Consider the following 212,797-nt stretch of genomic DNA (forward strand, 5'->3'; position numbering starts at 1 on the left):
CAACCCCTCAGAAAAGGCATAGCACCCCATTCCCGAATAAGCCGCACAGTTTGACACCTCATTCATGGGTCTACGACAAAAAGTGGTTAATTGCCCCCTGCTGGGGCAATTAACCTCCAACCCCTCTGAAAAGTCATAGCACCCCATTACCAAATAGGCCGCACGGTTTGACACCTCATTCATGGGTCTACGACAAACTAGTTATTTGCAAAAATCCCCATTATAAGTCAATGGGGCAAATTTGGGGACCTCTCTTGCCCCGGGGGTAAAACTTATACCCTTGTGCGGGGTATCTTCTGACACAGGTTGCAAACCTCTTCAAATGTGGTAAATTTCACGTATCTAAAAAATTCCCTCTCTGCGCTACAATCCGTCAAAGTTGGCCTCAATGTTAAGTCTATGGGCTTTTTGGGCCAGTTAATTGCCCCTGCAGGGGCAATTAACCGCCAACCCCTTAGAAAAGACATAGCACCCCATTCCCAAATAGGCCGCACGATTTGACACCTCACTCATGGGTCTACGACAAATGGTGCGGGACAAGTTCCGTGCCGAACTTTTGTACGGAAGAATAATAATAATCATAATAAGCCTGTGAGATAATAGTAGTGATGCCTTGCTTCGCAAGCACCACTAATAATATATATATACAGTATATACTGTGTGTGTGTATATATACTGTATATACAAAAGTTCGGCGCGTAACTAGTCCCGCACTGTTTGTCGTAGACCTATGAGTGAGGTGTCAAATCGTGCGGCCTATTCGGGAATGGGGTGCTATGACTTTTCTAAGCTGTGGGCGGTTAATTGCCCCAGCAGGGGGCAATTAACCACCGTTTGCCGTAGACCCATAAATGAGGTGTCAAACCGTGCAGCTTATTCGGGAATGGGGTGCTATGACTTTTCTGAGGGGTGGGCGGTTAATTGCCCCAGCAGGGGGCAATTAACCACCGTTTGTCGTAGACCCATAAATGAGGTGTCAAACCGTGCGGCTTATTCGGGAATGGGGTGCTATGACTTTTCTGAGGGGTGGGAGGTTAATTGCCCCAGCAGCGGGCAATTAACCAACATTTGTCGTAGACCCATGAATGAGGTGTCAAACTGTGCGGCTTATTCGGGAATGGGGTGCTATGACTTTTCTGAGGGGTGGGCGGTTAATTGCCCCAGCAGGGGGCAATTAACCACCGTTTGTCGTAGACCCATGAATGAGGTGTCAAACTGTGCGGCTTATTCGCGAATGGGGTGCTATGACTTTTCTGATGGGTTTGTGCCTAAATGCCCCAGCAGGGGGCAATTAACCACAGTTTGTCGTAGACCCATGAATGAGGTGTCAAACCATGTGGCTTATTCAGGAATGGGGTGCTATGACTTTTCTGAGGGGTGGGCGGTTAATTGCCCCAGCAGGGGGCAATTAACCACCGTTTGTCGTAGACCCATGAATGAGGTGTCAAACTGTGCGGCTTATACACATGCACCTACACATTTGTATCTAGATCTCCAATGCAAGGAATTATATGTGTATGAAAAAAAATATAGTAGTTCGGAAGCACAATCTTTCGAAAACTTTTCTCTGCTAGTGTATACAGGTTCATTGCTTATAAAAAATACTAAGTTTAACATTAAAACTAAACATTTTGGATGACAAATTGCAATCACCTCTGCCAGTCACTGAGTCTCAATCAAATTGGGGCTGTGAAGTGTGTAAACCTTTAATGGGTATTGTGACATGATCATGTCATGGTGATGTCACATAACAAAGTACAGGGTCGGACTGGGCCGCCGGGACACCGGGAAAAATCCCGGTGGGCCCCGGCCCTAGTGGGCCCCAGCGGCCCAGTCCGACCTTTGCCGGCGCTCCCCCTACTGAATGTTCCTCCCCGACGCGTTCAATTTATACACGCTCGGGGAGGATGTCAGGCGGGGGCCCTGCGGGGGGGTTAGGGGACGCAGCTGGGGCACCTGCAGGGCCCCTGGGGCGGGAGCCCCGGTGGGCCCTGCACCCCCCAGTCCGACCCTGACAAAGTATTTGGGAATGAAGTGATAGATCATAAGAGTAATACAATCTGAATATCAAGTTCAAGTTTTCAAACAGCTTTTGTTATTATCATCATCATTTATAATTTTTGCATGTTTTTAATACACACACACACATAAACATTTCCAGTGTAATAATGCTAAAATATTAAATGAAATGTGTTGAACATTGGCCATCAATACAAATATGAACCGTAAAAGGACTTAAATTACTAATTTGCGTTAAAATCTATATTAAAGCAAAATTTGACTTAAAGACCACTGTGTATTCATTGTTGCGGTGTCTAATTCAGATGCTTTAATACAGCTTTTAATGTAAATTGACCCTTATTCAGGGTCGGACTGGGGGGTGCAGGGCCCACCTGGGCTCCCGCCCCAGGGGCCCTGCAGGTGCCCCAGCCGCATCCCCTAACCTAGGCCCGGGGCCCACCCAGTCCGACCCTGCATTTATTTAGATATATTGGGCCTGATTCACTAAAGTGCGATAAAAACTTATCGCACGCTTTTTTGCGGTAAAAAAGACGCGATAATTTGCGCACGATTCACCATAGTATTATCACGTGCGAAAAATCGCCATTTTCGCATGGGGTATTTCTCGCGCTAGTTTTACCGCATGCGCTAATTTCCGTGCTGAAAAGAATACGATCGCATGATTCACTATAACTTTTGCACGCTAAATATCGCATTCGGCTATGCGAAAATTAACACCTACTACAGGCAAAAATTATAGAAAAGTACAGTAAATTAGTTTTTTGCAATGAAATATGGACTTACAGTGTTATTTATTCAAGTATGTGTTTCCCCTAGAGTGGCGCAGCCGCCAGTTTGCAGCGAAATGTTCATTTTTAATACAGTAATTTTCCGCAAGTATTGGCGTGTATGGCTAACATGGCGTGCGTTCATTTGGGCAACTATTTATATTTGGCTACAAGTGATGAAATGTTTCGCCAGGCATGGATTCGCAGCGAATTTTTGGACGTGCGTTGAATTTTTTCGCGGCGGATTTTTTCATGCGTTTCGCAAAACAATCCACCAATGGCAAAACGCATGAAAAAATTTGCCACGCAAAAATTCACCGCACGTCCAAAAATTTATACAAGCGTCAAAAAATAATAGTTACGGGCAACAATTTTTTTGCCGTTTCGTGGATCTTTCGAAAGATTTGCTAATTTTTCACTAAAGAAACCAGAACACATTCGCTCATCACTAGTGGCTACTATTTATAAGCATCTACTATTTATATGATACCATTTATATGTGGCTAATATTTATATACACCATTTATATGTGGCGACAATTTTTATACACTATTTCTAAGCTACCAATCATATGCGGCGACTATTTGCGTGCGTAATTTAGCACATGTACCAGCAAATACCGCATTGAAATAGTCTTTGCGAGTTAAATAACGCATGCAATATCGCGTGTAAAAAAGCGCGAGTATGCTTATAGTGAATCGTGCGAAAAATCGTCAAAATTAAGACGCGGTAAAAATTTTAGCACACAATAAAAATAGCGCACGTTTTATCGCACTTTAGTGAATCAGGCCCATTATGTTTTTTAGTAAATATAATTGTGCATAGTATACTCAGGTTTTGCTTTTTTTACGTATAACATACTTTCTAATTATCAATAAAAATGAATTAATAAATTAAAAATAAACATCTTTGACAACGACTTGTACTCACCTCTGCCAGTCACTGAGTCTGAAAGTAGACTGAGTCATTTGTGGCTGTGACGTTGGTAAGCCCTGCTTGGGTATTGTGATGTCATAATGACATGTAACATGATATGTGTCTGTGCCTGTGCTGTTTACAAACGCTTCATGGCTATTGTGACATCATCAGGTCATTTTCATGTCACATGACAGAGCCAGTGTAACCAGTACTCAAGGCTCAGTTCTGATATGCTTTAAAATAGATGTTATGTATTTGAAGTACTTTTGTTATTATTCAGTTATATATAACATACATACACATATATCATTTTCATGTCACGTGACATTTTGGAAACAAAGTTAAAGTCATATAAATGTTACAATGCCCAATAATAAAATGATAAAATCCAATTGATGCAAACAATAATTATGTTGGGCTGAAAACCCCACACACTGTTCTTTCACTTCAGCTTATTCTTCCGCTTCTTCTTCTTCTTCTTAGCGCCCCCCATTTTCTAAACGCTACTCCTACAGTTTTAGGGGTACAATACCCAAACTCCCCACACTTCTTCGCCCTATAGCGGAGCAGGTGGCTTGTGCTTTTCTAAGTGATTGTGCCCCCCGTCGTTTGGTGGCGCCACTCTGAACCCCCCAATTTTCCCATTGACTTTGACAGGGAAGGTTTTTTAAACTGCTGCCGCACTTACAGCTTTGAAGCTACACCCCCCAAACTTGAATAACATAATCATGGGGTCACCCCGAATGAAGCAGCAACATTTGTTGGATGACCCCAAAGTGGGAGGGGCCAACAACAGTCAATCAAATTTTAATCATTGACTTTAATGGGGAAATTGAAACTGCTGCCAATCTTACAGCTTTGAGGCTACACTCCCCAAACTTGAATCACATAGTCATGGGCTCAGCCTGAATGAAAATAGGATGATTATTGGATGCCCAAAAGTGGGCGGAGCTGTGAACCGCCAATCAGATTTTACCTATTGATTTGGCGGAAATCCAACCTGCTGCCAGTCTCACAGTAATAACATCGGGGTCCCCAAACTTTTTACACTTGGTCACTAGGGGGCTGCAGTTTAAGTTTTGAAAAGTGGGCGGAGCCACCAACAGCCAATCAGATTTTACCTATTGATTTGGCAGAAATCCAACCTGCTGCCATTCTCACAGTAATAACGTTGGGGTCCCCAAACTTTTTACACTTGGTCACTAGAGGGCTGCAGTTTAAGTTTTGAAAAGTGGGCGGAGCCACCAGCAGCCAATCAAATTTCACCTATTGATTTTTATTGGTTTGATGCCAGATTTTCCAAACTTTGCACAGTCACTGGGTGACTACGTATTCAGGGTTTAAAAAAAAACAACAAACCACAAAGTGGGAGGGGCCAACAGCAGCCAATCATATTGTACCCATTGACTTTTATGGGAAAATTGAAACTGCTGCCAATCTTACAGCTTTGAGGCTACACTCCCCAAACTTGAATCACATAGTCATGGGCTCAGCCTGAATGAAAATATGATGATTGTTGGATGCCCAAAAGTGGGTGGAGATGTGAACAGCCAATCAGATTTTACCTATTGACTTGGCAGAAATCAAACCTGCTGCCAGTCTCACAGTAATAACACCGGGTTCTCAAACTTTGCAGAGGCACCAGGTAACTGTGGTTCAAGGTAAGAAAAAGTGGGTGGAGCCACAAACAGCCAATCAGAGTTTACCTATTGACTTTCAATGGGGAAATTCAACCTGCTGCCATTCTCACAGTATTAACCCCAGGGTCCTCAAACTTTTCACAGTTGGTCACTAGGGGACTGCAATTTTAGTTTTGAAAAGTGGGCGGAGCCACCAACAGCCAATCAGATTTCACCTATTGAATTTGATTGGTTTGATGCCAGGGTTCGCAAACTCTGCACAGTCAGTCACTGCGTGACTTTGTACTCAAGGTTAGAAAAAGTGGGCGGGGCCGCCAAAAGCCAATCACATTTCTTTCATTGTTTTCAGTGAGAACATTTTAACTGCTGCCATTCTCACATGTTTAATGTCAGGGTCCCCAAACTTTGCACAGTTTGTCACTAGGTGACTATGTTCCAAGTTTAGAAAAGTGGGTGGGGCCAACAACAACCAATTAGATTTCACCTATATGTTTAAATTTAAACTGCGGCCATTCTTTAAATATTAATACTAAGGTCTCCAAACTTTGCAGAGCTAGTCACGTGGTAACTGCAGTTCAGAGTTAGAAAAAGTGGGTGGAGCCAACAACAGTCAATCAGATTTTACCTATTGATTTTCAATGGGAAATTCAACCTGCTGCCATTCTCACAGTATTAACACCAGGGTCACTAGGGAACTGCATTTTTAGGTTTTAAAAAGTGGGTGGAGCCACCAACAGCCAATAAGACTTCACCTATTTAATTTTTTTGGTTTATATTTAAAATGTTGCTTTGCTCACACTAGTTATGTCAGGGTTCCCAAACAAGTGGGAGGAGCCACCAACAGCCAATCCATTTATATATATAATTAGTGGGGCTTGCGAAGCAAAGCATCACTACTATTATCTCAAAGGCTTATTTTTCTTCTTCTTCTTCTTCCGTACAAAAGTTCGGCGCGTAACTAGTCCCACACCGTTTGTCATAGACCTATAAGTGAGGTGTCAAATCGTGCGGCTTATTCGGGAATAGGGTGCTATGACTTTTCTGAGGGGTGGGCGGTTAATTGCCCAAGCAGGGGGCAATTAACCACCGTTTGTCATAGACCCATGAATGAGGTGTCAAACCGTGCAGCTTATTCGGAAATGGGGTGCTATGACTTTTCTGAGGGGTGGGCGGTTAATTGCCCCAGCAGGGGGCAATTAACCACCGTTTGTCGTAGACCCATGAGTGAGGTGTCAAACCGTGCGGCTTATTCGGGAATAGGGTGCTGTGACTTTTCTGAGGGGTGGGCGGTTAATTGCCCCAGCAGGGGACAATTAACCACCGTTTGTCATAGACCCATGAATGAGGTGTCAAACCGTGCAGCTTATTCGGGAATGGGGTGCTATGACTTTTCTGAGGGGTGGGCGGTTAATTGCCCCAGCAGGGGGCAATAAACCACCGTTTGTCGTAGACCCATGAATGAGGTGTAAAACTGTGTGGCTTATTCGGGAATGGGATGCTATGACTTTTATAGGGGGTGGGCGGTTAATTGCCCCAGCAGGGGGCAATTAACCACCGTTTGTCGTAGACCCATGAATGAGGTGTCAAACTATGCGGCTTATTCGGGAATGGGATGCTATGACTTTTCTAGGGGGTGGGCGGTTAATTGCCCCAGCAGGGGGCAATTAACCACCATTTGTTGTAGACCCATGAATGAGGTGTCAAACTGTGCGGCTTACTCGGGAATGGGGTGCTATGACTTTTCTGAGGGGTCGGGGGTTAATTGCCCCAGCAGGGGCAATTGTCACAGAAAACTGAAGGAAACATTGTAATATTGGGGCACGAGTTTTGCCACGGCAAGCACCACTCACATTTTCTTCAGGAAATGCACCTCTCTAGTTAGTGGTGCTTGCGAAGCAAAGCATCACTTCTATTATCTCACAGGCTTATTATTATTCTTCCGTACAAAAGTTCGGCACGGAACTTGTCCCGCACCGTTTGTCGTAGACCCATGAGTGAGGTGTCAAATCGTGCGGCCTATTTGGGAATGGGGTGCTATGTCTTTTCTAAGGGGTTGGCGGTTAATTGCCCCTGCAGGCCCAAAAATCCCATAGACTTAACATTGAGGCCAACTTTGACGGATTGTAGCGCAGAGAGGGAATTTTTTAGATACGTGAAATTTACCACATTTGAAGAGGTTTGCAACCTGTGTCAGAAGATACCCCGCACAAGGGTATGTGTTACCCCCGGGGCAAGAGAGGTCCCCAAATTTGCCCCATTGACTTATAATGGGGATTTTTGCAAATAACTAGTTTGTCGTAGACCCATGAATGAGGTGTCAAACCGTGCGGCCTATTCGGGAATGGGATGCTATGACTTTTCTGAGGTGTGGACGGTTAATTGCCCCCCGCAGGGGGCAATTAACCGGGCCAAAAATCCCATTGACTTAACATTGAGGCCAACTTTGACGGATTGTAGCGCAGAGAGTGAATTTTTTAGAAAGGTGAAATTTACCACATTTGAAGAGGTTTGCAACCTGTGTCAGAAGATACCCCGCACAAGGGTATAAGTTTTACCCCCGGGGCAAGACAGATCCCCAAATTTGCCCCATTGACTTATAATGGGGATTTTGGCAAATAACCCGTTTGTCGTAGACCCATGAATGAGGTGTCAAACTGTACGGCTTATTCGGGAATGGGGTGCTATGACCTTTCTGAGGGGTGGGCGGTAAATTGCCCCAGCAGGGGGCAATTAACCACAGTTTGTCGTAGACCCATGAATGAGGTGTCAAACCGTGCGGCTTATTCGGGAATGAGGTGCTATGACTTTACTCGGGGGGGAAGGGGCGGTTAATTGCCCCAGCAGGGGGCAATTAACCACAGTTTGTCGTAGACCCATGAATGAGGTGTCAAACCGTGCGGCGTATTCGGAAATGAGGTGCTATCACTTTACACGGGGGGGGGGGGCGGTTAATTGCCCCAGCAGGGGGCAATTAACCACAGTTTGTCGTAGACCCATGAATGAGGTGTCAAACTGTACGGCTTATTCGGGAATGGAGTGCTATGACCTTTCTGAGGGGTGGGTGGTTAATTGCCCCAGCAGGGGGCAATTAACCACAGTTTGTCGTAGACCCATGAATGAGGTGTCAAACCGTGCGGCTTATTCGGGAATGAGGTGCTATGACTTTACTCGAGGGGGAAGGGGCGGTTAATTGCCCCAGCAGGGGGCAATTAACCACTGTTTGTCGTAGACCCATGAATGAGGTGTCAAACCGTGCGGCTTATTCGGGAATGAGGTGCTATGACTTTACTCGGGGGGGGGGCGGTTAATTGCCCCAGCAGGGGGCAATTAACCACAGTTTGTCGTAGACCCATGAATGAGGTGTCAAACCGTGTGGCTTATTCGGGAATGGGGTGCATTGACTTTTCTAGGGGGCTGGCGGTTAATTGCCCCAGCAGGGGGCAATTAACCAAACTGAAGGAAACATTGTAATATTGGGGCACGAGTTTTGCCACGGCAAGCACCACTCACATTTTCTTCAGGAAATGTAACTCTCTAGTTATTATTATTCTTCCATACAAAAGTTCGGCACGCAACTTGTCCTGCACCGTTTGTCGTAGCCCCATGAGTGAGGTGTCAAATCGTGTGGCCTATTCAGGAATGGGGTGCTATGTCTTTTCTAAGGGGTTGGCGGTTAATTGCCCCTGCAGGGGGCAATTAACTGGCCCAAAAATCCCATAGACTTAACATTGAGGCCAACTTTGACGGATTGTAGTGCAGAGAGGGATTTTTTTAGAAACATGAAATTTACCACATTTGAAGAGGTTTGCAACCTGTGTCAGAAGATACCCCGCACAAGGGTATGTGTTACCCCCGGGGCAAGAGAGGTCACCAAACTTACCCCATTGACTTATAATGGGGATTTTGGTGAATAACAAGTTTGTCGTAGACCCATGAATGAGGTGTCAAACCGTGCGGCTTATTCGGGAATGAGGTGCTATGACTTTACTCGGGGGGGAAGGGGCGGTTAATTGCCCCAGCAGGGGGCAATTAACCACAGTTTGTCGTAGACCCATGAATGAGGTGTCAAACCGTGTGGCGTATTCGGGAATGAGGTGCTATCACTTTACACGGGGGGGGGGGGCGGTTAATTGCCCCAGCAGGGGGCAATTAACCACAGTTTGTCGTAGACCCATGAATGAGGTGTCAAACTGTACGGCTTATTCGGGAATGGGGTGCTATGACCTTTCTGAGGGGTGGGTGGTTAATTGCCCCAGCAGGGGGCAATTAACCACAGTTTGTCGTAGACCCATGAATGAGGTGTCAAACCGTGCGGCTTATTCGGGAATGAGGTGCTATGACTTTACTCGAGGGGGAAGGGGCGGTTAATTGCCCCAGCAGGGGGCAATTAACCACTGTTTGTCGTAGACCCATGAATGAGGTGTCAAACCGTGCGGCTTATTCGGGAATGAGGTGCTATGACTTTACTCGGGGGGGGGGGGGGGCGGTTAATTGCCCCAGCAGGGGGCAATTAACCACAGTTTGTCGTAGACCCATGAATGAGGTGTCAAACCATGTGGCTTATTCGGGAATGGGGTGCATTGACTTTTCTAGGGGGCTGGCGGTTAATTGCCCCAGCAGGGGGCAATTAACCAAACTGAAGGAAACATTGTAATATTGGGGCACGAGTTTTGCCACGGCAAGCACCACTCACATTTTCTTCAGGAAATGTAACTCTCTAGTTATTATTATTCTTCCATACAAAAGTTCGGCACGCAACTTGTCCTGCACCGTTTGTCGTAGCCCCATGAGTGAGGTGTCAAATCGTGCGGCCTATTCAGGAATGGGGTGCTATGTCTTTTCTAAGGGGTTGGCGGTTAATTGCCCCTGCAGGGGGCAATTAACTGGCCCAAAAATCCCATAGACTTAACATTGAGGCCAACTTTGACGGATTGTAGTGCAGAGAGGGATTTTTTTAGAAACATGAAATTTACCACATTTGAAGAGGTTTGCAACCTGTGTCAGAAGATACCCCGCACAAGGGTATGTGTTACCCCCGGGGCAAGAGAGGTCACCAAACTTACCCCATTGACTTATAATGGGGATTTAGGCGAATAACAAGTTTGTCGTAGACCCATGAATGAGGTGTCAAACCGTGCGGCTTATTCGGGAATGAGGTGCTATGACTTTACTCGGGGGGGAAGGGGCGGTTAATTGCCCCAGCAGGGGGCAATTAACCACAGTTTGTCGTAGACCCATGAATGAGGTGTCAAACCGTGCGGCGTATTCGGGAATGGGGTGCATTGACTTTTCTAGGGGGCTGGCGGTTAATTGCCCCAGCAGGGGGCAATTAACCAAACTGAAGGAAACATTGTAATATTGGGGCACGAGTTTTGCCACGGCAAGCACCACTCACATTTTCTTCAGGAAATGTAACTCTCTAGTTATTATTATTCTTCCATACAAAAGTTCGGCACGCAACTTGTCCTGCACCGTTTGTCGTAGCCCCATGAGTGAGGTGTCAAATCGTGCGGCCTATTCAGGAATGGGGTGCTATGTCTTTTCTAAGGGGTTGGCGGTTAATTGCCCCTGCAGGGGGCAATTAACTGGCCCAAAAATCCCATAGACTTAACATTGAGGCCAACTTTGACGGATTGTAGCGCAGAGAGGGATTTTTTTAGAAACATGAAATTTACCACATTTGAAGAGGTTTGCAACCTGTGTCAGAAGATACCCCGCACAAGGGTATGTGTTACCCCCGGGGCAAGAGAGGTCACCAAACTTACCCCATTGACTTATAATGGGGATTTTGGCGAATAACAAGTTTGTCGTAGACCCATGAATGAGGTGTCAAACCGTGCGGCTTATTTGGGAATGGGGTGCATTGACTTTTCTAGGGGGCTGGCGGTTAATTGCCCCAGCAGGGGGCAATTAACCAAACTGAAGGAAACATTGTAATATTGGGGCACGAGTTTTGCCACGGCAAGCACCACTCACATTTTCTTCAGGAAATGTACCTCTCTAGTTATTATTATTATTATTATAAAGAAGAAGAATCCCATTTGGGTTTATTTAATGTTTACATGATTTTTAGCAAACATGAGGTATGAAGATCCAAATAATGTGGAATACCCCAGATCCTAAACATTCCACATAATAGATCCTATAGCTGTACTTCCTTTGTACAATAATGGATAAGACAGTAGGTTCAGCAATTCAGTAATAGGTAGTCTCACCACAGGCATTAGCCCCATCATACTAAATATCCAGTGCTCTACAGGCACACAGTCTACCCTGATACCTCAATGGAGACCCCACTACTTCCCTTTGGTAAAGCACAAAACTGTTCTTTCTCACTAGCTCTATCAGTCTTACACCCCCGGGAAGTACTATGACTAGTGATGAGCGAATTTTTTCACCAGGCATGGATTCACAGAGAATTTCCGCATTTCGCCACTGGCGAAACTTCCGTGAAAATTCGCAGCCGAAAAATGTGTTGCACGTAATTTTTTTTGTTGAGCGTCAAATTGGGCACGGTCGCGTAAAAAAAACAGGGCGTGGTCACGTTAAATTGGGTGCGGTCGCATCAAAATTGGACGCGGTCCTGTCAAAAAAAGCCACGGTCGCGTCAAAAAAGCGCAGGCGAAAAAAGCCTGCCCTATCCTCACTATGGTTTCGGCTACTTTAGGGCTCAACTTGAACAAGGTCCTTCTTCTACAGGCTCCCTAGCACATCCACCCCTGGTCACACGTGAAATAGGAAAAAAAAATATCTGCTCCCTCCCATTAAATAAATTATGTAATAAAGTAAGAAATGCTCACAGTATCACTGGGCCAATAAGGGCCAATAAGCTTCCCAACCAATAGAGACTTGACTAGAGCTGTATGGGATGTTAAATGCTTGGGACCCCTACAGAATATTAGTGAGAGGAGTAAATGCTGGACCCTGGGCAGTTTTGGAAAACTGAGGTTGTACTACCCCCTGCTGGAGCCGTGTGAAATTCCATGTAACCGTTAAAACAAGCTGAGAATTTTGCCAAGGGTGATCATCCATGAAAAGCAGGCATACAAACAGAACTGTGAGCTTTATTCTTTATTATTAGTTTGTATTGTGCTTTTGGCTGTGTTCCTCTTCTGCCATAACATGTGTCAGCTGATCTATCCTTATTATGTTGGAGAGGATTTAGCCTATTATGCCAAGTAACAGTGCCCTGAGAGCTGATATCCGTGAACACTCCCCAGGCCCTTTTATTTATTCGAGAAACTGCCAGGGCTGTTTTTGGATCCAAGACTGGCTTTAGGGTAGGGTAAAGCGGGCATTTGTCCAGGATCCTGGCCTTAAAGGGTGAAGCATAGATACAGGTATGGGACCTGTTATCCAGAAGGCGGGGACCTGGGGTTTTCCAGATAAGTAAGCCTACTAAATATCAAGTAAACATTAATTAAATCAAATAGGATTGTTTTGCCTCCAATAAGGATTTATAATATCTTGGTTACCGTAAAGTACAGGTACTGTTTTATTATTACAGAGAAAAGGGAATCATTTAACCATTAAATAAACCCAATAGGGCTGTTCTGCCTCCAATAAGGGATAATTATATCTTAGTTGGGATCAAGTACAGGTACTGTTTTATTATTACAGAGAAAAGGGAATCATTTAACCATTAAATAAACCCAATAGGGCTGTTCTGCCCCAATAAGGGGTAATTATATCTTAGTTGGGATCAAGTACAGGTACTGTTTTATTATTACAGAGAAAAGGGAATCATTTAACCATTAAATAAACCCAATAGGGCTGTTCTGCCCCCAATAAGGGGTAATTATATCTTAGTTGGGATCAAGTACAGGTACTGTTTTATTATTACAGAGAAAAGGGAATCATTTAACCATTAAATAAACCCAATAGGGCTGTTCTGCCCCAATAAGGGGTAATTATATCTTAGTTGGGATCAAGTACAGGTACTGTTTTATTATTACAGAGAAAAGGGAATCATTTAACCATTAAATAAACCCAATAGGGCTGTTCTGCCCCCAATAAGGGGTAATTATATCTTAGTTGGGATCAAGTACAGGTACTGTTTTATTATTACAGAAAGAAAAGGAATAATTTTTAAAATCAGAATTATTTGATAATATTTGAGTCTATGGGAGATGGCCTTCCTGTAATTCTGAACTTTTTGGATAGGGGTTTCCAGATAACAATTCCCATACCTGTACAAGTTCACATGCCAAATCACATTGTGTAATAATGAAATATTTTCCACCACTTTCTATCTATTATAATTATTCTGTTGGCACATATTCTATGCTTGACTATAGAGCGACAGGATTTACACAGAACACCAACATGGAAGCAGAATTCGCTTACATCTGACAAAGAAGCAAACATGGAAGCAAAGAACACAAAATCGCAGTCAAATTGTGCACATATTGACACCATTAATAAAGGGCACGTGCACCCAATCATGCCCCTTGCACTTCCCTGTACTTGTGCTGAAAGCCAATGTGACTGCCCAGCCTGCTCGGATGAATAGTATACCTATGTGCCTACTTAAGCAAGGGAACCCTGAAATAACTGTTATCTTGAATGTAGCAGTATGTCCCGGTCTCCCGCAAGTCCAGGTGTCCCACAGTGGGCTGTATCAATAGGCACTGCTGACTCGCGCTAAGTCAGGTTATTTATTATTGTACCTACAAGTGTGGTCATGCTAATATTAATGCAAATGTTGTGTGTACTGATGTAGTTCGTTAAAGGTACTTGCATTGAAACACGCTCTTTGTACTTCCGTATAGTTGCGCAATTGCCATTGAGTCTGTCATGCGTGTTCTATGAAGAAAAACTATATTCCCAGAATCAGTGTCGGACTGGGCCGCCGGGGCAAAAAGCCAGTGGGCCCCAGTGGGCCAGACCCAAACCCCCCAGGGTGCTCCCACAATCTTCTCTGTTTGGTTATTATGCTTTAATATGTGTCAATAAAACATGACAATTTGCATCCAAAATGACACCTTGTACACTGCATTTGTGGTTACAAATAAACCAAAGTAATGGCGTTATGGACTCAATGAACTGTAGCGTGAACTCTAACCTTGGATATAATTTCATGAGTACATTAGATAGTGGAATTTGAAGACGTACTATTGATAACAGAGAATGGGTGGCGTTTCAGCTCTGCCACTTTCTCAGAACCCCAGGGTTACACTGCGTTTCTGTTCTTAGAAGATAAAAAACTTCACTCCCAGAAGACAAAGAGCCTCAGGGATAAGGTGTCTAGAAGCCATATCAAGTGAAATGACAACTCCCTCTCCTACAATAGAATCCTCATGATGAAATGTTTCTATATTAAGAATTTTAGAGTTGTTTAAGAGGTGTATATAAAAGTTATCCTCTGGAATAAGGTTACAATCCCATTGTTCTAGGGGGTTTATCCCATGACGTCATGAGCAATAGCAAAATATAAATAACATCTGATTCTCTAACTGCGCTATTTCTTTCTGAGCCTCCTGAAGGCCTTCAGTGATGCTGCGACTTCTGAGTTTCTCCGCTCTCCTTTGCCTGGCGTTGGCCCATCACAGCAGTGAAGAACATGATAAGCCGAAAATGCACCCATATCATATGATGGCTCAGTCTGTGCAATATTGTTTAACTCAGTGTTTCTCCAGCTTGGCGATGGGTAGGTTCCTTGCTTCAAATACATAGTAGTGCCACCTGCTGTCATTATGGAGAAGGCAACGTTGCTCCATTTTTGCACAGAAGTAAGACTTTGAGATATAATTAAGGGACAGTCCATGGTGTAGATCTATGGGTGCAGTAAGGAACCATAACAGGAAGGACCACCATGCCAACAGGTCTTAGCCTAGTTTTTCAGACCTGCATTTCCTCGGTTTTACATGCAAAGGCCTATTTTATTGGTTTTCTAGTTACATCCAAAAATAGTGGTCCTATTTAATTACTCTCTGGGGAGAAAAGGAGGTAGGATAAAACAGGAGACAAGTGTGACTGCAAGGGAGCAAAGTTTAGCTGCAGTGTCTATTTGGTACCAGGTGGTCAATCTTTTTCTTTTAATTGTATATATGTTTGTGCTTAACATGTATCTGTAGCTTCGGATGACTTCCCATCACCAGATTCATCATTGTTGCCATCATCACCACCATATAAGAGGGAAGAGAATAATAATGAGAAGAGAGATGACTTACCATCAAGAGATTCACCAGCATCATCGGATGAGAGTGAAGAGAATCATGGAAAGGAGCGAGATGACTCTCCACCGGAACATTTAGCAGCATCACCGGATAAACATAGTAAGAAGCCAGGTGACGTCCCACCAGCAGATTCATCATCCTCGGATCAACATAGTAAGAAGCCAGGTGACGTCCCACCAGCAGATTCATCGTCATCACCATCATCATCATCATCGTCATCGTCGGCTGAGAGTGTAAGAAATTGCTCATCATGGATTTGCCATTATCGTTATATATATATATATATATTTATGTGTTTATATCCATCATGTCTTACACATAATATATGGGTAATGTAGGCATAGCAGGAAAGGAGTTGTCTGGGAAGCTTACAATCCAAGTCCCACCCAGTTAGTGGGTTAGTTAGTGGGTTAGTCAGTTAGTTTATGCATGCTGGGACTGTGGGGGAGAAGGAAGCTGACCTCCATGTTTATTTCTCTTTATGGTTATTGGTAACTATAATGTAGTCTTTGCATTACTAATCCTTTATTGATGTTAATATGTTTTAGTTTACTAATCACTTTGTAACAATCAATAGGTTTATTACTCAATATATTTACTTTAATATAACTGATTGGTGTGGCTTATTGGTCTGCTTTCTCCAAAGAACCATACCCATAGTAAGAGGGGATGAATAATATTGTTATTACTATTATATACAATCTTACAGGTAGGAGAGCATAGCATTGCATTTAATTCATATTTATAAGTGTATAATATTGGGTAGTTCCCATTTAAATTAATTGTTGTATTATGTAGACATTGATATTCTGAGACAATTTGCAATTGGTCTTCACTTTTTTAATTTTTGTGGTTTTTCAGTTATTTAGCTTTTTGTTCAGTTGCTTTTCAATTTGGTCTTTCCCTAGCAACCAGGCAGTGGTGTAAATCAGATACTGCAATATAAATAGGAGAGGGGCTAAATAGGAACAATTAATAGTAGCGATAAAATTGTAACCTCAGAGAGCAATACTATTTTAGCTGCGGGGTCAGTGACCCCCCATTTAAAGGCTGGGCAGGGGCAGAATAGGAAGATAAATAATTCAAAAATAATAATAATTATTACTAGTTGCTAGAAATAGGGCATTCTATAACGTACTAAATTTTAACTGAAAGGTGAACCACCCCTTTAACGGAAAAGATTGGTCACATGCCCAGAAAAATAATGTTAAGTCTATTGAAGGATCTACAGATCCATGGGCTAAGGCTCCAGAGTATGTTCCCAGGGCAATTCATAAAAAATATTTGTCCAATAATGTGCAGGTCGAGAAATCCTTGACCCACACCTGACCCTAACCCACCCACTCCCAACCCTAACCCGCCCACTCCCAACTCTTACCCACCCACTCCCAACCCTAAACCGCCCACTCTCAACCCTAACCCGCCCATTCCTAACCAGCCCACTACCAACCCATACCCGCCCACCACCAACCCATACCCGCCCACTCCCAACTCTTACCCGCCCACTCCCAACCCATACCCGCCCACTCCCAACCCATACCCGCCCACTCCCAACCCTTACCCGCCCACTCCCAACCCTAACCGGTCCACTCCCAACCCTTACCCGCCCACTCCCAACCCTAAGCTGCCGACTCCCAACCCTAACCTACCCACTCCCAACCCTAATGCGCCCACTCCCAACCCTTACTCGCCCACTCCTGACCCGCACACTCCCAACCCTAACCCGCCCACTCCCAACCCTTACCTGCCCACTCCCAACCCTTACCCGCCCACTTCCAACCCTAACTTACCCACTCCCAACCCTAACCTGCCTACTCCCCACCCTAACCCGTCAACTTCCAACCCTTACCCGCCCACTCCCAACCCTAACTTACCCACTCCCAACCCTTACCCGCCCACTCCCAACCCTTATCCGCCCACTCCCAACCCTAACCTGCCAACTCCCAACCCTAACCTACCCACTCACAACCCCAACCCGCCCACTCCCAACCCCAACCAGTCAACTCCCAACCCTTACCCGCCCACTCCCAACCCCAACCCGCCCACTCCCAACCCCAACCCGCCCACTCCCAACCCTAACCTACCCACTCCCAACCCTAACCTGCTCACTCCCAACCCTAACCTGCCCATTCCCAACCCTAACCTGCCCATTCCCAACCCTAACCCGCCCACTCCCAACCCTAACCCGCCCACTCCCAACCATTACCCGCCGACTCCCAACCCTAACCCACCCACTCTCAACCCTAACCCGCCCACTCCCAACCCTTACCTGCCAACTCCCAACTCTAACCTACTCACTCCAACCCTAACCTATCCACTCCCAACCCTTACCCGCCAACTCCAAACCCTTACCCGCCAACTCCCAACCCTAACCCGCCCCTCCCAACCCTAACCCACCCACTCCTAACCCTTATCCGTCGACTCCCAACCCTAACCTACCCACTCCCAACCCTAACCCGCCCACTCCCAACCCTTACCTGCCAACTCCCAACTCTAACCTACTCACTCCAACCCTAACCTACCCACAACCCTTACCCGCCGACTCCCAACCCTTACCCGCCCACTCCCAACCCTTAGCCGCCAGTTAGGTCGCAATTGATGTGCCAAGGTCGGCCCGAACCCGCCCGACTGGCTAGTATTGGGGCGGCCTGCACATCACTACTGTCTAAATCTAGGGGTAAAGGTGCACCGGTATTAGCTGCCTACTGGATAGCAGAGCAGTATAAAGCTCCGGCTGTGCAAAAAGAGAAGAATCTTCATTTAAATTTTCTGTTGAATATGCTGCTATGGCACATAGCCAGGTACTGTGTCATACAAGATTAGTATTGGAATAATAATTACTGATAATTTGCTTTGCCGCAAAATTAGCAAAACTTCAGAAAAATTTGTGAAACAGCAAAAAATTTGCACAACACAACTTTTTTTGCTGCACACGACCGTATGCAATTTGACACAACCAATTTTTGCAACATATTGCAACAAATTTTGAGAAAAAAACACCAATGGCGAAACGCGGAAATTCGCTGCGGATCCATGCCTGCTGAAAAATTTCACTCATCACTAATAATAATACAGGTATGGGACCTGTTATCCAGAATGCTCGGGACCTAGGGTTTTCTGGATAAGGGATCTTTCCATAATTTGGATCTCCATACTATTAGTCTACTATAAATCATTTAACCATGAAATAAACCCAATAGGGCTGTTCTGCCCCCAATAAGGGGTAATTATATCTTAGTTGGGATCAAGTACAGGTACTGTTTTATTATTACAGAGAAAAGGGAATCATTTAACCATTAAATAAACCCAATAGGGCTGTTCTGCCCCCAATAAGGGGTAATTATATCTTAGTTGGGATAAAGTACAGGTACTGTTTTATTATTACAGAGAAAAGGGAATCATTTAACCATGAAATAAACCCAATAGGGCTGTTCTGCCCCAATAAGGGGTAATTATATCTTAGTTGGGATCAAGTACAGGTACTGTTTTATTATTACAGAGAAAAGGGAATCATTTAACCATGAAATAAACCCAATAGGGCTGTTCTGCCCCCAATAAGGGGTAATTATATCTTAGTTGGGATCAAGTACAGGTACTGTTTTATTATTACAGAGAAAAGGGAATCATTTAACCATTAAATAAACCCAATAGGGCTGTTCTGCCCCAATAAGGGGTAATTATATCTTAGTTGGGATCAAGTACAGGTACTGTTTTATTATTACAGAGAAAAGGGAATCATTTAACCATTAAATAAACCCAATAGGGCTGTTCTGATCCCAATAAGGATTAATTATATACAAGGTACTTTTTGTTTTGTTTTGTTTTTACACAGAAAATGAAATCATCTTTAAATATTAAAATTGTTTGCTTATAATGAAGTCTTTGGGAGACAGCCTTCTCTTAATTGTACTTAAACGTCAAAATGAAAGGCTGAGTAAAGAAAACATTATTTTACAGGTTTTATTGGATATTTGAATTTGCCCTAATTTTTTTTTGCTTTGTGCCTGTGACAATTCTTAGTTTACTCTTTATATTAGCAGCAACTTGTTTCTGATAGTTTTACAGAGATTGCATGCTACTTGATTAAAATGATAAATGTTATGCGTTTCCTAATCAAAGTTGCATTCTATGTTTTTTCTTTAAAGGATAAGTAAACTTTTGAAATACGTGAATGTAACATTGAGAGTGCTATTCTAAGAACCTTTGCAATTTACATTCATTATTATTATTTTTGTTTAATTCCAAGATATTAAGGGATCCATGTACTGTTAATATGAAAGCATTTTGTTACAACAGCGCCACCTGCTGGTCACTTTCCCAACATGAAGTAGTAGAGGGCGTTGTCAGGAGAAAGAAAGAGGGCGGGGCTGATGTTCTTCTGGTTAGGAAATATGTGAGAAAAGTTACCTGAGGTTTCTAATGTTTTCCTTGACCAGAAGAACATCAGCCCAGCTCTATTTCCTCCAATCTGACAACTTCCTCCGCTACTTCATAATTGCAAACTGACCAGCAGATGGTGCTGTTGTAACAAAACGTTTTTATATAATAAGTACGCCTTATAACTTGAATTATGAATATAAATTTCAAAAGTGCTTAAAATGGCACTCTCAGCAATTTTATATTCTTTATTTTAAAGGTTACATAGTTACATATGGTATGTAAAGCTCTCAAGGTGGGGAGTTAAACCACCTCGCTCTGTAGTCTACATTATAAAGCTACCAATCCTTGGTGCGCTTATATACTATAATGTTCCATAACATTCTCACTAGTGGTTTGGCTCACATAGTGCTGCACACTTTAGTGTAGTATATCTTCTGAATTTTTCTAAAACCAGTAGATATATAGTGATTAATTACATTCCCACCTATTGTTGACTTGAGGTGCTTATCCCAGTTACGCTGCTTAATGAAATTTGCCACAAAAATTCTCATCCTTCCTCAAGAGCAACAATAAATTGTTTTCCCTGTGTGGTCTCTTTAATATAATAACTGTGATAAGCAGGAATGTGTTGGGTGTTGCAAGCACCAAAGTTCAAGTCCATGGGTTCCTGAGATGGTTCCTGAGACCTGAGATGGGATCCAGCCCTGACATGGGCGGAGCAGGGCCAGGTAGGTCTGGATACCAAGCTCTTGTTGTGTTGTATGTTGTGTGGGATCTTTAACTAGCTGAGGGTTTAAAAAGTTTGAACAACTGTGAGTGCTAGTGATGAGCGAATCTGTCCCGTTTCGCTTCGCCATAAAATTTGCGAAACGGCAAGAAAATTCGTGAAACGGCGAAAAATTCACAAAACTCATTTGTTGAGCGTTTTTGTCGCCCGCATCTTTTTTTTGTCGCCCACATCTATTTTTTTGTCGCCCGTGCTTTTTTTTATGTGACAGCGCCCTTTTTGACGTGACCGCATCCAATTTGACACGCAACAAAAAAATTCTGTGAAACGAATTTTTCCGCTGCGAATTTTCACAGAAGTTTTCGAAACTATTCACCGATGGCGAAATGCAGAAATTCGCTGCGAATCCATGCCTGCCGAAAAAAATTCGCTCATTACTAGTTAGTGCTTTTTATGATTTGACCGGAACCCTTAAATGTTAGACATTTATAAGTGTTACATCATTTGGGTCTCAGTAATCCTTTCACTTTCAGCTCAACTACATACAGAACATTAATGGGTTTCATGGATGTCCCCGAATTGACATAGTCCGAACCACAACAAGGTTATGTTATCTGTGCATTTTGAAGGCTCATACCTTGTGAAGCCCTCTGCCCTCTAGGTGGGGATTTGCATGAAGTTGCTCATCATGGATTTGCCATTATTTTAATATATATGAACCCATGTTCATAGCCATCATGTCTTTCACATAGTATATGGGTAATGTAGGCTTACTAGAAAACCAGTTGCATAAAATTACACTAAACAGCAGTGGGGGGCAGCCTGTGAGGAGGTGGGAACACCATGTCACAAGAAAGCATCTCAGGACTGCAGAGGTGTTGGAGGACAGGAGGAAGCCATGCTGGGACTGAGGGAGAGAAGGAAGCTGACCTCCATGTTTATTTCTCTTTATGGTTATTTGTAACTATAATGTAGTAACTATATTGTAGTGCATGCATAAGTATTCATTGATGGAAATATGTTTTAGTTTAAATAATCACTCGCTATTGAAACAATCACTCGATTTATTGGTCAATATATTTTCTTTAATATAACTTATTGGTGTGGATTACTGGTCTGCTTTCTCAACAGAACCATAATCCTATTAAATGGGGTGAAAAACATTATTATTATTAATAATTATGTCAAATCTTACAGGAAGAAGACAATCATAGAAAGAAGCGAGGTCACTCTTCATCTGAGGATTCATCATCATCGGATGAGAGCAAAGAGGATCACAGTAAGAAGGGAGATGACGCCTCAACAGAAGATTCATCATCATCAGATGAGAGCAAAGAGGATCACAGTAAGAATCGAGGTCACTCTTCATCGGAGGATTCATCATCATCGGATGAGAGCAAAGAGGATCACAGTAAAAAGCGAGGTGATGCCTCAACAGAAGATTCATCATCAGATGAGAGCAAAGAGGATCACAGTAAGAAGCGAGGTCAGTCTTCATCGGAGGATTCATCATCATCGGATGAGAGCAAAGAGGATCACAGTAAGAAGCGAGGTCACTCTTCATCGGAGGATTCATCATCATCGGATGAGAGCAAAGAGGATCACAGTAAGAAGCGAGATCACTCCTCATCGGAAGATTCATCATCATCGGATGAGAGCAAAGAGGATCACAGTAAGAAGCGAGGTCACTCCTCATCGGAGGATTCATCATCATCGGATGAGAGCAAAGAGGATCACAGTAAGAAGCGAGGTCACTCTTCATCGGAGGATTCATCATCATCGGATGAGAGCAAAGAGGATCACAGTAAGAAGCGAGGTCACTCTTCATCGGAGGATTCATCATCATCGGATGAGAGCAAAGAGGATCACAGTAAGAAGCGAGGTCACTCTTCATCGGAGGATTCATCATCATCGGATGAGAGCAAAGAGGATCACAGTAAGAAGCGAGGTCACTCTTCATCGGAGGATTCATCATCATCGGATGAGAGCAAAGAGGATCACAGTAAGAAGCGAGATCACTCCTCATCGGAAGATTCATCATCATCGGATGAGAGCAAAGAGGATCACAGTAAGAAGCAAGGTCACTCCTCATCGGAGGATTCATCATCATCGGATGAGAGCAAAGAGGATCACAGTAAGAAGCGAGGTGACGCCTCAACAGAAGATTCATCATCATCAGATGACAGCAAAGAGGATCACAGTAAGAAGAGAGGTCACTCCTCATCGGAGGATTCATCATCATCGGATGAGAGCAAAGAGGATCACAGTAAAAAGCGAGGTGACGCCTCAACAGAAGATTCATCATCATCAGATGAGAGCAAAGAGGATCACAGTAAGAAGCGAGGTCACTCCTCATCGGAGGATTCATCATCATCAGATGAGAGCAAAGAGGATCACAGTAAGAAGCGAGGTCACTCCTCATCGGAGGATTCATCATCATCGGATGAGAGCAAAGAGGATCACAGTAAGAAGCGAGGTCACTCCTCATCGGAGGATTCATCATCATCAGATGAGAGCAAAGAGGATCACAGTAAGAAGCGAGGTCACTCTTCATCGGAGGATTCATCATCATCGGATGAGAGCAAAGAGGATCACAGTAAGAAGCGAGATCACTCCTCATCGGAAGATTCATCATCATCGGATGAGAGCAAAGAGGATCACAGTAAGAAGCGAGGTCACTCCTCATCGGAGGATTCATCATCATCAGATGAGAGCAAAGAGGATCACAGTAAGAAGCGAGGTGACGCCTCAACAGAAGATTCATCATCATCGGATGAGAGCAAAGAGGATCACAGTAAGAAGCGAGGTCACTTCTCATCGGAAGATTCATCATCATCGGATGAAAGCAAAGAGGATCACAGTAAGAAGCGAGGTGATGCCTCAACAGAAGATTCATCATCAGATGAGAGCAAAGAGGATCACAGTAAGAATCGAGGTCACTCCTCATCGGAAGATTCATCATCATCGGATGAAAGCAAAGAGGATCACAGTAAGAAGCGAGGTCACTTCTCATCGAAAGATTCATCATCATCATCATCATCATCGGATGAAAGCAAAGAGGATCACAGTAAGAAGCGAGGTCACTCCTCATCGGAAAATTCATCATCATCATCATCGGATGAGAGCAAAGAGGATCACAGTAAGAAGCGAGGTCACTTCTCATCAGAAGATTCATCATCATCATCATCGGATGAGAGCAAAGAGAATCATAGTAAGAAGCGAGGTCACACCTCATCGGAAGAGTCATCATCAGATGAGAGTAAAGAGGATCATAGTAAGAAGGGAGGTGACGCCCCATCGGCAGATTCATCATCGTCATCATCATCATCAGATGAGAGTGAAGAGAATCATAGTGAGAAGCAAGGTGACGCCCCATCAGCAGATTCATCATCATCATCATCATCGGATGAGAGTAAAGAGAATCATAATAAGAAGCAAGATGACTCCCCATCGCCAGATTCATCATCATCATCATCATCATCGGATGAGAGTAAAGAGAATAGCAGTGCGAACCGAGATGATGCCCCATCAGCAGATTCATCATCATCATCATCATCATCATCGGATGAGAGTGAAGAGAATGATAGTGAGAAGAGAGGTTACTGCCCAAGTAACATTAACCCTGCTGCTTGTCCAACTTCTTGCCCAGATGGCTCAAACTGCTCCATCATAGAGTGTTCTTTTGACAGGAACTGCACTGGACTTCAGAAATGCTGTAACACCACCTGTGGAATGATATGCGTTGACCCGGAATACAGTGAGTAAATCTAGACACAGAGGGGCATTTTATCAGCCAGTTAGCCTGTATATTTTTGGTGTTTTAGAATAAAAGAAAGAAACCAGAAAGACATGTCCAGGTTGGCATAGTTTTCCTATACCAATCATTTCAACAGGTTCAGCCAATTACAGGCTTCCAGCTAGCTTAGGTCTAGAGTAAACGTCATTGTAGTTCTAGCGTGCTGGGGGACTGAGGTTGGAATAGGTGGGGTAGGAAGCATATTAAGGGGCACATTTATCAGTGTGTGTGATTAGAGCTCAACATAGAAAAATTCACTCTCTATTTATTCCTATGGGATTTTTAAAAGCTTAATTATCAAAGGTTGAAAGTTAGGGTACACCTTTTGATAAATATGCTTCTTAAAATCCCATAGGAATAAATAGAGAGTGGGTGAATTTGTCTATGGTGAGCTCTAATCTCACACTTTGATAAATCTGCCCATTAGCTTTTAGTATTCAAGTAGTTTTTAAGCTACCTATTAACTCCAGGTTCTTCTGGGAATTACATTAATGTTTAGTTTAATCTAGCCTGCAATGACATATACAATGTCGGATACTTGTTTCACTACATTTTGAAAGTTTAAAAGTACTATGTTCAGTTCTGAGTTGGGGTGAAATCTCCCCAGCATGCCCCATGGTCTGAGATGTTATATTATGAATGTTAACATTGTGCCTTCCATCTCTTGGAATACTCATCCCTCCATTAATAACAAGGGCTTTCTATTCTACCTCTCTAACCCCAATATGTAATAAAAGGCACTAAGTTTGCACAGGAGCAGTAACCCATAGCAACCAATAAGATGTTTGCTTTTAAACTGGGGACCAGAAGATTCTACATGCTGATAGGTTGCTATGGGTTACTGCTTCTGGGCAAACTTAGTTCTATTTATTACATAACCCCTTATAACCTAAAACATAAACTCCCTGTGGTTTGCTAGGATTAGTTCCCCTTATCTTTTTATCCATTTATCTTCCAGTCTGCTATTCAAGCCACTATCTAATGTTTTAAAATACCATTTTATATTTAGTGCCCTATTTCTAAACCCTAATTTTTTTTAAAAAAAATAGACAAAACCTAATTTTTACTTTTTTCAGCTTTACATTGTTTATAATTTTATGATACAATTTTGTGTAATAACATTTCAGCAATATTTTCCCCATTCAATGTAATTTCCAGTATAATATCCAATAACTTTATCAAGTTCCCTTTACATAGTAACACATAGTAAGTTAGGTTGAAAAAAGACATACGTCCATTACGTTCAACCATAATGCCTATATATAACCTGCCTAACTACTAGTTGATCCAGAGGAAGGCAAAAAACCCCATCTGAAGTCTCTCTAATTTGCCGCAGAGGGAAAAAAATTCCTTCCTGACTCCAAGATGGCAATCGGACCAGTCCCCAGCCAAGTTTATTATCTACAAGGACTCCAAGGTCCTTCTCCATTATGGATTTGCCTAGTGCAGTCCCATTAAGGGTATAAGTGGCTGCATATTGTTACATCCCAGGTGCATGACCTTCCATTTATCCACATTAAATCTCATCTGCCACTTAGCTGCCCAGATTGCCAGTTGGCCAAGATCCTGCTGCAAGGATGTCACATCCTGGATAGAATTGACTGGTCTGCAGAGTTTTGTGTCATCTGCAAACACTGATACATATAATCTCATTATTTGTCTTTACAGTGTTACATGGGCAAACTTAAAATAAAAACCATAATGGAATAATCAAAGAATTTTTCTGGTATTTTATCTTGCTAGAGCCAACCTGCGAGGAGGACAATAACTGTAAAGAAAACTTCGTCTGCTTGAAAGGATTCTGTGTCCCTTTCAACCCTCCCCCCCCAATGAAATGGATGACACGGATAGTAAGTTGCCTTATTCTCTTCGGGTGCTAGCTATGTTCTGCTCTAACCACTACATTTTCCTAAAACTACAGCCAGTAATGCTGTAAGGTACAAACCTCTCTATTCTCCTCGTAGGGGCCTGGAGCTGCCCTACTAAATAGCCCTTTCTATTTTTCACTCCTAGAGTGACTATAACAGTTCTAACTGCACTAACTACACTAACTCCTGTAGATACCTCCCAGGAAGAAGACCTCTAACACATTTGGGTCATCCCCTTTTATACTGGAGAAAACCCCCACCTAGTGGGCATTCCTGAACTGCAGGGGAAGCTCTCTTTTAACATGGGAAGAATAATTTTCATAAGCACATTATTAGGTCCACCTTTAGGTGTCCAACCAGGGTCGGACTGGGCCACTGGGGCACCGGGGAAAAAACCTGGTGGGCCCCGGTGGCCCAGGCCTGATCCCTGCAGGGTTCTCCACTGATCCTCCGGTCTCCCTCCCCCCACAAGCTGCAGGTAAGTTAAGGGGGTCAGATGGGAGGTGGGGGCCCTGCGGGGAAGTGTGTGAAGGCCGCGGCGGCCATTGGGGGGTGCAGGGGCCCCTAAGGCAGAAGCCCAGTGGGCCCTTTCCCCCCCTGTCCGACCCTGCGTCCAACTTTAAATAAAGGTCACTTAACTGTCATGTCTGCCTTAGAGGAACCTAAGTAAAGGGACTTCATGGGCTCCCTACACTTGCATGTATAATAAATATCCAAGGGTTTATTACTTCCAATTCCAGTGTAAATAGCTACAAAATATATAGAAGATAGCAAAATAGAAGCAAACTTTCAGTCAGACCATTGCCCAGTTGATGTAGCAAGTACTGGATTCAAAGGGATATTAGGGGATGTTATTAAGGGGATATTTAGGGGATATTAAAATCTTGCTCAATTACAACTATGAAATCCTGACCGCAATACTTTTTGCTTTTTTTTCTGTTTTTAGACTCAAAGACCAAAAAATTGACCGAGGGATTAACAAATGAGCAGCTGAGCAGTCGGCACAGAAACAGAGTGGATTGAACATTGATTTATTGTTAAAAAAATGACTAAAAATAAACTTTAGCAAATTTCTATATAGTTTTGTACTTTGATTCAAATTCCATTTAAAAAAAAATAGAGAGGCAGCGTAATGAAGCTTATAGTCGGCTTGTTTGCAATATGCCATTAGTGTCTGTTAGTTTTGCACCAAAGATTAAATGTTGAAGCATAAGCTTATGGTGTGAACAATCATTCTTTATCTATGTATTTCCATATATACACATACACATAGCTTTCATATTGCTTGCCTCAGTAATGGCATGATCCTTAGACCAATGAAGCCTACAGAGATGAGTGGAAAAGATACAACATTGTACAGGGATCGGACCCCTTATCCAGAAACCCATTATCCAGAAAGTTCCGAATTACGGAAAGGCCATCTTCCATAGACTCCATTTTAATCAAATAATTCACATTTTTAAAAATTATTTCCTTTTTCTCTGTAATAATAAAACAGTACCTGTACTTGATCCCAACTAAGATATAATTACCCCTTATTGGGGGCAGAACAGCCCTATTGGGTTTATTTAATGGTTAAATGATTCCTTTTTCTCTGTAATAATAAAACAGTACCTGTACTTGATCCCAACTAAGATATAATTACCCCTTATTGGGGCAGAACAGCCCTATTGGGTTTATTTAATGGTTAAATGATTCCCTTTTCTCTGTAATAATAAAACAGTACCTGTACTTGATCCCAACTAAGATATAATTACCCCTTATTGGGGCAGAACAGTCCTATTGGGTTTATTTAATGGTTAAATGATTCCCTTTTCTCTGTAATAATAAAACAGTACCTGTACTTGATCCCAACTAATATATAATTACCCCTTATTGGGGGCAGAACAGCCCTATTGGGTTTATTTCATGGTTAAATGATTCCCTTTTCTCTGTAATAATAAAACAGTACCTGTACTTGATCCCAAATAAGATATAATTACCCCTTATTGGGGCAGAACAGCCCTATTGGGTTTATTTAATGGTTAAATGATTCCCTTTTCTCTGTAATAATAAAACAGTACCTGTACTTGATCCCAACTAAGATATAATTACCCCTTATTGGGGGCAGAACAGTCCTATTGGGTTTATTTAATGGTTAAATGATTCCCTTTTCTCTGTAATAATAAAACAGTACCTGTACTTGATCCCAACTAATATATAATTACCCCTTATTGGGGGCAGAACAGCCCTATTGGGTTTATTTCATGGTTAAATGATTCCCTTTTCTCTGTAATAATAAAACAGTACCTGTACTTGATCCCAAATAAGATATAATTACCCCTTATTGGGGCAGAACAGCCCTATTGGGTTTATTTCATGGTTAAATGATTCCCTTTTCTCTGTAATAATAAAACAGTACCTGTACTTGATCCCAAATAAGATATAATTACCCCTTATTGGGGGCAGAACAGCCCTATTGGCATGGGCGTCCGCAGAAAATTTTCCAAGGGGGGGCAAGTAAGCTAGCATCATCCTGCAACAGATAAATATATATATATATTTTTTTTTTTTGCAGGATGATACTAGGGGAGGCTAAATATGGCCCATACACAGACTGACCTACAGCTAATGTGACACTTAGTGGATTCACTGCTGACGTAAAAAGTTAACCTCCCAACTACCTCTTGCCGTTCCCACTGACTCCCAGGGATACTGTACAAAAGTGTGGGTGGGGGTGCTTTTTTTTTTTACCCTAAAATGTTTAGTATTAGTAGTAAAAGTATTCATACGCGCACTTCTGTTAGGGGATCTGCAAACATTTGTGTTTGGGATCAGTTAGCTTAAAGGGGTAGTTCGCATTCGAATTCACTTTTATTTTTAATGGTTTTTCAGTTATTTAGCTTTTTGTTCAGCAGCTCTCCATTTGGTATTTCAGCAGCTATCTGGTTGCTAGGGTCTTATTTACCCTAGCAACCAGGTAGTGATTTAAACAAGAGATGGGAATATGAATAGTTAAGGGGCCTACTTGGAAAAATAAGTAATACAAAATTATAATAATATTAAAATTGTAGCCTCGCAGAGCAATATTTTTTGGCCCCCATTTGAAATCTGTATAGAGGCAGAAGAGAAAGGCAAATTATTCAAAAAAATTAATTAGGAAGACCAATTGCAAAGTTGCTAGGAATAGGCCATTTTATAACATACTAAAGGTTAACTTAAAAGTGAACCACCCCTTTAGATGTGTTTATGTTAGTTTTATAGCAAGAAAGGCAGTGGGTACTGACTCCCCATTATATACAGTGAGACACAGTCCGTAGTTACAAACCCAGCACATTATATGCCATGAGGAGCAGTGGGTACTGATGGCAGATATTCAGGCCCTGGCACTATAACACTGGCACTGATACACAACATTGGCCCCACTGTAACTTACTATAAATGAACAAAACAATGACAAAAAAAAAAAAAAAATAGTAAGTGCAAAAAACAACAACACATATATAAACACACAATGAGCTTTTTCAGAGGGAAAGAGTTAACTTACCCTCCATGTGTTAGGGTAGGGGATAGATTATAAATTAAACAATTTAATGTCAGCTAGTGATTCTTTAGAACTGTATAGTACCTGTGGGATGAAAACTGCAGCAAAAGTTGAGAGTTGGTTCTCAGGTAAAGTTACAGCTGCAGATTCATCTTTTCAGTCTTTTTTTCTGTTTCCAGTTTGCAAAATCTCCCGATCCCTGTGTGCATCTGTGCTCTGATTGGTCAATTTTACTGTCTGTCAAGGAAGCTGTGCTCTGATTGGTGAATCCACAAGAAGAACGATCCAATCGGAGCACAGCAAAAACGGGCTTGAGGGGAAAGTGCAGAAACGGAGTAAGGTTTTTGTTTTTTTTGCTACTTTTCCAGGGGGGGGCAAGTGCCCCCTCTTGCCCCCTTCTGTGGAGGCCCATGCCTATTGGGTTTATTTAATGGTTAAATGATTCCCTTTTCTCTGTAATAATAAAACAGTACCTGTACTTGATCCCAACTAAGATATAATTACCCCTTATTGGGGGCAGAACAGCCCTATTGGGTTTATTTAATGGTTAAATGATTCCCTTTTCTCTGTAATAATAAAACAGTACCTGTACTTGATCCCAACTAAGATATAATTACCCCTTATTAGAGCCAGACTTAAGGTATGGAGATCCAAATTATGGAAAGATCCCTTATTCAGATAACCCCAGGTTCCGAGCATTCTGGATAATGGGTCCCATACTTGTACATTAATCCCTCTGTGTCCCTTTTTTGGTGTATGAAGTTACTGTAGATCAGTATTACTTGCTTGATCTTATAATACTTCTAGGTCCTCACCCACCAAAAACTGGCACATTAATAGGATAAGAAGTGAATCCAAATGCAAGACCTCATATTTATCACCATTGGAACTCATCAACTTAAAAAATAACATAAATCCGGCAGACCTGGCCTCTTCGCTTGTGTGGGAAACTGGGATTTTACAGCACAGTGGCTCCACCTAGTGGCCACTGAGGAAAACACCTCTTGAGATCTGCACTAGGAAAAATGAAATACACAGAGCTTTGCTGCAAACAAACATCAACTTTTTATAGAAATGAAACAAAGCAACAGCATCTAATAGAAATAAACAATCCTACAAAGGGGGACACGTGGGGAACTGTCCGTCTCACTAGCAGATAACACACTGACTAACTAAGGGCTCCAGGCCTTAAAGGGCATGTAAACTCTTCATTGTCCTACCATGTATATAAGATGGGCACATCTCCCCCACCCAAACCACACCATTTGTATTGCATATATCCCCTCCATTCACCAGCTCCACCACAGTTTTCTAAAACAAATAGCAGCTTTCACTGCAAACAGCATGTGTGCTGTAAAGTTCATGCAATGAAGAATGCAGGTTTACACAGGCAGAACTGTGTACAGGACAGGAGGTTAGGAGAAAAAACATTTTGCTCCAGCAGAGTGCACAGCCAGAGCAGAGTTTCTATGGAAACCAGCAGTGCCATCTCTTCATTGGCTGCTAGACTGGAGCATGTGTTGAGTAACTGAGAAGAACTGAGCATGCTCAGTAAGCCAAGAGCCAATAGCAAATTCCTAAGGGAGGGGGGTGAGTGGGTTAAAGGAGGAGAAGGAATCCCAAGTGATTAAGTGGATGCTGCGGCCTTGCTATTAACCTTTGAACAACCTGAGTGGCAGGTATTTGTGTGGGGGGGGTTTACACGTCCTTTAATGTGAATGGGAGACAGTTCTGGTTGCTTCTCTACTCGCTAAAAGACAGGTCATTTTCTCCTCTTACCATCTCTGAACCCAGTATTAATTCTGTTAGAACTCAGTTCCAAATGGATTAATGTTCAGCAATAACAATTATTCTGCCACTGATTTTTCTCCTCAAATACACAGGTCAGACTTAGGGAGAGATGACCTCCAAAGGGTACATTGGGCCAATGAAGTGAATTTGATAAGAACGAGCCAAGACACGTTGCCCTTTTCAAGGGACATTGGATAATAGAGATCGTTACAGTAAAACAGTGTCCAAAGCAATTCAGCTAATCCTGTAATTATTATTCCTTTATACCCGACACCGATGAACTTTATCCTTGCACAACAAATGGCAAAATGTCCAAATCAATAGAATTTAATTGACCATGATTGTATGAGTACCTATAATCCTGCCCTGAGCAATGACCTTTAGGAGAATACCACAATCTTTTGGGCAATTAAACTTGTTATTGTAGCTGGACTTTCCAGTTTAATGCCGAGGCCCATTGTGCCGAGGAGCAATAAATAGCTGGAGGGAAGGGCACAGGAATCCACTGTTGTCTTCTGCCGCTGTGGAAGAGACTGACCATGCTGTGCCGAGTTGCCTTCTTCACTCTTCTAGTCCTGTCTTTGGTGCAGGAAGGTATGTCTGGATGTTAATATAACCCAGGGCAGATTCTGCATTTTAGTATAATCTAGGCAGATGCATTAGTTTATTGAGACCTGGTCACCAACTGTTACTGGTACTTAAATAGTGTGGCCAAAGGCCATATAAGGAGAAGGGGTATCTAACTGTTATCCACCCAAGAGTATGGATTGACATAGAACATTTATTTCATAGAAGGAGCAAATCTGGTTTAAAAACCCATAGCAGACCATTAAACAATACCTGGTGATCAATTGCTATGGGTTATTAGACCAGTTAACAGTTCTGTAACATTAAGCCCCCCATTCTTTTTTAATTGTCAAGGTTGTGACATTGTGGGGTGGGGACAGTGGCATCATGCGGTGGGGCTAAGATGTGTCAATCGGACTTTAGCCGATAGCCACGTAAATTGAGGAGAGTTCTGCCTGGGGGGTGGTGCAGGGGCGTATTTAGGACCGGTGCTGCCCTAGTAAAGTTGGTCACTGAGGTGGGGGATCAGGCCTAGCTAGCAACTGGTGTTCCAGCTCATCCCACACGGCATCAGTTGGGTAAAGGTCAGGGCTCTGTGCAGGCCAATCAAGCTCTACCTCAGTGACTCAGACTTTCCTTTATGCTCAAAGTTATTATTTGGCTAAAACAAATGAGGGCCTTCCACAAACTGTTGTTACAAAATTGGAAGCACGAGGGTTAATGAATCCTTAATATTTGAATTCTTATTCCCTGTATTAGCCTGTTACTAATGCGCTGGCCTGAACGTTTTGATAAATTTTATCATACAGTGATATACTGGAGAGACTATGATATTGTACGCTCCTTACCTGCAGTATGCCACCATTTCTAACCCCACAGACAGCTGCTATTCATGTAAAACTAAAGCCAAACTATCGGACCTGCAAAGCAAAGTCCTGGCTCTGTCCGATTCGGTATCAGAAGACGTCAATAAGATAATTACTGATGACAAACACAAGAAGCTGTACCAAACGGTAAAGGAGAAGGTACAGAACAAGATCTGTAGCACCCAACTTGACAAAGACACAGCTGCTGCCATCACAAAGAAGATGGAGGGCTTCCAAAGCAAACTGAGAGACGGCACCAAAACTAAGGAAGACCTAATCCATTTCCTGGAGAATGAGCCCCTCAAAAAAGTGGAGGAATGTTTTGCTAAACTATTTAACAAGAAAAAGGATAAAAAATAGTAAAATTCAAGCAGAAGGTAAGATTCCGCAGCGCTCATTTATGACCTCCTATACATAAATTATATGGCTCTGTATGAAGAAACTAACTTAAAGAAGAAGTAAACCTTTTTTTTATATCTTTAAAATTACTCCAAACAACCCTCAGAATAACATACATTAGTCCCTGCATTCAGTCTGATCTGGTTTCTGATTTACAAGTTGAAATCTCCAGCTCCTTTCCTCTTCTTCCTGGTACAGTGTGAAGCCCCGCCCCCTCTTCCTGTTCAGCTCTCCTCATCTCTTTGACTACAGGATAGCCAAAGAGCAGAGCCTTCTGAAAGCTTCTTCTCTGTCAGGCATGCACAGAAGGCCCTCCTCTGTATTTGAAGAGATGAGTAGAGCTGAACAGGAAGAGGGGGCGGGGCTTTACACTGTACCAGGAAGAAGAGGAAAGGAGCTGGAGATTTCAACTTATAAGATCATACTGAATGCAGGGACTAATGTATGTTATTCTGGGGGTTATTTATACCAGGTTTAGACCAGGTTTCAGATTCCCTGTCCCCGTAGAAGCATTCCCACCGCCAGGGCCCCATCACTGAGGAAAGGGGCACAAATGTACCAGACCCAGAGAAATCATCTTCATAAGTGGGGCCCAGCCACACAAGTTATGTATTTACTGAATTATATTCGTTGGTCATTTACGCAGTTTACGTAACTTACATATAAACTCCACTGACCCCCTAATTAAAATACAGACTTGTTATATATTATTATTTTTACTGCTTTTATGAACTACTACTGACTAGTTATTGGGCCTCACAGCAAGATCATTGGGCCCCTAAACTTGAGCAGGTGTATGACAATGGGGGAGTGGCCAGAAAGTGGGTGTGGCATAAACATTTTTTGCATACCCAAGGCCACTTCCTGCCCCTGGATTTCACTTTGGAAATCTGGAACCTTAAACTAACTGTCAGTGATTTTAATGTGACTGAATCTGTATATTACATTTATATTACCTTTTATATTTGGCAGATAATTAATAAAAAATGTCTTTCTAAGAATCTTTCTATCCTCCATATGTAATAAAAGGCACTGTTTGGCCAGGAGCAGTAATAGAAACCAATAAGATGTTTGCTTTTATACAGGTGACCAGTAAATGCTGCCTGTTGATTGGTTGCTATGGGTTACTGCACCTAGGCAAACTTAATGCCTTTTATTACATAACCCTCTATATGTCTAAGAACCCCATCTATTACTATAAATCTTAGATCTTCCCTAATACAATATATAGATGATGTTTATATTGATATGATGTTACCTATAATAATTTGATTTCTCTTTTTTCTTTATAGGAATGAATTTCAAATACAACCAGAATCTGCTGCGTAGCACACATACGTCACTCCTGAATCAGCTAGATTTTACCTTATTTCAATAAACATGTGTTGAGATAGGCAGAGCTCTGTGCCATTAGTATTGTATCTGCCATGGTCCATCTCTGTTTGTCACATTACATCTGGATATAATCAAAATCAGTAGAAAATAAAAAAAATTGAAATCATGCATAAAAACTGTGTGTACTTTTATTTCTTCCCTATATAAAGCCACATTTTTTCCTTGAATTCAATACGTTTCCAAAGGTGGCTACAATTCCAAGCCCCTCCCAACCAACCCACCTCTCCCTCTTAGCTAGGGGTTTCCACCACCATAGGAGATTGCCCTACTTATTTCTGGAAATTCACCAAATTTAGAAATAAAGATGAATAAACCATAAACATTGTGTTCCAACAAGACATTCAGCTTGAAGATAATAAAAAAATCTAATTTTCAAAGAAAATGTATATAAATTTTCTTGCGGTTGTTCTACATATGAACACGTTCTGGGCCATCACTGGTAATGTAGCAACCAATCAGCAATTAGATTTTTATGGTCAGCCACACGTTAGAAAACAAAGCAAAGATGTGATTGGTTGCTACAGGCAACGTCACTGGTGATGTTTGTCTCTACTGTTAATAAATACATCCCATAATGTATAGATGTGTGAGTAAATACAGTACCCTACGAGTCTTTATATACACTTATATGGGCGCAGCAAAATATTCCAATAAAACAAAATATGGCCGGTGTTATTGAGCAATAGGTTTAAACAAGGTACATTTCAGGCATAGCAGTAACTTTTGTTTAACTCTAAGCACACCTAAGCATACCTTAATTAATTTGTTTAACTCTGTATTTCATTAAGTAGCTAATTATAGTTGTTAAACCAATAATTGTATATAATCTTTTTAAATCGAACTTCCCTTCTTCTCTAGCAAATCACTGGACAGCTGTACCATGTCCCACTAATATACCCTGGGACACCCTAAACACACATTTTGTTACAACAGCGCCGCCTGCTGGTCACCGAACATGAAGTAGTCGAGGAAGTTGCCGAGGAAGTTGTCAGGAGAAAGAAAGAGGGCTGGAGTATTTTAAAATACTCCCTTGCAGCACGGAGGTGCAGTTGTCTGGCAAGTTTACTTATTTTGTATGGTAAAACTAAAAATAAGCCCTCAATTGTGAGTGGCTGAGGGGTTCAGAGTAGCTCATAGCACAGATCATATACAATGCTTGCAGGTTGTACATGTGTCTCCTGATCTTGTATCTGACAGGCTGCCTTCAACTGGACTTAATGATTATCATGTGTATCAAGCTGACACCAATCTTACCAACCCTTTGGCACCAGGAAGGCAGGAAATAAAGGCTACAACACATATATGTCAAACACAAGGCCCGGGGGCCAAATCTGGCTGCCTGGCTGCTTTATGTGGCCCTTGGTGAGTGTGTCTGACCATCCAGCCTGACCAATTTCCATTTTCCTCACAAAGTAACTAAAAAAATTCGGCCCGCGACTTAGCCTGTGTTTTAGATTTCGGCCCCCTTATGTGATTGAGTTTGACACCCCTGCTCTAACAGATCCCGGTAAAAACCGACTAACAGGTTCCAGTAGTACTGACACCTAGTGGTTCCATTTGAGAACTGCAGATGAGCCGCAGGCAATTGAAAAATAAGTGTTTTTTCAGCAAGAGCAGCATCAATTCGTCTACAACACAATCAGGGACAGCGGGCTGTGCTAATAAAATCAGGACTGTCCCACGAAGATCGGACTATTTTGGGAGGTACGCTTGGAGGTTGCTTCCAGAGGCTTATTTTTGAATTTCTGTCTTGGAGGCAAGTTTTGGTTTCATAAAAAACAGGTGTACTGCCTACAGAGCCTCCTGTAGGATGCCAGTCCCCATAGGGGCTACTAAATAACCAATTACAGCCCTTATTTGGTACCCCCAGGTAAATGTTTCATGCTTGTGTAGGGGTTTACCAAAAATGGGCCCTTAGGACAGAAACCCCTAGGACAGGCCACAGGGTGGTGCTGGGAAACAGGGGCACTGGGATGACTGGGTTGTCAATAGTTAATAGGGTGTATACTTGTAGTTCGGGTTATGGCCACAGGGTGGTGCATAGGCCCATATAAGGGATAGCAGCCATGTGCTGTAGGCAGACATTTTGGGCACTGCTCCAGGCAGGAGTACCCCAGGTCAACGTTCCCTCTAATTTTTTATAGGCTGTGTGCGCAAAAAATATCATCCGTGCGCATTTTAAAGCAAGATTAAATTTTTGTGCGCTACAGAATGTTTGTTGGAGTTCAGTTATGGGCATTTTTGCGCAGGTCTTTCAGTTTGTCTAAATCAAGTTACAAAAACACGATGTTATTTCAGTTATCAATAACACTGTTTATTCAAACAAGTTTCATTGTTAAATGCTATACCTATTAATAACGTGTAATTATATTTTATAGGTAGCATTTCGAAACTAAGAGTAATTTAGTTTTCACAGTTTTTCTCTGCGATCTTTCATATTTATCCAGTCTGAATAAATTCTGTCAAGATCTATCATGCCTCCATTTTGAAGGTTACTCTTAATACGCATCAGCATTTCCAAATGTTCTAACTGTAAACGGTTCCTTTGCTTCGTTTTCAGATTGTTCATTAAACTAAAACCACGCTCACAATCTGCACTCGAAGCTAAGAATGTGGCACCAATGTCCATCAATTTTGCTAATTCTGCAAATTGATCATTCTGAAATGAAAATTTCGTCATATCTGGAAAGCTGTTTATCAGATTGCTTTTGATTTTTTCTGCAACAAGGAATTTAAAGTCATTGTATTGTTGAATAATGACACTTTCCTCCTGAAGAAATTGTTTGTACTTTAAACAAAGAGATCGGATATGTTCAATTCCAAAGTCAAAGTCACATTGTGCTATTGCTGTACAGTCAAAAGCAGACCATTCCTCACCACCAAGTCCCACCACAGTACTACAATAGTAGTTACTAGGGCAAAATAATTCTTGATGCTGGACTTAGTACAAATTGAATTTGGAATGGATCAGTGGGGTGAGTGTCCATGAAAAACTGATTTACGTCATAATTTAATGAAGAAAGAGTTGTGATTTTTTTTTTTTCCCTGGGTGAAGGGCAAGGCACATTGTTGTATTTAACTGTGGTATAAGTAATACTGGCTCCAGCATTGGCTGGTATATTGGCTGTAATACCCTTAAACTTAGCCCCTGGATGACCAATTTAAGCTCTCAATTAGTCCCAGTTTTACCTTTTCTCACCTCTCTCTGCCCAGGACCTGTCTGTTGTGTCTAGGATTGAAACCTGCCCGGCCTTATGAAAACTGAGCTGCTGGTGCGAAAACTGCCTATAAGGATTTACACATTTAGAAATCAGGACAAGACTTTGTCTTTCCCCCAACCTTACCCTCACCTAGCATTCCTTCAGTGAAGGACCTTCACTATACATTGTGTGCCTATGCCACATCTCCAACTACCGTTGCCCCCTGGCTGGTAAAAATGAAGCCTGATGCCAAAGTTATTAATCCCCCATTGATTTGTTTGCTGCTGAGCCAGCACTACCAAAGCAGAATCTCCATGTTAGCTGGGATGGCAGTGTAACTGTGCTGTATATACTTGTATACACCTACCTGGTCCTCATGACGTGCCATCCAGCACCTCCCACAGCGCAATGCCTTTGGAAATAACTCAGACGTCTCCTCGGTCTCCCGCCCTCGTTACCCCGGCAACAGGTACTTCTGGCTCCTGTCCGGTGCAATGTGTAGAGTGTCCGTGCGTACCTGCGCGCGTACTTGCCCACACACGGACGTCTGGGGGGGGGTGCGCGCAAGGAGCACGTTCAGCACCGGACAGGAGCCAGAAGTACCTGTTGCCGGGGTAACGAGGGCGGGAGACCGAGGAGACGTCTGAGTTATTTCCAAAGGCAAAAATCATTTTAGGCAAAAATTAAATTTTTGTGCGCGCTATTTTAATTTGTGTGCGCGGGTTCGGAAAGTCGTGTGCGCGCGCACACGCGCACAGCTTAGAGGGAACAGTGCCCCAGGTACAGCTTAGTTAGAAGTTTGGTAATAGATTGCTCTAGGAGTAATATGTAGTACACTATAGGTTAGAATGGGCAGACCTGACCCCTCCAGGAGTGGTAGTGAGGTTATGACCTCCCAGCGTTACATCTGCTGGAGTGCAGGGCCACAAGTGGCTAGGGAAGGTGCACCAAGGCACCACTAGTCCAGGATCTCGGATTTGAGGATGCTTCGTGTGAGTACCGGTGTGGGTCCCTGTGGAAATGCTTCTAGCGTGAGTACCGGGGAGGGCTCCAAGAGGGGGTGCCTCCTGTCGAGAGTACCGGGAAGGTTTCCTAGAGGGGAGCATGTGGCGGGAGTACCGTGAAGTAGTCCAACAGAAAATGAGTATCAATGAGTAGTGAGGAGATATGCCCTGCACTGTGTACCAATAATATGTTTGCCACTCCTGGAGAGGACCCTGCCTAAATAAACCGTGCATCTAGTTCAAATACAAGATTGTGTCTGTGTATCTGAGTATCTGCCAAGCCCAGAGGACCACTACCAAGCTGGTAAGGAATAACCCCAGGGAGGGGTACATCTGCCAGGAGTACGTGGGTCCCAAGAGGGGCATAACAAGTCTATTAAATTCCCAGGTGGTGGATTATAGTTCCACAACACCATCCCTGGGTGGAGGCACGCCATTTAAAGGGAGAATCCCTTGTAAACCCCCATAGTAAGCGGGGGCTCAGGACTCCTGTAGCGCCAAAGATAGTGCTCCAGTAGGTAGTGCCACAGAATATGCAAAAGTGGGCTACACTTGTGTTCCCCAACACAGGGAGTGCCTGTGTCAGAGGTTCAATACGTGGCTGCTTTGAGCCAGACTGTGCTGGGCTCCATGCTTCTGGGCCTAGTTGGTCCAGGCTCCCTGGAACACAACCTTCTCCTGGAAAGAGGAAGGCCAAGGAGGAAAGGCCCACCCCTGCCTGACACTATATTACAGTGTGCAGGAAGTGGTCATCCTATCTAAGGGCCAGGAAGTGGTAGGGGATAAGGCCATAGGGATTGTTAACCCTATGGGTCCCTACACAATGGTAGGATACAGGAAAAGTGTAAACAAGCCAATGTCCTAAGCATTTCAGCTAATTCGGTAATTACATGTGTTATATTTGATCCCAATGAGCTTTATTCTTACGCATTAAAACGTCAAAGATGTCCACACAACAATGGCCAGAATAATAGTTTTGATTCCCGCTGATGTGATAACAGTGAACCTTTATGATATATATCCTTGTACACCTATAATCAGGTATATTGATCTTTTCCAGAACAACAAAGCCCTTTCAATGCTAAGGTCATTGTTTGTGCTGAGGAGCAATAAATAGTTGGGCTGAAGAGCACAAGGATCTGGTGTTGTCTTCTGCTGCTGGGGAAAGAGACTGACCATGCTGTGCCGAGTTGCCTTCTTTACTCTGCTGGTCCTGTCTTTGGTGCAGGAAGGTATGTCTGAATATTACTGTAAATTGGGACGGAATTATGCCGTGTTTTAGAGTGTAAGTACCTTAAAACAACTTTTAGTATGATGTGGGAAGTTATACCTCTACAGTTTTCAACAATTAGTATTTAATTTTGTCATTTTGGTACGTATAGCCACTGTTATAATCTTCGAAAGAAGATTATAAACCCCCATAAGTAATAAAAAGCGCAGTAACCCATATCAGCCAATAAGATGTTTTAAAACAGGTGCCACCTGCTGATTGGTTGCTATGGGTTACTGCTCCTGGCCAAACTTAGTGCCTTTTATGACACAACCCCAATAATATAGTTACATAGTTACATAGGGTTGAAAAAAGACCATTGTCCATCAAGTTCAACCCATCCGAGTAAACCCAGCACACAACCTATACTAACCAATCTATACACTCACATACATAAACTATATATATACAACCAGTAATACTAACTGTAGATATTAGTATCACAATAGCCTTGGATATTCTGCTTGTTCAAAAACTCATCCAGGCCCCTCTTATAGGCATTAACAGAGTCTGCCATTACCCCATCACTAGGAAGGGCATTCCCCAACCTCACTGCCCTCACTGTGAGGAACCCCCTACGCTGCTTCAAATGGAAGCTCTGTTCCTCTAATCTATAGGGGTGACCTCTGGTGCGCTGATTGTTTTTATGGGAAAAAAGAACATCCCCCAACTGCCTATAATCCCCTCTAATGTATTTGTACAGAGTAATCATGTCCCCTCGCAAGCTCCTCTTTTCCAGAGAAAACAACCCCAACCTCGACAGTCTCACCTCATAGTTTAAATCTTCCATCCCCTTTACCAGTTTAGTTGCAGTCTCTGCACTCTCTCCAGCTCATTAATATCCTTCTTAAGGACTGGAGCCCAAAACTGCACAGCATACTCAAGGTGAGGCCTTACCAGGGACCTATAAAGGGGCAAAATTATGTTCTCATCCCTTGAGTCAATGCCCTTTTTTATACAAGACAGCACTTTATTTGCTTTAGTAGCCGCAGAATGACACTGCCTGGAATTGGACAACTTGTGATCTACAAAAACCCCTAGATCCTTCTCCATTAAGGATCCCCCAACACACTCAGTAGATAGTTTGCGTTTATATTATTTCTACCAAAGTGCATAACTTTGCACTTGTCAACATTGAACCTCATTTTCCAGTTTGCTGCCCAGTTTTCCAATTTTGTCAAATCGCTCTGCAAAGCGGCAGCATCCTGCATGGAACTTATAGTTTTGCACAATTTTGTGTCATCAGCAAAAATAGAAACAGTACTCTCTATGCCCACCTCCAGGTCATTAATAAACAAGTTAAAAAGCAAAGGACCAAGGACTGACCCCTGCGGTACCCACTAACCACACTGGTCCAATTAGAAAATGTTCCATTTACCACCACTCTTTGTACTCTATCCTTCAGCCAGTTTTCTATCCAATTACAAATATTATGTTCTAGGCCAATATTCCTCAATTTGATCATTAACCTTCTGTGAGGTACTGTATCAAACGCTTTAGATACATTAGTCCAATGTAACAAAAGTTTGCCCAGGTCTAGTAACGAGGTCTAGTCTAGTAACTGACCAATAATCGTTACCTGTTGATTGGCTGCTATCGTTTTCTAGACCAGAAGCCAACCTTTGCACCTTTTATTTCATTTCCCCCAATTATTTTCTGATTGTCAGGGGAGGAAGGGCTATGTTAATTAATAAGAAATTGAAAATGCTTCCCCTGTGTTTCGGTCTGTTCATTATAGAACAACACCACTATGGGGCCTGGAGGATCTATTTGTTCCCTTAGGAACACCAGGGGTCCTGCTACAGACCAATAAGGATCTATTTTTTCCCTTAGGAACACCAGGGGTCCTGCTACAGACCAATAAGAATCTATTTTTCCATTTGGAACACCAGGTCACAGCAATCAAGCTCAATGCGTCCCCTTTCTTTTTTCTTTTTTGTTAAGAACATTTCACTTCTTCTGAAAGGTTGGAGGTTGTTCACCAATTAATATCTAATGACAATGGTTCAAAGTTAAGCCTGCCCAAGCTACTGCCCAGTTAGTGCAGTACCATGGTTTGTGTGTGCACCAATCCCAACGTGTAAGGAAGGCACCATGTAAGGCATTTGTGCTTAAATAAGAGAATAAAGGCAATAAAATCAAGCAGTGAATGGGATATGAGATTGCTGGGAGAGCTGATAGTTTCAGTAGAAATGAGCAAGCACTCAAAAATGTCAATGTACCGGGCCAAATAAAGTAAACGTTTGGAAATGTTTGGATTCACCTTCCATTTAATGAACTTCTCCTGATACATTGCCTGTGATATTTTACTCTCTTTACCTGCAGAATGACACTTTTTCTAACCCTACAGACAGCTGCTATTCATGTAAGGGAAAATCAGGAGTATCTGAGAAGAAACACAAGATCCTGGACCTGTCAGATACAGTAGCAAATGAAGTCAATGAGATTATTGACAAGAAGAAGCACAAGAAGCTGCTGGAAACAGTAAAGGAGAAGGTACAGGATAAGATTTGTTTCACCAAACTTGACGCTGACACCAAGTCCGCCGTCACACACAAGTTAGAGAAAATTCAAAGGAAACTTAAAAAGGGCAAACTGACCAAGGGAGACATAATCCAATTCCTGGAGAATGACCCGCTCAATAAGATTAAGGAATATTTTTCTGAACTATTCGACAAGCAAACACACAGGAGACATTAAAACCCCAACAGAAGGTAAGAACGTTCACAACACTCATATATGGGCCTCATATGCACAAATAGCTGCTATTGCTCTGTATGAATTGTGATTGAAGTTTTCTATGTCCCTGCTATTTGGCTTGAATGCGACAGGGTTCCCTTGGGCCAATAGGAGCAGCAGTACTTGATACAGAACAGGAGTAGGAGGAAGGCAGCAGTACCAAACTATAGGGAAGTCCCTATATTGACCCTATGGTGTTTAAAATGTAACTTTATATATTGTTGGGGCAGAACAAGATGGTGGAGCACCCAAGTAGCATTATATATATAATAATATTTATAATTACTGAAAAATTATATATTTTTTTCTATAATGTCAGGGCCCCAACTTGAGGTAGTTCTGCCCTTATACAGTAAAGAGATACTTCAATAACTTGGCACTGACTTTGATTAATAACTGGATTTCTCTTTCTTCTTTTCAGGGATAAATATCTAAAGTATATTGTACCTGAAGTAATTCTGCTGCATGTCCTACAAGCCTTCATGCCATTAGCATCAACCCAGTGCTGTGCCTTCTACTTACCTTATAAATAAATTGCCTTTCTGAATGTATTTCATTGAAATCGAAATCCCTACAGCAAGAATAAAGAAAGTTCAAATTGTGCATAAAAACTGTGTGTTCTATTATTTCCCCACCTCCCCATATCATTACAGTCGTCTCTTCCACTTATCATGTGACCTGTTTCTACTTTCTTTCTTATCCCCCAAACATTCATACTAATAATAATAACAGACAGTAACACAATATTGTGGGGACAAGGAACATATAATGAATACGCTCTGACATATACTGCAGACTGCACTGGATTTAAATGTAGTCCTGCTCTGCACATCTGAAATAATTATTATTATCAGTCCTGCAGCAGGATTTTCCCTATATGTAAAGTCACCATAATTAAAACAGATGCTACTTAGCTGATTATTCCTCTTGGCTGTTGAGAAGTCATGCATTGGATTCAATTACTAATGACCTATACTAGTAGCCTATGTAGGTAACCAGTTTAACTGGAAATAAATAATGTAATGTGCAGGGCAGCAGTCTTTTGAATGCATTTCTCAAGCTCATGATTTCCACATGGATCTGGTTAGGGAGTATATGGTTAGAGTGTTTTACTGATATACAGTTTCAAGGATAAGTAAACCAAGAAAATAAGTTGTAGTAAAATTGACAAACATCAGACTAGCTTTCTTTCGCCTAAAAACTTTCTCAACAATGTCTTTGGAAAGTGACCAGCAGGTGGTGCTGTTGCGAGGCAGCTGCCATTGGATAACCAATAGGCTTGCTCTGTTTTAGTAGGACATCTAATGAAGTAATGGTCCGTGTCTAGTAACCCATAGCAACCATTTTGCTTTTAAACAGACCAGTAAATGCTACCTGCTGATTGCCTGCTTTGGATCACTAGACCATTAACAAACTTAACATCAGTTGTTGTTACTATGACATTACCCCCCCTATGTATTTTCCCATCTGTCTGCTATTAATTTTCTTGCAAATGGAATTGCCATGAATAGAAAGCTAGGCCATGAGATAGACAGCGAAAATGGTCGGTTTATTGCAATTACCTTAATCTTGACTTAGTCACATCTGCTGCTAGGTCTGCCCTACTATAATGGTTAATTAGCAATTAATTCATGCTACCTGAGAGCAGTAGTTTCTGGGCAGCCATGTTGTATGTGTGTAAATAAATGCATTGCTTATTAGCCAAGCAGAACATGGATCCAATATTTGACTGTGGTTATCGATGTAAAAGGTAACATATAAAATGGCTTCATGGGAGAGGGACGTGCAGGTTTGGGTAGGGTTTTCACCCATTTTTTAACAGGCCGTTCAGGTCAAAAGCTTCTACCTGGTTTTCAACATTTTGACATTGGGGTAAAAATCCTCTGAATTGCGTCCCATGGAAGCAATAACCCTGCCCCCAACGTAATCAGGCCCCCAGAAGGTGTGATGACGTTGGAGGTGTGCGTTATGATGTCAGTAGCGCAAGGCCCTGACATCATCATACACTCCCCCTTTGTCCAAGTTTATAACTGAGCAAAGGTGGGACCCCTCATCAAGAAATCTGTTAAAGGAACAGTAACACCAAAAAAATTAAAGAGTTTTTTTAAAGTAAATAAAATATAATATACTAGTGCCCTGCACTAGTAAAAGTTGTGTGTTTGCTACAGTAACACTACTATAATTTATATAATAAGCTGCTGTGTAGCCATGGGGGCAGCCATTCAAGCTGGAAAAAAGGAGAAAAGGCACAGGTTACATAGCAGATAACAGATAAGTTCTGTAGAATACAATAGTGTTTTATCTGTTATCTGCTATGTGCCTGTGCCTTTTCTCCTTTGAATGGCTGCCTCCATGGCTACACAGCAGCTTATTTATAAACCATAGTAGTGTTTCTGAGGCAAACACCCCAGTTGTACCAGTGCAGGGCAGCAGCACATTATATTGGAATTTATTTTATACACTTGAATTTTTTGGTGTTACTGTTCCTTTAACCAGAAAGCTATAAATTAAAAAAAGGCCATCTCCCACAGAATCTATTTTAAACAAATAATTCTATTTTATTTTGAAAACCCCAGCTTCCAAGCATTGTGGATAAAAGCTCCTATAACCGTACAATAACTTTTCTGCTGAATGATCCAACCAGTCAAACAGGAGTATTTTTATTAGAACTATATATACAATTCCCATAGAAGTTCATGCAGGAATTCCACTGGGGGAGAGGCAGCAGAGACTTTAACTAACTCTGTGTCAGGTCCTTGTCACACATAGGCCTGGAGTAGATCATCATGACTCTATGATATGGGGTTAGTTGACATTTCTGGGACAGCTAGGATTGCCTTAAGGCAGTGATCCCCAACCAGTGGCTCAGGGGTAACATGTTGCTCCCCAACCCCTTGGGTGTTGCTCTCAGTGCCCCCAAACCAGGGAGTTATTTTTGAATTCCTGACTTGGGGGCAAGTTTTGGTTGAATAAAACAAGATTTCCTACCAAATAAAGCCCCTGTAAGCTGATAGGGTGCATAGAGGCTGCCTAATAGCCAATCACAGCCCTTATTTGGCTCCTCCATGAACTTTTATGGTGCTTGTGTTGCTCTCCAAGTCTTTTTACATATAACTTTGGCTCACAAATAAGAAAGTTTGGGGACCCCTGCCCTAAGGTGTCTTGAGAATCTGAGGCCCAGGCAGGCAAGGCAATATCTGGGAACCTGGAACTCAATGTTCCCATTGACTGTGTAAGCAAAAATAATCTTTTATTCACACTGTTGGTTGGTCTAAATAAGTAGAAAGGACCCATTGCCCTGGTCATAGGGGCCCAAACATTTAGTAGTCTGGGAACCTACAGTAAGTTAACATGTTTTTGGATTGTACTGACTCTACTAGGTTACTGACGTTGGTGACAATAGTAGCAAAGGTAAGAAATGAAAAGAAAAGTCAAAAACTTCAAGGTAACATTGCAATATATTGTGTTTGTTAGTTCTGATACCAAGTCCAAGTGCTTATTTAACGGGAAATCTGTTTTAGTCGTGAACAAATGTCACTGCAGCTGATGCAAAACTGGGCACATTCAGAGTGGTTAATTCACCATGAGTTAATTTGTTATTTATGAAAATGAATTATCATAATCTGCACCGTGACCTTCAGAGAAATGCTGTGCTATTTCATTTGCAGTTGGGCATATTCAAGTCCTGGTAAAGTCCTTCTTTGTGCTGAGGAGCAATAAATAGTTGGTCTGAAGAACATAAGGATCTGGTGTTGTTTTCTGCTGCTTGGGAAAGAGACTGACCATGCTGTGCCGGGTTGCCTTCTTCACTCTCATGGTCCTGTGTTTGGTGCAGGAAGGTAAGGTTTTGAGATAAAACTGGCAGAAGCAGATACAGAGGAATTAATGAAGTAACATATAACTTTGGAATATGTCATCTACTTTCAAACATGTGACCAGGAAATTCTATCCGATGATTGGTTGCTATAGGTTACTAGACCTTCTGAAAACGTTGTTATTTTATTTTATTACTGTCCCACTCCCCTCCCCTTTGATGTCTAAATACATGGGGAGACCTGTGACGTCCACAATAGGTAGACATCTGGACAGATAGTACACTATATATAAGCACTTTTATGCTGATGCCTGTCTGTCCAGGGACAGTATTATAAACTGCGGGGCTCAATAGGAACCATTATGGTGGGGCCCCTGCACAAGATGTAGCCAGTTGGCACAGCGTTCTAGGGCTGGGTGGGCACTAAGTCCTTGCCTCTCGCTCTGTGACTGATGGTATAACCCCGCCTTTTCACCTCTCTTTCTCTTGTTCCATTGGCCCCCAACATTGCATGGCACAATGTGGCCCCGAAGTACTGACACACCAAGCATTCTATATACAGTGTGAGACACTTCACAGGGAAAGACAATGCGTACCCTGCAGTAGCAGTATGAGTGCAGTGCCCACTAATAGGGATATGTAATAAAAGGCACTAAGTTTGCCCAGGAGCAGTAACCCATAGCAACCAATCAGCAGGTAGAATTTACTTTTTAAAAGGAAACATCTTATTGGTTGCTATGGGTTACTGCTTCTGGGCAAACTTTGTGTCATTGTTAGGGGTGGGCTGGACAGCTTTATGTGCTTATTCCCACTGGTGCGGGGCCCCCATGGGTGTGGGGCCCTATTGAGCCCAATAGGTCCAGTTGGCCTACGGCCGGCTCTTTCTCTGTCTGTCACATTTTGCAACCCGGGTCTTTCAGTTTGACAACATTGTAAGAAGTGACCACCTCTGTTCTTGTCCAGATGACATTAGGTGGTCAAAAGACCCAGTGTGCCAATGTGCCAAGTTGACCCAAGAAAATCATAAGCCTTAATTACAAAACAATTTGCAAAAATAACTTATATCACTTAAATGCCATCAAAATCAATAAAGCAACATTTTTAAAAAAAATTCAATTAAGAATTGATAAATTCTATAAATAGAATTGTGCCCACACTGGTAAATCCAAAGCTCCGTTTGAGGGCGAGTGTATGCACCCTTATATACCCCAACCATGTCTTACAATTTATTCTATAGATTACTGCTATCCATGTGAGGACAACGCAAAAAATCTAGGAAAAAATCAAATCAAAGTCCTGATTCTGATCGACAAACTGGCAAAGGGAGTGATTGAAATTCTTGAAGATGATGAAGAACACAAGAAGGAAGTCCAAATGTATAAGGATAAGGTCCAGGCCAAAATCTGCACCTTGGCTGAGACTCCAGGAGCTGCCGATCTTGCATCGAGCCTGGAGAACTCTTATAGGAGGATGTCGAGAGGGCTGGTTACTAAGGGAGATATCTATGGTTTCCTGCATAAGTTCCCACTCAGTAACCTAGATACATTTCTAGCTAAATTGTAACCAAAGAAAACAGAGAAAACCAGCTGTAGGTAAGAAAACTCTATGAAACTAGCAAGAAAGTACTTCCAGTACAGGTATGGGACCTGTTATCCAGAATGCTCAGGGCATTTCTGGATAAGGGGTCTTCCTATAGATAACTTGTTGCTATTGTTTGCCTATATTGATTCACCTGTTACCAACTAAACTAATCACTAATGGGATTTATGTTTCTTCTTTTCAGTTCTGAATGTCAGAGAAAAACTATAACCCACAAAAAAAGACTTGTCACTTCACGTCGACCAGGACCAGCTTCTTTAATAAAGTCCAAATATAATAACAAAAAGAATGGTCCGTCCTTAACTTCTTGAGTGTGTATTGAGGTATTTTATAGTGCATAATAGTTTTAGATATGTAGTAGGGGGTAAAAAAATCCAGGGTCAGACTGGGGTGTGTAAGGCCTACTAGGGCTGCTACTCTAGGAGCCCCCACGCTCCCTCTGGGTCCCCACTGACTTCCTGCTCCCCAGCGACAGCCCCTCCCACCCACAAGTGCACCTTATTCTTACTTTGGCTGCGATCGGGGAGGAGGGCAGCAGGGGAGCAATGGGGGCCTGCTAATTTCCACCCCCAGCCTGTATGCACGGTGTGCTCCACATACCTTCTTCCTCCACTTTAACTTCTTTAATATCTACAGTTAGTATTAATGGTTGTATATATATTTATGTATGTGAGTGTATAGGTTGGTAAGTATACTTACCAACCTATGGTAGGTTATGGTAGGTTTACTTGGAAGGGTTGAACTTGATGGACTCTGGTCTTTTTTCAACCCTATGTAACTTTGACGAGTGCGGCCAGAGCAGGGAAGAGGACCTGGGTCAGCAGGGCCCATGAGAGCTGGGGCCCATCAGGTTGGTTCTCTTGGTGTCAGGGTACCAGTGGTATAACCTCCTTTTGTTCTATGACATGAAAGAAAGAAAGAAAGAAAGAAAGAAAGAAAGAAAGAAAGAAAGAAAGAAAGAAAGAAAGAAAGGAAGGAAGGAAGGAAGGAAGGAAGGAAAGAAAGGAAAGAAAGAAGGAAAGAAAGAAGGAAAGAAAGAAGGAAGGAAGGAAAGAAAGAAAGAAAGAAAGAAAGAAAGAAAGAAAGAAAGAAAGAAAGAAAGAAAGAAAGAAAGAAGGAAGGAAGGAAGGAAGGAAGGAAGGAAGGAAGGAAGGAAGGAAGGAAGGAAGGGAAGATAACTAGAAAAGTATATGAGTATATTATCTCTCAAACCTGTAAAGCAGTGATTAGTGATTTTGAATCATGTGACTATATAATGAGGGAGAAAGAGAGCATGTTACCTTCTGCAAAAAGAAAATGGTTATATTAAAAATTATATATTTTAATGTTTTTTAAACACTAATCAGCCAAACGTAATTACCCACATATTTAAAAAGTGGTTGAAGTTATAAAAAAACCCAAGTTGACCAGTTTTCTTAAATGAAACCAAGTTGGAATATTATTCAAAATGATTTTTGGATGTTATTATCACTTTAATAAACATGTATAATTATAACTGTGTCCCCAGTAGAACAATACATGGCATTTAGCCTGACTCATTGTGACGGGTTATCCTGCTCTTGTGCCAAAATCCTGCTATAAATAGTGGCGCTTGAGATCACCGTGTCCCACCATAAGTTCTCCACTCTCCTTGAATGCTGACATGGGAATGTTGCTGCAAGTTAAGATCAATTAGTAAGGGCTTGAAATGAAGAACTTTCACTAGGTGGGTACTTATTAGTGAGCTCATCCAAGAGAAAAGCAATCTTTTTGGGTTCTGATGGAATTCTACAATACAACTCCTTGATATATTATTGTAAAAGCAGTAGTCCTAACCTTATATGCATAGGAGAATATTATATATTTATATATTTGTGAATAGTGACAGACATTGAAAGGGTTACTGCTTCACAAGATGGTTTACATTTCCTTTATAGAAGGAATCTTGAAAGGGGGTCAACTGTTACTATGTGCGAAGCTGGAAGGATCTGAGGCTATCTGTCACTCATTCTTGGAAAACAATAATGTGTTTAGGTTTCACTTGAAACTGGGTGAAATAGAAAACAATAATGGGATTTACTTCCCCTTGAAGATGTGTGAAATAGAAAACAATGAGGGGGTTAACTTCTCCTTGAAACTGGGTGAAACAGAAAACAATGAGAGGATTAACTTCTCCTTGAAACTGGGTGAAACAGAAAACAATGAGATGATTAACTTCTCCTTGAAACTGGGTGAAACAGAAAACAATGAGAGGATTAACTTCTCCTTGAAACTGGGTGAAACAGAAAACAATGAGGGGATTAACTTCTCCTTGAAACTGGGTGAAACAGAAAACAATGAGAGGATTAACTTCTCCTTGAAACTGGGTGAAACAGAAAACAATGAGGGGATTAACTTCTCCTTGAAACTGGGTGAAATAGAAAACAATAATGGGATGTACTTCCCCTTGAAGATGTGTGAAATAGAAAACAATGAGGGGGTTAACTTCTCCTTGAAACTGGGTGAAACAGAAAACAATGAGGGGATTAACTTCTCCTTGAAACTGGGTGAAACAGAAAACAATGAGGGGATTAACTTCTCCTTGAAACTGGGTGAAATAGAAAACAATGAGGGGATTAACTTCTCCTTGAAACTGGGTGAAATAGAAAACAATGAGAGGATTAACTTCTCCTTGAAACTGGGTGAAATAGAAAACAATAATGGGATTTACTTCCCCTTGAAGATGTGTGAAATAGAAAACAATGAGGGGATTAACTTCTCCTTGAAACTGGGTGAAACAGAAAACAATAAGAGGATTAACTTCTCCTTGAAACTGGGTGAAACAGAAAACAATGAGAGGATTAACCCTTTAAGTGCCAAGGGACGTAGATTCTACGTCCCAGGTACCAAGGGACCAAAGTGCCATGGGACGTAGAATCTACGTCCAATGGCACTGTCGGGTTTACAAGCGCTGCGCTCGCTTTTAAAGCAGCGCAGCGCTTGTAAACCCCTCAGATCCCCCTAGGCAACGAGCAAACATAGACATACTCACCGATCCGGGTCCCCGAGCCGCACCGATCGCGTCGCCAGCCAATGACAGCAGTGGACACGCGTTGATGACGTGTCCACTGCTGTCCCTTTAAATAGCGCCGCCTACTGTCGGCTCCCTCACTCCTGCTGCGCACTTCGGACGAGATGGAGCTCCCCTGCTGCCTTCCTGCTGGATTGATCGCCCCTGATCGCCCCTGATCGTCTGCCTGCCTTGGGTAAGCTGAACTACAACTCTCTACCACTGTTTATTTTGCTTATTTCTATCTCAACTGTCTAAAAAATTTTTTTTTTTTTTTTTGCATTTTTTCTTCTATCTTTGTCATTATTACACTTTTGTACACATACACACTGATTTACAACTTTCCCAAGCACACACAGACACTTACACACACACTTACACTTACACTTTTTTTTTTTTTTTTTTTTTTTTTCTTTCTTTCTTTTCTTTTCTTTCTGTCTTTGCTTTCTTTGGCAGTCTTTTTTTTTACTAAAACTTTATTTCTGATCTTGCTCTATAATTATCTGATTTATTTGGTTGCATTTTAGTGTTTTTTTGGCATTTTCATAATTGATTTCTGTTTTTGAATTATTCTATTGCACTGTAACTTTTTGTATTGCTATTGGGTGCTGAATTTGCAGTGACGTTGGTGGATCCAGGGCTCTGACCACCGATTTCATTGCAATTATTGTTCTTCTGTTGGTTTAGGTGGTTTTATTGGATTTTACAGTGTTTTATCTTTGCATTGTTCTTTATTGTGTGTTTAGTGCCCCCAAAAAGGTTGCTTTTGCAGTGACATTGGTGGATCCAGGGCTCTTACCGATTTCATTGCAACTATTGTTCTTTGATTGCTTTTAGTGGTTTTATTCCATTTGATTTCAGTTGTTCTAGAAAGGTCCAGAGGTGCTAAGATTGTTCTGGTAGTTTCTATTGCCAAGGGTTAGGCTGATGCCACACGAGGCGTAGGGCTGATTTTTTCAGCAAGTGGAAAAACGCTTGCCGAAAATTCAGCCCTACGCCTGCTACTTGTGCCTGCACCTGAATGAATGGGATACGCTCGGGTGCAGGCACGTGTAGCCGATATACGCATGAAAACGCGAGACTTTGCATTCTCACGCGTTTTCATGCGTATATCGGCTACATGTGCCTGCACCCGAGCGTATCCCATTCATTCGGGTGCAGGCAAAAAAAAAGGGGTGCATAGAGTGCAGCCCCAATATTATGCATTTTCAGGTTTGGCGGCCATGTACTTATGTGCAACCAGACATAGGTATCGTTTTATTCAGGGGAACTTGCAGATTGATGGTTAGTAAGTTTTTGGTAGTTGCCATGGAGATTTTGGGGAGAAATCTAGGTTTTTTATCTGGTTTTTCCTTGATTTCTGACCAAAGCGCTAACTTCTGCAAGGGACTGCGGCCACAATTTTCCATGTAGAAAGAGGAGAGTGGCGTCTCTGAATAGCTGAAGGTGTGCACTTTTCAGAAATATATAGTTTGCGGGGGTTATTTCACAGGTATGGGGGTGTTTAGACTAAATAACTGCAGATAGAGCACAGCCCCCCCTTATGCATTGCCCCTGTTTGGGGGCATTTGGTGGCCACGTCTTTATGTGCACCCATACATATGGGGTATCGTTTTATTCAGGGGAACTTGCAAATTGAGGTTTAGTAAGTTTTTGGTAGTTGCCATGGAGATTTTGGGGAGAAATCTAGGTTTTTATCTGGTTTTTCCTTGATTTCTGACCAAAATCTAGGGTTGTATCTGGTTTTTCCTTGATTTCTGACCAAAGCGCTGACTTCTGCAAGGGACTGCGGCCACAATTTTCCATGTAGAAAGAGAAGAGTGGTGTCTCTGAATAGCTGAAGGTGTGCACTTTTCGTAAATATATAGATTGTGGGGGTATCTCACAGGTAGGGGGGGTTATCACTGAAAAACTGCAGGTAGTGCACATAGAGCGCAGCCCCCAAAATTTCAACTGAAATTGCCCTTATGCATTGCCCCTGTTTTGGGGCATTTGGTGGCCACGTCTTTATGTGCACCCATACATATGGGGTATCGTTTTATTCAGGGGAACTTGCAGATTGATGGTTAGTAAGTTTTTGGTAGTTGCCATGGAGATTTTGGGGAGAAATCTAGGTTTGTATCTGGTTTTTCCTTGATTTCTGACCAAAGCGCTAACTTCTGCAAGGGACTGCGGCCACAATTTTCCATGTAGAAAGAGGAGAGTGGCGTCTCTGAATAGCTGAAGGTGTGCACTTTTCAGAAATATATAGTTTGCGGGGGTTATTTCACAGGTATGGGGGTGTTTAGACTAAATAACTGCAGATAGAGCACAGCCCCCCCTTATGCATTGCCCCTGTTTGGGGGCATTTGGTGGCCACGTCTTTATGTGCACCCATACATATGGGGTATCGTTTTATTCAGGGGAACTTGCAAATTGAGGTTTAGTAAGTTTTTGGTAGTTGCCATGGAGATTTTGGGGAGAAATCTAGGTTTTTATCTGGTTTTTCCTTGATTTCTGACCAAAATCTAGTGTTGTATCTGGTTTTTCCTTGATTTCTGACCAAAGCGCTGACTTCTGCAAGGGACTGCGGCCACAATTTTCCATGTAGAAAGAGAAGAGTGGTGTCTCTGAATAGCTGAAGGTGTGCACTTTTCGTAAATATATAGATTGTGGGGGTATCTCACAGGTAGGGGGGGTTATCACTGAAAAACTGCAGGTAGTGCACATAGAGCACAGCCCCCAAAATTTCAACTGAAATTGCCCTTATGCATTGCCCCTGTTTTGGGGCATTTGGTGGCCACGTCTTTATGTGCACCCATACATATGGGGTATCGTTTTATTCAGGGGAACTTGCAGATTGATGGTTAGTAAGTTTTTGGTAGTTGCCATGGAGATTTTGGGGAGAAATCTAGGTTTGTATCTAGTTTTTCCTTGATTTCTGACCAAAGCGCTAACTTCTGCAAGGGACTGCGGCCACAATTTTCCATGTAGAAAGAGGAGAGTGGCGTCTCTGAATAGCTGAAGGTGTGCACTTTTCAGAAATATATAGTTTGCGGGGGTTATTTCACAGGTATGGGGGTGTTTAGACTAAATAACTGCAGATAGAGCACAGCCCCCCCTTATGCATTGCCCCTGTTTGGGGGCATTTGGTGGCCACGTCTTTATGTGCACCCATACATATGGGGTATCGTTTTATTCAGGGGAACTTGCAAATTGAGGTTTAGTAAGTTTTTGGTAGTTGCCATGGAGATTTTGGGGAGAAATCTAGGTTTTTATCTGGTTTTTCCTTGATTTCTGACCAAAATCTAGTGTTGTATCTGGTTTTTCCTTGATTTCTGACCAAAGCGCTGACTTCTGCAAGGGACTGCGGCCACAATTTTCCATGTAGAAAGAGAAGAGTGGTGTCTCTGAATAGCTGAAGGTGTGCACTTTTCGTAAATATATAGATTGTGGGGGTATCTCACAGGTAGGGGGGGTTATCACTGAAAAACTGCAGGTAGTGCACATAGAGCACAGCCCCCAAAATTTCAACTGAAATTGCCCTTATGCATTGCCCCTGTTTTGGGGCATTTGGTGGCCACGTCTTTATGTGCACCCATACATATGGGGTATCGTTTTATTCAGGGGAACTTGCAGATTGATGGTTAGTAAGTTTTTGGTAGTTGCCATGGAGATTTTGGGGAGAAATCTAGGTTTGTATCTAGTTTTTCCTTGATTTCTGACCAAAGCGCTGACTTCTGCAAGGGACTGCGGCCACAATTTTCCATGTAGAAAGAGAAGAGTGGTGTCTCTGAATAGCTGAAGGTTTGCACTTTTCGTAAATATATAGATTGTGGGGGTTATCTCACAGGTAGGGGGGGTTAACACTGAAAAACTGCAGGTAGTGCACATAGAGCGCAGCCCCCAAAATTTCAACTGAAATTGCCCTTATGCATTGCCCCTGTTTTGGGGCATTTGGTGGCCACGTCTTTATGTGCACCCATACATATGGGGTATCGTTTTATTCAGGGGAACTTGCAGATTGATGGTTAGTAAGTTTTTGGTAGTTGCCATGGAGATTTTGGGGAGAAATCTAGGTTTTTTATCTGGTTTTTCCTTGATTTCTGACCAAAATCTAGTGTTGTATCTGGTTTTTCCTTGATTTCTGACCAAAGCGCTGACTTCTGCAAGGGACTGCGGCCACAATTTTCCATGTAGAAAGAGAAGAGTGGTGTCTCTGAATAGCTGAAGGTGTGCACTTTTCGTAAATATATAGATTGTGGGGGTATCTCACAGGTAGGGGGGGTTATCACTGAAAAACTGCAGGTAGTGCACATAGAGCGCAGCCCCCAAAATTTCAACTGAAATTCCCCTTATGCATTGCCCCTGTTTTGGGGCATTTGGTGGCCACGTCTTTATGTGCACCCATACATATGGGGTATCGTTTTATTCAGGGGAACTTGCAGATTGATGGTTAGTAAGTTTTTGGTAGTTGCCATGGAGATTTTGGGGAGAAATCTAGGTTTGTATCTAGTTTTTCCTTGATTTCTGACCAAAGCGCTGACTTCTGCAAGGGACTGCGGCCACAATTTTCCATGTAGAAAGAGAAGAGTGGTGTCTCTGAATAGCTGAAGGTTTGCACTTTTCGTAAATATATAGATTGTGGGGGTTATCTCACAGGTAGGGGGGGTTAACACTGAAAAACTGCAGGTAGTGCACATAGAGCGCAGCCCCCAAAATTTCAACTGAAATTGCCCTTATGCATTGCCCCTGTTTTGGGGCATTTGGTGGCCACGTCTTTATGTGCACCCATACATATGGGGTATCGTTTTATTCAGGGGAACTTGCAGATTGATGGTTAGTAAGTTTTTGGTAGTTGCCATGGAGATTTTGGGGAGAAATCTAGGTTTTTTATCTGGTTTTTCCTTGATTTCTGACCAAAATCTAGTGTTGTATCTGGTTTTTCCTTGATTTCTGACCAAAGCGCTGACTTCTGCAAGGGACTGCGGCCACAATTTTCCATGTAGAAAGAGAAGAGTGGTGTCTCTGAATAGCTGAAGGTGTGCACTTTTCGTAAATATATAGATTGTGGGGGTATCTCACAGGTAGGGGGGGTTATCACTGAAAAACTGCAGGTAGTGCACATAGAGCGCAGCCCCCAAAATTTCAACTGAAATTCCCCTTATGCATTGCCCCTGTTTTGGGGCATTTGGTGGCCACGTCTTTATGTGCACCCATACATATGGGGTATCGTTTTATTCAGGGGAACTTGCAGATTGATGGTTAGTAAGTTTTTGGTAGTTGCCATGGAGATTTTGGGGAGAAATCTAGGTTTTTTATCTGGTTTTTCCTTGATTTCTGACCAAAGCGCTGACTTCTGCAAGGGACTGCGGCCACAATTTTCCATGTAGAAAGAGAAGAGTGGTGTCTCTGAATAGCTGAAGGTGTGCACTTTTCAGAAATATATAGTTTGTGGGGGTTATTTCACAGGTAGGGGGGGTTAACACTGAAAAACTGCAGGAAGTGCACATAGAGCGCAGCCCCCACATTTTTAGCTGTAATTGCCCTTGTGCATTGCCCCTGCTTTGGAGTGTTTGGTGCCCATGTCTTTATGTGCACCCATACATATGGGGCATCATTTTATTCAGGAGAAGTTTGTCTTTCAAATATGCCTTTGTTAGAAAATTTTTATGAGATTTTTTTTTGTCAAATCCACATTTGATCATGCGTCCAAGTTTACGTTTTAGAAAAAAAAAAAAAAATGTCATAAAAAGTTCCAAATTTCACAATGCACTGACAAAAGGTATTTGGCTTTTGAGTGAAAACTACATTGCACCTAGAAACCTGAAGGTCTGTAGTTTCTAAAGATACCAAACATGAGGGGATATTTTAGATTTACATATAAGTTATGCTGCATTAACTGTTACAAGCGCTTTTCTGCTTTGTTCTGGTGTGATATTGTACTAAGTATTGCCTTAGTTTGGGGGTTACTTCTGGACAGGAACTGTGGGGTACCACCACATATTTGGTATCGTTGGAATTGGGAGTATCAGGGCTTTTACAAACAATAAAAAAAAGTGAGTAAAATTAACTTTTCTATGGAAAAAAACCTCAAAATATACAGAAATTTTTCATAATTTTATTTTTTTTTTACATATTTCACCCAAAATACACATCATATCTCCAGAAAAGTTATAAAATTTGGTATGTATGTCGAAGCCCAATTAGTGACGAAAAAAACGATATATAATTTCCCTAGTTTCGTGGAGGTTTTCCTACCAAAAAACATTGTTAAAGTGAATGAGTACAAAATGCTTAAAAAACGTCTGGCACTGGGGGGAACCGAAATGACGAATTCGGCTGGCACTTAAAGGGTTAACTTCTCCTTGAAACTGGGTGAAACAGAAAACAATGAGAGGATTAACTTCTCCTTGAAGCTGGGTGAAACAGAAAACAATGAGAGGATTAACTTCTCCTTGAAACTGGGTGAAATAGAAAACAATAATGGGATTTACTTCCCCTTGAAGATGTGTGCAATGGAAAACAATGAGGGGATTAACTTCTCCTTGAAACTGGGTGAAACAGAAAACAATGAGAGGATTAACTTCTCCTTGAAACTGGGTGAAACAGAAAACAATGAGGGGATTAAGTTCTCCTTGAAACTGGGTGAAACAGAAAACAATGAGGGGATTAACTTCTCCTTGAAACTGGGTGAAACGGAAAACAATGAGAGGATTAACTTCTCCTTGAAAACTCACACACAGGCTGTTACTGACTAGTCTATTCCTCTACTATTCTAAACCTCCTTAGGATTCAATGATGATACTCAACAGATCAAACCTGACAATTTTTTTGCCAAAAAAAAAGTTAATCAAACATTAATAAATTACTAATTATGGGAGTGATTTTTGAAATATTGAAACTCCAATTTTTAGAGTAACAATATCAGAAAAATCAAGTACTGGCAAAAACCCATTTGTAAATTTCAAAAATATCTAGAAGTAAAAACAAAACAACCTTTTTTTAAGTAATTGCTTAGTTAGGTCACATTATTAGCCAATTACTGGGTAAAGTCTTTTACTCCCACACTACTTCCTGTTACAGTTAGAGCTGCATCACTTCCTGTCAGCTGATCTCTGAGGGAGCACACAGCCCATCACAAAATGGCGGCTCAAGGGAAAGGATGTAAAAGGGCAATATTTACTGAAATATAAATTCTAGTTTGGTGAGATTCTTTAATAGGCCGTTTAATATGATACAAACTACTTGTTGGTTAAGTATTCATTCTGGGGATATAGTTTTCCTTTATGGGGAGATATCAGGTTCGGACTGGGCTGCCGGGACACCGGGAAAAATCCCGGTGGGCCCCGGCCCTAGTGGGCCCCAGTGACCCAGTCCGACCTTTGCCAGCGCTCCCCCTACCGACTGTTCCTCCCCTGACGCGTTCAATTTATACGCGCTCGGGGAGGACGTCAGGTGGGGGCCCTGCGGGGGGGGGTTAGGGGGGCCCCTGGGGGGGGGTTAGGGGACGCGGCTGGGGCACCTGCAGGGCCCCTGGGGCGGGAGCCCCAGTGGGCCCTGCACCCCCCAGTCTGACCCTGGGAGATATAATAACTATGTATAAATAGATAAGGGAACCATAAACTCCATGATGTTTTATTGACCTGAAGGTCCTTCCACCAAACACGAGGGCATCTTAATATTTATAGAGGGGTTTCAGTATAAATACTGTAGTGGTAAAGAACATTTATATACTATGAGCAGATGACAGATGTGTTTAATATACCAACTTGATGCCATTAGGCAATGTTTGTAGGCCAAATGCCCTTGTGTTTATATTAGTTTTGATATCCCGCTTGCACATCAATTATACATAGTGGCGGGTAGAACAATGCCTGCCAGTGCAGCTGGGCGTTCCGCTCCAAAGTCCGGCTTGTGGTTAGGAACAATAAATAGAAGTGTTGGGAATCACGGATATTCAGATTTGGCTCCCGTTCTTGTGTGAAAGGGATGATTATGGGGCTCCCGGTTCCCTTCATCGCTCTCCTGCTTTTGTCTTTAGTGCGGGAAGGTAAGGTCAGGGGTTGGGGACGGAATCTCTGGGCGTTTGTACAGATACTAGAGTCATAGGGGGGGTATAAAGCCTAACCTGCTTCCCACAGTCATTTTAAAGGGCTAATTTAGCTTTTTGTTAACCTTTAGTAAGTTATAGAATGTCCTACAGTATTTCTAGCAACTTTTTATAGTTTTCAAATGATTTGCCTTCCACGTCTGGATCTGTTCAGCTTTCAAATCGGGGTCACTGACCCCAACAGCCAAAAGCTATGGCTCTGTGAGTTTACAATTTTATTATCACTGTTACTTTTTATTACTTAGGGGCAGATTTATGAAAATGTGAATTTAAAACTTCATAAATAAAAACTCACCCACGTTCTATTCATTCCTATGGGATTTTTAGAAGTGTATTTATCAAATAGTGAGTTCTAACTTTCACCCATTGATAAATACACAGTTCTAAACATCCCATAGGAATAAATAGAAGGTGGGGGAAATTTTGTGTATTAAGCTCTTAACTCACATTTTGATAAATCTACCCCTTAGTCCCTCTCCTATTCATCTTCCAGACTCTCATTTAAACCACTGTCAGCTTGCTAAGGTAAACAAAACCTAGCAACCAGATAGCTGTCTAAATTCCAAACTAGAGAGCTGCTGAACAAAAAGCTAAATAAGTGAAAAAAAACCACAAAAAAAAAAAAGAAGACCAACCGCAAATAGTCTCAGAATATCACTGTTTGCTTCATACTAAAAGACAGATTTATAAAAATGTGAGTTTAGAGCTTAACACATGGGGCAGATTTATCAAACTGGGAGATTAGAGCTCACCACAAAATTATTCACCCAATTTCATGGATTCCTATGGGATTTTTAGAAGCAAACCTATCAATGGGTAAACGTTAGAATTCACCATTAGATAAATATACTTCTAAAAATCCATAGGAATAACTAGAAATTGGGTGATATTTTTTTTTTTGTGGAGAGCACAATGTCACAGTTTGATAAAACCACGCCATAAACCCCCCCAATCCTTTGGGGTTTTTATAAACGTATATATCAAATGGTAACTCCAACTTTCACCCATTGATAAATAGTTATGAGCGAATCTGTTCCAAAAAAAAAAAAATTCGCAACAAATGCGTTTCGTAAATTATTTTGCTGTTTCGCAAATTTCCTGAATTTTCTTGCAATTTCACGCATTTTCTTGCAATTTCGCTAATTTTCGAAAAATTTGCAAAACGCATTTATCACATGATTTTTTTGTTGCCCGCGTCTATTTTTTGTCACCCGCATCTATTTTTGTCACCGCGGCTATTTTTTTGTCGTCTGCCTTTTGTTGATGCAACCGCACCCTTTTTTGACGCGACAAAAAAGATTCTAATCCATTTTTCTGCAGCGAATTTTCACAGAGGTTTCGCGAAACAATTCGCCAATGGCGAAATGCAGAAATTCGCTGCAAATCCTTGCCTGGCAAAAAAATTTGCTTATCCCTATTGATAAATATGCTTCTAAAAATCCCATAGGAATGATTAGAACGTGGGTGAGTTTTTATGTATTAAACTCTAAGCTCTAAATCAACCCTAAAAGTTCATTTAAAGAATTTGTTTCACAATTTTCTTTCTAGTTCATGATCACTGCAACCCTGTTTATTGCGCTGTTATTCAGGCTACAAATTTATTTCAGAAATGCCACTATCATTAGACATAAACCGCCAATACCATAGGGGCACATTTACTAATCGAATCCGAATCCCGAATGGGAAAAAATCGGATTGGAAACGAAAATTTAGCGTTTTTTCGTTGCTGTCGCGATTTTTTCGTATTTTGCGCAACTTTTGTCATCGCCGTCACGACTTTATCGTATTTTGCGCAATTTTTCCGACGTTCTCGCGATTATTTGTATTGAGCAATTGTAAACTTCGGAAAAACCAATCCGAATTTTTCATGACGGCGACGAAAAAGTTGCGGAAAATATACGTTAAAGTCGTAACGGCGACTAAAAAGTTGCGCAAAATACAAAAAAATCGTGAAAAAAAATCGCAAAAATACCGTTCATTATGAAAAAAACGCTTTCGGACGTCCGTGGATTAGTAAATGTGCCCCATAGAGTCCATAGTATTGCCCAATTGAGAAAAACTCGCTGGAGTGGTACATCAGCTGACTGATTGCTGCTTGTATCTACACAAGGACAATTTAGAACCTGTTTTGTAAATAGCCCTTACTTACAAGAGGCAACAAGGAGAGTGCAAAAGAAAGGTGGGCACATTCAGATGTTCTGTGTGTTCCAAAGCTGAATGTGTGCGCTGGTGTCAGCTCGGGAAGAGCAGTGTTTATGACAAAACACTATTAAATTCCACAGATAGCAGTTACTCGTGTGAAAAGGATGAAAATCTATCGGAAACACAACGCGAACTTCTGGTTCTGATTGATGAAATGGCAGCAGCTGTAAATGCCGTCCTTGATAGCCCTGAATATAAGAACAAAGCTCAAGCAGTGACTCAACTGTTACAAGATATGGTTTGTGCCGGCAAAATCAGCCCCAGCGTGGCTGCCCCCATGGCACCGATATGTCAGCACATGATATATAATATACAGCAAGGAGACTTTACAAAGGAGGACATCATGGAATTTCTAGACGATTATGGCCTCCAGGATATAGAGTCATTACTAGAGGCGCGAGAATAAACTTGAAGGTAAGAACTCAACTCTACATCCATTTTATCTTTTATTATAGGAATCATAAAGGGTCTGTGTCCATGTTAAACCCCCGCAACTGATTTACGTGTCATTATGCCAGTTAGATCAATGATGTTAGCAAACATCTGGGGGCTCATTTACTGACCATCGATTTTATTTATTCCATTTAGATTTTTTTTTAAAAAAGATACAGAGAAAAAATGCTGCAACTTTTCCGAGATTTACTATGGGGCCCATTCATGAAACCACGAATTTTGTGTGGTTAAACACAGGATTGGAAAAAATTCGGAGTAACCACGATAATTTATGAAATTGTGGTTTAATGAATGGGCCCCTATGTGCCTAAACGGCTAAAAATCCAAATGTGACAATTCACCAAATTAAACTTGCCGAGTTCATGTAGAAGCCAATGGCCCTTCCCTTTCCTTGAAATTTTTTCTTTTCTCTCGAAATTTAGAGATTTTGCTGGGTTTTGTCAGAATAAAAATTGACTAATACAGTGATCCCCAACCAGTGGCTCAGGGGTAACATGTTGCTCCCCAACCCCTTGGGTGTTGCTCTCAGTGCCCCCAAACCAGGGAGTTATTTTTGAATTCCTGACTTAGTGGCAAGTTTTGGAGGCATAAAACCACGTATACGGCCAAACAGAGCCTCCTGTATTCTGCCAGTCCACATTGGGCTACCATATAGCCAATCACAGCCCTTATTTGGCACCCTCTAGGAACTTTTTTCATGCTTGTGTTGCTCCCCAACATCTTTTATACTTAAATGTTGCTCACGAGTAAAAAAGATTGGGAACCCTGCAGTAACATTTGGCAAAAACAGTGAGCATTTTACTGTTCTGTTTACTGTTCTATTTGATAGCCCGTATCTGATTGGTTTCTTTGTGTTACTAGGCAGATTTGTGCCTGGTATTTATGGGCAATATAACATATTTATGTTTCTTCCTTTCAGTTTTATCCAGGAGATAAAGACACAAATCCACAGCCCACAAATGGCAAAAGCTTTACTTCTTGAGTATGTGTTGAGTTCCTTCATAGTCTTGAATCTGTAGTGAAGCAACGACCAACTGCTCTCCCATTCCACGTGCAATTTGCTTATGTCTGCACAGTGTTGAAAATAAAACTGAATTTCTTGTGTTGAAAAAAGTTATTTTCATTTTATTAAATCATGTTACCCATCTGTATCGTCTGGTTCTAGCTCTTTTATGTTTTCAATAATTTCTTGAATTTAACAATTGAGTCCAAGCATTTCAGTAAGAGGTTAAGCAAAATTGAATTGGATACAACACAGCACTGGTTTATTAGGGTACCAAACTACTAAATAACAAACAAACCCCTCTTTCTCCAATAACATTTCCATCTCCTATTTGTCCAAAACTTGGTGGATAGTAATGAGCGAAAATTTTCACCAGGCCTGGCTTTGTTGCTAAATTCTGCATTTTGCCAATGGCAATTTTTTTCATGAAACTGCCGCAAAATTCACCACAACAAAAATTTGCCAGTTTACAATTTTTTTCTGCAGTTTTGCAGATTCGCTCATCACTATTGGTAAAATGTGTAACCAGTGTCCTGGTTTAACTTACTCGCACAACCAGAGCACGGTATGTATGTATAACTTTATTTATAAAGCGCCACAAGGGTACGCAGCCCTGTACAATCTTACAATATACACAATTACACACAGGGAGGACAAATGTTATAATAAATACAATAAAAAAGTATAAATACACAGGGAATAAGTGCCATGTAGTATGAGACACAGTAGGAAGGAGGTCCCTGCCCCGTAGAGCTTACAATCTAAGTGGTATGGGCATATGGCACTTGTCTCAGGAATCAGTATTTATAATTAATCCATATATGTGAATATTTATAGATTCCTTATGGATATCCTTTTAAAACATAGTGGTGTTTTTAAGACAAATTCAGACCTGTATAGCAAACCTTTTAAAGGTGGCCATGGTCGACTGAGCAAAGAAAGCCATTCCAGCCAGATCACACCATGTACAAAAGGGGGTCTGGGTTTGATGGCAGCAGTGAGAGGGCCATATTCATGGCAGGGATCCCTGTTACTGATAGGAGATCATGAATACTGGTGCCATGGTAGGAATATTGAGTGAAAGAGCAGATTAAACTTTGATAGTTCAAAAATATGCTTGGCTCTTGCCAGTGTCGGACTGGCCCCCAGGATACCAGGAAAACTCCCGGTGGGCCCAGGTGTCAGTGGGCCCTCCTGCTCCTGACCATTTGGCCTACTTCATGGTTATTCCCTATTTCTGAATGGGAACACAGAGGAGAAATAGATGGAAGAATAGATGCTAGCATGTAAATAAAAGAGACTAGGAGAATAAAGAGGTTGGGTGAGGAAAGGAGGAAAAATAGTTTGGAGAGTGGGCCTATGGTCTAAGGTTTTCTGGTTGGCCCCTGGGGTCCCAGTCCGACACTGGCTCTTGCGCTAACTGATATTGAAAAAAGTAGCAGAGAAAGTGGAAGCATATGAGTAACACAAGGTTTTTGGTAATACTATTAATTCCTCTGGTCCCCATACAGCCAGGGGTGTATTTAGGTCCGGTACTGCCCGAGGCACTGGACCTAAATATGCCCCTATGTCATGCGTATGACGCCACGCGCAGCATACACGGGAGGTCACATGCACCGATGTTGGGGAAGTGACATCACTTCCACAGAGTGCTGCTTCCCCCTAACCCCCCCAGCTCTGATGCCAGATTGCCTATGGAAATCTGCAATTGAGGCTTGGGGCATATATATATATATATACTGGAACAAGGACAGCACTCCTAGGATTTAAAGAATTGTGAGCAAAATGTAAATGCAAAAATAGAAAGGTTTATTACTCAACATTTCGGTCTCACACAGAAACCTTCATCTGGAGTGAAAAACAAACATATATATATATATATATAAAGGTGCAATAAAGGCCAGCACTCACGGGGCTTTTTGAAATAGCATTATCAGCAAAAATAAATAAAAAGTATTGCTACATGGTTTTTTATTTATCCGACGTTTCAGTTCCTACCAGGAACTTTCATCAGGGGAAAAAAAAAAAAAAGTTCCTGGTAGGAACTGAAACGTCGGATAAATAAAAAACCATGTAGCAATACTTTTTATTTATTTTTGCTGATAATGCTATTTCAAAAAGCCCCGTGAGTGCTGGCCTTTATTGCACCTTTATCTATTTTTTGCATTGGCACCCGGGCAGTTGTAACTTTGTATGTGGTGTGCTCCATGCGCTGGAACTCTCTCTATATATATATATTTTTTTTTTTTTTTTTAATAAAAAAAGAAAATATAGGCACCAAAGGCTGCCCCCCAAAAGATGTCCCCCTAGGCACAGGCCCTCGGGTGCCTTATTATAAATACGCCCCTGCATACAGCTTTTCCATTTTCCTCCGGCACAAGGTGCAGAGCACTGAGTTTGTGTCAGTCTTGTCCTGCACATCGGTGCTCCCAAACTTACTGCTAAATGGTGAAGAAGTTATAGGGCATCTATTGGAGGAAAACTGTTTCCACCACTGGTACAGACTAACAGAGCCCGCATTCTGGTTGAGGGAAACAATCATGTCCAGACTGGGATTCAAGGTAGGCCCCAACATTTCAAGTACATATGGAATATGTTAGGTACAAACATACCATTCCAAATCTATATGGAAAGATTAGAAAAACTAATGACTATATTAGTAGCTATGACAATTCCCCTTCAGCCCTTTACCTCTTACAAGATGTTGTTAAATGTTAAGTTGAAATAAATTGACCTATAGCTGAACAACCTTAAGGAAAGAAATAGTAAAACACTACTTTTTTAAAAAGACTATTTTAATGACTCACTTGGTGTTCATAGAGACAATGCGTTTGTTCATGGTTTCAAAAACCTCTAAAACCACGAAAATGAGAATGTTGATCAATGGGCCTCGCCATGGAAATGGTGCCCCTAATTAATGATGGGCCAATAGAAACAACAGATGAAGACAATAGAAATGGAGAAGAGTTACCTTACCTAGAAATGACAAAGGCCTTAACTGCTAAATGTTTATACTACAGTATGTTATACACACAGTGCAGGTTTCATAAGAATCTAAACACAATATCCCAAGCCAGTATCCTTTCTTGGAAAGCTTCATCATGAATCACATCAACACCAAGACTTTCAATAAAGATATTTCTTTCCATATTATCAGAAAATCCCGGATTAACGTAATCGGCCTACAAAGAGGCCAGGTAACGACGTGTCTTACGCTAAAGGGTAAGTATATATTTCTGTCACTTTGGCACCGCTGTGTATAATTATCCCCTGAATGGTGCCCTTTAGAACAATTATCTGCTCTAATTTCACATTATATTTCTACAGATTATCTTAATCTTCCCCTTCCTACAGACCAGTAATAAATAGTTGTTTCGAGAGCCTCCGATGATCTGATTCTGTTGCAGAACAGGAAAAGCCATGTTGGGTCGGGTTGCATTTGTCACTCTCGTGCTCCTGTGTTTGGTGCAGGAAGGTAGGATTATTTATATTTTCAATGGAAATATATTATATTTTGATGACAATGGACACTATGATTAAAAAAAAAAATGAGGACGGTATATTAGCTTGATTTACGTATTATTCCCTCAACAGATAGGGGTCATGCGTGTCCTCAATAGCCAGGGGCTTCCTCATCTCAGATCTTCCAAGGCTTATGGTGGGCCAGATTCAATTTAGTGAGAAAAAGGTTTATAACTGATGGACGAGATTCAATTTACTGTATATACTCGAGTATAAGCCTAGTTTTTCAGCACCCAAAATGTGCTGAAAAAAGTCACCCTCGGCTTATACTCGAGTCGGGTGCCATGGGTCCCTCTAGACTAGCACCCTCTCTCCTTTGTGTGCAAATGAGGCCCCCTGCAACCAGACCCTCCAGTGCCCTGGCCTAGGCTCCCACTAGCAATACTTATTCCCCCTTACATCCCTCCGGGACTGGGTCTGCTGCCAGTTTGCCAATGTGCAATGAGCGTGGGGTAGTACTCATATTGTTTTTGTTGACTTTCTTCTCCACTTACAGAGCTAGTTTACTGTTTTTCTTTGAAATAAATATTGAAAAACATATACCCCACTGATGCCTCAATTAATGTAATTGTATTGGTATTTATTTTGATTATTAAAACTTAGCAGTAGCGGCTACATTTCCCGCCCTAGGCTTATACTCGATTCAATAAGTTTTTCCAGTTTTCTTTGGTAAAATTAGGTACCTCGGCTTATATTCGGATCGGCTTATACTCGAGTATATACGGGTAAGTCTATGGGATAAAACTGCAACTGAAACAGGAGAAAAGTGTTTTCACCAATTGAAACTTGTTCACAAGTTTTCACGCAATAAACCTTTTTTTCACTGAATTGAATTTGGACCATAATGTAGCAATAACAAGTTTATATAGAAAATATAATTTTCTCAATAGGTAAATGTAAATTGCTTAAATAGCAACTTCACACGGGGAGGCCGATTGTCTAGTTTTTGATTTGCAATATGTTCAGAAACTTGATCATGGAAAAATATCTTGAATAAACTTACATTTTTTTGCAATCGCCATTTATTCTTGACACTAGAATACACGAAAATGACATTATACAAATTACATTTTCAAAGGATAAGTAAACCTTTTTAAATAAGTTGATGTAAAACTGATGAGAGTGCTATTCTAAGCACTTTGCAATTTGTTATTTTTTTTTAATTCCAAGATATTAAGGGTTAAAAGTTACAGTTAATATGAATGCATTTTGTTAGAACAGCGCCACCTGCTTTAGGGGCACATTTTCTAAGCAATTATGAGCTAACGTCAGATTTTTTTTCTTACTTCTAGATAATTTCGAGATTTACAAGTGGGTTTTCACCAGAACTCGATTCTTTTGTTATTATTCCCAGAAAAAAAATCGAGTTTTTTGAAAACAACTCCTATAATTTGTGATTTTTAATGTTTAGTTAACTTTTTTTTGTAAAAGGTTTGATCTGTCGAGGACAAGTTAATCCCCTTATCCCCTTATTACATAGTTACATAGGGTTGAAAAAAGACCAGAGTCCATCAAGTTCAACCCATCCAAGTAAACCCAGCACCCACAACCCACACCTACCAATCTATATACTCACATACATAAACTATATATACAACCACTAGTACTAACTGTTTTCAGTTTAACACAATTTAAACACATTATTGTTTTCCAATGCTTCTAAAATGGCTGCCGGAGCACTTCCTGTTTGGGAAAAATAAAGAGGATTCATGGAAACGAATGTCCATTTAATCTCGACTTTTGAATGCACTCAATTCGGGAATTTTCTAATGTAAAGTCGAATTTTTTTTTCAAACGATTCAAGCATTATCGTGACATTATATAAATACAGCAATGATTGAGTTTAATTCGAATTTATACCATGTCGAGTTTATACGACTTTCCAGGAGAAAGAAAGAGGGCGGGGCTGATGTTTTCATTTTTGTTGCTGGTTTTTTTTTTTTGTATTGCATTTGTTTATAAATAGCCAATATTCAAATTCAGGAAAACTGCTTTCTTTGTTTCTTTTGCCATGATTTTTTTTTGAGTCAGAGCCAAAACATGAAATTAAACTTGAAAATACTTGCCCTTGAACCTTCATGTGCTACAGCTCTGAAGCTTTTATATGGTTGTCAGGTTTCTACCGACCCTGCTTTCTTGTTCCTGGGGTCAGTAAAACCTGAGCAAGCAGAGCAAGGTTGGGTGAATATGAAGGTTGATCATTAACAATGAAATATAAAATAAATGGCTCAATGAAAAAGGTCAGTTACAAAGTTTCTTAAACACCTTCAGCAGGGATCCCCAACCAGTGGCTTGTTAGTGACATGTTGCTCCCCAACCCCTTTGATGTTGCTCCCAATGGCCTCAAAGTAGGTGGCAATTTTTTGCCAGTTTCCACGTTTTGGAAGCCCAGAGACACAGTTTTACCCCAAGCAGAGCCTCCTGTAGGCCAGCAGTCCACATGGGGCTACCAAATAGCCAATCACAGCCCTTGTTTGGCACCCCCAGACAACTTTTTTCATGCTTTTGTGGCTCCCCAACACCTGAGTGTGGCTTCCGAGTATAAAGGTTGGGGATCCCTGCTTTACAGCATCCTCCTGATATGATAGTAACAATCTTCTCTCTTGGTTGCACTGTTTCCATTTGCTCCCACAGACAGCTGCTTTTCATGCCCAAACAGTGAAAATCTACCAAAAGACCTAAAAGACCTTGTGCCTCTGACCGACAAAGTGCAAAAGGCTGTAACTAAAATACTCAATGGAGCAGAGGATCTTAAAAATCTAAAAGAATACGAGACGTATTTTCAGAACCAGATTTGCACAAACACTATCAATTCAAAATTGATTCCCATGCTGAAAATTACCTTTGAGAATCTGCTAACGGAGATAAAAGAAGGAACCATGACCAAAGAAGACTTGGCCGCCTTGTTCCAGGGCAGTCCGTCTGAGTTGTTCGAGTCAATGGCAGCTGCAGGTGAAGCTGACAATACTGAAGATGAGGGCGTCAATGATACAAATACATGGAAAGAAGAATAGGAAAACTCCTGCAGGTAAGGGTGCAGCTGAACGTCAGGTTCTCCATTCCATTGGGCAGGTCCAGTAATACATTCAGTAAGATAGATAGTCCCCCAGTTATACACTCAGTTATATTAAACATTGTGCTCCAGATACTTGTGAGTCTGTCACCTCATAGGCTGGTCTGGCTAGAGTATCCATGTGCTTAATATGCACTGTACAGGTATGGGATCCCTTATCCAGAAACCCATTATCCAGAAAGTTCTGAATTACGGAAAGTCCATCTCCCATAGACTCCATTATAAGCAAATAATTCTAATTTTAAAAAATTATTTCCCTTTTCTCTGTAATAATAAAACAGTACCTGTACTTGATCCCAACTAAGATATAATTACCCCTTATTGGGGGCAGAACAGCCCTATTGGGTTTATTCAAAAATTATATGATTTTTAGCAGATTTAAGCATGGAGATCCAAATTATGGAAAGACCTCTTATCCGGAAAACCCCAGGTCCCGAGCATTCAGGATAACAGGTCCCATACCTGCAAGTGCAATGTTCCAGTAGACTTAGGGGCCCATTTACTAAGGTTGTTTTGGTTATGTTTCGTATTTTTCTGAGATTTACTTACGTGTTTTTGGCAGTATACGATGGTTTAATCTTTTTTTCTCGAAAAGTTTGTATCTTTTTTTTTTTAAAAACCATGAATGTTGGAAATTTCTAAAACTTTACGTGTCTGACAAAAAGTACGCCAGGTTTAAGCTGCTGAGAACCATTGAGTTAATCATTGTTTTCTATTTCACACATTTCCAAGGGGAAGTTAAACACAAAACAAAGCATGGTGAGAAACGTAATTTATAAATAGGGAATTGTAATTAAAAATAACTTCCATAGTCCTGAGATATACCTATATTAGACTTTACTGTATAATGGGAGTTCTGAGATTCAGAATATATACATATAGGGAATAATGTACCCCTGTCGTAAAATATACAGATATTATAAGTCGATGAGGCGTTCCATGACCATATAAAAGCACAAGGGCCAAAAGCTGAGTGCTTATATACAGGTCATAGAACTCCTAGGTCACTTCTAATATCCTCATACTTTTCAACGGAGGGGGGTTATATTATGAGAGGTACATTATTTATTATAACACACAAGTTTCAGTGAATCATGTGACAGAAATGACTAAGCACCAGTGACATCACCATTCCTAAGGATATAATTTACAGGATATTTGCAGTGTCGGACTAGCCGACCAGGATACCAGGAAAACTCCCGGTGGGCCCAGGTGTCAGTGGGCCCTCCTGCTCACCCAACTATTTGCCTTGTATGCCTACACCATGGCCGTTACTCAACTCTGTATGAGAAGAAACTAAAGAAATGGAGGAATAGATAGATAATAGTATGTAAAAAAAAAAAAGTAATTAAGAAATTAAAGAAAGTGAGTGAACAGAGAAGGGGAGAGTGGGCCCAAGGTCTAAGGCTTTTCTGGTGGGCCCTTGGCACCATAGTCCGACACTGGATATTTGTGGCTCTTGTATATATATACAGTATATCATGATTTTGAGTAAGAAAATACATTAGGATTATTCAATAATTCCATGACTTCATGTTTGATCACATTTATGCTTTTCCCTTTACAGTTTTGAATTATACAAGGAATCGTGAAAGGAGTTAATATCCATTGGGAGATCTCCACGGTATCAAGAAATATATAATATGTTTCAAGTAAAATACAAAATATTGTAATAAAGACATAAAGCCTCATCCTGCCTTATCTTTTACCTTTGCTTTAAAGACCAACAGAGACAAGAGTTTGAGATTGAGATTGTAGGGGAAGCCTTGCAGGTCATTGGAAACCTCTGTAAGAGCAGCCAGAAAGATGGTGGAGAAGTCACAGTGGAGGCAGAAGAGTAGACCATGTTAGGGATTAGGCATTTCAGCTTGAGTATTTGGAGCGGTTTGAGAGCTAGGAAGAGACTGATAGACCTGTACACTCATGAAGTTTTTATTACTATGTCAAAAATGTATTATTATTATTTTGAAGCTGAGCTTTAGCAAAGCTAACATATTATAGGCTTGACCACAGATCTGAATTTCTTAGATGACTAAAATGTTATGGATCTAGAGACACTTCAGTTCTATGTGGACCATGTACTGTATATAGAGGTCTGCTACAATATTTACAACAAGGAGCAGGAGAGAGGGTGTGTAGTAAAGAAATTACACCAGGAGTGTAACCGAAGACCACGGGTTAGAAGGGTATTTTGAAAAATAATAAAAGACATGTTATGTTCTATATCTCAAGCTGAACCAATGTATCTGACCAAGGGATGATGCTACTGAATGTTGAGACTGACTGTTGTCTCATCCAAATGAGATGAATCTGCATTGCCCAGTTCTGGGATTTTGGGAGCAGAGTAACAATTAAGGTGACACAGACCTAATCTGAATGTGATGACGTCTTTCAAACATATCTGATACCAGATAAGTAAAAAGCATACCTTTAGCACTGTCCACATTGTCAGGGTCAAAGCCAAGAAGAGGTTAATTAAATATTTATTTTACTGCCTTTGGCACTTTTCTGTATAATTATGACTTCAATGGTGACCTTTAGAATGATCCTGCCCAATCAAATCTGCAATCACATTTTGCCTTTCCAATCTTTATAAAGGTCATTAATAAACAGTGGTTTTGGTTTTGAAAGCCAGAAACAGAACTTCAATGCTCCTGTAAAATGCAAAACGCCATGTTGTTTGGGGCTGCACCATTCACTCTTCTGCTCCTGTGTTTCGTACAAGGTAAGAGTTCCTTACAAATCCTGCTCCCTTCCCATTGTTCTGCTGATCGGCTGCTGGGGGGGGGGGATATCACTCCAACTTGCAGCGCTGCAGTAAAGTGCGACTGAAGTTTATCAGAGCACAGGCCACATGGCTGTGGCACCCTGGGAAATGATGAATATGGCTAGCCCCTTGTGACATTTCAAAATTCAATATAAAAAATCTGTTTGTATTTTTGAAAAACAGATTACAATGCAGGATTCAGCTGGAGAAGCTCTATTAACTGATACGTTGTGAAAAAAACCCAAGTTTTCTTGTGACAGTATAACTTTAACTCCTGCCTGTCTGCAAACATATTCTGAAACCAAGGTTATTGGGGTCCTCTAGAAACTGTCACCATGAGGGCCCACCACACCAGCAGCCAAGGGCCCTCCAGCCCTACTGTGAACCCTCTGCCTTCTTAATATATACCTCCACCCACTGCCTGGCGCAGTAACAATCCATTCCTCCTATCACTGACCTATTGAAGAGCACTAGACCTACTAGATGGCAGAGAGCTTGGCACAACAGGACTCAGAATGCTGGAGCCCTTGCTAAGCACCAATGTGCAGTAGACTAAAGGCTCAGTGCACTTATACATTAGAAAGCCTTGTATTTAACACTTACCATAAGCAGGGGTCCATTAGAGAGTTGCATCCATTACTATTTACACTTGCAGTTATTGAATAGGATACAAGTAAGGGATATCCAGGTGGGAACCCATGTTGTCTGCTGCCATGTACTTTTGCATTGCATTGACAAATGAGCCCTTAAGTTCCCTTGAAAACCACTGTTGGAAGAAAAATTATCCAAATCAATCACTTTAGGGTTTATTGTTGATCTATAAGCCTGGAAAATGAGAATCAACACCTCTCCCCACTAATAGATGAGCACAAATGAATTTTCCATGCTAAAAATCTGAAAGCAGCTCATGACCTTTTATGCTCAAGTGGCCACTTTTAAATGGACCACTGATTCCCACTTTGAATATAATTGTTTCAGACCTTTACTTTACTTTGCACTAAATCAGCTGGACCCATATTGCAGTAAACCAAACATCGGTCTTTATTGCATCACTGTGTCGCCTCCATGGTCAACTGACACAGCTTTTCCCCAATGTAGACACTTCACAGTTATCTCTTCTTATTCCCGGCAGAGTATCTGGTGAGCAACAGTGGGGGTCCTCCTGAATCGATAACGCTCACCTCTTAGTCAAGCCCCACTACCCTGCCAATGACTTGCTCCACAGCAGATGTCTATATGTTCTTATGTAGGCCAAAGAAGCTCCCCCTGTACTAGAAACTTCCAGGCAGTCCTAACCAAGGCCCAACCTTAGGGGCTGCTACCACCAACTAAAAACTGGAACTTACATTTAACTATATAAAAATATGAGTATTCAGAGTTTTTACCTTTCAACTCATGGCTGCAAAAATGAACACAGTCCATCCTCATCTATGCCGAGATCAAAGAACCTGCTGAACTTGAATGGCTGAACATCAACGTCTAGTTGCTTGGAAGAGCAACCCCAACAATAAAAAAAAGCAAAATTTTCTCTTTGGGTGTTGGGTGTTTCAGGTTAGAGAGGGTCATAAAAATAGAAATAAGAGCCACTAATAAAATAAAATAAAGATCAGTTGCTTTGAGTCTACAGGACAAAACATTGCTCAGCAAACCTCAGTCTTAAGATCGTACCATTTATATTACTAACCAAACAGCATTCTGTTATAATAGCGGTAATGGTTTGCTCTCTGTGCTCTGTTATTTTACTCTCTTTACTCGCTCAGACAGCTGCTTTTCATGCCCAGAGAACCGAGAGTTTATATCCAAGGAGCGACGCAACCTCCTGTCTCTGGTGGACAAACTGACAGCGCTTATAAAGGAAAGGCTCGATGGTCCGGAGCACAGAGAAATGGCCGAGCAATTTAAAAAGAAGGTTCAGAAGACGATTTGTGGTTATTTTTTTGGGGGCACTACCTCGGCCACATATGAAATCGAGAATATAATAAAAAACCTAGAAGGTGGCAAGATGAGCAAGAATGATATACTGGGCTGCATGCAGATTGTCCCACTACAATATTTCCCGACAGCTGAAGATTACCGCTATAATACCGAAGAAGAAGAAGAAGGTTAGGAATTCTCTTGCAGGTGAGAGTTAGACAACACACTGCTTAGGCAATATTGTTCTATGAATTCAGAGCAGTAGAAGACTGTATGGAGCATCCAGGGAGTTTTATTTATACTCATAGGGGGTAATGTAAGAAAACTGCACTTTGCCCCAGGTATAGAAACCCATAGCAACCCAGCAGCAGGTACCATTTACTGGCCACCTGTTTGAAAGCAAACATCTGGCCGCTAATGGGTTACTAGACCAGGGGCAAACTTTGCACCTTTTCTTACATTACTTGGATGTAAATGCGCTGTAATACGGATGGCATCACTTCCAGTGCTCCCCATCAAAATAACAAGCATGCCTCATTCTTTAAGCACAAGTTCATTGTGTTACAGGCCGCTGTCAGAACCCTGGAGCTACCGCCCCCTTTGGAGGTGGCAGTAGCTAGGGGGTTCCCCACATAAATAGATGGTGCAAAATTTGTTACACAGGGCAGGACAAGGGCAGCAGCACCTTCAAAAAATGGAATTCTTTGCACAACAACTGCGACATATTTTACGCCACAGTAGCTGCACTTGTAGTAAGTAAATGACCCTTATTATGTTGCACGTGCAATTTGGCAGGCAGTGCAAACCTTTGTTCCCATTAGGGCTGCAACGAATCCCGGATTTGGTTCGGGATTCGGGGCGGAATCCAGGCTTTTTTTTAAGGATTCGGTTTCGGCCGAATCTACGGTCCCGGCTGAACCGAATAGCATATGCTAATTAGTCTTAAAAAAGTATTAAATGGTCGGGGGGGGGGATTTTTCACAGCGCATACGCTAATTAGGATTCGGCAGAATCCGTCGTGGTGGGTTCGGTGCATCCCTAGTTCCTATGGAGCACAAAACTTTTCCTCCAGTTTGTGGTGTGTACAATTAAAGTGGTATTCTGTAAGGGGATTGGCAGACGGGGAGATTAGCCGCCCCGCGACAAATCTTCGTGCCCGTGGGCGACTAATCTCCCCGCAATGCCACCCCACTGGCAAAAATGTAAATCGCCAGTGGGATGGCATACGCATCGCTACAAGTTGCCAAAGTCCGAAGTTGCCTTAATGGGGACCTATCACCCTAAGAAATAAGTCCAAATTATTTTCTATATTGTTAGTTGAGCAAAATAAACTTTACTTACTCTATATAAATAATATAAATCTTGTTTCCTTCCGTCTTGGAATTACTCAATCAAAGCAAGCAGGCAGTCGCCATTTTGTGGGCACTGTTAATAAGACAAGCTTTGTATCAGCCCAAAATCTTGTTTATGTGCCAGAATGGGGGACCAGATGCCCAGGCCCATGCATTGGCTACACAGTTAGATGATGAGGAGGGAGGGGAAAAGTGAGATGTTCTGAACGGAAAGCTAAAGTTATTGTCTGCCTCGCCTCTATGCCTAAGGAATAGGGGCGGGGCAAGCAATATATAAATGCTTTTATAATGGGTTTGGATGTGTTAATATAAAAATGAATTTGGGTTTCATGTTTAATTTGAAAGGGACTTTTATTATACAGATTTTTAGTTCCTCTTTAATGCGTTGCATTGTGGACAAAATCAGATTTTTTTGCACTTTCCAACCTTTAAGTAAAAGAGCCCTAAAATGTATTTTATTTGCTTTACTCGGAAAGATAAATGTGCGTTTTCACTGATTTTTCATGCTGCTAAAATCTCCTCAATCAAATCAAAAGGAAATTCCATTACTGTATAAAAAACGCGCCATTTAGTGATTCCCGTAAAAACACAGAAGATTTGTACTGTTTTTAGAATAACCCTGTGACTTGCTTTTTGCTTTCAGAAGGCTCCATTTTGCAAGGAATCATGATGAAGTTATTCCATATCAAGCAAGTAATTCCCAGAGTTCCCAGCAAGACTGTCTATGAAAATGATAAAATCAACCAATAAAGAAGTGTTGCCTTATCCAGCCATGTGTTTTACCTTACTCTCATTACAAAATAAAGCCCTTTTGGGGTAATGTCATAAAAAGTCTATGGGTTGCTCACAACCAATTACAGGGGCAGCTGACAAGTGAATGCTGCCTGTTTATTGGTTGGTATGCATTACCAAACTTTAGACCAGCTTTTACATTTACCCTTTTTTTTAAAGGTTGTAAAGTAATTTTGATAATACAAAAAAACCCCAAATGTTTGCTGCTTCTTTATGCTGCATTTTGCACCCTGCCCAGCAAGTAGATAAAGTACTACCTGTATTCGGCAGCACTGCATTCATTATATGCATGGGGGAGGGGAGGAATATGCTCAGTTGTCTGAGGGATGGGATTTTATAGCACTTAAAATGTGAGATTCTGATATTGGAATTTTTAGGGGGTTTATGCTTTTATCTAAATAAGCAGATGAGGGTTCAGCTTTGATACACAGTCAGTATCAGCTGCCCTGCCCCGTGTAACAGGATAAGATGGCCACTCTGGGTGTTATTGGGTGTATTCCTTGGATGCCACTCTTGGAACAGGCTGTATCTGTTTTTACCCATACATGGGTACATACATAAAACTGGAGCTTCTCCAGCAGAATCCTGCATTGAAATCTGTTTTTCAAAAACACAAACCAATTTTTTTATATTTAATTTTGAAATGTCCCATGGGGCTAGCCATATTCTTCATTTCCCAGGGTACCACCGCCATGTGACCTGTGCTCTGATAAACTTCAGTCACACTTTACTGCTGAGCTGCAAGTTGGAGTGATATCCCCCCCCTCCCCCAGCAGCCGATCAGCAGAACAATGGGAAGGGAGAAAGATAGCAGCTCCCAGTAGGTATCAGAATAGCACTCAATAGTAAGAAATCCAAGTCCGGCTTGGGACTCCTCCAGTTACATGGGAGTAGGAGAAACAATAGGTTAGCTGAAAGCAGTTCTAATGTGTAGCTCTGGCTCCTTCTGAAAGCTCAGACTCAGGCACACTTTACTGCTGCGTTGCAAGTTGGAGTGATATCCCCCCCCCCCAGCAGCCGATCAGCAGAACAATGGGAAGGGAGCAAGATAGCAGCTCCCAGTAGGTATCAGAATAGCACTCAATAGTAAGAAATCCAAGTCCGGCTTGGGACTCCTCCAGTTACATGGGAGTAGGAGAAACAATAGGTTAGCTGAAAGCAGTTCTAATGTGTAGCGCTGGCTCCTTCTGAAAGCTCAGACTCAGGCACACTTTACTGCTGCGTTGCAAGTTGGAGTGATATCCCCCCCCCCCAGCAGCCGATCAGCAGAACAATGGGAAGGGAGCAAGATAGCAGCTCCCAGTAGGTATCAGAATAGCACTCAATAGTAAGAAATCCAAGTCCGGCTTGGGACTCCTCCAGTTACATGGGAGTAGGAGAAACAATAGATTAGCTGAAAGCAGTTCTAATGTGTAGCGCTGGCTGAAAGCTCAGACTCAGGCACAATGCACTGAGATGGCGCCTATACACCAATATTACAGCTAAAAATACATTTATTAGTTCAAGAATAAAATTTTAAATGTCAGAGTGAATCATTTGCTATGTAAACAGTGTAATTTAAAAATAAAAAGTACCCCATAAAAATCATGACAGTATCTCTGTAAGTATTACAGGCTCCTTAATTGCACCACTGCACAATAGTAACTCCTGCAAAATGGCCACTACAGCCAAAAGCCCTGAGCCCCACAACCCAACCAGAATAGATACACTTAAGTCAAAGTGAAAATATATTCTTTAATAGGCAATGTGGGACTGATGATACCAAACAGTCACCCCAACATTTCATTGTACAGACTAGCTGATGTGATTCCCTACCCAGTCAACTCCTATAACTCCCTTCTCAGCAAACCGATCCTGTACAGACATCTCACAGATAAATGAATTTAGTGAATAGCCCAGGTACCCTGTTTCCATCTTTGTTTCAGGCAAACTTTCCACAACATAAGTCATTTCTAAATGAGAGAGAGAAAGAGAAGAGCTCCTCCTAATGTAGTTTAATGCAAGGAAAGCCAGAGACAAACACTCTATATACAAAAGATTCTCTTAAATATGGGATATAAGAGTGTTGAAGTTCTGAAACATCAGTTAGTTGGCAACTTTCATAAAAACATGAAGAAAAGTCTCTTTTGCTTGCTTCATCATATTGGCATTTCCCAGGATTAAGATATACGGCTGGGTTGACAGTGAGACGGCAATAAAGATGCAACTTATGGCAAAGGCCATGGATGGAGATGGACTGAGTAAAGTAGTGATCATAGATACAAAAAAGGTGACATTGAAGACCAGGAGAATGGTGAGCGTTTTGGCTGCTTTAAAATGAGCTTCAAGACTGAAGTTCCCAGCAGCTTCATTATTGCTTTGCAGGCGCCGGACATGTCGATACAAGGAGAGGAGGATTTGACCCACTAGGATGAAGGAAATCAGGAAACATATTAGAGCAATTAAGGATTGAGTTAATCCTGACTTAATAAATGGGTTTTCCAAATATGCTTCTTCATAGTTGGTAGGCAAAGCTGAAGAAACGTTGTCTGGGGGATTGTCAAGAGGTTGAAGAAGAACTATGAAGCTGGTCAAAAGAGACATTGTTAGTAAAGAAAACAGCAGATATGGCAAGATTGTAGGAAACTTTGCATTAAGCCACGTGTAAAAGGTTAAACGTCTGGCCCCAATCTTGATGCTGTAGTACACGTACAGTAAGGTCGAAAACCACAGGTTGGAGCATAGACACGACACCGATAAGAGATCAACATATTGCATGAGCAACGTGTTCGACAACAAGTCATTATCTGAAGCCAGCTGGAGAAATATGGCGGTGAGGTTGCTGATACTCACGCTCAATGAGATGACTCTGTACGGGCAGAGGACACGTTTTCTTGACCGTTCTAGGACACAGAGAGCTAAAACAACCACGTCCCCCAGACCTCCAACTATCAAGGCGATGCAGTCGAACGCCATTATGACCATTTCCATTGCAGACCACATGGTTCCTTCCTCAGTACTAATGAAGATTAGACTGATTCCAACACACACAGCCTTTATAATGATTGTGCGGAAATCGAATCTATTTGCATCTCTTTCTGGTATCATAGTAACAAAATACAAATAAAACAGCATGCATATACAAGCAGGTTTTGGAAAAAGGTGCACGAGTGCATTGGCCTTTACTGTACAGAAATTCAAGAGGCTAAGAAAAAAGTGCAGTGGTTTGTGGAAAATGGGGTTGAACAGAGAAATTAGTTGCAAAAATAAAAAATGAAAGGCTACAATAAGGGGCACATTTACTAACCGTTGTATTTTTTTTCCAATTTGGATTTTTAGCACTAAAAGTTGCAGGAAAAAAAAGTTGTGAATTTTCTGAGATTTACTATGCATCCAAATGGCTAAAATCTGACAATTTGCCAGCTAAAACTTGTAGAAGTCAATGGCAGATGTCCCTTCGCTGGAGGATTCTTCTCGTTGCGACAAATACGATTTTGTTGCACAAATTGTCGCAAAGCACGAAAAAGTCCGTAATTTAATGAAAATATCATAGAAAATACGCAGAAGTTCTAAACTTTAGAAAAAATACGAATTTTTTGTAATCGGACCTGTCGTACTTTAATGAATGGGCCCCTAAGGGGTCAGTTATATTAACATTCTGATTCTAGTGGTTTTTGAGTTTTTTAAAACCACAAATAAACACATTTCACCAAAAACCATGTCTAGTGGTTAATCCAAATTGGAAAAGCACAAATAAATTAAAATGCAAAATGAAAAGAGCATGAAAACAGATTTTTTTGTGATTTTTATGTTTTTCCATGACTCTCTGTGAACTTACAAATGAAAAAAAAAACCCTGAAAACCTCTAAAACCACAAATTAAATAAAGATTGTTACAGTTTGACTTGACTGTAGAGCAACTCCCATTGACAAGACTGACAGCTTTAATGGCAAATTTTGTATTAATGTTTTCCGTGGTTTTTACACTTAATAAATGATGTGCTTTTTCCACAAAAAAAGTGTTTTAGCGCAAAAAATACACAAATTGTGAAAAAAGAAATACAAATGTTAGTAAATGCCACCCTAATGGGCAGATTTATTGCCTGCACACTAATTATTACCATCATCATGTTACCATAATTCCACTTAGAGCGCTGTGTTATTAAGTAATCCAGAATTGCAGAGCCAATGCACCTAAAAGAGCACCCAGAGACTTGAACTGCAATGGCCACAAGTGCTAGGCAACAGGGCACCTGAAAGCACCCCATGCTTCCTTACTTTGAGGCAGCTTAGTTGGCATAGTTACATAGTTACATGGGGTTGAAAAAAGACCAGAGTCCATCAAGTTCAACCCATCCAAGTAAACCCAGCACCCACATCACAATAGCCTTGGATATTCTGCTTGTTCAAAAACTTATACAGGCCCCTCTTATAGGCATTAACAGAATCTGCCATTACCCCATCACTAGGAAGGGCATTCCCCAACCTCACTGCCCTCACCGTGAGGAACCCCCTACGCTGCTTCAAATGGAAGCTCCTTTCCTCTAATCTATAGGGGGGGGCCTCTGGTGCGCTGATTGTTTTTATGGGAAAAAAGAACATCCCCCATCTGCCTATAATCCCCTCTAATGTACTTGTACAGAGTAATCATGTCCCCTCGCAAGCGCCTCTTTTCCAGAGAAAACAACCCCAACCTCGACAGTCTCACCTCATAGTTTAAATCTTCCATCCCCTTAACCACTTTAGTTGCAGTCTCTGCACTCTCTCCAGCTCATTAATATCCTTCTTAAGGACTGGAGCCCAAAACTGCCCCCCATACTCAAGGTGAGACCTTACCAGGGACCTATAAAGGGGCAAAATTATGTTCTCATCCCTTGAGTCAATGCCCTTTTTTATACAAGACAGCACTTTATTTGCTTTAGTAGCCACAGAATGACACTGCCTGGCATTAGACAACTTGTTATCAACAAAAACCCCTAGATCCTTCTCCATTAAGGAAACCCCCAACACACTCCCATTCAGTAGATAGTTTGCGTTTATATTATTTCTACCAAAGTGCATAACTTTGCACTTATCAACATTGAACCTCATTTTCCAGTTTGCTGCATGACATGGAGAAAATCAAAATATTATATTAATTCTGCACTCTGTAAATGGCAATCATCATGATTTTGAGCATAGGCGTGGGGTATGCTTTAAGGCAGTGCTGTCCAACTTCTGTGGTACCGAGGGCCGGAACCTTTCTGGCTTACATAGTGAAGGGCCACTAATGGAAGCCAGTTTTGACCACTCTCCTTTTTTAAATCATACCCACTTCAAACCACACCCATGTTATCACAAGAGCTTTTATGACCATGCCCACATTAATGGTGGTAGCGCAGCATAAACCCAAATGGTTGGTGCTCACTGCAGGGATATCAGCCATCATTCATATGTGAAAGAATTATATTATGTTATATTATCCATATGCCACCGCCTCCTCCTCCCCTGTGATAGCACATCAACTATCCACTATCTAAAATGTGTTCAAATCCCATGGAAATTCCTAAAACACTGTGTGACAATCAAGACAATGTTCACCTATCTAGCAAAGGTTGCTGAAAAACTTGGACAGTAAGAAAATCCTTCATTTTCACTTAAGAAAACATTCCTCTTTGGAGACCATGGCACAACAGCCCATCTAAGAATGTGTAATGTGCATTACATCAAACACAGGAGTTGTCGATGAAAAATATATTCAGATTTAGATAAAAGGTATTAAGCTTGATTTAGTGAAATGATTGTTTAGATAATGTGTTCTTGTCCTAGACAATGTGGACATGTTATCAGCTGCCATCTAGAGCAGGTTTGTCCAACTGGAGGCCTGTGAGCTGGATGCGGCCCTCTAACCTTTTTATGGCCTCCAGATTGCTCAGGAGCTCCATACAATTCCATACAATTCCTCAGGACAGGCATACGGTCCTTCATCTTTGCTCTGGTATCCATCCCGCTTTGGAGAGGGTGACGGAAGAACCAGTGTAAGAACATGTTCTGTTTGCCATCAGCATTGTCTACAGTTGTCCAAAAGAGGAGACTTAATTGAAACCTATGAGATGAAACCATATAGAATTTACACATGGAAAAAAGACTAACTACCAACTCTATGTTTTCCAACCCTTCAACCCTGGGTAGTGGTTCTGCCAGTGATTCTGGCATGTTAAAGGGGAACTCCACCCAAACACAACTTCAGATTAACTAAACATAATTTCAAGCAACTTTGCAATATACATCAATTAAAAATATTTAGTCTTTTTATGATTTCTAATGTAATAATATGGTTTGGAACAGTTCCCTAAGCCCCGCCCCCTGTTCCCCTGCTGATCTGGCCGACTACTTTGAGAATCAAATAAAATGTAACAGTAGTCGCCTGTCCTCAGCCTGCCTTCAGCCTGCATCCTCCCAATCCCACAATTCCCTGCACTTGTGATGTCAATAAGGAAAGGGACATCGCAGTGCAATGCATTGTGGGTTATGTAGTTCCTGCATGCTGTCTGTAAGCTGTGGAGAAGTTGTTACAATTTGTAACATCAGTGTTTTAGTCTCTCCTCCCCTGCCAGGATTTCAAATGAAGCAGAAAGAGAAGAACTGTTTTGCAGCTGGATTTCAGCATATAAAAATGGTATTTATTCATACTTTTTGAAGGAACAGATTACAGGGATAGGTATATTAGGGGTTTCTGTGTTGTATATGTTCAGAAACTGGAGTTCCCCACTATTCCAAGACCATAAAGAGTACAGCTGATCCCACACATACTGTTATATGATTATTATTTTAATTAAGTGTAGAGGAGAGATACATCTAGCCCATGCAGTCCTGTATGGGGTGCCCTGGGTTCCCAGGTCTGAAGACTTTTTTTAATGGTTATCAGTCTCTCTCCTATTTGTATGCATAACAGTTGGAATCATAGAAAAGAATCCAAGTTGCGGTGCTTCAGCCTATAAGGCAGTGATCCCCAACCAGTGGCTCAGGGGGCAACATGTTGCTCCCCAACCCCTTGGATGTTGCTCTCAGTGCCCCCAAACCAGGGAGTTATTTTTGAATTCCTGACTTGGGGGCCAGTTTTGGTTGAATAAAAACAAGATTTCCTACCAAATAAAGCCCCTGTAAGCTGATAGGGTGCATAGAGGCCCCTAATAGCCAATCACAGCCCTTATTTGGCTCCTCCATGAACTTTTATGGTGCTTGTGTTGCTCTCCAAGTCTTTTTACATTACTGTGGCTCAGGAGTAAGAAAGGTTGGGGATCCCTGCTATAGGGTATTCCATTGAAATGTAAACTTGAGTTCATTCCCAGGATTCCTGGGAGTAAGTTTAATGAATCTCATTCTGCTGCTCTAGGGAACACTCCCCTGGCTTCACATTTAACACTCACAAAACTCAGCTTATCACTGAAGAGACTAAAGTATAAACCCAGTCTGTAGTTGGTATCAGCAGCTATACTGGATAAGCTTTAGGGCCGTGGTAGAAGGGGAAGATTGGTCACCCATGACAAGTCGCGGGCGATCTCCCCGTCTGTCACGGCCCTTAAAGCTCATTGGATGAAACTCTGCTTAAAGAATTTAGAAGGTTAGACAAAATGGGAAATCCAGACAGATGTTTAAATATAAATGAATATAAAAATTGCAATGAAAAATTGTAAATTTGCAATAATGTATATTAAAAGCAGCATCGCTCTGTCTCTCTTACGTCTCCCTCCACTGCTTGCCCTGTTACCCAAACTATGCATTGGTAGTCAGCTCCCCCAGCCAAGGCTCCAGTTCCCACGATGCCTTGCATGTTCTGTGATACAGGAGAATGAGAATAACAGCGGTGTGAAAGGAAGGGTACTACAGAGGCATTTCCTTGGTCAATCTCCTTTTTCGCAATATTACGACGTGTTTTACGCTAAAGGGTAATTATATATTTCTGTCACTTTGGCACCACTGTGTTTAATCATTTTAATCAAATAATTCAGAATTTTAAAACCGATTTCCTTTTTCTCTATAGTAATAAAACAGTACCTTGTACTTGATACCAACTAAGATATAATTAATCCTTATTGGAGGCAGAACAGCCCTATTGGGTTTATTTAATGGTTAAATGATTCCCTTTTTTCTGTAATAATAAAACAGTACCTGTACTTGATCCCAACTAAGATATAATTACCCCTTATTGGGGGCAGAACAGCCCTATTGGGTTTATTTAATGGTTAAATGATTCCCTTTTCTCTGTAATAATAAAACAGTACCTGTACTTGATCCCAACTAAGATATAATTACCCCTTATTGGGGGCAGAACAGCCCTATTGGGTTTATTTAATGGTTAAATGATTCCCTTTTCTCTGTAATAATAAAACAGTACCTGTACTTGATCCCAACTAGGATATAATTACCCCTTATTGGGGGCAGAACAGTCCTATTGGGTTTATTTAATGGTTAAATGATTCCCTTTTCTCTGTAATAATAAAACAGTACCTGTACTTGATCCCAACTAAGATATAATTACCCCTTATTGGGGGCAGAACAGCCCTATTGGGTTTATTTAATGGTTAAATGATTCCCTTTTCTCTGTAATAATAAAACAGTACCTGTACTTGATCCCAACTAAGATATAATTACCCCTTATTGGGGGCAGAACAGCCCTATTGGGTTTATTTCATGGTTAAATGATTCCCTTTTCTCTGTAATAATAAAACAGTACCTGTACTTGATCCCAACTAAGATATAATTACCCCTTATTGGGGGCAGAACAGCCCTATTGGGTTTATTTCATGGTTAAATGATTCCCTTTTCTCTGTAATAATAAAACAGTACCTGTACTTGATCCCAACTAGGATATAATTACCCCTTATTGGGGGCAGAACAGTCCTATTGGGGTTAATTAACATTTTTTTTAACAGCCTTAAGGTATGGAGATCCAAATTACAGAAAGACACAGTTTTACCCCAAGCAGAGCCTCCTGCAGGCCAGCAGTCACATGGGGCTACCAAATAGCCAATCACAGTGCTTATTTAGCACCCCCAAAGATGTTTTTTCATGCTTGTGGCTCCCCAACACCTGAGTGTGGCTTACGAGTATAAAGGTTGGGGATCCCTGCTTTACAGCATCCTCCTGATATGATAGTAACAATCTTCTCTCTTGGTTGCACTGTTTCCATTTGCTCACACAGACAGCTGCTTTTCATGCCCAAACAGTGAAAATCTACCAAAAGACCTAAAAGACCTTGTGCCTCTGACCGACAATTTGCAAAAGGCTGTAACTAAAATACTGAATGGAGCAGAGGATCTTAAAAATATAAAAGAATACGAGACGTATTTTCAGAACCAGATTTGCACAAACACTATCAATTCAGAATTTATTCCCGCACTCAAAATTACCTTTGAGAATCTGCTTGTGGATATAAAAGAAGGAACTATAACAAAAGAAGCCTTGGCCGTCTTGTTCCAGGGCAGTCCGTCTGAGTGGTTCGAGGTAACTGAAGGCGAAGCTGACAATTCTGAAGATGAGGGCGTCAATGATAAAAATACATGGAAAGAAGAATAGGAAAACTCCTGTGGGTAAGGGTGCAGCTAAACGTCAGGTTCTATATTCCATTGGGCAGGTCCAGTAATACATTCAGTAAGACAGATAGTCCCTCAGTTATACACTCAGTTATATTAAACATTGTGCTTCAGATACTTGTGAGTCTGTCACCTCATAGGCTGGTCTGGCTAGAGTATCCATGTGCTTAATATGCACTGTATATTCTTTTTGACTTTCACAAGCAAGTGCAATGTTCCAGTAGACTTAGGGGCCCATATACTAAGGTTGTTTGGGAAATGTTCACATTTTTTTATGTTTCGTATTTTTCCGAGACACATGTTTTTGGCAGAATACGATTGTTTCATCTTTTTTTCTTGAAAAGTTTGTGTCATTTTTTTATTAAAAAAAAGAACATGAATGCTGGAGATTTATAACACTTTACGTGACAAAAAGTACGCCAGGTTTAAGCTGCTGAGAACCATTGAGTTAATCATTGTTTTCTATTTTACACATTTCCAAGGGGAAGTTAAACACATTACATTACATTAACATTTATTTATAAAGCGCCAACATATTCCGCAGCGCTGTACAATAAGTGGGTTTCATACATTGGACATACAGAGTAACATATAAAGCAATCAATAACCGATACAAGAGGTGAAGAGAGCCCTACCCAAAAGAGCTTACAATCTACAAGGAGAAAGGGTTGAGACACAAGGTGTGGGTTGAGACACAAGGTGTGACACAAACCAAAGGATGGTGAAAAACTTAATTTATAAATAGGGAATCGTAATTAAAAATAACTTCCATAGTCCTGAGATATACCTGTATATTACTGTATAATGGGAGTTCTGAGATTCAGAATATATAGATATAGTGAATAATGTACCCCTGTTGTAAAATACAGTATACAGCCTGAGATATACCTGTATATTACTGTATAATGGGAGTTGTGAGATTCAGAATATATAGATATAGTGAATAGTGTACCCCTGTTGTAAAATACAGTATACAGCCTGAGATATACCTGTATATTACTGTATAATGGGAGTTCTGAGATTCAGAATATATAGATATAGTGAATAATGTACCCCTGTTAAAATACAGTATACAGCCTGAGATATACCTGTATATTACTGTATAATGGGAGTTGTGAGATTCAGAATATATAGATATAGTGAATAATGTACCCCTGTTGTAAAATACAGTATACAGCCTTGCAGGTCATTGGAAACCTCTGTAAGAGCAGCCAGAAAGATGGTGGAGAAGTCACAGTGGAGGCAGAAGAGTAGACCATGTTAGGGATTAGGCATTTCAGCTTGAGTATTTGGAGCAGTTTGAGAGCTAGGAAGAGATTGATAGACCTGTACACTCATGAAGTTTTTATTACTATGTCAAAAATGTATTATTATTATTTTGAAGCTGAAAAAAAAATCTAAAAATCTATGGAAAGAATGTAAATCGCTGGTGGGATGGCATACGCATCAATACAATTTACCGATGTCACCTGAAGTTGCCTTAATGCGTTGCATTGTGGACAAAATCAGATTTTTTTGCACTTTCCAACCTTTTACTGAAAGAGCCCTAAAATGTATTTTATTTGCTTTACTCGGAAAGATAAATGTGCGTTTTCACTATTTTTTCATGCTGCTAAAATCTCCTCAATCAAATAAAAAAAGGAAATTCCATTACTGTAGAGAAAACGCGCCATTTAGTGATTCCCATAAGGACACAGAAGATTTGTATGTTTTTAGAATAACCCTGTGACTTGCTTTTTGCTTTCAGAAGGCTCCATTTTGCAAGGAATCATGATGAAGTTATTCCATATCAAGTGATTCCCAAAGTTCCCAGCAAGACTGTCTGAAAATGCTAAAATCAACCAATAAAGAAGTGTTGCCTTATCCTGCATTAGGGCTGATTCACTAAGGTGCGATAAAACGTGCGCTAATTATAGCATGCATTAAAAATGTTATTGCGTCTAATTTTTCGCGTCTTAGTGCACGATTCACTAAAAGGGTACTTGCGTTAATTTACGTGCGATGCTGCTTGCATTATTTAAGTCCCGAAGACTAATTTCGTGCGGTATTTGACAGAACGCAAGCTAATCAACGCATCGCGCACAAATACTCGCCGCATGCGAAAAAACGTATGCCATATTAGCCATACACACCATTACGCTCGTAAAATTACTTTTCTGCAAATGACCATTTCCCTGCAAACTGGCGGCTGCATCACTCAAGGGCCAACACAGACTTGAATAAATCCCACTGCAAAGTCCTTATTGTGTTGCCAAAAGCTCATGAACTGTACTTTTCTATAATTACCGCCTGCCTCAAGTAGGGGTTAATTTTCGCACAGACTAATGCGATATTTAGCGCGTCTAAGTGTTTGGGAATCATGCATATTATTTCTGCACGCAAATTAACGCAATGCGGTAGAGCAAAATTTAACGCATGCATTAGGCAACTTAACGCATGCGTTAATACTTTAGCGAATCACACGTTTAAACTTATCAACCTTTAGTGAATCAATTGGGTTTTACCTTTCTCTCATTACAAAATAAAGTCCTTTTGGGGTAATGTCATAAAAAGTCTATTGGTTGCTCAGAACCAATTATAAGGGGTTTTTAAACAACTGACAAGTAAATGCTGCCTGTTTATTGGTTGGTATGCATTACTGGAAAAGTAGGAAACTTTACACCAGCTTTTACATTTACCCTTTTTTCCTCTTTTTTTCAAAGGTTGTAAAGTGGGTAATTTTGATAATGCAAAAAAACCCCCAAATGTTTGCTGCTTTCTTTATGCTACATTTTGCACCCTGCCCAGCAAGTAGATAAAGTGCTGCCTGTATTTGGGAGCACTGCCCCATGTAACCAGATAAGGTGACCACTCTGGGTGTTATTGGGTGTATTCCTTAGATGCCACTCTTGGAGGAGGCTGTATCTGTATCTGTCTCCTTAGTTGGGCTCCCAGGGAAAGAGACCTTCTGAGGTCAGATTCACCACTATCAAAGTAGGGACTTAAGGTGTGGTAAGGTAGACAAGGTAGACGTGCATCTCCTTAATAGTGCCTGATGAGTGCTTAAGAGACAGTACACTTTGTGATCTGTGTTTTTACCCGTACATTAAAACTGGAGCTTCTCCAGCAGAATCCTGCATCGAAATCTGTTTTTCAAAAACACAAACCAATTTTTTTATATTGAATTTTGAAATTTCAGATGAGGCTAGCCATATTCTTCATTTCCCAGGGTGCCACAGCCATGTGACCTGTGGTCTGATAAACTTCAGTCACACTTTACTGCCGAGCTGCAAGTTGGAGTGATACCCCCCCCCCCTCCCAGCAGAACAATGGGAAGGGAGCAAGATAGCAGCTCCCAGTAGGTATCAGAATAGCACTCAATAGTAAGAAATCCAGGTCCGGCTTGGGACTCCTCTAGTTACATGAGAGTAGGAGAAACAATAGGTATTTTCAGGCACAATGCACTGAGATTACCACTACAGCCAAAAGCCCTGAGCCCACAATCCAACCAGAATAAAATACACTTAAGTCAACGTGAAAATATATTCTTTAATAGGCAATGAGGGACTGATGATATGGCCCCCAGCATTTTTACAAAACAGTCACCCCAACATTTCATGACATGATAACCCCAGGGTTTCATTATGCAGGCAAGCTGATGTGATTCCCTACCCAGTCAACTCCTATAACTCCCTTCTCAGCAAACCGATCCTGTAGAGACATCTCACAGATAAATGGATTTAGTGAATAGTCCAGGTACCCTGTTTCCATCTTTGTTTCAGGCAAACTTTCCACAACATGCAAGTAATTTCTAAATGAGCCTAAAGAGAAGAGCTCCTCCTAATTTAGTTCAATACAAGGAAAGCCAGAGACTAAAACTCTATATACAAAAGATTCTCTTAAATATGTGATATAAGAGTGAAATATCAGTCAGTTGGCAACATTCATAAAAACAGGAAGAAAAGTCTCTTTTGCTTGCTTCTTCATATTTGTATTTCCCAGGATTAAGATATACGGCTGGGTTGACAGTGAGACGGCAATGAAGATGCAACTTACGGCAAAGGGCATGGATGGAGATGGACTGAGTAAAGTAGTGATCATAGATACAAAAAAGGTGACATTGAAGACCAGGAGAATGGTGAGTGTTTTGGCTGCTTTAAAATGAGCTTCAAGGCTGAAGTTCCCAGCGGCTTCATTATTGCTTTGCACGTGCCGAACATGTCGATACAAGGAGAGGAGGATTTGACCCACTAGGATGAAGGAAATCAGGAAACATATTAGCGCTATTAAGGATTGAGTAAATCCTGACTTAATAAATGGGTTTTCCAAATATGCTTCTTCGTAGTTGGTAGGCACTGAAGAAAAGTTGTTTGGGGGATTGTCAAGAGGTTGAAGAAGAAATATGAAGCTGGTCAAAAGAGACATTGTTAGTAAGGAAAACAGCAGATATGGCAAGATTGTAGGAAACTTTGCATTAAGCCACGTGTAAAAGGTTAAACGTCTGGCCCCAATCTTGATGCTGTAGTACACGTACAGTAATGTCGAAAACCACAGGTTGGAGCATAGAAATGACACTGATAAGAGATCAACATATTCCACGAGCAACGTGTTCGGCAACAGCTCATTATCTGAAGCCAGCTGGAGAAATATGGCGGTGAGGTTGCTGATGCTCACGCTCAATGAGATGACTCTGTACGGACAGAGGACACGTTTTCTTGACCGTTCTAGGACACACAGAGCTAAAACAACCACGTCCCCCAGACCTCCGACTATCAAGGCGATGCAGTCGAACGCCATTATGACCATTTGCACTGCAGACCGCATGGTTCCTTCCTCAGAACTAATGAAGATTAGACTTGGACTCCAACACACACAGCTTTTATGATTGTGCAGAAATCTAATTATAATCTAATTATAAAAGTATTTGCATCTCTTTTTGGTGTCATAGTAACAAAATACAAATAAAACAGCATGCATATACAAGCAGGTTTTGGAAAAAGGTGCACGAGTGCATTGGCCTTTACTGTACAGAAATTTGGGAGGCTAAGAAAAAAGTGCAGTCGTCTGTGGAAAATGGAGTTGAACAGAGAAATTAGTTGCAAAAATAAAAAATGAAAGGCTACAATAAGGGGCAAATTTACTAATCCACGAACGCTCCAAGCGTTCGATTGGCGTATTTTCGGCTAATTGGAGTGAGGTGTCAGCCAACTGGAGTCCAATCAATGAGATGAGATTGGAGGTGTTGGTTACAGCTGCCCTGCCCTATAAAAAACACACACCAGTTTTGGGTTTGCTTTTCCCAAGAAGCACTGCCTGATGTGAATGATGCCTCGCACAAAAGAGCTCTCAGAAGACCTACGATTAAGAATTGTTGACTAATTAAATTAAATCCGATAATTTCTGATGTGTGTTAACTGTATGAAAATTTCATATTGTGGTTGTACGTAAATATTGTGGTACGATCCGAAAGTTACAAAATTTTCATATCCGAACAATTGTAAACGGTGCAAAAACTTTCAGACTTTGAACCTTCAGTGCATGATTTTGGAAGCCTCCCATAGGGCTCAATGGCACTCTGCAGCTCCAACCTGGCCCAAGGAAAGTCTCCCATAGGGCTCAATGGCACTCTGCAGCTCCAACCCGGCCCAAGGGAAGTCTCCCATAGGGCTCAATGGCACTCTGCAGCTCCAACCTGGCCCAAGGAAAGCCTCCCATAGGGCTCAATGGCACTCTGCAGCTCCAACCCAGCTCAAGGAAAGTCTCCCATAGGGCTCATTGGCACTCTGCAGCTCCAACCCGGCCCAAGGAAAGCCTCCCATAGGGCTCAATGGCACTCTGCAGCTCCAACCCGGCCCAAGGAAAGTCTACCATAGGGCTCAATGGCACTCTGCAGCTCCAACCCGGCCCAAGGAAAGCCTCCCATAGGGCTCAATGGCACTCTGCAGCTCCAACCCGGCCCAAGGAAAGCCTCCCATAGGACTCAATGGCACTCTGCAGCTCCAACCTGGCCCAAGGAAAGTCTCCCATAGGGCTCAATGGCACTCTGCAGCTCCAACCCGGCCCAAGGAAAGTCTCCCATAGGGCTCAATGGCACTCTGCAGCGCCAACCTGGCCCAAGGAGAGTCTCCCATAGGGCTCAATGGCACTCTGCAGCTCCAACCCGGCCCAAGGAAAGCCTCCCATAGGACTCAATGGCACTCTGCAGCTCTAACCTGGCCCAAGGAAAGTCTCCCATAGGGCTCATTGGCACTCTGCAGCTCCAACCTGGCCCAAGGAAAGTCTCCCATAGGGCTCAATGGCACTCTGCAGCTCCAACCTGGCCCAAGGAAAGTCTCCCATAGGGCTCAATGGCACTCTGCAGCTCTAACCTGGCCCAAGGAAAGTCTCCCATAGGGCTCATTGGCACTCTGCAGCTCCAACCTGGCCCAAGGAAAGTCTCCCATAGGGCTCAATGGCACTCTGCAGCTCCAACCTGGCCCAAGGAAAGTCTCCCATAGGGCTCAATGGCACTCTGCAGCTCTAACCTGGCCCAAGGAAAGTCTCCCATAGGGCTCATTGGCACTCTGCAGCTCCAACCTGGCCCAAGGAAAGTCTCCCATAGGGCTCAATGGCACTCTGCAGCTCTAACCTGGCCCAAGGAAAGTCTCCCATAGGGCTCAATGGCACTCTGCAGCTCCAACCCGGCCCAAGGAAAGTCTCCCATAGGGCTCAATGGCACTCTGCAGCTCCAACAAGGCCCAAGGAAAGTCTCCCATAGGGCTCAATGGCACTCTGCAGCTCCAACCCGGCCCAAGGAAAGTCTCCCATAGGGCTCAATGGCACTCTGCAGCTCCAACCTGGCCCAAGGAAAGTCTCCCATAGGGCTCAATGGCACTCTGCAGCTCCAACCTGGCCCAAGGAAAGGCTCCCATAGGGCTCAATGGCACTCTGCAGCTCCAACCCGGCCCAAGGAAAGTCTCCCATAGGGCTCAATGGCACTCTGCAGCTCCAACCTGGCCCAAGGAAAGTCTCCCATAGGGCTCAATGGCACTCTGCAGCTCCAACCTGGCCCAAGGAAAGGCACGATACCGAAGCTTGAACGAATCTGAAACTTTCATACCCAGCTCAACAATACGATTTTGTTGCACTAATGGTCGCAAAGCATGAAAAAGTTGCGTAATTTAACAAAAATATCATAGAAAATACAATTTTTTTTGTAATTGGACTTTAATTATCTGTAGTTGTACTTTAATGAATGGGCCCCTAAGGGTCAGTTATATTAACATTCTGATTCTAGAGGTTTTTGGGTTCTATAAAACCATAAAAAAACGCATTTCACCAAAAACCATGTCTAGTCATTTATAAATAATCCAAATTGGAAAAGCACAAACAAATTAACATGCAAAATGAAAAGAGAATGAAAACATATTTTTTGGTGATTTTTTTGTTTTTCCATGAATCTCTGTTAACTTACAAAAGAAAAAAAAAACCCTCTAAAACCACAAATTACATAAAGATTGTTACAGTTTGACTTTGGAGCAGAGTATGGCACACAGAGGCAGCATAGGACAGGCAAAGAATGGCACATACAGGCAGCATAGGGCAGGCAGAGTATGGCACACACAGGCAGCATAGGGCAGGCAGAGTATAGCATATACAGGCAGGGTAGGACAGGCAAAGAATGGCACACACAGGCAGCATAGGGCAGACAGAGTATGGTACACACAGGCAGCATAGGGCAAACAGAGTATGGCATAAACAGGCAGCATAGGGCAGACAGAGGATGGCACACAGGTAGCATAGCACAGGCAGAGTATAGCATATACAGGAAGTATAGGACAGGCAAATAATGTCACACACAGGTAGCATAGGGCAGGCAGAGTATGGTACACACAGGCAGCATAGGGCAGACAGAGGATGGCACACAGGTAGCATAGCACAGGCAGAGTATAGCATATACAGGAAGTATAGGACAGGCAAAGAATGTCACACACAGGTAGCATAGGGCAGGCAGAGTATGGTACATACAGGCAGCATAGGGCAGGCAGAGTATGGTACACACAGGCAGCATAGGGCAGGCAGAGTATAGCATATACAGGCAGTATAGGACAGGCACAGAATGGCACACACAGGCAGCATAGGGCAGGCAAAGTATGGTACACACAGGCAGCATAGGGCAGGCAGAGTATGGTACACACAGGCAGCATAGGGAAGACAGAGTATGGTATAAACAGGCAGCATAGGGCAGGCAGAGTATGACACACACAGGTAGCATAGGGCAGGCAGAGTATGACACACACAGGTAGCATAGGGCAGGCAGAGTATAGCATATACAGGCAGTATAGGACAGGCAAAGAATGGCACACACAGGCAGCACAGGGCAGACAGAGTATGGGATAAACAGGCAGCATAGGGCAGGCAGAGTATGGCACACACAGGTAGCATAGCACAGGCAGAGTATGGCACACACAGGCAGTATAGGGCAGGCAGAGTATGGCACACAGAGGAAGCATAGGATAGGCAAAGAATGGCACACACACACAGGCATCATAGGGCAGGCAGAGTATGGCACACACATGCAGCATAGGGCAGGCAGAGTATGGCACACACAGGCAGAGTATGGCACACAGAGACAGCATAGGGAAGGCAGAGTATGGCACACACAGGCAGCATAGGGCAGGCAGAGTATGGCACACACAGGCAGCATAGGGCAGGAAGAGTATGGCACACACAGGGAGCATAGGGCAGACAAAGCATGGCACACACAGGGAGCATAGGGCAGACAGAGTATAGCACACACAGGCAGCATAGGGCAGGCAGAGTATGGCACACACAGGCAGCATAGGGTAGGCAGAGTATGGCACACACAGGCAGCATAGGGCAGGCAGAGTATGGCACACAGGCAGCATAGGGCAGGAAGAGTATGGCACACACAGGCAGCATAGGGCAGGCAGAGTATGGCACACACAGGCAGCATAGGGCAGGCAGAGTATGGCATAAACAGGTAGCATAGGGCAGGCAGAGTATTGCACACACAGGCATCATAGGGCAGACAGAGTATGGAACACAGAGGCAGCATAGGACAGGCAAAGAATGGCACACACAGGCATCATAGGGCAGGCAGAGTAGGGCACACACAGGGAGCATAGGGCAGGCAGAGTATGGCACACACAGGGAGCATAGGGCAGGCAAAGCATGGCACACACAGGGAGCATAGGGCAGACAGAGTATAGCACACAGGCAGTACTCTGCCAGCCCTATGGTGCCTGTGTGCCATGCTCTGCCTGCCCTATGCTGCCTGTGTGTGCCATACACACAGGCAGCATAGGGCAGGCAGTACATACAGTGACACAATGCTGTCTTAGGTGTGAAAAGGTGAACAAAGTGGGGCTTATAGTCTGAGTCTGATGTGTGAACACTGCAGGTGGTGAACAATGCAGACACTAAAAGGTGTGAACAGTACAGGGGATTACATGTATAAACAATACAGGGGTTTACAGCCTGAATCTGAGGTGGAGCAATGCAGGGGGCAGTTAATATCAGTACTGATACTTTGTAAAGCTTACACAAAGGGAAGCAGTCACAGCAGTCAGACAGTTGGGGGGCCAGGTGCGGCTCCACGGCCCGCCAGTTGCACAGCACTGTTTTAAGGCATTGATCCCCAACCAGTGGCCCATGAGTAACATGTTGCTCACCTTTAATGTTGCTCCCAGTGGCTTGAAAATAGGTGCCCAATTTTAAATTTCTGGCTTGGAGGCACGTTTTAGAAGCACAGAGACACAGTTTTACTCCAAGCAGAGCCTTCCGCAGGCCAGTAGTCCATATGGGGCTACCGAATAGCCAATCGCAGCCCTTATTTGGCATCCTAAAAGGATTTGTATCATACTTGTGTGGCTCCCCAACACTTTATACATCCCTGCTTTAAGGTGTTACTGTTGGTCAAATCCATGTTATAAATCAGTTTTCAGCCAAAACGATTGGGCAGTAAGTCATGTTAAGGCGATGTGGAGGTGATGTGGTTCTCTGTTACCAGAGAGAAATTTAGCTTTGAATATTTTTTCTTATTCAAATTCTATGGAAATATTCAGTAAGTCAATGAGGTTAATTGATTCTCTGGTTTAGGGAGCTCTCTCAAAGTAATACAAGTAGATAAGGTGGCCACTTCAATCAGCCACTGGATCTGGAACTATTCAGAACTTTGCTTATGGAAATGAAGCTGGAGGAAACTAATCTCTGGGTTTGCAAATTACAGCTAAACTGCAAAATATCAGGAAGAGATTTGCATCTGTCAAATGTGATCAATTTAGATAGATTGGCATCCCATGGAAATGCCTAAAGTCCTGCTAGAAATCCCATGGAATTGCCTAAAGTCCTGCTAGAAATCCCATGGAATTGCCTAAAGTCCTGCTAGAAATCCCATGGAAATGCCTAAAGTCCTGCTAGAAATCCCATGGAAATGCCTAAAACACTGTGTGACAATCAAGACAATGTTCTCCTGTCTAGCAAAGGTTGCTGAAAAACTTTATGGACAGGAAAAAAATCCTTCATTTTCACTTAAGGTTACACTCCTTTTGGAGACCATGGCACAACAGCCCATCTAAGAATGTGTAATGTGCATAACAAAATGTGCATCAAACACAGGAGTTGTTGAGGAAAAATATATTCAGATTTAGATAAAAGGTATTAAGCTTGATTTAGTGAAATTATTGTGTACATGATGTGTTCTTCTTGTCCTAGACAATGTGGACAAGTTATCAGCTGCCATCTAGAGCAGGTTTGTCCAACTGGGGACCTGTGAGCTGGATGTGGCCCTCTATGCTTTTTATGGCCTCCAGATTGCTCAAGAGCTCCATAGATATCTTTGGATAACATCAAAAGTTCATCATAATCTGGCATGATCAGCCACGTTTTTTGCACTTTACACCCTGCCCAACCTATACAGTTGGTTTGGCAATAATTCTTTTTTAGATTAATACTGTGGTTGCTAACCTCAACAGGCAATAGGGATCATTTATTAAAGTCCGGAATGCAAGGGCTGGAGCACTAAAGAGGGCAAAATCATGTCCCTTAGCATAGCTGTAAACCGCACCTTGAGCCATCGGCAAAGTGGAACCTACCAATGCCAGGTGAGAAATGTAGAGCTCTGTTACTCCTTGTGCCCATTGCCACTCCCTAGGATGCCCCTGTACCTCCCCCAGCCCTGCATAAGAAGCACTTAAGTCCATAACGTACATTCTGGAGCTCAAACACTTGTATTGCAAAGTGCAAATAATGGGGATAAAGCATCTGATGACCATAAATGTCTTAAATGCCTCTGTCTTATCCTTACAGAAACAGTGATATTGGATAAAATCCCACATTGACCCTACACCAGTAAAAAGTTAAATCAAAACAACACAGGATAGGCATACTGTACATTGCGATTTTGTTATCTTTGTTGCCTGGGAAGGTGGTGTCTACAAGCTGATATGGGCAGAGAGAGATATGTTGGGAACTGCATGACATTGGTTTATACCTAGGAACGGGTTATAATTAGTCATAATCAGGAATGGGCTGCTACAGGGACGTTTCAGACTTAAACTGATGATGAAGAAAAACAGTACATTAGGGTTATTTGCATCTGTCAGGTGAGTTTAATGGAGATTTACGTTTACTCTCTTACCTTGCAAATGTGTAAAATGCTGGGTCTTGCAACAGCCGAGGAGAAATTAGAACTTTGGTTGATAGCCTCAACATGAACACATCTGGCGAAGAAGTCCATGAATAAGACTCAAACAATTGTCACTTTTAGGTTGTTGTTACTCAAAGGTGGTTGATTTGAAACTCAGGACATTTTGCATCACTGATCCTTTTGAATCAAAGAGAATGTGATTTTCCATCAGATGAATCGGGAAGTCGACTGAGGGACCAAGTCTATACATCTGAAGCAGTGCAAACTCAATGTGAAGAAGACAGGACAATAATGATGTGGGAATCGATAACAAAACTTGTTGCTCAAAGCATCTTCTTACTTTTTGGACTGGCAGGAAACATGTTTATCCTGGTGATGAGTTTCACTGACTGGAGGAAGACTCATAGCTGGAATCCTTACGCTGTTATCACAATCAGTATTGGGATCTCTAACATCCTGCTCCAAACTACTACATTTCTAAATGAGTTCTTTGTTCTGCTCTTGACAAATGTTTCTGTGCAGGAAACAATGATTAAGTACTTTATTGCCACCCAGATATCTCTTTTTATAAACAGCCTGTTATTTTCCCTCTGCCTCTGCTTTTACTATTGCGTGAAGATCCTCCAAATGAACCAACCGTTCTTCCTGAAGATGAAGCAAGAGATTGCTAGAATAACTCCCTGGTTTCTCTCAGTATCCATGCTTGTATCTTTGGGCATTGGAATACCCTCCTATTGGGACCTTCACTGGACTCTGACCGGAGCTACAAACTCATCAGCAAGTTGGATACAAGTAAATGTGAAGCTCAGTAGAAGATACCAGTGGGTGTTTATTCTACAGATGCTGATCTCCTCAGGAGCTTTAATAGTCTTCTTCTGCCTGGCTGTCACAATTATCTCCTCCCTTTGCAGACACATGAGGCGCATGAAACTCAACAGTGCTGGCTTCAATAAATCCAGCTTAGACGTCCATGTATCAGCTGCTAAAACACTGACTTTGATCTTGCTTCTCCATATCTACTTCTTTGTGGCAGTATGTATCCTCTTCAACTCTCCGCTCACTTGGGGAACCTGGTTTTTTAATCTCAGTTACATAATGGTCGGCAGCTTTCCGTCATTGGATTCTTTCATTCTCATCACTGGGAACTCACAGCTATGGAATTCTCTAAAAAATATATGTCTACTTTGTAGGATTTGCCATACAATTCCTCAGGACAGGCATACGGTCCTTCATCTTTGCTCTGGTATCCATCCCCCTTTGGAGAGGGTGACAGAAGAACCAGTGTAAGAATATGTTGTGTGTGCCATCAGCATTATCTACAGTCGTCCAAAGGAGGAGACTTAATTGACACATATGAGATTAAAGAATATAGAATTTACACATGGCAAAAATGGCTAACTACCAAAATTCCATTTTCCCAGAAGATTCCCTACCCACCTTCAACCCTGAGCAGTGATGGCATGTTAAAGGGGAACTCCACCCAAACTTAAGATAATGTCAAGCAACTTTGCAATATACATCAATTAATAAATATGCAGCCCTTTGGAAAAGTTCCCTAAGCCCCGCCCCCTGTTCCCCTGCTGATCTGGCTGGCTACTTTGTGACTCAAATAAACTGTAACAGTAGTCGCCTGTCCCCAGCCTGCCTTCAGCCTGCATCCTCCATATCCCACAATTCCCTGCACATGTAATGTCAATAAGGAAAGGAACATCCCAGTGCAATGCATTGTGGGTTATGTAGTTCCTGCATGCTGTCTGTAAGCTGTGGAGAAGTTGTTACAATTTGTAACATCAACGTTTTAGTCCCTCCTCCCCTGCCAGCATTTCAAATGATGCAGAAAGAGAAGAACTGTTTTGCAGCTGGATTTCAGCGTATAAAAATGGTATTTATTCATACTTTTTGAAATAACAGATTACAGTGATAGGGATAGGGGTTTCTGTGTTGTGTGGGGCTTTTTAATCAATTACTCAACTACTAGCCACAAAAAAGGCAGCAAATGGTATGTTTAACATATATTGCTCTTTATTTGAATAAATTCGTTTCTACAAATGTCTGGTATTTACTTAATAATCTGAAATAACGTCTGCACCAGAAAAGGCGCAGAATAGTCAAAAAAAAGTCCAATTTTTTTTTTACTTGTCGCATGAAAACTGCTACTTTTTCGAATTGTTGCACAAAAAAACCAGCGTCAAAAATCTGAAACCTCTAAAGTTTCAAGGAAGGGAAGGGACATCTGCCATGGACTTCTACATGGTCTCGGCAAGTTTTAGCTGGCGAATTTGGATTTTTTAGTTGATTTGATGCCTAGTCAAAAATTGCAACTTTTTTTTATACTACTTTTAGCGCTAAAAATCTGAATTGGAAAAAAAAAAATCAGACAGTTAGTAAATGGCCCCAATAAGAGATCAAAATCACTGAAAGACTCCTTATCCGTAAAGTCCCAGTTTCTGAGCATTCTGGGTAATGGATCCAGTACTGTACTTACTAGCAGACAAGAAGTATATACAACACACACAAGATTTCCCAAAGAGCTGGCTCGGAGTATTGAGTTCAACCCTATACAAACAGCGGAGGAGAATGAGTACATATCATGTGTATACAAATAACTGTGCTGACAGTTTGCATTGGCCAAATACTATTATCAGAGATCGATGGATATTTTGTTTTGCAAATGATTCAGAGAGGAGTCACGGCAGGTCACAGAACTGTGCGGTAAATCCAACAGGAACTCATTTTCTTACAAAAAAGTATCATTAGAAGAAGATTCCACCACCCTGTTTGAACCGAGAGCCGTGGCACAGATTTCTTTTATATTTAATATTGAACCAAAATGGAAAAAGGAAGGAAAAGCTAAGAAAAGTCATAAAAAAAATCCACAAAAAGTCATGATTTACAGACAAAACCCAGTTTCGAGACAAAAGAAAGAACTTCATGGAAAGGGATCTCTGCCATTGATTCTGCATGAACTGGCAAGTTTAATCTGGCAAACTGTCCAATTTGGATTTTTAGCTGTTTAGATGCACAGTAAATCTCTGAAAAATCACAGCTTGTTTTCTCTGCAACTTTTTCTAAAACAATTCGAATCAAGTGTAGGGACCCAAAGGGTTAATATGCACCTATGGCTTTAAACCCTACAACTTAATCATTTCTGATGTTACTGGGTAAAGACCCATGTATCAGTTTAGAGTTTGCCTTGTGCCTTATTGGTTAATAGGCAGACCACTCCCTTGGCACTCTAATATAGTGTTTAGCAGGGGGGTGGGTCTTCCTCTTTGGCTGCATCTGCTGACCCAGGTGGAAGTTCCACTGAGCCTGGGATCAACAGGACCCCCGTAAAGCCATACTTGCCCTAGAGTCTTCATCTACTCTAGTGAAGTCGGGGACAGGGACCCCATGAACGAGGACCAGTTAGTTACTCTTGTCGAGCACTTTCTAGGAAAGTGAGATAGAGAGGAAAGGAAGCAAGAGCAGTTTGGCTCCACCAAGGAAAGTAGCTGGAAGTACCCTTCCATACAGGCACTGTTGCCTCAGCATAGGGCCACGTTAAGGTGGATGAGGCAGGCAGTATTTAAACCCTGATCCACAGTGGGACCCTGAAGGCTAGAGGTATTCAACCTGAGGACAGAGGTATCTTTTTGACTGCTTCCAAAGGGTGGCCAAGCTGACCAGGTGCATTTACCCTGCCCAGACTCTAAAGGAGGTAGGATAAACCGGCGTGTATCCTCTCTGTGCAGTCCTCAGGGAGTACTATCATTTAACCGCTGTATGTGAGTATATTGCAATAACCCTGCATATTGATTGTCTCGGACAATAAACCAATTCTATTGTTCAACTGCAAGAACCTTCTGGCGCACATTTGTTAATCTGCACTGCACGCAGTTACAGTGGGTTGTAGTTGCACTACACCATAGCTCTGTTTGGTCACTTCCATTTTATCGAAGGCCCCTCCTGAAGGATTGAGTCGCATGTACCCCATGCTCTAAACCTATCCTACCCTGGTTACAACCAAAAAGGGGTTACACAAGTTTAAAACTAAAAATCGATGGTTAGTAAATGAGCCCCTCAGTATGTTACAGAACGGCCAACTTTTGAATTGGTCTCCATTTTCTTCTTCTTCTGACTCTTCCCAGGTTTTAAATGGGGGCAACTATGAGCCTACAATGTTATTGCTTCTTTTAATGCCTTATCTTTCTGTTCAGGCCTTCTCCTATTCATATTCTACTGTATATCAAGTTTTATATAATGACTCGCTTTACAGCTGGCATGGAGTTGTTTCCCCACGTCTTGCTGAGCTTTCTTGGTAATTTTACCTACTAATCCTATAAAGGGCTCAGAACTTTCCCCTTTGCCCTTTCACATAATAACCTGACTGCAGTTACTAAAAGTCGCCAGCAGATGGCGCCCAAGAATACAAAGTCAATTACAAAAGATTTACTCGGATCCCTCCCCTGGGCCGTCCCATAATGCCTGTCGCCCCCAGCCAAGGAGACAGCTGCAGAGATGTCTAAACGGAGAGTGTTGGAGTTTTTCTATGATGTGGTCTCCCCTTATTCGTGGCTGGGGTTTGAGGTGAGAATCTGCCTCGTTTAGTCCGTGCTTATTATAGTTCCGTGTCCCTGTGCAACAAGAAATCCTTCCGCCAATTGCTGCAAGATGGTTCCCAGGCTGAAGGGCAGCAATTTTGGGTCTCTTTAAAGTGAATTTAAGTGTTTTATATGTAAAAAAAAAAACACCCCCAGTCCAAAGAGTCGTACTAAATAATGTGGCAGGCAACCAATAGGCAAGCTCCTAGTTAATTTGTTACTATATGCAGCAGGGTTCCTAAACTGCAGCCTGACAGCTTTTGTTCAACTACAACTCACAGCTCCCCTCTATCTCTGGAGCAACAACAGCCATAGGATCACAGGTGTACCAGCCGTGCAGTCTCTTTATAGAATTCTATAACAGTATTGTCCAGATCTGGACTGGAAATAAAAGTAGCCCCTGGCGATCCTCAGATTGGAACGGTGTTTGGGATGCGCTGCAACCAGGATTTGGTTTGGGGTTTGGCTGAACCTTATGTGGGGGATTAGGCCAAATCCAAAAGTGATGGAATCAGTGCAGCCGTGTATATTTCTGCCTCTTGTATACCATACCCTTTAGTATGGCTAGGGTTGTGTGCTTTTTTAAAAATAAATAGTAGTTCCAGCCCGGCCTCAAGGTGGCGGCATGACGTACGGGGCTGTGTCTTAATGGTTTCAGCACAATAATGCCCCCATACACAAAGCTAGGTCCATACAGAATAGGTTTAGTGAAATGGATATAGGAAGAACCTGATTGGTCTGTACGGAGCCCTGACCCCAATCCAACCGAACCCCTGTGGGATGAATTGGAATTCCAATGGGAGCCGAACCTGATTCCCGACATCAGTGCCCAGGCTCTTACCTATGAATGGGAGCAAATCCCAGCAATGGGAACCTTCCCAGAAGAGTAGGGGCTGTTAGAGCGGCAAAGGGAGGAGCATCTTCATACTCATCCCCTTGGTTTGGGAATAAGTTGTTGGCCATTCAGGGGTCTGGATATCCTGCTAGTGTATCACTGGTGGGTATTGTTTCACATGTAAGTGGCCCCTCTGCTCTGCGGCTCTCTGTTTGGCTCAATATCAGCTTTCCTTTCTTTCGGGCCAGGTTCTGTGCCGTTACCGGAATATCTGGAATGTAGATGTCAGTTTGCGTCCTGGGTTCCTTGCAGGAATCATTAAAGCATCAGGTACCTATAATATTTGGGAATAACAGGGAATGGCTGGTCCTTCATCCTTCACACAATTGCTGTTAATCCATTCTTTCCCCAAATGCCCCACGATACACTTCTTCCTCGCACAGGCATGCAATCCCTTTTGGGTTTTTTTAAATTGGTTATTTTTCTCTGTGGTATTCAGAATGACTTTTATCCATTTATGTACATTTCCAACCCAAAACATATAACACGAATATTAATGTTCATTAATAGATTTTGCATTCTGCCCCGAGATGGGGTGTGCAGCACCAGCATTTGTCACGTGACTTCAGTGTGGGAGGTTCTTTGGCACCATGTTTTTGGGGTATTTATGGATTACTCAACTCTGCATAGTGAAACAACCAACTCTAATATTGGCTAGCGTTGGAGTGGTGTTGAAGGTGTGGTTGTAATTACTTCCTTTCCTCTGAGTGAGAAAAGTGCAGGACACTTTTGCATATCTGTCTGTCTGTCTATCTATCTATATCTATCTATCTATCTATCTATCTATCTGTCTGTCTGTCTATTTATCTAAGGGTGAAGACACATGGAGCTACTAGTAGCAGCTACTTGCCGTGACTACTAAAATAGACAATGCTGATCATTTACTAATAATTGTCTCTATGTGTGTCTTAGCAGATCCAGTTCTCAGTATTGTCTATGGCAGGGGATTTTCTGGTGTTTAGTAGCTGTGAAAAAGTAGCTGCTACTAGTAGCTCTGTGTGTGTTCACCCTAATAGTCTGCCCCTGACTCACAATCATTCAGCTCCTCCTTCACCTTTCTGTATGTTGAAGTGATGGATTCTGGGCCTTTGCTTTCTTGAAAATCTGTGTGCCACCCCCCTTGGGTTCTCCAGTAAGAATGGTCCACATATGAGATGTAAGGAGGCGGACCATAGGCAATGATGGACTTCCTGTGTTATACTTTACAGGGGAAGGTGGGATCAGGGTGGGCATGAAACATGGTACCAACCTGCATTGAGGAATGCAATAAGGATAAATGGAGGCAGGAATTGGTTAACATTATCCAGAATGCATGTGATTGGCCAAATTCACAGCTAATAGGATACATGTGTGAGGTTGCAGTACCTAATGGGATCCCTGTTTGTTCCTAGGAAACTCTCCCCCTCCCATGGTCCCACAGAAGTTTGCCTACATGGTGCAGGATCTGCCGCGAGTCTCCGCATGTTACCAGGTTCCTCTCCGACTTCCCAGCGACTTTTTCCAGACGATCATTAAGAAAGGTGAGTTCTGCGCAGCCATTTGCCTTTCAGATCATCTCTGACAGTTTGGCCCATCATGATGCCGTGGCCTCACAGCGTCAGGAACGCTTCTAGATATCCAAACCTGGGGAACATGCTCCAGATCGTACACAAAGTGCCCCAAGTTTTGCCCACCCTGATGAAAGGCATTTATACTGGCAGTGACTTGTATGGCAGTTGCCAGCATGCAACAGTGTTCCTTATGTACCGTTAGCCTAGATCGTTCAATTGTTAACCCTTGCCCTCCCACTGATTGTAACCACTACAGTACTTTGAGTCAGGGGCCTTAGCTGCAGGTACCATATTAGCAAAACAACAATTGTGCTTTGAGGCTGCAAATGTATTACTTTTATTACTAATCTATCTATTCAGCCTTCTCCTATTCATATCCCAATCTCTCACGCAACTGCTTAGTTGCTAAGGTAATGTGGACCCTAGCAACCAAATAGCTGCTAAAATTCCAATCTGGAGATCTGTTAAACACAAAGCTATATAATTAAAAAGGACATATAAAAAAAATGAAGAGCAATTGCTAATTGTCTAAGAATATCTCTCTTTACATCATACTAAAAGTTAATTCAAAGGTGAACAACCCCTTTACGTTTGAATCTGTTTGAATCTAATGAACCTTTTTGCAGGGAGCCTCCAAGCAATGCGGTTTGTCACAGCCGTGGAGATGTCTCACCCAGAATATTTAGAGCCGGTGTCCCGGGAGCTATGGATACGGATCTGGTCAGAGGTCAAAGTTATTTTTTTTTTACTTCCCTATAATTTCAGTTTGTCATTGGTTCCTTTAATGCCAAAAACATGAGCTGACACTGGAGGCACCCCAAATGCATGGAGCAGCTGAGGAGGGACCCTGTGCTGGGAAGTGGAAGGGGCATTAGGGAAGGGTAACCTTGAGCCTTAAGGTGGCCATTTTTGTGATCAACAAATATCCTTGTGCTGATGTCTCCCATATAAGAGGAGGCTATTGGCTGAGCCAGACATGGCATCCACATATGTCATTCACGCACAGTTGCTGAGGGCTACTAAGGGGAAGCTATGGGACAGAGGTTTCAACAGAAATGGGCACCTGGGGGTGTATGGCATTATTTCTGCAGGAGGATGATGGAGAACAGGGGCTGTAATGGGTAACCCTCTCTAGGTTTGGCCTCATAGACAGGGGTAGGTATAGGGGGGAGGGGAGGCGCTGTGGCGTGTTCAGTTGGGAGTTGACTGAAAAGGAAAGCTTTGGTAGGGAGTGCTGGAGAGCAGACAGCAAGGTAACAATGGACTTCTTGCTATATGTTGGAGAGCAGTCAGTGAGGTAATTATGGTGTTCTGGCAAAAAGTTGTATTTTACCTAAAATGTAAAATTTTCAGGGAAACCTTGCACTAATGCTGTCTCAGAAGGGCCATATATCTGTGCATACCCTAATTCACACTGCTTGTGAAATTCAAGTTACTGCAACTTGTATCATTTTTAATAGGGGGGAAGGTATTGGGATGAGAAATTAAATCATTGGTTGTGCCCTTAGTCTGAATGGGATATTGGTTTGTGTTGCTTTAGACAAAGAAAGGAATATATCATTGGCTGTGGCTAAGTGCTGCCGGTACAGCTCTGGGGGATTTAGTGCCTGGTGCAATGTTGCTTTATATTACAGATATTTTATGGATGTGATTTCTCTATTTTTATTATTCCAACTTTACTTTTTAGGACAAAGACATCACAGAACCAGAGAGTATGCTAGAAGTAAGTGATCCCTGGGTAAACATAGTCATGAAAATCCTGCTAGGTAAAGACCCATCATAATAGCCATACTTATGTGTCAGCCCTGGTTACCAAGCACCCAGCGTAATGCACATACACAGGGGTTTGCTTTATCTCCATAGGCAGCCAAGAAAGCTGGGATGTCGGTGGATCAGGCAAAGAAGCTGATTGAGTCTATCTCCCTCCCTGACGTGAAGAACAAGCTCAAACAGAATACAGAGGAAGCATTAAAATACGGGGTGCGTTCTTCTTCATATGGTTTATGCCCAGTATGGATACCCCCCAAAAGGACACATAGTATCACAATCAGCCCGGCATTGCAGTATGCTCATGGTTTTCACTGTCCCCTGGTTTGTTTCCTTACAGGCTTTTGGGTTGCCCACAATCGTGGCCCACGTGGATGGAAAGCCTCACATGTACTTTGGATCTGATCGCTATGAGGTTTTAGCGCATCAACTGGGTCAGTAGTTTAGTCCTCTTAAAAGCAATGGAACCTCATAGTGCAGAGTAACTCAAACCCTTAAAATTACTCGAGGAAAGGTAAAAAAAAGGTCAACGTTCCAGCAGCATTCATTGAATTTATTAATTTAATATTAATTCATTATGAGTCACATGTTTAAATGAGAAAGGTGGGATATAATATTATGATGTGGGGGCAGTAATAAAAGTGGCTGCTATTTCCCATTGATCATGATCCAGGATTCTGGGAAATGTCTTGGGGCTTGCAGCAGAAATCTGAACGGAGCGAGGCTTCCTGTAATCAGTAGGCATTGTGGGTAATGGAAGTTCCTGCGCGTTCTGCGCACTGACCCCCCTTACTTGTGATGTTGCACGTAACACGGTTATTTGATTTTTATTAACAGGAGAGAAGTGGATGGGACCCGTGCCTCAGAAGTCATAACTGTAACACAGACAACGGGATACAAGTGCCTTTGTTCATTGCCTTTCAAGTATCATTATAGCTAATAATAAAAGTCAGGTCAAAGCATTCCATTGTGTATGTGGTTTTCTTTGACTTTAAATGAATCCAAATATTGTGTATATATATATATATATATAATATGTATATCATATATTTATGGAGAAATAATTGTCTATTTATGCACTAATTTGAGATTATATGGATAACACAATTGTTTTCACATACACAGATAGTGTTGACTGATAGGTTGATTGTGCAATTGCTACATGATTTGGATTGGGCACTCACGGTTTTGTTTTGTGCTGTTGATGTTTATTTAAGTTTTTTAATTGCTATTAGCAATATCCTTGAGAAAGGTCCTAATGAGGACTGAAACGTTGGATTTTTCGATGTGATCACAGTAAAGATATTGTAATTTTGATATATATATAAAACAGCCATGCAGCCCACTGAGGATTTGCCAGTAATATAACCACATCTAATACCCCATAGAAAATGAATGCATTTGGCTGCTCAGTGAGAGTTAAATGAATTCTAACAAATGTACACTTCAGAGTTGAAAAATGGGTTAAAGGAGACATACTGGGTAAAAAAACAAGAATCCGCCAATGATTATTCACCATTTTAGGTATAGAAGTACCGTGCTTTAAAAAGTAGTTTTATTGTGCTGATTAAATGAAAATTTCTGCAAACGCCGTACTATTCTCCACTTCCTGCTGCCTCAATTACCAGGCTGTGCAGGGGGGACATTGCCACCCAGAACCTTCCACTGTAGTATAGGAACCAATCAGCAGCTAGGCTGACCTGATAGGGAACTACAGCCTGTCTGCTTGTGTGACTGGCAGAGCTGTGATTGGCTATGCCCCTCCTACTGTACTTTTGACAGGAACTGTTAGGACCCACCCACCCCTCATTTTAAACACAGACAGGGACCATAAAGTTTACAAGATTAGGGGGGTTATTATTTATGCTATATGTCTCCTTTAATTTGTCAAAAAGAAATTCTCCCTGAGAAATCAAAATAACTGCTGGGAATCTTTCTGCACCCAGTGCAGGGGCTCTGTTCTTACCCTGAGGTAAGGGTAGTTCATATTATTAAGGTAGCAGCAGGTTGGAATACAAGCAGCACTATCTGGAGCAGTAAGAGCCATAGGGTTTCCAGCTTTCACCCTGACCTGCCTGTTTAGTATAGGAAAACACACGGGTTGCAGTTCCTATACATCACCAGCAGGTGGGAGCACAACCCCCAAACACCTTGCGTCTGTCTCCCAATCACAGGCGGCTGGGTAAACTTTGCTCCCTTCCCACAATGCCTGTCGGCCCGGGCCAAGGAGAAAGGAGCAAATATGTCTAATCGGAGAGTGTTGGAGTGTTTCTATGATGTGGTCTCCCCTTATTCATGGTTGGGGTTTGAGGTGAGAAATGTGTAGTGTTCGGTCTGTGTGTATTACGGTACGGTCTCCCTGTGCAACCGAAATTGCTTCCGCTGCTCTCAAATCGCTGCGCATTGGTTCCCAGGCTGAAGGACACCAGGTTAAATACGTCCCCTCTGTGACGGCTGACTTACCTATACACTAATTTCATGTGATATTTACGTTACTCTGCGCACAGATAAGTCTCAAGCTGCATATATCTCTATATTTATATAAATGGTGCTGCCAGAGGTAACCCTGCACCTTGTCCATGGACTCCAGGGAAACAGAGCCCCCTAGTGGCCACAGTATTTAAATACACAGTCGATTTATTTCTAAGCCTTTTTAAATCCGCAAGTAGATAAAGCCCATAACATTAATATGAGCTGTAGGGATTCAGATCTTTGCAGACAGACACGGTATATTTTCCATGAATTTCCACCTCTGTTTAACAATGAATTATTGCACTTACACTGTGACCTGCCTCCCCGTACCCAGTTGTACCCAAGGATAAGAGTCCATTAGTGATACTGACACAAAAAAACAACTTTTTAAAAAATGAATCTACATAAAAAGTTACCTATAAGTCATGTTAATCATTCTTTGCTGATAGGGCTGATCCAAGTCTGGCTTGGGACTCCTCCAGTTACATGGGAGTAGGAGAAACAATAGGTTAGCTGAAAGCAGTTCTAATGTGTAGCGCTGGCTCCTTCTGAAAGCTCAGACTCAGGCACACTTTACTGCTGCGCTGCAAGTTGGAGTGATATCCCCCCTCCCAGCAGCCGATCAGCAGAACAATGGGAAGGGAGCAAGATAGCAGCTCCCAGTAGGTATCAGAATAGCACTCAATAGTAAGAAATCCAAGTCCGGCTTGGGACTCCTCCAGTTACATGGGAGTAGGAGAAACAATAGGTTAGCTGAAAGCAGTTCTAATGTGTAGCGCTGGCTGAAAGCTCAGACTCAGGCACACTTTACTGCTGCGCTGCAAGTTGGAGTGATATCCCCCCCCCCCTCACCCCCAGCAGCCGATCAGCAGAACAATGGGAAGGGAGCAAGATAGCAGCTCCCAGTAGGTATCAGAATAGCACTCAATAGTAAGAAATCCAAGTCCGGCTTGGGACTCCTCCAGTTACATGGGAGTAGGAGAAACAATAGGTTAGCTGAAAGCAGTTCTAATGTGTAGCGCTGGCTGAAAGCTCAGACTCAGGCACACTTTACTGCTGCGCTGCAAGTTGGAGTGATATATCCCCCCCCCCTCACCCCCAGCAGCCGATCAGCAGAACAATGGGAAGGGAGCAAGATAGCAGCTCCCAGTAGGTATCAGAATAGCACTCAATAGTAAGAAATCCAAGTCCGGCTTGGGACTCCTCCAGTTACATGGGAGTAGGAGAAACAATAGGTTAGCTGAAAGCATTTCTAATGTGTAGCGCCGGCTGAAAGCTCAGACTCGGGCACAATGCACTGAGATGGCGCCTACACACCAATATTACAGCTAAAATTACATTTGTTGGTTCAAGAATAAAAGTTTAAATGGTAAAGTGATTTATTTGCTATGTAAAGAGTGTAATTTAGAAATAAAAAGTACACCATAAAAAGTGGCCTATTGTATGTAGCAAATGGAACCACTACTGGCTGAGGACAGAATATCAGGAAAGGTCTTTTTAATAAGGGAGCTGTAGAGAAAAAATTGCCATGAAATCAATTGGCCAAGCTCCTTTGAATATAACTAAAGCAAATACAATTATATACAATCTATAGTTTGCCCCCTGGAGGTCAGTGTAGGAACTGCATATGGATTTGTGAGGGTTTCGCATTTGGCAATGAGTTTTTGTTACATTTTATTGTTTCATCAAAGTGATTGCTTTGACATGTAAGGCTCTCCTGATATCCATTTGGCTTCTTTTTCTCTTGGGGCAGGTTGTGTGCCGATACAAGAACATCTGGAACGTAGATGTCCGTTTGCGCCCTGGGTTCCTTGGCGGAATCATGCAAGCATCAGGTGGGTGTAATGGCTGTCTGTGTGTGACGCACAGTAATGAAATAAATTACTTTTATCCAGTTCTACATTTTAACCCGACCCATGAATAGATTCTGTGTTCTTCCACACAGTCTGCAGAGGAAGCAGAATAGAAAACTATAGGCTAAACTCAGTAAAACATACAATTTACAGCTGCAATTCATTGTCAGTATCATAGTAATCATTTCAAGGTGAACGTCCCCTTTAAAATGAGCCAGAATCATGTGATTGATCTAATACCCAGCAGGCCATAGCGGAACAATAATATAATCAGCAGTGTGTAACGTTTCAGTATTTAGTGAGTTAATTCTTTGTTCCCAGGTAACTCTCCCCCTGCCATGGTTCCAAAGAAAGGCGTTTATATGGCGCAAGATATAGCAAGACTCTCTGACTTCTTCCAAGTTCCTCTCCGACAGCCCAGCAATTTCTTCCAGTCTGTCATTAAGAAAGGTGAGTTCTGTATAAAGATGGCAGTTAGTCTTATCTTGAGGTTGGTTTCACAGTTGGCTCCTCAGGATGGATGCAGGGGCAATACAATAAACCAAAGGTACGCCAAATCTTATGCCCTCTGCTCCAGGCCCAACTGAGTGAAATTGAATGTTTTATTGTGACCAGACATGGGCCAATAAAGCTGCTGATTTAGCCTCATTGGACCAAGTGAACATCTTATTGGGGACTGCTCAACAGCCAGCCTGACTGATATATGGGCAAAAATCAATCCGATATCTATCATGCAGGATAGAAAATCCTATTGAATAGCCCCCCCCCCTCATCTCTTTGGTATAGTGCATTGGTTAGTACAAACATAGTATCCCCGCTGTGTTCTACCCTTTTCAGCAATTGCACCATTTTTGCAGGGAGCCTCCAAGCAATGAGGTTTGTCACAGCCGTAGAAATGCAGCACCCAGAATTCTTAGAGCCGGTGTCCCGAGAGCTGTGGAGACGGATCTGGTCAGAGGTGCGTTTAGAAAGGTTTCTTCTCTAGAAAAGAATCAGACTGTAGGCAACTCGGGGTTGTTGTCTCAAGGGTAAATGTTTTGAATTGAGTCTGAATATCATACTCACAAATGTGAGTGTGGGTATCAGTACAAAGCTGGTTCTTGGTGGACTCACCACTAGGGGCAGTCTAGCTTTTATGCAAGAATGGACCATTGACTGTGGGTTCTGCTTGGTGCTGGAGGAATTCTGAGACATGGGGGCTTAAGTCCTATTGGCAGCTTTGGATAAGGATCTTTATCGATATCTTTTCTACATCCGTTCTCATTGTAACTTTACTTTTCAGGACAAAGATATCACAGAGCCAGAGAGTATCCTAGAAGTAAGTGAGCTCTGTGTAAACTTCTACAGCATGTGTGTTGTATGATATATATTGTTTCATTATGTGGCAGTGTGCGTACAAGGATTCCCGTCCCCCCCACATGCACTCGTCTTACAGGCGCCCAGACGTGGGGGAACTTGGAACGCGCACTGATGTTTGGTTTATCTCCTGTAGGCGGCTAAGAAAGCCGGGATGTCGGCAGATCAGGCAAAGAAGCTAATTGAGTCTACGGCCCTTCCTGAAGTGAAGAACAAGTTGAAGCAAAATACAGATGAAGCATTAAAATACGGGGTAATTTCACTTGTTTCTAAAGGATATTCACTATAAATACTGTAGATGAATTGGCACCTATTACCGTATTTTTCGGACCATAAGACGCACCGGACCATAAGATGCACCAGTTTTTAGAGAAGGGAAATGAAGAAAAAAAGATTCTGAAACAAATAGTGTCCTAAAATATTTTATGTGCATTAAAACCCAACCTGTACCAGCAGCACCCAACATATTGCCCCCCACCTGTACCAGCAGCACCCAACATATTGCCCCCCACCTGTACCAGCAGCACCCAACATATTGCCCCCCACCTGTACCAGCAGCACCCAACATATTGCCCCCCACCTGTACCAGCAGCACCCAACATATTGCCCCCCACCTGTACCAGCAGCACCCAACATATTGCCCCCCACCTGTACCAGCAGCACCCAACATATTGCCCCCCACCTGTACCAGCAGCACCCAACATATTGCCCCCCACCTGTACCAGCAGCACCCAACATATTGCCCCCCACCTGTACCAGCAGCACCCAACATATTGCCCCCCACCTGTACCAGCAGCACCCAACATATTGCCCCCCACCTGTACCAGCAGCACCCAACATATTGCCCCCCACCTGTACCAGCAGCACCCAACATACTGCCCCCCACCTGTACCAGCAGCACCCAACATATTGCCCCCCACCTGTACCAGCAGCACCCAACATATTGCCCCCCACCTGTACCAGCAGCACCCAACATACTGCCCCCATCTGTACCAGCATATAGCCTACAGATATACTTTAAGAAAAGGTTTTTTACTTGCCCGTGTGGTCTCCGTGCAGATCCCTCCTCTATTTACCGGCGCTTAGCTCTGGCACTGTGCGCATGCACAATGACGCGCATGCCCTTACGCATGCGCGTCATTGTGCATGCGCACAGCGCCAGAGCTAAGCGCCGGTGAATAGAGGAGGGCCCTGCACGGAGACCACACGGGCAAGTAAAAACATTTTTTTAAAGTATATCTGTAGGCTATATTCGGACCATAAGACGCAGGGACTTTTTCCCCCCACTTCTGGGGGAAAAAAAGTGCGTCTTATGGTCCGAAAAATACGGTAGTCACTAGCAGTAGAGTGTAGGCCAGGGAGCCATTGTTTTCTCCTATTAAGAGATTTTATTCTATACTTCAGAACATTTGCCAGGGTGATTCCATTTAAAGGACATGTCAACCCTAAATTTCCCTACCATGTATTTAGGTTGGACACATCTCCCCCACCCAAACCACACCGGTGGCCATTTTCCCTTTTACACATCATCAGAAGTAGAGCAGTGTATCTACGGGAACCAGTAATGCCATCTCTTTACTGGTGGATAGACTGGAGGGGGTGTGTTAAGTAACCTGAGAAGATTCACTGCCTTAGCTTTAAACTGAGCATGCTCAGTAAGCCAAGAGCCAATGTCAGTTCCCAAGGGAGGGGCCTGAGTGGGTTAGAGGAGGAGGAGGAATCTTAAATGATTAAGGGGATGCTGCAACAGTACTATTTAACTTTGAACAACTGCAATGTCAGGTATTTAAATATTCCAAAGAGGCTGTTCACATATTAATGTTTTTGTGCAGGGGCGGGGCTACATGTCCTTTAAACAGCCATTGTGCCGCTCATATACATTTTGCTACTTCTTATTCCCCTTTGTTTTATTGTTGCCTGGTTTATTCCCTTACAGGCTTTTGGGATGCCCATCATTGTGGCGCATGTGGACGGAAAGCCCCATATGTACTTTGGATCTGATCGGTTTGAGCTTTTAGCGCACCAACTGGGTCAGTATTTTTGAAAGCACCCTCAACCCCTTTGAGGCCTTGCTTGAGTCTTGTACTTATTTCATGTTTCAGTAAAGGCAGCAGTGTTAAAACGGTTTGCCTGCCGCAACATGGGGCATGGTTATTGCTACACTTACCACAGCCACCCAGGGCCCTACAGCTAATCACAGGACTTACTATGCAAGTAAATAGTAATGCAAATCTCCCATGTCATTAAATAACAATTAGTAAGATTGAGAAAGAAAACCTAAGATGTATCTCACTGAAAGGTCCTGAAATATCTTACAATAATTAAACACATTATTCAGTGAAAAACACAACCATTTATTGGCTCAGAATTTAAATACAAAATTCAAAAAACATAACATAAAACATACTATACCAAATGGAAGGTACATCCCATGCTACCTGGCACCCTCTCTCCTTCCTAACGCGTTTCGCACACTAAGTGCTTCATCAGAGGAAGTATGGTGTGCCCATGTCACTTCCCTTTTTATACCCAAAACTTTTAATTTGCACATTTTTCAGGGTTACCATTAAGGCTCTGTAGCAAGCATATATCATACATTACTATATCAAAGCTTTTTCAGGGTTACCATTAAAGCCCTGTAATAAGCACATACTATATCAAAGCTTCAAATATACATCTCACAGGGTTTCCCAAAGAAAAAACAGCCGCCCTGTATTAAGCACAAATTATACAGGTTAATCAAAAAAGTGAAATCTAAAACTTATAATTAAATGTGAAAAAAATAGATAATGTTTTGATACAAACTAATACATTATAGACATAACACCTTAAAAGTTCTGAGCCTAAAAACCAGATATGCATCATTTTAAGATGCACTACCATGTGATAACCACGATTACAGATGCTATCTATGTTACTAATAGTTTCACTGCACCTCAGAGATACCAAAATATAAATACATCTAGTACAAAAATTTCAAACATCATCCAGATACCTCTGAAGCGCAGTGAACCCCAAACCACATCTCTTAAAGTGACAGTGCATAAACAATTAAAACCCATACTCAGTTCTCAGCAGTACTCTTGCAATCAGCGAGCATTCTGGGAACCAGAAGTTGATTATCCTTTGCGATTGTGATAACGTATAGAATTTGGTGCTCTTACAAACGATTTGTTGTTTCCTAACAGGTGAGAAATGGATGGGACCTGTGCCTCAGAAGCCACGATTATAATCTGTAGAAAGGAGAAGAGATAAAAGTGCCTTTATTATTGCCTTTCAGTGCCATTCCAGCTAATAAACATATAAAGCTGCTGAGATCTGAGACAGTTCGTGGTGTATGTGCCTTTTTATTTTATACAAATCAAAAAGTCCATAGGGTTTAATCACACACGCAAGTGCAGTGAGCAAAGTGCAAAGCACAATCACCAGGGGGCAGATCAAAATGTGAGATTAGAGTTCACCACAAAAATTTCACCCACTTCCTATTCATCCCGATGGGATATTTAGAATTGTATGTATCAAATGGTGAACTCTAACTTTCACCCATTGATAAATACACTTCTACAAATCCCATACGAATGAATAGAAAGGGGTGAGATTTTTCTGTGGTCAGCTCCTAATTTCACATTTTGATAAAGTTTTTATTCCTTCTATCTCTTTCCCTTCAGGCTCAGTTTCCTCCCCACTGTAGAACTTTAGGGTCATTTCCTCCTTGTGCCAAACCTTTAGGCTCCTTTTCCTATTTTCTCTTGGACCCTTTAGGTTCAGTTTCTTCTTATTCAACATGGTGCCATATAATTTGCCATTACTGAAACTCACTGTATTTATTCTTCTGTTGTCACAAAGACTATTATCATTTTCCTGGAGTCCGTCAGAAAGAAGCAGTGTTGCCCCCAGCAAATTTACACCCCTAGTTCCTTTGCCCCCACCAATACAGTGTGGCTGTTCTTGATCCTATATCATTAGATTTCAGTTGATTCCCTGTTCAGTTGTTCACCCCCCAATGAGAGAGAACCTCACAGCAGAAAGAGGATAGAAGAGCCCATTGTACACTATTCTCAGTAAATGGAGCGGTATCAGCAGAGCTGAGTGATGTATTGGGAAATAAGTGCAGCACCAGTCAAGCACAGCTATGCCAATCCAATGCCAATCATGTCTGTTCGACAACTGTTAGGGTCACTATAAATATATATATATACAAATACAAGTCAGAGTGCATGCCCATGTGTTCTTATAATAAAATGTGCCGTACTCATGGCAACTTCAGGTTCTGCACATTTATGCCAAGACACTTTGCATAACAAATAGTAAAATATAAACAAAAACATAAATAGAAAAATATTAAAAACAAAACTTGCTTGTTCCATACAGTAAGCAAAAGTTTTTTTTACTACAATACACATTTTGCACACCTTTCAGTCTTTATATTGTGTGCTTGAGGAAATGATTATTAATATTATTAATGAACACTTTCCATGTATCCCAGAGCCATGATTCCCAGTATTGTGCAGCAGCTATGAATAGAAGCCACCCAAAGCTGTTTATAGAATGAAGTGTACTACACAAGTGCTGAGGGATATGGCAGCTCTCTCTGGGATCTCTTACAAGGGACATGCCAAACGAGCAGTTGGAAGATAATGTTTCTTTAAGGGGGCATATGCCTGGGAGGGCGCTCTGGCTACCCCACCCCCATATAAAAGGCCTTGCTGAGACCATTTTTAGCGCAGTAAGATCAGTGACAAGAAGACACCAAGAGAAATCGAGGATTGAGATCCCTCGAATTACCATCTGCATCCCACCCTCCCTCTCCCCTTCACCCTGAACCATCTATTTCAAATATTGGGAGAGAAAAAGGGGATTATACAACATGAGTGAAGTAACAGCTGAAGAACCAAAGCCCAAAACACCAGGGGCTGAAGCAAGTTCTCCATCTGCTTCAAGTGAAATAGAACGGAAAGTGCTGGGTGAGTTTCGCGCATTCAGTAGCCACTTGGCAATGTCAGATATTGGGGACAACAGTTGGCTTTTTCTGTGGTTCATGGTCTTATTTGTTCCACTTAATTCCTCCACCTGCTGGTCTGTTCAGCCTTGCCTTTAGCTGCTGACTACTCTGTGAGACTGTGGTAGGACCAGAAGAGAAGGCAGATATAAGAACTCCCCATATTGCATGCCCATTACTATTAATAGCATGGCTGCTTTCCCTAACATTGCATAGGACACTGAAAGGGGTAGATATGTCCACACACATTTGCATTTGCTTTTACTCTTAGCAATTTTAGAAGACCCATAAGTTCCCAGCTCCACGACAGCTGTTCTTTGCTCATTGCGTTTATTTTGGTCAACGTGCACGACTCAGTGGGGCTCATTTAACACTGGGCTCATTTAGCACCTGGGCAGCAGCCTATGACAGTTAATTAAAAAATGCTAATTGCTGATTGGTTGCTATGAGTTACTGTCCCAGTGCATATATGCACAAGTTTACCCGTATTCATATTGAATTAAGAAATGATTCTCTCCAGCTGGAAGGATATGTACAGAAGAGTGAGGTGATTGTTCTTATTGCCTTTCTAGCTGTATGGGGCCTTGTCCAGTCTGTAACGCTGTATTCTTTGGAGATGAAATGAACCCCACCCCTACAAATTAGTAAAGTCCCTAAAATTTCACCTTTTCAGCCAGTTTGGCCAAACTGTTTAGCCGTCCCTGCACTTTGACAAGCTGGGTGTCTATGGTGGTAGTTCCTAAGCTGCTATAGATATTATATTAATATGAATAATGCATCTCGGTCAACCATTGCTCCATCTGACTTCCTTTCTAGTCAGGAAGTTCAGACAGGATTTAATGCCTTTATTTAAGCTATCACATTTTGAATGGAAACCATCCCCAAAATGATGATGTTCTGGAGGTTTTGCCCAGGCATTTAGCTTGACTCACATATGCTACACTTTTAATTGCATTCCCTTGTATTTAAGGGCTACTAAACATTCATACTTTGTTTTGCTTTGGTATTTACTTTTTGTAAATATTATTATACACATAGGGGCCCATTCATTGGTGCAAAAACTTTTCTGGCTTTGAAACAAAATGTATGATGTTGGAAGCCTCCCATAGGACTCAGTGGCACTCAACCCAACCTGGCAAAAAGATAGTCACCATACCAATGCTTGAATGAGTAACAAAATTTTCATAGTCGTTGCGAAAAGTATAATGAACGTACCACGAAAAAGTCGTGAAATTTTAACGAAATTGTCGTGGATATTACGAAATGAAATACTAATTTTTCTCAATTGTGGTCAATCATGCTTTAATGAATGGGCACCATAGTTGAGCTTACCAACTTACCATAGGTTAATGCTATTGTGGTGGCTGAAATCTTGTCTCTTTGGTGGATACACTGAAAAGGAGCCACAAAATAGTCATAGCTGATAGCCAGTCCATTGGGAAATACAAGTTGCTAGCACTGCTTTTGCCCCTTTATCTATTCTGTTTTACCCATCACAAAAGGCTTGGAATGGCTGTCAAAGATGTTTTCACAAAATAGGAATTTATTCCAGTGGTTCACAAATTTTGGAGCTGCCACCTGTTGGCTGAAGGACCCATAGAGAAGACTCGTTAGTTGAGATTGTGGGGAATGTCTGTTTTGTCTCTGAGATTCTCCTAAAACCCAACCTTTGGATGAAATGTGTGTTGAATATATATTTGCTGTAGATTTGATTGGAATTAAGGCTAACAGAGCAATGTTTGTATCTGTTTATACCCTTGAATGGACTATGAAATATTTGACCTCAAAATGGTCAAATTAATAACCAGACTCTTAAAGCTAACCAGTTTCAACTAGTCACCTTGATCATTTTTCACTCCTGTAAATACTTGCCAAATACTAAATATACAGCATTAAAAAAGCTGACTTTTGGTGTGAAACTTAGGAACTTGTTTTTCTTTTTGATCCTCTTTAGCTACTAAAGTCCAGGGAACTGTGAAATGGTTCAATGTGAGAAACGGCTATGGGTTCATTAACAGGTAGGTTATTATATTATTTTTGTAAAAGATGTGTTATTTGTTTTAGGTTGGCATGTGTGTTTTTGTTGGCACAGAGGGGTTTTTTGTTAGCCAAAGACTTATTAAGACTGTATTAACCAAAATAGACATTGGTCTACTGAAAATGTGCATGAAAATGCTTCTGGGTTTCAGGGTGTCAGGAATCATTCTGTTATGAGTGGGAGAAGGGAAGGTGAGTCCTTTAGGCAGGGGCTGTTATAAGATGGAGTGGGCGTAGACAGGACGTAGACCAGATAGGACAGGACGGAGCGGGCGTAGACCAGGTGGGACCAGACAGGACAGGACGGAGCTGGTGTAGACCAGGTGGGACTAGACAGGACAGGACGGAGTTGGCGTAGACCAGGCAGGACTAGACAGGACAGGACGGAGTTGGCGTAGACCAGGCAGGACTAGACAGGACAGGACGGGACAGAGCGGACAAGACAAGATCAGGAGTGAGGAGCAAGGAACAAGAGCAGGAACAAGACAAAGGAGCAAAGGAAGCAAGGAAATAAGGCTAAGGAGCAAAGGAAGGAAGGAAACAAGACAAGGAGCCATAACAGGAAACACAAACTAGGGACAGGCTACAGTGCTTAATGTTAATCAATGTTCAGGCAACGAGTGTAAGGAGGGCTGGGCTTAAATAGGGCAGAGTCAGCCCTGATTGGCTGACCCCACCTAGCCAATAAGGCTGCTGGGGTGATGTTACCAAGCCCAGGACACAGGTGAAAGGGAACACAAGGCAATCACCTCTTACCGGCTCCTCTCCTGGCTCAATGGTTAGGGAGAGCAGCCAACAACCAGGAGTTCCTGGGATCAAACCCCAGCAGACCCTTACACAGGGGTTCCTCTCCCCATCCATAGATAAAAAGTAATGTGAGTTTCCACAAAGACTATGGGGGCAGTGAAACTTGTGGTTGTGAATTGGAGGGTTGGGTTCTTTCTCCCCAAGCACATCAGTTGCTGTGCAAATTCCCTCATTTATGACCCATAGACCCATACCATCTATATATGGCATAAAACAGTCATCCACCTGAAAAAGAAGAAATATTCAGCTCAGTGAAGCCTATAGATCAGTGGTCCCAACCAGTGGGGGGGGGGATCTCCAACCTCTTGGATGTTGCTAGCAGTGGCCTGGCTTGGAGGCAAAAAAAAAACGAGTGTAATGCCAAACAGAGCCTTCTATAGGCTGCCAGTCCACATAGGAGCTAACAAATAACCAATCACAGCCCTTATTTGGCACCCCGGGAACATTTCACATTCTTGCATTGCTCCCTAACTGTTTTTACATTTAAATGTGACTCATAGATAAAAAAAAGGTTGGGGATCCCTGCTATAAATCAAGAGTGATAAGCTAAATGTTCATTTGACTGGCTCCTAGTGATATAACATTGGAGAGGCTAATGAAAATATATTCTGCGTAAGCAGTTAAACAGGAAGGTGCCAATGACTTAGAAGCAACATAAAATTTAATAAATATACCCTATTGAGTTGGTTCCTAGGCAAGCAAGGTCCTCCGTGGGTCTCCATATGTGTGCTGCATATTAACTGTCACTTCTGAGATCAGAAATGGATCCCAAAGTATGCCTATCATGCAAATCAACTCACTCTAAAGTATTTGGCCTTGAGATAAGGTTTCAGCAAAGCTGTGTGCTATAAATCTTATGAACAGGAATCAGTTCACATCTATTTACATCAATAGAAGGCAGAGGAAATACAGGGGTCTACAAACAACAAAAGCTTTTGCTCATAAAGAGTCACTGACAACTGCTTTAGAAGTCAAACTGCTGAGCTGTAAAGCTCATGCAAAGGACCAATCAGTTCCTTACTAAAATGGAAGTATAAAGGCACACAAGTTTACTATATTGGGGGGGGGGGGGCCATTTGGTGGGAAACCATTGCTTGGAACACAAAAGCTGTTCTCCGAGGGGTAAGTATGGTACTGGGACTGGTGGGGTCACTTTTGAGTTCAGAGAAGCAGTAACATTCCCAGTACAGGTATTGGATCTGTTATTGGAATCCCATTATCCAAAGTTATTTAGAGATCCAAGTTACGGAAACCTCAGGTCCCGAGCTTTCTGGATAGCAGGTCCCTTACCTGTAGCACAAAAGACAAGTGGGTGCCAAGTTGATGGTACCACAGTCTCCCTAATGCCGCCATGTTTTCCCATATGCTTTCCACTTATGCTGATGCAACACAATTAGGCTGGTTCCACTTGGACCCATTTATGGGAATAGCCTATAGTTTAGCCTTACGAATTGAGCTGTGCTTGAGGCTATCAGGCTGATCAATCAGATTGCTACAGAAATGTGGCCCCATGTTATTTTATATTAACCAATGATCTTATTTATATGTATTAGTTGAGAAAATAAAACCCATAAAACCATATGTATAAAAGGCACTAAGTTTGTCCAGGAGCAGTGCTTCCTGCTGATTGGTTGCTATGGGTTACTGGTCTTGGACAAACTTAGTTTCTTTTATTACATAACCCCCTTGGTGTTCCATTCTGGGCAATCAAATTTGTTAGTACTGCACCACATTATGTTACATTATATTATATATTAATTATATTAGTGATGCACATACATGGATACATTTGCTTACAACTGTGAGAAATAGTTATATTTTTCACCCAAAATATGTTTTTTGGAAATGGTGCCCCCCCCCCCCATCCCCCTGATATTTCCAAGTTTTCAATTTTCATTATAATTATAATTTCATTCATTTGTCATTATAAGAATTCCTGGCAGTGGCTTAACTAGATTATACTGGGCCCCAGAGCAAATTCAATTTAGGGCCCCAATATATTTGTAAGTTGATTTATTTTACCACAGTTCATTGAAATAGCTTATAATAATTATGTCCTCACTGGACTCTTTGCACTCCTGGGCCCCCTGCAACTCAAATTCCAGGCCCAGGCCCAGAGGATTATACTGCGGGGTAGTCTTCTCTTTAGTCTTAGTCAATCTCTTGGGGGGACACTAGTAAGTAATTCAGGTCTAGCTAGCCAAGACATCATACAAACAATTTATACTAAATATTACCTATACAGGAAATGTTTACTTCCAGGTTTCCATCCCATAGTCAGTCTTGTTTTTGAAAAACTTATCATTATATACAGGTACTCAATATTATTCTATTTTGGGTCTATGAATTCTATGATTCACTTTTTCTCTGTAATAATAAAACAGTAGTTTGTACTTGATCTCAACTAAGATATAATTACCCCTTATTGGGGAAAGAACAATCCTATTGGGTTTATTTCATGGTTAAATGATTCCCTTTTCTCTGTAATAATAAAACAGTACCTGTACTTGATCCCAACTAAGATATAATTACCCCTTATTGGGGGCAGAACAGCCCTATTGGGTTTATTTAATGGTTAAATGATTCCCTTTTCTCTGTAATAATAAAACAGTACCTGTACTTGATCCCAACTAAGATATAATTACCCCTTATTGGGGGCAGAACAGCCCTATTGGGTTTATTTCATGGTTAAATGATTCCCTTTTCTCTGTAATAATAAAACAGTACCTGTTGATCCCAACTAAGATATAATTACCCCTTATTGGGGGCAGAACAGCCCTATTGGGTTTATTTAATGGTTAAATGATTCCCTTTTCTCTGTAATAATAAAACAGTACCTGTACTTGATCCCAACTAAGATATAAATACCCCTTATTGGGGCAGAACAGCCCTATTGGGTTTATTTAATGGTTAAATGATTCCCTTTTCTCTGTAATAATAAAACAGTACCTGTACTTGATCCCAACTAAGATATAATTACCCCTTATTGGGGGCAGAACAGCCCTATTGGGTTTATTTCATGGTTAAATGATTCCCTTTTCTCTGTAATAATAAAACAGTACCTGTTGATCCCAACTAAGATATAATTACCCCTTATTGGGGGCAGAACAGCCCTATTGGGTTTATTTAATGGTTAAATGATTCCCTTTTCTCTGTAATAATAAAACAGTACCTGTACTTGATCCCAACTAAGATATAATTACCCCTTATTGGGGGCAGAACAGCCCTATTGGGTTTATTTCATGGTTAAATGATTCCCTTTTCTCTGTAATAATAAAACAGTACCTGTACTTGATCCCAACTAAGATATAATTACCCCTTATTGGGGGCAGAACAGCCCTATTGGGTTTATTTAATGGTTAAATTATTCACTTTTTCTCTGTAATAATAAAACAGTAGTTTGTACTTGATTCTTACTAAGCTGGTTGAGTCCATATTGGATTTATTTATTATTTATATATGTTGTAATAGATGTACGGTGTGGTACGGTGGTCCAAATTATGGAGAACTCCTTTATCCAGTAAACCCCAGGTCCAAAGCATAGATCCTATACCTGTAATATGAATTGGTTAGCTTCACAGTGAGGTACATAATGTAGGAGAGTGCCCTGTTGTTTGGAATGCACCAAAGTCCGAGGATTTAGATTTGGATAAAAAAAAATATATATATAAAGTCAAACCACATCCAAACCCCATAGCCAAATGATGCCCAAGCTCTGGACAACTAAACGTCACACATTTTTGTTCAAAACAGAGCCAATTTTTGTGATTTTGCTTTACTTTGAATACGCAAACTAGAGTTTGGAAATCTGGCAATTTTTGTAGGATTCTATCTAATTTTTAGTTCTTTGCTGAACCGAATTGGAACCCTAAAATTCATGTGACTGGAGCAGACATTTTTTTCTGATGATGGCTTTTTGGGTGCTTTCACTCAGATTTGTAATTTGGGTTCTGATTTGGTATTTTTGGTCAAGGGTTTAGTATTAGGCTGAGAGAAAAAATTATGTATTTGGTGCACCAAATCTAATTTGAAATAATTTTTTTTGGTTTGTTACCCACTACTTCATTGCACCCCATTCTCTTCGCAGGAATGACACCAAAGAAGATGTCTTTGTCCACCAGGTTAGTGAAAAATAGCAATGATTTGTTTTGTGTATTTTGTGTTTTTAGATAACAATGCAGTGTAGTATTACATGACTGTAGTGGTGCAGGAATACGTGAATGTAGTGGTGCAGGAATACGTGAATGTAGTGGTACAGGTAAACGTGAATGTAGTGGTGAAGGAATATGTGAATGTAGTAGTACAGGAAAACGTGAATGTAGTGGTGAAGGAATATGTGAATGTAGTGGTGCAGGAAAAAGTGAATGTAGTGGTGCAGGAATACGTGAATGTAGTGGTGCAGGAATACGTGAAGTGCTGAAAGAATATATCAATGTACTATACGTGAATGTAGTGGTGCAGGAATACGTGAATGTAGTAGTACAGGAAAACGTGAATGTAGTGGTGAAGGAATATGTGAATGTAGTGGTGCAGGAAAAAGTGAATGTAGTGGTGCAGGAATACGTGAATGTAGTAGTACAGGAAAACGTGAATGTAGTGGTGAAGGAATATGTGAATGTAGTAGTACAGGAAAACATGAATGTAGTGGTGAAGGAATACGTGAATGTAGTGGTGCAGGAATACGTGAATGTAGTGGTGAAGGAATACGTGAATGTAGTAGTACAGGAAAACGTGAATGTAGTGGTGAAGGAATATGTGAATGTAGTGGTGCAGGAAAAAGTAAATGTAGTGGTGCAGGAATACGTGAATGTAGTGGTGCAGGAATACGTGAAGTGCTGAAAGAATATATCAATGTACTATACGTGAATGTAGTGGTGCAGGAATACGTGAATGTAGTAGTACAGGAAAACGTGAATGTAGTGGTGAAGGAATATGTGAATGTAGTGGTGCAGGAAAAAGTGAATGTAGTGGTGCAGGAATACGTGAATGTAGTAGTACAGGAAAACGTGAATGTAGTGGTGAAGGAATATGTGAATGTAGTAGTACAGGAAAACGTGAATGTAGTGGTGAAGGAATACGTGAATGTAGTGGTGCAGGAATACGTGAATGTAGTGGTGAAGGAATACGTGAATGTAGTGGTGCAGGAATAAGTGAATGTAGTGGAGAAGGAATACGTGAATGTAGTGGAGAAGGAATACTTGAATGTAGTGGTGAAGGAATATGTGAATGTACATACGTAATGTAGTGGTGAAAGAAAACATGAATGTAGTGGTGCAGGAATATGTGAATGTAGTAGTGCAGGAATACGTGATTGTTCAAGCGCTGGAATATGGAGTCACAGCTGATAACATTAAATAAAATATCATTTAGTAGAGCGGAGTACATCTGCTAGATATATTGCTCCCCTGTTTGCAGGCATCTTCCTTTTCCAAATGCATTAGTCATGATTAGCTAAAATAGCGTGACTAATCTCCGGGCTGATCTGTCAGCCAGTAACTTGAAACGGGAGACACTATTGCCCCAGTTGTTAAGCAGTCGGAAAGGAAGATATGATGGGTCAGTCAGAGCAGGCAACACCGGGAAAACACATAAATAGAAACGTACTGGAGTAAGGTTAATAACCCTAGAGTACGTGTGTTTGATTCCAAATAGGTGAAGTAGGAAGGGTATTGTATAAGGGGGTACCATCCAAGCTACATCTGTGATAGCAGAAACTCACACATCTGTTGCTCAGCCCTGCATGCTGCATTATTCATAATGCAAGAGATGACCTGGCAGCCCTAACTGGTTTTATTTTATAGTTACCTGTGTAGATTATGTTGTTTTGTTTTATCTATAATATGAGAAATCAGCTGGGCAGCAGTATGGAACCATTGCTTTATTACTGCCATGATTTAACAGAAATTTCTCATTATGTATGTAATAAAAGTACAGCAGTACAGATATGGAATCTCTTATCTAGAAACTAGAGTCGGACTATGGTATCTTGGGCCCACCCAAACCACCCTTGCCCCCTTGCAAAGCCCCGGTCCTGTGGAAATTTACAAATACATTTTTTTAAGTAGCCTTAATTCATGGTCCTCCAATGTACGGAAAGTCTCCTTTATAATACCCAATAGCTGTATTAGGTTCTACATTTGGCAGTAAATACCGGATTTGTACCGTGAATGTAAGTTCTATTGAAAATCCTACTTTACACATTATTATACATAGTTTATTTCTTGGCCCACAGACAGCGATTAAGAAAAATAATCCTCGCAAGTACCTGCGGAGTGTAGGGGATGGAGAGGTGGTGGAATTTGATGTTGTTGCTGGGGAAAAGGTAGGTAAACCCTATCATTTCTATTTAAAATGTTTTTTTAATTACATTTTCTGGGCAGAAATATGTAAGGCCTGCCCACCAGGAACCAAATGAAATTATTTATTGTAATATCTTAGGTTGTTATTCTAAAAAAACATCATTTGTATGGCTGCATAGGGGGCCACCTAGGACATGGGGGCCCTCAGCAGCCCCCAAAATATGACATTGCTGTTTGATGATCTAACTATGTTCTTTATGAAGACACATAAGAATATAATTCTGAATGTACATGTAGCAATAACTAGGCCATAGTGTACATGTTGTCGGCAGTCAGATCTCTCTTTAGTATCAGTACGTACAGAATCTTGGGGTCAAACTACAACTTCTGTTTTGGACTAAAGATTTATATCTATAAAGATATCTAAATTACCTGGAGGATTATAGGAGAAAACACCTTTGTACCCAGTCACATGTCTAAAACCTATAAAACATACACCTATTTGATTAGTTTATTATTATTTGATAAATCACAATCATTAGTAACACTATCTGACATGTTATTTTCATCTATAATAAATATTCCTGTATCCAAACAGGAAAGAGCAACACTGCGTGCCTATTATTTATCCTGACAGAGCATAGTAATGAGATATATTGGTATCAAAAAGAATATTCAGCATCTTCTTGTTGCCAGGGGGCGGAGGCGGCCAATGTGACAGGCCCAAAAGGAGCACCAGTACAAGGCAGTCGCTATGCGGCAGATCGGCGCAGATACCGCCGCGGTTACTATGGACGAAGGAGAGGTCCCCCAAGGGAGGTCAGCAAAGGTTTTGTATATTTTTGAATTGCAACACTGCTATAATCAGTTACAGGCCTGTAGAATCTGTTTGGTTTCTACAGGTGGCACTTCTGCAAGGTGCAAATACTGGCTATTATCCTTTATATATGTAGCACCGACGTACAGAGAATATATACAGGTATGGGATCCCTTATCCGGAAACCCGTTATCTAGAAAGCTCCGAATTATGGAAAGACCGTCTCCCATAGACTCCATTTTAATCAAATAATTCAGAATTTGAAAACTGCTTTCCTTTTTCTCTGTAATAATAATAGTACCTTGTAATTGAGCCCAACTAATATATAATTACCCCTTATTGGGGGCAGAACAGCCCTATTGGGTTTATTTCATGGTTAAATGATTCCCTTTTCTCTGTAATAATAAAACAGTACCTGTACTTGATCCCAACTAAGATATAATTACCCCTTATTGGGGGCAGAACAGTCCTATTGGGTTTATTTCATGGTTAAATGATCCCTTTTCTCTGTAATAATAAAACAGTACCTGTACTTGATCCCAACTAAGATATAATTACCCCTTATTGGGGGCAGAACAGCCCTATTGGGTTTATTTAATGGTTAAATGATTCCCTTTTCTCTGTAATAATAAAACAGTACCTGTACTTGATCCCAACTAAGATATAATTACCCCTTATTGGGGGCAGAACAGCCCTATTGGGTTTATTTCATGTTTAAATGATTCCCTTTTCTCTGTAATAATAAAACAGTACCTGTACTTGATCCCAACTAAGATATAATTACCCCTTATTGGGGGCAGAACAGCCCTATTGGGTTTATTTAATGGTTAAATGATTCCCTTTTCTCTGTAATAATAAGATAGTACCTTGTAATTGAGCCCAACTAAGATATAAATAATCCTTATTGGATATAAAACAATCCTATTGGGTTTAATTAATGTTTTATTGATTTTTTAGTAGACTTAAGGTATGGAGATCCAAATTACGGAAAGACCCCTTATCCGGAATACCCTTGGTCCCGAGCATTCTGGATAACAGATCCTATACCTGTATGATTTACTTTATATCAACCTCTGCCCTCATGAACTTACAATCTAAGGTCGCTAGTGCCTGAAATGCTAGGCCTTATTTCCATTCCATTGCCCACAAGCTGCCATCATGGGTTTCCACTCTACTTAACTTCCCAGACCTGCTTGGTGATACCTTTAGAGATACTAAAACTTAATTAGCATTTTAAATATTATATAGGAGTGAATTACATGGCCATTTTAAATAAAGACCAATTATTCAACCTAGGAGTGGGCATGTAATATATTACAATTTATTGTGTAGGGCAGGGGTGGCCAAAACGTTGATCGCGGTCCACCAGTCGATCCCCCATGAATTTCTGGTGGACCATGTCGAAACTGGGAAATGCGGAAGTGTGTCAGTTCCGCGCTTTTATTGGGTATGGGGGAGGGGCCAAAAGTCGACCGCGGGGGGAATAAGTCTGGGCCCCCCTGGTGTAGGGTTTTCTACTATAGACTTAAACTGGCCAATCTAGATGAGTCTGTAGGTTATTGACCCATATGTGTGGGCAAACTGATAACCAGCTGTAGGAGAAGGGCCACAATGGCCTGTTGGTGTAGTTCTTTCTTGGCAGGGCTCATAGACCCCTATTACCATCTGGTCATTGGATTTGGGGCTAAACGATGGGAAGCACATGGGTAGCTATTTGGGATCAAATTTCCTAAATGAGTAGATCTTCTGGCATATGGCCAGTTTATGAAATATATATTTTTTGTCATTTAGTGAAAAATAAATTATCTTTAGTTATTCAAATCTGTCTGTAGAGCTGAGGCTAAACCCATAACATCCTTTGACCCGTAAGAACTAATGATGGGCAAATCTATCTCATTTTGCTTCACCAAAAAGTTCACGAATTGATGAAAATTCACAAAAACACTTTTTTTTTTACAGCCATCGGAGTCTATGAGTGTTTTTGTTCATTGGTAACAGGAACCTATCACAGGGCATGTGTTTCACTAAAGTGGACTCTTTAAGTAGGGGAGGTCAACTCTTTACTGACCAATGCCTTTAAAGTTGCCCATAGCAGCTCCCCATTGCCTGATCTTTTTAGACCATCTTTTGAGTGTCAGTGGCACTGCACATGCTCAGTATGCTCTGGGCTGGTGCTGAAAAGCTAAGGGTCATCAGAAACCATCAAAACAGAAAAAAATGTGGATGCATCTGTCATCTGTCAAACTTGAACTACCAGGTTGATTATTAATCAGTTCTGTCTCCGAATGCCCCCATATTGACACGTGACTTACGATTTGTCAAGTCAGTTGCTATAAATAATAAAAGCCATTTCTACACCTGGTTTTTCATTTGATTCTTTATGGAATGTGAATGGCAGGGGATTAATCCTGGGCAGCTGCTGCAGTGTAAAGTCTAAATTTGGCAAGTGAATTTTTATACTATGTGTAAGTGAAACAGATGCCGGGGATTACAAGGCTGAAGGGTGGAGTCTCTGGGAAATGTGTTCATCAAGTGACCGGATTATATTACAAGCATCACTACAGTTGGTCATTAGCAAAATGTATCTGTGTGCTGTCATGTATATGAATATGCAGGAAATGTACGATACCCTGCAGCATGGCCATTATAATCTGTGCCCTTGTGTATCTCACACCCAGGAGGTGCAGATGGATAGGGTTTTTCTTTTGTCAAATGCCCTTTGCCTGCTGATGGAACTGGGAAAGCCTTGAGCTCCATTAACAAGCAGAAACAAATGGAGACAGGAACAAGTTATAACGACAGACATGATATGACAATTTTTTCTCCCTTTTAACCCTTGATTGCTTGACTACACAGATGTAAATATCCATAACATTGATAGTGCTAGTAGTATGCTGTAGTCAGGAGAAGGTTCTAGTCAGGAGTATGCTGTAGTTAGGAGAAGGTTCTAGAGAGGTGTACACTGAAGTCTGGAGAGGGTTCTAGTCAGGAGTATGTTGTAGTTAGGAGAAGGTTCTAGTCAGGAGTATGTTGTAGTTAAGAGAAGGTTCTAGTCAGGCGTATGCTGAAGTCTGGAGAGGGTTCTATTCAGGCATTTGCTGAAGTTTGGAGAGGGTTCTAGTCAGGAGTATGCTATAGTTAGCAGAAGGTTCTAGTCAGGAGTTTGCTGTAGTCAGGAGAAGGTTCTAGTCAAAAGTATGCTGTAGTTAGTAGAGGGTTCTAGTCAGGAGGGTGCTCTAGGTAGCAGTATCCTCTAGTCAGAAGAAGGTTCTGTGAAGGAGAAAGTTCTAGTCAGGAGCATGCTTTGGTCAGGAGAGGGTTCTAGTCAGGAGTATGTTGTAAGCAGGAGAAGGTTCTAGTTAGGAGTATGCTCTGGTCAGGAGAAGGTTCCAGTCAGGAATTTCATCTGGTCGAGAGTGTGCCCTGGCTAGCATTATCCTCTAGTGCAGTGTTTTTCAACCTTTTTTGGGCAAAGGCACACTTGTTTCATGAAAAAAATCACGAGGCACACCACCATTAGAAAATGTTAAAACATTTAACTCTGTGCCCAGCAGCAGTGCCCCCCTAGTACACTGGTGCCCAGTAGCAGTGCCCCCCTAGTACATTGGTGCCAAGAGCAGTGCCCCCCTAGTACATTGGTGCCCAGCAGCAGTGCCCCCCTAGTACATTGGTGCCAAGAGCAGTGCCCCCCTAGTACACTGGTGCCCAGCAGCAGTGCCCCCCTAGTACATTGGTGCCAAGAGCAGTGCCCCCCTAGTACATTGGTGCCCAGCAGCAGTGCCCCCCTAGTACATTGGTGCCAAGAGCAGTGCCCCCCTAGTACATTGGTGCCCAGCAGCAGTGCCCCCCAGTACATTGGTGCCAAGAGCCAGCCCCCCTAGTACATTGGTGCCCAGCAGCAGTGCCCCCATAAGTCAGTGTGCCCCGTGGCCCCCCCTAATACATTGGTGCCCAGCAGCATTTTACTCTTCGGCGGCTTCAGCAGCATCTTCCCCTCACGCGCACTGCCTCTGCACTTCTGCCTACACGCGACCGCACACAGGCCCTTTTATAACGTTGCGCCCCGTGCGTACTGACGTCACCCGTACACACGGGGCGCAACCAATGACAGGGCCCGGATTTTTTTTTTGAAAGTAAAAATTGCGGCCCTGCCTACGGCACACCAGGCAACATCTCGCGGCACACTAGTGTGCCGCGGAACAGCGGTTGAAGCGGTTGAAGTTTGCTTTAAGGTGGCCACACGTGGGGTTCTGACGATGTTTTGTGCGACCATCGGTTGCACGAAACATCGTCAGATCCGCCACACACAGTCAGGGCTGAAACAGGCAGATAAGGAGGTAGAAACAATAGGATTTCTACCTCCTTCTGCCGATTCAGCCCCGACGGCAGATTTTGGTCAGGCGCATTCTATGGCGCCCGATCAAAATCTTTTAACCGGTCCGATCGGCGAGTCGACCGATATCAGCAGCATCCTGCGATATCGGTCGACTTGCCGACATGCCATACACGCACCGAATATCATAGAAACGAGGTTTCATACGATAGTATCTGTGCGTGTATGGCCAGCTTTAGTTACCAGGAGGCTGTAGTAAAGGCTTGTGCTCAGGCTAGGAGTATCCCCTAGTCAGGGGAAGATGTTTGTCAGAAGTGTGTTCTAGTCAGGACCATGCTTTAGTCAGAAGTACATATATGTATGATCACCCATTAGTCTACATGTGCCTCTATACCCTTAATCATTCTTAAGCTTCTGCTTAATTTTTCTTATTCCACACAGGGAGGAGATGGTGAGATAAAAGATGGGGTTCCAGAAATGGTCCAGACCCAGCAAATCAATCGTCAGCCTGCTGGCTACCGCCCAAGATATCGCCGGTATGGGCCTTTTGCATCTGTAGAACATTGACTGTTTGGGCACAGTGTTTGTTTGAGCTAGAAGGTGTATCATGCCAGTGTTTGGAGAGTTCTTCTGTGCCCATAGCATTGTAATGAAAACCATATCGTATCATATCTGCACCATTACAGGAACAATGTGTATGTAAGATTAACATGGAGTCCTATGACTTGTATAAAAGCAGTCAACATGTCTTTATATGGCCATGGAACTCTGCTGTGACTTATGATATCCTTACATTTTACAGTAGGTGGTACATTATTTTTTAGATAGATGATTGATAGATTGATAGATAGATAGACAGACAGACAGACAGACAGATAGACCGATAGATAGATAGATAGATAGATAGATAGATAGATACTAGCAAACTAGTTACACAGTTAAGTTGGGTTCAAAAAAGACCAAAATCCATTAAGTTCAACCCTTCCAAGCCAACCCCAGCACACATAAACCTATACTGACCTATCTAAACACTCACATACATAAACTATACATGCCAACATCAGTACTAATCGTACATTTTAGTAGTTGGAGCTGCTAAATAACAATGCATCATATTATTTTCCCAAAGACCCATGAATCAACCAAGATCTATTCCACCTACTGGAGAAATGGAAAACAAGGAGAATCAGAATGAGACTGCAGCCCCTGACCAGCAACAACTGAATCGCCGTGGATTCCGAAGACCGTACAACTACCGGCGTAGACCTAACCCAGGAACTGCTCCAGCACAGGGGAGCAAAGAGTCAACCAAGGTTGACAAGATCCATGTAGCATATTAACCTCTGGGTTATGTGATGGTTACATTTAAGATAAAGGTGGCCATATCTATCTGGTACACCCATAACCCAAGGGTCCACACATGTTATGGTTTCTGACTTATAAATCAGAGAAATCTCCAACTCCTTTTCTCTTGTTCAGTTGTTCCCAACCTTCCTAAGGCCGCAATCCTTTAATACAGTTCCTCATGTTGTGGTGAACCCCCAACCATAAAATTATTCCTAAGACCATCGGAAATATGTGTTTTCCGATGGTCTTAGGCGACCCCCGTGAAAGGGTCGTTCAACCCCCAGAGGGGTGCCGACCCACAGGTTGAGAACCTCTGCTCTAGTTCCTGGTACAGCGTGAAGACCCGCCCCCTCTTCCTGTTCCGCTTTCCTCATCTTTAAGAGCCTTCTGTGCATGCCTGACAGAGAAGAAGCTTTCTGGGAATGCGCAGAGAAGCAGGAGCACAGAAGGCTCTCCTCTTCCACTACCTTGTAGTCAAAGAGATAAGGAGAGCTGAACAGGAAGAGGGGGCGGGGCTTCACACTGTATGTTATTCTGGGGGTTGTTTAGAATAATTTTAAAGACTGTTTTAACTTTGAGCCAATAACTAGCAAAAGAAAGGTAAATATGGCATTGTATCTGTACACTGAAAAAGCTTATGTAAGCAGGGTCAGACTGGGGGGTGCAGGGCCTACCAGGGGTTCTGCCTCAGGGGCCCCTGCACCCCCCAATGGCCCCAGCCGCCTTAAACCCCCCCTCCCCCCCAAGGAGGCCCCCCAACACACTCCGACCCCCTCCCCCAGGGCCGGAACTAGGGGTAGGCAGAAGAGGCAGCTGCCTAGGGCGCAACAATTGGGGGGCGCCAGGCAGGAGCCTCTCCTGCCTACCCCTAGTCATCGTCCTCTGTCATTGCCCCCGCCGCTTGTCATTAGCGGTGGAGGCAATGACCGTTCGGATCGCGCCCCCCTTCGCTTGTGCTTTGGCGTGCATGCGCCACTCGGAGGGGGAGTGGCCGACCGAGTTGCCTAGGGTGCCCAGTCAGCTTGGCCCACCCCTGCCCTCCCCCCAGCGCTCCTAAAAGAAACTTACCTGTGGCGTGTCGGGGGAGGGAGACGGCAGAGCGCCCTGTAGGGGATCGGATCTGGGCCGCCGGGGCCCACCGGGTTTTCTCCCTGTACCCCGGCAACCCAGTCCGATGCTGTATGTAAGAAACAAAACAAAGCTAAAATGCCAAATGTACAGTAATACAAACGAGAAACCTACAGAGAATACTAGAGAATTAGTAGGAGACATTTGAGGTAAAATCATACTTAACATTGTAAGGAAGTGTAATTCAGTATAAAGAAGTATTAGATAGTGATCCAGATGAAATGACTTGGCTTCTTTATGTTCTATAGATGAGTGAAACCCCAGCTGAGAAGCCTGTGCCAGCAAGTGAGAAAAGCAATGCTGCGTAATTTGAGAGACCCGGGCGTCCATCATGTAAGTGAGACAGTTGGTTATAGTTACAGACCGTATTTGCGCAGTCACTTTCTGTGCCTCTGCCCGGCATGTCATAGAGCATTTCTACACTGATCATAATAATGGGTTCCTAACATGAGAAATTCCCATAGAAATAAATCAGATGTGTGTAGAACTGGCCAGACCTGGGATTACTGATGTACTGAAATATACACTGCAGTACATTAACAGACCTTTTGGGTTTATAGAGAAGTACTTTTATGCACAAAATGTCTTCTAAAAATAAAGTATACATTGTCTATTATTATGTAGTTAGTTCAACATGTTTTTAAACTCACTTTTTGTCCATGAAGTGTGTGCTTTGTGCCCTGGTGGGCGGGGTGTAGGAGGGGCACAGATTGTGACTGGCAGGTACAATAACAAAAAAGCCCCGCCCTCCTGGTGTACTGTAGAAAAGATAACAGACGCTGCATGGAGAACTGTTTAATGTGCACAAAGGCTGAGCCATGTCCATGAGCTATGAATATCAGTTGGTTTGTCATTTCTATGTGCCTATGTACCCTGTCTGCCATTGCATGGTGTATGGGAAGATGAGTAAAGAGGTGATGTAGCTCTGCCAATGAACCAGCTATCCTGTTACTAAGTAATTACCCTAATGACCTAAGCAGTTTTGACAGCAAAATAGAAGATGAGCAATTAGATATAAGCAATAATATATAACATTAAAATTGAAGCTCAACAGTCAATGCATTTTTTTCTTTGTTGCTAGGGTCAGCGACCCTGAACCAGCATTTTCATATGCTGTGTGAATAGAGGCAGAAAAAAATGCAAGATAAATAATGCTAACCAATTGAAAAACTGCCTAGCATGGGTTCATCTACCGCATACTAAAAGTTAAAGTGGCAGTTCACCTTTAATTTAACTAGTATGTTATAGTGCAGTGATCCCTAACCAGTGGCTCAGGGGTAACATGTTGCTCACCAACCCCTTGGGTGTTGCTCTCAGTGCCCACAAACCAGGGAGTTATTTTTGAATTCCTGACTTGGGGGCAAGTTTTGGTTGAATAAAAACAAGATTTCCTACCAAATAAAGCCCCTGTAAGCTGATAGTGAGCATAGAGGCTCCCTAATAGCCAATCACAGCCCTTATTTGGCACCTCCATGAACTTTTATGGTGCTTGTGTTGCTCTCCAAGTCTTCTTACATTTGACTGTGGCTCACGAGTAAGAAAGGTTGGGGATTCCTGTTATATTGTCTTATTCCTAGCAACTTTGCAATAGGTCGTTATTTATTTTTTAGTTTTTTTTAAATTAGTTTTACTATTTTTTTGTTTTTTTTAGTTTTTTAATTGTTTGCCTTTCTCTTCTACACCTTTCCAACTTTCCCATGGGGGTTATTGACCCCGGCAGTCAAAAAACTAATGCTCTGTGTGGCTGTAGTTTTATTGTTATTGGAAGTTTTTATTACTAGCAATATGCTAAGGTAAACAAGACCCTAGCAACCAGATAGCTGCTAAAATTCCAAACTGGAGAGCTGCGGAACAAAAACTTTTGTGTATAAGTGAACTCCTTTTAAACCTTGAGTATTGGAATATGGGGTCATTTGCGTTACCTTTTGCTCCACCTTAACAGGTTGCCCTTTAACATGGATACATCCAGAAGAACTGAGCCCTATAATTGCTCCCTTTCAGGTTGTGCAGGGAATTCTTTAAGCTTTGTAGTATAATTAGAAGTAGATAGATGGCTGGGCTCATAGAAACCTCATGTTGGAATCTTTTCATTTCTTGCAGGTGCAAAATGAGAGCTGAGAAAAGACAGACAGACGAGGCCTCGCACTACTTTCCTTCGTCAGTGAGCTACAATTGCCCAATGATCAGGAGGGAGACATCCTGCCTACTTGCTGTTAGGATAGCATGCTGCTGATATGCTTGGAATTCATGGGATTCAGACACCTCTTATCCACTTACTAGTGAAGGGGATACAAACTTTATATGTTCTTAGAAAGAGATTGTTTATTTATTGGAAATTCCCATTGATCTTTTGATACCAAAAAAGAAATAATCATTGATGGAGGAATAGGGTATTTACCTATATATGACCAGCTTTGGTCTATATAAAAGTATGCTGACCTTTCCATCTCAGAATATTCACCTTGCATCAAAGAACCGTCCGATCCCCAAATTTAATTTGAGCCCCCAAAATGTAATCAAAGGCTCATTCCAATGCTATTATAGCCAACAGGTTATAATGTACAAGACACTGCTGTTAACTATGTGACTCGCGTCACAGTAAGGACGGTTACACGTTGCTTTTCCCAGTCTATACCTGCATGCTTGAACCAGAAACCAAAGCCACCCCTCCTAGCTGTTGCAATGAGACAAGGCTTGCCATCATGGCTTGTGTAACATCCTTGGTATACAGCAGCATGCTTGCTTTTTCACATGCCCAGCAGAATCCATGGATGCCTTAAAAAAAAAAATCAGTTGGTGTAAAAGAACATAAAGTTGTGGCAAAAAAATGATGTTTGTGTTGTGTTTTGTTCACTGCAGTGTATCCTGGCTGTGCTGTAAGGTGATACACGGGTCATTTAAAATGCAGGACATGGTGTGCAAAATGTAAAAAGTCCACAAAAGGAGATTTTTTTTAAATTATTTTGCACACTGCATTCTGTAACTTGCCACCAAGGTTGGACTGGGCCAGTGGGGCACAGGGAAAAAAGGCATGGGCCTTGCTCCCACGGCCCCAAGCCCACTCCCCCTTCGCCTATAACTGCAGGTGCACACTGCATTCTGTAACTTGCCACCAAGGTTGGACTGGGCCAGTGGGGCACAGGGAAAAAAGGCATGGGCCTTGCTCCCACAGCCCCAAGCCCACTCCCCCTTCGCCTATAACTGCAGGTGCTAGCTCTCCCCTTTCCATCGCAGCCACAAGGAGAAAGTGCAGTACATGTGGGGGGAAGGGAGTGTAGCATCTTAGGATGGGGGGGGGAGGGAGGGAAGGTGTAGCATCTCCGGACTGGGGTGGGGGGCCCCCAGGCAGCAGGCTCGGTGGGCCCCGGACACCTTAGTCCGACACACAGACCTCTGTGCAGTGACCTGTGACTTGGCCCTTAGACAATAGGGGCAAGTGGGGAGGCATGTAGATGCCCCCACCCACCCCCTGACTTGTGCATCATTCAGACATGCAAGTTAGGGAGGCACAGCCTGCATTGGGGCCCTGTCCTTACTATTTGCCCTAATGCAGGCAATAAGGGCCTCTACAATTCTATTGTTTCTGTACACAAAACCAGAGGTGCTGGTACTGGTGTTGTGGGTATGATAAATATATGAACAGAATAAGCCTTATGTGTGACTTCAGGTGCAAGTGCGGTTAAATAGAAGCAAATAGTCCTCATATTGACAATATTCATTAATTCAGTACAATCCAAACACGCCCTTTGCCCTTCCATATAGTTGTGCTGAAGACCTGATGTGTGCGCAAATATGTGCTACTGATACTGTTTCCTCCTGTATTTCACACACTGCCTCCTCACCTCAGTTGGCTGCAGACAAACATCTCTATCCCTGGAGAACTGAACCTGCCGCAAGATAAATAAAGGTAACATGATACAATGCGGCCTGTGGCTCAGGTAATAATACACCTGAATGTGTGTGCCTGCATCTCAGGGAGCTGCTGCTTAAGGTGGACCGGCCCCACCTGGGCAAATTAACTGCAAAGACAACAGCTCTCTGTTAAATGGCGACTAACCTCTTTTAAAAAGTGATATTATTGCTGAAACACCATATATAGAGAGACCTATACAAACAGATTGTGACAGATCTAGTTACTAAGCTTGCACACATCCATGTTGACAGAATATAAATATAAATAAATACATACAGTATGCAGGATGAACAGGTAAAGAGCATACAGAAGGAAGGTACAGGGTGGGAACCTACCAAAACCAACTTGGGTACCAAGTCAAGGACACACCACCCAGTCTCACCCCATTCCAATATTTACTTCAGCAATTAAAGATAGACATGCATTGTTACTGTTAAATGCACAGCCATCTTTAATTTTATTTGAGGCTTTACAAAGTTAAAAGCCCGTTGGGCTAGTCCAACTCTAATTAAGCAAATACCATTGGGTGGCTCAGGATTGGGCAACCTTTAGTCGTCCAGCTGTTGTTTAACTTCATCTGCAAGAATCCCAGCACCCGTGAAAGGCTTTCTGCTAAATCTGGATATATATACACGTACACAGCCTAAAAGTATTGTAACATATACAACCTATATACATCTTTTTTATCCATTTGGTATAAAGATTAGTTTGGGGAACTGAATGCCCTCATTTATGTTGTTGGTGCCAATGTTGCTACAAATGACTGTGATTGAAATCACAGTCTGGCAGCTTTGCTCTGCTCGGAAGTCAGGGCACATTTGGCACTGCTAGACCCCACACTTCCCTTGATCAGGGCAGTCTTAAGTGGTTGAGGAGCAAAGGCCAAGCAATTCATTGCAGGGCAGCCATATTGATGTAGGAATCAATTATCAGGAGCTTCTGCAATCATCATGGGGCTCTCTATGTCCTTCTTAAGTCAGCTGCCCCTGTTTGCCACACCCCTAAAGACACTCTTGTTTGGTTGAGGTACATTCTATTCCCCCATATGTTATAAAAGGCACTAAGTTTGCCCAGGAGCAGTAACCCATAGAAACCAAGACGTTGCTTTTAAACAGGTGCCCAGTAAACTTTACCTGCTGTTTGGTTGCTATGGGTTACTGCTCCTGGGCAAATTTAGTGCCTTTTATTACATAACCCCCTTTGTGTATAATGCAAAGCCACACAATTCTGTCAAAACTATTATCCACTCAGTAACTCGGTTAAACCCAGAGAGCTACCTTAAGTAAGATGTTGTGCCTTGATCACATTACCACTGGCTTACTGCCAGCGTGGAAAAAGGAGCAACATCAAGCAAGACGTTAACAGGCATAGGCAAGGAGAGCAAGCAGCGGTTTGCAGAATTTTAGAAGAACTGAGGACCAGCGGATGTCATTAACCCAAACTGGATGTCATTAACCCAAACTGAGTGGGAAATGTGGGAGTTCTGTGAGAGGCTAGTTCCGGACTTCAAAGAAGACCAAACGTTCACCTCCTTTGTGATCTACGCTACCTGGTATTATTAGACTATCCTCACTGAATCACAATAATGAGTGAAAAAGACTCAGCAGCTAATCAGGTGGTCCCTGCTTTTGTTCATACCCTTGGGACATTGGCCCTAGCAGCTGTCACAGCAGTCGCCATTAAGTGGTTCTTTTCACGTGAAACGAAGGAGGGAAAAACTCTGGATGATGAAGCCGATTGGCATATGCACCTTGATCTAATGGCTAAAGATGAACAATGCCAAAAGGATCCTTCCAGTCCCCTTGATCCAGCTCCTGCTATTGGCCCTGCACTTCTAAAGGTCAGTAAATGGGTTGACGAGGATGGCTTTGCTAGTGCAGATGACAACTTAAGCCTGAAAGACTCAAGTACTTTGCATGATAAATGTCTGTCATCGGTAGATAGTCTATGCACAGTTTCTGCAACTAGTGAACACGACACATCTTTTCATGAGGACCTTCCTCTTGTGGGACCCAGACATAACAAACATGATCATTTCAATGCCTATCAGTGTCCACTTGTCACACTGGGTTCCAATGGCAGGTTGTCTCTGCTTCAGACAAATTATGAAGATGCTAAAATGAAGGACACTACAGAACAAAAAATGCCTTTTGAAAGGAATGATAAGCCTGAAAGTAGCTTGGAAACAGTTAAACCAAGAGAGAAGGAGGAGTTTATTGGTGAAATATCTGAGAAGTCTCAAGGGAGCACAACCCAAAACACAGTTACTGGTCTAGAGACTGACTTCTCAGAGGGGTTTATGCAATATAACAGTGTAAACAAGAGTTTATATGGAGACAAAATCATCTTGATTTCAGGAAAACATGAAAATGGAAAGGTTTGTACAACCAAAAGCATGGAAAAATACCAAAGCCCTGTGTCTAATGACAAAGCCAAGCTTCTACTATTACATTATAAGGTGCAGCATTTAGGAAACCTCCAAGCCAATAACAGAAACATTCTAGCAGGAAGAAAGAGTATTGACCACAATTCTTTCTTTTTTGCACCAAGAATTGAAAGGGCTATAATCACTAATAAAGACATGCCTGGGAATAATTTAAAGCTACACAATATGTGTTTTCTAAGACCTTCCATAAATGATACACAGAAGAGTCAAGTGAAAACAGTGTCTCCATCATCTCCACTAAAGACCTATCCTGCTATATTCTGCAGTACAGCAAAAAGCCTGCAGACCACACTCTATCCCAGCCTGTTACTCCCTGCACAAGCTAAACATTCATGGATCTCAAAGTATGAAAAATATAAGCACACTGAATATAAATGTCCAAAACCAGTTGTACAAACAAGACAGGAGAAATCAAACACCACAGAAGACAAAGTAGATGCTTTTGCAACAACTTCCAGCTTGAATTCAATACCAAGTTCAGCGTTTGTTTCCAAAGAGACTTTAAGTGATAACAAAAATGATGACTTTGTAACGGTACCGCAGCGCCAAGCATTTGTCCCATTGTGTGAAAGAGACAAAAAAGTCCCAGAAATCCAAAAATATGTTCATTCCTTTCAGACTCAGTATCTGGTCCATATTCCTAATTCTACACACGGCATGAGTGAGAGCAGTCAAACACATGAATATAACCATCATGGGAAGGAAAATCAGCTGCACTGTGTAATTACAGAAAGCATTTCTGAAGAATTTATTACATTAAATACAACCCAGGTTTTTGATAGACTAGAAAATAACCCACAAAGTGATGAAGCTGGACTGGATATAATGGACACCTGGCCAATACCAGACAAAGATGAATTCACTCTTATCTCGGATGCAAAGACAATACCCTCTCAAAGCTTTTCTCTTGAACACAAAAATTCACTTTCATATGAGGAAGGTATTGCATTTAACCCTATAAATGATATTAATTTAAATCAGGATAGTGAGAAATCCAATAGTGCTAAAGGTATTAATAAGCATAATTACACTGTATCTGGTTCAAATATCGGAAGTACAGTTCCATGTTTTGCTAAAACTTCAGAATTTACTAAAAGCTCCACAGATATCAGTTTTTTGAATCCTAATGAAAATAGCCCAGAATGTTGCAGATTTCAGCAGCATACAAGTGACAGCACGAGTGTGGATAATACAATTAACTTATGCTTACATGGCAGCCAGGAACAGCCTAGTGGTGTTCATAACCAATGGCAACAATGTCAGTTGCAAGCAAAGAGTAACTCTCAAGACAGTGGATCATCAGCTCTTCAAAAAGACACAAATGAAAAGACATCTACTATAGATCACACCTTGAACATAACAAGTCAACAAGTCCACATTGACACCAATTCCAACACAAATGAAGCTGTAACTGTGGGAGATAGCACCTTAGTTTACAGGGAACCACCATGTTCTTTGATGGACCCAACAAAAAGTGAGCACTCAAATCAATCAGCTCTTCAAAGCACTGAATTCCCATTTGGAACTGTAACAAATAAAGCTTATGAAGAAACACATGAAAAGACGTCTACTATAGATCACATCTTAACAAACATAACAAGTCAACAAGTCCACATTGACACCAATTCCAACACAAATGAAGCTGTAACTGTGGGAGATAGCACTGTAGGTCACAGGGAACCACCATGTTCTTTGATGGATCCAAGTAAAAGTGAGCACTCAAATCAATCAGCTCTTCAAAGCACTGAATTTCCATTTGGAACTCTAACAAATAATGCTTATGAAGAAATACATGAAAAGACATCTACTATAGATCACATCTCAACAAACATAACAAGTCAACAAGTCCACATTGACACCAATTCCAACACAAATGAAGCTGTAACTTTGGGAGATAGCACTGTAGGTCACAGGGAACCACCATGTTCTTTGATGGATCCAATAAAAAGTGAGCACTCAAATCACTCAGTGATGGACCTATCCAAAGAACAATCTGAACCAATGCACTCTGCACTCAAAACAGAAATGTATCCAACTTGTGACTTGTCTATTGAGCTGGAACACAAGACCCAAGATGATTCACAAGATCTACAAAACACATCCTCATCTTCAAGTGATCAACTCCTTTCTAGCAAAAGTATTCTGTCTAATATTGCAGAAAGCAATTCAGAACAACAAAGTGCAAATACATTTGACAAGGACATGCCATTGGTTGCAAAGAGCTGTGAGAACATCTATTCTCAGTTCTTAAGACAGAGATCGACACTAAAAAACAAGGCCCAAAGTATGCTGTGTTTGCTAGCAGAATATTATTCCTCAACGGGATGCCCTGAAACCGGACCAGTTGAAGAAGTATCAAGAGGAAGCTTTATCAGGATTCCCGCTGGACTTCAGCATGTAGGCAAAGCAATGAGGGTCCAATTAACGTTGGGCAACTGTTTGGAGTTATTAAAGCTAGCGAGAAAGAACAGTGTGCCTGAACTCTTGAAAGCTGTTTACACTGTGATCAGCGACAATTATCTTCACGTCCTAAAGAACCCAGCCATTTACGGACGACTGACGGCGTCTGAGAGGGACCAAATTCTTGAGCTACGAATGAAGGGAAAGGCATCTCTCTGCATTATTGAAATGAAAAGTATCTTTGACTGGAATAAAAAGAAACAAGATTCAGCAGAGATGCATGAGCTTCAGTCCAGAGGTCAATTCTATGCCCTAGATATGGAAAAGAACCAATGGAAAATGGTGACGAGTATCCCAGAAGAAGCTTGCCTTAAAGGATCTAGTATATGCTCAATGCACAATTACCTGTTTATTGCAGGGGGCATCCAGGTGGTGGGGGGAAACTCAACGTGCTCCAACAAATTATTTTGTTACAATCCGCTTACGGATATCTGGGGCCAGCTGACGCCAATGAGCCAAGCACGATCCCAGCTAAAGCTAATTCCACTTGATGGGCATCTTTATGCTATAGGTGGCGAGTGCCTGCATACAGTGGAAAAATATGACCCTCGGTTAAATAAATGGACCTTTACAGCCCCCCTGCCCAAGGGCTCATTTGCTGTGGCACATGAAGCTGTCGCCTGCGGAGGAGACATTTTTATTTCAGGGGGGCATTTATTTTATCGACTGTTAAAGTATAGCCCTGTTCATGACCAATGGGAGGAATGCCCCTTCAGTGCGAGCAAGGGCCGATCTTGTGACATGATAGCCGTGGGGAATATTCTTTACAGATTTGACATTCAGAGGGATTCTACAGTTGGCATCTTCAAATATAATACCATATCCAAGAGCTGGTCAGAATATACAGCTGTCTTTCCTGGTACTAAGGTGCCCTTCAGATGTGCTGCGGTAGATGGGGCCATCTACTGCTTAAACAGGGAAACAACCACGCGTTTCACGGTTAAAGATGAAGCCGTTGTATTTGAATCAGCAGTTTTCTCCAGTTTTCCTGCAAAGGGTATAGGTTCTGCATGCCCCGTTGTGTTGTATTTGCCAGAGTCGGTTCCACAGACCTCTGTTTGAGTGAATGACCCTGTTACTGTGTGAGCTTTGACATGTTAAAGATAAACACTACATTTGCTTCAAATGATCAAGAGACATTAGTTCTGGATGGCATTTTTGGGAAGTAACCTAACCGACCAATCAGATTTTAGCTTTCATTTTTTAATTTGTAGCAGACTGTTCCAAACTAATTCCTGACTGGTGGCAGCTGAACTTGCACATTTTAGCAGGGGGACTGCAGGTTATACTTTCCACTTTAGGTTGGCTGCAAACACAGAACCAATGTGTTCACATAGTCACCCCTGTTCAACATGATCCCTATAAATGGGTCTTGCATTGGTTGCATAGTTGCTTTATTTATTTAATTTTATAATAATTTGTTAGATATTTATTTTGTTCTGGACAGCAGAGGGCAGTGATATTGAATGCATTTTCACTTGATCCAACATGGAGTATATATATATATATTTTATATGCTGAAATCCAGCTGCAAAACAGTTCTCTTTCTGCATCATTTGAAATCCTGGCAGGGGAGGAGGGACTAAAACACTGATGTTACAAATTGTAACAACTTCTCCACAGCTTACAGACAGCATGCAGGAACTACATAACCCACAATACATTACACTGTGATGTTCCTTTCCTTACTGACATCACGTGTGCAGGGAATTGTGGGATTGGGAGGATGCAGGCTGAAGGCAGGCTGGGGACAGGCGACTACTGTTACATTTTATTTGAGTCACAAAGTAGCCAGCCAGATCAGCAGGGGAACAGGGGGCGGGGCTTAGGGAACTGTTCCAAACCATATTATTACATTAAAAATCATGAAAAGGCTATATATTCTTTAATTGATGTATATTGCAAAGTTGCTTGAAATGAAGTTTACTCTGAAATAGCTTAAATAGTGTTTGGGTGGAGTTCCCCTTAAGCAGCATAAGTGTCCTAAACTGCCCTCATAGACATGGATGTAAATTGTCTGCAAAAAGTTTGTTGTTTGTAAGGTGATTTGCATTCATGTCTATGGGTGCTGCTTTGGGTGCTGTGGTTGCACATTTTTTGGGGGGCTACTAAAAACACATTGCTTTAAGACTCAATAGGCCTCCTGTGCCCTTAATGAAGTCATTATGTCATTTATGTTTCTATTGTGGGTGCTGGTTTTTCGATCACTGGGCAAGCGGATATTCCAACATGTTTCACTAGAAAAGGACAAAAATACAATAACCTTTTATCAATCTTATCTTAATCACTTACTTACACATATTTGTATCTTAACTTAAAGTAGACATTTATGCAAAAATGATTTGCAGAATGTCGATGGAAGCGCATAGAAGTAAAAATAAAATATATATAGTGCAAAAACGTCAAATAATGAACAAGACAAAAAGATAAAGTGAGTGCTTAAGTTGAACACCACTAATACGTGTGACCCCCAACTCTATATATGTTCAAACTGCTCACCAGAACAACATATCAAGGAGCATATAGGCCACACCCAGCTGGGCATTTGATTGAAGTGGGATCCAGTTCAGCAGTGTATATGGAATAGAAGATGAGGCAAATATAGTGTGAAACTGTTTAATAAATATAAAAGGCCCTGCGCTCTGCAGGCTACTTACAGTACAGAAGTAGTATAAAAGCAATGAACATACGAAGTGTCCTCAAAAGCTTGACGCGTTTCACGTGCTATACTGCACGCTTCCTCAGGAGCAGTTGAAATAAAATGTACGTACATTTTATTTCAACTGCTCCTGAGGAAGCATGCAGTATAGCACGCGAAACGCGTCGAGCTTTTGAGGACACTTCGTATGTTCATTGCTTTTATACTACTGGAGATTTGATATATATGGACTATCACCAAGAAGCGCTGAGTATATGAGTGTTTTTTCACTCTTCAAACATTATGCAAAAATGATTTGTTTTCTATTATTTTAAAGTTATTTTTCAAAGAAACTGCAGTTGAGAGCAGTATCTGCCTATCCTTTGTTCCGGCCAAGACTCCATATCCCACAATGCCTTGCAGACTTCTGTTAGTTTCCTTCTTTGGGGGTCTGCAAGGCATTGTGGGAGTTGAGGTCCTGCCTGGGGGAATGCTGACTGCTGATACAATGTTGCAGAGGTGTGAGAAGTCAGGAAAAGGAGGAGGGACTAGTAAGTAAGTAAGATAGACAGAAAGACGGGAATTTTGTTGAAATGTATTATGAAATGAATGTATAATTAATTGTTTTTGGGAGTATATTACATTAAATAGGTTATTTACCCTTAATGTCAATGTTGACTGATATTCTGAGACAATTTTCAATTGGTCTTTATTTTTTTATTTTCCTTTTTTGGTTCTTCAGTGGCATTAATTGCAATTTTGCATTATAGTTTTGCACTATGATTTGTCCGCCACTCATTATGGCATAATTATGGCATACAATGTTGCAAAAAAATGGTATAAGAAAGAATTTTTGACAACACAATGATCCCGGCTGTGTGTAAGGTCTGGGTACAACTACCAGAGACCTTTCTTCAAATGGAATCATACACAGGACCTGCTTTTAAATAAAATGAGGGGGTTGAGCAGTCCATGCACCGTAGCATTATTGGTAGGAGTGGCACTTATACTCCTTTGTAGGGTACTAAATAATTAAATAGGAGGTACTAAAATTACGAATGATGTTTTTGAGTAGTACATATATATTAAATGTTATTTTATTTATTTATTCCTCACTTAATTAGTTGTTTAACACAGTCAGCAATCTTCATTGACTGCACTAACAAGGCAAGAAAACCTCCTTGGGCACCACCGTCCCATGAATACCTGGGATATTTGATTGGGAACACACTTACAATGACTTATTATGAAGCTGTACTGCCATCTACTGAATACTATTACTAACTACATCTAGTATAAATAAATCTAAAGCAACTGGACTTGTTAAGAAATCATTGAAGACGTTTCACTACTCATCCGAGCAGCTTCTTCAGTTGGTCGGATGAGTAGTGAAACGTCTTCAATGATTTCTTAACAAGTCCAGTTGCTTTAGATTTATTTATACTAGATATACCATGACCTGGATGAATGAAAATCTTCATAGACATATTACTAACTACCTTGCTCTGGTGTTTCTGATGGGCAATCTTGTAGTAGTGCTGGATTAACTGTATCCATCAGTCTTGTAAACTATAAATGTTATTAAGGAATAAATATTCACTGATAAATCATCATGAAGCTATATAAAATCAGAAATTAAATTGCAGAGTAATTACAACTTGTGTATTATTATTTTCCTAATGTGAAAAGAAGCCACCATATTTCTAAGTTAGTTTCCTTGGTAACTGTGATATTCCAGAAATGAGTTTATTTTCATAAAGTGGGTCACTCTAATAATCTTTAGAATTACAAACCAGCAAGCACTGTAATATTGCTTGAAGAGCACCCCTCTCAGTCTTTTCACCCTAGAGCAGTGATCCCCAACCAGTGGCTCGGGGGGTAACATGTTTCTCCCCAACCCCTTGGGTGTTGCTCTCAGTGCCCCCAAACCAGGTAGTTATTTTTGAACTCCTGACTTGGGGGCAAGTTTTGGTTGAATAAAAACAAGATTTCCTACCAAATAAAGCCCCTGTAAGCTGATAGGGTGCATAGAGGCTGCCTAATAGCCAATCACAGCCCTTATTTGGCTCCTCCATGAACTGTTATGATGCTTGTGTTGCTCCCCAAGTCTTTTTACATTTGACTGTGGCTCACGAGTAAGAAAGGTTGGGGACCCCTGCCCTAGAGAATCTTTTTCAGTTTGTTTAGACACCTATGGGAGTCTGGTTTGATTTCTGGATAACCAAGAAAGCTTTTTGTTGCTTGACCCATATATCTTTATTTATGTGCTGTGCTAGAAATGATTGGTCATAGTAAGTTCCTGCTAGCTAGCACCTTTAGGGATCATTTACAAGCACACTGTGCAAATTGCAATTTTGGATGCAAATCACCATTTTTTTTTACCCATAACGCATTATTCCCCCTATAATTTGCGTGAATGGATCACTACCAGAGCAGGCATTCAAAACAGCATTTCCATCTAATGCACTGGATAACATTCTATTGTATTGCACCTATTGACCAAACTCACTGTAGAAGCTCTTTATGAGAAGAGGTAGGGTGGATACATTGGCAACTATTATGGAAGGGCAGGAGCATGTTGGACCACAGGTACCTTATAAATTGGGTTAATATGTGCTCTCCATTGAGTCCATTTTAGAGCACCCGCATTTTTGGGTGAATTCGCAATTTACCTCTTTTAGCTCCTGCGTCTTGGTGCCATGCCTTACAATAATATTGCCATTTTTTGTTGCCCATTCTTTAATTGGGCTGATGACTTGCATGTTTTTGCAAAGTTTTTGCCCTACATATATAAATTTTACTGACAAAATTGATTTCTCTGTAATAATAAAACAGTACCTGTATTTGATACCAACTAGGATATAATTAATCCTTATTGGATGAAAAACAATCCTATTGGGTTTATTTAATTTTTTATTGTTTTTTAAATAGACTTAAGGTATAGAGAGCCAAATTACAAAGACCCCTTACCCTGAAGATTCTGGATAATGGGTCCTATACCTGTAATGGGCCTGGCTGTGGTGGATCAATGACATGCCCATGCATCAACAGGTTTCTTTATTATTGAGACCCCATTTTACTAGGGGCATAGGTACCCAAAGGTTTAATAATTGATGACCCCTTAGGGAGGAAGGTCCTGCTTACTTGTAGCATGTGGCCCCATGACTCCATTTGGCAGCCCTAAGTAGGTAGGTACAGATATGGTTCTAGAACATAGATAATGGATAACGGAATCAAGTAAAATGTCCAATCTGCAATATCTAAAATGTATTAATAATATTTATTAATAAGATATTTTTTAAGCTTCATGTAAAAACCCATAATGTTACTTTGCCGGATACCTTATATGTTTAGAGGGATTTCTTATCTGAGGAATGCATATATAACACAAAACAACTATATCATTACCTTTTTAACTATAAACTTTCTTTCAAGTATTCTTACTCAGATAAAGTCAGCAAGGCAAAGTAGGACAGATGCTCAGTCTGTGTTTGCTTCTGGTTCTGGTTTTGTTTTTTGCTTGGTTTCTTCTAACATTTCTTGCCAGTTCTTCTCTATCTCTTCTCTGCACTTGAAGAATGCATCTTCCAATCTCTTCATTGACTGAGCAAGGGCAGGATTGGTGCGTAGAACCACCATGTCATAAGCCATCTCTGTGGTTCGAACTGAAACAAAGTATGAAATGTAATTGGTTAATTTTAAATAAAAACACAACATAACATTATGCTTGGTACCTCCCTTTATTTGCAGCTGCTGCCTGGCATTGCTTGCTAGAGCCAAGTTTATTATCTACAAGGACCTCAAGGTCCTTCTCCATTATGGATTTGCTTAGTGCGGTCCTAGAACCCTTCCCTTGATTACTGTAAAACCATTCTTTTGATCATTATAGAACCCTTCTTTTGATCATTGTAGAACCCTCCTCTTCATGTAGGTTCCTTCTCTTCATCATTGTAGATGTCTTCTTTCAGACAGGAAAACTGCTCAAAACAGAGTGCAGAAGTTTCTTGCCAGAATGTCACCTCCCCATGAGTTTTACATATAGCTATGATGGCACAATAAAGTGTGCTGGTAATGCATATCTCGTGACCTTCTGTCGAATTCCAAGAGCAAGGTAAGTGGTGCATTGAACTTACCCTGTAAGTCTTAAGATGTCTCACAGTCTGATATTTTTTTTATTGGTGCATGTGATCAGACTGGGGTGTCTGGGGCTGCTACCTGGGGGCCCCCACCCCAGTTGCAATGTCATACTCCCCCTCCCCCACTGCATACTGCACTTCCCCTTGAGGCCACAATGAGGTGGAGATGTGCACCGACTGAGGGGTCCATCCTTTTTTTTCTGGTGCCCTGTCGGCCCAGTCCGACACTATTGGTGCATAAATATTACTTTCTGTTTATGTTTCACGTTTATAATTTGCACTTTGTTTCTAGCAGATATGTAGTCTAGAAGCTGCAAAGATCCCAGACAACATTCTCTAACTAGTGTATTAGTGTATGACCCAAGTCAAAGATATTGGTAAAATAAGATGTATCTGGTCCTTTTGGATGCCTGCATCTTACTTTAATATTTCACAGATATAATGGAAACAAATATTAAAAAAGCTTCATTTAGTACCTGATAATGTCTCCATCTTCTCCAACATGTTCTCAAGATCGTCGTTCAAGTCCCTTAGCATTCGGGACACATCCTCCAAACTTTGAACTGAAGTCTCTGGTTCTGCCATCTAATTAAAACATTTAAATCATCAAATAAAAGGCTCCAGTGTTTTATGGATTACATCATTCACATCTGATGTAGCTAACTTCTCAACTGGAGCTAGGTGTGTTAGACAGGACTATGCTGGGCAACCTAGTTGCCCATCTCACCCCAGCCTAATGGTCCTTTGTATAACAGAGCCACCTGCAAACCCAAAGTGGGTTGGATAGAATTTGCAAAACAAAAATACAGAAGTACAGTATGAATGTTACATCTAAAGCTTAGTTCACAGTTTTCACATTTTCATATATCTGAGAACCTATTCAGTCACTGTTCAGGTGGAATATACTGTTGACTGACAAACAAACTTTTCATAAAAACATTTTTGGAATCTACAAAAACATGTAGTTATGAAGCCAAACTGGTCATGTCAGTTTCTAAAGGAAACAGTACAGTTAATGTAGATAAATAGCCCTGGCAGTACCTAACTGAACAGCTGTTTCATTGTCAGTCAGAGGATAAGATCATAAAGATCAAATTACTATATTTGCTTTATTTGGAAAAAAAATATAGAACTACATAGGAATGAGAAATGTGAACTTAAAACTCTTGTAGAAACATTTCTTGACTAAACACATAGTTAAAAGGGTGGGAAAGAGGTGCCATATAAAAATAAAGCTTATCTTCCATCTGATATATTTATCAAGCCTACAAATCAATATGGTGAGATATGTCATATTATATATACTGAACTTATTGGGCAAGCTCAAAGTTGTTTTTAAAGTTGTCCACAGAAGCTCCCCATCTTGGATTCTGTGTGTTTAGCATGGTCTAGGCATGTGTTAAGAAGCTAAGCTTAGGGGTCATTGCAGATTATCTAGCTGAAAATCAAGTTTGCCTCTCATATAAGCTGATGTTACAGAGCTGTTCAATTTTGATGTTATTTGCACTTGTTTCAAAGCAGCCGTGTACTAATATTCTGAATTATTTACTAATCAGACCTTTATTGTGACATTTATATATATATATATATATATATATATATGATTTATCACTGACTTGATTGACGCTATAGCTGTGAGTGCTTTCTACTGTTGAGTTTGATGCATTATTTTTGTCAGCACCCAGCCGTTGCCCCGATATTGGTGAGTGTCGATTTTTTACAAGACTATATACAGGTATAGGACCCATTATCCAGAATGCCCGGGACCAAGGGTATTCCGGGTAAGGGGTCTATCCGTAATTTGGATCTCCATACCTTAAGTCTACTAAAAAAAACAATAAAACATTAATTAAACCCAATAGGATTGTCTTGCATCCAATAAGGATTAGTTATATCTTAGTTTGGATCAAGTACAGGTACTGTTTTATTACTAAAGAGAAAAAGGAAATCCGTTTTAAAATTCTAAATGATTTGATTAAAATGGAGTCTATGGGAGACGGACTTTCCGCAATTCGGAGCTTTCTGGATAACGGGTTTCCGGATAAGGGATCCTATACCTGTATATATATATATATATATATATATATATATAAATACCGTATTTTTCGCCGTATAAGACGCACTTTTTCTTCCCCAAAACTGGAAGGATACTTGGGGAGGCCCTGGGGGAAGCTGAAGGATACTTGGGGGGGGGCCTGGGGGAAGCTGAAGGATACTTGGGGGGGCCCTGGGGGAAGCTGAAGGATACTTGGGAGGGCCCTGGGGGAAGCTGAAGGATACTTGGGGGGCCCTGGGCGAAGCTGAAGGATACTTGGGGGGGGGCCTGGGGGAAGCTGAAGGATACTTGGGGGGGCCCTGGGGGAAGCTGAAGGATACTTGGGGGGGGCCCTGGGGGAAGCTGAAGGATACTTGGGGGGGCCCTGGGGGAAGCTGAAGGATACTTGGGTGGGGCCTGGGGGAAGCTGAAGGATACTTGGGGGGGCCCTGGGGGAAGCTGAAGGATGCTTGGGGGGGCCCTGGGGGAAGCTGAAGGATGCTTGGGGGGGCCCTGGGGGAAGCCTCATTTTGTGCGAGCACAGAGACAATTAACTTTATACAGTTGATATAAAATATTTTACTACAGTATTTGGTTCAGAATCTTTTTTTTCTAGATTTTCCTCCTTTTCAATTGGGTGCGTCTTATATTCCGGAGCGTCTTATAGGGCGAAAAATACGGTACATCAGGAGAAAGCCGGCACTCACGTCAATCGGGTCACAATAGCCTGGGTGCAGGTCCAGGTGAAGAAATAGATACAGCAGCGAAGAGATCCGCACTCACAGGACTTATAGAATTAATATGGTGTTTATTGAGAAGACTAACGTTTTGGTTAAAAGGCTAGTGATATAGCTGAAACGTCAGTCTTCTCAATAAACACCATATTAATTCTATAAATCCTGTGCGTGTGGATCTCTTCGCTACTGTATATATATATATACCAAATCAAACACAACCAGCACCAAGGGTCTTGTGGTTCAAACAAATATTAGATGCCCAGTACTGAGTAAGGAACGCTCGAAGGGAGGGGCCATGACAATGCCAGGAAAAGCCCGGGAAAGAGTAGGTGGGGAGTCAGGGAAGGCAGGATAACCGGATTGGCTGAGGGGAGTGAGGGCTAGCTGTTAGTGGGGGAAGGGCTAAAAGAGTGGGCACCATTTTGACTCACCAGCTGCAGAAGATGGATGCAAAGGAGCTGCTGTCCGGGATCCAAGTGATGATGGCGGGACAGGATGGAGAAAGTTTTCGGAGGGAGCTGATGACCATGCTGACGGGGGGCCAGACGGAAGGAGCGGTTACCGTGGCTCAAACCAGTGATGGCAGCCAGGAGAGGGAGCCCCGGAGACCCACAAGGCGGACCAGGCCACCGGACCGACTCAGCCCGGGTTCACCGCAAGGGAGCAGGAGGCGAAGGAGCCCATCGCCGCCGGCGCAGAAGGGGACACCGGCAGGGAGAACAGCGGCAGGACGGCGCAGAGGCAGAGAGGATCCGGCGGCCAAGGCATCGGGGCCGGGCGCGGGACACAGGCAGGTCCCGGGCGGAAGGCCTAGTCAGCGTGGGGGCCCAGGGCAGAGTGAGACGCCGGGCGGCACGAGGGAAGACGCGACGGCGGAAGTGACGCCCAGGGGGCGGAGCCAGGAAGCCGGGAGCGGAAGCGGCCAGGTGCCGGGGGGGGCACAGGCAGGGGGGACTGCGCAGACGGCGCAAGCAGGACAGGAGGTAAGGGAGGGAGCACGGAGGGTGCCCGCACAAGAAGGGGAGGGGCAGAGCGGCACGGTGAGGAGGGGGCTAGGCACCAGGGACAGCAGCCCCAGGCCCAGCAGACGGAGGGCAGGGACTGAGGAGCCCAGGAGCAGAGGGGTAGGGAGGGGGGAGGCGGATGAGGAACCAGGCCCCCCAGCAAGGCCCAGAACAAGGCTAGGGCCAACAGAGAGAGAGAGAAGGAGGGAAGGGACAAGAGAGCGGGAGACCGGGGAGACCTGTAGAGAAAGAAGGGCACCCAGCCGGCAAGCCAGGAGCAGGACCAGGGAAGGGGTACACGGAGGCCCCCAAAGCCGGGGGGGCAGCCCTGTCAGGTGGGGAAGATCAAGGAGCAGATGGACCCGGTCCAGGTCCAGGTCGGCATGCAGAGCAGGTGGAAGGAGACAAGGACCCGGAACCAGGGATTCCAACGGTTCCGCGCCTAGGGAATGTTGCATTTGTGCTTGCCCACCCAGGTCACCAAGGAGGGAGAGGAGGCAGCAGGACGCAGCAGAGGAGAGCGGAGGGCCAGCAGATGCAAGGACAAGCTGGGAAAAGGAGGCCCGGCCACACGGTGAAGCATCTCGGGAGCAGAGGCAGACGGCCCTTGGGACCAACACGGCCAGTGGGCCAGGAAACAGTAAGCCTTGCGGGGAAGGGCAGGAATCGGGAATAGTGGAGGGCCTAAGGGAGCTACTAGCCAGGTGGGGAGAAAAAAGGGGAGAGCCGGCGGGGATATCTAAAGTTTGGGCGGCCGGACCAGCAACACAGGCACAGGGGGGAAGGGCGGAAAACCCAGGGGCCGCTGGGGAAGCAGGAGGCAGCAAGACAGGGGAGGCGGGGGCAAAAGGACAAGGGGGCAGCGACGCAGGAGGGGCAGAGAGGGAAAAGGAAAAGCAGGAGCTGACAGGAGGGATACCCGATGCGGCAAGGCTAAATTCCTATGTCTCATTCGCAGGCCCCTTGGGGGCACACTTAAAAAAAGAGGTACGGGAAAAAATAGGAAAAGGGGAGTTCGTGGAAATGTTTTCCCTGCTCCCCTTGGAGGAAGTAGTGGAGGTCAAAGAGGACGATAAGAAAGACGGGAAGAAAGAGGAGGAGGAAAGGGCTAAGCGGTATAGGAAGATTCCAAAGACCTTTGGCAACTGGTTGAGGGCGTTTTGCATCCTGGCCAGCGTCATAGGGGAGAAGAACCCAGAGAAATGCTCTGAGCTTTTCTGTTACCTAGAGGGGATCTGGGATGCATTCAGAGTGTATGGCGGGTTAGCATGGTGGCGCTATGACGAGCAATTTCGGCAGCGCCTCTCTGTTAACCCAGGGATGAGATGGGACCAGGTCGACATGACCCTGTGGATGAGACTGATGATGGCGCAAAAAACCTCGCCCTTTCCTAGACCCGCCGGTGGGGGAGCTACGACCGCACCGGCGGGACATAGATTTGGTTGCTGCTGGCAATACAACGAAGGGTACTGCAAATGGGGCACCGCGTGCAAGTACAAGCACGAGTGCTCAGGATGTGCCGGGGCCCACCCATACAGCAAGTGCTTCAAAAAAGGCAAGGGGAATACAAGAGGCACAGAGGCTTCAAAAGGGGAGGACCCCAGTGAAGTTAGGCGCGATGCGGCCATGGTTAAATCAGTACGGTAAGCGCGAAGATGCAGACTTCCTGGCAGAGGGGTTCAGATCGGGTTTCAGGATCCCTTTCCGGGCACGGGAAGGGGGGGAGACACACGGGAACTTAAAATCAGTAGACAGGAACCCGGGCATAGCTAGAATTAAGATTGGGAAAGAGGTGGAGTTGGGAAGGATGGCAGGGCCATTCACTGAACCACCTTTAACTAACCTGCGGATTTCCCCACTGGGGGTGGTACCCAAAAAAGAGCCGGGAAAATTCCGGCTAATTCACCATTTGTCATTCCCAAAAGGGGAATCAGTAAATGATGACATTGACCCGGAACTTTGCTCGGTCTCCTATACATCATTTGACCGGGCCCTGTCAGTAGTGCAAAAGGCGGGCCCAAGGGCCTTGATGGCAAAGGCAGACATAGAGTCAGCATTTCGATTGTTACCCATACACCCTGAGTGTCACCACTTGTTGGGTTGCCGGCTGGAGGGTAAAATATATGTCGACCTATGCCTGCCTATGGGTTGCGCAATTTCTTGCGCCTATTTCGAGAAGTTCAGCAGTTTTTTGGAATGGGTGGTGAGAAAGCGAGCGGGCTCCAGGGATATAGTGCACTATCTCGATGACTTCTTATGTGTTGGGCGGGCTGGTACCGAGTGGTGTTCCTTTCTGTTAGAGGTGTTGAAAGAGGTGGCAAGGGAATTCGGAGTGCCGCTGGCTCCGGACAAAACAACGGGCCCGACGACATGTCTGAGTTTTTTAGGCCTCGAGATAGATACTGGGGCAGGTCAGACCAGACTACCAGCAGATAAGTTGGGCGACCTGTGCAAAGGAATAGAGGAGATGCGAGACAGACAGAAGGCGACAGTGAGAATGATACAGTCTTTGCATGGCAAGCTTAATTTTGCATGCCGGGTGATCCCCATGGGAAGGGTCTTCTGCCGGCGTCTAGGGCGGCTAATGGCCGGGGGCAAGGAAGGGCACCACCACGTCAGGATATCAAGGGAAGTCAAGGGAGACCTACGGATCTGGGATAAATTTTTAAGAGATTTTAATGGTTGCATAATATTCCAGGGTAAGGAGGTGTCGAATGAGGAGATTCGGCTGTTCACGGACGCATCCGGCAGTGTGGGGTTTGGCGCTTACCTGAATGGGAGATGGTGCGCAGCATGCTGGCCGGAGGAATGGTCCACGGGGGGTTTACAAAAGAACCTGTGTTTTTTGGAACTCTTTCCAATCGTAGTGGCGGTTTTCTTATGGGGCAAGGAGCTCGCCAACAAAAGAGTGGTTTTCAGGTGTGACAACCTGGGTGTGGTTCAGGCTCTCAACAAGCAGTCGGCCACCTCCCCGGAGGGAGGCCCTGTTATGGTGGATTTACTGGATGGCTGAGGAGGGTAAGTGTGAGACCAAGATAGGGATGGGGGACCCAAAGAGGGAAGGGGAGACACGGCTACTCAAGAACAGGTGCTAGTTTTCAATTTCTTTGAAGGTCATGGAAAGGTAGCCTGGCTGGTGGGACATTCTTATATCCACTGGGCCGGTCAGAGAACTGCAGCTAGGCGTTCCGGTGAGCAGCTGGGTTTTCCAGTGGGTCAAGTAAAAATTGTATGGTGTGGTTTTCGAGGTTTAAGGTGGCCAGTTTTAGTTAACAAGTTGAAAGAGACAGCGGCTATTGAACCTCCTCCGGATATACTCCTGATCCATGCTGGAGGGAACGACATGGGAACCATGGCACAGAAGGAGCTAGTGCGGAGGATGAAAAATGACATTGACAGTTTGCGTTCTCAGTTTGTGGGCGTTACGATAGTGTGGTCAGAAATGGTGAGCAGGCTAAGGTGGCTAGGGGCAAGGAACCCGGAAGCCATGGAGAGAAGCAAGAGGAAAGTGAACAAGTTGATGGGTGCCTACGTAAGGCACTTTGGGGGAGTAGTGACCAGACACAGGGAGCTGGAAGGTAGGCTACCAGGTTACTACCGAAAGGATGGGATACACCTGTCAGAAGTGGGATTGGACATCTTCAATCTTGACCTGGCAGAAGGAATTGAAAAGGCCTTGCAGCTTCAGGGTGGGTGGGCGCGTCCGGCATAAGGTGGTATGCCGGAACGCCCGTGGCAGAAGGTTAGGCCTGAGGATAGGGAGTTTTGGCCGGTGGCCAGATTAAAGGGGATGGCGAACCTCAGGGACCTGAAGGGGGATGGGGGGCAGGATTAGCTCCCACTAAATGGCAGCCTTCAGTGGCTTAATGTTGTTAGTTGTGACGTACCCAATGATGTTAACATGTTATGGTTAAATTATGTTAATGAATGATGTCATGGTTATCATAGGTGTTGAATAAACTGGCTGCGGCCTTTTCAACCAACTAAAGTGTGGACTGGTAATTTGAAGGGGTAGCTGTGGGGGATGGTTTGGAGAGGGCATAACATTGACGTTGCCGTTGTCAAGATGCCCAGTACTGAGTAAGGAACGCTCGAAGGGAGGGGCCATGACAATGCCAGGAAAAGCCCGGGAAAGAGTAGGTGGGGAGTCAGGGAAGGCAGGATAACCGGATTGGCTGAGGGGAGTGAGGGCTAGCTGTTAGTGGGGGAAGGGCTAAAAGAGTGGGCACCATTTTGACTCACCAGCTCCCACCCTCCCGCCCTAAGTTAAGGAGGAAAAGGACAGGTAATGAAGGAAGGGAGGGGACACAGTCGCAGCTAGGACAAAGGCAGAAGGTTAGGCCTGAGGATAGGGAGTTTTGGCCGGTGGCCAGATTAAAGGGGATGGCGAACCTCAGGGACCTGAAGGGGGATGGGGGGCAGGATTAGCTCCCACTAAATGGCAGCCTTCAGTGGCTTAATGTTGTTAGTTGTGACGTACCCAATGATGTTAACATGTTATGGTTAAATTATGTTAATGAATGATGTCATGGTTATCATAGGTGTTGAATAAACTGGCTGCGGCCTTTTCAACCAACTAAAGTGTGGACTGGTAATTTGAAGGGGTAGCTGTGGGGGATGGTTTGGAGAGGGCATAACATTGACGTTGCCGTTGTCAAGTGTATTATAATTGCATGTACAACCGACGTTTCGGTCCCTTTTGGGACCTTTTTCCTCAGGGACAAACCCTGAGGAAGAGCACAGTTGGTGCTCAAAACGTTGGACCTTTTTTTCTTAATAAACATGTTATTTTTTTGCAAAGTCCCTGTGTGTGCGGCTCACTGTCTGTATAAAAATTTTTTTTGCCAGCACTCAATATACGTACATACAGCATTTCTATCCTACTTCTTTATTTAAGCTTTAGTTCTCCTTTAAGGTGTAAATGACAAATGGTCTATATACAATGGCTGGAAATCTCTCTTTCTTTTAACCTGGCAGCCGGTGTTCAGCTGGCTGGTTGATCTTGGACACAGTCTATCTTAGTGGGGAGCACTTCACTATCAGGCTTAATATTTAACCTATTTACTATTAATATTTCAACCTATTTCAAACTGCACAGCATCCAAACCTGCTTCTAGTACAGCTAGAACCCCCTACACCCTGATATAACATTTATCTGTGCCACCCATGCCATATCACCACCCAAAAAATAATGGCGCCATCATCAACCTTAAGCAGCAGAACTACCCTGCCTCATTGCTGCCCATGCCACCCCCCTCCAGTCCACGTGCTGCAGGAGTAATAGGCCCCTCCCACTATGGTTGCCACATGTTCGGTTTTGACCCAAACAGGTTTTTTTAAGGCCAGTTCAGGTCTCAACTGTCTGTTCGGTTTTCAGCCTTGTGAAACCCAAACAATAATCTGGCCAATAATTGAAACATTTATATATTAAGATACTCGCTGTGATTTTTCTGTCAACACGGCTTAGATATCATCAAGTACAGATAATTTCTTATTATTACAGAAAGGAAAAACAAATCGAACATGTGGAATTGTTTTTTTATAAATTAGCATTGCTGTATTTCAGAGCTTTTTAGATAACTGGTTTCCAGTGGTGTAACTAGATTTTACTGGGCCCCAAAGCAAATTTAATTAAGGGCCCCAAAACATTGCTAAGTTGACCTATTCTACCAAGATATTTTAAAATTGCTCATTAATTAAGGCCTTACTGGGCCTCAAAATTCCTGGGCCCCCCTGCAGGGTCTGCTTCCTGTGTAGTTACGTACCTGCTGGTTTCTGTATAATAGATCCCATACTTTTAATTAATGGACTGGACTTACTCATAAGGCAGTATATATATAAAGCTAGGGCTAGAGCTATATGGACCCAAACTTTCTGTCCAGTTTAAAACTGAACAGAACTCCAGACTATTGCAACCAAGTGATGCAATAACCCTGTCCCAGTGCCATAACCCCCCAACGTCATTGTGCCCCGCTGACATAATCATGCCCCTTCTCAGCATCACTGCCCCACCCCCATTCCCATCAGCCCCACCCCCTTTGTTCAGATTAAGCCACCAGCAAAGGTGGCAACCCTACCTCCCACAGATATCAGCTGTTTCTATTGCCACCCCCAGCCCTATATGTAATATCATTCAGACTCGAGCCACACTCACACTCTTAATGGCCTGTGCTGCACCAGTTTCCTCTCTCTACCTTTAGCAGGCAGTATGAGGGAAAATGTCCTTCCACTGGCTGCTAGCCAATCAGAGAGCACTTACTATATGAGGACCAGACATACTTCCTGTTGCAGGAGTCTGTATGCGTTTAACAGCTGATTGGCTGCCTCAAGCGTCTGTTTTTTTGTCTCAGGACAAAGGAAAGATAGTTGCCAGTTTAAGGTACATGCACACACCCTGGTTTGAATTCTCTGTGACAGAACCAGAAATGAAATAGACAACACACACACAAATTTTTCAGTTTTACTCTTCCCCCTTCAATAAAGTGAGGGCCCACCTGAGAGAAAAACTTTCACTAAAGCATGTCAGGAGTTGCAGGGAGTTGTGACTGGTTCTAACAAGTCCGTAATCAATGTGGAGACAATGGGGAACCCCACTGATCAAAATAGTGTTACATATATATATATATACCAGAATCACTGGTGCCCTAGTTAATTTAGAGCTCTGTTCTGTGTGTATAATTCAGTGGGATTAACTCTATCTATCATTATCTCCAGATTGATTACAGACTTGTTGGGTCCAAGGCACCACATATATACAGTATATATATATATATGTATATATATATGTGTATATATGTATATATATACCAAAATAAAACATATCATTATAATTGCATGTACAACCAACATTTCTGACCTTTTTCAAAAAAGGGACCGAAGCGTCGGTTGTACATGCAATTATAATACACAAGATATTTTTTGAAACCACAGACCCTTGGTGCTGGTTGTTTTATTTTGGTATTTGTATGGTGTTCCGTGCACAGGGGCAGCAGTTTTTGGAGTGTGGTGCTGTCGTGTGGACTGTATACATATATACACTCACCAAAAGGTTTATTAGGAACACCTGTTCAATTTCTCATTAATGCAATTATCTAATCAACCAATCACATGGCAGTTACTTCAATGCATTTAGGGGTGTGGTCCTGGTCAAGACAATCTCCTGAACTCCAAACTGAATGTCAGAATGGGAAAGAAAGGTGATTTAAGTAATTTTGAGCGTGGCATGGTTGTTGGTGCCAGACGGGCCGGTCTGAGTATTTCACAATCTGCTCAGTTACTGGGGATTTTCACGCACAACCATTTCTAGGGTTTACAAAGAATGGTGTGAAAAGGGAAAAACATCCAGTATGTGGCAGTCCTGTGGGCGAAAATGCCTTGTTGATGCTAGAGGTCAGAGAAGGGTATTAGTATGGTGTTCCCAATAATCCTTTAGGTGAGTGTATATGTGTGTGTATACAATGAAGGTGGTCCGCAGGCAAAATTTTGTGAAACCTTAAAAAAAACCCAAAGCATGAGTCTTGGTTAGTGATATTTGTGAAATAAAGCACTTTGAGAAATATGGATATTTGGCATTAATCCACCTTCATTGTATGTATAAGGGTGAAGACACACAGAGCTACTAGTAGCAGCTACTTGTCGTGGCTACTAAACAATGCAATCATGCTGATCATTTACTGATAATTGTCACTACGTGTGTTTTGGCAATTCTTAAGGTGCCCATACACGAGCAGATCCGCTCGCTTGGCGATGTCGCCAAGCGAGCGGATCTTCCCCCGATATCGCCCACCCGTAGGTGGGGATATCGGGGGAAGATCCGCTCGCTTGGCATTTAGGTTAAAAAAAAAATAATCCGATCGTTTGGCCCTGGGGCCAAACAATTGGATTATGTGGGCGGCAATGGGGCAGTCGGATCGGGGACCGCATCAACGAGCCGATGCGGTCCCCGATCCGACCAGATTTTCTAACCTGGCCGATCGAGATCTGGCCAATTTCAGGCCAGATATCGGTCGGCCAGGCCGCTCTGCTCTCCCCATACACGGGCCGATTAGCTGCCGAATCGGTCCAAGGGACCGATATCGGCACCTATAGTCGGCCCGTGTATGGGGGCCTTTAGTATTGTCTATGGCAGGGGATTTTCTGGAGTTTAGCAGCCATTAAAAAGTAGCTGCTACTAGTAGCTCCGTGTGTCTTTGCCCTTACACTCTTCTGGTTCTGGGTACCCAGCTTTAAAGTAGTGCAGCTTCACATTATTTCTCTCTCTCTCTCTCTCTCTCTATATATATGTACAATATGTATATTACAGTGTTCATTTCTTCAAATGTGAGCATCTCTTGCCATCTACCATCCCCAACCAGTAAAATACTTATTTTACTTTTTATTATTGTTCCTAAAAAGAGAAATGGTAATTGAAAACCCTATTTTTGTTCAAGGATAAAGACAGAACAGCTCAGTCAAACTTAATTAGCGTGACGCTCATTTAGATTCCACCATTAAGATAAACTTGCTGGCACTCAGAACAATTCTGGTTTCTTGTTTCTGCAGCATGACACCTGAATGGGCCAAAGGCAAACAGATTAATATGTTCAGCAAAAACCTATTCAGTACAATACTGATGTGTATGTTTATGAGAAAAGTGACCCTTAGCAGCCAGTCAGCTGTTAGCTGTGATTCTATTGATATGGGTTACTATCCTGGAATACAGTTAATACCTGTTTTCCCCAGGTGCAATATTTGCCATGACCTGATCCATAGGCTCATTGGACAAACAGAAGATTTCTCAGCCAGTGTATTTCAGCTGGAAGACAAATGCCTGTATCTGCCCCTCTGACAGCCCATTGACTTCAATACATACCTCCTGACACCCCTGGGAAAATGTAGATTATATACTTTTCAGCCTTAGAACCGCCTGTTTTAGTAGGGTCACAATCTTTCCTTTGAAAAGATGGGAGGCAGCATGGGGAATTTCAGGTGTTTCTCCAACAGGTAAAACACAACAGAGAAAAAATGCTCCATTTGCCCAGCCCCAGAGTTTTACCCTTGAGGTGTATTTGTATGCAAATTAGAATAAATTAGGGTTACCACTTGGCTGGATTTTATTTCTGGCTCAGCCAGTCAAAATAATATTTGAAACCAATGTTATTAAAGGGGTTGTCCACCTTGAAATTAACTTTTAGCATGATGCAGAACTTTTTATTTTCTGTGGTTTTTGAATTATTGAGCTTTTTCTTCAGCAACTGAACTGTCTGGAATTTCAGCAGCTATCTGGTTGCTAGGGTTCAAATAACCCTAGCAACCAGGCTCTGGTTTGAATGAGAAACTGGAATATGAATAGGAGAGTGGCTGAATTGAAAGATAAGTAATAAAAAGTAGCAATAACAAAAACATGTAGTCCCCCAGAGCAACTGTTTTTGTTGCTGGGGTCAGTGACCCTCATTTGAAAGCTGTAAAGAGCCAGAAAGAAAAAGCAAACCATTAGAAAAACTATAAGAAATAAAAAATAAAGACCAATTAAAAAGTTGCTAAGAACTGACCATTCTACATACTAAAACTCAACTTAAAAGTGAACCACCCATTTACCAGCAAATATCGGGAGTCTGGAATCCAGAAACTGTTGCAAACCTAAATCAAATACATATGTAATAACCAATTACGTGGGGTTCACTTGTGATTCATATAATCTCTGAGCAATACCCTCTTGCCTATAAATTTATATGTGTCTCAATTAAAAAAAAAAATTTTAGGGAATTTCCCAGTGATTACATGCACTAGGTTTGAAGGGCAAATGTCACCTTTACCTAAAATCTAGTGGGTTAATTTAACAAATAGTCCAACGCTGGCAACTAGTCTAGTGACTCATAGCATCTGATCAGCAGGTAGAATTTGTCAGTTGTTTGTAAACAAAAATCTGATTGGTTACTATGGGTTACTATACTTGGGCAAACATTTTATTACATCACCTGGAAAGTTTTGTATTCCAGAATTAAGTATTTTCCTTCAGGCATTTAACATGAGTGGCTGTGTGTCTGTGTGCTTCAACTCTTTAGTACACAGTAGAAAAGTATATAAACATATATGCTCAAAGCCTCACAGACACATGGACAGGTATTTATTTACTAAGCTTTGTTACAAGCAACACACCCAGATTAACTGCAGTCAACTGAAATTTGAGGAACTGTTGAGTTCAGATGTTCTGTGTGTGAGACTTATAGCAGAATATATATATACAATGTAGGATGTGAGCACTCATAGGTTTTAAACAATCAAGCAAAAAAGGCAAAAATGTGAAAAATCAAACGGTGAAATTTATTGGTTCCGATGTTTCAGTCATATACAGGGACTTTCATCAGGGAGCCAATAAATTTCACCGCTTGATTTTTCACATTTTTGCCTTTTTTGCTTGATTGTTTAAAACCTATGAGTGCTGACATCCTATATTTTATTTTGATCTCTTGCTCTGGCACCTAGGTATTGCAATATTTGTGTGTGCTTCCCTTTCTGGTATCTATATATATATATATATATATATATATATATATATATATATATACTCTCAGCTCACATAAACGTGAGCTGAGAGTAATGGCACCTCAGCTAATGGGCACTGTACTTAGTGCACAACAGCTAAATTACACTGTTACGGACCCCTGGCTGACAGATGCACTGAGATGAGACAATACACTGTTGAGAGGGTACATAGACTAGAAGAGAGCTCAAACATAGCAGAGGTCTCTGACAGGGTACTCTACAGACAGGAGTGAGTCCCTCATTGTGTTATTATAAAGCATTGCACATTTCCAGGTAACACACGTAGAGAATAGGAAGAATTTATCTGGGCAAAATGTATTAGGGGAGGACCACACTGGCCCTTTTTTCCCCCTCCTGATACGTTTTCTTAGGCCCCCATTATTGTATCAGCCTGATATTGTCAAGCGCACCATTAGGCAAATTTGGCAATTTTAGATTTTCTAAATTGACAACCAACTTTCTATTTTCTATTGACACCCAAAGAACCATATAGAAATGGACAAGTAGGGTAAGGTACAGTAGGGTGGGAATGTGATGAAACATCTTAAGGGTAAATGCCAGTGATGAGCGAATCTGTCCTTTGCCAAAAACTGCAGAACTGCTGAAAAATTTTCATAACGAAATATGTATTGAAGTCAATAGACAATTTTTCTTATGGGGGACAATTTTTTCTTATGTGTGCAACTTTTTTCTTACTCCAAATGCATCAAAAAAGGTAATGTCACCCCGTCCCCCGATGCTTTGTTGCCTGTGGTCCTTCCCACTTGCAGTAATGTGAATAGCCAGTGAGAAAACGTACGCATTACTGCCAGTGGGAAGGTAAATAGGGACGTTTGTCACCCCCATTAGTCCTGGTTTACAAATCAACCTATTAGTGATGTTAAAGGGATACTGTCATGATTTTTATGGTATACTTTTCATTTCTAAATTACACAGTTTACATAACTAATAATTCAGTCTGCCATTCAAACTTTTATTCTGAAACCATCAAATGTATTTTTTTAGTTGTAATATCGGTGTGTAGGCATTGTGTCTGAGTCTGAGCTTTCAGCCAGCACTACACATTAGAACTGCTTTCAGCTAACCTATTGTTTCTCCTACTCCCATGTAACTGGAGGAGTCCCAAGCCAGACTTGGATTTCTTACTATTGAGAGCTATTCTGATACCTACTGGGAGCTGCTATCTTGCTCCCTTCCCAGTGTTCTGCTGATCCGCTGCTGGGGGTGGTATTACTCCAACTTGCAGCACAGCAGTAAAGTGTGACTGAAGTTTATCAGAGCACAGGTCACATGGCGGTGGCACCCTGGGAAATGAAGAATATGGCTAGCGCCATGTAAAATGTCAAAATTAAATATAAAAAATCTGTGTTTTTGAAACATAGATTACAATGTAGGATTCTCCTGAGAAGCTCTTTACTGATACGGTTTGAAAAAAACATGATTTCCCATGAGAGTATTCCTTTAAAATATGAGTATCTGGGTATATACTGAAATGTTTGTTTTGACCTAAACATGCAATATGAAACCAGAAAAGTATATACAGGTAGCCAGTAAACAGAAGAGCATATGCAGCTATTGAACCTGTGTAGAGAGAGGCAGGATGGTGCACACGTGGCACTAAAAGGCAGGAGTATGTGCATTGGGAGCTGAGAGAGAGCAGTGCACACATGAAGCTGACACACAAAATAGATCCCAGGGATTCTGGGAGACAGGCGGTGTACCCAGCCAAAAGGCAGCACTGTGTATTGGTAAAAAAACAGTAAGATCAGTCCCACTAAACAGAGTTTTGCACATTTCTACATGACCACAGGAGCCAGGATTCCCATGCAGCAGTTACATACACAGTTATTGGCAAGTAGGGTGTACCTTGTTCCTCATTCCACATTACAGGCCAGACAGCATTACCTGCATTCATATAATACTGCCAATTTAAAAAATGGGATAGGTTTAAAAAAAAAAAAAAATACTTGCTTAGACCCTACATTATAAATGCACTGTAGCTGCCTATTTTTTTATTTGCCAACTAAAGCCCAGTATTTTTAGTATTTATTAGAACTATAAACGATGGCAGCAGTATTTTCATATGCTTGTAACCTTGTTATGATCACTGCAATAAAGTAGTTTTTGTGTTTCCACCTGCTGTCTCTGTCTCCACATTTCAAACCAGCCAATCTGATACTTTAAGGAAGTAATAAGCAGACTGTGGTAGTGAATCAAAGGCATGACACTGCAACAACCAATAAAGCCACTCAAAAGATATCCAATCTTAGGTGAGTAGCTATCTTTATAGAACACATTCTGTATAATATACTTGTTTACAATAAAGTATGCATTACAAAATAAAGCAATACACATGCAGTTTCTCTTAACTCTCTCAATCAATAAACCTATTTCTTACTTAAGCTAGGGTGACCAGATCACATATCTAATAAATACCTGTTGCAGGGCAGCACTGATTGCTTTTATAATAAACTGCAACAAATCCTCACCGCCAGAGCTCCTTCACAAACTCTTTCGGCCCTGGGACATTGAAAACATAAAGAATGTATTATGACTTGTTTACAAGCTGGGAACAATTTTCCATAATGCTGTACATGAAGTGGAAGATAAAAGCAATAACATGCACAGAGAAACTATTACAAGTGGAACAGTCGAACTGGGGTAGAGTGAGCCTAGGTCAAATATTGTTAAAATAATAATGAATAATACATATCTACTATGGATACTCTAAAGAAGAAAAGAACAAAGAAAAGCTCAGAGGATGAAAATGGCAGGTTTGCCAGACTGTGGAGACTTTTCCCTCCCTTCCAACCTTATCCCCCAATATAACCACATGACACAAGAGAAACACACTGACACCATTCTTTTTGTGGGGGGGGGGGGGTTCGGCCACAGCTTTATTAAAGAATCCAACATCAGAAATAGTCCTTGCCATGTATTTCAAACTTTACCAAAACATCACATCAAACTTTTTCGCTGTTATTATAACGAATGCCGGCCACTGCGAACGCAGTGGGCATGTGGAAACCACCAAACAACACCCGAAATTAAATGGCCAAGGACTATCACCCGCCCTTTGCTGTGACAGACCAACTATTTTTTTTTTTGAATAATCGGAACCTGAAAAGGAAAACATAAACATGTAAAATTGATTAAACATTACGAGCCTATAGTTCCCTAGCTGAAAACGCTTAAACAGGGAGGGGGGGAGGGAGGTTCCGCTCCGTGCTGCAAGGAGGTGAGAGGCTGCTGTGAGAGCTGGCAGGCAAAGGGGAGGGGGGTGAGTAGGAAGTCTCTCCTTTCCCGCCTAGCATCTGAGCAGGTTAACTCCTCGTGTGCTGGAGGGAAATAAGCCCTGGCTAGCTTCACAGTCCCTCAGCGCTTTCTTGATGTATTTCAGCGCTGTCTATTCCATCCTAATCTGTCAGAAAGTTAACAGGAGAATATCCTGGAGGATTTGACTAAAATCATAGTCTAAAGAGCAACTTTACGGCAGTAAGCATTGACAATCTTATTTAAAAAAAGAAGGGGCAATCTCAAGAATAAAAGAAGGCATTGCATAAAATAAAACACCATAGGACTCAAGAGGTAAGGTGCTAAGGGTCCCAAGTGGTCCCTTAGTGGTCTCTGCCCCCAGGGAAACGCTACTCTCTGTACCAGGAACTGGATTATAAATGTAGAGCTCTGTGCAAAGAGTAGCACCAGGGGCACAGGCCTGCGGGTGGGGAGCAGGGATTCATATGCAAGCGGGTGGAGCACGGGTGTGGGCAGGAGGATGGGGACAGGTAGGGTTTGCTACTCCACCCTAGGCCCCTCCAAAGCTATTTTTCTGAGGGGAGGGGGTGGGAGGGCTGCTGCAGAGTATTTACCCTACTGCCATTCTCCTAACATATTATGAGTTACTAATAATAATAATAAAAAGGGAAGATATACAGTAATTCAGCATCAAATTAACAAAAACAACAGCAAATCCAGTAAACAAGTATATTTAATATTGATATACTTTTCAAATGCTTAAAGGAACAGTAACACCAAAAATGAAAGCTATTTAAAGTAACTAGGGATGCACCGAAACCACTTTTTTGGATTCGGGTGAACCCCCAAATACTTTGTAAAGGGTTCTGGAGAATACCCAATCTGAATCCTTATTAGCTTATGTTAATTAGGGTTTGGAAGGGTTAAATGAAAAATAATTTTCCACCTCCTTGTTTACGTGACAAAAAGTCATGTCATTTTTAGGATTCGGTTCGGCCAGGACCGTGGATTCGACCAAATCCAAATCCTGGCAAAAAAGGCTGAATATTGGCCAAATCACAAACCGAAACCTGGATGTTTGCTTCAAAATAGACTACTATAGTTCATATAAATAAGCTGCAGTGTAGCCGTGGGGGCAGCTGTTCAAACTGAAATATGGCACAGGTTACATAGCAGATAACAGATAAGTTCTGTAAAATACTAATATATTCTACCATATGTATCTGTTATTTGCTATGTAGCCTGTGCCTTTTCTTTTTTTTCCAGCTTAAATGGCTGCCCCCATGGCTACACAGCTGCTTATTTATATAAACTATAGTAGTCTTGGTGACTTTTAGGGTGAAGACACACAGAGCTACTAGTAGCAGCTACTTGTCATGGCTACTAAAACAGACAATGCTGATCATTTACTGATAACTGTCTCTACGTGTGTTTTAGCAGAGGCAATTCTCAGTATTGTCTATGGAAAGGTATTTTCTGGAGTTTAGTAGCTGTGAAAAAGTAGCTGCTACTAGTAGCCTTGTGTGTCTTCACCCTTAGAGAAAGGGCAAACGGGGTGGATAAGCACAGCCTGACAATCTGCCCCTGTGTTTCTAGTCGTGCTGCACCCGGAAGCAATGAATCCCCTCAGGTGTAGGGACATGCAGCCGATACCTGCCAAGAAACACATAAAAATGAAACCACTACCTAGAATATATTGAGGAATTATTGGGCACTTGTATGTATTCCTGATAAGCAGCCAAACATTATCCCAGTACCCATGGGATCTGGCTGTTCTAGCGGAGTTCAACCTGATCTGTACCAGAAAAATCCTGAGCAAGTCAGTGTATAGTGTATAGATGGCAGGGGCTGTGTTGGCTGAAACAACAGGATATTCTGAAAGATAATCACGCTACAATTAGAGAGACTTAGAAAGCAAGATAGCAAACTAGTGACGAGTGTGGGGCCACTGGTGGAATTAGCAGGGGCTGTTATCTATAAATTGTTTTAAGCTTATGCCAATTAAGTGCAATTGTATGAGTCTGTAGTCCTTTATCAGCACTTGCCCCTATTGTAGGACTTCTGTTTTTTTTTCATATAAATGCTTAAAGGAACAGTAACACCAACACCTCTGCACTGGTAAAAGTTGTGTGTTTAGTTCAGAAACTCTACTATAGTTGATATAAACAAAGCTGCTGTGTAGCGACAGGGGCAGCCATTCAAGCTGGAAAAAAAGAGAAAAGGTACAGGTTACATAGTTGATAATGGATAAGCACTATATAATACAATGGGTTATGGTCCCTTGGACCGATTCGGCAGCTAATCGGCCCGTGTATGGGCAGAACAGAGCTGCCTGGCCGACCGATATCTGGCCTGAAATTGGCCAGATCTCGATCGGCCAGGTTAGAAAATCTGGTCGGATCGGGGACCGCATCGGCTCGTTGATGCGGTCCCCGAACCGACTGCCCCATAAGCTCAAATGTAATCCGATCGTTTGGCCCCAGGGCCAAACGATCGGATTATTTTTTTTTTAAGTCCCTTGCTACCCGATATCGGCCACCCGTAGGTGGGGATATCGGGTGAAGATCCGCTCGCTTGGCGACATCGGCAAGCGAGCGGATCTTATAGTGTATGGGCACCTTTACTGTTTCTTTGGGCGTCACGCCGCGCCGCGACAAATCTCCGTTGTTGCCGGCGACTAATCTCCCCACAATGCCATCCCTCTCAAGGCACCTTCAACGACTTCGGCAAATCGCAGCGCTGCGTATGCCATCCCACCAGCGATTTACATTCTAGCCGCTCGGATGGCATTGAGGGGAGATTTGTCATGGCATGACTACTCTCCCCGTGTGTCACGGCCCTTAATGGCGATGGCACCCCCGGGACCCTCCACCCCACTTGTAAGGTCAAGTCTTCCAAAGAATGCACAATGCCACAACCCACCATCCCTCCATCTCCAATATGGCAGTGATCTAGAGTGGAGGTCAGAGGGGTGCAGGTCTGGGCAGGGCCCAACGGGTTTTTTTTGTTGTTCCACTTGCCCAGTCTGACACTGACACATGGGAGATTAGTCGCCCGGGATCACATGTCAGCTTTCATGGGCAACTAATCATCAGGAAATGCCTTCCCACTGGCAATGAAGTGAATTGCCGATAGGAAAACAAAGAAACTCATATGCCTTTCTGCCTGCGATTCACTTTATTGCTGGTGGGAAGGCATTTCCTGGAGATTAATCACTTGTGGTAGCACGTGTGCTCTCACCCTAACAGTTAGGGATATTTCAGGTGGGATTGTAGAAGCAGTATAAAATAGAATTAATGTTTATTTTGCTGGATTAGTATTCTAGTAACCCACCCAGGCCAAAATGACAGGTTGATAGCTGGTGACAGACCTGTAACATGAGCAAGAAAGGAAAGACGTATATCAGTCTGGAAATGAAAGACTTGTGGATGGGGAGAAGTTACTCTCCTAAGAAAGATCTATGAGTGTAACAATGAGCCCTGATATGACGTAATCACAACAAAAAAAAAAAATTGCAGCAGCAACGTCATGCCAGCTTGCTCTGAAGTCAAATAAACAAGCAGTGAGTTATTTGCCTGCTGTCGTTGGCCAGGCCCTGAGTATTAATAACTATTATGATATTTCCTCCTCACGTGGGAATGTGTAACCTGCTTGTTAGGTACACGGATGTACTGCTGTATGTGCTCAGCTTACATCTGCCAATGTAACAAAAGCATGTGCTTCCCGAAGAAGAGGTGAAACTCTTCCCATTGTGTTAAATAACAAGATAGCACGGTGAATGCCATGGCTTCTTCTTGTTTCCTATTTTAATTTTGTTTATGTTTTGTCTGCTTCAAAGGCAGAAATATTACCAAAGTAGCAATAGCAATGAAGAGATAAAGGGAGATAAAGAGGGAATAATCAGTCTTCAATGTAGCTTGTTTCTGCCCAATAGAAATGACTGACGTCTGTATGTGTAGGAGGTATTGGGCAGGTATTGGGCAATGAGAAAAAAATGGAACATCTCTCCTACTAACAAATAGACTGGATCTGTATGTTAGATGAAAGATAATTCCTAAGAAATAGATTGATTCTCTAAACCTGGCTTTGTATGGCTGCATATTTTTAAATAGCTCCCCATATGTTCCTTATAGCAACACCTTACTAGACCTTTTGGTCACTGGGATCCTCCGTAGCAGGTCGGGACTGGGATTTAAAATGGGCCCTAGGGCATTTCATGTACAAAAAGACCCAAACAGCCCCCTATAGGCCCACTTAAATGACTGTCTCTATGGCATCTTACAGCAGCCCCTCTGCATTTGCCAGAATTCACAGTTGTATTTTCATTTATACCATTTGCTCACAATTCCTCACTGGAAAGGACCAAGAACTGATGCAAATAACTTCCTATTATAGTCACTGGAACTTATCGTGTCTTTGTCACAACCCCCTAAATACAAGGGTGCCCACTTATTATGGAGAATATAGGTGCTTATTTGTTGCCACTATAAAGAGAAGCAGGTTGTGTCAATTCTTGGTTTTCTACTGCTGAGGTTTTCAAGATAAAATAATGTACTTTATATAGTGACTAATGTACCCCCTTTTGTAAACTATAAGTAAATTATAAGTCACTAAGGAGTTCTATGACCATATAAAAGCATTCGGCCTTCAGTGACCTCAGTGACTTATAATATATTATACAACAGTGGGTACATTATTCACTATATCATTTACAGGATATATGTATTATAATGGCATATATACCCTCTTCATTTATTGTAAACTCTTACCATGCATGAATTTTACTGAGCTATGTTTGCAGTAAATGATACAGTGCACCTGTCCAGTGTACCAGCCAATGATAAAAGTCGTCGATTAATGTGCAAAATAAGGGCTATTTTGTAAGGGCAGGTCTGGGCTGGCAATCTGTGGATTCTGGCAAATGCCAGAGGGGCTGCTGTAAGATGCCATAGACCAGAGATCCCCAGCCTTTTATACCCGTGAGCCACATTCAAATGGAAAAAGTGTTGGGGAGCAACACAAGCATGAAAATGCTTTCTGGTGGTGCCAATAAGAGTTATAATTGGCTAATTAATAGCCTCTGTGTGAACTGGCAGCCTATAGAAGGCTCTGTTTGGCTTTACACTGGGTTTTTATGCAACCAAAACTTGCCTCCTAACCAGAAATTCAAAAATAAGCACTTGCTTTGAGGCCCCTGGAAGCAACATCCAAGGGGTTGGGGAGCAACATGTTGCTCTGAGCCACTGGTTGGGGATCACTGCCGTAGTGGGCTGGTGGGGGGCTGTTTAGGCCTATGTGTACTTGCAATGCCAGGGCCAATTTAGCCTGTTGAATAGCTGTTGCTTTTCTCTGAACTTCTTCACATAATGCACTGCAGTTTGTAACCCCCAGAAGGGACTCTTTTAACTACCTGAATTATTGTCCCCTAGAGGGCTAGAGCACTTAGTTGCCTCACAGCTGCACCTGTTTGCCAAAATAAAGATGCCTGCCCAGCACACAGAGCAGGGGTGGGGACTGACACACATCGGAGCCAGAAAGACCCGTCGGACAGGTGTGAAGTCAGTGGAAATCTGATCACAGACGTGTATCCTGGGACCTTTCTGTCTAAGGCAAAAGCTGTACGGGAGCAGGAGAGAAAAGTCACCGCAGAGCAAATCGCTAACAAAGTGATCTGTTATTTGGGCCGAAATGGGAAGAAAAAGAGGGAAAAGAGAATAATGAGAGTCTATGAAAGGCTGTCACTGCAAAGAGGTAAGGAGGAGTGATACAGAGCAGGGACAAGGGACTGTCACTGTGCCAGAGTAAGCGGAGATGTCAGCCAAACACACACAGGTCTGAGCACAAAGGTGAGCTTGGAACCCTGTGCCGGGGTCATAAAGCTGGGACTCCAGTAGAGGTAAAGCACTATATACAGTGAGGGGAGGTAAAGGGCAGAGGCATAAATGGATAGATAGTGACAAGAAAATAAGCCAAGACAGTAAGAGACAGGAGTACAAAATAGAGAGAGGAAAATCTTGTGTCATGTTTCCCTGCCAGGATATGGGGCTTTCTTGGGGTATAATCACTAATTAATAATTGTAAGGTAAAACAATGGGGTACAACCCCATTAAAACACCATAAAGCAAAACCCATGTACCTACTCAGACACATGTACACTAGCCCTGTGCCACTGGGATAAAATACAACTGTAGAGTGTGTAAGTGCACACAAACACACACACAAACACACACACACGTCTCAATCACATGGAGCCCCTTTACTTCAAGGCACAAATGGCACTGATTTTCTTTAGTAATAAGCTACTGTAAGTGTATAGTTATTATATGCTTTTATAGTGGATTGAGTCTTCTCTGCTAAATCTGAATTACCCCCCCCCCCACCCCAGTAGCCCCCCAAGTGGCTGCAGACATATAGTACAAGCAGTAGCAGGTTTTGCCATACAGTTTACTTTAGAATGTGCCTGGAGAAGAATTCACAACGGAATGTTGTTGTTTCCTGTTATACAACATCCTTCATAGGGCAGGGTTTATTTAATGTGTTTATTAATCATCTAGCATTGAGAACTGAGAGCATGATATCTGTGTATACACATGTTACTAACATTCACTAATGGGGGGTACTAAGCCGCACTAGTAGCGTTTACCATTAGCACCCAATCAGCAAGCTGTATTGGTAAGTGTACAGCTAGTCCAAAAATTAAAGCAAATATCTGACTGGCTGCTACACTGGTGCAACTAAAGGTGGCCATACACGTTAAGATCCGCTTAGCCCTACGGGTGGGCGATATCGGGCAAATGTAGGCTAATTCAAATTATAACGGCGGCAATGGGCGCAGTCGGTTTGGGGACTGCATCAACGAGCCGATGCAGTCCTCGATCCAATCAAATCTTTTAACCTGCCCGATCGATATCTGGCCAGTTTCAGGCCAGATATTGGTCGGACAGGCCCGTTGTTCCTGCCCCTACACGGGCCAATAAGCTGCGGAATCAGTCTAAGGGGCCGCTATGGGCAGCTACAATCGGCCCTTGTATGGCCACCTTAAGAACCTATGTTGGTAAATTTGCCCCATTGTCTCTAAAGGTGGCCATACACGTGGCGATCCGACGATGTTTCGTACGACCATCGGTCGCACGAAACATCGTAAGATCCGCCACACACCATTCAGGGCTGAATCGGCAGGTAAGGAGGTAGAAACAATAGGATTTCTACCTCCTTCTGCCGATTCAGCTCTGAAGGGAGAATTTTGGTCAGGCGCCTTCTATGGCGCCCGATCAAAATTTTCAAACTTGTCCGATCGGCGAGTCGTCCGATATCAGCAGCTTCCTGCGATATCGGTCGACTCGCCGACATGCCATACACGCACCGATTATCGTACGAAACGAGGTTTCGTACGATAATATCGGTGCGTGTATGGCCACCTTTAGATTTAGATTTTTGTGACTGTACAAGTTCAAATGTTTTTCGCTCTCAAGCAATTAATGGTGAGTTTCACCTTTTTATGATGAAATATATGATAGCAGTGTTGTAGTGAAATAGCAGCAATATTGTGAATGCTCTGTGGCAAAATAGTTATGAAGTCTGTTTAGTAAAGTCTGTTAAAGTCTTGTGTCTATAATCCTCTGTGTGCACTTTAGGTCTCATTTACTAACAAATGCTAACTTGGCCAATAGCAACCACTCAGGCCTTTGCTTTTATTTATTTTTAGTTGACTGTAACTAATTTCTGGTTTGTTACCATTGGCAATGGTACATTTTGTCATCCACTAAAATTCTCTCTTACTGTGGGTAACAAAACACCGCAATCTACTCTCTCATAGAATATAATGGTAATCACTCTTACCCTGCAGTTACTATTATTATTATAATTATTTATATAACACCATCAATTTACGCAGCACTTTACAGAATACTGTTGTGGCAGTGCTTAAGCTATATTGTGACAGCAGCGGCAGAGTCAGTGTGATTATCAATACAGCCTATGGAAGGGTATTTTGCAACATTTTGTTGTCTACCCACAAGCCACCTAATTTGCACCACTGTTGCCAGTAGCCACCCATCAGCAATTTGTTTTGATGAGTATACTGTGTTAGTAATCAGCCCCAGTGTACAGTGTAACTTTAAAAAACAGGACTTCATTACAAAAAATTATCTTAAAGAATAATGGGGGGAAGGGTGGGGTGAGGTGGCCGGCCGGGTTGCCTAGGTCGTCTTTGATTTGGTGGGTAAAAATTATATATAGGCATGGGACCTGTTATTCAGAATGTTCTGAACCTGGGAATTTCCAGATAAGGGAGTTGTAGTCCAGAAACATCTGAAGGATGTCCCAATAGCCACACATGTTTTAGAGGTACTGCTATGGGACTTGTTGTCCAGGATGCTACGGATAAAAGCATCACCATTCTTTGTCTATTAAAAAATCATTTAATCATTAAATAAATCCAAGGTACTGTTTTATTTTTAAAAATTAGAATTATTTGTTTAAAATGGAGTCTGTATGAGATGGCTTTCCTATAATTCAGAGCTTTCTGCATAATGGGTTTCTGGATAACGGGTCCCATACCTTTACAAGTATGTAGTTGTAATAGCATTAGGTATAGAAATGCTACAGCTGCATTATTTGTGGTTGACCAGGCATGAGCATGTTGTTGAACTATATCACTGTTGATTCCAAGGGCCAAAGGCTGATCACCCCTACTATAGATACAATGTTATACCTTTGGCTATATACCTACACTAGGCTCCTGGCAGAGTGCAAGACAAGTGCTATCCAGTCTTGGGTTAATGGCAGTGTTTATTATAAAGCTATTATCTCACCAAGTTGACCTAACAGCCAGTCACAAGAGGTGCGAGCAGACAAAGGGCAACTGATACATTTGATCCTGACTTGATAACTGTGCAAATAAATTGAAAGAGATGCAATCAGCTTGGAAAATAAGGCATAAACCATTGTTGTTGAATTGAGAATAAAGAATATCACTGTTTCTCCTAGGCAAACAAGGATCTGGTTGCACTTGCTTAATCTTTATTTAAAAGTGTTTCTGCCTTTGGGAAATAAAAGCAATTTGATATTTCGGAGTAATAACTGGCTGGAAGGGAATATTTTTCTTTTTCCATCCTCATCTTTATGACTTCTTAGTGTCCCGCTGTGTTGTGCAATATTGTTGCAGGTGAGTAGGAGTGTCGGTGTGACAGTATATTAGCAAATTGCCCCAGGGTAGGGTGTGTCTGTGCCTTATCAGACTGAGGCTGAACGGATTAGTTGCTCATCAGGCAAGCTTCACAGACAGGTGCAATTAATAGAACAAAAGGCCTAGAGCAGGGATCCCCAACCAGTGGCTCGTGGGTAACATGCTGCTCCCCAACCCCTTGGATATTACTCTCAGTGACCTCGGAACAGGAGATTATTTTTGAATTCCTGGCTTGGAGGCAAGTTTTGGAGGACCATGTGCACTGCCAAACAGAGCCTCCTGTAGGCTGACAGTCCACATTGGACTACCAATAACCGACTTCTACCACTTCCATTGGATTCAATGGAAGACACACAGAAGTGAGGGCACTTTTTAAAAACTCTTACCAAAAATTTGCTCTATCCTGCCAACCATCTTGCTGCTACTAATCACCAACCAGCTTGGCTCTAGCAAGTGCCATTGTGTTGGCTGTCCACATGAGCAAAGACAACCATCATGCAAAGATTATAGCTGTACGGACCAACAACATCTTTATTTTTACTGGGGCCCCAAGAATTATCTGTAAAACATTTACAGAGTATCCGCCATGTGTAGCAATAGCTTATTGGCTGTCACAGTGCTGCTATTCGATGCAAATAGCCCCACACTGACATGGAAACACAGCCATGATGTATGGCACACATGCCTAGAATTATTCTAAAAACATCTTATCTGTTATCTGTGTTGGCCACAATTAACGTGGATTTGCTACAGATCTTGTCTAATTAAGATACATGGTAATTATGGGATGCCTACATAATTCTTGCTGCAAACCCCACATTCCAACAACATGGGCCCCCCTGCTTCTGTAGGGTCTGCTCTATAGTTATAGTTATAGTTATAGAGTTATTGTACAGGATTTTCCCTTTATATCTGGAATAATTCTAGCTAAGGCAATGATTCTATAATGAATCCTCCTGTCACTCCTACATGTACAGGTATAGGACCCATTATCCAGAATGCCCGGGACCAAGGGTATTCCGGATAAGGGGTCTTTCTGTAATTTGGATCTTCATACCTTAAGTCTATTAAAAAATCAATAAAACATTAATTAAACTCAATAAGATTATTTTGCATCCAGTAAGGATTAATTATATCTTAGTTTGGATCAAATACAAAGCACTGTTTTATTATTACAGAGAAAAAGGAAATCAATTTTTAAAATCTGAAATATTTGCTTATAATGGAGTCTATGGGAGACAGGCTTTCCGTAATTCGGAGCTTTCTGGATATCGGGTTTCCGGATAAGGGATCCCATACCTGTACATGAACATATACAGCTTGCACTGTATTTCCTCTAAACTGAGCTAAATGTAATGTGTTTTTTTCTCATAGATAGGAAATATTTTATTTTGATTGATATAAATGTCTATGCTACATGTTAAATATAGAGAAAAGTGTTTGAGTTTTAGCAGTGCTGAAATTGGATGGGACAACGTTTTTAATGTTTTGTTCTGAAATTGTTGGGGTCCCTATCCAGTTGAAGTAAAGACGCCCCTTGGCTTTTGATCTGTGCAGCTAAAATCTTTTACTGTGCTTGTCTTTGCCTATGTGGACAGCCAATCTGATTGCTGGTTAGTGCTTAGTAGGAGCAAGCTGGCTGGCGTATATATAATATAGCTATCTTGCTGGTGATTGGTAACAACTTGCTTGTTAAAAGCCAAGTCTGATGGTCTTAAGTAGGAATAAGGTTGATGGAAGATGTTAAGAACAATTTTGTTGCTTTTATTGGTTATTCGTCTCTGAAATACAGATTTTGGTATATGTAAGAAACAACTTTAATAGCTGCATATGTTTGGTGACACAGGACCCAGCAACACTGCAAGTGGAGAAATGTATATAACAAAAACCTTTCTGTCCATAATGTGATCTATATACTTTATATGGCACTTTTGGCTGGCACACTTATGAGCATAGACTGCCTTTAGCGGTTACTTACCAGTCAGGGATTAGCCAAACTCATTATTTTAGGTTACTGAGTTATCCACTGGAGATTTGTACCCTACAAAATGAAAACCCTTATAAACTCTTAGCTTTGGTGGTGGAAAAACATAATATATATGTGACAATATTTCAGCTCCTGTAAGTTCTAGTTGGGATATGATTAGAAAGTGCCCTGTGCTTTAAAACCCAGTGTTTGCTATAGAGTAGTTGTACCCAAAGTGTGGGGCTACCCCCCCCGGTGGCTTGGGGCTACCCCCCCCCCCCCGGTGGCTTGGGGCCTCGGCACAGGCAGGGATTAGGCTGTAGGCCAGTTACAATAAGCTTTTTAGGGAAAAATAGATACACCCTGCTATAGGGGTCCTCCATGAAACTGGACATTTTCCCTGCCCACTATTCATACTGCATTGCATACAAATGAGAAGAGGGTCCCCTGGCTCCCAATGCTTCCCATGTGGATTCACTTACCTGGCTCCACATATGTTAATCAGAAAACCTACACTGGTGAGCCCCAGTCAAGGCAAATCTAATGGTATAAGAGTGAAACTGGGTCTCCAACCCTGGATTTCTTCCACTTTACATTTAAATGGGGAGCCTCCTCACTCAATATGATTTCCATGTGATGCACAATTAGTGTTACTAAATGAGTCCAGATTGGAGCCAGTTTGTCTGGGAGGGTCCCTCCCTTTCATTTAGCCAGTAACAAACAGTTTGTCATGTACCCTGCTCCAGGTTTCTCCTTAAGCTGGCCATACACTGTAAGATCCACTCGTATGGCTGCAAGGGAGGGGATTTCTTCGGATATGCCCACCTACGGGTGGTCTAAAGGACTGATAGAGGCAGCTAAAATCGGCCCATGTATGGCCACATTTGCTCTGATATCAGATTCATTAGACTTGACTTGTCCTTCATCAAACCAATCTGTTATTATTTATTGTTTGATAAGCACTTTACTCCCTCTTAAACTCCTTCAACAATGCTTTCTATCTATAATGACTCAAAAATGCTCCCAAAAATGGGACCACATCCTAGAAGTGTATTCAGGCTACCTGGGGCATTGAAAAGCACTGAATGCATGGGCCCCACTGGCACACTGCCCCATCTAACCAGGTGGTCAATAAACTTGTTTAAACAATGTAGCCCATCAAAGCTTATGCACATTGTATTTATATGATTAGGAAAACCCATGAGCCATGGTTCACTGTAGTGGCCCCAAACATTACCCTACATTCTCACCCTATATTCTCCCTGACTTTTACCCAAACCAATCTTCTGCTATTGCCACATTTACTTTGGGCTAATATTGTGGTACTGGACCTGGCAATGTTTAGCTATAAAGACTAAAAATAGTGTTTAAATAACTATAATCCTAGCTCTTTTAAAACCCTTGTGCAAATTTCATATGCCTCATACTATATTGACCTTATCCTTGTCCAATCAGTTTTTAACTGTCTGTTTGTTAAGTGAGTATTAAGACATATAAATATTCTGCCAGTTGTTCCTCCCTAATGTAAACAGACAAACCCTCACACCTCCAGAAGTGCATTTTCTTTACCAGAAGTGCCCACACTCGAAAGAAATATGTTGGGATGTGGTCTCCGGCGGGCCCCAAGGAGGTAAGGCCCGGGTCTAATTGCACCCCCCCTCCTCTGGTAGTTACACCACTGACCTATATAGAACCAGGAGAGAGGCCCCTGCCAAGGCAAGCAATCCTGAGCCAAACCTGTATGAGCGATTTATTTCTGGCACTGTGTATAGATCATAATTACACTGAGGAATGCATATAAATAGTAATTATATGTATATAATGTTTAATTCCATAGCTGAGGAGTCATGACAGCAAACGCAAAATTATTCAGCACACGGTAATTCCATTGCTATTTTATTACCTTTATAAGCAGGGCAGCCAAGGGCAAGTACAGGTAGCGTACCCGCAGGGGTTCACCTGTTTCTAGGCCCCTGAAACCCAATACTTGCCCACTGTGGGCCCCAAATGCAACTGACACTTATTAATAATATCCTCTGCACCTCCTAATGATCAATTTCCATTTAGTCAGTGGATCTGCTGAAAACCCCACAGTAATACAAAGAACTTTGCACAGTCCAACATCCCAGTACCAAGCATTAAACATAACTTATATATACAGGTATGGGATCCCTTATCCGGAAACCCATTATCCAGAAAGCTCTGAATTACGGAAAGCCTGTCACCCATAGACTCCATTTTACTCAAATAATTTAGAATTTTAAAACTGATTTCCTTTTTCTCTGTAGTAATAAAACAGTACCTTGTAATTGATCCCAACTAAGATATAATTACCCCTTATTGGGGGCAGAACAGCCCTATTGGGTTTATTTAATGGTTAAATGATTCCCTTTTCTCTGTAATAATAAAACAGTACCTGTACTTGATCCCAACTAAGATATAATTACCCCTTATTGGGGGCAGAACAGCCCTATTGGGTTTATTTAATGGTTAAATGATTCCCTTTTCTCTGTAATAATAAAACAGTACCTGTAATTGATCCCAACTAAGATATAATTACCCCTTATTGGGGGCAGAACAGTCCTATTGGGTTTATTTAATGGTTAAATGATTCCCTTTTCTCTGTAATAATAAAACAGTACCTGTACTTGATCCCAACTAAGATATAATTACCCCTTATGGGGGCAGAACAGCCCTATTGGGTTTATTTAATGGTTAAATGATTCCCTTTTCTCTGTAATAATAAAACAGTACCTGTACTTGATCCCAACTAAGATATAATTACCCCTTATTGGGGGCAGAACAGCCCTATTGGGTTTATTTCATGGTTAAATGATTCCCTTTTCTCTGTAATAATAAAACAGTACCTGTAATTGATCCCAACTAAGATATAATTACCCCTTATTGGGGGCAGAACAGCCCTATTGGGTTTATTTAATGGTTAAATGATTCCCTTTTCTCTGTAATAATAAAACAGTACCTGTACTTGATCCCAACTAAGATATAAATAATCCTTATTGGGGGCAGAACAATCCTATTGGGTTTAATTAACATTTTGTTGATTTTTTAGTAGACTTAAGGTATGGAAATCCAAATTACGGAAAGACCCCTTATCCGGAATACCCTTGGTCCCAAGCATTCTGGATAAAGGGTCCTATACCTGTATTATAAACCCTAAAAGACAGTACTTTGTCCATTAATTGGCTGATGTGACCTAACATATATGTGTGCCTTGGTTTGTTTGTGTGCACCATGAGTCATATAATCCCAGGGGGGGGGGCCTAGTACTTAAAATGGTAATTTTCTATTTAGGATTACACAATGGTACTTTCTTCTTGAAAAGTAGATTTTTATGACAATGGTTTATGTAGATGAAGCAGAGCTTCACATTAGAGCTGGTTTATGCAATATATTTTTATAGAGACCTATGTTTTTCAGGGGTATAGTTTTCCTTTAATAACATGTAATTACTACCAGTCTGTGGGTTCTATTAGCTTCTGATGATGAGTAGTGATGGGTGAAATGTTTTGCCAGGCATGGATTCGCGGCAAATTTCCGCGTTTCGTCGCACGTCCAAAAATTGTCGCAAGAATAGTCGCGCATCAAAAGAATAGTTGCACGTCCAAAAATTGTCGCAAGAATAGTAGCGGGCGTCAAAAGAATAGTCGCACACAAAAATTTTTTCGCAAGAATGTTCGTGGGCATCAAAAGAATAGTTGCGCGTCCAAAAATTGTCGCAAGAATAGTCGCGCATCAAAAGAATAGTTGCACGTCCAAAAATTGTCGCAAGAATAGTAGCGGGCGTCAAAAGAATAGTCGCACACAAAAATTTTTTCGCAAGAATATTCGCGGGCATCAAAAGAATAGTTGCGCGTCCAAAAATTGTCGCAAGAATAGTCGCGGGCATCAAAAGAATAGTCGCGACACGCAACATTTTTGTCGTTTTGCACATTTTTTAAAGCTTTGCAAATTTTTTGGCGAAGTGAAACGGGACAGATTCGCTCATCACTAATGATGATTACCAATATATATATATTACTCTTCTTGTGTTTCTCTTCCATGTGTATAAAATAAGTTGCCCATTGTGTGTGCATGGTCATTATGTAGTAAATATTTCATGTTTGCAGGCAGCATCCCAGGGTGAACCCAAGGGTGTGTGTGAGTGCACGCTAAGCAACCAGGTTGAGCCGAAAAATTCCTTTTATGCTTAAAATTCCCCAAACAAATTTCACCATGACGGTATTTGGACAATAGGGCACAGGTCCAGAATGGAGCGAAGATAGTGAAAACAATTGCCATTGGAATTTCTGAAGATGTTTGTGCCTGATTCATCGATGTTGCCGTCATTTTTCTTTCTGGCTAAGTATAAAGGCCATGCTTTGTTGCTATATCTGACATCCACCCGCAAACACACAATAATGGGCTTCGCTCTTTGTTCCGCTGATGGAAGGATTCATGTTGCTCGCAGACACACCCAAACGCATACACACTCGAGAAGTCAAGTACACACTGGCCAGGGATAGTCACTAAGGGCTGCCCAATCCTTTCCTTCTTTTTCCCTATTGTGGCAAATGTTCTAGGTTTGTGGAATGTATCACAAGTTTAGCAAATACTGTAGCTTTGTTGCCCAAGAGTCTGATTGAATGTTACTACCATTAGGTTCAGAGTTCAATTACTGTCATTAACAGGAGCTAGGGGACGGGAAAGCTGTGTCTAACCTGCAGCCATAGCTCAATAAAACTTTTGAGGAAATGATGGTGACATAAAATGGGTGACATAAAAAAAATACTATCTGGCTCCTTGAGACTGAGTTGGCAGCTTATTGGACCATGTAGGGGCCAGATGACCTGCCTGGCTTATGTCTAACTAAAAAATCAGCCCGATCAAAGCTTTTACATGTGCAACAAAGGGGAGGTTCAGCTTCAGCTTAAAGGAAAACTACACCCCAGAAAAATGTAGGTCTCTATAAAAATATATCAAATAAACCAGCTCATACGTAAAGCCCTGCTGCATCTAAATAAACCATTTTCATAAAAATATACTTTTTTAGTAGTATGTGCCATTGGGTAATCCTAAATAGAAAACTGCCATTTTAAGTACTAAGGGCCGCCTCCTGGGATGCACACAAACAAACCAGCCAATGAATGGACAGAGTTTTGCATTTAACTCCCACACTACTTCCTGTTACAGTTAGATCTGCATTATTTCATGTCAGCTGATCTCTGAGGGAACCCACAGCCCATCACTAAATGGCGGCTCAAGGGGAATGATGTAAAGGAACAATATTTACTGATATATATATAAGTAAGTTTGGTAAGATTCTTTAATAGCCCATATTATGATATAAACTAACTGTTGGTTAAGTATTCATTCTGGGGGTATAGTTTTCCTTTAAGCTAGAAATGCATCAAATCCATAATTTTTTGATTTTTTTGGACAGAACCCTGAATCTGAACCTTAATTTGAATATCATATTTGAAAAAAAAAAAAATTGGCATCAATTGGGAACAAACTTTTGTCATTTTCAGTTGTCTCATGACTTTTAGGGTTTGAGTGGCTGGTTGACCACTTAATGGCTCAACTTTTGCCACAGTCGAGTAAATTAGGACATTTATTAAAGGTACTTGAGTCCAAAGCCAGTGGCTACACTTTCTTACACACTTTAATATCCCTCTCTTACTAACTGGGCACCTACTAATGCAGGGGAATGTTGGAGCCACCTCGAAAGTTGGTGGTAGCTTCAGGGTTCCCTCAGTGGCCTGCATCAATAGACATGACACACTTGAGCCTAAAGAACTGGCTGCAGACGTTACTTTTAATCGATCATTTTAGGATAAGCTTGGTCCTACGATAACTAAAAGATCTTTTAAAAATTGGCCAGTTGTAGAGATGATGAGTTGCCGACACTGACGATTTGCAACATAAAATGGGCATCAAAAAATAAGCACAACTGCATGGAGTTTAACTTGGTGGCTACGGTTGTGTTACGTCTCCACCTCATTGCCAAAATAACTCTGGAATGGGGTTAAAAATGCTGAATTGTAGGTAAACAACATGGTGGCGTTATCCCAAAGTTGCATTTTGAATACTGCACTTGCGCGCCCAAATACGCCCTTTAGTATGTGGCTGTATATGAATCCTGCAAAAGTGCCGGAACCAAATTCTGGATTTGGTGAATCCCTAGTCTAAACATTTAATTTAATTAAAGGAGAAGGAAAGTCATTTTGGCATTTTACTGCCAATAGATACGCCACATTAGTGCCACCTAGAACACTATATTTATTCTGCAGAAAGCTTTACCATACCTGAGTAAAGAGCCCTAGAAGCTCCCTCTGATAGCAGCCGCTATTTTAGCTTGGTCATTTTAGCTTCCTGCTGTAGTTCACCTGCTCTTTTCACCTCTTGTATCAGTTATTGGTTGATTTATATGTTACTCTGTATGTCCAATGTATGAAACCCACTTATTGTACAGCGCTGCGGAATATGTTGGCGCTTTATAAATAAATGTTAATAATAATAATAGTTATAGCTGTTGGAAGCTCAGATCACACATTCCTAAGTGAGTTCTTATGCATTCCTATGGGAGGGGGGAGGAGGAGAGGGTGAGAGGAGAGAACTGAGCAGACTTGTGCCCCAAACCTGAAGGAGCCCTAAAAGAGAGGAAGTCTGATTTCCAAAAAAGGAGACAAGAAATCCTGTGTTTCTTTTGATAGAGGACTCAGTGCAGCGTTTCTGTGAGTGCTTATGGCTGTATTTACATAGACCTTTCTGATAAAGCTTACTTAGTTTTTACCTTTCCTTCTTTTTAAATACTTTATAAATATTCCCATACATCCCTAGTTCCTAACTTTGGGCGCCTAGATGCTGCTGGGCTAGGATTCCCGGTATAACACCTAGGGTAAAAGCATGCTGGGGGTTGTTGTCCAACACCATCTGGGGATCTGAGGTTAAGAAACTGGGCTATAGATGTTCATTACAGTGCATCCGTGTCACTAGAGAGGCAATAACACCCATCCCTGTGTCACACTAGCCCAGCCTGCGTTTTGTAGGCCAGATCTGCCAGTGCAGAGTGGAAACTCATTTGCAGTCAGAAGGCTCAGTGACTCCTGTCGGCTTGTGAATAAAACATAAAAGGCTGAACTAAAGCAGAGAAAGACATTGTCTGTTCTTTTCTTCCCGTGGCTGCAAGACACCTTGCCTGATCCAACAGGGGACACATGAGCTGTTTGTCTTGTAACAGGAACCTGGCTCCTAAATGTTGTATGCCGAGCCCTCCACCCACGCCTATAGAATTTTATTTATTTATGGCTTTGGGTTCCAAATCTCTGCACAGTAACTTTGGAAGCGGGCGACCCGGTGGCCTTTTAGTAAAAAATGTCTGCTTGTCATAACAGTGAGAATGTAAACAGTGTACTGGACAGATCCATGTACCTTCCCTGAAGCTCCACGTCAGTTCTTATCTCATTTTCCAGTGTTGGACCAACATGGGCCACATCATAAAGGAAACTATAAATAGAACTTTGTATGATTTTTCTTTTTAAAGGGGTAGGGCACCTAAATATGTCTTTAGACAGTAGCAATGTTACCAGACTTGGCATTTCTCCCTCATTATCTGGGAGGGATTTTTAGATAAGATGGCTGAATAGTGATATCAATGTTAGATAGAGAAGGGAAGAAGAACAGGGGGGGGAAGGGAGATACCAAAAGAAAAAAAAATGATCACAGAAGTGTAACTCTAGCTGTCTTCTTTTAAGGACAAGCAAATTCGCTGGGGGGGAAGGTGAACATTTATTAGGCAACACACCCATCTTGTTTCATTTTTACCAGGCCTACCCTCAGCAATAACAGGTTCCCATACTAAGTTAGCAAGGCTCCTTATCCCCAAGGGGGCCCCAATTATTAAACCATTGGTGCCCAGGGACCCTGGGTTGAATGGGATAGTTGTGACTCTTCCAGCAATGGATGGAAAACTATTTTTGTGTCACAACCACAACAGGTTAAAGGAGAAGGAAAGTCACTTGGGGGTGCCAAAATGTTAGGCAAAAGGTAAGCGATTTAAGTCACTTGGGGTGCCTAATATTTTGGCACCCCCAAGTGACTTAGCCTTTCCTTCTCCTTTAAAGGAAAACTATATCACTGACTGAACCATGTAGGTCTCTATAAAAATATATCACACAATACAGCTCATATGTAAAGCCCTGCTTCATCTAAATAAACCATTTTCATAAAAATGTACTTTTTTAGTAGTATGTGCCATTGGGTAATCCTAAATAGGAAATTGCCATTTTAGGAATTAAGGGCCGCCCCCTGGGATCATAGGATTCACAGTGCACACATACAAGCCAAGACACACATACATGCTAGGCCCTATCAGCCAATGAATGGGCAGAGTTCTGCCTTTTACTCCTATACTACTTCCTGTTACAGTTAGAGCTGCATCACTTCCTGTCAGCTGATCTCTGAGGGGGCACACAGCCCATCACTAAATGGGGGCTCAAGGGAAAGGATGTAAAAGGGCAATATTTACTGATATATATATATTCAAGTTTGGTAAGATGCTGTTGGTTAAGTATTCATTCTAAGGGTATAGTTTTCCTTTAATAAAAAAAGATTTAAAGTTACAGGTTACTATATGCCCAAGATATTGTGTTCCCAGGATACTGGTATTGCTGAGATCCCATGATACACACATTGTAGGAAGCTGTATGGATTCATTCTAGGGCAGCTATGTGCAAAATAATGCATTAAATTCAGTTGTTTGGAAAGCGACAATGGTGACCTCATGATACTGAATTCCTTTTGGCACCTTCATTGTAAGTTTATATCTATGTATGTATGTATAACTTTATTTATAAAGTGCTACTTATGTACGCAGCGCTGTACAGTACAATACATTAATATAAACAGGGGCTTATTAAGATAATAGATAAATACATAGCAATTTTCCCAATGTACCGAAACACCTTCCATAGCATTGATTCTTTACAGGTTTCAGCTAATGACTTGAGGGGCCAGCAATGGATGACCAACGCATCCGACTCCCTGCCCGTACCCTCCTGGACTGCGCCAGCACCGATCAACTGTGCAGTAAGTAGAAAAGACACAACCCTGCCTACCCCTACTCAGAGTTATTGCCACTAACGGCAACGTTATATCCCCTCACAGTTGTTCGAACTCAAGAATACGAAGTGATAGTGGTTCCCGTATTTCTGATTGGCGTCTCAGTGATCCTTCTTGCCATTATTCTATGGCTCCGGTATAGACCACGGAAACCAGATGAAGATGACCAGAGACAAGGTAAACTTTGTCTTTCCTCCCTCCGTGTAGGTGCGACTCGTGAGATGCAATGAACATGCATTATTGAGAAGACAAGCCTTTAATAACAACGTAACCAGATTCCTCTACTGGATCAGCCTTGTCATTTAGCAAGACGCTGAAGTTATTCTAGCATCAGATATACCCCTATTTGTAACAAAAGGCACTAAGTTTGCCCTGTAGCAGTAACCCATAGCAACCAATAAGATGTTTGCTTTTGAACAGGTTAAGTTCTACCTGCTGATTGGTTGCTATGGGTTACTGCTCATGAGCAAACTTTTATTATATAACCCCTATGTTATTCTAGTGTGTCTTCTATTCTATTCTATAGGGCTTATTTACCATAGGTACAGATGGAAGATGGAGAGTGGATAATGACAAACTGGATAATGACAGCAAGGCTAGATAGAGACTCAACCTTTTAGCTGTTGTTGAAATACAACTCCCAGGCAAAGGCTGTTGGCAGTTACAGGAGATGCAGTTTAAAGGGGTTGTGCACCTTGAAATTAACTTTTAATATGGCATAGACAATGATATTTTGGAACAATTTGCAATTGGTTTTTCATTTTTTATTATTTGTGTTTTTTTAGTTATTTATCTTTTAGTTCAGCAACGCTTCAGTTTAGAATTTCAACAGCTATCTGGTTGCTAGGGTCTTTTTTATTTTAGCAACCAGGCGGTGGTTTAAATGAGAGACTGGAATATGAATACGATGGGGTCTGAATGGAAAGATTAGTAATAAAACATAACAATAATAATAAAATTGTAAGCTCACAAAGCAATAGTTTTTTAGCTGCCAGGGTCAGTGATGTCCAATTAAAAACTGGACAGAAGCCACGTCCAAAAGGTGGGCAAATAATTCAAAAACTATCAAAAATAAATAATGACCATTAGTAAATTAGCTAAGAATGGGACATTCTATACCATATTAAAAGTTAACTCAAAGATGAACCTAGGGTTGCCACCTCTGCTGGCATTTGTTGCCGGGCAGGCGGCGGGCTGTGATGTCATGGGGGTGGGGAAGAGGCGGGGCCGTGACATCATAGGGCGGGTTAGAGGCTAGGCTGTGATATCACGGGACGGGGCTATGATGCCGATCATTGCGTCAATCCCAGTGAGTCCTGCCCGGTTTCCCTAATTTGGAAAATCGTGCAAGAGGTTTGGACCGGGAGAGTCCTTCAGAAAACCAGGCTTAGACTGATTCGGCAGTTAATCGGCCCGTGTATGTGCACTTCCAACGGGCCTGCCCGACTGATATCTGGCCTGAAATCGGGCAGATCTCGATTGGGCAGGTTAGAAAATCTAGTCGGATCGGGGACCGCATCGGCTCATTGGTGCGGTCCCCGGACCAACTTTGCCTATGCCCATCATTATAATTCGGTTGTTTGGCCCCAGGGCCAAATGATCAAATCAGCCTGGATTCTCCCGATATCGGCCATTCGTAGGTGGGGATATCAGGAGAAGATCCACTCGCTTGGCGACATTGCCAAGTGAGCAGATCAGCCTGGGAATGGGGAGCTTAATATTGCCAGGGGGCTTAAGAAAAAGGACATGCAATATCCAGTTTCTTAAATTCCATGATAACATCTATACGTATGATAGCAAATGATGCATTTTCATATAGGAACCACTTGTACTAGTTCTCATGCCCCGACTCTACCTACAGATGAGCAGAGAAAGCCGAGCGCTGGTTACATTAACCATGCCATCTCTCTGGAAGAGCTGACCTTGGATCAGGTGCTAAGAACGAAAGACCCCTCATTGCAAGCTCTGGAGATACCGCGGGCCAGAATACGGCAACCCCTGCAACTGGCTGGGGAAGGGCGCTTTGGGCCCATCTACAGGACAAAGCTGAATGGCCCAGAGGATGGGAAAGAGAAAGATGTTATCATTAAACGGCTTCGAAGTAAGTAAAATGGTATGGGCTACCGGGCTCTATATTCTCCTTGGATGTGTACACATGTCCTGTATGTATCCCTGTGCCTTAGAGCTTACAGTCTTGTCACCTTTCCCTTTCTTTCTATGATCCATTCCTCTTTCCTTTTTTTTCTTTCTGCGCAAGATTATATTTATTCTAAGCCTTTCCCCTGTCTTTGGTTTCCCTCAGATTCATGTGGAGCACAAGAAATCCGTGATTTCCTGCAGAGGGTGGCCTTTCAGGGGTGGTTAGGCCAGCACCCAAACATTGTAGAGCTGCTGGGGTGCTGCCCTAATGAGAAGCCTTTCTGCATGGTACTGGAGAACATTGAACCGGGGTCGCTACTGCATTTTCTCTGGGACTGCCGTCGGGTAAGGCAATATAATAAAATAATGGGGGGGGCCAAGTGCTTAGGGAGAGTTGAAATGTGACACAAAATGTGTAAAGATACCACAAGGCTCATTTGCAAAAGTAACCCCAGCGTGCCAAGGGCTTATATAGATGCAAGTCAATCTTTTTTCAAGACAGTGTTTCTTCCCAGAATTCTAGTGTCACAGTGGGTTCCCCTCTAAATAGTACGTGCCATAACTTGCGTGTGATTGATCAATGCAGATACAAATTAGCTCCTGCTTTGGTAAATGACACAAAAGTTGCAGTGTGTGGGATAGTAATGGTCTGACTGGCTCACTAATACGCATGGTTTCAATGAGGGCATTAGCGTGTAGGTGTAGGTGCAAGTTGCTAGGGTAACCATGGACAGGGTCGGACTGGGGGGGTGCAGGTTTTAATTTCAGGGGTGCCTTGTATTCTTGCTCTCCATACTTTGCATCCTGTGTGCATCTTGAGGTTAACTTTAGGTATGTTATAGAATGGCCTGTTCTTATCAACTTTTTAATTGGTCTTGATTTTTCTTCCTCTTCTGACTCTTTACACCTTTTAAAGTTGGGGTCACTGACCAACTGCAAACTGGCCTAGAATAGTACTCTCTACATCATACAAAAAGCTATTTTAAAGGTAAACCTGTTTAATCAGAGCAAGCTGATCTGGTCATCCCTACATTGATACGGATAAATTGTGCTATTTAGCAGGCACCTGCAATGATGGTGAAAAACCACTGACATATCAATTTAAAAAAACGGTCATTTGCAACTTTTTAGCACGTTACACATTGCACTTTTGTAAATGAGTCCAGCCTGCTCTGATTAATGGCGCACAAGGTGCAAATTACGGCGCACAGGAACTCAAGACATCCTTAAATAGAGGGGCTACTTATTGCCTCCCTTAGCAGTTTGTGCCTGAACACATAACTGACTTGTGTCCAGTAAATTACACACTAATTTCATTGTAATCACTGTAATACAGTTGTGTTGTGCATGGGCTGGGATTCAAAATAGGCCCTGGCATTCCAAGTACACAGAGGCCCAAACAGCCCCCCAGCAGCCCAATAAATAGTGAGTGTCTATGGGATCTTACAGCAGCCCCTCTGGTATTTGCCTGAACCCACAGATTGCCAGTCCAGGGTTGGTTTTGTGTTGGCTTGTAGAGAATTGCTGAGGTATTGTATGCATATTTGCCAAATAAAGAAATATCACTATAATTAACACATTTGTTCATTTGCGCTCTCCCAGGATGTCATGTCCATGGATGGAATTCTCTATGATCTCACCGAGTGTCAAGTTTACACCATAGCTCTTCAGGTCCTTTCAGCACTAGTAAGTGTATACACGGGCTCGCTGTTCCCCCTTCCACATCCTATAGGTAATTACTATGTACACATGGAACAGACTTTATGGAATCAACTGACACCAGTGCTATGGCATCAAGTTAAGGCCAATGTTTTTTTATGTAGTGATTTTGCCTTTTGGGGGTATTCAATTTGGAGTATTCCATATCTGCAGCCTGCCTCCCTCTCTCTGGCCAAAGTTGAAGTACAAAAGTTGCCCATATTGTGGAGTCATGAGGTGTGGCAGATACCCCCATAATAAAAGCTCTGACCATAGAGCAGTATTTAACTACTACCTTTATTGAGCTTATAGCTTGTTTTGGCAGAGAGTCCCTATAACAGGAGTCTCCAACCTTCCTTACTTGTGAGCCACAGTCAAATGTAAAATGACTTTGGGGAGCAACACAAGCACCATAAAAGTTAATGGAGGAGCCAAATAAGAGCTGTGATTGGCTATTAGGGGCCTCTATGCACCCTATCAGCTTACAGGGGGCTTTATTTGGTAGTACACCTTTTCATTTGACCAAAATGTGCCACCAAATTCCAAATTCAAATCATCCAAGAGGTTGGTGAGCATGTTGCTTACGAGCCCCTGGTTGGGGATCACTGCCCTATACACATAGGAAAACCTTGCCTACTTTATGTTTTTCAGGGCTTCTTACACCAGCGCAAACTGTTTCATGGAGATCTGGCAGCACGAAACATCCTCATTCATCGTAACCTAACCGCTAAACTGACCGGACTGGGTGGAGCCTGTGAGATGAGACAGACTGGGACCTTCCCCTCTAGACGTCCTGCTCCCTTGAAGTGGATGGCTCCTGAGCGGCTCCTTCGCTTGCCAATCTCTGCCAAATCAGATGTGTAAGTTCGATCTTGTAGAAATGATCCAGAAATGGACCAGGGTCCTTATCAGTGATTTGGGGGGTCAATTCAAATACCCTCTGTGTGGGGCATAATTAATTATTACTCAAGCTGCAGCTCTCTTGCTGTTCTTGAGCAATGGCCCTATTTTAATTGTTTTTCTTTTTATTATGGCCCTCTCCTGATCCTTTCCCATCCTGACTTCGAAACTTGGACCTGGTTTCTAAGGTACCTGGTAGCCCTAGTAATCAGAGAGCAGAGCAAAAATGTCAATATTTCAAAATCTACACTTCTTAAAAACTACATATATATATAGGAAAGTCACATGACCTAGAGCATATATGTCAAACACAAGGCCCGGGGGCCAAATTTAGGCCCACCTGGCTGTTTTATGTGGCCCTTGGTGAGTGTGTCTGACCATCCAGCCTGATCAATTTCCAATTTTCTCAGATAGTAACTAAGACTTAAGGTGGCCATACACGTGGCGATCTGACGATGTTTCGTACGACCATCGGTCGCACGAAACATCGTAAGATCCGCCACACACCATTCAGGGCTGAATCGGCAGGTAAGGAGGTAGAAACAATAGGATTTCTACCTCCTTCTGCCGATTCAGCTCTGAAGGGAGAATTTTGGTCAGGCGCCTTCTATGGCGCCCGATCAAAATTTTCAAACTTGTCCGATCGGCGAGTCGTCCGATATCGGCAGCTTCCTGCGATATCGGTCGACTCGCCGACATGCCATACACGCACCGATTATCGTACGAAACGAGGTTTCGTACGATAATATCGGTGCGTGTATGGCCACCTTAAGGGGTATATTTATCATGCTGTGTAAAAAGTAGAGTGAAGCATTACCAGTAATGTTGCCCAAGGCATCCAATCAGTAATCAGATTTCAACAGTAGCAAAGCATCTATTGGCTGCTATGAGCAACATCACCGGTAATGTCTTACTTCAATTTATACCCCTTAGTATCTTACTAAGTACATTAATAAAAAATTTGGCCCGTTTAGCCTGTGTTTTAGATTTCGGCCCCCTTATGTGATTGAGTTTGACACCCCTGATCTAGAGGTATAGTGAATGTCTATCTATGCCACTGCATCTTTAAGCAAAATCTAAATTGTAACAGAATACCATACAAGGAATGACTAAGCTCTATGGGATGTACTACATAACATAATTAGTACATTCCTACACACCTACAGTAATTACACTATGTGAATCTACAAATTTAAGCAATAGCAGAAAAGGGTAGGGGCCTGACAGACACGGCAGCAGTTCCATTTTCCACTCTGAATAGGGAAGTTGCTTATGAGGAAGACAAAATATTTATTCTCAAGACTGATAGTTTTCTTCTATAACCAACATATTCTGACTAGAACACACCAGATATAAATAGCTCTGCATATCTGTATTGTAATTTACAAGGGAAGTATAAGACAGGAGTTTTATGTACGTATAAAAGCACAGTCATTAAAAAAGAGGCCTTTTATAGCTCCTACATCTCTGACAAGTAGGGTTTTATGTGTATATACATTTAAATTACTAGTGTAAAGTCTGAAATATACATAAATATATATATATAAAGCTAGGTTTTCGTTAGGGTCCAATTTTCCAGGGCCATAGTTGCCCTTTAAGATAAAGTCACATGGGGCAGCTCCTGCACTGGTATTTCTCTGTCATTAGTTTTCTGCTTTAGGCTTAAAGAACCTGTATTATAAAGGACATGGAAAGGGTAATACACAGGGAGAGCCAATATCTTTGCTGGCGCTCTTGCCTACCTAGTGCTGCGTTGCCACCATTTTAGTATTTCCCAAGGCTTCCTTGTGACTTTTAGGTTTGAGCATGCTCAGTATGGAAATATCAGAAAATGGGGCTGGGGACCTCTGGTCTAGGGAAAGAAATTAGTGATTTAAGACACTGGGTTTGCCTAACATATTGGCACCCTCTAAATGTATTACCTTTTCCTACTCCCGCCCCAAAGGGCATTTATTTTGTGTTGTTCTTATCTCTTTATCATTTGATCAAATAGGATAAATATACACTTGAAAATGTAATGATGAACAGGAAAAGTGTGTGCTAATCTTCTTTTCTTCTATTGATTCTAGGTGGTCATTTGGAATTCTTCTTTATGAAATGATAACATTGGGTAAGACTATATTTATGTTTGTGTGTTCTCCTAACTAGGCACTGTACATTATTCAGCTATGCTCTGTTCAGGGTTGGACTGTGCCTGAGGGATAGTTGGAAAAAACCTGGTAGGCTCAGCCCTTGTGAGCCCTGCCGACCCAGTTTTGCTTCTGGTTCTCACCAGGAACTGTGATCTGTGGGCACACCCCTATTCCACCCCTGATTGCATCAATAAAAAAGCATACGTGCGTGTGGTGGGTGGGGGGCAAAACTGCGCTGCAATCTTGCCCTGCGGAAAGGTTTGCAACTTGGGTGGGGGCCCTGAGGTGGTAGCCCCAGCAGGCCCTGCACACCCCAGCCCAACACTGGCTCTGTTCTATAATATGTAATGCCTTTCCAGTTCCACTTGCTAAGCATGCAACAAGCACACATCCCTACTTTCCCTAAGATGATTGGGGGTTATTTTTTTGCTATATTCAAACCTTCAAGCCAATATTAGGGCTCATTTATGAGTGCAAGGTCGATGTGGTAGGATAGATGGAAAAGTGAGTGTGCATTGATGACTTGCAACCATATATGCTACCATTAGTAGGAATCCACCATTGAGGGTAGTTAAAGATAAACTAAAGTTCACATTCACGTGGTCTCAGTAACTGTAACAGTAACTGGTAGGAAGTGATCAAAGATAGCAGCTTGGCACTCACAGAGTAACTACCCTGGGTTGGTGTGTTTCCAAGTCCCAGCAGGTATGTTGATCTCTGGAACCATAGCTCCCTTTAGCTCTGAATTTCTCTTTTATATTTCAGGTGCTCCTCCTTATCCTGAAATTCCCCCAAATGACATCCTGCAGCACTTACAGAGAGGAAACATTATGAAGAGGCCTCCCACCTGCAAACCAGCGATGTAAGGATCACCTAGTTATGTCTAATTTGCTCAGACCTTGGCTTCAGAAACTTCTGTTGATGCTAGAGGAGAGTGAGATACTGTAGCTGTCAATGGACATTTTCCACCTATTAAGAATTTCAAAAGCTCTTATAATTGGGCCCTATTTGCCTCCTTTATTTGGTGGGGTGAGGACTACTCATTCCTTCAATTAGATATCCTGGGAAAGACCTCAAACCCATCCACAATGTCTCCAACATCTATGATAGTCATAGGTTGCACCACTGAGAACGGGGTTCAGAGTTTGTAATTAGGAATTTTAATATTATTATATGTTTCTAATATTATCTTCTCATAGGTATAACGTCATGAAAATATGTTGGCTTTGGAAGGCACCCGAAAGGCCGTCACTGCCAGAACTGCGCAAGCGTTTGGAATCTGCTAAAAAGGCTTCGAATGACAAGACGGTTCTGCAAGTCCCAGAGCAGGTGGTGCCGGAGCTGTACGCCGGTGTCGCTGGGACAGAATTTATGAGAATTGAGAATGATTACACTGTGCTGTAAGGGAAGCACTTGAAAGTCTACGAAGTCTGATCTAGTAGATGAAGAGGAGTCATTTACTTGACCTTGAAGAACATTGTGGAAGGCTCATGTGCAGATTGAATGACTTGTATGTAAGGAGATTAATGGTGGCAGTTACATGCCTGTTGGATTACCTTGGCAAGCATACCGCGGTAATGCATTTATATTACCCTACAGGAAGCCTTTAAAAAAAACATCCGTTTAATGTCTTAAACTTAAAGTGGTGAGGAAGACTGGATTGCCATGAGAACCCATGGGAGAGTCCCAGAGAGGGTCCCTCACACTGTGAATGAGGACATTTTTATATGTGTGTCATACAAAGTAGCCCTTGTATCATGGACTTGGATCCGTATTTTTATGGAGCTGTTGCCTTCTGTTACCGTTCTTTGTGTCTTTACATTTGTGAGAGTTCAGTTTACAGTTAAATAAGTTTTGATTACAATGTCTAAAATACGAACCCCTTCCGCCCCGGCTTGATTGCAGGATTAAAGTGTCCCAGTCTGGGGCCCCCTACTCATAACTAAACGATAACATGAAAGGCCTTGTGTACTTATGCCCCAGTGCAAAATCATGCTTCTTAGTGCTTATTTGCCCAGCACTGCTGCACTCTGCAACTCCAATAGGATTAAATATAAAGTGCTGCCAAACACAGGTAGTGCTGTATTCCTTTGGGGGACAGCTCTGTGTGCCCAGAGTGTAAAGTGCAGGGCATGGTGCAAAAAACATTCCCGTATGAACAATTTTTTTTTACACTTTGCACCATACACTGCGCTAATTAAATAAAATCTAATGCTCTCAGAAATGCCCCCACCCTATTATCAACCCTATGGCATGGGGTTGATTGACATCTAGAGGTGCCACCTTACCCCAGATACACTATGCAGACTGCATTGGATTCTGTGCAACCTTGCAGCATGTGTCTATGTTTGTGTTTAGCCATCAAATATCAGGCCCTAATATACTGTTCACCCAGCACAAGTACTTCTGTCTTTCAGTGAAGGAATCTTATGTTATTTGTTACTCATTATATTATGGAATCAATGGTTTGTGGCTACTACAGATGATTACATTTTCTGCAATATTAACTTCATACCATTACTTTACAATACAGACTCCTTGAATGGGGCCCTGCACTTTGACTGGCACTGATGGCACTTAACCATTTACAAAGCCACCCAGCTAACTCTAATTCCCAGTGCTCTTTCCATGTAGGAGGTATGAGTAAGCACCAGAAGAGCTGCAAATGCCCCACAAATTGTGTCCTTCCTAAAACTCCAAATCTACCCAATATTTAAGGACCAATTAGCTCACCTTTATCAGTATGCATGGTTATTGTTGCTAGCATGCACCCCATGAACAATGTACTAGTTATTTGCAGATCTCAGGAGATGGTGTTCATTTCAGCATCATGCCTCATCGAAGCCTTTATGAAAACGGGTTGACAAGCCACATGCACCTTATAAATATTATATATTTAATAAATATTTTATGTTTTAATTTGGCGCTCGCTTGCTTATTCTTTGCCTCCCTCTAACAACGTTCTGTTTATATTGCTTTCATCCCTGTACATCGCCAGTATATACTCGAGATTATATGGAAGGAAGAACTGGTTGTGTACAGCAGTCGGTTGCTTTCTCATTATGCAGAATGCTCTTAATTCTTCAAAGGTCAATTTCATAGCAGAAGCTGAAAGGAAATATAACCCCTCGAAACAAATCAATGTAAATATGACTATGAAGATTTTCATTCATCCAGGTCATGGTATATCTAGTATAAATAAATCTAAAGCAACTGGACTTGTTAAGTAATCATTGAAGACGTTTCACTACTCATCCGAAGCTGCTCAATGATTACTTAACAAGTCCAGTTGCTTTAGATTTATTTATACTAGGTAAATCAATGTAAAATTGATAAGGGAGCTCTTCTAAACACTTCTAAGATTTATATGAATTCAATTTTTTCTAGTTTTCAAAGTACTGGCAGTTTTTAGTGCTAAACTCCACAGGGGGTTTTGATCAGATTTTATGGTTCAGATTTGATCTGATCTTGTCATACAACATCGCGGAGCATCATAAGATTTTATAGGATTCTACAAAATCTGATAGGCTGTAAGGTAAAGTCAAATCAGATAAAGGGCAGGATTCAGATCAGTGAGAAATAGGTTTATCACATGAAAACACATGGATGAGATTCAATAAGAGATGCAGTTCAATTCAGAAAAATGTATCTCACTGTTTATCACGTGAAAACTCTATGGGAAAAAACTGGTATTGAATTTGGAAAATTTGGAAAAATTGAATCTCGTCCATAAGTTTTCACATGATAAACTTTTTCTCATTAAACTGAATCTGGTCCATAGTCAGATGCTGACAGTCTGACAGTCAATATATTTCAATTAGGAAAAAAAAGTCAGATACTATCAGATTTTATCTCATCACAGCATGCAGTTGCTCCTTTCCGACAGGCAAATCTTTCATTTTCATCAGATTTTTGTATCAGTCCCATTATATTTTGACCCATGCAACTACATCCGATGTGTTTTGTCTATCCAACATCCTCTGATAAAAGCTCTGTGGAGTTTAGCCCTTGAACTACAGATATTAAAATAAATGTCTTGTAAAATTGCTCTGCTTATAACTGACCAGACAGCTTGAGAAAGGGTCCGGAGGGGCCCGAAACGTTGCTCTTGTTTATTGTATGTACTTGGGCAAATAAAACACTTTTTTCACGGCTTGCAACTTCAGTGTGCTACTGGATTTCTTTGCTGTTGGATATTGACCCCCATGCAAGGTGCGGTTCTTCCAGTATTTGCACCTGATACCCATTTGGGTAAGTTAACAGAGAATTGAGCTCCCCAATACTGCTATTGCTATAACTGACCAGACAAACATCAGATGACGTCAGGACCACCAACAGGCCCTTTATACTCCAGCTCCCCAGACTGCTGATTTTCTTGTTCCAATCCGGCGTGTTCTAATTCACCTACTATTGGAAAAGCTTTATAATTTACTGTACACGAAAGACTGCACACCCAGTTTTATCTGTTTAGATGCACTCCCCTGGATACAGTTCCCGTGGAGAAGAATTGGGACAGTTAGCTTCTGTATTAGTCTGCAATAACAAAGCCACCATGAGGAAATGCAATTAGAAATGCCAATGTGTAAGAGTCCTAAATCTAAAAAAGAAACCTTGGTAATTCAAAGGCTGACCTTTTTGTCTAGGTGACTTGAGTGTAGGCGCTGTGTAAATGGGCAGGGTGCAGACTTGGATGTTGAGAGAAAAGGGAAGAATATGATCTGGGAGAGAGAAGAGCAAAAGATAAGAAAGGAAAGAGGAAGGAATCATGTTAAAAAGAACAGAAAACAGGGAAAATAAGAAAAATACTGTACATAAGGCAACAAATGAGTGGAAAAGAGAGAATAGAATGACTACTGGTGACACCCCAATACCCCAATCTGAAACAATGTCTAAATTTGTTTTTCTCTAATTTCCAATAACCTTTCTTTGGTTACCAAACGTTCTCTTTTTTGTTATTCTTCTTCGCTCTTTCATTTCTATTTCTTACTGGCCTGTTCTTCTCACTACTTCCATTATCCTACCCACCTTTAAACTTTATAGCATTCAATCTAGCAGGTCCTGGAGCAGTGTTGAACTAAAACACTTTCATATATATATATATATACTGTATATATATATATATATATATATATATATACAGGTATCGGATCCCTTATCCGGAAACCCATTATCCAGAAAGCTCCGAATTATGGCCTGTCTCCCATAGACTCCATTTTAATCAAATAATATAGAATTTTAAAACTTATTCTCTTTTTCTCTGTAATAATAAAACAGTACCTTCTAATTGATCCCAACTAAGATACAAATAATCCTTATTCGATGCAAAACAATCCTATGGAGTTTAATTCATGTTTTATTGATTTTTTAGTAGACTTAAGGTATGGAGATCCAAATTACAGAAATATCCCTTATCCGGAATACCCTTGGTCCCGAGCATTCTGGATAATGGGTCCTATACCTGTACTTGTATCTTCTTTCTAAGGCACTGACCCCTATGTATATATATATATATATATATATATATATATATATATATATATATATATAAAACCTTGATAGAAGCTAAAGGGGCTCAGAACAGTTAGGCTTCCAAGGGGGGTTGAACAAAACGCTGACAACCGCTATTCTATGCTCTGTGTTGCTATAGAATGCTTAGCACAGCTCTGTATTTGTTATTCTGACAGGTGTGAGTTACAGGTCTTTTCTAGTCGTTAATTAACTCATTAAAGTGGCAAAGCTCAGGGCTCATTAGCTTTCAGGAATCCATAAACAAAGATTTATATGACAACCCCCAGTAAGTAAGTTTAACCCACCTTATCCTTGGTGGAACAAAGTAATACATTTGTTTCAATGGGAGACAGATACAAAGTTGCAAAGCTTTCTATAAGTACATCATTCTTCCATATGGGCCGGTTAAACTACTCCAAGACTGGCATCGGATGAGGTTGTGCATTAGTTGTGTCAAAGCAACTTGCCCAACTTTTGCATTAGATTCATATGTACAATAATTATGTAAGAATAATAAGTGATCAAGAGTATCCTCATTTAGATTTCTTCCCTATAGTAGCAAATGTGTTTAGCTGATCATAGAGATAAAATATAGTTACCTACATCGGAATCCACTTGCTATTAAAGCACGGCATAACAATGAAACTGAACATTTCTGGTCACTGTTCTTTCCAGAAAAAAATATATTGGATATTAAATGCCAAGAATTGCCATTGGGTGCTTCCAATCAACTGCCATGGAAAATGCTGTTAGTATCCCCCAGGTTCCTTGTGCTTGGTTTGTGCCTTGAATAAAAATAAGCTATTAAGGGAGGGACATGGGAAAGGGAGGGAATGAATTGATGTTAATGGGACACCACTATAGCCTTCAGCATCTCAGTTTTCCTGGTGGATTTTCCATCACACATTTATCCACAATCTGCCCCTTTGAATTGCACAGTTTTTATCTGCAATTTTATTTGACTTTCTTACAACAAGTACTCGTCAGTTGTTTTGTTATTACTCCGGGTCTTCTTTTGATTCTTCCCCATATTACAGAGATGGCTCACATGGCCTCGGAGATAATTGCTTTTATCCTGGCAGTCTCGGGATGGGTGCTGGTTAGCTCTACTCTGCCCACTGATTATTGGAAGGTCTCCAGTATCGACGGCACTGTAATTACCACGGCTACATTCTGGTCAAATCTCTGGAAGACTTGTGTCACTGACTCCACCGGAGTGTCCAACTGCAAAGACTTCCCATCCATGTTGGCACTAGAAGGTAAGGACTTTATTTTAAGAAGAAAAGGGTGGGTTAAATCCATTTGACTCTCCGTCTTCACACAACCCCCCCACATCAGTTTATTATTATTATCTGGCTTAGACATAAGGCATACAAGCACACCAATGCACACACTCACTAGGGTCAGTTTCAGGATCAGAAGCCAATAAACCTGAACTGTAGAAGGAAACCATAACACAATAAATGGAAACACCCTTGCAAACTTAGGGAGAACTTGCAAAGTCCTGTGCCACTGTCCATCTTGGATACCTTACTAACTGTGTTTCTACTTTGTGTACCCGGTCATGTCCATTATTGAAAGTTTTAGTGCTTCAACACATACTTTAGAGCAGTGTTCCTCAACCAGTAGCTCATAAGCAGCATGTTACTCACCAACCCCTTGGTTGGTGAGCCCAAACCAGGGAGTTATTTTTGAATTCCTGACTTGGGGGCAAGTTTTGGTTGAATAAAAACAAGATTTCCTACCAAATAATGCCCCTGTAAGCTGATAGTGTGCATAAAGGTTCCCTAATAGTCAATCTTAGCCCTTATTTGGCTCCTCCATGAACTTTTATGGTGCTTGTGTTGCTCTCCAAGTCAATTTCCATTTGACTGTGGCTCACGAGTAAGAAAGATTGGGGAACCCAATATAATCACCATGTCTCAAAGGAAGAGGTGATTAATAAAGGAATAAAGCCAACCATATAGCAGAACAAAATAAAGTAGTCTAATGCTAAACCAGTTTTAGGGGCATCATCTTAAGGTTAACATGTTTATGCTGAGTTCAATGCTATCATAGTAGGGAACACTGATCACATTGTTAAACTAATGCTGTCAAGCTAGTGGTCTATGGGTGAGATGTCTCCATCAACAGTTTGTTTATATTCCCCAGTTTGTTTATATTCCCCAGTAGCAAAATGATGAAAAAAAACCAGTGAAGACCATGGGGACATGGTCTTCACTGGTTTTTTTTCATCATTTTGCTTCTGATAAAATAGTATCTGCAAAAGCCTCTTACCACAGTCCTTGTCTATCTGCATTACTTCATATGGCATGTATGCCTTGGTACAACTGAAGCCCTGCAAGCCAGACGTGTTCCTCCAAACAGATTTTTATGGTTAACAGCTTGCTCAAGGGCTCCACAGATTATTATTATTATTAACATGTATTTATAAAGCACCAACATATCCCGCAGCGCTGTACAATAAGTGGGTTTCATACATTGGACATACAGAGTAACATATAAAGCAATCAGTAACCGATACAAGAGGTGAAGAGGGCCCTGCCCAAAAGAGCTTACAATCTACAAATGTACTGTTTTCTGACATAATAATTTAATATGATATAGCCAACAAATGATGTTTAATGAATAGAGTGCTCCTCTCCAGTTGGACTCAAAGCACTGTTACAGCAATCAAGGCAACCATTATAGCACACACCAGGAGTTCAAGTGACTTATCCAGGGTCGCAAAAGGGTCTCTAGCATAGGATCTCACATCAAAAACTTATCCTTGAATAAAGCTCCAATATTAGACAGGGTTGATAAATAGTATTACAATCTATTATTGCTATAGATGTGATGATAAATGTTCTGAAAACAGCAAGCACTCAATTATCGCATTATAGAAGAAACAAACCTCCTAAACAAGTCATACTAGGGACCTTGGTGTTGGTGGGTTTACCCGAGAAATGGTCTAGAAAAAAATGTATTGTATTAAACTCTATAAATGACTTAGAATTAGGATGAAGACACACAGAGCAACTTAGTAGCAGCTACTTGTCATGGCTACTAAATGCCACAAAATCCCCTGCCATAGACAATACTGAGAATTGCCTCTGCTAAAACACACATAGAGACAGTTATCAGTAAATGATCAGCATTGTCTATTTTAGTAGCCATGACAAGTAGCTGTTACTAGTAGCTCTGTGTGTCTTCACCTTTATGGTAAAAGGAACCAGAACAAGTGTCCAAAAAGAGGTACTCACCAATGTTAGCCCAAAAGTTATTTATTTATTAAGTGCTCTTAGTCTTTAACAACTTTCGCTTAAAATAAGACAAACAACATGTTCAAAAACCTGGAAGGCCTCCAACTATTGATGTGCACAAAATATCACAAACATAAATTACTTCTTTATCGTCCAATAAAGCTGGCCAAACACATTGAGGTATAATCAGCTAATCTGCTAAACTGGCAAAACACCACTGTTTCCATGTGGTGATAGGGTTAAATTATCAGACAAAACACCACTGTTTCCATGTGGTAATAGAGATTAAATGGAGTTATATGTCATCTACTGGCAATATAAACCCTTGCATAAGGTGTTTGTCTTTTCTTACTTCATTGAAGCCCAAGGGCTGACCAATCAGATATGTACAATTTGGCTCAACAGGTGTGGTTTGTACTCAGGATGGACAAATAGATCAAACCATGTAGGCTGGCTTAAGAAGGGAAGGGATTTCTACTCCCCAAAAATGTTTTACTTATTGGACAAACTCGGAGAAAACGCAAAAAGACAAAACATGCAATGCTCTCAATGCCTCACTATCTCCTATGAGATCCCACACCTAGTCGCATTGCCGGGTAGACAGGCCACAGTTCTCATTCATGAACAAATGAACTCAACGTTAATGATGCCTCTCGTATTGAGCTATTTTATCTCCATGTTTGTATGATATGTTCATAGTATTTCTCCCTTATGGATAATTACAGGATGTTATTCTGGCACTCAGTGTTTCCCATAAATCTTGCTCTGTGCTAAGTCTGAAGAGTTAATGAGCCATTTAATGAGCTAGTTAATAACTAACATCTACATACATTCCTTTTCATTACCTGACTACTGTGTTAACCTTTAGATGTCTATAGGCTGGACCAATACCCGCATTATAGAGAGGTTTGTGGAGATGGTTATCAGTGTCGGTCGTAATGGGTCCTAATTGGGGGTGTAAATGTTGAATAAGGAGACCCTGCGGCTTCTGGAGAGGCCAGGGGGGGTTGGATTAGTCCTGAGTTTAAATATTTGAAATATGTCCCCCAGAAAGTTTGGGTGTTTCTCCTGCATTAGATTGTAAGCTCTACGGGGCAGGGACTTCCATCCTCTTGTCTCTTAGATTCTTAACTTAATGCAAGTCTACCTTATTATATCTTAGTTGGGATCAAGTACAGGTACTGTTTTATTATTACAGAGAAAAGGGAATCATTTAACCATGAAATAAACCCAATAGGGCTGTTCTGCCCCCAATAAGGGGTAATTATATCTTAGTTGGGATCAAGTACAGGTACTGTTTTATTATTACAGAGAAAAGGGAATCATTTAACCATGAAATAAACCCAATAGGGCTGTTCTGCCCCCAATAAGGGGTAATTATATCTTAGTTGGGATCAAGTACAGGTACTGTTTTATTATTACAGAGAAAAGGGAATCATTTAACCATTAAATAACCCAATAGGGCTGTTCTGCCCCCAATAAGGGGTAATTATATCTTAGTTGGGATCAAGTACAGGTACTGTTTTATTATTACAGAGAAAAGGGAATCATTTAACCATTAAATAACCCAATAGGGCTGTTCTGCCCCCAATAAGGGGTAATTATATCTTAGTTGGGATCAAGTACAGGTACTGTTTTATTATTACAGAGAAAAAGGAAACCATTTTTAAAAATGTGAATTATTTGAAATGGAGTCTATGGGAGATGGGCTTTTCGTAATTCGGAACTTTCTGGATAATGCGTTTCCGGATAAGGGGTCCCATACCTGTACATACATATACGTTAACTTGGGCAGAACCATTGTGGTTATGTGCCACAAGTAAATGGTTTAAATCTATCCTTGTATATGAACTTGAACTAATGGTAAATCTATGTATGTTCATGGGAGTATGCTAACCACCCCCTGAGTTCCCAAGCTCAATCTTTAATTTAATTATAAGGTGCATTTTTTCAGTGTTTTTTTCTTCTGGTAAACACTTAAAGGTAGTGATGAGCAATTTTTTTTGCCAGGCATGGATTCACTGTGAAATTTCGCATTTTGCCATTTTTTTCATGAAACTGCTTGGAAAAGTCAACAACAAATACACTGGGGCATCTCTGAAGAATTCTGCAAGGGTCACAAAATTAAAGCAAATTGTATTTTATTGAAAATACATTAAAAATTCATAGTCATGGGCTAGTTTGCTGATATGCTGATAGTACCAACAATACCCATAGTACAAAAATCCCATGGCATTGCCCCAGGTAATCTGGTATTTACCCTTGTACAGACCGAGCAGCATTTTGTTTCCCTAAGGTTTGTAACTGACATAACCGGTTATACAAAAAAAGTACAAAAGAACTGACTTATTGCCCTGGAGATATTATTGCAGTTATCAGGAGTATCTATTGTAGGTATATGGCTGCAGTAAAGTCAGTGTACAACATGAAATTTGAAAACTTAAATTCCATTAGAGGCATACAGCCTTGAATCATTAAATATATGTTAGATAAGGGAGCTGCTACACAGATGTACTCAGTGGGGGTCATTTATATATTTCTTTGGCCTAAAACCTGTACGTCATAGGGGCCTTCAGTCCAGAGGAAGAACTAAATACGCTATGGGAACTATTATCATGAATGACTTAACTCTACTAAAAAATAATTTATACAGTACATAAACCCAATAGGATTATTTTGCCTCCAATAAGGATTGATTATGTCTTAGTTAGGCTCAAATGCAAGGTACTACAGAGAAAAAGGAAATCAGTTTGAAAATTTGAACTATTTGCTTATAATGGAGTATATGGGTATTGGCCTTCCCATAATTCTAAGCTTTCTGGATAACAGATTTCTGAATAACGGATCCCATACCTGTATCATGAATTTCATATAATAAAATTACTGTACAAGCCTATGGGCTCAGTAGCCCTGTAACAGTAATGATACAGGTTATTTTGGCTCTTTGGCCATATTTTAGTGTTGATGGCAATTCAAATCCTCTGGGCTGCTGTTGAGAAGCTAGGTTTAGGGGTTATCAGAAACAATCAAAACATTAGCAAAAGTAAATGTCCAGTTGTAAATGACCCCTATGTTTTTTGCACTTTGTCCCTAACTTTGCAGATTGCACTCTTAGGAAGGTTTTAAAGCTTCAGGGTTCCCTGGGCCGGATTTCTGAATAAGCCACCCCGAGGGTGCCCCCTTTGGCCGTGCCACAAATCCGGGCCTGAGGGATCCTCCATGTCAATAAGTGCGACAGCATTTGATTCAGGAAGCAGGAAGGACTGAGTGGCATCAATCGCAAATATACAGTGCAAGGAGCGCATTTTGACACATGCACCTTTAATGAATGGGGTTTTACGCACAACTGACTGCATGGGAATTTGTGAGAGCACAATTGTGCTTGTGATCATAAATTACCCCTTACAGGGCCGCCATCAGAAACCACGGGGCCCCTCACAACAAGATTTTCTGGCCCTCCCCTCCTCCCACACTCCCAATGGCCCCTCCCCCATCAATACAAAGGACATTGGTGGCCAGGGGTTACATTTTGCATTGGTGCCAGGGCAGGTACCCCCTAAATCATTGCTAGCCAGCCCAGGGTCCCCTAAAACATTGGTGGTCCTCCCCCAAATTACTCATACTATGGCCTGCTCTCCGCTGCTTCCTTCCGCATCCTTCAGCTCCCCCCCAGCGTCCTCCTGTTTCTTCCAAGGCCACCCAAGCATCCTCCTGCCCCCCCCCCCAGCATCCTCCTGCTTCCCTCCAGGCCCCTCCAAGCATCCTCCAGCTCCCCCACAGCATCCTTCAGCTCACCCCCCAGGGCCCCCAAGTATCCTTCAGCTCACCCCCCAGGGCCCCCAAGTATCCTTCAGCTCACCTCCCAGGGCCCCCAAGTATCCTTCAGCTCACCTCCAAGGGCCCCCAAGTATCCTTCAGCTCACCTCCCAGAGCCCCCAAGTATCCTTCAGCTCACCTCCCAGGGCCCCCAAGTATCCTTCAGCTCACCTCCCAGGGCCCCCAAGTATCCTTCAGCTCACCTCCCAGGGCCCCCAAGTATCCTTCAGCTCACCTCCCAGGGCCCCCAAGTATCCTTCAGCTCACCCCCCAGGGCCCCCAAGTATCCTTCAGCTCACCTCCAAGGGCCCCCAAGTATCCTTCAGCTCACCTCCCAGGGCCCCCAAGTATCCTTCAGCTCACCTCCCAGGGCCCCCAAGTATCCTTCAGCTCACCTCCCAGGGCCCCCAAGTATCCTTCAGCTCACCTCCCAAGGCCCCCAAGCACCTTCCATTTCCCTCCTTTCCGGCCCCCACCTCCGGTGATGTCCTCCTCTATGTGCTGCGGCTCGCTGCTACTTCTGTGCTTTTCTAGCACGAGATGCCACATTAAAAGCTGATCACTTCACCCTTAGGCCAACTGTAATCCAATATTTATAGGTCTCTTTGAGTTAACAGTGTTGTGTTCTGCACCTTGAGTCAGATTTGTTGCAAGGTACATAGCGCAACTTGTCCCGAAAGCTGCAAGTGTGCCATGAATGGGTCCTAAGGGTTGCACCATAGGCTCCAGCATATGTATTTGTAAATAAGGCCTCATCTAATAGCTCTGAGTTTGGTATGTAGGAGGCAAATGAGGGCTGTGGGATTGGACAGGCAAGTTGCTTTAGGCATAGGGCAGCAGCATCCTCTCCTCTTCTAGTCTCTTTGTGCACTTACAAATCTGTGCAGAAGTCTAAACAAGTATTAAATCATATGTCTCAGTAACCCACCCACATTCTGTTATTCAGCCTGATTTTTGCCGCTGGATCCATTGCCTGTTACAATATTTTAACTGTGTATTCATCTTATCTCTCCTTGGTCCCAGGGCACATACAGGTCTGTCGAGGATTGTTGATAGCAGCTGTCAGTTTTGGATTCTTTGGTTCCATTTTTGCTCTCATTGGGATGAAATGCACCAAGATCGGAGGATCCGATAACACAAAAGCAAAAATCACCTGCTTCTCGGGTCTGCTCTACATTTTGAGTGGTGGGTTCTCATAAGCAGAAGTGCAATATAACAGCTTCTCAGTATCAGAGCAATTCTTAGCTGGCCAGGATGTGGGAAAGAACCTTGGTCAATATCTTTCAGATGCTCCCATGTATTATTTGAATATCTGAGCAGTTTATACAACAACCACAACTGGTGTCATGCATAACATACATGAATAACTAAATACTTCAGACTGAATGCAGATACTTGTGCTTCCTAGAGATAGGAAAATATAATTACATGTATATTTGTGCAGGTAATTGGTTCAAAATGCACACAAACCAATTCATACAATTATGTTGGTATGGTAAACCCTCCAAGACAATGAACAATTAACCTCTGACAAGCAAAGCTGATCAGTCAAAAGGAAAAAACCCAGGCTGGCCAAGAGCTTGTACCTAGTCATCTCCTGCCCAGCAATCTCAAACAATACAATATGCCCATTCACATACCTAGCCTTTATATCTATATGATTATATTTATAGCCCCTCCTTTTTAGAACGTAAGCTCTTGCGAGCAGGGCCTTCCCCCCATTGTCTCCAATCCTTATCCAAATTTAACTGTAAACCATTTTTTGTGAATTGTCTATATGTAAATGTTAACAGTTTTGTCTTTTGTACCCTTTATTCTGTAAAACACTGTGCAAATTGACGGCCCTGTATAAATAATAATAGTAATATGATTTTATGTTCATTCAGCGGGTTGTCTAAAGGTGGCCATACACGGGCAGATCCGCTCGCTTGGCGATGTCGCCAAGCGATGTCGCCAAGCGAGCGGATCTTCACCCGATATCCCCACCTACGGGTGGCGATATCGGGGAGGCATGTCGGTGAATTCGATCGTTTGGCCCTGGGGCCTTGTTGAAGACATGCCCCCTTGTTGAAGACATGGCCAATGTCAATAATTTACTTTACCAGTCACCCACCTTGAACATTAAGGATATAAATCACCTGGTAATTAGCTGGTAATTGTGGTAACCTCTGCTTGTCTGGACATTTTGGTTAAGGGCATTCCTACTGTATTGCCATTTGTCTTATCATTCCTTTTCCTGTTTCCCACTTCCTGTCTTAGCTGAGAGCCAATAAGGAGCAGGCCAGGCTTACCTACCATGTTATAATAAATGTACCAAAAGTAGTGGGGCTCTTTCATAAACCTGGGAAAACTTGCATCTGGGCAGTAACCCAATGGCAACTAGTCAAGTGTTTGCTTTAATTGTTCAACCTGGAATGCCAGGTTCCCCAGAATCCTGACTTTTTCCCACTGGGATATGTCTTCCTTCCCTTTTGCCTTTGAATGAACATTTTCCCCCTTTTCTCTTCTTTAATTATCGCGCCATTTTCCTTGTGAAGAACTGACCTCGGCATTACCTTTAGGAGGGTTCAGTTGAAGTTTGTTCCGTGTCCAAGTGATATGAGCAGAGTTACATTACTCTGTGTTCTTGTTTCCCAGGTATCTGCGCTATGGCTGGAGTGTCCCTTTACGCTCACAAGATCACCTCAGAATTCTTTGATCCGACATTTCTGGAGCAGAAGTAAGCGGGCAGAAGGTAGCAGAACCAGATAATATAATGACTGTCCATGCACAGAATGACAGAATCTATGTGTTTATTCCCTGTAGGTATGAACTGGGAGCGGCACTCTTCATCGGATGGGGTGGATCTTCTCTCTGTGTTATTGGCGGAGCTGTCCTCTGCTTCTCTTTAAATGACACCATCAAAGCCCCAAGGTACAAGAAACTAACATGGCGATGCCCATAACTGAATAATGTACAATGCACCCTTGGCTACTGCCTAGGGGCCCATCAGGGCTAGGAGACCCAGTCACAACAGCAATAAACATGACAATCTTAAGTGAGGGCACAGCCCTCTGCATAACAGGTTCTAACATTTTTTGCCTTTAGTTTTTGTTAAGGTCCTTCCTAGTAACTTCCAGGTCCCCTCAATAGCCGTTGGCGTCAGTGAGTGCTGGGACTTCAACAACAGCTGAATGGCCACAGGTTGTGCAACACTGATATGTCTCCATATTGTTTTACTAGTGCCATCTTGAACTGCTATACCAGTTGTTCCTTAGTGCTTACAATCGCTGCCCTACAGGGTACCACAATGTGCAGCATTGGGCAGTCATTCCTCTTTGACCCCCACTAAATAGAGTTTTGAATGTGTCACTGAGACAAACTTTACAATGGACCTGTTTTATCCTAAAAACCTGAATGGGTCATGAAGGCTTTAAAATTCGTTAAGAGGAATAATGGTCTGGCACCATTTGGTTTGAGCTAGGGGCTCTGGTTTTACTGAAAGCAAACCTTATAGCAGTGATCCCCAACCAGTGGCTCGGGGGTAACATGTTGCTCCCCAACCCCTTGGATGTTGCTCTCAGTGCCCCCAAACCAGGGAGTTATTTTGAATTCCTGACTTGGGGGCAAGTTTTGGTTGAATAAAAACAAGATTTCCTACCAAATAAAGCCCCTGTAAGCTGATAGGGTGCATAGAGGCCCCTAATAGCCAATCACAGCCCTTATTTGGCTCCTCCATGAACTTTTATGGTAATTGTGTTGCTCTCCAAGTCTTTTTACATTTATATTTGACTGTGGCTCACGAGTAAGAAAGGTTGGGGACCCCTGCTTTATAGCATACAATTATATTTTTAACAATTTTCATTTGATGTGGATATAATGGCATTTCTTTCTATTTCTTGCAGAATAACTTATTCTTACAAAGGAGTCACCTCCGTTCGGTCAGCACGTTCAAACATTCAGAATGGGAGCAATGGCCAAAATGCACAAAGAGGAGTTCCCAGGAACTTTGACAAGAATGCATATGTTTGATTGGGTAACTGGGATACAAATGCACAAGCACAAGGAAATACGTTATTCTATCCCCTGCATTCTGCTGTTTAATAGCAGGGAATCCACCATATTGTTTTCTCCCCTCTCCAAGTATAACAAAAAATATTTACTATGTTTTATAAAATAATGACAAAACATTCATATGGCACCTTCCCAAGAGACAGGACTGAATTCCAGCCCATATACCCTGTTATAGGGTGATTTTGATACAAAGGACCCAGGGCCTAACATATGACTGATCAAGCCACATGGGGCTGACACAAAGAAGATGGCAAGTTTATCCCTGCAACACACACAGGGACCTGTAAGGCTTCTTTATTACTGAACAGAACCTGTAAGGCTTCTTTATTATGGGACCACAACATAAAGCTAATTTTCATACAAAGTACAATCCACCATGCCTGTTTCCTATTGTTTCTGCTTTGTTTTCCATTTTACACTAAGGGGCATATTTATTATGCTGTGTAAAATGAATTTGGCGAAAAAATGGAGTAAAAAGCTGTGTAAGATAAATGGAAAAGATTGCCGTCTGAACGCCGGATATTACACCGTTATTTTCCATAAGTTCCGGGGGAAGAAAAAACGGGTAAAAAATGACGCTGATTTTACGCCGTTTTTACATGGCAAAGCCTGGCGATGTGTGGTGAATTTTCTCGCCGTTTTTTACACAGCATAATAAATATGCCCCTAGAACAAGCAGTACAAATCTCCCATACTTTCTGGGGACATTAGATGTAAATGCATAAGCAGGTGGGGAGAACCAAGTTAGTGTAAGGTAAAATGGACAGGACCTGTAAGGTTTCTTTATTATGGGACTGCAACATAACGCTAATTTTCATAAAAAGTATAATCCACCATGTCTGTTTCATTTTATTTCTGCTTTGTTTTCCATTTTACTTTAAAACAAGCAGTACAAATCACGCTTTCTGGGGAGCAAGGTGCATCCCCTTGTAGACCTTACCAAAAGAAGCAGATCTTCCTAAGTATGCACTCAACCTGTAGTCCAGGAATCCCCAACCAGTGGCTCGTGGGTAAAATGTTGCTCACCAACCCCTTTGATGTTGCTCTCAGTGGCCTCAAAGTAGGCACTCATTTGTTAATTTGTGGCTTGGAGGCAAGTTTTGGAAGCACAGCGATAGTTTTACTCCAAGCAGAGCCTCCAGTAGGTATTTGGCTACCAAATAGCCAATCATAGCCCTTATTTGGCATCCCCTAAGAACTTTTCTCATGCTTGTGTGGCTCACCTACACTTTTTACATCTGAGTATGGCTCACAAGTAAACAAGGTTGGGGAGGATCCCTGCTGTAGTCTGATGACTTTATTTGGAAATGTAATTTGACTCATGGTCTACATCAGTGCTGTCCAACTTCTGCGGTGCCGAGAGCCGGCATTTCTCTAGCATACATGGTGGAGGGCCGCTAATGGAAGCCAGTTTTGACCACTACCCTTTTTTAAACCACACCCACTCCAAACCACACCCATTTTATCACAATGGTGGTAGTGCAGCAAAAACCCAAAGGCTTGGTCCTCACTGCGGGGATATCAACCGCCATTCATTTGTGAAAGAATTATATTATGTCATATTAAGACACACCCTAAAATACATATGCCTCCACCTCCCCTGTGGATAGCACAGCAACCCCCAGCATATAATTACACATCTTAGGGACCATTTAATGGCTATTTCCAACTGCTAACAAACTCCCATAACAAACCCCTGCCAGGTTCAACTCCCACAGGCAGCATAGGGCAGGCAGAGTATGGCACACAGGCAGTACTCTGCCTGCCCTATGCTGCCTGTGTGTGCCATACTCTGCCTG

The 212,797-nt window shown here is 42.1% G+C and overlaps 10 protein-coding genes and 2 long non-coding RNA genes across 17 annotated transcripts; 9 read left to right on the forward strand and 3 right to left on the reverse strand.

Moving 5' to 3' along the window:
* Positions 1–14,810: 14,810 nt before the first annotated feature.
* On the forward strand, positions 14,811–27,509 carry LOC100486357 (dentin sialophosphoprotein). 3 transcript variants are annotated; one of them, XM_031906382.1, is made up of 6 exons: positions 14,811–14,996; positions 15,424–15,758; positions 21,830–23,668; positions 23,732–24,389; positions 26,172–26,278; positions 27,243–27,509. In XM_031906382.1, the coding sequence occupies exons 1-6, from the start codon at positions 14,843–14,845 to the stop codon at positions 27,261–27,263; spliced, it is 3,114 nt and encodes a 1,037-aa protein (XP_031762242.1). In that variant the 5' UTR covers positions 14,811–14,842; the 3' UTR covers positions 27,264–27,509. The 3 variants fall into 3 exon arrangements, with proteins under 3 accessions (XP_031762242.1, XP_031762243.1, XP_031762241.1); XM_031906383.1 differs by having other exon boundaries at positions 21,830–23,174; positions 23,373–24,389; XM_031906381.1 differs by having other exon boundaries at positions 21,830–24,389.
* Positions 27,510–36,259: 8,750 nt separating this feature from the next.
* On the forward strand, positions 36,260–43,661 carry LOC116412470. The gene is made up of 4 exons (XR_004223719.1): positions 36,260–36,541; positions 40,102–40,273; positions 42,662–43,025; positions 43,472–43,661. It is a non-coding gene; the product is annotated as an uncharacterized LOC116412470 (long non-coding RNA).
* A 6,421-nt stretch (positions 43,662–50,082) lies between these two features.
* LOC116412257 lies at positions 50,083–63,386 on the forward strand. The gene is made up of 3 exons (XR_004223628.1): positions 50,083–50,168; positions 61,866–62,199; positions 63,158–63,386. It is a non-coding gene; the product is annotated as an uncharacterized LOC116412257 (long non-coding RNA).
* A 15,360-nt stretch (positions 63,387–78,746) lies between these two features.
* On the reverse strand, positions 78,747–79,643 carry LOC100486257 (taste receptor type 2 member 10). The gene has a single exon (XM_002944914.2). The coding sequence runs from the start codon at positions 79,641–79,643 to the stop codon at positions 78,747–78,749; it is 897 nt and encodes a 298-aa protein (XP_002944960.2).
* Positions 79,644–90,123: 10,480 nt separating this feature from the next.
* t2r42 (bitter taste receptor 42) lies at positions 90,124–91,017 on the reverse strand. The gene has a single exon (NM_001172026.1). It carries the CDS (start codon positions 91,015–91,017, stop codon positions 90,124–90,126), a length of 894 nt encoding a protein of 297 aa, NP_001165497.1.
* A 7,120-nt stretch (positions 91,018–98,137) lies between these two features.
* On the forward strand, positions 98,138–99,130 carry t2r41 (bitter taste receptor 41). The gene is given in 1 exon segment (NM_001172025.1): positions 98,138–99,130. A coding segment is annotated over 1 exon segment (993 nt).
* Positions 99,131–102,266: 3,136 nt separating this feature from the next.
* Positions 102,267–115,648, forward strand: gstk1 (glutathione S-transferase kappa 1). 3 transcript variants are annotated; one of them, XM_004915803.4, is made up of 8 exons: positions 102,267–102,412; positions 103,510–103,591; positions 104,713–104,841; positions 105,498–105,598; positions 106,559–106,594; positions 106,735–106,851; positions 106,979–107,072; positions 107,476–107,601. In XM_004915803.4, exons 1-8 carry the CDS (start codon positions 102,344–102,346, stop codon positions 107,511–107,513), a joined length of 666 nt encoding a protein of 221 aa, XP_004915860.1. In that variant the 5' UTR covers positions 102,267–102,343; the 3' UTR covers positions 107,514–107,601.
* Positions 115,649–117,024: 1,376 nt separating this feature from the next.
* On the forward strand, positions 117,025–136,914 carry ybx3 (Y-box binding protein 3). Of its 2 annotated transcripts, none has more exons than XM_012966546.3 (9): positions 117,025–117,283; positions 119,273–119,336; positions 124,250–124,283; positions 126,395–126,484; positions 127,158–127,280; positions 132,053–132,147; positions 132,741–132,903; positions 134,335–134,419; positions 136,187–136,914. In XM_012966546.3, exons 1-8 carry the CDS (start codon positions 117,187–117,189, stop codon positions 134,392–134,394), a joined length of 726 nt encoding a protein of 241 aa, XP_012822000.1. In that variant the 5' UTR covers positions 117,025–117,186; the 3' UTR covers positions 134,395–134,419; positions 136,187–136,914.
* Positions 136,915–139,345: 2,431 nt separating this feature from the next.
* klhdc7b (kelch domain containing 7B) lies at positions 139,346–144,406 on the forward strand. Its single transcript, XM_031906664.1, has one exon. The coding sequence runs from the start codon at positions 139,585–139,587 to the stop codon at positions 143,965–143,967; it is 4,383 nt and encodes a 1,460-aa protein (XP_031762524.1). The 5' UTR covers positions 139,346–139,584; the 3' UTR covers positions 143,968–144,406.
* A 4,398-nt stretch (positions 144,407–148,804) lies between these two features.
* On the reverse strand, positions 148,805–159,689 carry syce3 (synaptonemal complex central element protein 3). Its single transcript, XM_002939528.3, has 3 exons — positions 159,610–159,689; positions 150,156–150,264; positions 148,805–149,208 (listed from the first exon to the last, which is right to left on the reverse strand). Exons 2-3 carry the CDS (start codon positions 150,262–150,264, stop codon positions 149,024–149,026), a joined length of 294 nt encoding a protein of 97 aa, XP_002939574.2. The 5' UTR covers positions 159,610–159,689; the 3' UTR covers positions 148,805–149,023.
* A 13,170-nt stretch (positions 159,690–172,859) lies between these two features.
* styk1 (serine/threonine/tyrosine kinase 1) lies at positions 172,860–197,295 on the forward strand. Its single transcript, NM_001130318.1, is given in 10 exon segments — positions 172,860–172,985; positions 187,376–187,474; positions 187,553–187,684; positions 189,369–189,608; positions 189,810–189,991; positions 191,249–191,332; positions 191,996–192,204; positions 194,314–194,354; positions 195,142–195,238; positions 195,576–197,295. Coding segments are annotated over 9 exon segments (1,260 nt in total). The 5' UTR covers positions 172,860–172,985; positions 187,376–187,404; the 3' UTR covers positions 195,781–197,295.
* Positions 197,296–200,709: 3,414 nt separating this feature from the next.
* LOC100496232 (claudin-10) lies at positions 200,710–211,414 on the forward strand. Its single transcript, XM_002939526.3, has 5 exons — positions 200,710–201,143; positions 207,969–208,130; positions 209,583–209,664; positions 209,751–209,858; positions 210,830–211,414. The coding sequence occupies exons 1-5, from the start codon at positions 200,726–200,728 to the stop codon at positions 210,954–210,956; spliced, it is 897 nt and encodes a 298-aa protein (XP_002939572.2). The 5' UTR covers positions 200,710–200,725; the 3' UTR covers positions 210,957–211,414.
* Positions 211,415–212,797: the final 1,383 nt, after the last annotated feature.

The sequence above is a fragment of the Xenopus tropicalis genome, chromosome 7, assembly GCF_000004195.4.
Source record: "Xenopus tropicalis strain Nigerian chromosome 7, UCB_Xtro_10.0, whole genome shotgun sequence".
NCBI classification, from domain to species: Eukaryota; Metazoa; Chordata; class Amphibia; order Anura; family Pipidae; genus Xenopus; species Xenopus tropicalis.

Bases quoted from the DNA above. Each gene is read 5' to 3' on its own strand.
- LOC100486357 (XM_031906381.1), top strand. From the start codon at position 14,843: ATGCTGCGACTTCTGAGTTTCTCCGCTCTCCTTTGCCTGGCGTTGGCC. The intron at 15,759-21,829 runs GTAAGAAATTGC...CAAATCTTACAG, and splicing joins CGTCATCGTCGGCTGAGAGT to GAAGAAGACAATCATAGAAA. The intron at 24,390-26,171 runs GTGAGTAAATCT...TTATCTTGCTAG, and splicing joins ATGCGTTGACCCGGAATACA to AGCCAACCTGCGAGGAGGAC.
- LOC100486257 (XM_002944914.2), bottom strand. From the start codon at position 79,643: ATGTGGTCTGCAATGGAAATGGTCATAATGGCGTTCGACTGCATCGCC.
- t2r42 (NM_001172026.1), bottom strand. From the start codon at position 91,017: ATGCGGTCTGCAGTGCAAATGGTCATAATGGCGTTCGACTGCATCGCC.
- gstk1 (XM_031905035.1), top strand. From the start codon at position 102,344: ATGTCTAAACGGAGAGTGTTGGAGTTTTTCTATGATGTGGTCTCCCCT. The intron at 102,413-110,863 runs GTGAGAATCTGC...CTCTTGGGGCAG, and splicing joins ATTCGTGGCTGGGGTTTGAG to GTTGTGTGCCGATACAAGAA. The intron at 111,414-111,820 runs GTGAGTTCTGTA...CCATTTTTGCAG, and splicing joins CCAGTCTGTCATTAAGAAAG to GGAGCCTCCAAGCAATGAGG.
- ybx3 (XM_012966546.3), top strand. From the start codon at position 117,187: ATGAGTGAAGTAACAGCTGAAGAACCAAAGCCCAAAACACCAGGGGCT. The intron at 119,337-124,249 runs GTAGGTTATTAT...TTCTCTTCGCAG, and splicing joins GGCTATGGGTTCATTAACAG to GAATGACACCAAAGAAGATG. The intron at 132,148-132,740 runs GTATGGGCCTTT...ATTTTCCCAAAG, and splicing joins TACCGCCCAAGATATCGCCG to ACCCATGAATCAACCAAGAT.
- klhdc7b (XM_031906664.1), top strand. From the start codon at position 139,585: ATGAGTGAAAAAGACTCAGCAGCTAATCAGGTGGTCCCTGCTTTTGTT.
- syce3 (XM_002939528.3), bottom strand. From the start codon at position 150,264: ATGGCAGAACCAGAGACTTCAGTTCAAAGTTTGGAGGATGTGTCCCGA. The intron at 149,209-150,155 runs GTACTAAATGAA...ACTTTGTTTCAG, and splicing joins GAAGATGGAGACATTATCAG to TTCGAACCACAGAGATGGCT.
- LOC100496232 (XM_002939526.3), top strand. From the start codon at position 200,726: ATGTTAATGGGACACCACTATAGCCTTCAGCATCTCAGTTTTCCTGGT. The intron at 201,144-207,968 runs GTAAGGACTTTA...CCTTGGTCCCAG, and splicing joins ATCCATGTTGGCACTAGAAG to GGCACATACAGGTCTGTCGA. The intron at 209,665-209,750 runs GTAAGCGGGCAG...TATTCCCTGTAG, and splicing joins CCGACATTTCTGGAGCAGAA to GTATGAACTGGGAGCGGCAC.